Genomic DNA, 257253 nt, shown 5'->3' on the forward strand with positions numbered 1-257253 from the left:
CATTGGGTCTTCGTTGCTGCACGCAGGCTTTCTCTAGTCACGGAGAGCGAGGGCTACTGTTGTTTTGGTGCGTGGGCTTCTCATTGCAGTGGCTTCTCTTGTTGTGGAGCACAGGCTCTAGGTGTGTGGGCTTCAGTAGTTGTGGCATGAGGGCTCAATAGTTGTGGCTCACAGGCTCTAGAGCACAGGCTCTAGAGCACAGGCTCAGTTGTTGTGGCACATGGGCTTAGTTGCTCTGCAGCATGTGGGATTGTCCCAGGCCAGGGATTGAACCCATATCCCCTGCATTGGTAGGCAGATTCTTAAGCACTGTGCCACCTGGGAAGTCCCATCTAGAGTATTTTTAATTTCAGTTATTGTGTTGTTCATTACTGTTTGTTTGCTCTTTAGTTCTTCTAGGTCCTTCTTAAATGTTTCTTGTATTTCCTCTATCCTGTTTCTGAGATTTTGGATCATCTTTACTATCATTACTCTGAATTCTTTTTCAGGCAATTTGCCTATTTCTTCCTTATTTATTTGGTCTTGTGGGTTTTTATCTTGCTCCTTTGCCTGCCAGATATTTCTCTGTCTTCTTGTTTTGTCTAATTTACAGTATTTGAGGTCTCCTTTTCCTAGGCTGCAGGGTCATAGTTCTTCTTGCTTCTGTTCTCTGCCCCTAGTGGTGGGGTTTGTCCTGTGTCTTGTGTAGGCTTCCTGATGGGAGGGATTGGTGCCTACATTCTGGTGGGTGGAGCTGAGTCTTTTCCCTCTGATGAGCAGGGCCATGTCAGGTGGTGGATTTTGGGGTGTCTGTGAGCTTAGTATGACTTTAGGTAGTCTGTTTACTGATGGGTATGTTTGTGTTTCTCTCTCATTTGTTGTTTGGTGTGAGGCTTCCAGTGCTGGGAGCTGCAGGCAGTTGGGAGGAGCCAGGTCTTGGATTCTGATAGAGGCCTCCATGAGAGCTCTCAGCGATTAATCTTCCCTGTTGCTGGAAATTCTCTAGTGGACTCAGTGCTCCCACCCCAGAACCTCAGGCCCAACTTCTGGTGAGGAACCAAGACCCTGCAGGTTGCTCATCCTGGTAATAAAAAGGATTAAAAAAAGACTAAACAAGTCCCAGAATAATGGTAAAAAAGTTAAATCAAACAAATAAAAACAGAAACAAGGAAACACGCACAAACACAAAAGAAACAGAAACAGAACAAAAGGGGGAAAAAAAGCAAGGGAACAACCAGACAAAGGAACCCCACAATGAAATCAGACTATTAAAAAGAAAACCAACAAACACATAAAACCAAACCAAACCAAACCAAACAAAACAAAACCAAAGCAGAGTCTCAACTGAAGAATGAAGCAAAGAAATAAAACCAACCAAAATGATTTTTTTAAAAAAAAGACAAAACCCCAGAGAAATGGTAAAAATAAAGTCAAACAAACAAAAACAGAAACAAGGAAACACACACTGAAAAGAAACAAAAACAAAACAAAATAAAACAAAAAGCAAGAGAACAACCAGATAAACAGAAGAACCCCAAAACAAAATCAAACAATTAGAATCAGAACTAAGAAAAACACAAAACCTAAAAACAAAAAAACCAAAGCAGTGTGACGACTGAAGAATAAAGCAAGGAAACAGAACAAACCAACAAAAAAGATTAAAAATAGATTAAGATAAAATAAAATAAAAAGAGAAAAAACACAGCACAACAGAAAAGCAAACTAGAAATAGAAATATATTTAAAAAATAAAAAAAAATATGTTATAAAACACAAAGATCCCAAAATACTAATTAAAAAAAAACAATTAAAACAACAAACAAACAAACAAAAAGCCAGAACAAACAGCAGAATGAATTAAAACTATAGAAATAATAATAATAATTCTCTTTCCTTGCAGTCTCAGCTGTAAGTGTCCTTGCACACACCGGCCACCTATACCCCTCCAAGAGGCCCTCCTCTGACTCTGGGTTGGACTCTGAACCTGCTGGGGCCCTGTGGGGACAACTTAGACTCTGATCTGGCGTGTGCTTGCCCCCAGAGTCCATGGCTGCCAGAGCATCTCATTTGTGCGAACACTCATTGTCTACTCAGATATTCCATAGATGCAGTGTCTACATAGCTGATTGCAGGGATTTAATCTGCAATTTCACAGCTGATGGAAAGATTTTCAATCCTCTTCCTTAGTCGCCCATCCCTGGGGTTCAGCTTTGGTTTTATCCCCACCTCTGCATTTGGTCCACCCACAGACGTCTGGTCCTGAGGCTACCTTGGAGCTCTTGGGTCTGCCCCAGTAAGGACAGGGCACAGAGGTGGTATGACTGCTTGGATCACAGGAGCCCTGGCGGTAGCACCAAATGCCTAGGGAAGCCGGAGGCCATGGGTGCATGAGATATGGCCCTAGTGGGGGCCAGCCATGGCCGGCCATTTTCTGGCACTTGGCAGCAGGCCCACGAGGGCCAGCCCTTGATGGGGCTTTTTCTATTACTCTGTGACCAGCATGTGACAGCCAGCCCTGGAGAGGACTTCCTTTATTGTTCATTGGCAGGTGCCAGCATGTGGGGAGAGAGAGGCTACAGCAGTGGCCCCACCCCCTGCATGTGACTCAGCAGTAGCACCCTGCTTCCATGGCAGTCTGGTCTTCCCCTGTAGGCATTCCCTGCTGCAGATGTCCTCCCTCCCATCCCCTCAGTCCGTCTCCCCACAGCCAACAGCAGTTCTCGCCTTGGGTCTGCTCTCTGATCCCCCTTGCACACCTGTGAACCCACATCTCAGCCTGGGGCACGCAGGGCCTCGGTACAGACTGTGTGTGTATTTTTCACTCTGTCCTGTCTGCCACAGATCAGCCACTTCACCCTCTTCCAACAGCCCCAAACGCCTCCCTTCTGTCTCAATCAACTTCCCCATCAGAAAAGTCATTTCCCTGTAGGATAGAGGGTTTCCCTGAATTTGGGAATCTCTCCTCTGCTTCAGCTCCCATCCCATTTCCTCTCCTCCTCCTTCTCCCTTCTTTTTTTTTGTTTTTGTCCTACCCAGTTATGCAGGGATCTTTATAGTCCTTTCCAGTGTCCAAGGTCCTCTGCCAGTGTTCAGCCAGTGTTCTGTGAGATTGTTGCATCTGTAGATGTATTCCTGATGCATCCATGGAGAGAGACTCTGCATCCTTCTACTCCACCTGGCTTAACCTAACATCTTAACTCTCCCCCGGCTATAATTTTTAAAATGGTAAGTAACAAGTCTTGGTAAAATGACTTCCCTGGTGATCCAGGGGTTAAGACTCTGTGCTCCCAATGCAGGGGGGGCCTGGGTTTGATCCCTGGTCGGGGAACTAACAGCCCACATGGCACAACTAAGCATGTGTACTGCAACTAGAAAAACCCATGCACCACAGTGAAGACCAAGCATAGCCAAAAATAAATAAGTAAATAATTAACTAATAATTTTTTTTTAAAAAGTGTTGATGAAGATGTGGAGAAATTGGAACCCTCACACATTGCTGATGGACTGTAAACGGAACAGAGTCTATGGAAAACAGTTTAGCAGTTCCTTATAAAGGCAACACAGAGTTACCATATGACCAGCAATTCTACTTCTAGGTAATTTAAAAGATATGTTCACACAAAAACTTGTACCTCAATGCTCATAGCAGCATTATTCCTAATAGCCAAAAAATGGAAACAACCCAAATATCCATCAACTGATTAACGGATAAACGAAATGTGGAATATCTGTACAATGGAATATTAGTCAATACTGAATGAATAATAATGAAGTACTGATACATGTTACAACACGGATGAAACTTGAAAACATTAAGCCAAGGAAAAGAAGCCAGATGCAAAAGGCCACATATTGTATGATTCCATTTTTATGAAATGTCCAGAATAGGCAAATCCACAGAGACAGGAAATAGATGAATGGTTTCTAGGGGCTGAGGCTGGGGAGTAAGGAGGAGCGACTGCTTAATGGGTGGGGGTGCTTTTTGGGTGATAAAATGTTCTGGAATTAGATAGTGATGATGGTTGCACAATATTGTGAATATACTAAAAATCACTGAATTATACACTTTTAAAAGGTGAATTTTATGTTACATCAATTTTCTCAATTTTAAAAACCTACACATTTATTATGATGCTGAAAGAAACAATAGCATGAGTGATAATGGTAATGGAACCAGGAAATAAAGGGCATCACCTCTTTACTGGGCATTGGCAATTAACTAGAAAGAAACTAACCTCTCCTGAATAAATTGCGTTCCAGGACAACCAAGTAGCTTTCATTGATAAGGGAAAGTTCTTCCCTATGGAAATGTTCCAGGTAATAAATGTGGAAGAAATGATGTTAGAAAAAGAATTAGAAAAATAACCTCCTTGCCACCCCTAGTGCAATAATCAATAGATGGAGTACTTGGATGAGAGGTTGATGGGGAACTTCACAACAGAGGGATCAGACTGAACTCACTGATCCCCTGTGCCTCCAGATGGGTTGCAATATGCTGACCAGACCACAGGTTGAAGTAATCTTGCTATAAAGAGTTGAACCTGGTTCTGATTAGGCCTCTAGAGTTCATTTCCGTTTGTAGGTATTCAAGAAATCAAAGTAAAAATTAAGTGACATTCTAAGGAAGAAAGACTTAGGTCTCCCAGAAGCACAGTTTGACCCTAGGATTCACAAGCAAGTGCTCTCAAAAGAAACCTGCAAGGAAGTGAGGGAGGCACAGTAGGACAGGGGAAGAAGCTAAGGAAATGAGTGCTTTTAGCTGAAGTCTAGGCTCTGCCTAGTCCCCTGGAAAGCTCTGGAGCAGTAGCACCACTACAGTATTGTCCCCTCTCAGGTCAGGGAAGCTCGGCTTCAGTACCCCTGTCAGTCATGGGCTGCGGGCCATGCAGAGGGTGAGCTCAGGTTGGCCAAGAGCAACTTTCTAGAAGCAATTCCCCTGAATTGTGATCTGTGAGCCCTTAGCAGTCAGCACTGACGGCAGACAAAGTTGGGCGTGCAAGTAAAGGGAATCTGGGCAGGGCAGCAATACCATCTACTATACAGACAAACAGATCGAGAGCCATTAGACGGGACAACCTGTCTCAGCAACAGGTCCTTGACCCAGAATAAAAAAGAGACTGCTGTCCATCAAAACAGACTTAAGAGATATCACAACCAAATGTTGTCCCTTACATGTCAAACGATAATAAAAATACACCAAAGAAATTCAACTATGAACTGATATTAGTTGATACCAAGGAACCGTTGTTAATTTTGTTAAGTATGCTGATCGCATTATGGCATGAAAACTGTCATAATTTGAAAGATGCATACCCAATTATTTACAGGTGAAATGGCAAAATGTCTGAGATTTGCCTTAAAATACTTCAGCAAAGAAAAAGTGACAAAGTAAATATGGCACAATCTTGGTAATTATTCAATCTGGAGAGTGGGTACATGTGAGTCCATTGTTGTATTTCTTTATTTGTGTGTGTTTACAAGGATAAATGGGTGGAGGAATCAGACCTGGTCAAACACAACTCTCTGACCAACCACCCACTCTTTTCCAGTCCCAGGAAAGTTCCCAGACAATCTGCTCCCTCTGTCTGTAACCTTGGGACTGGAAGAGCTGACACCAGGCAGCAATGAGCACCTGCATAGAGGGGATCCCAACCTGGGCTCCCAACTCTCCCTCTCGAGCTCTTCCCATGCTCCTGCTTGCCCTCCCTCCCCATTGGCCCCCAAGAGCCTCTCACCAAAGGAAATGCAAGACACCTCACCACCTCAGGAGCTTCATCCCTTCCCTGCCCATCTGAGGCTTCCTCCGCATGGTAGGCACCCGACTTGAGTCAGCAGTCAAATCCTTCCTTCGCTGAGGCTGCAGAGCAGAGCTCAGGGCTCAGTACCAACGCACCTTTACTTAATCTCACCTGAGCTTCCCAGACCCACCCAAGGCACTGGGGGAGGCAGCAATGCCCTGCCCAGCTGGGAGGGTGCCTGTCCTCTACCGGCCACAGGCCACAGAGGCCTCCAGTCTCCATCCGAAAGCAGAAAGAAAAAGTAAAATTGGAAGCAGGGCCAGAGGACTTGTCTTGAAAGTTGAGGGCTTTGGAGGGAGGAAGGAGGAGCAAGGAAGTATCCTGTGGGACTGCAGATGGAGAAAGGCTTCCAGCCTGCGGAAGGGGCACAGTGGGCCGCAGCAGAGGAGAACAGAGCCTCTGCTTCCTTATGTTCCTGCCTTCTAGCCTCTTCTCTATTCTTGAAACACAGGAGTGCTGATCAAGAGTCTGGCCCTAACTTTGACAGTGGGATGCAGATGACTAAAACCCTCTCATGGAAGAAGAGCTCCCAGGAGGCTTAGAGAGACAATCACATAAACAGAACTCTGCCCAGGCGTCGGGGCCATATTGGGGGTGACTGGTGTGCTGTGGGCAGCCAGGGGAGGCAAGAGGTAACCCTTCCCAGCAGGGAGTGTACGAGGGAGGCTGATGAGCCCAAACAGGATTTCAGAGGGACAGCGGAACAGAATTGCAGGGAGGGGCAGCAGCATCGGGACACTCCAATGCAAGCCCCGCACCAAGAGACTCAGGACAAGGGAGGATGAGGGACAACAAGGGAGGGGAGCCAGGTTTCAGTTAAGCTCGGGGGAAGGCTGTGAAAGGCTGCCGTCAGGTGGTGGGGGTAGGTGGAGAACACCAAGCAGAGTGGTGACAGAGGCCAGGTGGCCTGGAGAACTGGCTTTAGAGGCTGAGCTGGAAAACACAAGGCCGAGAGCCCTGAGGATTGTGACTTCAGGTGTTACCACCCTCTAGCAGCCTCACAAAGAGCTCTGGCCCCCTCCAGGTCATAGTGCTCCAGAGAGAGAGGCCCAGGCCACAGGCAATTAGGCACAGACCTGCAGGGGCCAAAAACAGCCCCAGGTGGGAGATGGCTGTCCCCGTGACTATGCTAAGGACCCAGTCCTGATGGAGAGCTCCTTCTCCCCCAAAACGGTATTTGCCCAGGACCTGGTCCAGCCTGGCAAGGTCTCCGTTGTGATTGGGAAGGAGATGAGGCAGAGAGAAAAACCCAATGTTGAGCTCAAACAGGAGCGAACACTTTGCCAAGGGTTTTACACCCGTTACTCCTTTATATAAAGTCGTATTTCTGCTTTTCTATAAGACGACTGTTTGCTAGCATGTTATGGAGACGGCTGAATTTTCTCCAAATTCAAAAGCAATGTTTGGCATAGTTTGACTTAAAATATGAGCTATATAATACAGTTGAAATTTGGTTTTAGAGGCATCAGGGCATTTCATTTATTTTTACTATCATAAACTAGAGTGTGTGGGTGGGGATTTTGAACTGAATTCAGAAATTTACATGTATTTAACTTTACCTGCGTTTTACAGTAAGGGAGGGTCTGGTAGCTCCAAATCTTCATTACTCCACATCTTCATTACTTCTTCCCAAGCATTTGGGGGTTTTTTGTTTTGTTTTTTAAATTTTATTTTATTTATTAATTTGGGGGGACTGGATTGGGTCTTCATTGCTGCACGCAGTCTTTCTCCAGTTGTGGTGAGTGGGGGCTACTCTTTGTTGCGGTGCACAGGCTTCTCAGTGCAGTGACCTTTTTTTTTTTTTTCTTTTTTCTGTGGGATCTTCCTGGAGCAGGGATCGAACCCGTGTCCCCAGCGTTGGTAGGTGAATTCTTAACCATTGTGCCACCAGTCCCGTGGTGGCTTCTCTTGTTGTGGAGCATGGGCTCCAGGTGTGCAGGTTTCAGTAGTTGTGGCACGTGGGCTCAGTAGTTGTGGCTTACAGGCTCTACAGCACATGCTCAGTAGTTGTGGCATGTGGGCTTAGTTGCTCCGCAGCATGTGGGATCTTCCTAGACCAGGGATCAAACCTGTGTCCCCTGCATTGACAAGTGGATTCTTAACCACTGTGCCACCAGGGAAATCTCTTCCCAAGCATTTGCTTTTGGTCATTCTTTTATTGGAATTACATATGAGAAAGGATTCTTCATGACTTCCTGTCTTCCTCTTCTCCCAAATCCATCAAAAGCAGCAAAGAAAATGAGAAACAGCAACTTTCTGTCTTTGATTAAATGAGGGAAAACCTCTAACTCCAAACTCTAAAGTAAATGAGAAAAACTGCTGGGGGCAGGGGACACTGTGCCATCCAGGGAGACCTTCAAGGCAGGGCCAGTGCAGGACAGACCCACGCAGGTGGGTGGCCAACATGGTGTGGGGGGTTGGGACAAAACAAGAACATTTGATACAGTAGAGTGGAAGGAGATAAGGTGCTCAGAGAGATAAGACGTTACATGAAGGACCTGGCAAACCGCTCCCTGGCTAACACAGGCAGCAGGGAGGGGCTCCAGGGGAGGCAGCAGCCCTACAGCTGCTGCTCTTGGTCAGCTCAACAGAGGAGAGCTCAGCAGCCTCAGTCACACGCACCTGTCCTATGAGGCATCTCCACGAAATACTGCAAATGCCTTGGCTCCTCCCCAATGCCATCCTTGTGAAAACCACTCATCCAAGAAGAATTCAACCACAAAATGAATAAGCAAAGAATCTATACTGCAGGAAAAAAAGAAAGATAGATAGAGGAAAAATAAATGAGTGAAGAATATCTCTCCAAGAGATTTTGTCACAGAAAACATGATCCTTATGAGCAAAGATGTCCCCACGAACTCACAGAATATACTAAAAGTATCACCTCCATCATGCAGGGTCTCAAAGCTGCATTGTAGGTACTCAGCAAAGTGATGATAGCACAGCAGAAAGAAATGAAAAATCTTTTTTTCTAGCAGAGCTCAGGAAAAAGAGGGAGAGGAGAAATTGACTGTCACTGAACCAAAGGCCACATATGAAGCCATGAGGAGGGATAAGGTATTGTGGATAACAATCAGGGACAGAGAGAAGCGGATAGAGAAAATTAAGAAAGATGAATTGGAAAAGAGCAAATAAGAAAAAAGGGTGAGAGAAAAACGGCAGACACAGAGCAAAAGAGATCCCATGAGATACACAGTTGGAATCTCTGAAGAAGATAAGCAAGGACAAAAAAGAAATATTCAAAAATGATCCAGGGAGCAGAAGGAACCCTTGTCCATCAGCTGATGAGCAGATAAACAAAATGTGGTCTATCCATACAATAGAACATTGTTCAGCCATAAAAAGGAATGAAATTCCAATATATGCTACAACATGGATGAACCTTGAAAACATGATGCAGGTGAAAGAAGCCAGACACAAAAGGTCACATCTTATATGCTCCCAACTATGTGAAATGTGCAGAACAGGCAAATCCATAGAGACAGAAGTAGATTAGTGGCTGTGGGTGGAGAGAATGGGGAGTGACCAGTAATGGGAATGGGGTTTCTTTCTGAGGTGTTGAAAATGTTCTGAAATTAGATAGTAGTGATGATTGTGCAATTTTGTGAATATGCCTTAAAACCATTGAATTGTGTACTTTAAAAGGGTAAATATACTGAAATAGTGTGTGAATTATATCTCAATTCTTTGAAAAATGATTTAGATGAAAACAAAAGAAAAATGAGGGCTTTCCTGGTGGGACAGTGATTAAGAATCTGCCTGCCAATGCAGGGAACACGGGTTCAAGCCCTGGTCCAGGAAGATCCCTCATGACATGGAGCAACTAAGCCCATGTGCCACAACTACTGAGGCCACATGCCACAACTACTGAGGACTGCGTGCCTAGAGCCCATGCTCCAAAACAAGAGAAGCCACGGCAATAAGAAGCCTGCACACCACAATGAAGAGTAGTCCCCACTCTCCACAACTACAGAAAGCCTGCACACAGCAACAAAGACCTAATGCAGCCAATAAATTAAAATAAATAAATAAATAAGTAAGTAAGTAAGTAAGTAAACTTATTTAAAAAGTGATTCAGGTAACTCTTGCAAAATAGAAGAAACTTTGAATCTACAGGTTAAAAAGGGCATCACACTATATCCCAGAATAGAGCCCTCACACATCAGTCAGCACTTGAGACATCACCTGCAATGACACTGAATTTCAAAGATAAAGCAAATCAAAAACCTCGTGGCTTCCAGGCCAAAAAGAAACAAGCACACAAAAATCAAGCCACGTGCAGGGGCTGCTATCAAGCTACCTTCAGAATCTCCAAAAAGCTTTCAATACCAGCAGATACTGCAGCAATGTCTGCAAAGTCATCAAGGGAAAAAAATGTGACCCAAGAATTTCATGCCCAAATGTCACACAAGTATCAAGACAACAGAGAGATGTTTTCAAAGTTTCAGAATTCATGAAGAACCTGCTAGAATCTTGCCACTTGCAGTGTGAAATGTACAGCATCAGACTCACCTTGGAGATGCCAGTCCAACACACAGACTTTCAGACCCCATCCCAGACCTACTGCACCAGAGTCTTAAGATCTCCAGGTGAATCTTAAGAACATAAAAGTTGGAAAAGCACTGTCCTAGAAGACAGTTTTCAGCCAAAATGAACAGAAAAACTAGCAACAAAGTCAGCAGTGAGTACTGAATGTATTCACATGTACAACTGAACCAAAAACGACTGCAGCAATTTTGGTTCCAGAAAATAGACTTAGAAATAATCAAAGAAACTGTCTTCAGTGAAGTCGGTAAAAGAGAGGCAGAAATGGTGGAAGACAGTATAAATATACTGATTTTCTCATCTTTCCCAGCAGAATAGTAACTAGATACTGTCTTAAGCTAGTAAGTAATGAAACTATATTTAAAGGAATAAGACAGGGTGGTAATACCAAAAACATACTAAATGCTGATGGCAGGAGATTAGAGGGCTCCTCACTGGGGAATCTGACCCCCAACAACTGGCCCATGTCATCACCCATTGTGTCATCTCCCAGTTGACAAGGCCCACCATGTTTTCAAAAAAGTCCCCAGTTAGTCTCTTAGTCCCCATTCTTAATCATGAGCAGAGAGCCAGGAATTGCCGGACATCTGAGAAAAATGTCAAACACATTTAAACAAAAGAGACAAAAAGCAACCTGGAGGAAATAGAATGTAGGGAGAATATTTTAAGCATGCGTTAAAACTCTTCAACTTGTATACCCAAAATAGTGAATACTACTGTGTGTAAATTTTTAATTAAGTAAGATTTAAAAAAACTATCATTGAAATCTTTAAAAAATCTTTAAAAAACTAAATATCCTTAAAACAATAATAATGCTATTTTTTAAAAAGAAAGAGGGACAGAAGGAAAGGCGGGAGAGAGGGATGGAGGGAAAAAGGAAGGAAGGAATGAAGATAAGAAGAAGGAAAAAAAGGTCTTGGAAATTCAAAATCTGAAAGCATAAATGGAAAATATGCAACGTAAAATTTGGAAGATAGTTTGAGAAACTCTCCCAATAAGGAGGGCAAAGAAAAGGGATGGAAAAGATGAGAAAAATGAGAGAAACTCTCCAGGAGCTCAACCATCTAAATGAGAAAATGGAGGGGAGAAAATAATCAACAATCACAAAAAATTATAATAATTTTAGAAGTGTTGCCAGAACTGAAGACCTTGACTTGAAGGTTGGAAGAACCCTTCAAAAACCCATAGACCCACACCAAGGAAAGTTATTGTGCAATTCCAGAACATTGGGGACATACAGAAGATTCCAAAAACTTGAACAGAGGGAAAAAACAAGTCACACACAAAAAGATCAGGAATCACAATGGCTTCAGGTTTATCAACAACACTCTGGAGGCAAGAAGACAAGGGAGTAATCATTTCGAAATATTGAAAGAAAATTATTTCCATCCTAGAATTTCATATCCAAGGCAAACCAGCAATCAAGTGGGAATGTTAAATAAGGATACTTTCAGGCACGCAAAGTGTAAAAAATTGACCTCCCAAGTGCCTTTTCTTGAAAGGTTACTAGGATGTTCTCCACCAAAACAAAAGAGATAAACAAGAAAAAGGGAAGAGATGGACCAGAAGAACCAGAAAATCCAACATAGAAGGAAGTGAAGGAGAATCCCTGGGTGCCCACTTTCACTGCACCACCTTTATAACCAGAAGACACACAGCTTGCTGAGCCTCGTCTTGATTCTCATCTGTACTTTGGTGTCTAGGAAAGTTCCTGCTCTGTTCCATGCTCTGTTGCCTGCATCAGCTAAGGACACTCAGCCCATCACATAGAAACAGCCCCCTCCTCCTATCATATTGCTACCAGATGTGCAGCACCTGCAAACTCTGGAGCCCTGTGGGATTTCCCAACTGCAGTGAGGCCCTGCAAGGCTCATTCACAATCTTGCCCACCAACTTCCCTGAGAGGGGCCTCAGAAACTCTTAAGGAAACTGAAGCCACAGGTATGCCTCAGAACCTCTGCTCAGTGTATCCTCAGGAGCTTCACCTAACTGCTCTTTCCTTGAACAGATGGGTTTACTACTTGGGTTTTCAAAGCTATACAGTGCATTCTTTAGGAGTACACACACAAGGAGTAAAACCACAAAGAAAAGTGAAGAAGACATACATAAGTGAGGCTAGTGGTTATCTGGGGGAGGTTAGGGACATTGAGTGGTTTGTAGGGGAGGGATGCACAGAGGATTACTTATGGTTCTGGTAACAGTCTATTTCCCAACCAGAGAGATGAGGTATTCACCTTACTATTTCTTCTTTCGACTGTAAATATACATTTTCTCTTTGTATGTCGTATTTCACAGTAAAGATTTTTTGAATTTTTACTTACATATATGCAGATATTCCTTGCATATTTTTTTGCCTCAAAAAAAAAAAAAGGCACCTGGCAGATGGTAGTTGCAGTTTCCTTGCAAAAGGCTATGCAAGTAAGCAAACAGACACTGCTCTTAACTTTCAAATATAAGTGCCTGCTGCAGTTGATGGGGAGATTGGGGCTCAAAAAGAATAAGAGAGCAAGCCTCAGGTTGTTGAGTTTGCATTCCCTGGTGAAATGGCAGCAAGAAACTGGGCCAGGATCAATTCCACCACAACACCTCCCAATGTAGAGCACTGTACTCTCATTCTACTTGCCAGCTAGACTAACACCCCTCAAACACTCAACCATAAACAATAGAAGAAAGTGCACACTTTTCATTCAAGACCACCCTCATCACCAGGCTCAAACCTCATGGGACTTCTCACTATATTATTCAAGGAACATCAAATACCCTTTCACACTTTGAACTTTTCACTGGTGATTCCCTCTGACTGCAGAGTTATCCCACCCCACCCCCTGCATCAGCGTGACAAAATCCACACACGCTTGAAGGCTCACCTTGAAGTTCTCTCTCTTATAAAACCTTCCCAGACCCTCTAGGCTACCACAGCACCATGCATCCCAAATGTCAGCCCCTATCACACTGCACTCAGTGGCCTTGCCACTCTGTGCTCCCTTTTCTAGACCAGGAGCTCCTCAGCCAAGAATAGTACCTTACCATATCATTCAGCAATTACACTCATTGGTGTTTACTGAAATAAGTTGAAAACTTATGTCCATACAAAAATCTACACATAGATGTTTACAGCAGTTTATTCATAATAGCTCCAAATTTGAACAAGATGTCAAAAAAAAGAACAAGATGTCTTTTAAAAGGCAAATGGGTAAATGAACTGCCATACTGTCATATAATGAAATATTATTCAGTAATAAAAAGAAATGAAATGAAAATAGGGACAGTGCTATTGATAATCCACAAAAGAATTATGAGAATACTAGGAATAGCTGTACACCAACAACTAGATAATCTAGATGGAATAAAGGATGGCTCAACGTATGAAAATCAATCAATGTAGTACACATATTAACAAAATGAAGGGGAAAAACATGTGATCATCTCAATTGTTGCAGAAGAAGCATTTGACAAAATTCAACACCCTCTCACGGCTAAAACACTGAAGAAACTAGGAATAGAAAGAAACTATCTCAATATAATAAAAGTCATATATGAAAAACCCACAACTAACATCCTATTCAATGGTGAGAGAATAAGACAAGGATACCTGATTTTACCACTTTTATTCAACATATAATTGGAAGTTCTAACCAGAGGAATTAAGCAAGAAAAAGAAATAAAAGACATCCCAATTGGGAAAGAGAAAGTAAAATTATCTCCATTCACAAGTGACATTATACTATATGTAGAAAACTCTAAAGATTACACACACACACACCAAAAGGGGGTGGGGAACTCTTAGAACTAATAAATGAAATCAGAAAAATTGCAAGGTACAAAATCAACACTAAAAGATTAGCTGCATTTCTATACACTAACAATGAACAACCTCAAAAGAAAATTAATAAACAATTCCATTTACAATAACATCAAAAAGAATAAAATACCTAGGGGTAAAAGATTTGCACGTGGAAAACTACAAAACATTGCTGAAATAAATGAAAGAAAACATAAATAAATGAAGAGACAACCTATATTCATACATTAGAAAATAGTATTTTTAAGATTTCCACAATACTCAAAGTGAGCTACATTTTTAAGCCAATCTCCATCAAAATCCCAATGACATTTTATGCACAGTAGAAAAATACATCCTGAAGTTCATATGGAAGTTCAGGGGACCCAAAAAAGACAAAACAATCCTGAAAAAGAAGAACAAGTTGGAGGACTCACACTTTCTGGTTTCAGAATTTACTACAAAGTGACAATAACCTAAACAGTATGGTACCAACATAAAGAAAGATGTATACACCAATGCACTAGAATAGAGAGCTCAGAAATAAACTCTTGCATACACGGTTAAATGATTTTCAACTAGGGTGTCAAGACTATTCAGTGCAGGAAAGATAGTCTTTTCAACAAATGGTACTGGGGAAATTGGATATCCATATGAAAAAGAACAAAGTTGGACCATTACCTTACACCATATACAAAAATTAACTCAAAATGGATCAAATCAAAGACCCAAACGTACAACCTAAAACTATAAAACTCCTAAAGGCATACATTGGGGAAAATCTTCATGACTTTGAATTTAGCAATGATTTCTTGGATGTGACAAGACAATAAAAGAAAAAATAGATAAATGAGACTACATGAAAATTAAAACTTCTGCGCATCAAAGGACACAATCCAGAGGGAAAAAGAAATGTAATGGGAGAAAATATTTACAAATCTATATAAAATATATCGACTATATAAACTTCTACAACTTAACAACAAAAACCCAAATAATCCAATTTTTTAATGGGCAAAGTACTTGTACAGACTTTTTTTCATAGATGATATATAAATGGTGAACAAACACACGAAAAGATGCTCAACTCAGTAATAATTAGGAAAATGCAAATAAAAACCACAATGATTCCAGTCTGGCATGTAGGGAGCTTAGAGGTCAACACTCGATTCTAAGAATAAGGAAGAAAAACAAACAAACAAACAAAAAAACAAACTGGGATATCAGCAAGTTTTCTTAGATCTGTCAGAGAAGCAAGGTCACAGGGCAAACCGCTGCCCCTGAAACTGAGAGGTGGAAAAGCAGGTACAGATAATCACAACCTACTGTGGCAGAAACTCGAAAGCAGAAACCTCCTCAGGAGCCAGTTCCAGGGCAGGCAGGTCTGAACTGTAACTTACAAATTGCCAGATGCTCAGGGTGGGTAAGTCTGAAATATAAAAACTCCATGGGGCTTCCCTGGTGGCACAGTGGTTAAGAATTTGCCTGCCAATGCAGAGGACATGAATTTGAGCCCTGGGCTGGGAAGTTGCCACATGCCATGGAGCAACTAAACCCATGCAACACAACTATTGAACCTGTGCTCTAGAGCCTGCAAGCCACAACTATTGAGCCCATGTGCCACAACCACCAAAGCCCTTGCACCTAGAGTCCATGCTCCACACCAAGAGAAGCCACCAAAATGAGAAGCCTGCGCACTGCAACGTAGAGTAGCCCCTGCTCGCCACAACTAGAGAAAGTCCACGCGCAACAATGAAGACCCAACACAGCCAATACATTAATTAATTAAAAACAAATCTCAGAGAAGAAAGAAGGCGGCAAAGTAGAAGGACATGGAATGCATCCCTCTCCACAGATGCATTAGGAATACAGCAAAAGATGCAATAATTCCCACAGAGAACCAGCTGAACACCAGCAAATGACCTCGGATACCAGCAAGGACTGCAAAGAACCTGACATAACTGGTAGGGAGACATTTGCCATGGTTCAAAGAGGGTGAAGCAGCTGAGCTGTGGCAGACGGGAAAGAGTGAGAAACACACAGAGGGTCCGCACCACGACTCAACATGCCCGGATTGAGACCTCGACTCACAGCTGAACAAGGGGCCTGGGAATGGGAGCGTGGGAACCGGAGAGCTGGTTCAGGGTGAGAAACATTGTTGGCAGTGGGGAGATGGACCAAGGGGACAGGAGGGAAGAGGTCCGCAGCGAGGAGTGCCTACCGCAGAGAGCTGAGAGACCTTACTGGCAGCTGGATACTGCTGACCCACAAGCAGCGGGGAGGAGTCGCAGGCGTAGCATCTCTCTTGGCACCTGTGACAGACAGAGGAAGGACCCTGGTGGGCCAAACTAAAGCACTCAGGGATAACTAAGGCCCCCGGGCGAGGCTGGCTTAGAGTGCCTGCAGCCGAGAGCCAAAAGCCCTGCAGAGCGGCCCAACCCTGAGACATTCTGTTTACACCTGAGCCACCGGCGTCCCTCTGCAACAGGCACCACCACACCTGACTGAACCACTGTGTCCCAGACAGTGTGCCACTGCTCACTCACTCCCAGGGGAAGGAGCCACTGTTGTACCCTCTCCCTCCCCACACACCAGCGCTTACAGACGAACAATAAAGGAAGCTCTGCTGGTCACAGAATAATCCAAAAAACCCAAGGCAGGCAGAAGAACACTTACAGCTGAGACCCCAAGGAAACAGAAACATAAGTATTGATTCTATTGAACTGGTCCATTCTGGTGTCAGTTCTAGTTTTGTTTTGTTTTTTAATTACGATCTTAGTCCTAAGAGACCTACAAGTTTTATAACATATTTTTTATTCCATTTTTTATTCTGTTTTTATTTCTAGCCTTTTTATATATTTCAATTTCTAAGTTTTTTGTAGTGCTGACTGCATCTCTCCTATCTTCTTTTCATCTCTATCTTTTATACATTTCTATTTCTTTCTTTTTATTTTCATATTTCCAGTCACACTATGCTCTTCTGTTGCCCTGTCTTCTATCCTTTTTTAGTTTATTTTATCTTAATATACTTATAAGCAATATTATCGGTCTGCTCCGTCTCCTTGCTTTATTCTCCAGATAACACACTGCTTTGGTATTTATTATTAGGTTTTTGTCTTTATCTTAGTTCTAAGTAAAATTGTCTGATTTCATGCTGAGAATCTTCAGTCGATCTGGTGGTACTCTAGCTCTTGGACAACAGTAATGGACAACAAAATAACTGAAATTAAAAATACTCTAGATGGTATAAACAGCAGAATAACTGAGGCAGAAGAACGAATAAGTGAGTTGGAAGATTGAAGAGGGGAAATAACTGCCACAGAGCAGGAAAAAGAAAAAAGAATAAAAAGAATAGAAGACAGTCTCAGAGACCTTGGTGATAATATTAAGCACATCAACATTCAAATCATAGGCATCCCAGAAGAAGAAAAAAAGAAAGGGTCTGAAAATATTTGAAGAGGTTATAGTGGAAAACTTCCCTGACATGGGAAAGGAAATAAGTAATCAAGTCCAAGAAGCACAGAGAATCCCATACAGAATAAACCCAAGGAGAAATACACTGAGGCACATATTAATCAAACTATTGAAAATTAAACACAAAGAAAAAATATTAAAAGCAACAAGAGAAAAGCAACAAATAACATATAAGGGAAAACCCATAAGGATAACAGCTGACCTTTCTGCAGAAACTCTGCAGGCCAGAAAGGAATGGCAGGATATACTGAAAGTCCTGAAAGAGAAAAACCTACAGCCAAGAATACTCTACCCAGCAAGAATCTCATTCAGATTTGATGGAGAAATCAAAAGCTTTACAGACAAGCAAAAGTTAAGAGAATTCAGCATGACCAAATCAGCCTTACAACAATTGCTAAAGGAACTTTTCTAAGTAGTAAACACAAGAGAAGGAAAACATCTACAAAAACAAACCCCAAACAATTAAGAAAATGGTAATAGGAACACACATCAATAATCACCTTAAATGTAAATGGATTAAATGCTCCAACCAAAAGACACAGACTGGCTGAATGGATACAAAAACAAGACCCTTACATATGCTGTCTACAAGAAACCCACTTCAGACCAAGGGATACATATAGACTGAAAGCAAAGGGATGGAAAAAGATATTCCATGCAAATGGAAGTCAAAAGAAAGCTGGAGTAGCAATATTCATATCAGACAAATTAGACTTTAAAGTAAAGACTATTACAAGAGACAAGGAAGGACACTACATAATGATCAAGGGATCAATCCAAGAAGAAGATGTAACAATTGCAATTATCTGTGCACCCAACATAGGAGCACCTCAGTACATAAGGCAAATGCTAACAGCCATAAAAGGGGAAATTGACAGTAACACAATAATAGTAGGAGACTTTAACACCCCACTTACATCAATGGACAGATCATCCAAACCGAAAATAAATAAGGATACACAAGCTTTAAATGACACATTAGACAATCTCAACTTAATTGATATTTATAGAACATTCCATCCAAAAACAACAGAATACACTTTCTTCTCAAGTGCACATGGAACATTTTCCAGGATAGATCACATCTTGAGTCACAAATCAAGCATCAGTAAATTCAAGAAAATTGAAATCATATCAAGCATCTTCTCTGACCACAACACCATCAGACTAGATATCAATTACAGGAAAAAAAACTGCAAAAAATACAAACACATGGAGGCTAAACAGTACACTATTAAACAACCAAGAAATCATTAAAGAAATCAAAGAGGAAATCAAAAAATATCTAGAAACAAATGACAATGAAAACACAACAACCCAAAACCTATGGGACACAGCAAAAGCAGTTCTAAGAGGGAAGTTTATAGCAATACAGTCCTACCTTAAGAAACAAGAAAAATATCGAATAAACAACCTAACTTTACACCTAAAACAATTAGAGAAAGAAGAACAAAGAAACCCCAAAGTGAGCAGAAGGAAAGAAATCATAAAGATCAGTTCAGAAATAAATGAAAAAGAAAGCAAGGAAACAATAGCAAAAATTAACGAAACTAAAAGCTGGCTCTTTGAGAAGATAAACAAAATTGATAAACCATTAGCCAGACTCATCAGGAAAAAAAGGGAGAAGACGCAAATCAACAGAATTAGAAATGAAAAAAGAGAAGTAACAACTGACACCACAGAAATACAAAAGATCATGAGAGACTACTATAAACAACGATATGCCAATAAATTGGATAAGCTACAAGAAATGGATAAATTCTTAGAAAACTACAATCTTCCAAGACTGAACCAGGAAGAAATAGAACATATGAACAGACCAAACACAAGTACAGAAATTGAGGCAGTGATTAAAAATCTCCAAACAAACAAAAGCCCAGGGCCAGATGGAGTCACAGGCGAATTCTATCAAACATTTCGAGAAGAGCTAACACCTATCCTTCTCAAACTCTTCCAAAATATAGCAGAAGGAGGAACACTCCCAAACTCATTCTAAGAGGCCACCATCACCCTGATACCAAAACCAGGCAAAGATGTCACAAAAAAAAGAAAATTATAGACCAATATCACTGATGAATATAGATGCAAAAATCCTCAACAAAATACTAGCTAACAGAATCCAACAGCACATTACACAGATCATACACCATGATCAAGTGGGATTTATCCTGGGGATGCAAGGATTCTTCAATATACGCAAATCAATCAATGTGATACATCATATCAACAAATTGAAGGATAAAAACCATATAATAATATCAATAGATGCAGAAAAAGCTTTTGACAAAATTCAATATCCATTTATGACTAAAAACTCTCCAGAAAATGGGCATAGAAGGAAATTACCTCAATATAATAAAAGCCATATATGAGAAACCAAAAGCCAGCATCATTCTAAATGGTGAAAAACCGAAAGTATTCCCTCTAAGAACAGGAACAAGACATGGGTGTCCACTCTCACCATTATTATTCAACATAGTTTTGGAAGTGTTATCCACAGCAATCAGAGAAGAAAAAGAAATCAAAGGAATCCAAATTGGAAAAGAAGAAGTAAAATTGTCACTCTTTGCAGATGACATGATATTATACATAGAAAACCCGAAAGACTCTACCAGAAAACTGCTAGCACTAATCGATGAATTTAGTAAAGTAGCAGGATACAAAATTAATGTGCAGAAATCGCTTGCATTCCTATACACTAACAACAAAAGAGCAGAAAGAGAAATTAAGGAAACTCTCCCATTTACCATTGCAACAAAAAGAATAAAATACCTAGGAATAAACCTGCCTAAGGAGGCAAAAGACCTGTATGCAGAAAACTCTAAGACACTGATGAAAGAAATCGAAGATGACACAAACAGATGGAGAGACATACCATGTTCTTGGATAGGAAGAATCAATACTTTGAAAATGACTCTACTACCCAAAGCAATTTACAGATTCAATGCAATCCCGATCAAATTACCAATGGCATTTTTCACAGAACTAGAACAAGAAATCTTACGATTTGTATGGAAACACAAAAGACCCCAAATAGTGAAAGCAATCTTGAGAAGGAAAGATGGAGTTGGTGGAATTAGGCTTCCTGACTTCAAACTATACTACAAGGCCATAGTGAGCAAGACAGTATGGTACTGGCACAAAAATAGAAAGGAAGATCAATGGAATAGAATAGAGAACTCAGAGGTAAGTTCAAGTACATATGGGCACCTTATCTTTGACAAAGGAGGCAAGAATATACAATGGAAAAAAGACAGCCTCTTCAATAAGTGGTGCTGGGAAAATTGGACAGATACATGTAAAAGAATGAAATCAGAACACTTCCTAACACCAGACACAAAAATAAACTCAAAATGGATTAAAGACCTACATGTAAAGCCAGACACTATAAAACTCCTAGAGGAAAACATAAGTAGAACACTCTATGACATACATCAAAGCAAGGTCCTTTCTGATCCACCTCCTAGAATAATGGAAATAAAATCAAGAATAAACAAATGGGACCTCATGAAACTTAAAAGCTTTTGCACAGCAAAAGAAACCATAAACAAGACAAGAAGACAACCCTCAGAATGGGAGAAAATACTCGCCAATGAAACAATGGACAAAGGATTAATCTCCAAAATATACAAGCAGTTCATGCAGCTTAATACCAAAAAAGCAAATAACCCAATCCACAAGTGGGCAGAAGGACTAAATAGACATTTCTCCAAAGAAGACATACAGATGGCTAACAAACACATGAAAAGATGCTCAACATCACTAATCACCAGAGAAATGCAAGTCAAAGCCACAATGAGGTATCACCTCACACCGGTCAGAATGGCCATCATCACAAAATCTGGAAACAACAAATGTTGGAGAGGGTGTGGAGAAAAGGGAACTCTCCTGCACTGTTGGTGGGAATGTAAGTTGGTACAGCCACTATGGAAAACAGTTTGGAGGTTCCTTAAAAAACTAAAAATAGAATTACCATATGATCCAGTAATCCCACTCCTGGGCATATACCCAGAGAAAACCATAATCCAAAAAGAAACATGTACCATAATGTTCATTGCAGCACTATTTACAATAGCCAGGACATGGAAGCAACCTAAATGCCCATCAACAGATGAATGAATAAAGAAATTGTGGTACATATATACAATGGAATATTACTCAGCCATAAAAAGGAATGAAATGGAGCTATATGTAATGAGGTGGATAGACTTAGAGTCTGTCATACAGAGTGAAGTAAGCCAGAAAGAGAAAAACAAATATTGTATGCTAACTCATATATATGGATTCTAAAAAAAAAAAAATGGTACTGATGAACAGTGACAGGGCAAGACTAAGGATGCAGATGCAGAGAATGGACTGGAGGACACGAGGTTGGGGAGGCAGGGGGTGAAGGCAAAGTTGGGATGAAGTAGTATAGACATATATATACTACCAACTGTAAAATAGATAGCCAGTGGGAAGTTGTGGTATAACAAAGGGAGATCAACTCAATGATGGGTGATGCCTTAGAAGGCCAAGACAAGGAGGGTGGGGGGGAGTCATGAGAGGGAGGCAATATGGGGTATGTGTATAAATACAGCTGATTGACTTTGGTGTACCTCAAAAACTGGTACAAGAGTGTAAAACAATTATATTCCAATAAAGAGACAAAAAAAAAATAAAATAGATCTCCACGGAGGGCCCTCACTTTTGTAAATTTAATCTACAGGAGCTCAACCAGGTTAAATGTCTATGAATTCCCCTGAATATCAGGGAGAACCTCCTTGGGATCCCATTGTGGGGAAGGCAAAAGTAGCCACTTGGAAATATGTCAAAGCATTCTTTTCTTCTTCATAAGGCCTGCTCTCAAGAAAAACTGTTTTACCAGAACCTGACCTATGGAGGTTTTATCAGTGCATAACACTGGGAGAAGGAAATTACCTAACCCCAGCCACTGGGGGATGGGTGGGGAGTGGGGGGTTACTGAGAGGCATTTGTGGATGTCACAGCCCAGGAGCACAGGCTCATTGAAAGAGTGAGATCTAATCATAGGAGTACAGAATGCTTCTCTGACTCTGACACCTTACCACCACATTCCTAAAACCCTATACACTACAGTTACTTTCACCCAATACATTATGTCTGGCTTTCAACAACAAAAAAATTATGATGCATACTACAAGACAAAAAAAAATGCAGTTTGAAGAGACAAAGCAAGCATCAGAACCAGAGTCAGATATGGCAGGGATGTTGGATTATCACATTGTGGATTTAAAATAACTATGACTGTTATGCTAAGAGCTCTAATGGAAAAAAGCAGATGACATGAGAGAACACATGGGTAAGGTAAGCAGAGAGATGGAAATGCTAAGAAATAATCAAAACAAAATACTAGGGACTTCCCTGGTGCCACAGTGGTTGGGAATCTGCCTGCTAATGCAGGGGACACGGGTTCGATCCCTGGGCTGGAAGGATCCCACATGCCTTGGAGTGGCTGGACCCATGAATCACAACTGCTGAGACTGTGCTCTAGAGCCCACAAGCCACAACTACTGAGCCCACATGCCACAACTACTGAAATCTGCATGCCTGGAGCCCATGCTCTGCAGCAGGAGAAGCCCATGCACCACAGAGAAGAGTGGCCCCTACTCACCACAACTAGAGAAAGCCTGCACACAGAAATGAAGACCCAACGAAGACCCAGCCAATAAACAAACAAACAAACAAACAAATAAATAACAAAACAAAATACTAGAGATCCAAAACACTGTAGCAGAATGAAGAATCCCTTTGATGGGTCATTAGTAAGCTGGACACAGCTGAGGAAACAATCTCTAAGGTTGAGAATATGTCAATAGAAACTTCCAAAACTGGAAAGCAAAGAGAGAAAAGACTGAAAAAAATGATACAGATATAAAGATGTAACAAGAATACCAGAAGGAGAAGAAAGAGAGAGAAAAAAAAAGTAACACTTCAAACATTAATGATGAGAATTTCTCCAACATTTATGTCAGGGTATTTGAGCCCTGCTCCAGGAAGATCCCACATGCTGCGGAGCAACTAAACCCGTGCACCACAACTACTGAGCCTGCGCTCTAGAGCCCATGAGCCACAACAATTGAAGCCCGAGCGCCTACAGCCTATGCTCTGCAGCAAGTGAAGCCACTGTGATGAGAAGCCCATGCACCACAACGAAGGGAAGCTCTCACTCTCTGCAACTAGAGAAAGGCCTGTGCTCTAGAGCCCATGAGCCACAACGACTGAAGCCCGAGTACCTACAGCCTATGCTCTGCAGCAAGTGAAGCCATCGCAATGAGAAGCCCATGCACCGCAACGAAGGGAAGCTCCCGCCCTCTGCAACTAGAGAAAGGCCGAGCACAGCAGTGAAGACCCATCGCAGCCAATAAATTAATTAATTAATTTAAAAAAAAAAGAAACCTCCTTCCAATGCAGGGGGCACAGGTTCAATCCCTGGTTGGGGAACTAAGATCCCACACGCTGTGGGGCAACTAAGCCTGGGCACAGCAACTACTGAGCCCACACACTCTGTAGCCAGCACACCACAACTAGAGAGGAGCCCGCACACCGCAATGAAATATCCTACATGCTGCTACTAAGACCTGATGCAGCCAAATAAATACATAAATTTTTTAAAAGAAATCTTTTGTTAGTATAAGATACTTGCACTACCCATGAAGTGATATAGTATTGTTTTTTGGTTTTGGGGGGTTTTTAGAGTCATCAACATTAAGTATAATACTTTGATTGTGCCTAGGTTTAATATAAGCTAAATAAACTCTTGTTCTATCTGTTACAAATTTGTCAGCAAGGAAAGTAACTCTATGTGAAGAAACTTTTATTTATTTTTATTTATTTTATTTTTGGCTGCTGTGAGTCTTTGTTGCTGTGTGCAGGCTTTCTCTAGTTGTGGAGAGCAGGGACTACTCTTCATTGTGGTGCATGGGCTTCTCATTGCTGTGGCTTCTCTTGTTGCAGAGTACAGGCTCTAGGTGCATGGGCTTCAGTAGTTGTGGCACTCGGGCTCAGTGGTTGTGGCACACCAGCTTAGTTGCTCCGTGGCATGTGGGATCTTCCCAGACCAGGGCTCGAACCCATGACCCCTGCACTGGCAGGCAGATTCTTAACCACTGTGCCACCAGGGAAGCCTCGTGAAGAAACTTTTAAGGAAAGAAAATGCAAATGAGATAAGAGCTTTGGGTGAACTTTTTAGGAATAATTATGTTTTAGGAATGTCTAAAAATAATCTCTCTAGATATTTGACAACTTGAAAATTTAGAGTTGTACTAAATTAAGTTAAATGTTGGTAGTTTATTGGATAACTAGGTCATTTCCAAATAAAATGAGATACTAAAACATTAATTACTGAACACTGGCTTCCTTTTACAGAGAAACAAAAGGTTTAGAACTATTAATAAATGTTTAATGCCACACTGAGATATTTTCTATAAGAAAGCACATTTTTCAAGAAATTATTATTTGGATTTATGTTTGCAAATCTACGGAGTGGATGTAGCATTGTTTGAAAGTGGACTTGGATTAGTTGTAAATGAATATTGCAAACTCCAGAGCAACTACTAAAAAAAGTAAAAAGAGAAGGGTAATTGATGTGTTAAGAAAGGAGAGAAAATAGAATTATATAAAATTCTCAATTAAACTACGAATTGCAGAAAAGGAGTGGAAAACAAAAATAGAAAGCAAGAACAAGGGCAACAAATAGAAAACAGTAAGGAATATGATAGATGTCAATCCATTATATCAACAATCACTTTAAATGTCAGAAGTCTAAATATACCAATTAAAAGACAGAGATTGTCATATTGGATCAAAGACACAATCTGCCAAAACTCACACAAAAAGAAATAGACAAACTGAATCAGCTTATGTCTATTAAATAAGTTGAATCAATAATTAATAATCTTCCAAAACATAAAACACCAGGCATGATGGGCTCATGGATGAGGAAGAAACTATACCAATTCTCTACAATCTCTTTCAGAAAATAAAAACAGAGGGAGTACTTCCTAACTTATTCTATGAGGCCCTCATTACCCTTATACCAAAACCAGAAAAAAAATTAAAGAAAACTACAGACCAATACTTCTCATGAACACAGATGCAAAGCTCCTCAACAAAATATTCAAAAATCCAGTGCAAGAATGCATGAAAAGGTTATACACCACAACCAAGCAGGATTTATTCCAGCTATGCAGCACTGGTTCAGTATTAAAAATTAATCAATTAATCAACGCCATCAACAGGCTAAAAAAGAAAAATTACATGATCATTTCAATAAATGCAGAAAAATAACTTGACAAATGCAACATCTGTTTGTGATTAAAAACTCTCAGCAAACCAGGACTAGAGAGGAACTTTCTCAACTTGATAAAGATGAAGTATAAAAAACCTACAGCTAACATCACACCTAAGTGGTGTGAAACTTGAAGATTTCCTGCTAAGGTCAGAAATGAGGCAAGGATGTCCCCTCTCATCACTGTTTTTTTCTTTCTTTCTTTCTTATTTATTTAGATATTTATTTATTGGCTGCATTGGGTCCTCGTTGCTGCACATGGGCTTTCTGTAGTTGCGGTGAGCGGGGGTTACTCTTGGTTATGGTGCATGGGCTTCTCACTGTGGTGGCTTCTCTTGTTGCAGAGCACAGGCTCTAGGCACATGAGCTTCAGTAGTTGTGGCACATGGGCTCAATTGTTGTGGCTCACAGGCTCTAGAGCACAGGCTCAGTAGCTGTGGTGCACGGGCTTCGTTGCTCCATGACATGTGGGTTCTTCCCAGCCCAGGGATCGAACCCGTGTCCCCTACATTGGCAGGCGGATTCTTAACCACTGAGCCACCAGGGAAGCCCTCACCACTGTTTTCAACATCATACTGAAAGCCTAGCTAATATGATAAGTCGAGAAAAAAGGAAATGAAAATATAGATTGAGAAAGAAGAAATAAAATTTTCTTTGCTCAAACTTTGATTATCTATGTAGAAAATCTGAAAGAATCAACAACAACAACAATAACAACAACAAAACCTCCTGGAACTAATAAGTGATTTTAGCAAGGTTGTGGGATACAAGGTGGATATTCAAAAGTCAACTGTTGGGCTTCCCTGGTGGCACAGTGGTTAAGAATCCACCTGCCAGTACAGGGGACATGGGTATGAGCCCTGGTCCGGGAAGAACCCACATGCCATGGAGCAACGAAGCCCGTGCGCCACAACTACTGAGCCTGTGTTCTAGAGCCCACAAGCCACAACTATTGAGCCCACTCACTGCAACTACTGAAGCCCGCCCGCCTAAAGCCCGTGCTCCATAACAAAAGAAGTCACGGCAATAAGAAGCCAACACACTGCAGTGAAGAGTAGCCCCCACTCTCCGCAACTACAGAAAGCCCATGCACAGCAAGCTTCCAATGCAGCCAATAAATAAAAAAATAAATAAATTTTTTTAAAGTCAATTGTTTTCTTACAATGAAAAAGTGGAATTTGAAATTAAAAATATAATATTGTGGAATCTAAAATATGACACAAGTGAATTATCTATGAAATAGAAATACATTCACAGACATAGAGAACAGACTTGTGGTTGCCAAGGGGGTAGACAGCAGGGGAGAGATGAAGTGGGAGTTTGGGGTTAGCAGCTGCAAACTAGTATTTATAGAATGGATAAACAACAAGGTCCTACTTTATAGCACAGGGAACTATATTCAATATCCTGTGACAAATCATAATGAAAAAGAATATAAAAAAGAATATATTATATGTATAACTGAATCACTTTGCCATATAGCAGAAATTAACACAACATTGTAAATCAACTATACCTCAATAAAAAGAAAAGAAAATATAGTATCATTTACATTAGCAGCCCCCCAAATTAAACAGGTATGAATTTAACAAAATATATACAAAGTTTATATGAGAAAAATCTACAAAACTCTAATGAAAGAAATCAAAGAACTAAATAAATGGAAAGACATTCTGTATTCATGGGTAGGAAGACACTATATTGTCACAATATCAGTTCAGTTCTTCCAAACTTGATCTATAGATTCAACACAATCCCAATAAAAATCCCAGCAAATTGATTTATAGATTTTAATAAACTGACTCTAAAGTTTCTATGAAAGGGTAAAAGACCTCCTGCATCTTGATTTGTCTGTTGAAAAGGTGACCTAGTAAAAATGAAGTAACTGGAAAAAATAGCCAACACAATATTGAAGGAAAAGAATAAAGTTAGAGGATTGACACTACCCAACTTCAAGATTTACTATAGATTCAGAGGAAAAAGATGGCGGCGAAGTAGAGGGACGTGGAATGCATCCCTCTCCACAGAAGCATTGGGAATGCACCGAAGGACACAATAATTCCCACAGAGAACCAGCTGAACACCAGCAGACGGCCTCGGACACCAGAAAGGACCGCAAGAATCCTGACATAACTGTTCTCCGAGCTTTCTGAGATGCTTTGCCCCGGGTTATAATCCTCAGATTTGTCTTGAATAAAATTTTCCAATTCTTTCTCAAAAAAAAAAAAAAGCTTTACTATAAAGCTACAATCATAAGGACAGTGTGGTATTGGTGGAAGAATAGACAAATAGAGTAACAGAACAGAGTCGAGAGCCCAGAAACAGACCCACATAAATGTAGTCAACTGGTCTTTGACAAAGGAGCAAAGACAATACAATGGAGAAAGGAGAGTCTTTTCAACAAATTGTGCTGGAACATCTGGACGTCACAAGCAAAAAAATGAATCTAGACACAGACTTTACACCCTGCACAAAAACTTACTCAAAATGGATCACAGACCTAAATGTAAAACAACAAAGCTATAAAACTCCTAGAGGATAACATAGGAGATAATCTAGATGACCTTGGATATAGCAATGAGACAACACTAAAGTCATGATCCATGAAATAAATAATAGATAATAATTTCATTTTAATTTATATTAAAAAACCTCTGCTCTAGGGACTTCCCTGGTAGTGCGATGGATGAGAATTCGCCTGCCAGTGCAGGGGACACAGGTTCGATCCCTGGTCTGAGAAGATCCCATATGCTGCAGAACAACTAAGCCTGTGTGCTACAACTACTGAGTCTGTGCTTTAGAGCTTGAGAGCCACACTTAGCTCACGCACTGCAACTACTGAAGCCCATGCACCTACAGCCCATGCTCTGCAACAAGAGAAGCCACAGCAATGAGAAGCCCAGGCACTGCAACGAAGAGTAGCCCCCACTCACTGCAACTGGAGAAAGCTGGAGCTCAGCCAAAAACTAACAAACAAACAAACAAACACCTCTGCTCTGCAAAAGACACTGTCAGAATGGGAAGAGAGGCCACAGACAGGGAGAGAATATTTGTAAAAGACATACCGATAAAGGATTGTTATCCAAAATATGCAAAGAAATCTTAAAACTCAACAATAAGAAAACTAACAATCCAACTTTAAAATGGGCCAAAGACCTGAATAGACAATTTGCCAAAGAAAATATATGGATGGTAAACACACATATGAAAAGATGTTCTCATCATGTCATAGGGAAATGCGAATTAAAGCAATGAGATACCACTACACACCTATTAGATTGGCCAAAATCCACAACACTGACAACACCAAATGCTGATGAGGTTGTGGAGCAACGGGAGTTTTCATTCATTACTGGTGAAAATGCAAAGTGTTGCAGTCACTTAGGAAGACTGTGTGTTTCTTACAAAACTAACTAAACATACTCTTAGCATATAATTCAGCAATCATGCTCTTTTTTATTTACAGGAATGAAATGAAAACTTATGTCCACAGAAAAACATGCACATGAATGCTTATAGCAGCTTTATTCATAATTACCAAAACTTGGAAACAATCAAGATGTCCTTCAGTAGGTGAATGGATAACAAAAAACTATGGTATATCCAAACTGTGGAATATTATTCAGTGCTGGAAAAAAAAGGTATCAAGGCATGAAAAGACATGGAGGATCCTTTAAAGTATATTACTAAGGGACTTCCCTGGTGGTCTGGTGGGTAAGATTCCAAGCTCCCAATGCAGGGGGCCCAGGTTCAATCCCTGGTTGGGAAACTAGATCCTGCATGCATGCTGCAACTGAGTCTGCATGCCACAACTAAGAAGTCCACACACCACAACTAAAGATCCCATGGGCCACAACAAAGATCCCGCATGCCACAACTAAGACCCAGCACTGCCAAATAAATAAATAAATATATTTTTTTAAAAAGACGTTGGGCTGAAGACACAACCTGAGTTTTGGCTGGGTTCAAGTTCAACGTGCCAAAGTGACATATTTTGGGGTGGCCTATTCTGCTCTCCAATTACAACTATATGACATTCTAAAAAAGGCAAAACTATGAAAACAGTAAAAAGATTAGTGGTTACAGGAAGGGTAGGAGGGATGAATAGGCTGAGCATAGAGGAGATTCAAGGCAGTGAAATTATTCTCTATGATAATATAATGATGGGTACATGTCATTCTACATTTATCAAAACCCATACAATTTACACCACCATGTACATAGTGGATGTAACTATGGACTTGGGGTGATAATGATGTAAGATTCATCAGGTGTAAGAAATGTACCACTTTGGTGCAGAATGTGGAATGTGGATGAGGCTGTTCCGTGTGGGGACAGAGGGTTTACAGGAACTCTGCGCATTTTCTGCTCAATTTTGCTGTGAACTTAAAACTCCTCTAAAAAATAAAGTTTATTTAAAAGGAAAAAAACCCACAATGAGACATCATCTCACAACCATTGGAATGGCTACTATCAAAACAAAACAAAACAGGGACTTCCATGGTGGTCCAGTGATTAAGAATTCATCTTGCAATGCAGGGGACACCAGTTAGACCCCTGGTTGGGGAACTAAGATCCCACATGCTTCGGGGCAACAAAGCCCACACACCACAACTACTGAGTCCACGCACTCTGGAGCCTGTGCACCACAACTAGAGAGAAGCCCATGCACTGCAACGAAGAGCCCATGCACCGCAACGAAAGGTTCCCACATGCCACAACTAAGACCTGACATAGCCCCACCAAAATTTAATTAATTAATTAAAATAAAACAAGTGTGGAGAAATTAGAACTCCCGTGCATTGTTGGTTGGAATGTACAACGGTACAACACTATGGAAAATGGTATGGCAGTTCCTCAAAAACTAAAAATAGAGTTACCATATTGACCTGGCAATCCTACTGCTGTATATCAAAAAGATTTGAAAGCAGAATCTCAAAGAGATATTTGCATACCCATGTTCAAAATAGCAGCATTATTCACTATAGCCAAGGGGTGGAGGCAACCCAAGTCTTCATCAATGAATGAATGGATAAATAAAATACAATGGGGCTTCCTAGGTGGCACAGTGGTTAAGAATCTGCCTGCCAATGCAGGGGACACAGGTTCGATCCCTGCTCCAGGAAGATCCCACATGCCGCAGAGCAACTAAGCCCCTGTGCCACAACTATTGAGCCTGCGCTCTAGAGCCCGTCAGCCACAACTATTGAGCCCATGTGCTGCAACTACTGAAGCCCATGCACCTAGAGCCCGTGCTCCACAAGAGAAGCCACGGCAATGAGGAGCCTGTGCACCACACTGAAGAGTAGCCCCTGCTCACCACAACTAAAGAAACCCCATGCACAGCAACAAAGACCTAACACAGCCAATAAAATAAATAAATAAATTTTAAAAATTAAAAAAAAAATACAATGGATAAATAATATACACACAATGGAATATTATTCAGCCTTAAAAAAGGAAGGAGGAAGCAACCTAAATGCCCATCAGCAGATGAATGGATAAAGAAGATGTGACACATATATACAATGGACTATTACTCAGCCATAAAAAGGAATGAAATTGAGTTATTTGTAGTGAGGTGGATGGACCTAGAGTCTTTCATACAGAATAAAGGAAGCCAGAAAGAGAAAAATAAACACCATATGCTAACTCACATATATGGAACCTAAAAAAAAAAAAAATCGTGCTGATGAACCCAGTGGCAGGGTAAGAATAAAGATGCAGATGTAAAGAACGGACTTTAGGACATGGGTGGTGGGGGTGATGGGGAAGCTGGAACAAAGTGAGAGAGTAGCATTGATATATATACACTACCAAATGTAAAATAGATAGCCAGTGGGAGGCTGCTGCATAACACAGGGAGATCAACTCGATGATGGGTGATGATTTATAGCGGTGGAATAAGGAGGGTGGGAAAGAGTCACAGGAGGGAGGGGATATGGAGATATATGTATAAATACAGCTGATTCACTTTGGTGTACCTCAAAAACTGGCACAACAGTGTAAAGCAATTATACTCCAACAAACAGTTAAAAGAAACAAACAAACAAAAAAAAAAAAGGAAGGAAATTATATAACATACTACAACATGAGTGAAACCTAAAGACATTGTGCTAAGTGAAATGAGCCAGTCACAAAAAGACAAACACTGTGTGATGCCACTTGTGTGAGATTTCTAGAGAAGTCAAATTCATAGACACAGAAAGAATAGGAACTTCCTAGGTGACACAGTGGTTAGGAATCCGCCTGCCAATGCAGGGGACACAGGTTTGATCCCTGGCCTGGGAAGATCCCACATGCCACGGAGCAACAAAACCCATGCGCTACAACTATTGAGCCTTCACTCTAGAGCCCATGAGCCACAACTGCTGAGCCTATGAGCCGCAACTACTGAAGCCCATTAGCCTAGAGCCTGTGCTCTGCAACAAGAGAAGCCACGGCAATGAGGAGCCCGCACACCACAATGAAGAGTAGCCCCCTCATGCCGCAGCTAGAGAAAGCCTGTGTGCAGCATCGAGTACCCAATGCAGCCAATAAATAAATAAATAAAATTTAAAAAAAAAGTAGAATAGTAGTCACCAGGTGCTGAGGGGGAGGAGGAGAAAATGGGGAGTTATTGTTTAATGGGTACAGAGTTTCAGTTTTGCAAGATGAAAAATTCTAGAGATCAGTTGCACAACAATGTGAATATATTGTACTTCACACTACTAAACAGTACACTTAAAAATCATTAAGATGTGTAATTTCCTGGAGGACCAGTGGGTAGGACTCTACGCTTTCACTGCCGAGAGTGTGGGTTCAATTCCTAGTGGGGGAACTAAGGACCTGCAAGCTGCACAGTGTGGCATAAAATAAAATAAAATAAAATAAAATAAAATAAAATAAAATAAAATAAAATAAAATAAAATAGTATTTTTCAAAAAATCATTAAAATGGTAACTTTTATGTATTTTTTATCATGACTAAAAATTAAATAAAATAAAATTTTAATAATGTAAATTAAAGAAGCTAATTATATTTTAGTGGATCAAAGAGCTAAAACCATAAAACTCTTAGAACAAAACATTGAGGAAAATCTTCACACCTTTGATCTGGCAATGATTTCTTGGATGTGACACCAAAAGCACAGTCAGCAAAGGAAAAAATATATAAATGGAGCTACTTGAAAATTAAAAATTTTTTTTGCATCAATAGACAAAATCAACAGAGTAAAAAGGCAAATCATGGAATGGAAGAAAATATTTTTAAATTATATATATCTGAAAATAGATTAACATCCAGAATATAGAGGGAAATGCTACAACTCAACGACAAAAAAATAAACTTGATTTTTAAATAGACAAAGAACTTGACTATACATTTCTGCAAAGAAGATATACACATGGCCAAGAAGAAGAGAAACTGGAACCATTGTGCTTTGCTGGTGGGAATGCATGCAACTGGTGTGGAAAATGGTATGGCAGTGCTTCAAAAACTTAAACATAGATTACCATATGACCCAGCAATTCTACTGCTGGGTATATACACAAAAGAAATGAAAGCAGGGACTTGAGCAGATATTTGTATACCAGTGTTCATCGCTAGCATTACTCACAATAGCTAAAAGGTGGAAAAAACCCAAATGTCCATGAGTAAATGAATGCATATGTAAAACGTAGCATATACATACAATGGAATACTATTCAGCCTCAAAACAAAAAAAATTCTGGCATTCACTACAACAAGGATGAACCCTGAGGACATGATGCTTGGTGAAATAAGCCAGACACAAAAGGACAAATAGAGTATAAATTCCACTTACATGAGGTACCTAGAAGAGCCAAATGCATAGATACAGAAGATAGGACAGTAATTCCCAGGGGCTGGGGGAAAGGGAGAAGGAGGAGTTCGTGTTTAATGGGTGCAGAGTTTCAGTTTGGGATGAAGAAAAGTTCTGGAGATGGATGGTGGTGGTGACTGCACAACGTGAATGTACTAAGTGCCAAAAAACTGTACACTTGCAAATGGTTACAGTGCTAAATTTTATGTTGTGTCTATTTTGCCACAATAAAAAAAAAGACATCCAGCATTATAATTTCATTTAGTGAAATAAAACTATATACTGTACATATCTTTCATTTTAAACAGGTTATGGAAACAGTGGTAACTTAACTCATAAAATCCATCAGGAAATTTATTTTTTGGTTTTTTGTATGTTTTTTTGTTTGTGTTCTTTTGTTTTTTATAAATTTATTTATTTATTGGCTGCATTGGATCTTTGTTGCTGTGCACAGGCTTTCTCTAGTTGTGGTGAGCGGGGGCTACTCTTCATTGTAGTATGCAGACTTCTCGTTGCTGTGGCTTCTCTTGTTGTGGAGCATGGGCTCTAGGCTTGCAGGCTTCAGTAGTTGCAGCATGTGGGCTCAATAGTTGTGGCTCTTGGGCTCTAGAGCGCAGGCTCAGCAGTTGGGGGCACAGGGGGGCTTAGTTGTTCTGCAGCACGTGGGATCTTCCTAGACCAGGGCTTGAACCCGTGACCCCTGCATTGGCAGGCAGATTCTTAACCACTGCACCACCAGGGAAGTCCCAGGAAATTTAGGAAGTTTAAATCATGAGAAATTTAACCCTGGTCATGTACAAACCAAAATATTGTGCTGACGTTATTTTTATATGGTAAACTACTTTCAAGACTCTCAATCGTGCCAAAAGCTGTTTTATCTTGGAATTAAATCTTCTTATCTTTTAACAAAGGCTATTATGCACATGGACTTTAAAGTGTCCACACACACAAAAAACACAGTTGAATACCTTTGTTTTAGACAATTTCACTATTTATTTGAACTAGGTAGTTCTAGAGTGTGCACATAGCAACCAAATGTTTTGTTTTTTGTTTTAATGGTAATCTTTAAAGTTTATGGAGAGAGAATAAGAGAGAGGAACAGAAAATGTGAGAAGCAGCTGGCCTTAGACCAATATGAAATTGTTATTTTGAAAAGACTGCTTATGTTACCTCTGCAAGGGAAGGGAAGAACATTTAGAAATAGAAAAACGGAAGAAACCACAATACAGCTGGTTTAGAGAGTAACTTGGGCCCTTGACAAATTTCTCAAGACTTACAATTAGAAAGCCCACATTTTACTAATCCCCGAGGTATGGAAATGGAGGTGTGGAATTCTTCCTACATTAAATAAAATGATCTCTCTTTTCAACAAACAAGACAATCTCTTCATGAGAGTTTCTTTTCTTTTGTTCGAAGGTGTCTCTTAAATGAACAATCGTTTCAACGTCAAAACCCCCCCAAAGTGGCCACAGTAATTCCAAATTGTCAGTGGTGAAACTGTAGCAGTCAGAAAGCTAAGTGTACAAGTGAGAAAGCACGCAGCAGGTACGTGTTTGATCTGGAAGAGGCACATTTTTAAAAGAGCCCGTGGAACCGAATGGTCCATAAGCTTGGTTCATGTGTAACTTTATTTCTCTGAAGTTTGGCCACAGGTCAATCAGCACCCGTCAGAGGAAGACACAGCCTCCTAACTCTAGGCAAACCAAGCTAAACAAAATAGTTCTCAGAGACACAAGGACAAGATCAAGGGAGACATCAGCACAAGGTTTAGAAATGATGACCTAAGACAAAGCATGTCCAACCAGAGAATGAACTTATCAGGGTTACGCCTGTCTCTCCCAAGAGAGTATTTTCATCCTCAAGAAGTAACAAATGCTGGTGAGGATGTGGAGAAAAGGAAACGCTTGTGCACTGTTGGTGGAAATGTAAATTGGTGCAGCCACTATAGAAAACATTATGGAGGTTCCTCAGAAAATTAAAAATAGAACTACCATATGATCCAGCAATCCCACTTCTAGGTATTTATCCGAAGAAAACAAGATCACTATTTCAAAAAGATATCTGCACCCCCATGTTTATTGCAACATTATTTACAACAAAGCCAGGACATGGAAACAACCTATGTGTCCCATCAGCAGATAAATGGATAAAGAAAATGTGATAACACACACACACAGAAGAGTATTATTCAGCCATAAAAAAGAGGGAAATCCTGCCAATAGTGACAACATGGGGTGACTTAGGGGACATTATGCTAAGTGAGATGTCAGACAGAGAAGACATTTGCATGTGGATTCTAAAAAAATAAATTCATAAATACAGAAAACAGATTCGTGGTTGCCAGAGGCAGGGGGATAGGAGTGGCAAAATGGGTAAAAGGGGTCAAACGGCACAAACTTCCTGTTACAAGATAAATAAGCTCTGGGGATGTAATGTACAGCAATGATGACTATCGTTAACAATACTGTATTATATATTTGAAAGTTGCTCAAAGAGTAGATCTTAAAAGTTCTCATCACACGAAAAACATTGTGTAACTATATGTGGTGATGGATGTTTATTAAATTTATCCTGGTGTGTGGTGATCATTTCACAATATATACATATTTCAAATCATTATGTTGTACACCTAAAACTAATACAATGTTATACATCAATTACATCTCAATTAAAACAGAATTTCCCTCTTTTAAACAAACATTCAAAATAGTGGGACGGCAGATAGACCATAGAACAAGAGTTAGAAGGCTAGAAACAAATAACCAAAACAAGAGCACTTATTCCTAGAAAAAAATAATATATTTTTATATAAAGAGTGCTGAGGGATTTCAACAAAATATCACATCTCAGTTCAGAGTGGGCTTGTCTCCTGACCATGGACTGGGTGATACTTTAAATAGGCCTAGACTGGGGAGTCTCAGATGCACACACCATTACTGATTCAAGGGTCCTGGTCCAAGGTTTGGAGGGTTTCTGATGAATCTTGGTGGATCTCCATTTCTGTCAACGTCCTCCGCCAAAGACCAGCAAGAGCTCACCTGCAATTGAACAAGGGGGTTTTTTTCTCGTTTCAGCAGAGTTGGACGCACATCGAAGGGGAATACTGAGGCAACTCAGCAAGGGGGTGTTGGAAAGAATTTGATGTGGGATTAGGGCTCATGTAGGCATTTGGGGGGCGGGTACAAGGAAATGGGCTTCCCTCTGGATTGGATGCTGTCAGGAAGCAGGTGTAATTTTACGACCGGGTATCTTAAAAAATCCTATCTGTAAGGCAGGAGGAATGAATGAAGGATAAAGCTGTGATTGGTAAAGTAGCAGCGGTCACTCATACATGCCAGGACCAGAGGATGCTTGGTCGTTTTGGGACATTGGTCATGTATTTGTCTGTGATCAGACCTGATTATTGAGTAGGGTCCTGTTTCTTGATCCATCACAGTCACACCTCATCTGATGTTGATGTCCTGATGTCCATGTTCAACAGAAAACCAAGCCAGAAAACCAAACACTATGAGTGCCAAGCCAGCCCTGGATGTCAGGGGCTGTTTTTCTCCTTCTCATAGTCCGATTTATATGTATGTAAATAATTGCCTAGCTACTACTATGATTAGTTAGTAAATTAACTAATAAATGAATTTGAATAAAACCAAAACCTCTGTTGTATGATTCCACTTACAGCAGTCAAATTCATAGAGACAGAAAGTAGAATGGTGGTTCCCAATGGCTGGGGGGAGAGGGGAGGGGGACGCTACTGTTTAACGAGTGCAGAGCTTCAGTTTTGCAAGATGAGCAGAGTGCTGGAGATGGACACTGGTGATGGTTGCACAACACTATAAACGTATTTAATGCCACTGAACTGTATACTTTATAATGGTTTAAATGGTAAATTGTGTTATGTATATTTTGCCACAATTTTAAATATAAAATAAACTTAAAAATCTACAAAAGGTTTGAGGCAACTACTAAATTGTACCACTGGTGAAATATTTTATTTTCTTGATTCATTTTTTTAGTTAAAAAAATTAACAATTTAAAACAACTATCCATTGTAATGATATGAGTCAAATTTAATAAAATACTTCATATATGAACTAAAATCTAACAAGAGTATTACAACTCACAGTTTGCACTTTTTCCTCACTGTTTTACATGTTAAACAGAATAAATGCGGTCACGTGTAGAATGACAGAAATGAAGTAACTCAAATTCTATTTCTTTGTCTTTAAAATCATTAGGCTATCATTGAGTTTGGTTTGGTTTTGTTTTTCTTGATTTTTTAAGCTCTTTATTGGAGTATAATTGCTTTACACTGTTGTGCCGGTTTTTGCTGTACACCAAAGTGAATCAGCTGTATTTATACATATATCCCATATCCCCTCCCTCCTGCGACACCCTCCCACCCTCTCTATATCATTGGGTTCTTTTGTTTTGTTTTGTTTCATTTTGTTTTTTTATTGGCTGGATTGGGTCTTCATTGCTGTGTGCAGGCTTTCTCTAATTGTGGCGAGCGGGGGCTACTCTTTGTCGCAGTGCGCGCTTCTCAGCATGGTGGCTTCTCTTGTTGCAGAGCATGGTGAGAGGGCTTCAGTAGTTACGGCACACGGGCTCAGTAGTTGTGGCACAGGAGCTTAGTTGCTCCATGGCATGTGGGATCTTCCTGGACCAGGGATCAAACCCATCCGTGTCCCCTACATTGGCAGGAGGATTCTTAACCACTGCGCCACCAGGGAAGTCCAGGCTATCCTTGTTTATTTCAAATCTTCTTTTGAAACCCCAGAACATGCACTATCACAGGGCTGAGGCACACATGGTCCTTGACTGTAGCTGGAACAATTCCAAACTGGTACAATCTTAATCTTGTAATGAATACTTGTTGGCTTGTGTTTAGGGGGAGTGGAGGGTGGCTGTGGTTGTGACCATATAACTGGGAGTTCTCTCAATTAACTTCCACGTAGAACACAATATTTTTCTTTATTGAAGGATAAGTGATAAAAACATGTTGATTTAAAGCACACATGTCTATTATTACAATTCATCAGCGACCACAGCAATTGTTTAGAACTTAGATGAATGTAAGATTTTTTTTTTTTTGCTGGGGGTAGTATTTTATCAGTGATACTGCCAGCTTGTGGTGATAATAATAAAATGCAGGTCAACTTTTAGTTGGTGTTATTGTTTTTAAATTATGTGCAGACACATCATTTATTGCCTGCATCCTGGGCAGAAAGTTCCACCACCCATCCTTGGTCAGCTGCCAGATTCCTTGCAGAGGGAAGAGCAAGTGCAAAGGCCCTGAGGTGGTAGCATGGAAAGCAAAGGGCTTGGGAGCTGAGGTAGAGAGAGCAAGGAGGGGAGGAGGAGCTCAAAAGTAGGAGGGACTCAGGTAAAGCCTTGTAGGTCATGCTGAGGATTTTGACTTTCACTCTGGGTGATATACAGAAGATCTAGCTGAGGACTGACATGTCCTAGATGTATCTGAGGACCTGGTGGAACCAGAGAAATCACCCATGGGAGGTAAAGGTATAACCAGTATAAGGGAGGCCCTGAGAATAGGCAGCAGGTGCCAGACAAGGCAATGAGAAAATGCCTCCTCCATGTTTATTGATCCAAGCTCTGCGAAGGGCTATTTTGTATGTGGAAATCCTCAGCCCTGGAGGACCAGGCTAGAAGCGTAAGACATCTCTACCACAAGGTGACCTCCAAGAAAGGACTTTTGGAAGGAGGTTATCACCCATGTAACTAACTGCAAAGATTTATCTGCAGAGGAGAAAGTAGCCAGGTTAGTTTCCTCCCACGTCCCTTAGTGATGTCCCTCTTCTGGGATAGGAAATGAGGGTAGGCTTTGAATAGAGAAAAGGAAGTCACCTCCCAAAATCAAGGCTACCAGTGTGGTACAGCCCAACATCAGAGAGTCTCTGGAAACTTCTCTGTTCAAGAAGATGGCCAGGGTGAGCCAGATCCTGAACCTTCCATTGCTTTCTCTCTCCTGATGGTGGCAGAAGTAGTACCTGCCAGACCAATGGGGGCAGAGCCCCAGCTTCCCAAGGGCACTCCAGCTGCACCAGAACAGGCTACCCCACTCCTGCTGGACCTCTGGCTACACAGTGGGGCTTGGCAGCAACAGTAGCCAGAGAAAATGGGGTGACTCTGGAGATTCCCCAAGCTTTCTGGGCTCCTATTCAATAAACACCTGCACCCCAGACTGGCCAGGGCAACCGAGTTGCCGACCTATCACAGGAAGGAGGACATCCTTGGGAACGTGAGTAGGGCCCCAAGCCAATTAATAGGGATATTAAAAGACATGCAACTTTTTTTTTTGGTGAGGGGGAATCCAAGCTATTCCTGTCAGCATGATGCCATCCATGTGGTAGACCAACGCGATGTCCTGTAGGTCAAGGTTGCTGTGCACCGACTTGTTGCCTAGAGCCAGAGAACCCCAACCCTTAAGGTTTATTCACTCATGACTGGCCACAGGCCTTCAAGGAGGCCTGCAAGGGGACTCATAATAGAATTATGTCTACATTTGTCTATTTTATTAAGTTTTATTTTAAAAAGAATAGAGGGGAATGGTGCCCTGGGAAACAGCAAAACCGGGCATGGAGATGGCTCTGGGGCACATTTAGGCAAAAAGGACCTTAGGTAACCTCACCAAGATTCCCACGAGGCAGGAAGAGAGCTGGGATCTCCATCAGATGTGAGGGAAAATAGCCAGTTCTCAGCAGCAGCCAGTGAGGACCAGTGACACCTCCATGAATGCTTCTGTGGATGGATGACCTTGAGAAGCAGGTTCACCCGTGTGCGTGTGTGTGCGCGCACACACACACACACACACTCACACACACACTCACAGCTGAGTACTAGATAAGGCTCCAGGGCCTGAAATACAACCCCAGGAAAAGGGTAAACCCTCAATTAGCTGAGATTAGGTTTCTGCCACTCCAGCAGAATGGGAGTTCAAAGCAGAAATTAAGTTGAGTTACAGAAAACTTTCATTATATTTCTCACGCAGGTGAATTTATGAACAGAGTTTCTTCCTCCTTGCTGGAGTAAGTATTTTGGAGGCAGAATCAAGACTTGGAGGCGAGATGGATGATGCAGTGGTAAGGAAGAGGAAGTCTCTTCCCTCTGAAATATCTGTCTCCCAAACACCCCAGGCAAATTCAAGTTCTTCAACTCTGTCTGCAAAGTCTTCCTTCCTTCCTGTGATGGTCTTCTCCCATGGTCCTGTAACATAGGTTCAACTATTCTTGCCCAGTTAATTAATGATTAGGAGCATCTAATAAAGCAACCTATTTGCTAGCAATTTACTATTTACTTCCTAGAAAAAGTATCTCTGAAACTTGCACCATTCAGACATCTGTACAATGATCGCTTAACAATTAGCCCGTAGGGCCTTTAAGAGGTCAAGTCAAATTCTCACACATTTTGCCTCCATGAGTGTCTCACCTGGACCTTCCTGTTTTATTCTTTCCCTGTGCCTGAGCTCCACCACCCTCACAGAAGGTCCAATTCTCATCCTGGGATTCGAGATATTTCACACAGGACCCCATCTCTCATCCTCTCAGCCTTATGTCCTCTCCTCTAAACCCCTCTCCCTCTCTGGGGAGGTGGGGAGGGCTGTCCCAGGCTTTCCTACCCAGGGGTACAAGCCCCTTCTCAAGTGTACAGGGAGGAGAATTGAGGGAGAGGAAAGGAGAATTAGTTACCTCCCTGAAAAGTGCTAAGAAATCCCTTAGGTACGCAAGGCCCAACTCTAGGACTCGAGGAGAGGAAGGTGCTCTGATCTGAGGAACAAATTCTTCCCAGAATCCAGCCCAGCATGAGGGTGGCAAGCTGGATGGAGCTCAGGAACTGCACCAGGGCTGCCTGAAGCACACCCCTGTAGAGATGGGACACTATGCTCAGATGGCAGTCTGGTTTGCATCACCCTTACAGTTTCACCTTCCCTCCTCTCCACTCAAGCAGTTAGTTCTGTAACTGTTGCCTTGCAGTAGAAGTAGATCACAGAGCAGAGAGTAAGAGATCTTGCAAGACATCCTGGATGTTCAAGCTCTTACAGACTTGACGGTTGAGGCCAGTGGCCTTCACACTTTTGCTGTATGCCTCCTAAAAACAGTTTTTAAAACTACACACCCTCTCACACAGGGCCAGCTACATAAACTGAAGTGCCTAGTACAAAACGAGAATGTGGGCCCCTTGCTCAAACATTATTAAGAATTTCAAAGGACTTTCCTGGTGGTCAAGTGGTTAAGATTCCATGCTTCCACTTCAATGGGGGGGTCAATCCCACATGCCACTGCACAACCAAAAATAATAAGAAGAATAAGAATTTCAAGAAGGTGATGGCAGAACGTTAAGCCAAGCTCAGAGCCCTTCTAAGTAAGGGGCCCTGAGTGCCTGTGCAGGTTGTACATCCATGAATCTGGCCCTGCTCTCACACATTTTAAAGTTAGCATGTAAAATACATATATAAATTTAAGCAGTAGCAAAAGGTGATTTTTTTAAAAAATTTATCTTTTGGCCACTTTGGGTCTTCGTTGCTGCACACGGGCTTTCTCTAGTTGTGGCGAGCAGGGGCTACTCTTCGTTGCGGTGGGCAGGCTTCTCATTGCAGTGGCCTCTCTTGTTGCGGAGCAGCAGCTCCAGGCACATGGGTTTCAGCAGTGGTGGCACACAGACTCAGCAGTTGTGGCGCACGGGCTTAGTTGCTCTGGCATGTGGGATCCTCCTGGACCAGGGATCGAACCCGTGTCCCCTGCATTGGCAGGTGAAGCCCCAACCACTGCACTACCAGGGAAGGCCAAAGATGTGATTTTAGTATTTTGCACACTTGCTTTAAAATATTTTCTTCCAGTTCTCAGAGCAGCATAATAAGTTAATTAAATGTTTGAGAATGGTCTGTCATGACTATTCATCAATGTTGAGTGGATAAACAAACTGTGGTACTTCCATACAATGGAATACCATGCAATTCTAAGAAGGAATGAGCTATGGAAACACACTAAAACATGGATAAATTGCAAAATAATTACGTCGAGGGAAAGAAGTCAGGCAAAACGGAGTGCGTACCGTATGAAAATGCAGAAAATTCATACAGACAGAAAGCAGATCCGTGGTTACCTGGGGAGAGGGGAAGGAATGGGAGGGAAAGATGACAGTCAGGTGGAGCCATGTGGCTGAAATCTCCCCAGTTGAATGTGAGTGAAAGTGATGTATAGTTATTACTGGGCATTGCTCATAAAAACAGCCCATGCAACCCGCGCTCTATCTTCTTTCCCATCCTCTCGTTGAATGGAGAGAACCTAGATGAGGGCAGAGCCACAAGACAGAAAGGGAGTGGACCCCTGAATGACTGCATGAAGCAAAGTCCCCTTTGTCCAGCACTGGATTGCGACATGAACAAGAACTAAACTATTATGGTATTAACCCCCTGACATGTTGGGTCAGTTGTTATAACAGTTAGCCAACCCTGACTAATACAGAGTCCAATGTAATCTCCCTGCCAGGAGAAAGCTGGCTGGTTCCCTCAAGGCTTGCAAACTGGGCTCCGCACAGAGAGCAGGCCAGTCATGGGAGGGAGTAGTTCGTAATCCTGGGCCAGTTTTCTCATAAACCCGTCAAGCAAGTCCTGAGATAGCTAGGGAAGGACACTGCCTGAGAGCCACAGAAGGAGCCAAAGCGCCCACCAGGCTCTTAAGAGGTTATTCTGTAGTAAGACCCTTTGGTGAATGTTCATCTGGCACACTGATAACCCTCTGTTCTGAAGCCATTCTGGGCAGTCTATCCACATTTATCTTCCTCAAAACTTGTTGTCACTAAGCCTTCAGTCTGGTTCCTCCCAAGTCCCTAACCAACACACTAAACCATTATCCAGTGGCCAGGAATCAGTACATCTTTACTCCAGCATCTCTGGGCGTGCTTCCTTTTTCTAGGTCCCTCAGGCCTTCGCAGAGGAGGACTAGAAGACCCCAGCAATCCATTTCTGGCCAGAGCCAGCATAATGTGCAAAGCCATTTGTAAACAGGGCTTTAGATTTTCCTTCCTTAGTCAAGCCATCACAAACAGCTCTCCACAAGATCATGAACAAGAGTAGCAGGTGAGGAATGTAAACCACCTGCTCAGGCAACCTACTTGTGCCTTTAGGGCCTGCTGGACCCAGGCCATATACATCACTTCCTCTTCATGATGGAGGACTGCTGGCCACCCCTCATTCTATGACTAGGTAGATCAGATAACATGGTAGCTAAGGTCACGTGGTCACGTGCTATGCCATGGTCAGGCATCCAATTTCAGCATACCCCTGGAGCAAGCCAGGAGACGTTTCTCAGAAGGAAAATAACTGCTGAAGGAGGTCATCACTTTGCTCCAAAATCCAATGTCTGACTATAAGGGCCAAAGGCAGAACTACCCACTCTGCAGCCTGATCCAGTGAGAAAATCTTCTCTCCTTAAAACCTTCTCCCCTTAAAGTCGATAGCTTTCAAGTGACCCCGTAATAGGTAAAAATAATACACCTAAATATGGTATATTTCATACCCAAGTCTAAAGAAGCCCACCAAGCACTGTCCCTCGTTCTCAGGGGTTGGGAGTGTGATGTTTAGCAGCTCGTCCTTTACCTGGTACAGAATACTGAAACACAGCCCAGAACCCTAGACAGTTCACTGAGTAGACAGGCCCCTATGTATTCATGGGATTTATTACCTGCCCTCTGGCACACACATCATGCTTACCAAATCATCTAGGGTATCTGCTACTTCCTGTTCTCAAGGTCCATCAGGATGTTGTCACCAGTGTCACAGATTAGCCTGATATCCACTGGAATGGTGATTTGGTCAAAAATTCGTGTAAACTGGGTGTGTTAGAGTGACATACCCCTGATGCAAGACAGTAAACGCCCACTCCTGCCCCTGCCAGAGAAACACAAACAGTTTCTGAGGTTTGGTCTAAAATAGAAAGCATTAACCAGGGAATTCCCTGGTGGTCCAGTGGTTAAGACTCTGCACTCCCAATGCAAGGGGCCCAGCTTTGATCCCTGGTCAGGGAACTAGATCCTGCATGCTGCAACTAAGATCCCATGCAGCCAAATAAATAAATAAATATTTAAAAAAACAAAACATTGACCAGACCTATAATTGTGGGCCAACAATTGCGCCACTCTCCTCCAAGAATGACGACTCTGAAAAAGTCCCTCAGTTGGGTTCCTTACCAAAACGAGCCTATCATAATGCTTGGTCATTCTTTAAGACCATCTATGTTGTCTGTTGATGTATGAATGGATAAAGAAAATGTGATATAGATAGACATCTGTATATATGTATATAAAGGAATATATAAGTATATACAAAATATATATAGAAATATATACATGGAATATACAAAAAGTATATATATATAAAAAATATAAATGTAAAGGAATATTATTCAGCCTTCAAAAAGAAGGAAATCCTGCCATTTGCAATAACATGGATGAAACTAGAGGACATTTTAAGTGAAACAAGCCAGTCACAAAAAGACAAATGATCTCACTTCCATGTGGAATATTTTTTTTTAAAAAAGCAAAACTCATAATAACAGAGAACAGAATAGTGGTTACCAGAAGCTGAGGTGTGTGTTGGGGAGGTGGGGGGTTAAGTAGAATGGTGGCTGCCAAGGGCTGAAGGGACAGGAGAATGGGGAGTTATTATTTAATGAGTACAGAGTTTCAGTTTTGCAAGAAGAAAAGTGTTCTGCAGATGGATGGTGATGATGGTTGCACAACAATATGAATGTACTTAATATCGATGAACTGTACACTTAGAAACGGTTGACAAAAAGTTATGTTACACGAATTTTACCACAATGAAAATAAATGAATGGGAAAGAATACCATCTATCTTCTGCTCTGGCCAAACCGAAGAGGTAATGTTGACATAGTGGGAATCACCCTGAATCTTTCAAATCTTTGACGGTGGCACTAATCCCTGTAAGGAGATGAAGTATTATTTTTTTCACTCGGCAGTTAGGGAGAGCTCCAGGGCCTTCCATTTAGCCCTTCCTCTCAAAATAGCCCTTGCTCCCTGGGTTGGGCGGATGTCAGAATCTGCCCTTCTTGATGAATCAATAGCAACTCTACACATGCAACTCTACCATACGGTTTCAGCATTCCACTGGCCCTGGCATGAGACAAGCTGAGCTCAAAACTATTTTTAAAAATTTCTACTATGTGCATGTCATATATTCAAAAAAGAAAGAGAGGCAAACTATCCCATTTTTAACAATTAAACACATAATCATTACATTTTTAAAATGTTCCTTTGTGTACCACTCAAAATCCTCTCGCGCACATACCACTTTTTTGGAAACACTGATCTAGTAGGTGCCCCAGTCATCTTATCTTTATCACACTTGTAATAATTGTGTAAAAGTGTCCACTCTCCCCACCGGAATGAGGAGCCGAGTCTCGCTGTCCCAAGCACCATACACTGGACTCCCCGTGGACCACACACTGAAAATAAGGATCTAGACAATCCCTTCGTCCTTTTCAGCTCAGGCTGTCCACGAGCCCATGAGTTCTGGCTGGCTGATACTGAGAAACTATTTCGCCTTTTGAATCCTCGGTTTTCTCCGCTGCAAAATGGAAACTATTGTACCTGCCACGCCGTGTAGGTACGAGGAGTCAGGTCATGGCTGTGCAAGTAGCGTAGCACCATAGAAATGACTAATTCACTCATCCACTTAACAGCCAATTATTAATCGCCCAGGGCCGTGCAGCACGGTTACTAGAGCGCACACCCTCCCCTCGCGCAGGTCTCATCCCTTGGATGCGGGGATGGGGAGGGCGTCTCCTCGACAGGTTCACTCCGCCGCGGAACTCCGGGTGGTGACCTTATTAAAAATGGCGCAGGCAGCCTCGGGGGCTAGTGCGGCGGCGCGGACTCCGCGTGCCCTCTGACCTGCTGGCAGCGGTGGAGCGGGGAGCCGGGCGCCGCCATATTGGCTGTTGTCCTGTGAGGGGAGAGGCTGCGGCGGCGGCGGCGGCGGCGGCGGCGGCGGCGGCGGGGGCTGCGGCGCGAGCTGAGCGAAGGAGCGGCGCGAGCGGCAGCATGACTCGGAGGCGGAGCAGGCCGAACGGCGGCGCGGGCCGGCGCGAGCGAGTGCGGGCCGCGGGGCCGCAGAAGCCCCAGGCGCCGGAACCCCCGCCGCCGCCGCCGACCCTGGAAGCTGGAGCGGGTGCAGGGCCCCCGGAGGCGCTGGCGGAGCCCTACCGCGACGGCCCCAGGCAGGAGGACGATGCCAAGCTGGCTCCCGGGCCCCAGGTAGGAGCGAGCGAGGCGAGTCTGGCTGCTTGGGCTCTTTCACCTCCGCGGAGCGGGGCCGGGACGGGCTTGGGGGTGGACCATCCTCCCCCGGCTGGGGCCGGCACCTTACCCCCCGGGGCCAGGGCGGAGGCTTTCACCCCCAAGGGAGTGGAGTCTGGACCGTTTGGTCCAGAGCCGAGGCACGGCCCGTCCTGCTCTCCTGAGACCAGGTTCCCTTCCCTCTCCCGCCGCCTCCGGGAAACGTTCTGGTCGCACGCCCACACTGGGACCGCGCTCCAGTCCTGAAGCCACAGCTTAGCCCTGTGCCCTTCACCTCCCCCGGGCCCACCTGCTCCCCCACCCACCCACAGGCCACCTCGGGGCGCCGGGGCCCGGAAGGCTGCAGCCTCTTCCCTTTCCCCCCGGGAGCGGCTCCAGCCCTTCCTCTCGCTGCCCCCTCCGTAGCTGTGCCCCCAGCATGTGTCTCCCGGGGCCTCCCTCCTCTCCCTTGCCCAGCAGAGCAGTTGCAGCAGGCAGCGCAGAGGACTGTTTGGTGGGGCTCCTGCACTGAGCTGGAAACCCAGCAAAGCCTGCTCTTTCTCGCCTCTATACCCCCGACCCACAAGGCGGCCCACCCAGACTCTCAGGTCCCTGGGTTTGGCGAATCCTGCTGAGAGTGAGCAGTAGGAGAACTCTCCGAAGCTTCCAGTTTGCCACCTGGAAGAAGGTCACTTTCTTTTGAGCAAAGGAGAGAATAGGAGGTACCCTGCCAGTGTTCACCGCGAAGCTGGGGTGGCACGAGCCACAGTTGCTCTGGGAGGGTTGTGGCACCTGGGGCTGGGTGGCTCCCTCTAAGCTTGCTCTGACAAAAGAGTTTTGAGTTGGTTTTTTGGATGAGCCTGCCAAGGAAGGCAGGCTCCTGCAGGAGTCTTGGAGGGTCGGATGCAGCGCCGGATGAGGATGAGGCGTGGCGGAAGATGCGTTTGGCTCTGCAGACACTGCATCGGGCAGCAGGGGACTCTGGGAGGCTGGTGCAGCCAGAAGGCATGGCTCTTGACAGCCTTCTAGTAGAATCTCTGGAATTGTGCATGTGAGTGGGGATGCTGTTTGGGGTACCATTCCCAGAAAGCCTTCCCTGACCTCCCCAGTTGCGTGAGGTGACCCCTCTGTCCCACAGTCCCCTTTGCTCCCCTCTGGTAGCACTCCCCATCTCATTCTACAATGAGACAGTCTGTTGAAGTGTCTGTACCCTCCCCGCCCCCCCCCCCCCCAAGCTGTGAAGTCCACAGGGGCACAGACCATGGCATCTATTCCTGGTCCTCCACACCTAGCCCTGGGCCTTGCTGACACTGAGTAGGAGTAACTAGGTGAATGAGGGTGAATGGATCCGTTGAGAACCTTTACATATTGTAACCCAGTTTTGATATTGGTCTCCTTTGTGTCTCAGGTCACGATAAGATTTTTAGTTAATGAAGTTGTCACCACTTATTGAGTGTCAGAAGCCCCACCTTCCCCCCTCACCCCCTACTCTGGGCTGAGACTGCTTCCAAAGGATTTGACTCTTTAGATTGGACCCCACCCTTGCGTGGTCTGACTTCCACCCTGAAGTGGCTTCTCGCTTTAGCCTTCTCTTTCCCTTCTCTGGGCCCCCCGGGAGTGCTGTTCTCCAGAGGGGAACAGTAGGGGAAGGAAGAGCCAGGGAGCCGTCGTCTTCTCTCTTTCCCATTCAGGGTCCCCTGCCTCTTAACCAGCCTGTAGTATTCTTGGCCAGAAAGTTTGGTTGATGGCTTAACCATTTAGTGTTGATTTAGGATGCGACTTTACCATGGTAGGTTCTTATCTACTCCACTGCTTGACCTGACCATTCCTTCATTTATTCACGCTAGGCACTTTATATACCTTCCCACCGCCCTTGTGTTCTCAGCATTTAGCACAAATGTGGTGAGTTAACTATTGGTGTAATTATTGGTCTGCTTTTGCTATGTAAACTCTGAGAGTGCAGGAACCAAGTCAGCCACTATTATACCCCTATGCCTGGTGATTAACAGATTTTAATGAATGAACAGAAGGATATAAATACTATTAACCCCATTTTTCAGATGAAGAAACAGAAACTCAGAGAAACTGAACATTTGCCCAGATAACTTCTGCTATAAGTACCCCCCCCCACCACCAAAATAAAGGACACTCTTGTGTACTGTGGGGTATTTAACAAGGCTTTTTTTTTTTTTCACTCTAGTCAGAATAGGTGAGACAAACTGACAGACTCTCTTCTGATTGTGCCCCATTTTTGCTGGGGAAAGGGGTTCAGGGTGCCAGAAGCAGGCCTTTGTGCCTTGTGAAAAGCACCTGCTGAAAGAACTGGGATCAGTTACTGCTCTGCCCACAGGCGCACCTTTGGTGAGGATCTCTGACTCTCACCACCACTTAGAACCCTATCTTAAGTACTTAGAGTGGGTAAGTAAGGTGAAATTCAGTGTCATATGCTGAACTGAAGCCAAAGATGGTGAATGGAATCACTTTCAGTCCATACGCAGGTTTTAATGCCCCAAGTCACGTTGTTTTGTTTCTGTTTTTGTTTTGATTTAAGCCAGTATTTTTAAAAATCAAGGTTTCCCAGAAAACTGGATTTGTGCCATCTCTTAAAACTGGTGCTACTGGGCCCACATTTCCAGGAGGCAGTAATCTGCAGTCTCTGAGAAGTGTCTGCCCTCTTTATCATATCATATCATATCATATCATATCATATCATACCTGATCTGTGCCAGGCCCTGGATTAGCTGGGAATGCAGAAGTGAATCAGCCATGATCCCTCCTCACAAGGGGCTCATTTGGTCTAGAGAACATGTATATAGTAGTTGCAGTAAGGCTAGAAAAACATCGCTTTGTCCCAGTTAAGGCTCATAGGCCACGCTGATTCTATCCAATCTCCTTTGCTCATTTCATAACCTGTACACATTGAAATGCAGGACCTTGAGCTTAATTGAAATCTCAAAAGTCCTTCTAATTGTTCAGGCCCCTAAACTACATTGATACATTCACTAAAAACCCAAATCCTCATTTATTTCACAAAAAGACTGAAACAGTTACAGCTTCTTAGCAAAGGAAAAAAAAAACCTTATAAAGCAGTTGAAGGAGGCGGTGAGACATAGAATTTAATGTTACAGACTTGGGGTGAGCTTCCTGCTCAGCCTCCTAGCTTTGTTACTCTGGGCATGTTTCTTCCCTTTAACCCTCTTCTGCAGCTTCACAGGAGAATGTGGAGCAACCCACATAGCGCCTAGTGCTCCTGACTCCAGAGCTAGAATTGGGCGTGGCGTGTGGCGGGAGCCACTTGGCCATCCAAAGCCTGTGTTCTCACCTGCCAGCTCTGCTGGCTGTCTCTAGTTCTTTTGGACCACTCAACTTGTAGTCCAGGTGCACACTCAGTAAAACCCCAGGAGACTTGCTAAACTGTAAACCGGCATTAGGTGGGGGTTGAGCTCATCCTTCCCTTCCCATTTCTCATCTCTATGGCCTCCCCTGGGACTTTGCCCAGCCTAGTTTAAAGGAACTCTCGAGACCTGGCTCCCCTACTGCTCAGAGTTAAACCTGCTCCCTCATGGGACTGGAGCAGATGATCAGTCAGTATCTTTATTAAAATCATCTCATTACATTTAATCCACTCAGCAAGGATTAATGATCTCTGTGCCAAGGCCTTTATTTGGGGCACACAGATAAATGAGGTAATCCATATACCCTGAGACTTTCCCCTTAAAATCACTGCCCACCTAGCCATTTTCATTGCAGGTGGGAGGAAATGATACTGAGGAGAGATCCCTGTCATCTCTGGTTCTTTGTAAGCCAGTAGAGATTCACTATGTAGAAATGCCAAAAGGCTTTTGAAGATGAAAATTTTAAATTTTTAAATTTTCAGACTTCCCTGGTGGTCCAGTGGTTAAGACTCCACACTTGCAATTCAGAGGGCACAGGTTCGATTCCTGGTCAGGGAACTAAAATTCCACCATGCCGTGCAGTACAGCCAAAAAAAAAATTAAAATTTTAAATTTCTTTAAAATGTCCCAGAGCTGTAAGCTTAATATATGATATCAGATGTACTATTAAGACCCTAACACCTTTACTTACTAAACCTAGAATTTTTGAGAGCATGGGCTGTGTTTTAGTTCATTTCTGAGATATTTATTGTGCATGGTCCTTATGTGTTCAATGAATGTTTTTTAGACTAAAGTGTAATAAAATAAATTTTAGATTTCTAGCACTTTATTCTTATCTGTTTGCACTGCTAGGCCAGGCTGTCAGTCAGTCATTTATTCATTCAGGTCAGCGGCACACATACCATGCCCAGCCTTCCTCTCGCCTGACCTGGTGTTCACTTATTCTACCAACACTCGTGGGCACCCAGTGCGTGCCAGGCCCTGGGCTAGCTGGGGATGCAGAGGCGAGTCAGCCCCAGTCTCTGCTCAGAGGGGCTCTGATCTAAAGAACACATAAATAATAATTGCAGTTCGGCTAGGAGAGCGTCACTGCCTCTGAGTTGAGTCAAATCCTAGATCCTAGTACACACCTTTAGAAGTCTTTCAGCCTTTTGGTTTGTTTTTTCATGTGTAAAATGACAGTGAAGCCAGGCTCACAGTAGGGTTCAACAAGTACTGCGTGTCAAGCACTGAGCACAGGTGGTAGCTGTGATTATTATAAATGCTTTGTTCTGAGGATGCACAGACGTGATAGCCTAGAGAAGTCTTCTCAGAGCTGAGGCTTCAAGGTCAAGTAGAAGGTCCTCCAGAGAAGATGAGAGAAGGTGTCTAAACAAAGCAAACAGCGCTGACAACGACCCAGAGGCCAGAAGTGCCCAACTCAAGGAGAGTGGCAAGAGTTCTGGCTGGAGAGTTTAGCGGGTTTCTTGAAAACCACACCAAGAGGTTTGGGCTTAATCCTATAGACAATGAGGAATCAGTGAAAGATTTTAAGTAAGAAAGTGAATGTGATGTGCTTCAGTAAATTCTCTCTGATCGCGTAGGAGGAAGTAATTCTCAGTGGGAGAGGCAGCTGTGATTGCTTGATTCTACCTCTCCCTCACCCCAGCCTAATGATCAGATCCCCTGTGCTTTGCTGGACCCTGTCCCAGACCTAGGAATCTATCGTAATTAAATTGCCCGGGGTGATTCTGATGTGTGGCTGGGTCTGGGAATTGCTGAACTGAGGGTGTCATGGGGATCTTTGCGGAGGCCTAGGCTATTCTTTAAAGAATGGGGCTTCCTAGGGGAGGAGAGAGCTTTTCCCAAAGCAGGAGAACAGACAGCCTTAGTTTTAAAAAAAACCAAGCTTTTCCCAGTTCTCCAGTTACTGCCGAATTCTCCAACTGCTAATCTTTCTTTGTGTATCAGAACACATGCTGCCATCTCCGCTAAACAACGGGGATGCATTGACTCATGGGACACAGGCCCTGCCCATGGAGAGCTCACAGTGTTGTGGAGAAGACAGATTTTAACAATCAGGATACACGTGATGAGCTCTATTCAAGAGACATGTAAAAAGTATTAGGGCATCCCAGAGCAAAGCATGGTTTATTTTGCCTGTGGACTTAGGAGAATGTAACACCCAAACTGAGCCTGAAAAGGAAAAGGCAGAGGGAACAGTGTGAGTGAAGATGTGACTGATTTATGTATTGGGGAAAGGGAATGGATATTGTGGAAAGGAGTGGTTAATGGTTCTTTGTGGAAGAATATGCAGAGCAGAAAAGCACTGAGGAGAGGTGTGCTTGTGTCCCAGGAAAGGCCGTGTGTTTCCACCCTTCAGCTCTGTGCCCATGTTCCCACCCTCATCCTTCAGACTCTAAGTGGGTGAACATGGTGCAGTCCTATAGGCCACCTCTCCTTTATTCCCTACCCAAGGCTCTTAGCTCTCCAGCTCCCTTTGTGGTTTCCCCCTCCATTCTGAAGTGAATAGATATAGGGAAACTAAGGCAGAAAGAAGGGCCCGGAAATATTGAAGGTTCTTATTAGGAAGTTGTAGGCAGAGAATGTGGGCTGGGGAGGGTGGGGGGGTTAAAGAGACCTTGAAGGTCACCTGTCTAGTCTTCTGTCCTGTGCTTCAAGTAATAACTTTGGATTGGGCAAGTCTCACTTAGTAAGTTTCCCTGTCATTTCTTCCAGGACAGAAGAGGAAAGAAACTAACGGGTATTGAGCACCTACTGTGTGCCAGGCCCAGGCCAGGTACTTTACATAATTTATTTCCTTCTGTCCTCACAACTCTGTAAAGTATGCAGAACTGGGATTTGAACTCACAACAGTCTGTCTCCAAAGTTCATACTCTTCCACCCATGAGAACTCTGTGTTGCCATTACAGAGTAGTCGGTAATAAGGTTTGCCCAAGGTTCCAGGTAAATAAGCAGTGGCTTAGGCCTTCCCGTGGCTGATTGCACCCAGGAAGCAGGTTCGACAGATGAACTAGCCTGAATGGGTAGAGGGCCACTGGGGTCAGAGAGACTCACTGCCCTATACTTGACTTAGCTTGTACAACCAGAGAGAATTCTCCACAAAGCAGCTTTATGTTGTGAAACCACTGTCCTACCTCCTGGAAGGACCTGAGCCAACAGCCTGGGTGGGAGTTTGGGTGAAAGCTCCAGAGCACTGAGGTGGGGTTGTATCGGCTCCCTAAGAATTGACTACACTGATGGCCAGCATTAGCATGGTCTGAGATTCTTAGCACTGATGCTAAGTGGCCTGAAGTGATGCAGCCATGCCTTTTCAGCATGGTACATCGGGAAAGAGGCTGGTTTGGCTGTGTTTTAGTTTCTGTCCTTTGTGTAGAGCAGCTGAGACATGAGCCAGATGTGCTTTAAGCATTGGTTCATTTATTCAGTGAATGCCTGCTATGTGCCAGGCCCAAGCAAAGCCTAGTTCCTGGACACACTTAAGTGGCTAAGGTCCACTCCCTGCCCCCAAAGAGCTCCCATTCTATGTCGGTTTGGGAGTAAGCAGAGGATATATGTCTATGGCACAATGTGATAGATGCTATACTAAAAGAATTCTACTTAGCCTGGTGCAGCAAAAGCTTCATCGACCTTTGACCAAGATTTTAGGAGATGAATAGGAATTTCCTGAGGAGTAAAGCAGAGGTTTGAAGGGACAAGGTGTATCTGAGAAACAGTATGACAGAGCCTATGGTTCTCAGGTGTTAAGCATGGAAGTGGAGTATGGACAGGTCAGCTGGGGCCAAGTTATGAGTGCCAGGGACCGAAGGGTGCCATGGTAGTGAGCTCAACCAGAAAGGAGCCTAGAGATTAAAGAGAGACCAGGTAGGAAAGAGGAGGTAAAGGAAAGAGGTCCTCAAACTGGATAGGTATGCAAGAAGGCACATAATAAGCTTACATTAAGTAGAGAACCCCAATGTCCTAATTGGTTGTTTTTAATTTATGTATTATTTTGTTAATTATAATTGTATGTTATTTTAATATGTGTTCCTGCCTGATTCTCCAAAATTAATATGAGGCATCCTGGGAGTTTGGGAGCACTGACAGCCCTGTGCACGAACCTGCCTTTACACATGTGTTCTTGAGGCAGGAACTCTGTGTTTCCCAGCACCTAGCACAATGGTTGGCACCAGGTAGGGGCTCTGAGAATGTTTGTCGAACAAGGGAATGAATGGGTGAACGGAAGAGTGAGTGGTAATGACTGGGCTGATAAGTTTTTCTAGTCTGGGGATTAGTCATTTTCTCTGCCTTTGGAAGGGAATTTTAACTGTTGTCCTCTGCCTGCCTCTGTGACAAGGAGGTTTTTGGAGTGACTTGAGAGTAGAGTGGTCTACTGGGCCATTTCAGAATAGAATTTGAAAACTGTCGCAGGGCTGCTGGTTAGATACAGCATGTGTCTTGGGGGAATCCTCTACAAACATGCACAAACTCTTGGGAGTAAATGGAATCTGTGAAAGGAATAAGAGCAGGTTTGGTTCTGGAAATTAGATCCAGCTTCAGGAGCAGTCCTTGACAGCCATCTGGTCTAGTGACACATAAATTCCCAAATTGCAGCCAGAAAGGCTAAGGTACAGAATTTACTCATGCCCCCAAAGAGTAACCCAGATATGCCATGAACTGCTGTGTGGCTGTTAGTAGTCACTGTTGCGTGTAGTACACCCACTGGTGACAGGCACTGTTAGAGGCTTTACATCGGCACTTCTCACAGTGTTTGATCTTAGGACCCTTTTACATCTCTAAAAATTTTCAAGGACCCAAAAGAGCTTTTGTTGGTTAAACTTTTGATATTTACTCAATTAAGTATGAAAGCTGAGAAAATTTAAAAATATTTAGTTACTAATTCATTTCAGGATAACAATATTAAACCTACATTAACATAAATAACAATTTTTAAATTAAAAATAACAATTTTCCAAAAAATTAGAAAAATGGTCTTATTTTCACTTTTGCAAATTCATGTCTGCCTTAATAGAAAAAAGAGCCTCATATATGCTTCTGTATTCAATCTGTTGCAATGCATTATTTTGACTGAAGTATTTAAAAAAAAAAATCCAACCTTGCATAGAGACATAGTTGGAAAAGAGAAAAGTATTTTGGTAGCCTTTCCAGATGATTGTTGGTATTCTTTGCAATATGAAATCTGAGACCATATCAATAAAGTTTTTATACTCATTTACATTAAAATCTGTTGGTTCATCTAACACTTTGAGTGGATTTTATACCAGTGCGTGATTCTGTAACTTTATGCTTTGATCATTTGGAAAATTGGTTCACTTCCAAATGTTTTCCTATTTCATTATTAATATCAAAAGAGAACTTTTGTTAATATCACCACCAATTTCATCATAAAGTCTTTAAGTACTGGGAAGCTGTCAAGCTCATGGTTGTGGATACAACTTTTCCAAAATTCTAATTTTTGCCTAAAACTTGAATTTTATCATTGACCACAGAGTTGTTTTCCTTAAATTGACAGGCTCATTTTGTTCATTTTTTGAGAAAACGTCTACCAATACCCAAGTTAGAATAACCATAGTTTGTCAGTCAGTCATTCTTTGAAGTAAAAATGGCATTCCATGAAAAAATTGGCTTCCCCTTTCTTTGATTTTATCTATTTTTGCCCCTGGAAAAACTAGACTGTCCTAGCATAATGCTTCTTAGACGAAGACAGAAGAGTCTTCAGGCTGGTCGACTGAGGGAGCAGGTACTGGTTTTAATGGCTGCACGTGCCAGCCCCCTGGGCTGGGAGTGGCCACAGTCTAGGGGTCCCCTGGCTCCTTGACTGCTCTGGGGACGTGTGTGCTACAACACAGATCCCCTATGTGAGTAACCCCACGCTGTCCAGAGATTTGGGGTTTGCTCAGAGAATGAAGCAGAATTATCTTGGAGCTTTTTTGAGCAGATCCCAAATCTAGAGAATCCCTAGAACCTTTCCTTTCTCTCCTCCATCTTTTACCTAAGGCTAGACCAGAATCTGGAGAGGCTCTGAATTTAAACTGAGGTAAGAAGGAATAATTAGCTTTTGCCTGGGGTTGCTGGGTTTAAGAATCAGTTCCATCAACCTTTGTGATAAAGAAACAGGGTTGGAATTTTCATTCATTTGATAAACATTTATTGATCGTGTTTTTCATGTGGGAATTCTGTGCCAGGTGCTATAAAAAGTACAGCTTCAGAACAGCTAGTCAGAAGCCTGACTTGACTGCAGGGCATAAGAGGTCATGATTGCTAGGAATTTGGGAAATGGTAGGAGATTGAAGCCAAAGGGAACTGTGAACCAAGAGCTTTTCTCTGCCAAAGCAAAAATTTGAAAAATATGATAGTATTAACTGCATATAATATCTCCAGGGCTTGGAATTCTTATCACCCTCTGGCAATTCAAGTAAAGATGAAAATGTCAGAGAGAAAAGTCCCCAGGCTCCACTGGGAATTTTACCCACGGGCAGGCACCAAGGTGTAGAGTTAAGACAGATTTGAGGGTGGCCCCCAGAACTACCTGGGCCTAGAAAGAAAGAACCTAGCATACTCAAGACAGTGGATAAGGTAGTTTCCAGTGTAGACTTACTAAGAGCAGACCAGACCAGCCAAGGGACCTAGGTAACAGACTGAGTGCCTCCTTCATGGATCCCTTGAGCTAAGTGCTTTGCATCGCTAACTGCACTTCATCCTCTGGGCAACCAATGTAGGTGGTATCATCCCTGCTTCAGTTTGTATGTAATTAGCTTTCCACGACCTGTGTTTCTTCCTTTAACTAGGAAGACAGCCTGCCCTGTAAATTCACTTCCATTGATGGCTAATCTCATTTATCATTTTAACTCTAGGGATAGTCTTGTTATTTCCGTGAATGGGGAATCTCATTGTAATCCCCAAGGAATGCAGTCTTCCACTCTTCCATACTTGAGATTGGAACCATTTGGGTGGAGGTCCAGGGTGAGGAGATGGCCTTTTTCTGTGGGAAACAATAATTTCAAGCAATGTCTCACCAAACTGCCTGCCAGCTGTATTGTCCTGGGGACACTTAACAAAGCTGATTTAGCCACTCTGTGCCCAGCTGAGCCTGTGCCCTGTGCTGCACTGTGAGAGACCCAGACAGGAGTTAGACCTGGTACTTGCCTTCTAGGAGCACAGCAGCCTAGCAGAAGTGACAGAAGATGCAGGTAAATAAGTTAAGTGGAAGGCACAGGTGTTGTAACCAAGGCACGATGTGCTGTGGGGATATGGAGAGGAGAGGTGAATGATAAGAGGGAATCTCTAGGAAAGCTTGGGTGAGATTGGATCTAAGCTGGGCTTTATTTAAGCCCTGCCCATCTACTCATTGGTAAATATGGGAAGGAAGGGGGTTTTAGGCAGAAGATCCCCTTTAACAAAAGCGTGACGTAGGAGAGTACAGGGAGTAGATGGGGAACTTAAGGAGTGACTTCATGGAGTGAGGACAGAGATTAAGATGCCTGAAAGTCACCTTCAGTTCATTTCCTGTGAGAGACTCTTGCATTCTCATAAAATACAGTGACTATATTTATATTTTCAACCCTAGTCCTAATTTTAAATATTGTTTCCCATCGCTTGTATCATGTTCATAATTAGTGCCATATGTTGAGCAACATATATGCCTGGCACTGGACTAGGTGCTTTATCACAGCGCTCACAGCCAACTCTACAAGTCAGGACTTAATCCCATTTTATAGAGAGACACAGAATAAGTAGAACTTGCCCAGCATTATACAGCTGGTAAGTGGTGGAGGCCCAGGATTAATGCCAGAGCCAGTGTTGTTTCTACTACATCCCAGCACCTCCCACAAGTACTTTGGCACTAAGAGCAGTCATACTGATCACATATTTAACTTATAAGAATTCTGTTTTCAGTTTTAAAAGAAAACAGAAAAAAATCACTATTACACATTGTTATTTACATTATACATTTGAATTCTTGGTTGTACCTACAAAACCATATATACTGTACTCCGCAGGCTATATAGAAATTTCAAGAATAATTTTACTCATACAAGATTTTCACCTTATGTAATAACTGTAGAACTGAACTCTGAAATGAAATGAAACTCCATTGTAGTAAAATTACATGTCCTGGTGTTTGCCTTAAAGGTACAGTCACTTTTCTTTTTCTCACAGGGAAAGGGACTCGGGCATTGGCCTCATCTCCTTCTGGAGTTCCTATGGCATCTTGTAGCTATGGGAAAGTTTCCTGGGTACACATCTCAGAAAGGCCTCCTTTGCCTTAACGTCTCTGAACACCATCCTTCTCCATCAGCCTTCTACGCTTTCCATGAGATACTCACCACCAATGGGTTCTAGAAGCCTATATTGTTTTGCAGCTGCCATTAAGCAGCTGACTTGCTCACTGAAATGTACCCTTGGCTCAGACTGTTTAGGCAGCATCCCACATGAGTTCCATGTCTAAGATTTCTTTCTCTCTCTCTCTGGTACTCTTTTCCAAGGTCCTTGTACTTCCCCAGATGTTTCAGTGTGCTCCTGATACTACGGTTTGGTTCCTTTCTGTTTGTAGAAACCAGGGACCCAGGTCAGTGTTATTGTAACATTGCAGATTTAAGGATACCCTGATGCCAACTTATTGTGAGAAGGTGATTTTATTTGAAAAAGATGATGCCATTTATTTTATGGGTAGGATGAAAGTGATACTCTTATTATTCCTTTGCTTAGGCCTCTGCAAATACCTGTTACCTAGTGGTGGGTAAGTCTGGAAGGTATATCAGTTAACTACTGCATGTGACAAACCACCTCAAAACTTAATGGCTTAAAACAATACCATTTGTTATTTGTCATGAGTCTCTGGGTTGACTGGGTATTTCTGCTGATTGGGGCCTACTTGACTGATCTCAGTTGTGCTCGCTTGTGTATCTGATCTGCTGGCCAGTCAGCTGGGAAGCCTCAGATTTCCCCATGTCTCTCACATCCCTCCAGCAGCTAGCCTGGTCACGTGTACGTGGCACGGCAGAGGCACGAGAGCGAATAAGCCCAGCCATGCAAGGAAGCAGGTAGAAATGCATACACACCTTTCAAACTCCTGCTGGCAGCATATGTGCTGGCATGCCATTGGCTGAAGAAAGTGACATGACTGTCAGAGTGAGAAGGGGCCACAGTACAAAGTTGCAGGATATAGGAAAGCCATTAATTGGGGTCATTAGACACAATCAGTACCACTCAATGTGATAGAAAACCTATAGACTTATATTTCTAGGTCAAGTTTGTCCTAGAAGGAAAAAAAAATCCAAAAAATAATTACTGTATATTGGGACTATGCACAGGGCTAGGCACTTTCCCTGTCTATGCACCAACCCTCACAACAACTCTGCAAGGTAGGGAGGAAATCAGAGCTTGGGAAGTTCAATAACTTGCTCAAGGTCACCTAGCTAATTTGTGATCAGGGAGGGATTAGAATGTGTGTCAGTCTGACCCCCAAAGCCCAGGGTTTTTTCACCACACCTCACTGCCTCTCAGAAGCACCAGGGTTTGCCTCAGCCTCCAACTCAGTTTTCAGCTGAGTTGATACTCTTCAACTAGCTCCTCCAAAGTGCTGCTGTTATCCTAATGGAATTGTGCAGCTCTTCAGGACACCCACATGTTCCCCCAGACTGCGTTAACAGAAAGCATTTTTTCCTTTCAGGTGGGGATTGGTCTATAGACTTCACAGACAGCCCAAGATTGTGGCCTCTTCCAGGCATGCCACAGAAGGAAGGGCCATCTTCTCATTAACCTTCAAGATGTGGGGACCTCAGGGCATTGGGGCATTTAAGCATGAGCTTTGGAGTCAGCCTCACTAGGGTTCAAATCCTAGTTCAGCCACTCACTGACTCTACAACCTTGGGCAACTTATTTAACTTCTTGAAATCTGTTTCTTCTTTTAAAAAAAAAAAACCCATGAGAGTAATAACACCTAGTTTGCAGAGCTGTTACAAAGACTAAAATTGGATTAAGTGCCAACCCAATGCCTGGCACGTAATAGTGACATCATTAGTATTGTTAATATTATTTCTAAGTAGAGCCTTTCCCCTTCTGGGAAACCCTGTTTCTGTCTGTTGGACAGGTTCCCCCCACCTCCAGCCAGTCTGTGCAGACTTGCTGCCTGCTGTGTCACCGGGAACGCAAAGGCTGGGAAGAAGGCCCTTCCCAAAACGGACTGGTGTTGCAGGGTGAGAAGCTGCCCCCTGACTTCATGCCAAAGCTCGTCAAGAATCTCCTAGGCGAGATGCCTCTATGGGTCTGCCAGAGTTGCCGAAAGAGCATGGAGGAAGATGAAAGGCAGACAGGTCGAGAACATGCAGTGGCGGTAGGTAACCGCTGAGAAGGGGTCCCTGAATGCAGGAGTGCTGCCTGCCCAAAGAAATCCGGCTGTTGAGCTGTTGCTGCCTTGTCCTCTCAAGTGGCTCTCCTCAGGCAGCACCTACATGCAGGTGCCAAGAGGCTGCCAGGCTGCATCACACAGCATTAGCAGCTTGGGTTCACATTTAGGGGAAGAAAAGAGAGGTTTGAGGCAGCCCACCAGCTCCTGAGGACAGGGTACACTGTGAGGGCTAGCTCAGAGGCATTGATAGATCGAGATCCAGACCCTTCCCTTTGACGGCGCTGCCTTCAGCTCTGTGGCAGCTCAAAAGCCAACCAGTATGACATGGAGGGCAAAGGTCAGTTTGAGGGTCTGCAGTGTACCTCCGTTAAGAAGGCATCCAAGATGCCTGGGAGCTAAGTACCATCTCCTGAATCACAGAGATCAAACTCCTTGTTTTTCATTCCCCCCAGCCTCTCTTACCCAGAATCAGTTCAGCTTCAGGACTCCTGACTTAAAAGACTCTTCCTCTCCTTGGCAGCTCTCAGGACTCACCAAAGGCCCACAGTTGACAGGCCATCTCTGCCATTACCAGAATCTCTCTCATCATATCCACATACTTCACTTCAGACCCTCTTGGCAAAGGCCTGGCCCTCGTTTGCCCTTGCACCTGGAGTTGTGGGAATTGTGCTTTGGCCAGGCCATGGGGACCTGGAGGAGGAGGTGCCCCTGGGGAAGCCGAGGCAGCAGAGGGTTAGCTCTGATGTTTACTGTCTTACCATGAGCCTTTTTCTTCCCCCTTCCCCAGATCTCCTTGTCACACACATCCTGCAAGTCACAGTCTTGTGGGGGTGACTCTCATTCCTCTTCGTCCTCCTCTTCATCGTCCTCATCCTCGTCCTCCTCCTGCCATGGGAACTCAGGAGACTGGGATCCCAGCTCGTTCCTGTCAGCACATAAGCTCTCTGGCCTCTGGAACTCCCCACACTCCAGTGGGGCTATGCCAGGCAGCTCGCTCGGGAGTCCTCCTACCATCCCTGGTGAGTCTCCAAGCTCAGAAGAGAGCCAGGCCCCACAAGTAGAGAGACCTGTGTTTTCCTCACCACTGTGCTCGAACAAATCAGAAGATCGGTTATTAAAATATCGAGTTGGCCAAAAAGCTCGTTCGGATTTTTCCATAACATCTTATGGAAAAACCCAAACAAACTTTTTGGCCAACCCAGTAAGTAAAAGTGGAGCTGTTTTGGTAGAAGCCAAGGAGGCAATCTCGCCCTTGACTGTCTTGGTGGGAATCCTTTCCTCAAGACTCTGAACTTGAAAAATACTGCTGGCATTAGCTCTGATAGCTGTTCCCATTGGATCCAAGATGGGACCTGGTTAAGCATTGGCTGAATAGAAAGTGAAGTCTGGAAGGGCCTTTAGGGAATTAGAACTCAGATCACGTGATTGCTGCAGCAGCACAGAGGGCCTGGGGTGGCTCCTTTTCTCCATTTAGGGATGGGTGCTTTTATAAAAGCACTGCGCTTTCATCCACGAGAGATTGGCAGAGGGAGACACTTGATTATTAGCCAGTTTTGCAGCTATGTAAGCCTTTTTTAGACCATGAGATAATGCTTAGCGACCAAGAGAAAAAATCTTGGGTTATTGATATACTATGTAAATATGAATTACTGTCTGCTTCTATATGGAGGACCTGAATTCTTCAAAGGGGTGCAGCCTCCAGAATTGTGAGTTGAGCAATACATAATTCCAGTTATTTTGATGCATAGGCCAGAGAGAGTTTTCACAGCCTTTTCCCACTTGTCCTCTGAAATCTGGGGCCACCCGAAAGTCGGGCGTCCCTGGCTGCCTCTGTCCACGTGGCCCTGAGGCAGAGCCTCAGCCTGCTGCTCCGCTGACTGCTGTAGATCCCGCCCTGGGCCTGAGGAGTGCCTGTTGACAGGCAGGTCCTGAAGAGGCACTGAGAGAGAGAACATGTGTATCCCCTGTTGATGCCAGCACAGGTGTTGCAGCCTTGCATGGGGCTGGCATTCCTGTTGCCTTTTCTCTCAAGCCTGGGCCTCTTCAGCCTATCCAGCTGCTTCCTGCAGAGGAATCTCTCCAGCCCAGAGTACTGCTGGGCTTCTCCAAAAGCTCACGGGTCCACCATGCTGAGACCCTGTGCCCAGGCGTGTTTCCTCTGGTCATAGTAAGGAGGGTGCTGCAGCAGCGAGCCCTTAGGCTTCCTTCCCAGGATCTGGGCTCCCACTCTGACATCTCTCTCCCCCGTCCACCCACAGGTGAGGTTTTCCCCATCTCGGAGCACCACCGGCACTCAGACCTCACTGCTCCACCTAACAGCCCCACCGGCCACCACCCCCAGCCAGCGCCGCTGATCCCATCTCACCCTGGATCCTTTGGCTCACCACCCCACCCACACCTGCTGCCCACCACCCCAGCAGCGCCTTTCCCTGCCCAGGTTTCAGAATGCCCGGTTGCTGTGGCTGCTGCCCCCCACACCCCAGGGCCATGTCAGAGCCCCCACCTTCCCTCCACCAGCATGCCGCTCCTGAAGATGCCTCCACCATTCTCGGGTTGCAGCCACCCCTGTAGTGGGCACTGCAGTGGGCACTGCAGCGGGCCCCTGCTCCCACCACCCAGCTCTCAGCAGCTCCCTAGCACTCACAGGTAAGTGAGTGGCGCAAAGAGCAAACTCCTTGACAACTTAGGAGTTTTGGGAAAATTTGTAAAGGGTGCCTTTGGGGTAAAAATTGAAAAGTAGACTGTTAATGTTTTTTTCGTAGTTTTTCCAATTATGAAAGAAATATGTGTTTATTACTTTTTAAAAACTTGGGAAAATTTAGAAATGTGTAAAAATTTAAAACATATAAAAGAAGAAAAAAATTCCTGGCAACCTAAACTTTAACACTGCAGTGTATTTTCTTTCTTTTTTTTTTTTTTCTTTTTCTTTAAAATTTATTTATTTTTATTGGCTACGTTGGGTCTTTGTTGCTGCACACGGGCTTTCTTTAGTTGTGGCAAGCGGGGGCTACTCTTCATTGTGGTGCGTGGGCTTCTCACTGTGGTGGCTTCTCTTGTTGTGGAGCACGGGCTCTAGAGCACAGGCTCAGTAGTTGTGGCGCACGGGCTTAGTCGCTCTGCAGCATGTGGGATCTTCCCGAACCAGGGATTGAACCCATGTCCCCTGCATTGACAGGCAGATTCTTAACCACTGCACCACCAAGGGAGTCCCTGTATTTTCTTCTTGATGTTTTTTCTTTTTTAATTTGACTGTGCTGGGTCTTAGGTGCGGCATGAGGGATCTTTAGTTGCGGCATTCAAACTCTTAGTTACAGCATGTGGGATCTAGTTCCCTGACCAGGACTCAAACCCAGCCCCCTGCATTGGGAGCATGAAGTCATCCACTGGACCACCAGGGAAGTCCCTTGATGTTTCTATATATAAATAACGAAATGAGGTCCACATTCTATATATTTTTGTGTGGTTACTTTTTAACATTATGCCATGATCATTTCCCCAGTTAAAATTATTCAGGAAACTTTTCAGTGACCACATAATGTCTTATTGCACAGCTCTGGCTAATTTATTTTGTCGTTTCCCTATTCCTGGATACTGAGACATTTCTAATTTTTAATTATTATAGACTAGGCTGTAATAAGCATCCTTGCACCCAAGTCTGTTTGAGTCAGGAGTTCTGTTCTTACGGTAGATTCCTAGAAGTAACTAAGTACTGAGAAAGTTTATATTAATATATATTTGAAAGACACAATTCTTTGAAAAAGATTTATCTTTTTATATTGTAAATCACATCTATGTTTATGATGCATTTATATTTTCCCACTTTAAAATCCCACCACCCCAATACAGCCACTCCTAGCAGTTTCCCCTTGAGTGTCTTTCCCACATGGTAGTGGTGGTGTCTCTACGGTTTTTTGGCATCCAGTTTCACTTAGCGCTGTTTGGTTCCCATCTGACTTCTGAGCCTTGGCTTTAAAGGCTGGAGAATTCTCCATAGCGCACTTTGCTGTTCTCCAGTTGCCGAACATTTAGGTCATGCCAACATTTTAACGTTATAATGTCTCTAATGATGTCTTTGCCTAAAGCTTTTCCCTCTTTTGGACTTTTCTCCTTAGAATAGATCTCTCCGAGTGAAAAAAGTTCTCAGTTTAAAGGATATCAGAGGGGGTTTTTTGGCTTTGTTTTTTGTTTTTGTTTTTTTTAAGCTCTTTATTGGAATATAATTACTTTACACTGTTGTGCCAGTTTTTGAGGTACACCAAAGTGAATCAGCTGTATTTATACATATATCCCCATATCCCCTCCCTCCTGTGACGCCCTTCCACCATCCCTTATCCCAGCCTTCTAAGTCATCACCCATCATCGAGTTGATCTCCGTATGTTATGCAGCAACTTCCCACTAGCTGTTTTACAGTTGGTAGTGCATATATGTCAGTGCTACTCTCTCGCTTTGTCCCAGCTTTCCCTTCGCCCCTGCCCCATCCTGTGTCCTCAAGTCTGTTCTCTACATCTGCATCTTTAATCTTGCCCTGTCACTGGGCTGATCAGTACCATTTTTTTAGATTCCATATGTATGGGTTAGCATATGGTATTTGTTTTTCTCTTTCTGGCTTACTTCACTCTGTATGACAGACTCTGGGTCCATCCACCTCACTACAGATGTCCCAATTTCATTCCTTTTTACAGCTGAGTGATATTCCATTGTATGTATGTGCCACATCTTTATCCAGTCATCTGTTGATGGGCATTTAGGTTGCTTCCATGTCCTGGCTATTGTAAATAGTACTGCAGTGAACATTGTGGTACATATTTCTTTTGGGATTATGGTTTTCTCAAGGTATATGCCCAGGAATGGGATTTTTAGTTTTTTTAAGGAACCTCCAAACTGTTTTCCATAGTGGCTGTACCAACTTACATTCCCACCAACAGTGCAGGAGGGTTCCCTTTTCTCCGCACTCTCTCCAGCATTTATTGTTCTAGATTTTTTGATGCTGACCATTCTGACTGGTGTGAAGTGATACCTCCTTGTGGCTTTGACTTGCACTTCTCTAATGATCAGTGATGTTGAACATCTTTTCATGTGTTTGTCGGCTTTGTTTTATTGAGAAGAGTTCTCAATACATACTGAAAAATTGCTTTCCAAGGGGCACTCCAAATTGACATAACCACCAGTATTAGAACACTAGGTATTTTAATTTTACTAATGTAGTATATGAAAAGTGGTCTGTTGGGGTTAAGCTTCTCTAAGCACCTTCTTTTTTGTGCTGTGTGGCATGTGGGATCTTAGTTCCCCAACCAGGGATGGAACCCATGCCACCTGTAGTGAAAGTGTGGAGTCTTAACCACTGGACCACCAGGGAAGTCCTCTGAGCACCTTGATAATAATTCCTGCCCTGTGGAACCTCCCTGCTGCTCCTTGCTCACCCTTCCTCCTGGCTCCCTTGGCCTTGCCCGAGGGCACTTCCACTGCTGATGGCCAACCCAGGGCTCAGGCTCTTCTGGCTCCAATCCTGGGACCTTGCAGGCCTTTCTCTTCCTTACCGTGGGAAAATAGTCTGTATTACAAGATGCTTCCTAAAATCTAGAGGCAGAGCAGTGCAGTGGGAGAGCATGAGCTTTGTGCACAGACTGAGTCCTAGCTGCTCCTTGGGCAAAGCAGTGCAGCACTCTGAGCCTCGCTCTCCTCCACTGCAGCGTGGGGAAGGCAACACCTATTTTTCAGGATTTGAGGGATTGTTAGAAATAATATGCTGTATGCAGTATCTGGCACAAACAGTAGCTCTTAGAGTCTGTGGCCCACAAGGCACATTTGCTTTCTTAACCTCTAGGCCCCATGGCTAAGGCAGCTCTGTCCAGTGGTGCAGACTCAATCATAAGGACTTTAGTGATAATTCCCTGGTGGTCCAGTGGTTAGGACTCGGTGCTTCCATTGCTGGGGGCCCGGGTTCAGTCCCTGGTCAGGGAACTAAGATCCCACAAGTCACACGGCACAGCCAAAAACAAATGAAAAATCAAGGGAAAAAAGGACCTTAGAGAGTAAAAGGACATTGACCTCCTTTGGCTGTTCCAGGCTGTTGTTCTATCAGCCCATTAATCTGTTGAGACACATACTTACTGAGCACCTACTGTGTACAAGGTGGGTATGCTACACACTGGGACCCAAAAATAGAAATGGCATAGTTCCTGTTCTTGAGGAATGCACACTCTGGTCTGAAAGGCAGATGGGTAAATAGACCATTGCTATAAAGCATGATAGACAGTAGGATGGAGAGAGGTATACCTAGTGTCCTCAGAGTCCAGGAGGCTCACATGGTAGGCATGGGCAGGGGAGGCACGGGGAACATTTCCAAAATAGTGCCATTGAGCCGGGCCCTGAGGGAGAGCTAGGGTGTCTGCCCTGTTCTTGTGAGGAGCTGATTCAGTCTGACTGCCTTGGCCTTTGTGGGATGAGGCAGATGAAGGTGATGGTGCTTCCCAGGCTCCTCACGGCCTGCTCCTGCCTTGCCTTTCCTCACCTTTGGTCCTGTCTTTCTCCCCCATCAGCAGGGACCCTGGGTGCAAGGGGCACAAGTTTACCCACAGTGGCCTGACCTGCCAGCTGCCCCAGCCCTGCGAGGCAGACGAGGGCCTGGGCGAGGAAGAGGACAGCAGCTCAGAGCGTAGCTCCTGCACCTCATCCTCCACACACCAGAGAGACGGGAAGTTCTGTGACTGCTGCTACTGTGAGTTCTTCGGCCACAATGCGGTGAGTGCGCCTGCCCAGGCCAGAGCGGGCTTGTGGTCAGCCAAGGGGAGCCAGCCGAGCTCCCTGCTCTCCCCAGGGCCCCCTCGCTCGTGGGGCTGATAACTGCACTCAGACCTGTGAGTCCTCACACCAGCGTCCACTCGCTCGATCCTCACAGCACGTGGGTGAGGTAGAGACCTTTCAGCATTTTGGTACCTTTGCTCTTCTCATGGTTTCTCTTAAGATTCACTTTTTTTCCTTAGGCGAAAAGAAAGGAAGTGGCAGGGGAAGGCTGTGATTCTAATGAGTATGTGTATCCGTGTGTAATCCCAGAGAAGTGAAGGCTTGTGTGTGATGAAGGCAGAGTGGAAGCAGAGGCTCGGTCCCCAGTGTGAGAGCCAGCTGAGGGACAGGTAGTGAACACAGGTGGCGCCGGGAAGGAGGCTCAGAGCAGAGTACATGCTGTCTCTGGACAGAGGGAGAAAGCAGGTCAGAAGTCTCCTAGGTGAAGAGGACGGGGCTGCTGGCTCGGGGAGAGCAGCTGAGGGCAGAAGAAATGGAAGTGATTTCGCTGCTGGTCACCTTTGAGCAAGGGGTTGTTATCCTCATTTTAGAGATGACAAAATGGAGGCTCACAAAGACTCAGTGAACCTGCCCAAGGTCATACAGCTTCCGAGTGACAAAGCCTGGGCTCAGACCTGTTTTCCTGGCTCCCAAGTCAGTGTGCTCCCAGCACTGCTGCGTACCTCCCACTCCCTCCATCCACCACTGCCTTGGCTCTGGTCCTGGCTGAGGGTGAAGCCATTTGGCCTTTGTGGCCGTGGTAGAAAGAACAGTTGTCTCGCTTCTCACCACGTGTTTGGTGCCAGCGGGTGGGAGTGCCACGGGCTTCCCGGGCCCAGGGTGTAACGTCAGCGCCTCCCCCTCCCCCAGCCACCCGCTGCCCCGACGAGTCGGAATTATACCGAGATCCGAGAGAAGCTCCGCTCGAGGCTGACCAGGCGGAAAGAGGAACTGCCCATGAAGGGGGGCGCCCTGGGCGGGATCCCTGGGGAGCCCGCCGTGGACCACCGAGATGTGGATGAGCTGCTGGAATTCATCAACAGCACGGAGCCCAAAGTCCCCAACAGCGCCAGGGCCGCCAAGCGGGCCCGGCACAAGCTGAAAAAGAAGGTGGGTGTGGGGGGAGCCCAGCTCTACCACTTCTTCTCCCCGAGGAATCCTTTGCCCCAACCCTCAGGACTTCTGGGGCGTGAATGGTGCTGGCTGCCAAAGGCATTGGCAGGACTCTCTGCTCTGGGAAGGTCTGAATGAGTTTGGGAGGCATTGGGGTGAGGGAGCCTGGGGCCAGTGATTGGAGAAAAAAAGTCCTGGCATCAGAAGCCACTTGCTGGATTCCTCAAAGTCCAGGACTTGCTTCAGTCAGTTAGGTATTCATTCAGCAAACACTTCTGCAAATACTGGGAGCTAAAATATGATGCAGTTAAGTTCTCACCCCGGAGCTCAGTCCAGTGGAGAGACTGACACAAAACTGGACCAGCACGTTAGTGTGTGACAAGTGCTGAGATGAGGGAAGGTCCCCATCCTGCCTGGGCATGCTGGAAATGGCTGTACCATGAGGCTGCCATGGCCGCTGAGTCATAGGTAGTGAGCACAGATTCATCAGAAGGGCCCTCCTGTCAGTGTGCAAAGCACATCCACAGCAGTTTTGTGAAGCCAGCGCTCAAACCCGGGAGAGGCAGGACAGATAGTGGAGGAGAGGGAAGGGCCTCTCAGGCCCTGCTGAAGAGCTTTGACTTGATCCTAAGCTGAGGGGGTGGCTGCTGGAGGGCTTTAATCCCAGCATGCACTTGCCAGATCTGCATCCCAGAATGGCTGCGTGGCTGTACGGAAGGAAGCTGGAGGGTGATGCTCCAGGCTGGAGAGCCAAAGCCAGGGAAGCGATGATTGATAGTGGGCCTGCAGCAGGAGACGTGGATTTTCAGAGGAGGCAGGTGATCTGATTGCAGGACAAGGAGATGATGGTCAAGGATATCTCCCAGGTGTTTGCTAGGCTGACTGGCAGGATGACGTGCCTTTTACTGAGCAAGGGTTGGCAGAAGACGGGTCATTCAGTTGAGGCACGGTGCCTCAGAGGTTCTCATGAGACGTCCAGGTGGAGATGGAGGTGTGGGGCTGGGAGTTGCTGGCATGGAGATGTAATTGAAGTCATGGGAATGACCCAGTCCAAGGGCTGAGTGAGCTCCTCCCAGAAGGCTGAGGAGAGAACCAGGGGAGCTGTTCCTGGGCAGCCCTTGGAATCACGCGAGCGCCAGAGCTTGATGGCCCGTCCCCTGCCACCTCATTGCCTCTTGGCCTGCCTGCCCCCGGCTGCAGCTGCACAGCGCCACATAGGAGCTCAGCCGCCGAAGAGAATGGGTTTGACAACCAGCTAGCTCCAGGACCTGGGTGGTCAAACAGCGCTGGTGCTCTGGAAAGCAGCAGTGATTCTCCGTCTTTTTCCAGCCCAAAGGACAAACCAGAACCCCTTCCCTGCAGCCTGAAGTAGTAAACCAAAGGGTCCCACCACTGCCTTCAGAAAATGGCCTGCATCTTCTGTCGCCCAGCCAGCGTTGCCTGGCCAGCAGTGTGCAGTGGGCAGCAGTGGTCTCTTTGGCCTTTCCTGGCCTCCCAAGGCAGTGATTTCCAGTTAGGTCCCAGCCAGCACACTTCGCAGTTCCCAGGCCTGGTGTGCTTTTCATAGATTTCTGTGCCTGGATATCCTTTCTTCTTCATCTCTGCCCTCTCCTTTTCCTTCTGACAACCTCCTCCTAAGCCTAGTTCAGATGTTTCCTCTTTTGCAGTCTTCCTCAGGTAACATCTTCTGCTGTGCTACAGCTGCACCTCGCACATGTCTCTAGTCTGCCTTTTATTATTCTCTACTCACTTGTTCAGAAACTTCCTGCACTGCTACTGTCTGCCCCACCCAGTCTAGAGGCCAAGATACGACACAGAAGTGGGCAGTTCCAGGGTCCTGTAACTAGCGATCATGGTCATTATCTGTTCATACATCAGCCTCCTCCCCAGTTCCCCTCCTCCACCTCCCAGACTTAGCTACAGTCCACCAAAAACACAACTTCCACCAAGAACCATCCACCCACTACCCACCTGGGGAGACAGATAAAGCTGGGTATTTTTCTGCTCCCTCATGCCGTTTCCGGACCATGACTCACTCTCTCTCATATCCTAACTGCTGCTCCTTTGAAACGAACCCCTGGTTCTGTCATCTACAACCTCCCACCACCACTCCTCTTTATCCACTGAAGACTGTCACCTGTCCATCTTCCCTTCCCTTGACCATCATTCATTCACTCTCCGACCAGTCTTCTCAGTTCCTTGCCCTATTGTCCTTCCAGAAAAACCACAGTCCTGGGCTTGACCCCAGCCTGCCTCTCCCCTTCTGCACCTTGAGCAAGGTGCTGGATCAGATCTATGTGTGGCACCCAGGCCAAGTGGGCTCCCATGTGCCTGAGCCCCCACTGTGCTGCTCTCTAGTCTTCTGGCTTCTCATCACTTCCATTCTCCCCTAGCCCCTTTGTCAGACCTGCTTTCTGCTCCAATTGCCAGGCTCTCCCCACCCCCCCAACAGATAACCTCACTCCCTGTTTCAACAAGGATTAAAAGCCAAGTGGACAGGCACTCTCCCAACATCTTACCAACCCACCTGCAGACTTCCTTCTTGTCATGAGGGAAGAGTTAGCCCTTTCCCTACCTAAGGCCTGTGCAGTCCTTCCGCCTCTTCAGTCTAACACCAGCTTCCTGCTGTGTGGCTCCAGCCTCTCTGGGCTGTTTCCCGTCAGCAGTTCACTGTGCCCAGTACTCATTTTTAAAAGCAAACTGTCCTTTGAGCCTACAGCCTGTCTCGCCACCCCAGTCTCTTTCCTTATCACAGAAAAACAACATCTGCATTTACTCCTCCTGTCAGCTCGCTGCAAATTGTCTTCCACCTCCACCCCTCCACAGAGCCACCAATGACGTCTTTGTTGCCAAATCATTCTCTCCTGTTCCATCTTCTTTTCCACTAGGCAGCATCTCACACTTTGTTAGTTCTCCTTTTCAAGCACTGTTTTCTTTGGCTCCTCCAACCTCAGTCAGTGGGGGTGGGGAAAGGGCAGTGGGGAGGCCACCTTCTCCATGTTTCTCACTTCCTCTCTGCCCTCTGTCCTTTCTCCTTTGTGAGTGCCTGTTCCTCTGCCTGGCCCTCCCCCTTGAGGACAGCTCCCTGGGAAAGAGCCATCTAGATAGTGTTGCCTCCCAGGTCCTTATGTCCACCTGTTTCCTCTCTGCGCTTCACAGTGACATCTACCGCTGCTGGGCACCTCCTCACAGACGTCCCAAACTCAACATATCTCAAGCCAAGCTTGTCATCTCTCTCCAGAGAGCCTGCTCTTCTTTCTCCGTGGTCTGTCTAGTTAATGGCACCACCATCCACCCAGCTGCCTGAACCAGAACCCCAGGTGCCATCCTGGAAGGACTACATCATGGTGATGGAGAGCAGCGGGCCTTGGGATTGGAGCTCAGTTTGAAACCCAGCTCTGCCATACTTGCTATATGACCTTGGGCAAATCACTTAACCTCTAAGCCTCAGTTTCTTCCTCCATAAAATGAGAATAACGGTAGAACCTAATTCAGGGCTTTTGTGAGAATGAAACAGAGTGACGCACAGAAAGGTTGGGCAGAGTGAGCGCTTGGTCAGTGTAGCTGCTGCAGCAGCAGTGGTGGTTGTCGATGTTGTTTTCATGACTCATGCCATTCTCTCTCCCACCTGTAACCAAAAGTCCTGGCCATGCTACCTCCCAAGTAGCTCACACCATCCATGTCTCTCCACCCTACTGCCACTGCTTAAAAAGCTTTTGTGGCTGAACATTGCCCTTAGGGTCAAATCCAGGCTCACGCGTGGCCTGCAGGGCTCTTGAGGATCTAGCCCCTGCTTAGCTTGCCAGCTTCATCTCTCAGTCTGCCCCTACGGCCTTCCTGCCCACTACCCCAACCCAGAAGAAATCTGAGCTCCTGCCGTCCCTCTGAATGTTTGCATTCCCCAAATATTTTGCATGTTCCCATTTCCTAGCCTTTCTACTTCCTCTTGTCTAGAATGTGCTTGTCTCACACTTCCCAGGACAATCCTGCTCACTCTTCAGTGCTCAGTGAGATACTGCTTCCTTTGGGAACCACTTCCTGATAGCCCAGTCTGGGTTCCCAGAGCACTCTGTGCTTTTTTCCCTGTAGCTCTTGTCACTCAGAATTAAACAGCCTGTTTGCATGTCCATCTCCCCCAGCAGACTCAAGTCAGTGAGCAGAGACTTTCTCATGCATGGCTGAATTCCCAGAGCCTGCCCAGCCCAGTGCCTCATAGAGTCACAGGTCAGGAAATGATTGTCAAACAATATTGAAAAACATAAGAACTTCTGAAGGTCACACCTGGGTGTGCTCTCCCGACCCTGCCATTTAATTAGCATGTAATCTTGGGCCAGTTCCTTATTCTTTCCAAAGTCAAGTTTCTTCATCTGTAAATTGAGGATAACGACACAGCAAGGGCAATTGTGAGGATTAAAAGAGACAGCATGGGGAGGTACCAGGCTTATGGTACCTGGCAGAAAATGTGTGGTTCCGTGCTTTCTCCTTCTCTCACTACCGAGGTGTACATGATTCCATGTCACTCCCTCTACACCAGTAGTTTTCAGATTTTTGTATAGCAGCGAAACTCTCCTGCAGTTGAAATCTTCCGTGGAACCTCAGTTCCTAAAAGATAAAAGCAAAGCTGTTCTGGTGCAGAAGAGGAACAGAGTGAAGGGCCTTTTAGTTCTTTGGCCACCCCCATGACCTCGGAGCTCGGCCTGTAGCCTTGAATTCCATGGCACACAGCTGCTCCAGGCTGAGTTTCTTCCTCGCCTGAGCACCGCAGTGCAAGGCACAGCCTTATTAGTGCCCAGGGAAAGGGACACACATCCACTCCAGTTTCCTCATATGACCGTGTGACATATGTAGGTTGAAGTTTTTCTTCCAAATTTACAAATGGAGATTTTAAGGTTCAGGGAGAATAAGTGATTTGTCCAAGGTCCCACAGTTGTGGTCCTAGTCAGCAGTGTATTTTTAAAAGCCAGTATTTTAAAAAGATGAGAGAATAAGTACATTTATGCCCACCAGGGTCACCCTCTTTAACTTGACACAGGTGGTGGCAAGCCCTCTTTTCTTGTCTCATTTTTCCTGTTTCTCCCCCTCCATTCCCAAATGAGCTGGAAATAGGTAAAATGGTAAAGTCATCTGGCCCCAGCTCACCACTACCACCTCGTTCCTGTTGGCTTTTGACAGCTGTCTCCCCTCTGCCTCTCAAGGCCTCCTTAACCTGCTGGTGCCCTGAGGTTAGGCAGAGGGGTGGGGTGACTCAGAGCCCACAGGCTTGTTTTCACTCTCCAGATCTGACTCTGTCAGTGCTGAGTGGCAGGGTCTAGCCTCCCTCTGCCTCCTGGTCCTCACCTGGGCAAAGGGGCTGCTTTGACATCTTGCTGGCCCCATGTGGCTGTCCCTTGTATGTCACTGGGCATGCTTTGGGCGTGGCCTTGATTACTTGAGGCCAACTAAGCAGTGAGTGCCTTCCTATGGGAACTTGGCCCTCTCCAGTAGCACCCATATGCGGCATCAGGAGGGCACAGCATTCCCAGCCACCCAGCAGTCTCATCTCCCACGGCAGTCTCACAGCCCCGCGTCTTCTGTAGCAGCCATCTTTCTTACATGCATCCCTACTTTGGTCTTCACTCCAGAATTATTGTCCCCATTTTGCAGTTGAGTCTACTGAGACTCAGCCAGTGAGTGAATTACTTACGTTTATGCCTGGGAGGCAGATCCTATCCCTTTTGAGTCCTAGCCTTCTTAGCCTTTTTAGGCTCTAGGACTGGTAGTGGGGCCCTGGGCAAACAAGATGTAAAAACCCTACCCTCTGTGGGTGTCACTGCCTCCATCTCCAGGACAGGTACTTATCTGATTGCATTTCATCCTCATTGCTGCAGGGTGAGCAGGCCAGGATTGCCAGCCCTGCCTCTAGCCCATTCGTGGTGAAGCTGGGCCGGAGACAGATGTGTCAGGTGTCACATTGTGCCTGGCAGCTGCCAAGCCCCTGCTGAAACTGCCTCTTCTGTTGGCAGGAAAAGGAGAAGGCCCAGTTGGCAGCAGAAGCTCTAAAGCAGGCAAATCGTAGTGTTTCTGGAAGCCGGGAGCTGAGGCCTGCCAGGGAGAGGCTCTTGGAGTGGCCCGATCAGGAGCTGGATCGGGTCAACAGCTTTCTGAGCAGCCGTCTACAGGAGATCAAGAACACTGTCAAGGACTCCATCCGCGCCGGCTTCAGCGTGTGTGAGCTCAGCATGGACAGCAATGGCTTCTCTAAGGAGGGGGCTGCTGAGCCAGAGCCTCAGAGTCTAGCCCCCTTAAACCTCAATGGCTCCTCAGAGCAACGGCCTGACATTAACCTTGACCTGTCCCCTTTGACTTTGGGCTCCCCTCAGAACCATGTGTTACAAGCTCCCGGCGAGCCAGCCCCACCATGGGCAGAAATGAGAAGTCCCCATCCACCATGGACAGAGGTGAGGGGCCCCCCTCCTGGCATCATCCCTGAGAGTGGGCTGGTGAGGAGACTCAACACCGTGCCCAACCTGTCCCGGGTGATCTGGGTCAAGACACCCAAGCCAGGTAACCCTAGCTCTGAGGATCCAGGTGGAAAGGAGGTCCCTGGTTGCAAGCAGGAGATGCCTGAGCCTGTGGCCTCAGGTGGGAAGCCACGGAAGGGCAAGAGACAGGGTAGTCAGGCCAAGAAGAGCGAGGTGAGCCCAGCTCCCCAGTCCCCAGCCTGCCTGGAGACTCCCAGTGCCAAGGGCCAGACCTCCAGCCCCAAGCAGCCAAGCAAGGCCCCAGAGCCTCCCAGACTGGACAGCTGTGCTGAAGCTGGAGAAGGTAGCCGGGGGACCCGACCAGGACCAGGCTGGGCTGGCAGCCCCAAAGCTGACAAGGAAAAAGGCAGCTCCTGGCGAAACTGGCCAGGTGAAGCCAAGGCACGGCCTCTGGACGCAGAGTCTGTGCTGCCCCCGGGCCCAGCGAGGCCACAGAGCTTGCCACAGGGCAAGGGCCGCAGCCGCCGGAGCCGCAACAAACAGGAGAAGTCAGCCTCCTCCTTGGGTGAGTGCACCAGGGACTGAGTGGCTGACCACCCCCCAGCCAGGCCACGGGGTGGAGGGCAGTCCTCACATGTGAGCCAGCATTGCCCCAAGAGCATGACCAGAGGCCTGGCCCTGAGCACTGAGCCCTCCTGGCTGTGTCTTCCTAGACGATGTGTTCCTGCCCAAGGACATGGATGGGGTGGAGATGGATGAGACTGACCGGGAGGTGGAGTACTTCAAGAGGTAGGTGCAAGGCCTGTTCTCCCACTCGTGGTGGACTCCAGCCTCCCCCACCCCGCCTCTCAGAAAGGCCTCACCCTCAGCCATGTGCCCTTGGAGGGAGAGCTTCTCCAGCCCCTCCATACTCTCTCCCACCAGCCTCTCTGCTGGGACACAGGTAGCCAGGATGATTTGGTAGGACAAGGTCATCTGGGAAGGTGCAAGGAACAGGGAGCAGGAGGCATGTCAGGCCCCAAGAACAAGGGCTTTCTCCAGTTTCATTCACCTGTACTTCCTCTGCTCTGCTTGGGCTGAGTTTGGGGAGCAGAGGCAAATCAAACACAGTCTCTCTAGGTGGGGAGAGAGAGCCATAAACATACAATCCAGTGATACATGCTGAGAGAGGAGTGAGGGCACGCGGCCAGGGCCTAGGAACGGCCAGGCTGAAGGGTGGGGTGGCCAGAGCAGCCCTCCCAAAAGAGGCTGAAACCTGAGGGGTGAGTGGGCCAGGTAAAACAAGAAGGGTTTGAGGGCAGAAGAAACACACCATCCTTGCAGGAACAGAAGGCATCCCAGTATAGCTAGAATAGAATACAGGTCAGCAGGGAGGCTTAAGGCAGTGTCACTGTCTTCACACTGTCCCCTGGGCTTTTGGGCATCTCATCCAGGAAGCCCCATACTGCTAGACCCCAGCATCTGGGAGCCAGAGGGGTTGTGCAGAGCTGACCTGGTTTCTTTAGTGACCACGACACACTGGTCTAGAAGAAGGTCCAGTGGGGAAAGGAGGGAACCTCTGATTGTGCTTCTCTGGCATCTCCCAAACCTGACAGGTTCTGTTTGGATTCTGCAAAACAAACGCGTCAGAAAGTTGCTGTGAACTGGACCAACTTCAGCCTCAAGAAAACCACTCCCAGCACAGCTCAGTGAGGTATAGAGATCCCCTCAAGTGTTGCATGCACCTCCTCTTCCCATGCTTTGCCACCTTTTGTGTCCCTGCCAGGCCATTTCATGCTCCGGGGCCCAGGGCGTTGGACTAGGTGCTCAGCCGGCCCTATCTCTTCTCCTGGGAGCTCTCCTGCTCGTGTTCCTTCCAACACTGCCATTTCCTGGGATGTCACTGCCAGGCCTCTACTTCCCTCACCAGCTGCCTCTCAGAGTGCCCAGGCGGCCATGGCCTCAGAGGGCTGCCCCACCCCTGACACTGTCAGCCTCAGGGTTGAATCTCATTTGCCTGGCCTGGCTCCTCCACGCAGGCTACGAGGGTGCTTCCCTGCTGAAGCCATGCAAAAGGGGCCCCACCCCAAGGGAGCAGTGATAGGGCAGCCACACTAGACCAAGGCCTTGGAGATCATTTAGGAATAGAGGAGTAGGTGGACCCTGTTTCCCACACAGGACAGGTTCCATGAGGAAATCGATAGAGCGGCTGCCTCCTGGAAGAAGAGCCTGGCCCCAAGCTGGGCTCTGGCCTCCCCTCCCAGCCACCTGAACGGGTCCTTTTGTCTGAAATATTGACATATCAGATGATGTTCTGGGCTGAAAACAGAAGACTGAGAAGGCAGTGGTGGGCTGGGAACCCAGGGCAGAAGAGATGGCTGGCTGGCAGGCCGTGGTCCTGGGCTTGGGCCTTAATGGCTGTGCAGTGCCGTGGTTCACCCTAAGATGTGTCCCTGGGGTTGCCAGCCACAAAAGGCTGGCAACCTCACAGCTGCCTTTAAGGCAATAGGAAGCTAGGGCGGGTGGGCTGAGCTCAGTGACCCCCCAGGAGGATGTTCTCACCTGTCCTCCTCCTCTTTCCAGTGCCAGGGCCACAGACTTCCCGGAGCCTTGGCTGAGTCCCCAAGTCCCCTTTGAGGTCAGGATCCCCCCACCCCTGACACTTTCTTCAGCTTCCCAGGGGCAGCCTTCAGGGTTGGACTCCCTGTGGCACCTTTGTACCACCCCAGAGTCAGGACTCACCTCAGCGCCTCTGCTCAGTGGGCCTGGGCTCCCTGATCCTTTGCCAGACTGATACATCCATGCCCCCAGGAGCTTCTGCCAGGGCCAGGGTGCCCTCCTGCCTTTCTTCACCGCCTCCACAGGAACCAGGAGCTGTAAGGGTCCCAGGCACCTTCATCTGTTGCCCTTCTGAGAGAAAAACGGATCCCACCTTCTCCCACAGCCCAGTGCCCCCGTCATCTAGGAAGCCTCATCCAGGCATAATCTTCTCCCACTCCCTCTTGGTTGGTCCCTTTCTCAGGACAGGGAGTGCTCCCCACCTGTGCTCCTTTGACCTTCTCCACCCTCCTCAGAGTGTGATGGTGAGCCCCGAGTGCGTGGGACAGCAGTGCTGGCACAGCCTTGGGGGCCAGCCTGGGCCGTGTCCCTGGAGCCTGAGGCAGGAGTCTCAAGTGCATAGGTGGCCTCTTCACTGTCACCGGGAGAGCAGTGCCAGAGGCTGGGCTCTTCCTCCACCCTGGCCTGCAGCGGAGGGTTTGTGGGCTCCTCAGGTGTTGTCCACATGCCTTGAGATTTAGCGTGATATTCCTTGGGGCCGGGGCTCTGTCCCCAAACTGGGTCTCACCCTTCATCCTCTGCTGGAGGTGATTGAGAAAGTGTGTTCAGTGTTTTCAGCCCAGGGGACAGAAATAGTAGGCAGCTGTTCCTGCTTTCATGAGGACCTGTGGAGACTCAGAGCCAGCATGGGGAGGCTAGGGCAGGAGCCGTTGCTCACCATGTGGCCATGCTCTTCTGTTTCCTCAGCCCCTGCCAGATCAAGCTTCTTCAGGGTGTCCTGAGACCCCGACCGCCAGCTGAGGGTCTACAGTTTTTCCTTCACATCCCCACCCACCTGCCCAAGACCCTCCCTGCTCCCTGCCATCCTGGACCAACCAAAAGCTGAATAGATCCCGTGTGTGCTGGGGCCCCTCAGGACCTCCGCAGAGCTGCTTCCTGGTGCTACGCAGCCTCCACACTCAGAGCCTGGGGGCTGGGCTGGGCTGGCCTGTGGGCTTGGGGGCTGATGGTACTGCTGGCCCAACACTGCTCTCTTTGTGTTTGTTTTTTTTGTTTTTTGTTTTACTTGTTTTTTCAATTCTTTACTTTTGATACTGTGAAGATCTTTCCTGCCGAAAGATAAAGCAACATTTGGACACAGCGTCAGTGTGCGGGTGGTTTGCTCGTCTGGGTGGGAGTGGGGGTGGAGGTATGCTCAGAAGCACTGGGGTCTGCCTTAGCCGATAACCTCCCTGAGCATGTGCCAGCTGTCAGCAGGCTGACGTCGCTTCCCCTTAATTCTCGTAGCAACACTAAGGGGGACTGTGATCTCATTTTACAGATGTGGAAATTAAAGCTAAGACAGGAAAGTGACTACTGAGCTCATGTTGGCCCACTAGGATTAGAGCATAGGCCTGTATGACAGCAGCATCTGTGCCTTTTCCTCCTGTTGGGAGGACTCTGGTGTTGAAACCCTGAGCAAGCCCTTCCCCACACTCTCAGTTTCCCTCCCTCCAAGATGGGTGAGTTGGAGGGGTGGGACTTGGAGGGGTCAGGGCATGTGAGAAAGTTTGAGGCCTTTGTGGACTGCGCACCTATAGCCTGGACAAGTGGAATTGTCAGGGAAAGTTGGTGGTAAGTGGAATTTTTATAAATTGGATCTGACTTTACAATGGGAATGGACATGTAGCCTAAGTACTTGAGAGTGAGGAGAATGATGAACTCTTCTCTAAAGAAAAGCAAAGTCCCTCATCCCCCACTCTCCACCATGGATCTGGTTTGTGAATTCGGATTTTAATATAATAGGGTTTGCTAGAAATGCCTCACACACACTTTTGTCCCAAATCCTCACCTTCAATGTCATTTTCTCTACTGAAACCAACTTTTAGCTTGAGCTCATGTGGGGAGCAATAGTGGCAGTGGCCACACAGTCACTAAGAGCCCTTTGTGGAGTGTTGGGAGCAGGATTGGAAACCACTCCCTCCTTCCCCCCCAGGATGAACACCCCCCCCCAACACACACACACACAGACACACACACACACACCTGGCAGTACCAGCTTCCTCTTCCAAAGAGGTGAAACAGCATGGACCACAGGCTCACAATTCCTGCTCCCTTGGCCAATCCCCAAGGAAGTGTGGACACTTTTCTCTGAAACCCTTCTCTGTATATTTGTCACCTGTGCTCCTCTCTCCCTTCAGCTCTTACACTAGGCTTCTGCCCTGCAGTTGAATTGTCACAGCTATCTACAATTCTGCTTCATCATTGCAGAGTTGCAAGTCTGATCAGGTAGCTGCTTTATCTACAGAGAAAGATTTCTGTGAATGGCATTCAGGGTCCTCCAAGCCCAGCCCCTGCCTCTGGCACACTCCACACCTGATGACCTCAGTCTCCACCTAGGCCTGGCACCTCGGGGCTCCTGACTTTGCTCACTTGTTTCCCTCTTCCCAGTTAACACTTTCTTCATGAATGCTACCTTACCCTTCACCTCCCAGCTGAGAAGCCACTTTTACTATAAGAACCAGTGTGCCCTGCTTTAATGCTTATTGCAAAAGTACCGTTTGTGTCTTGAGATTTCTTAACCTCCAGCCCAGTTATCTCTGTTTGTCTCCTCACTTCCTCTGTAAGCTCACCAGCCGGGTTTGTGTCTTGTTCATCTCTTACCTGCTTTGGTGCTGTGCACAGCGCCCAGCACACACTCGTATTTAATACATGAAGAAAGAAAAGAACAGCACTGAGCCGTCACTCCTCTTTAAAGTGCCTGGTGAAGCTGAAATTACCCTGATAGCTTTGGCCCTGCATGCTCTGGGTCTACCTTAAGGCCTTAGCTCCGACTACCCCACCCCACACGGGCCACGTGATCTCTTTGTTCCCTGGGAACTTGCACAGGGCCAGAACTTCACTCCCGCTAGACACTAACAGGAAGCCTCTCCCTCTCCTGCACTCCCAGCTCTGAGAGTCCACACTTCCCTGTAACTTCAGATACAGGCCCAAGCCTTCTCTGGTTTCCGTCACTGAGCTCTATTACAGCATTTACAATAATAATCGTTTACATACATATACAGGCATTCAGTTAAACACCACCGTCGTCATTACTGTTTATCCCTCAGCACTCTGAACGTAGGTGTCTCACAGATGAGAACACCAGTCAGAGCGGCAGCGTGTGTTGAGTCACTTATTCTGCAAGCCCCACCCTGTCCCTCTTGGCCGTGCTGGCTAATGGGGGCGGGATAGAGCGCACGGCGGGGGCCCAGCTGGCCGGGCACCAGAGCTCCCAGGCCACCAGAGGGCGCAGTGTCCGCCAGCGGGGCCTGCCGGGTGACGTCACGCCCTGGGCGAGGCTGGGCACCCAGCCGACCGCCGTGCTCAGGATCAGCGGTCTCCAAGCTCCCACCCGGCTGGGTTTGCGCCTCTAGCGCGCACTGCAAATCCTCTAGCGTCCCACAGTGCTTTGCTGACGCTTTTGCCCTCAGCCCCAGCGACCGCTGCGTAGCCGTCCACAAGGGGGCGGGGGCGCCGCGCCTAGGACAACGGCTCAGGAGAAAGTTTGTCCCTCTGCGCGATCCGTCACTCAGAGGTCGTTGCCAGGCGCCGACGTCCGCTTCTTCACGTCTGATTGGATCTCATCACAGGCGAGAAGGGTTTTTTTTTACCGTGGTGCGCATGCGTGCAGCAAAGGATGGCGGAATCGGAACCCGAGCGGAAGGTGGGAGCGAGACCGGGGTCCGCGCGGGTGGCAAACGATGGTGAATGTGGGGGGCTCCGGGTCTGACTCGTGTGTCTCTGCAGCGAGCTCGCACCGACGAGGCGACTGCCACAGGAAGCCGCTCCGAAGCAGAGGATGAGGACGACGAGGACTACGTGCCGTACGTGCCCTTGCGACAGCGACGGCAACTGCTGGTGAGGGCCCCGGGTCGCGGGAGGAGTGAGGGCAGGTGACGGGGGTTGGCGGTGGCAGGGGGGGTAAGGTGTCAGTGCACGGGAGCGTGGTCCCCAGGCAAACGAGGAGCTGGCGATCTGACCTGAGGGGTGGGGCAGCTCTGCACCTCGGGGCCCAGGACCCTCTCCCAAAAGCCAGGATCCTGGCGCGGGCCTGTGGGCCCGATGCCCCGCTGTGCGCTGGGCTCGGCTCTGAGGGGCGCTGGTGCACCCTCAGCTCCAGAAGCTCCTGCAGCGAAGGCGCAAGGGAGCTGCGGAAGAGGAGCAGCAGGACAGCGGCAGCGAGCCCCGCGGAGATGAGGACGACATCCCCTTGGGCCCTCAGTCCAACGTCAGCCTCCTGGATCAGCACCAGCACCTCAAGGAGAAGGCTGAAGGTAGGCTGGGCAGAAAGAGGGAGGCTCTGTTTGGTGCGCTGCTTTGGTGTCTCTCTCACTCCTGCTTCTTTTGTCAGCCCGCAAGGAGTCGGCTAAAGAGAAGCAGCTGAAGGAAGAAGAAAAGATCCTTGAGAGCGTGGCTGAGGGTCGAGGTATGGCTGTAGTCAGAGCAGAGAGGAGGTGGACTGAGCCTCCTCCCCCAACCGCAGGCATGTTCTATTTCAGGGGCCTGGTCTCTGGGACGCAGGAGCCAGCCCTGAGCCGCATCTGTTTCCTCAGCCTTGATGTCAGTGAAGGAGATGGCTAAGGGAATCACCTACGACGATCCGATCAAAACTAGGTATGTCTTTGCCGTCTGGAGAGTCAGTCACCCGTCCTTGAGATGGTATGCGGCTGAGACTGGCAGGGACATCCCAAAGCCAGCTGTGCCCAGGGGCTCTCTTCACCCTTGCCACTCACCCACAGTTGGACACCACCCCGTTACGTCCTGAGCATGTCTGAAGAGCGGCACGAGCGGGTGCGCAAGAAGTACCACATCTTGGTGGAAGGAGATGGCATCCCCCCACCCATCAAGAGCTTCAAGGAAATGAAATTTCCTGCAGGTGCGTGGGGGCTGGCAGCAGCACCCCATGTTGGTAGTGACACATCTGTGAGGTTGCATCCTAGCCCCCACCAAGTCCAGCTGCGGCAGCATTGGGTCTAGTCAGTGGGATTGCAGGCTCTTTGAGAAGGAGGAACTTGTCTTTATGCTTCTTTTCCAGGTGTTACAACTGTTCATATTTACTAATCTCTGCTACCAGGGAGCTTTGCTGGGCAAGTGATGATGGCCTTAAACAGACCTGGGTGTGAATCTTACCTCCACTTAGCCTGGAGGTCTTGGACAAGTCTGTGTATGTGTGTGTGTGTGTGTGTGTCTTTTTTCTTTCTTTCCCTGGGTCTTAGTTTCATCATTTGTAATCTAAATAGCATAGTGTCAATCTTATAGGGTTTGGGGGCCTGGTAAAGTACCTGTGAGACACAAGGATGATGCCGGGGTTGTTTTCCGTAGCCATCCTGAGAGGCCTGAAGAAGAAGGGCATCCATCACCCCACACCCATTCAGATCCAGGGGATTCCCACCATGTGAGTGTGAACCTGGCAGCCCTGGGGAGGAGTGGTTGCTAGATGAGAAGCAGTGCCTGTATTCTACTGAGGCTGACCCGCAGGCCTCGCTTCTCGCACCAGTCTGTCCGGCCGTGACATGATAGGCATAGCTTTTACGGGCTCAGGCAAGACGCTGGTGTTCACTTTGCCTGTCATCATGTTCTGCCTGGAACAAGAGAAGAGGTTACCTTTCTCTAAGCGGGAAGGGCCTTATGGACTCATCATCTGCCCCTCGGTAAGACAGGTTGGCATGGAGGGCAGGGCGCAGATGGGGCCGCCTTCCGGTGCCAGCCACTGCCCTTATGCCTGCAGCGGGAGCTGGCCCGGCAGACGCACGGCATCCTGGAGTATTACTGCCGCCTGCTGCAGGAGGACAGCTCGCCGCTCCTGCGCTGTGCCCTCTGCATTGGAGGCATGTCCGTCAAAGAGCAGATGGAGACCATCCGACAGTGAGCATAGACACCCCCGTCCCAAGGGCTTCCCCAAAGCCCCTAGACAAGCTAAAGGACCCTTTGCTTTAGCTACTTGACAGATCGTTGCAGAGGTCTCCCATGGGCCCAGCCCTCAGAGAGTCTTCAGTCTAATGGGGAGGTTGGTTGGGGTGGGACAGAGGGATGTGGTGAGGTACTGTGGGAACACAGCAGATGGAACAGGGGCACCTGGGAGGTCAAGGAATCGAGGCATTCCCGGCAGAAGGCACAGAGGTGGGGGCCCCGGGGTGTCCAGGAAAGTCAGGGTTGTTCAGTGTGACCCATCAAGGAGGCTGAGGCTCTGGGGCATGGCCGGGCCTCAGCCCTTTTCGCACGGTGCAGTTCCCGGCAGGCATTGCTAGATGTTCAGGGTTATGGATGGGCCAAACCCAGTCCCTGTTTCATAGGCATTGCTAGTCAGGGAGGATGCAGACGTGGAAAAGGTGAGTTCAGTGTATCAGGAAATTAAGCCCATTGAGGCCTATAAAGGGAGCTTCAGGAGCACAGGCTGAGGCCTATCTGAAGAGTCAAGACAGTCCTTCTGGGGGTAAGAGGAGTGACCTGGGGGAAGGGTGTGTGAGGCAGAGGCGACCACATAGCTGGAGTGGAAGCATGGAACAGAGCGGTGGTTGAGAAGGTTGCAGCGCCCCCCAGGAGGGCTGTGTGCTGTCCATAGAGCAAGGTGGTGGCAGTGATAAGGAGGAACAGGTGAGGAGAGACAGGAAGGAGGCCCGAGGGCAGAACGAGGCTGAGTGCCTGCCTCTAGGTAGGGCTGAGCAGGTGGCCCTGCCTTCAGTGTCTCTCCTTGGTCCCCAGTGGCGTGCATATGATGGTGGCCACCCCTGGGCGTCTCATGGATCTGCTGCAGAAGAAGATGGTCAGCCTGGACATCTGTCGTTACCTGGCCCTGGACGAGGCTGACCGCATGATTGACATGGGCTTTGAGGGTGACATCCGTACCATCTTCTCCTACTTCAAGGTGCCCTTCCCCACATGACCAGGATATTCCTGCCCCCTTCCTTCTGCATAGCACATTCAACTCTGGGGGGGCCTGAGGCCCTGCAGCAGCCCACCCACTGTCCCAGCTGCTCAACCTCCGCAGCCCCCGCCTGCCCTCAGCCCCAGCCCTCTTCTTCCTCAGGGCCAGCGACAGACTCTACTTTTCAGTGCCACCATGCCTAAGAAGATTCAGAACTTTGCCAAGAGCGCCCTGGTAAAACCTGTCACGATCAATGTGGGGCGTGCCGGGGCTGCCAGCCTGGATGTCATCCAGGTGGGTAAGCACTCCTGATGGCCAGTCTCACCTGTGGGGGCTGGAGCCGGCGAGGCTCCCTGGAGCTGATCAGAGCTGGGTGGGGGGCCACCTTGTGGGCACTGGGGGTTTCATTCACAGCCACGGTCCTTAGCAGGAAGCCACCTCATGGTGCCCAGCTTGGCAGGAGGCTTCTGGTCACGTCCTGGCCAGGACTAGGGTGGGGGGCTCGTCCTCTGTGGCAGGGCTGTGGCTGGTGGCAGGGCCGTGGCTGGGGAGCCTGTTCTCAGGACCACCTGACCTGATCCTGGTGGTGGCAGGAAGTGGAATATGTGAAGGAGGAAGCCAAGATGGTGTATCTGCTCGAGTGCCTGCAGAAGACACCACCGCCTGTGAGTGCCACCAGCCAGGCTGAGCCAGGGGCAGCGTGCTGGGGGAGGGTGGTGGGGGCGTCCAGGAGTCAGCTTCTGTGACTGGAGTCCGCCTTCCCGAACAGGTGCTCATCTTTGCGGAGAAGAAGGCAGATGTGGATGCCATCCATGAGTACCTGCTGCTCAAGGGGGTCGAGGCTGTGGCCATCCATGGGGGCAAAGGTCAGGGTGGCACGTGCCTAGGCTTGGACCCCACTGCCATAGCAGCCCCTCATCGCTTCCCCTACCTGGCCAGCCTGCCACTCCTCCCCAGACTCCTGCTGTCATTCTAACAGCTCCTGCCTGACCCTTCCCAGACCAGGAGGAACGGACCAAGGCCATCGAGGCATTCCGGGAGGGCAAGAAGGACGTCCTAGTGGCCACAGATGTAGCCTCTAAGGGCTTGGACTTCCCTGCCATCCAGCACGTAATCAACTATGACATGCCTGAGGAGATCGAGAACTATGGTGGGGTGTTTGGGGGGCTGGGGGTGCAGGCTAGGCCCCCGGCCCTGGGCAGCGGGCCACATGCTCTGTTCCCGCTCTCTGCAGTGCACCGTATCGGCCGCACCGGGCGCTCAGGAAACACAGGCATCGCCACAACCTTCATCAACAAGGCCTGTGGTGAGTTTGCCACCAGGGCCACCTCAGCTGTCCTCCGGGTCCTCCACCCATAACCCCCCGGTCCTGGCTGCAGGGCCCAGGGTTGAAGCTGATGTTTCCTTGCTACCCCCACAGACGAGTCGGTGCTGATGGATCTCAAAGCCCTGCTGCTGGAGGCCAAGCAGAAGGTTCCACCCGTACTGCAAGTACTGCACTGCGGGGACGAGTCCATGCTGGACATCGGAGGTGACGTGGGGTGGGAGACACTAGTCCAGTGCGGGCATGCGGAACAAGTCCATGCTGCCCCTCAGTGGTCTGGTGGTCTGCTGGGGGGCCAAGGTCTGGGGCATGGAGCCTGGCCCCATCACCATGCTGACCCTCCCTCCCCTGGTACCCCATCCCTCCAGGAGAGCGTGGCTGTGCCTTCTGTGGGGGCCTGGGCCATCGGATCACCGACTGCCCCAAACTCGAGGCTATGCAGACAAAGCAGGTTAGCAACATTGGCCGCAAGGACTACCTGGCCCACAGCTCCATGGACTTCTGAGCTGGCTGTCTTCCCTCTTTCTTGCCAAGGGGCCTCCGTCCCTGGGGCTCCAGCCACCTCCCACACACCCCTGTCCCATGGACAAGAAGCCAGCATCCTCGGCCCAGCTGGCCTGGGTTGGGCCAGGCTGGACCTGGCTGCCTGCTCCCTGTGCCCCCCAGAGCTACTATTTTTGTTCCACTTTACCCCAGCTGCCATTAAAACACAAGCTTTCTGGTCTCAGCCTCTGTGTTTCGTTTCATCTGCCCCATGCTTCCTGGGCAGGCCTCACCCTCTGACCTCCAGAGCCCCTCCCAGGTAGGGCCTTGGCATCTCCCGCCACCTCTGCCACACCTTCTGGTGCTCAGTTGTGGAAGGAGCCGCCTACCTTGGCCCACTCTGGGAGTGTAGAGTATCTCCTCTAGTCTACCTGGATTTATGACTCAAGAGAAGGATGACATTGATGGACCAAGGGGAAATGGTTGGGTTTTCTGGTCTTTCTGGTTGGCTGTTATAACCTCCAGTTCTGCCCCAGCCTCCTTCTTCCTGTTACTGTGTAAAGCTCCTGGGGCTTCTCCTAAGGCCATTTGGGAGGAGACTTTCTGCCTCAGGCCCCTTGCCTACACAGGCTACCAGTAGGGAACCCTCTGCTCTGTTTGCCAAAGGGGCAGCAGATGCCACAAGACTGCCACTCAGGCCACAAGCACCCACTGACCCAGCTCTGTGCCCTACTATCTGCTGGGCTCAAGACACAAGTGAGGGACTTCCTAGGTGGCACAGTGGGTAAGAATCCTCCTGCCAATGCAGGGGACACGGGTTCGATCCCTGCCCCAGGAAGATCCCACATTCTGCGGAGCAACTAAGCCCGTGCATCACAACTATTGAGCCTGCGCTTTAGAGCACATGAGCTACAACTATTGAGCCCGTGTGCCACAACTACTGAAGCCCACACACCTAGCGCCCGTGCTCTGCAATGAGAGGCCACCGCAATGAGAAGCCCCCACTTGACACAACTAGAGAAAGCCCGTGTGCAGCAACGAAGACCAAACATAGCCAATGAAATAAAAAAATAAATTAAAAAAAAAAAAAAGACGCAAATGAGCCAGGCAGGTGCACTCTGAGAAGTTCGCAGGTGAATGGGACAGATGGATCAGCGTCACAGGACTGCTGGCAAATGGGCCAGTATTTCAACATCTCGCAAGGGGTAGGCAGAACACTGGTGACAGCTCCTCTGTCCAGGCACTTCATGTGCAAGGCTACACGCTTATCCCAGCAGGACAGCAGTTGCTCAAGCCATGTTTGTCATTTGGTGTGTGGCCTTGGGCAAGTTACTTAATGTTCTGAGCCTTGATTTCCTCATCGTTGAAATGGCAATGAGAAAGCAAAGGACATGGTATCTGAGGCTGCTGGAGCCCAGGGTTGCTTGGGCCACAGTGGGCACAAAGCCAGATGAATGAGGCCCTTGGAAAAGATTCCTGCCTGAGAAGCTACACACCCCACGTGTGATCCCCAAACAATATTCAGCCTGTTTTCACGTTCTTTCCCAGAGGTGGCACTGAACAAATGACATGATGCTGTCCCCAGAATTCAGATTCATGTGCAGTGCTCTGAAACTGGCCCCCAGCAAGAAGCAAAGCTTAAAAAGAGCACATGAGCTCTCCAGGGAACCTGCCGGGGGCGTGCCACCACACTCACGTGGCTGGGCCCCACCATGCCATGAGGGCTGGGGCTTTTGTGCTCTCAGACAGCGCGGGGTGGTCAGGGGGAGGCCTCTCGGAGGAAGATCCAGCGCCCTGAGCAGCACGGTGAGTGGTGCCCTAAAGGGGCCAGGCTGGGGAAGATGGGGGCCAGAATACCCAGGACCTTGAGTGCTGGGCCAAGCAGTCCAAGCTAGGCTGAGGACAGCGGGAGCTAGGAAGCATTTAGGAAGGGGAGAAACGGTTGGTTTGCGGTTGGCAGAGAGGGCCGGGTGGGCCCAGGTGGGGCCGTAGTTCAAAGGGCAGGTGCCAAGGCTGACAACGGATAGGGGCTGTGAAGATGGAGAGGAACAAGTGAATATTAGAACTATTTCCAGAATAAAGACAAGCAGACCAACCAGGACTCCAAGTGGGAAAGCAAGGTGTCTTCCAGTCTCGCTGGAGAAAGCTCCTGGGACGGGGACCAGGCTGTGGGAATGCCAGGCCCCAGGGCACACAGCTGCCCCAGGATGGGGGAGGGGTCGGAGCTCATGACTCGGGATCCAGCCTGTGGTCAGAGGCTCACACCCAGCTGACCCGGGCACGCACAGGCACCTGCCCTCAGGTGGTCCAAGGCCCCTGCCCGGCACTAGTGGGTACCTTGGGCCAGCTGGAACCCCAAGGAAGAAATGTGTGGTGCACCCCCACCCATCCGAGCTCCTTTACTGAAGCTAGGCTTCCCCTCCCCCAGCCCTACAGCTGCCTCTCTGGACAGAGGGAGGGGGAAGTGGCCAGAAGGGGAAGTGTGAGGAGTTCCCCTCCGGCCTGTCACCAGTCTCCCCAGGCCCTCGGAGTGGCGGCCCTGGGGCCCGGCCGTGGCCATGGAGCTCCCGGAGACCCCCATCAAGGACGGCATCCTCTACCAGCAGCACATCAAATTTGGCAAGGTGGGGACCCTGGCTGCCAGGCAGCTGCCTAGGACAGGGGTGGGCCTCTGCCCCAGCCGCGGACAGCCCACCAGAACCTGGGAGAGTGGGAGTGGGAGTCAGGGTGGGGAATCCAACCCAGGTGTCGGGGGAAGTGGAACAGAGCCCTGTTCTCAGCCTGAGCGGGTTGGGCTGAGTGGGCCTTTTCAAGACCCTGCCCCATGTACAGAGGGGAAGCCAAGAGTGGGGAACCAAGAATGCAACCCTTGGGGCAGGGCAGAGCTGACAGGCTGGTTAATCCAATAGCCTTCCATCCCATCTACTGGTGGCACTGTGGCCCCTCAAGAGGGCTGGAGGCTGAGCTGGAGGAGCCCCCAAAAGTGGACCTCCATCCCGCAGAAGAGGACTTAGTTCCTCCCAGCCCTGCCCTGGGGTAGCAGGCCCTGCACACCCACGGCTCAGCTGCAGCTGTTGCCCAGGCAGATAAACCGTCTGTTTCCTTTGCTCGGCACTATTTGCATGTTTCCTTCCTTGCCATCATGAGACTGCAGCCTCCCTCCTGCCCCAGCCCTTGTCCCGTGGCCCAGTCAACCTTTTCTTTGCAGGCGGTGGGGGCACCAACAAAGCAGTAGTGTCAGGCGGTCTGCTCCAGCCACTAGATACTTTACAGACATTACCCAGCAGAAGCCCCACCCCCGTGTTCTCATAACCTTTGAGAGATGAGCATAGTAGTGCTTCAGGGTGGGGGGCGGTCACAGTTAGGAAAGCGTGGGGTGGATTTGAACCTAGGACTGACTGGCTCCAAGCACAGACTCTTTCCACTGCCGGGCTGGCTCTCGCAAAGCATCTTCAGTGGCCTGAAGAGCTGGGAGGCAGAGGTCAGGCTGGGTGGCCAGGGAGTTTGCTGATTGGCTTGTGCTGGGCTGAGCTGAGGGAGAACTGCCTCCTGAGGGTCATCTCCCCCATCTTCATCTCCTGCAGAAGTCCTGGCGGAAGGTATGGGGTCTGCTGTATGCAGGAGGCCCATCAGGCGTGGCACGGCTAGAGAGCTGGGAGGTCCGGGATGGTGGCCTGGGGCCAGCGGGTGACAGGTCTGCGGGGCCTGGCCGGCGGGGAGAACGGCGGGTCATCCGCCTGGCTGACTGCGTGTCCGTGCTGCCGGCCGACGGCGAGAGCTGCCCCCGGGACACTGGTGCCTTCCTGCTTACCACCACGGAGCGAAGCCACCTGCTGGCTGCTCAGCACCGCCAGGCATGGATGGGCCCCATCTGCCAGCTGGCCTTCCCGGTGAGCACAGGGCGGGCGGGTGAGGCATCCAGGGGCCAACCAGGGAGACCAGCTCACCCACACCTTGTTCATCTCCATGCTACTTCACATCCCATCACTCAGCAAGCACCTGCCAAGCACCCAGAAGCCTGGGAAACAGGCCAGTGGCCCACAGAGCAAATCTCAGAAGGCCACGCATGCTATGGAGAAAATGAGAGGCTGGGTGGGACCAGCAGGGGGATGTTAGACAGGATGGTCCAGGAAGGCTTCACAGGAGAGGACAGTGCGCCTGAATCCTCGAGGACAAATAACCCATCAGGCAAAGAGCTGAGGAAACAGTGTCCTAAACGCAGGTCTGCAGAGTCTCCTGGACACAGGAATCAGCATGGGCAAGGGCCCTGAGGCAGGGAAGAGCTCGATGTTCAAGGCGCAGAAAGGCCAGTGTGGTTGGGAGGTAAGGAGTGAGAGGGGGCCAGGAGGAGGCAGCCGTGGAGAGTTTGGTAGGAGCCAGGTGAAACTGCCTTGGGCCACGTGTGGAGTTTGGGGGTTTATTCTGAGTGAGAGGGGAAGCCTTTGGGGAGTTGGACCCAAAAACTGAGAATTTTAAAGCTTCACAGGGTCAGTGATGGACCAAAAGCAAATGAGTGGTGCTTCCTCAAAAATTAAACATAGAGTTAACATATGACCCAGCAATTCCCTCCTAGGCGTACACCCAAGAGAACCGAAACAGGTATTCACACAAAACTCGTGCAAGAATCTTCAGAGCAGCACTGTTCACAATAGCCCAAACAGGCAAACAACCCAAATGTCATCAACTGATGAATGGATAAACCAAACGCAGTCTATCCCCACAACAGAACATTACTTGGCCATAAAAAGGAACGAAGCACTGATACACGCTACAGCATGGATGGACCTCAAAAACACACTAAGTCAGAGAAGCTAGACACTAAAGGCCACATATTGTATGATTCCATTTACATGAAATACCCAGAATAGACAAATTCATAGTGACAAAAAGCAGCTTAGGGGTTGCCGGGGGCTGGGGAGAGAGGGGAATGGGACATGACGGTTAATGGGTACAGGGTTTCCATTTGGAGTGATGAAAAAGTTCTGAATTATACACTTTAAAATGGTTAAAATGGTAAATTTTATGTTGTGTATTTTACCACAATTCTTAGAATTAAAAAAAAAAAAAAGGAAATAAACAGGCGCAAGGAGACCAATGGGAAGCCATTGCCTTTGACCCTGGCCATAGTATCAAGGGCCAAGGTGGTCATGATGGATATGCTCAGGGTCAGAGCCTGAAGGCCATGGAGGGAGACGGAGAAAGAGGCCAGAGATGGGAGGAACAAGTGGCCATTCACTCGTGGGTCCCACCCGTGAAGCTCCTGCCTTACCGCTCCAAGCTGTCAGGGATACACACGGGCCAGCCCAGTCCCTCGCCAACCTCAAGGGCGATGGAGGACATCTTCATGTGTGCCCTCTGTTTTACAGCACTCAGTACCCTGAGGGGGAAGCCAGTGGGGATTGCAGGTGGGGAACTAGGCTCCAAGGGGTGCCCAGGGTCGTGCAGTGTGTCAGGGGCAGAACAGGGACTGGCACTCAGGTCGCTGGGCGTCCTTGCTTGTCATGACCCCCAGGGAAAGGATGTGGGAAGAGGAGTGGGTGGCATACTAACCTCTGACCTTGCCCCATTCCCCAGGGCACAGGGGAGAGCTCCCCAGGATCAGGGGAGGCAGAGGCTCCCAAGAGGGACCTGGTCCCCATGGAGGAGAACTCCATCTACTCCTCCTGGCAGGAAGGTGAGTCCGGAGGCACAGGGCTGGGCTCTTTCGGGGACTCCCGGGGGCTGCGCTTGTGGCCCTCACGGCCCTGTGCCCGCAGTGAGAGAGTTTCCAGTGATGGTCCAGAGGACGGAGGCAGCCCTCCGCTGCCAGCTGAAGGGGTCCTACCTCCTGGTGCTGGGCCAGGATGCCATCCAGCTGAAGGAGCCCGCCAGCCCCCAAGCGCTCTACACCTGGCCCTACCGCTTCCTGCGCAAGTTCGGCTCCGACAAGGTGAGGCGCTGGGCAGCCGCCCCAGCGCTCCCGCAGGGAAGGTTGGCGGGCGGCGGGCGGCGGGAGGCGGGCGGCCGCTCAGCCGCTGACTCCCCGTGCCGCCCGTGCCCAGGGCGTGTTCTCCTTTGAAGCCGGCCGCCGCTGCGACTCGGGCGAGGGCCTCTTCGCCTTCGGCAGCCCCCGCGCCCGAGACCTGTGCGGGGCCGTGGCCGCCGCCATCGCCCGCCAGCGGGAGCGGCTCCCGGAGCCGGCGGGGCCCCGGCCCTGCCCGCTGCCGCGGGCCACCTCCCTGCCCTCGCTGGAGCCCCCGGCGGAGCTGCGGGACGCGCCCCCGGGGCCCGAGGCGCCCGGCGCCCGCAGGGCGCGCGCGACGGAGGCCGGCCCGCAGAGCCTGCCCCCGCTGCTGGGCCCCGGCGCCCCCGACGAGCCGGCGCCCGCGCTCTACGCCTCGGTGTGCAAGCGCTCCAGCCGCGCCCCCGGCGCCGCCGAGCACCTGTACGAGAACCTGTGCGCGCTGGACGCCGGCCCCGCGCCCGGCCCCGGCTGCCCGGAGCAGGAGGGCCCGGGCGGCCGCAGCTCGCCGGCCAGCCCCATCTACCACAACAGCCAGGACCTGGGCTGGCCGGGCGCCGCCCCCGACAGCCTGGAGGCCCAGTACCGGCGGCTGCTGGAGCTGGAGCTGCCTGACATCGGCGACGAGGCGGCGGGCGGCCGCCCCGGCGCCCACTCGGGCTTCAAGGCCAAACTGGTGACGCTGCTGAGCCGGGAGCGGAAGAAGGGCCCGGCTCCCTGCGACAGGCCCTGAGCGCCTAGCGCGGCGGCGGCTGGAGGAGAGGAAGGCACCCCCCCCCCCCCCCCCCCCCCCGGGACGGGAAGGCGGGAGAACAAAGGACATCTACGGACACACCCCCACACTCTCTCTGGTCTGGAGGGACAAGGCAGGCAGCCTGGGGAGGACCCCTCAGGTGCCCTGCCGGCCCCCCAGTGTATAGTGTACAGATTTGCTGGTAATAAAGCCTTTTAGTTCTCCTCTTGGTCCCAATTCGTGGCCCACGGTCCATACCTCCTCCCGACGGCTCCTGGCAGTGGCATGCCCAGGTCCACACAGCCCCTCAGATGCAGGCGTTGCAGCAAACACCAGTGCCCTGTGCTGGGTCCCAGGGACACACGTGACCTAGACCTGACCTCTGCCACCACTAGCTTCAAGTCCACTGAAGAGGGAGGTAAGATGCAGATAGTTACAGCTCCATGTGGTCCTGTGCAGCAGAAATGACTCCCACAGTAGGGCAAAGGGAGAAATAAGGCTTGCTGATGGGAGAGACGCCCTCTGAATTGAGGATGAAGGGCAGGCAGGGCTTCACCAGGCTGGCAGTGAGCCCTGGAGCTTTCCAGGCTGAAGGGGGGCATGGTGGGTGCAGAGAGCAAGGGAAGAGCATGGACCAGAGGGCTCCTAGGGGCTGAGGGAGAGTTGGCCACACATGACAGGCCTCCCCATCCTACAGTGAGCTTGGTCTCATCCCCAGCAGAGGGACACAGTCAGCCACGGAAGCAGCGTGGATGCTGATTTTGAGGGACCAGAAAGCCTGAGCTGGGGAGGAGTGGGAGTGGGCGAGGGGTGGGTGAAAGGGACTTCAGAGATGTGCACACCCAAAGCACTCCCCACTGCGACTCAGACACGCGCAGACACGTCTGGGGAAACCCCCGGCCTCAGTCTCTTCCTCAGCTGTCAAGGATAAAGATCAAATTACATACCAGACACGCATTCATTTGCATTTTATTGCACATCTGCTCTGTGCCAGGCACTGAGGACGGCCACGTTCATGACAGCCACAGTCCTGCTCTCAAGGAGTCCACGTTCCAGAGGGAGATGAGGAGTCTCTTGAAGACTTTCGTGCCTGCCTTACTGTCTTCACCTCACTGCCGCTCCTGTCGCCAGCCCTGGGCCTCCACGCACACGGCATCGTGCCCCCAAAGATCTGGCCTCCTGTCCCCTCAACCTCAACTCCACCTCAGCTGCCCACACCCTTGGCACATCCCGAACCTCATGTTTATGACAGCGACACTCCATTGTCTCTTCACAGACGCAGTCTTATTTCAAGTGTCTGCCTCTGGCCACCTCCATCTCTCCTTCCAGCCCACTTCTAGTGTCACCCACGTGGCTCCTCTCCAGCCGCACTGACACACAGTGACCCTTTTCTTATTATCCGCACTACTCCAGTCCACGATTCCATCCTTGCCCAACATGGATCTGCCTCCCATGCCCCTCTCCTTCCATCCTATTTGTGGGGCACCGTCCCCAGCCTCAGTGAACCCAGTTCTCCGTGCCACCACGTGAGACATTCATGTAACCAGGCTCCTTGCGTTCTCTCTAACTGTGATCTCAGACCTCAAACAGGTAGGCTCTCCATGCTGCCCACAGATCCTGTGCCCCTGAGTGGCTGCTTTGCTCCTCCCGAAGACTTTAATGGCTTCTCCCCTCCATCCCTGACCATTCTTAAACACACACACACACACACTTTTATTTATTTATTTGGCTGCATTGGGTCTTAGTTGTGGCACTCAGGATCTTCAGTGCAGCACATGGGCTCTTCACTGCAGCGCACGGGCTCTTTGTGGCACATGGGCTCCAGAACGCGTGGGCTCAGTAGTTGCAGCGCGCAGGCTTAGTCTGTGTCCGCCCCCCCCACGATGTGGGATCTTAGTTCCACGACCAGGGATCCAACCCACGTCCCCTGCACTGGAAGGCAGATTCTTAACCACTGGACCACCAGGGAAGTCCCCATCCCTGACCATTCTCACCTCACATTTTTTTTAAAGTTCTTTATTGGTATATAATTGCTTTGTACTCTTGTACCAGCTTTTGAGGTACACCAAAGTGAATCAGCTGTATTTATACATATATCCCCATATCCCCTCCCTCCCGTGAATCCCTCCCACCCTCCCTTGTCCTGGCCCTCTAAGGCATCACCCATCATCCAGTTGATCTCCCTTTGTTATACAGCAGCTTCCCACTAGCTCTCTATTTTACAGTTGGTAGTGTATATATGTCTATGGTACTCTCTCACTTTGTCCCAGCTTCCCCTGCCCCCCTGCTGGCTCCCAACCCTGTGTCCTCCAGTCCATTCTCTGCATCTGCATCCTTATTCTTGCCCTGTCACTGGGTTCATCAGTACCTTTTTTTTTTTTTAGATTCCGTATATATGAGTTAGCATACAGTATTTGTTTTCCTCTTTCTGGCTTACTTCACTCTGTATGACAGACTCTAAGTCTATCCACCCCATTTCATTCCTTTTTACGGTTGAGTAATATTCCATTGTATATATATACCACATCTTCTTTATCCATTCATCTGTTGATGGGCATTTAGGTTGCTTCCATGTCCTGGCTATTGTAAATAGTGCTGCAATGAACATTATGGTACATGTTTCTTTTTGGATTATGGTTTTCTCTGGGTATATGCCCAGGAGTGGGATTACTGGATCATATGGTAGTTCTATTTTTAGTTTTTTAGGGAACCCCCACACTGTTTTCCATAGTGGCTGTACCAGCTTACATTCCCACCAACAGTGCCGGAGAGTTCCCTTTTCTCCACACCCTCTCCAACATTTATTGTTTCTAGATTTTTTGATGATGGCCATCCTGACCGGTGTGAGCTTACCTCACATTTTTAATGGTGAAACAGCAACCAACAGACGTGAACACCCTTGACCCCCCACGGCCTCATCTACGAGAGCACCTGCATCTGCACCTGTCTCCCTCCTGCCCTGCAACGGAAGAGTGTCTGCGCCTAGTTCCTCTCACCTCCCCATGGCCTGGCAAACTGAGCTCTGCCCTCTCTCCTTGACCCATTCATTCTACCGCTATCATCATTTCCATCCACACGCAAACACGCTCTGTAATTTCTTTAAAAGAACCCTCCCTTGACCTCTCATTCTCCTTCAGCCACCTCCCCATTTCCCTGTTCCTCTTCACAGTGAAACTCCTCAAAAGACTTGTTGATTACTCTCATTTCCACTTTCTCACCTCCCATTCTCCCTTCAATCAACAGCAGTCTCCTGGTGGTCTCCACCACTCCATTCCACAGCTCTTATTAGGGTCCCCGACCTCTTTTTCCCCCAGAACAAAAGCAACCTGGACTCCCCTTGTGATCTAGACTCCCCTGATTCTCAGCAGCATTCCACAAGCCTCCTTCACTTGGTTTTCCTCCTCCTCACGGGTCTCTCCTTCCCAGACGCTGCTGTCTCCTCCCCTGTCAGAGTTCTGCGCGGGCCTCTGGCATCAGACACAGTGTAGCTCAACCCTAGCTTCCCATGGAATCTCCTGAGAGCCTTTTATTTTTATTTTATTTTTTGGCCGCACCCCACGGCGTGTGGGATCTTAGTTCCCTGACCAGGTATTGAACCCGTGTCCCCTGCATTGGCAGGCAGATTGTTATTCACTGCAACACAAGGGAAGTCCCTGAGAGCCTGTTAAAAATGCCCAGGCCTGGGCCTACACCCAGGGGCTCAAATTTCATCCATCCGGGCAGGCCTTGGGCACCACTATTTTCAATTCCCCAGGTGATTGTAATGTGTACCCAAGGTGGAGAAACACGGTCCTAAGTGAGCCAAGGTGGTCTCCAGGTCTCACAGACTATCTAAATACTGATGACTCCTAAAAGTATATCTTCAGCACAGCTCTCTCCCCTGAGCTCCAGATTTAAGAGTCGAACTGCACCCTAGACTTCTAGCTGTCTAAAAGGCATATATGTTGGGGGGAGGGGGGTTCTGTACTGGAGGTTGGGGGAGGGGGAGTTCTGTGCTATCCCACGGTGTCTGTGGCCACATAGGACAAACCCAGAAAGATGTCAGAGCCACCGAGAAGCAGATTTCGGCCTTTCTCTCTCTCTTTTTTAAGAACTATTTATTTATTTGTTTGTTTGTTTATTTATTTATTGGCTGCATTGGGTCTTCGTTGCTGTGCGTGGGCTTTCTCTAGTTGCGGAGAGCGGGGGCTACTCATTGCAGTGGCTTCTCCTGTTGTGGAGCCCGGGATCTAGGGCATGCGGGCTTCAGTAGTTACAGCACACGGGCTCAGTATTTGTGGCACATGGGCTTAGTTGCTCTGCGGCATGTGGGATCTTCCTGGACCAGAGATTGAACCCGTGTCGCCTGCACTGGTAGGCAGATTCTTAATCACTGCGCCACCAGGGAAGTCCCACAGCTGCATGATTGGTCAGGCTGCTTGCAATAGAGCAAGCAATTGAACGTTCTTTTTTATTTATTTATTTTCCATACATATTCATTTTAAAATTGAAGTATAGTTGATTTACAATGTTTCAAATATACAGCAAAGTGATTCAGTTATATATATATATTCTTTTTCAAATTATTTTCCATTATAAGTTATTACAAAATATTGACTACAGTTTCTGTGCTATACACTAGATTCTTGTTGTTTCCGCATGCTTTTTTTTTTTTCTGGCTGTGTTGGGTCTTCGTTGCTGTGCACAGGCTTTCTCTAGTTGCAGCGAGCAAGGGCTACTCTTCCTTGCAGTGCACAGGCTTCTCAGCGTGGTGGCTTCTCTTGTTGCGGAGCAAGGGCTCTAGGCACATAGGCTTCAGTAGTTGCGGCGTGAGGGCTCGGTAGTTGTGGCTTGTGGGCTCTAGAGCGAAGGGAAGTCTCTGGCATCCTTTTTTATTACAAATTTAAGCCTTTTTGCTTCATGACAATTTTTGTGAGGTTCCAACCAGACTATGGAAGAGAAAGTCTTTGGAACCATCTAGGGACCTGGCCCTGGAGCTGCAGGTGTCCTGACCACCAGGGGGCACTGTGCCCCAGCCCAAGGCCTGTTCCTACCCAGGGGCTGCCTGTGCAGGGAACCCCGGTGGCTTCATGGAGGTCTGAGCCAGGCAGGGCCCAAGGAAGGGGAGCCCTGAGCCCTCTCTGCTGGAAGACTGCCCTGAGCCCCAGCCTGCCACTTCTTCCTTTGCTCATTTGCTGTTTCACTTTCTCAATCCTTCCTTCCACTCTTCATTCATATGCACTGGGTGCGGGCCCTGGGGAGACACTGAACAAGACAGACAAGCCCCCTGCTCTCATAGGACTGACTTTCTAATGTGACCAAAGGGCAATGAAGAAACCAACATTTAATATAACGTCAAATGGTGGTAGTGTTATAGGGAAAAATAAAGCAGGATAAGGGACTAGTGCATGATGCAGGTATCGGGGGGCTGCTGATTTGGACAGGATGGATGATCAAGGAAGAAGGAGGCCACATCTGAGCAGAGACCAGAACACAATGAGAGGGCCTGTTGTTTAGATATCTGAGAGAAAGTGTTTCAAGCAGAAAGAGTCGCAAGTGCCAAGGCCCTAAGGCAGGAATATATTTGCTGTGTTGGAGGACTGGTGAGGAGGCCAGAGTGGCTAGAGTGGAGTGAGTGAGCGAGGAGGAGAGTGACGGGGGTGGATCCAGTGTGTTAGTGTCATGTACGCCTGAAAGACTCTAGCTTTAAGTGTAATGCCAGCCTACCGGCATGGTAAAAGCTGAGGGTCATGCAGTGTGATTTCTGCTTTAAAAATGCCACTTTGGCTGCTACATGGAGAAGGTTCTGGACTGGGTAAGGATAGAAGCAGGGAGCTCTATTAGAAAACTGTTAAGATGTCCAGGCATGAGACAAGTGGCAGGGACAACCACAGAAGCTAGGTGTGGAACAGATTCTGAAAGTGGAATTTGCAGAATCTGAGGTATGACACAGAAGATAAAGGAAGGATAACTTCATAATTTTTACTGGACCAGGCAGATGAATAATTTTGCTTTTTTTTTTTAACTGAAGTGAGGAAGGAGTAGGGAGATGGGGAAATTGCAAGTTTAATTGGGACATGATGATATGAGATATGTAGTAGACATTCAAGGTTTGACAAGACTGTTGGATACTGGAGTCTGGGGTTCTTGGGGGAAGGCCAGAGCTGGACATATAAGTTGGGAGTTCTTGGCATATAGGTGTTATTGATAGCCACAGAACATGATGGGGTCCCAGAGAGTGAATACAGAGAGGAAAGATCTGATGGCCACTTTGGGAAGCAAATGAGGAGCTGCCAAAGCAGGTGGAGAAGGAGCAGTCAGTGGGGCAGGAGGAAGGCACAAAGCCATGGGGAAGAGGGAGTGCACCTGGGCCAGAGCTGCTGCTAGCCAGGGTAAGAGGAAAGCTGAGAAACCACCACTGACTGGATAACCTGGAAGTCATGAGACCTTTTGAAGAGGAAATTAATACAGAGGACTGGTGGGGACAAGAGCCTGGCTGGAGTGGGTTCAAGAGAGAATGGGAGGGGCTTCCCTAGTGGTACAGTGGTTAAGAATCCACGTGCCAATGCAGGGGACGTGGACGGGTTGGATCCCTGGATCGGGAAGATCCCACAGGCCGTGGAGTAAATAAGATAGTGTGCCACAACTACTGAGCCTGTGCTCTAGAGCCTATGAGCCACAACTTTTGAGCCTATGTGCCACAATTACTGAAGCCTGCACACCTAGAGCCTGTGCTCCGCAACAAGAGAATCCATCACAATGAGAACCCTGAGCACCGCAACGAAGAGTAGCCCCGCTCTCTGCAACTAGAGAAAGCCCGCACGCAGCAATGAAGACCCAAAGCAGCCAATAAATAAATTAATTTTAAAAAAGAGAGAGAGAGAATGGGAGGAAAGCAAGGGGAGGCAGGATAATAGACAACTCCAAGGAATTTTACTCTCACAGGGAGTAGAATAAAAGATAGCTGGAGAGGGATGTGGGATCACGAGAGAATTTCTTCAAGGATGAGATCTCATGCACTGGTTTGTGTCGTGAGGATGGCAGAGGGGAGAATAAAATGGGTCATTTCCTAGAAGGAGTTAAGGGCTGGACGCCTGTTTGTGCACCCACACACTTCAGGTCGCTGCTCAGTTTCTCTCACTGCCTGCGCTAGCTGCCGGGGCTGAGCACTGGGGCAAAGTGGGGGCTCTGACACCCTCACTGGAGGCGCCTGCCTGCTCTGGAGCGGGGTACTAGGACACAGCCCATCGCGACGGTCAGCGCTGAGCCAGGGTCGCAGGGCCACAGGCTGCTGACTGCCAGGGGTCAAGGGGTAGGAGTAAAGGCAGGGCCCACAGGTCAGGGTCAGCATCAGGGCCCAGCCAAGGGCCCTTGCACCTCCGTCTGCTGCCATTATTTTCTGTCTTCGGTGGAATGTTCTTCAAACTTAACTTCAAGCTTCCCTGTGTCATCCTCAACTAACCCCACCTCGAGGTGCCCTCCCCCCCACCCCGTCCACCGCTCCATCAAATCCGTCCGATTTTGAAATTCTGGAGCTGCCAATGGCTGTGGTGCCTTACGCCAAACTGCCTATCTTCACGGCGGCCCTGAGAGGAGAGTATTATTGTCCCATTTTTCCAAGTTGGAAACTAAGGTTCAGAGACGACTCAGGTCCAGATCTGTCTGGTTTCCAAGACGGCTTTCTTTTCATTCCTCCAGCGGGAGGCGCAAGGAGCCAAGAGAGCGGCGGGTGGGACTCCCAGACAAGGTGTTCTACAGCCCAGACCCCGCCCAAGCCCCGTCCAGGCCACGCCCCACCAAGGGGAACCCCTCCCCCCAGGAGGGCGGTGTCTTACGGCTCAAAGCGAGATGGGACTTCGTGATTGGGCGGAGCGAAAGAACTGGGAGGGGCTTCCCAGCGCCCGAGAGGCCTCGACTTTAGCGGGGGCGTGGCATCTGGCTCCTCCCCCTTACGCTCGCTCAAAGCGGACGGCGGCGGCGGGGGCGGGGTCAGAACTCGGGCGGCGGATCCCAGCGCGGCTCTTTGGAGCCCGCCGCCGAGCAGCGCCCCGGTGGGGCCGAGCAGGTACATGCGACGGCGCGGGGCGTCTCGGGCAGGACCAGGCGTGGGGCAGAGGCCTCCTGGGGACCACGGGGGGCACTAGGGATCGTAGCTAGCTCTGCGCTTCCTTCGGTGGGCCGGAGCCCCTACCTCCGCCCCCGCCTTCCTGCAGCGAAGCCGGCCGCGGCGGGGCTGATCGGCGCCTGCGCTGCTTCTTGCTCCCGGCACTTGGCCGATGCTTGGGACCCGGGCGGGGGGCCGGGGGAAACTGAGTCATGTCGGGATGGCAGCAGGCCTGTGTGGGAGGCACCACCCCCACTGAGCTCCAGGATGAATCCCCTTCCTGGCTACGCTTTGGAATCCCAGCCCCTACCAATCTCCGCAGGGGCCGCGCCCCCGCCCAGTCCCCCCAGCGCCCAGGGGTCCCGCCCTGGCTCCCAGCAGCTGCGACTGGTCCTGGAATGGCTAGGACCCGCTCCAGCCGCCTTCCTCCCACCCCTCCCCCTCGCGTCCGAGCCCCCGTGTGCTGCCTCCGCTGGCTCTCCGCACAGTGTCAGCTTACACGCCTTATATAGTCCGAGCAGGCTACAGCCGAGGCCTGCCTGCCGGGACCTGGGGGCGGGGGAGAGGAGCGCCGGCCGCGGACTGGCCTTGCCGTCCAGTCCGAGGCTCAAGGCTGACTTGGGAGGAGGCCGTGCCAAATTAGCTCTGGGCTCCACTCCTGGATGAGAGGAATCTCAAGACTGGATGCGGGCTCCCCTCACCCTCCCAGTCCCTTGGGAAGGGGAGTTGCCCATGTCTTTCCAAAGTGAGGTCTGCCAGCTAGCAGCCCAGCCAAAGCTAACAAGGTGCCCGCCTACCCTCCTGCTGGGTGTGCTCAGCATCTGCTCGTGCCTGCCTGGCACTAGTCCGAGGCTGGTGTCCAGAGTTGGGCCTGTCTGTGCACCCACCATGCATCACTCACCTTTTCTCTCCTCTCAGGAACGGCACCATGGATTCCTTCAAGGTGGTGCTGGAGGGGCCAGCCCCTTGGGGCTTCCGGCTGCAGGGGGGCAAGGACTTCAATGTGCCCCTCTCCATCTCCCGGGTGAGCCTAGGTTGAGGGAGGGGCTCCCCCAGGAATCTTTGGGTGCTCAGATCTCCAGTGGGTGATGGGAGGAATCTGAGCAGGAGTGAGCTGAGGCCAGGAGGTGTCCAGGTCCAGAGGTGGGGCACCTGCCACAAGGACTCCCAACTAGGTGGATACTAGGAAAGGAGCCCCCACACTTGCACAGCACTGCACTGTACCTTCATTCCATGAAGCTCCTGGGGCCACCTTTGAGGCTCAGGGGGATGCCAGTTCTGCAGGAGGAGAGCCTGAGGTCTCCAGGAAATGTTTAAGCTGCTTGAGGCAGCAATGCTTGAAGCTGGGCCCCAGGCAGGGCACTCTGACTGCAGGATCTCACTTCGTCCTCATTGCCACCCAGTGAGTGGCAACTGTCATCCCGTTTATCCAGATGAGATAACTCCAGACTCAGAGAGGTAAAGGGTCTCCTTCAGCGATTCCGTGGCAAAGCAAGGATTGGAATTCAGGCACAGGGATGGCCTGCAGGTTTTGTGGGTGGGTGGGGTGCCTCTCCCCAGCCTATGTGAGGACCTTTATCTGAGAGCCACGGGTCCCATTCAGGATGCAGTGGCCTTTGACCCCAAGCAGGGGTTGGGATGGGGCTCTAGGGCTCTGACTTCAGCTCCTGAGAGCCTGTCCTGGTGGGGGCGGAGCTGGGGCTGGCTCCTCCCTGTGGCAGGGGGATTGCCTTATAAGCCCAAGAATGCAGCCCCATGCTGGGATGGCCAACTGGTGGCTGGAGTCTGCAGAGCTGAAAAAAGCTGGCCTAAGCCTAGACCCCTGCACGCCATGAGTGGGCCCCTCAGCTGATCACCCCCAGGCTGTGGCTTCAGCTCTGGGGTCACTTGTGGGACGCAGAGAACAAACTGCCTGTCCTGAGAGGGTGAGGCCAGCCCTTGGGTTGGTGTCTCTGACTGTGGCCTGGGGTCAGGAGGGGGTGGGGACTTCCTGCCCCTATATCCGTTTGTCCAGAGAGGCCCACCCAGGCTCCTGGTGGGCAGGCAGCTGTTGGCAGGAAGCCCAAGGCAAGCACAGCCTGGAGGGGGGCCCCAAGGCAGAGTCTGTCAGAGCTGGGCTTGGTGGCCAGGGCAGGCAGGCAGTCACTGTTCCCAGGGACCCTTCCACAGGGTTCCCTGGAAGCTGCCCTACCAGCAAGGTAGCTAAGGGCAGTGGTCTCCCTACCAAATACACCCACTCCATACACAGTACTCGAGCCTTGCCAGCCCCGGAAACCTATCCTACACTCCGCAACCTGGGAAAGTGCTGGCCGGTGTGGCTGGGGCCTTGGCTGACCTCCGAGCCTCAGTGTCTTCGTTGATGAGGATGGGCAACAGAGTAGCCTAAGGGATGGCCTTTCAGACGTGGCCTGTTGGGGGCACTCTGAGCCCAGGCTCCCTGGTCCGCATCCCCAGCATGTGGGTGGGGCCGCTAGCTGAGCCCAGCCCTGGAGCTGGACCTAGGCCCTGGTGGGTGGGCGTGTGGGGTGGTCTTTGCTGAGCTGGGCCAGCCCCCTCTCTCTCCCCTGACCCCAGCGTGGAGGAGGGGAGGGAGGGGCTAGGGCTGGCTGTAGGCCCGGGCCTGGGAGATGAGGTAACGTCTGGGACTTGGGGGTTGGGCTGCTCAGTGGAGCCCTCAGGCTGACTCACCCCCTACTCCATGCAGTGTCCAGCCCCCTGGCTTTTCCCCTCCTTGGTCTCTTGGGCCTCCTTGCTTCTCTCTCCAGACACACCGCACCCCCAGCTCTCTTCTGCTCTGTCTCCACCTCTCTGACCACTCCCCATCCCTCCTGTGCTTCCTGTCCTCCTCACCCCAGAGAAGGAGGTCTTCCCCATCCCCTCTCCGGAAGCCAACTACTCCTGCTCAGCCTGAGACCCCCCACTTCAGGCTTAGCCCACACCTCCCAGGAGCCAGCCTGTGTGGGTTGGGAGTGGCCAGGCCAGATTTCCCGTCTACTGACTCACCATGATTTTGAGTAAGTCACTTCCTCTCAAGGGCGTCACTTCCCTGTGCCCATTATAAAGGGTTGGATTGCACTAGAGGTAAGATAGGGGATCGAAGCCCCAAACCCAGCTAGGGGGTCAGGGAGTCTTTCCAGCCAGAGGAATGACCTCTGCGTTGGGCCCCAGCTCTCAGCAGAGATGGCCTGGTAGGGTGGAGCGTTAGGGTCAGGGTTCTGGCCCTGCCTCTTGAGTTGCTAGCTGGGCGGCTTGAGGCAAGTTACTTAACCTCTCTGTTTTCCCATGTGTAAAATAGGTATATTCCCAGACTCTACTCCACAGGGTTGTTGAAGGGTTCAGTATGTGGCAGTACTAGGTACTCCATAAACGTAAGGTGCTATTCTTACTATTTAGTAGGTGAAGAAAGGGCCACCCAGCTGTCTTACCCTTCTAACTTCCCAAGCATGAAATACAGCCATCAAACCCAACTCTCCCTTCTTGCCCTAGGGCCATCATTCTCTGTGTCTGGTCCCTCTGCCATCTCTCTGGAACTTCTTACCTCCCCTCTCCCTGCCTCAACTGAGTTTGAGCATCGGCCTACCTGAGGAGCCTCACGGGGCCACAGGCAGCCTGTACCCTTCAAACCTCCTCACAGTGTGGATCTGCCTCCCAGCACTTCCCCACAAGCCTGCTCAATGGCAGGCCCCTTGCCAGATGGCCAGGCAGCCCTGTGGGCTTAGACTTATGAACAGCCGGGCCACTCCTGCCTGTGTTGCTACCACCAGGCTAGAAGGCTGGGAGGGCCCAGGTGGGTTCTTCAAGGTCATCTCTATGGGGACGCTGGGAAATGCCCCACCCCAGGCCTTAAAACTGCTGTTGGGGCCTCCTAACCTCAAGGCCAAATCCTGGTTCCTTCCAGCATTTGAGGCCTTCATAAATAACTGGACTCTTACACCTTAGGGCCGCCCATCCCACTGTCTTTTCGCCAAAACCCACCACTTCCCAGAAGTCCTCCTGATGGTTTCAGCTCATGCTGTCTGTGACCATTCCTTCCGGCCTACTCTTGCTCCTCATCTGCCAGGGGAACCCGGGATTCCCAGCTCAGAGCCCGAAGGGCTGTGGGCAGGTGGTGATGTGGTAATTGAGGGCTTGGGGGTGACATCCATTTTTACAGCCTGCGAGGCCCCAGCTGACACTTTGGATCCCATTCCGGTACCGATCACTGGGAACCTAGAGGCGATGGGGCCTGTTCCTCAGAGGGTCCTGGTAGATCCCTGCAGGTGGCCCCAGGACAGGGTGCTAGGAGTGTGAGAGGCCCGTGAGAGCACCCAGCAGTGCTCAGGGAGGAACTTGCCACATGCACGAGCCAGAGGGCATGTCTGGTGGGTGGGATGGCCTGGGCAGGAAGCCCGCGGGAGCCTCAAAAGGCTGCGGTTGGCGCGGAGACACTCGGGCTTTAGCCTGAAGGTGGCCGCTTGTTGACGTCAGCAGTTTCCGGCCTGTGGGGAGGGTCCCTGGAGGTGAACGAATAACTAGGCAGGGTGATTGGGCCGATGGTGAAGTTCAAGCGAGTCCCATCCCCTCCCAGGTCACTGTAGTATCCAGCAGCTGCCCAGAAACATGTTGACTGAAGAGGCCTCTGGGTTCCGCAAGTGGGGAGCTTAGGAAAGGCAGGGTTGGCTGCGCTTGGCCTGAGTCTGGCCTGCAGAGTCTCGGGCCCCCCTGAGCCTCCATCTCGCCATAGCTCACTCCTGGAGGCAAAGCTGCACAGGCTGGCGTGGCCGTGGGCGACTGGGTGCTGAGTATCGATGGTGAGAATGCCGGGGGCCTCACACACATCGAAGCCCAGAACAAGATCCGCGCCTGCGGGGAGCGCCTCAGTCTGGGTCTCAGCAGGTATGCGGGTGCGGAGCAGGCCTGGCAGGTGGGCTCGCCCTTGGGCCTGGCCCATCAGCACCCCTTTCCCTTCTCTTCTAGGGCGCAGCCGGCTCAGAGCAAACCGCAGAAGGTAGGTGACAGGCTTGGGACGTCTGGGCGGCAGGCAGGGTGGGACTGGACGACTGGGCTGACCTGCCCTCCCTGGTGCAGACCTGGCGCCCCCATCCCTGGCCGGGAGCAGAGGGTGGAGGCCAGAGCTGGGGAGTCTGGGAACTGGGAGTGGGGCCCGGGCGCTGCCGCACGGTCAGGGCACCACGCATGTCTGCCTGTCTGTCCGTCTGCCTGCCTCCCGCCGGCCTGTGCTGCAAGCTGCACTCGTCCGCCCTCGGCTGAGATCATCGCTCCCACATGGGCCCCTTGAAACTTGAGTCTCCCCCTCCCCGTAGCCTCAGGCCAGATGTGTGGGGGTGGGGCTGGAGCACAGCTGTACTCTCCGCGCCACGGGGGCGCCCCACTCTGGCCAGGCCCCCGCCCCCGCCCGCCCTGCCCGCTCTGTCTCCGCCCAGGCCCTGGCCCCCGCCGCGGACCCCCCGCGGTACACCTTTGCACCCAGCGCCTCCCTCAACAAGACGGCCCGGCCCTTCGGGGCGCCCCCGCCCGCTGACAGCGCCCCGCAGCAGAATGGGTACGTCCATCCTGCCCGCCCACCGCCCACACCATCTGTCCACCGCCCCACGTCCGCCCGCTGCCCGCTGCTGCTCCGTCTGCGTTGCGCCCCAGCCCGGCCGGAACCGTGCGGCAGCGACCCCTGGCGGCCGGGGCGGGGACCGCAGGCACAGGGCCCCTCCGAGGGTGTGGCTCCTGCCTGGGCACGGCCCTCCTGGAGGCTCTGAACAAGGCGGTGCCACCCCCCTCCTCCCCGCTGGTGGCCTGGGGTTGGGGTTTGGTGTCGGGCCGACTGAGCCCCAGACACTCAGTGCAGCCATGCCCCCGGCTATTCTGACCCCTTGGCGTCTTTCTTCCTCCCCTTGTCTATCTCTCTGTTCCTTTATCTGTCCATCTGTCTATTTCCTTCACAGGTGCAGACCCCTGACAAGTCAGTGAGCCCCCTCTGCCTGTCCCTCTCTTCCTTCCTTTTGGCACTCTGGGCGGTGGCCCCTCCCCACCCTGGCTGCCCTCCTCTCACCTTGATGGCCCTCCTCCCTTCTCACTTACCTGCCCCACCCCTCACCCAGCAGGGCCCTGGCCTTGCCCTTGCCCACTCTCCCCTCACCATAGCCCACATGTACCAAATCCGGGGAGGGGCTTCCCCCGCTACCCACCCCAGCATGAGGTTCTGAGCCACACCCTCCCTACAGACAGCCGCTCCGACCGCTGGTCCCAGACGCCAGCAAGCAGCGGCTGATGGAGGACACGGAGGACTGGCGGCCGAGGCCTGGGACAGGCCAGTCCCGTTCCTTCCGCATCCTTGCACACCTCACGGGCACCGAGTTCAGTAAGTGCTAGCCCAGGGCAGGGCAGACTCTCCTCCTGGCCCCAACCCAGGCCTGGGCTTAGCTGGAGCCTGCTCCGGCACCCTGTGACCCTCTGCCAGGGCTCAGGGCTGGGGTGGCCTTCTCTCTGCTCTTGGTCAATGCCTGCCTCTGCCCTCTCAGTGCAAGACCCGGATGAGGAGCACCTGAAGAAATCAAGGTAACAGGACGAGCTCCAGCCCCTCTTTCTCACCTCCTGCCTCTCCCATTCCAGCCACCGCCCTGTGTCTGCTCCTGGCCGTCCCTAGCCAGGCTTCTCCGTTCTCCTTCCTTCTTTCAGTCCTCCCTCCCTTCCTCCCTTCCATCTCTCCTTTCTTCCACTTCCTCCTCCTTCTCTTTCTGCCCCTCAGGGAAAAGTATGTCCTGGAGCTGCAGAGCCCACGCTACACCCGCCTCCGGGACTGGCACCACCAGCGCTCTGCCCACGTGCTCAACGTGCAGTCGTAGCCTGGCCCTTGCCAGCCGGCTGCCCTCTCTGCCTCTCTCTTTCTGTTCCTCTGCCCAGGGCACCCTTTCTTGGTGCCTCCAGCTTCTGCCTACCTCACCCATCCCTTTCCTGCCCTTGGACTGAGCCTCCTGCTGGCCTGGCCCCGGCTGCCCTCCTGGCACAGGGTCTGGCTGCATCTGACACTGCTTTCACTCTTTGCCCTATGGTACTGCTGTCTGACAGGTCCGTGCTGACTTGGGCATGAAATAAACATTCTCAGCCCTGCTTTCTCTGCCTCTTCTGTCTTTGTGGGGTTGGTTTGCATTTGGGGTAAGGGGGTGTTAGATGGATCAGTTCCAGTCTGGGCCCTGCCAGTCTGGCTCTCAGTGGGTGGGGGGACCCAGCAAAGGGGGCCCTGCCATCAGAAGGAGCCCCAAGAGCTGCCCCGGAAGCGAGAGCCCTGTTCTACCTCCCAGCCCTGTGCCACAGACCAGCCGGCTGGAACCTGGCTAGGAGAAGCTACCCTACACATCCTTACCCCAGTGAGACCTGGAGTCCAACCCAGCGGCTCTCATGCACCCAGGCTTCTCCCATGGGGCCAGCAGGACCAAGGTTGGGGGGTGGGGCCATGCCAGGAGCCTCAGCCGTGCAGGACCTTGAATGGCAGATCTTACAGCCAGGTGCCCAGGACAGAAGCCCCAGCCCCAGCCTCAGCTACACCCCAGGAACCCTGGCCTGGTGAGAGAGAGTGGGCTTGGGCCTGGGGAAGGGTGGGTAACCTCCAGAGGCATGGGGGTGGGCCCCTCCAGCCTGCCCCAGGCCCTCCCCACTGTCCTGTGGGGTTCCTGGGCACCACCCCCTGGAGCCACTTTCCTGGCCTTGGCAGGCCCTACCACCCCCAGCCCCACCAGCCGCCCGCCCTGGGCTGTGGACCCTGCCTTTGCTGAACGCTACGCCCCAGACAAGACCAGCACGGTGCTGACCCGGCACAGCCAGCCAGCCACGCCCACGCCTATGCAGAACCGCACCTCCATTGTGCAGGCTGCCGCCGGAGGGAGCCCTGGAGGGGGCAGCGGCAGCAACGGCAAGACTCCCGTGTGCCACCAGTGCCACAAGGTCATCCGGTAGGTGGCCCTGTTCCTTTCCTCCCCTGGTCCTTCCTGACCTGAAGCCCAGCCCTTGTGTCCTTCTGACCTCTGCTCCCCCATCTATCTCGCCCCTCATCTCAGCCGCCCTGTGGGAGGATAAGGACTCGGTTCTCAGCGGGAGTAAGGGAGGGACCCGGGCTGGGGCCTCAGATCCTGAACCCTGCATGACTTACCCCCACTCCACCCCTCATCGGCCTCTGTTCAGCATTTGCCCTGGTGAAATGGGGAAGTGCCAACGACACAGCCAAGCTGCAGCCCTAGACGCGCTGCTCTCTGGGCAAGGAAGAGGGCCTCCCCCCTCCCAGCCCCTCTGCCTCTCTGTCCTGCTTGCTTGGTCTCTCTCTGCTAAGCCTCTGAAGTCCCTCCCTCTCTGCACTGCTCCCCAGGGCCCAGCAGAGTCACACAGGCCCCCAGAATCAGTGTGCCACATCCCAGAGCCTTCCTAGGTCTCATCCCAGGCCCTGTGCTGCTCTCAACTCCTGTCAGCTCTTAGGTTCTGTGAAGCACCCCCTCCTTCAGACATCCCCATTTATCTGGGACCTGTAGGGCCTTCCCCAGGCCAGATGGAACAGGAAAGCAGGACAGGGTGGGCACCAGGGTCAGCTCAAGTGCCCACTGGTCTTCATGGCTCATGGGCCCTCCAGGCCTCCTGCCCCCCAGGGCACCGATTCCTCAGGTTCAACTTATTAGGCTCAAGTCAGCACCACTCCCCTCGTGTAACCTTCCTCCCTGTTCCATCACTGCCCCTCTCTCTCATCTCCAGTCATCAAAACAGTGCAGCGTTGTCTCTCTTGCTGTATGACCTTGGGCACATCAACTCCCAAGCCTGTTTCTCCCGTATTTGGAGATGGAGAGAATGAACTTTCCCTTCAAGGCTTCATGATAGGTGCTGGGTAGACCCCACGGGATTCTGGCCAGGAACCCCAACTTCGTTTGCATCCACTCCTGCTCACTGCCCTTGCCTCCTCCCCAGGGGCCGCTACCTGGTGGCGCTGGGCCACGCGTACCACCCTGAGGAGTTTGTGTGCAGCCAGTGTGGGAAAGTCCTGGAAGAGGGTGGCTTCTTCGAGGAGAAGGGTGCCATCTTCTGCCCGCCCTGCTATGATATGCGCTATGCACCCAGCTGTGCCAAATGCAAGAAGAAGATCACGGGCGTGAGTGGGGCTGGCGGGGGTGGGGGGTGGGGCTGGAAGGCAGGTCTGACCCTCAAGCACTGATCAGTGTTGCTGAGCAACTCCTGGGCCTGGGGGCTCTCCCTGCAGGAGCCCGTTGGAACCTTATCAACTTAACAATCGGGCTGCTATATTGACCTCAAGAGCCTCTTAACAAATGACCTAAGTTCTACCCAAAAAGCCGAAGCAAGAGAGTACTGGTGCAAGTAATCAGGAAGGCTGAGGAGTGCTAACTTCAGGCCCAGCTGAAAGCAGATCCCAACGTCATCAGGAGTCTTTCTACCACTTGCCTCTGGTTTCATCTGCGTTGGCTTCGTTCCCAGCGTGCTGTTCCCTAGAAAGAGGCAGAGATGGTGCCACAGTGGCTCCAGGGTTGCCTGTCCCCAGGTTAGCACCACAGAGTGACAGGGAGCATCTCTGTGCCAGCTGGTGCATCAAGGGCCCCAGGGCCGATGCTCGTTGGCCTGGCTCGCTTCACATGCCCATCTCTGAACCAAGCCCTGTGACCCTAATTGGCCAGGCCTGGGTGAGACCCACCCCTGGAGGGGGGTCTGGTGGCCTTGCCTGAACCACAGGACTGGTTCCTTGAAAATAAAACCAGGATGACATTGCCCAAAGAAGGGAGGTAAGTGCTAGTCAGGCCAAAACAAGAGCCAGCTATTGTGTTGGGACTGCATTCACCTTCGGTCATAGAAAACCCCACTACAGAGGTTGAAACAGAAGAGGTAGCATTTACCTCAATCACAAGAATCGCAGGCGTGGAATAGCAGCTCAGAGATGCCTTTAGGCTTTTCCTGTCTTTTAGTTCCAAAATCCTTCCCATGGAGACCCCTGTCCTCAAGTTTATCGTATCACGATTACCAGGTGACTGCTCAAGCCCCAGGCCGGCATTCTTGTTGCAGGCAGGAAGAGGGAAGGGGCAGATGCTTTCTTTTAGTGAGGTTCTTTCTGCCTTTTGACTGGAAGAAAAGCCAGGAACTTGCATCTTCATCTCAGTTAGTGGAATTGTTATCCTACGAGCACCGGGGCCTTGGGGGAAGCTGGCAAATCCAGTCTTTTAGGTTCTGTCTTCTATGAGAGGGGAAGGCAAAAGAAGGCAGTTGTGACAGGCTTTCGAGAGGCTAATGGATAGTGTCTGCTACCCCTAATACATACGGAAACAGAGACTCTGAAAGATGACTCGATGGGCTTAAAGGACACGGGACTGTTGATTTGCAAAGCCAGAAATTTTGGCTTAAAACCTTGTGATTCAAAATCCTGTTCTTCCCACTGAGGCTAAATATGCAGCACAGCCTGGCCTGGTGTCCTGCAGGGCAACCTAGCTGCCCCCAAGCTGGGCTTGGGACTTGGGTCAGCACACATCATGGGCTATGAGTGATGCAGTATCTACCTTCTGCCACTCGTTCTCTCTACTGAGCACGGGCAGTGTGCCCCACGCTAGGGACACCTTGTGAAGAGATAGGCGTGGCCCCGCCGCCAGGAACTCACACAGAGGAAGGGGACTCCGAGGGTGTCAGGGGTTGAGCAGCCTGAGGAAAGGGGAGCATAACAGGCAGGGTGACAGGTTGAGGGGGTTTCAGCTGTACCTGTATGAAAACTGAAGTCCAGAGAGAGGCAAAAACTGCTCAAGGCTGCAGAGCTTGAGGGCCGAGCCAGAGCAGCCCCCAGGCACTGCTGACTTCCAGCTTGGGCTCTTCCCGCCACTCACACTTCTCCCCATCTCTGGATCCGCAGGCAGAGCTTCCAGCTGTGGCCCGAGAGTGGTTGTAGTGATCGTCATGTTGGCGACGGTGACCTTGACTGCAAGTGATAGAAAGCTTAAAATAACAGCAGCTAATTCTCACCTAAGAAAGTCCAGAGGGGGGCCGTCTGGGACTTGTGGGCAGATCCAGGCTCCTGTATCTTGTTTCTCGGACATTCTCCACGTTGGCTTACTTACCACTCATAGTGCAAGATGCCTCTTGGGCCTCAGGCAAAACTTCCAGTTTCCAACCAGCAGGAAGTTGGAAGGGAAAGAAGGGTGGAAGGCTCTTGGGAGCCATCTCTAGAAGATGCTGCCACCCAGCCCTTCTGCTTCCATCCCATTACCCAGGACTCAGTCACATGACCACACCGAGCTGCTAGGGAGGCTGGGAAGTATAGCCTGTTTGGTATAGCTATGTGCCCAGCCCAAAAATGGGGGTTCCATCAGTAGACTGGAAGGGGAGAAAGGATATTATCACTGAATTGGTGTTGTGGGTCTTTTACTGTGTGTGGGCATCTAGCTTCACAATCTTACTATGAAGTCAGTTTGATTATTTTTATCCTACAAACGAGGAAATTTTGCCCTAGATCACAGTCATTTCCCCACCAGCCTAGGCCATACCCTGTTGGACTGTTCTAGCAGAATGGGCTGGATCCCAGGGCCTTTTTTAAGCTGGCATCTAGGTTTGCTTCCAACAGATCAAGGCCCTTCTGTTCGCGGACGGCCCTGCCTGTGTCACAGCACACCCCTGTCCTGCCCTGCCCCAGTTCTGGGCAGGCAGGGTTACCACCCAGGCCTCAGGTGAGGAGGCAAGGCCCGGCTCCTGGGTCCTAGAGTGAGTCCAGAGGAAGGGGGCAAGCCCTGCTCCTGCCCCAGCCCAGGCCAGTGGTCCCACGGTGTGGCCCAGGGGCCCTCAGTTTCCCCTCTTGCAGGGACCCCCTGCTCTCAGAGCTCGGAGTGGAGCGTGGGGAGAGAAGCACAGGGCAGTCAGGTTATTTCAGGAGGTTGCAGGGGAGCTCTGGGGGGTGGGGGGACACAGAGGGGACGTGTCCTGGTCTAGGGACCCTCTGGAGCATCGTGCTCTCAGGCTCACCACTCCCCCAGCCCCCCTCACTGGCGCTCCAGCCACGTGGGCCGCTCCGTCTTGCCAGTTGCCGTGCCCTTCACTGCAGGGTCTTGCACAGGCTGTCCTCTGCTAGGGACACTCTTTGGCACCCTCTCTACCTATCCCTTCTCATCTGGGACTCAAATAGCACTTCCTCAGGGCACTTTCCCTGGTATCCAGCCTCCCCACCAGGCCAGGCTCCCCACTGTTTGCTCACTCCCCTCCAGTCCTCTCTTCTCTGCCCCAGGGGGGAACTACTTGGGCTGGGACCAGGGCTGTTTTGCTCACACATTATGCTGTGCCCCGTATATAGGAAGCAGTCAGTGAACACTTGAAGGAGTGGATGGGAGTGGCCTCTAAGCTGACCTTAAAACATGAGTGGGAACTGGCTTGGAGAAGGACCAAGGGAGAGTGCTCCGGGAGGACGGAATCGCTGCAGTCACAAGGCCACACCTGGTGGGGGGAGTGCCATGCGATGGGAGAGGGGGGCAGGGGCCGTGTGAGAAGTTTGGAGCTGGGGACTGCGGAGGTCACATGTGCCTCAGCGAGCTTCCCCGAGGCAGGGGGAGACAGGGAACTCAGCTGCTGGTCCTGGGTCAGGGCGGTGGGACGGGAGAGGCAGGCAGGTTTAGGATAAGATTTTAGACCTCGGGCACAAGATAGACGTGCAAAACTGGCTCACAGGTTCTTCTGAATACTGGATACGGACCTCCCTGCCCACACGCCCACTGGCCCAGCTCTGGGCTCCCCACCCTCCTGCCAAGACCGTGTCCTGTCGGCCCACAGCCACGTTCCTCACCCCAACCCTTTGTCTCATCCTTGCAAAGAGGCAACACCAGGCAGTGGGAAGAGCCAGCTTTGGAGTCAGACAGACTTGGGCTCAAAACACATCTATTGACTGTATGACCTGGGGCAAGTCACTTTCTCTGGGCCTCACGAAAATGGGGGTGGCAGTAACTTCCTGGCCAGGGTAGTTGTAAGGGGTATGTGAGATGTGACAGATTTTTTTTTTTTTTTTTTTTTTTTTTTTTGGCCACACTGCACAGCTTGTGGGATTTTAGTTCCCCCACCAGGGATTGAACCTAGGCCCTCAGTAGTGAGAGCTTGGCGTTCTAACCACTGGACTGCCAGGGAATTCCCGTGACAGATTTTATAGAGGGCACACAGGCCAGCTCAGAGCTAGGTGCTTCCCACACGTATGTCTTACTTGGTCCACACTGTTTCATTTTTTAATTAATAGCCAACGTTGAAAAATTAGATTTGACTGTAACACCTAGATTTCGACCTGAGCCTTCCAGGCATTCCTGAATGAAGCGGTCAGCACCACCCCTGAAGGCAGAACAGCTGCTCCCCCCCCCCGACACAGCCCCCACCTTGCCGCATGGTGCATGCCACCTAGCCCTGGCAGGCACTGGGTCTGGGACCCTTGGCTTCAGATATGGGACCATCCTTACAACAAATCTGCAAAGCTGGGATTAGGCTCTCAGTTCCAAAGGGAAGGAGCTGTTGGGCAAGCCACCCAGCGGAGGTCTGGCTGGACCCACAGATCTGAACGCCCCCCGGGGCTCCACACTCTGCCTGCTCCAGAGGTGAATGCTGCTGCCAGCAGGCCTCCAGTGGAGCAGGTTACCTCAACTCATGAGCACTAGTGAGGCACACCCATGGGCCAGGCACTGCTGGGATACACCGTCTAACAGAACAGTTGATATTTCGTGCCCTCCTGGACCTTACGCTGGATCAGGAAGAAGGGGTGGGGAGCAGACAGTAAGCGATAGACACAGTAGGTAAATTACCTGGTAGTATGTTAGTATGGAGAAAAGGAAAGCGCAGGGTTCAAGCTGTTGGGAGTGTGGCTTTGGGAAGGCGGGTTGGCCAATGAACTGGTGGTGTCAGAGTGGGTCTCATGGAGAAGGTGACCTTTGAGCAGAAACTTGAAGGCGGTGAGGGCTGAGCCTTGCCGATATCTGGGGCAGAGCAGTCCAGGTAGAGGGGACAGGTGGTATGAAGCCCCAAGATGGTGTGCCTGGTGTGTCAACCATGGATGAGAGGCCATGTGGGGAGAGCAGAGGGACAGACTTGGTGGCCTCTGGGCCCTTCCCGGAGCTTTGCCTTTTGCTCAGAGACATGTGGACTAGGCAGGGATTTGAGCAGAGAAGGATATGACCTGGCACAGGTTGATATCAGTCTGGTAGGGGCAGAGGGAGGAGCCCAGAAGCCAGTTTTATGCAGTCATCCAGGTAAGAGGGGCCCGAGGCTCGCCTCTCACATCAAGGTTACAGTGAGAAGTGGTCAGAATCTGGATGCATCTTGAAGGTGGACCCAGCAGGATTTCCTGGTGGACCCCAAGTGAGGTGCGGGAGAAAGCAGGGAATCTGGTCCGTGCAGATGAAGTTGCCATCAACTGAGATGGAGACGGCTGGGGGAATGCGAGAGGTCTGGGTTGCGGAGATTAGGAGCTGGGCTTTAGACATGGCGTGGTGGACATCTGCAGGGAGACCTCAGGGTTGGAGAGAGGAAGTGGGAGCAGTGGGTATGCAGATATAACACCCGGAAAGAAAGAAGGCCCAGGCCTGCCTTCCTGTGCCCTGGGCTCTGGAGAGGAGGGTGCTGAGCTGCCGGTGGCTGTGGCTTCCTCCCAGGAAATCATGCATGCCCTGAAGATGACCTGGCACGTGCACTGCTTCACCTGTGCGGCCTGCAAGACACCCATTCGGAACAGGGCCTTCTACATGGAGGAAGGGGCTCCCTACTGCGAGCGAGGTGCGCAGTGGAACAGGCGAGGAGGCGCGGCTGGGTGGGGGGCGGGGCGCGGGCAGGGGAGAACCCGGGGCCCCCACCTCTCCGTGTGTCTCCAGACTATGAAAAGATGTTTGGCACAAAATGCCGAGGCTGTGACTTCAAGATCGATGCCGGGGACCGCTTCCTGGAGGCGCTGGGCTTCAGCTGGCACGACACGTGCTTCGTGTGCGCGGTGAGTGCCCCTCCTCCGGCTCAGGCCCCGCCCTCAGAGCCCTGTGCTCTTCACCAGCCTCCCTTCCACCCCTGCCTCGGGGATTCCTAAGAGGTTGGGAAGGGGCCTCTCCTGCCACCCCCAACCCGTTGTAACTGGACCTTGGCTGTTCCCAGATATGTCAGATCAACCTGGAAGGAAAGACTTTCTACTCCAAGAAGGACAAGCCCCTTTGCAAGAGCCATGCCTTCTCCCACGTGTGAGGCCCTCCCGCCCACTGCTGCCCCGCCACACCCTGCCCAGCCGGAGGAGGTGCTGCTTCTGGAGTCCTCGCCCCAGATTTCTGGGTAGGGCTACCAAAAGTTGCCCCAGCCCCGGCTCCTGGCCTGAGCCTGGGGTTCCCTGAGCCCCGCCCCACCCCCTTCACCTCCCCCCCACTTCCTCCACCACCTGTGCACACTGGTGCTGGCCACACCGGCCCCTGTTCACATACAGTGCCACAATAAACCTGTATCCAGCTGTGTCTGGTGTGCGCGTCCCCCTATGTGTCAAGACAGGTGGGATCTGAGGCACGCAGCAGGGTGAAGATTGAGTTTTCCAGGGCCTGCTATCGTGGTGGTCCTGTGATGGGAACGTGGAGGGCTCGCGGTCAGCAGGAGGAAGCAAAGGGGAATCCCATGTGCTGGGCCCCTGACCTGCGGAAGTGGGGGGTGCCTGGTCTGGCCTGGCTTAGAGGTCAGAGAAGAGGCGTTGAGGGGCATCCTCAGGGAAGAGACGTGGAAGACAGTATCCCAGGGGGGCCACTGCCACCCATATGCTGCAGTTAAAGAAGGTGGCGCTGGAGAGGGAAGCCTGCTGGTTCTGAGAAACTGCAGTGCCAGGGCGAGGAGCCGGCACTGCTTCCCGAGGGCACGGTGGCAGTGGGGGGATCAGGGCACAGAAGTGTTCATATCTGTGCTGTAGAAAGAGCCCTGTGAACAGGGTGACCGGAAGGAGGGAGACTGCGAGGAGGGGCAGGGCTCAAGGGAGGAACAACAAGCCACTGGCAGAGATGGATCAGTGACGGGTCCCAGGGAGCCCAGAGTGGAGACCTGGGGGACGAGAGGTGCGGAGAGGAAGGAAGGCAGGCTTGCTACGCATGTGGAGAATATCAGTCACTCCTCACGTCTTACGTGATCCTCCCAGCAACCCTGTGAGGTGCCTGCAGTTATTCTCTTTCTATAGATGAATGCTTAGGGACCAGAAGCCAGCCTAGAAGCCAAGCCCGAAGCTGGGTGCACTCTGCTGGGACTGGCCGGCCCTGAGCGCCGTGCTCCAGGGATGTCCCTTCGGAAGCTCACTTCTGCCTGCTACCTCAAAACCTGAAGGCTCTTGTGGCAGCCCCATCTTTCCCCGGGGCCTCTTGCTTCTCACTGGTGCCCTCCACCAGCCCAGGAGGACTGTCATTTTTCCAGTTCCAAGCTTGGACTGGAGAGGGACTGAGGAGAGGGCCCAAACTAGGCCAAGACAACACAGTGCACCCATGGCCACCTGTCCTCCAGGGCCCCCTTGGCATGAGAAACTTTAGCACATCTGAAGTGGTTGGCGTTCTCAACAGGTGCTTGGGCCTGTCCGCTTTAAAGGAAGAGAAGGGCCTCTGTTGTGTTCTCTCGAGGACCCCTGGAGCACGAGTGCAGGGCTTCCTATGTCACTTACGGAAAAACCCGAAGGAACTTTTCTGGCTAACCCAGTATTTTCATAATGTCTTGCCAGAGCCTAGAGCAGTGCCTAGCACACGGCGGATGCCCAATGAATGTTTGTTGAATGACTGAATGAGGTGCTTATGGGACGTTTAGGAGACAAATTCAGGGAGCAGCTGAAGATTCAAGTCTAGATTCACCTTGGATTCAATTTGGGAGTGAGTTTTGGGCAGTTATCACAAGGACTTGTCTTTGACGCCCAGAGAGGGGCCCAGGCAGGTCACATCAGGAGTAAAGCAGGTAGGATATGGTTTTCTTTCAACCTAGACATCACTAGTATATTAAATGCAGAGTACCTTTCACCTCCACAAAGAAATGTACTCTCTGCCACTTCCCTTGAACCATGAAGCCCTCTCAGTCCATCCTTGGTTTCCATGGATACAAGCGAACAAGAGCACAGGGGCGGATGGTGAGTGCTGCTGGGAGCCGTCTGTGGGGAGCCTTCTGGGGGCAGCCATTGTGGGAACGCTGAGCTGTGGCCAGATCTGCCAGTTTACCAACAGCGTCCAGAGATTCAGATTTTCATTATGTGAAATTTGCTTTTTCAATATTGGCAGCTAAGTTAAATTTTTTAAAATCCTATTAAAAAAATAAACGTGGACCAAATCCAGTGTGAGGACAGCCCAGCATAAAGAAGACATGAGAGATCAGGAGGCAGGAACATCATAGCACAGGCCAGGGAAAGCAAGAGGAGCCATCAGACATGAAGGACCGCAGACTCGGGAGGGAGGGAGCTCGAGGCAGGGAAGCCTGGGCGGGGCAGGAATGTTTCCAGAAGTAACCAAGAGTGTCAACCGGGCAGATAAGCCCGAGGAGTCCCCGTGGCATTTTGCAAGGAGGTGGTGTTTGCCAAATCAGTTTAGCAGAGAGCTGGGCCCGGTGCCAGGATTGGGAGATCAAGGGGGAGAGTGTAAAGAGTGTGTAGATGAGAGAGTGTAGACAGCTGTCTTAAGAGGCGTGGCTGTGGTGGGCCCAAGGACCACTGGCAGCCGTGGTCAGCTGAGCGGCCAAGACGGGTGGAGGAGGCAGCTTGGAGGCTCCTGCCAAGGGAAGGTGGTTGAAGAAGTTGGAGGCTGGATGGAAAAGGAGAGTAGAGCGAAGAGTAGAGAGCTGGGGACTGAATCTCAGGAAAGCACAGCTGGCCTAGGTGGAAGCGAAGACAAGTATGGGGCACCTGCTCTGAACAGCCACCTCTCTATGCTGGAAGCACAGAGCAATCTCTTAGATGTCATTTAATCATCAAAACCTGCTTAAGAGAAGAGATGTCATTAAGGGCATATTTCAGATGAGGGAACTGAGGCTCAGAGAGGGAAAGTGACCTGTTCAGAGCCACCGGGCCAGAATGGCCTGGGTCTGCTGCTCCGTGGATCAAAGGCCGAGGTGCTTCGCACTGCACCTCTCAGCACCGCGCCCCCTCCCCCCCACCCCCCCAATCCCCAGCACAACTGCAGGGATCACTGTGTTCTCAAGCTCGGTGTGAGGCTGTGCCGGTGGAGGCTAAGGGTACTGGGAAATGTCTTTGTACCAGGCACGTGAGGCCATTAGCGTCCTTGGAGAGTGCAGTCCCCCCAGCTGAGGGGGCAGAGCCCTTGGCAGGGGGCTGAGTGGGCAACTGGAGAGGCAGCAGGCCAGGGAGGGGCATTTTCCAGCTCTCAGCGGCTTGAGCCCATTTGAAGTCAGCAGGGAGACAGGCGGTGGAGTACAGGGTACACAGGCAGGAAATGATGATTCTGGTGCTGCCTTCTCAGTTCTGGGCCCCACACGGGCCTTGGAACACTCACAAGGTACACAGGGTCCTGCTATAGGAAGGGAGCGCGGCAGGGGCTAAAGGGCCCGGCTGCACGGTACACGGGCAGCAGCAGCCAGGGCCGGGTCCGAGCCTGAGTTGGCCTGAGTCCAAAGCCAAACCTGCGAGTGGAGGAAGGGCTCCTCCCCAACTGGGACCTAAAGTGGGGCAGGGTGGGGGATGGGGGGCGACCCGAGGGTTCCGGAGGCTATGGTGGGGCAAGAAGAAGTTTGCTGGGAGCCTGAGGAGAACTCGGGAGGCCGGGGCCAGCCCTGGGAGATCGTGCAGAGTGGCCAGTGAGGGTCCCAGGGCCAGCCTAGTTCTCCCGCTCAGGGCGCAGCTTTCACCCATGTCCCTTGCCACTGACAAAAATGACTACTACTTGGAGACTAGGTCAACAAGGAAGGCCTCTCAGCTGCAATTCAAACTAGTTTAAGCAAAAACAGGGATAATTTGTCTCATTTAACTGAAAATGTTAATGGCTTCAGACATGGCAGGATCATGACATCCCGTGGATGTGATGTTATCAGGAGTCTCCGAGCCCGCGGTGCGATGCGCGCTCCGTAGCCCCACCTCCAGCTCTCCCCCCACCTCCATTTCTTAGTTCTGCTTTTCTCCGTGCTGGCTTTATTCTCAGGCAACTCTCCCCATTATCAGCAAAAACACCCCAGCCAGCTCCAGGCCCACATCCTGCCAGCTCAGCAGCCCCACTGGAGACTCTTAATGGTTCCAGCAAAAGTCCCAGGGCTGACACCCATTGGACTAACATGGGTCACGTGTCCATTCCTGAAGCGGTTACTGGTTCTGACCCACTGGCCTGAATCACATGCTCCCCTCTGGAGCCTGCAGTGGAAAATCAACTGGAAGATAGGCAGGGATGCCTGATCATGGATGCCCAGTGCACTGGGCATTTATCCTGCTCTCCACGCCCAGGATCCATGCCCACTGACTCCTTCCCTAGACTCCACAGCTGTAGCCTCAGGAAATACTTCTGACCAAATTCCAGGCCAGGCCAGGCCAGCCCCTGAACGCACACATGGGGGTGCTAGAAGGGGAAACAGGGAGGGTGTGTACTCTGCTGAAGTAATGCAGGACGGACTGGGGTTCCATACAGATTTTGCCACCACCAGCTGTTTGTTACAGGGCAAGTCACTGCTCCTCTCTGAGCCTGGGTTTTCCCATCTATGAAATAGTAATAATAGCCAACACATCAATAACACCTACTATGTGCAGTTGCCTTTTTAAGCACTTTCTACACTTTCTAGGTACTTTTTAAAAATCCTCAACCCCTATGAGGTGGGTGCCCTCATTATCATTCCCATTTTATAGTCAGACAAGAAAGGCCAAGCAGAGTCTGAGGTCAGGTGGTAGCAAGGTCTGTGCAGCTCAGGAGCAGAGCTAAGTGCTGAAAGTGGCTGGCCCCATGCCAGGGGCAAGATCTGGAAAATGCTGGGAGCTTTATAATGATGAGGGGGCAACTTTTGAAGGTGTGCTTGGTAGGAACTTGCAGAGGCAGGGTGAGGGCAGAGAAGGCTCCACCAGCTGGTGCTGAAAAAGTCCTGAAACCCACATGTCAGCCTTGAAGCCTTCCCTGAGAGGTGTGGGGGAGCACAGAGCAGGAAGGTGGGTGTGGGAAGGTGGGGCTGAAAAGAGGAAGGGGAAGGGGTTCTCGCTTCCTAAGCCTTCATCCAGTCACATTTTATCCTTACATGGCATCAAAGAGGAAACTCAGAGAGGGAAAGCGTTTTACTCAAGGTCACACAGCAAGTGACCAGCTTCTGGATCTGAATCCTCCCTCTTTCTTGGTTTTTCCTCTCTGTGGACCCAGAAGCCATTGGACTAGCTTCCCAGTGCTGGGGTGGAGGGGAGGAGCTCAAGATCTAGGGATGGGTGAGACTTGAAGCGGATCAGTGCTGGGAGTGGTACACATGAAAGCCTGGTGGGAGGGCCTCAAAGGAGGCACGCAGTACCTACCCACCAAGGCTGAGCGTGTGGGTTTCAGAGGTGGCAGTTTCAGGGAGGCAGATTTGCAGAGGGAGTGACCACTGGTCACCTTGCTCCCACTGGTTGAGAACACTGGACTACACCAGGGCCACTGAACTTGGCAATTTAAGGGTCACTGGTGACCTTGACCAGAGCAGTGCCAGGGACAATGCAGGAAGGAGACAGACTACAGATATACAAATTATAGGAGGAGGAGGATGTGAAGGGCGGGCTCCAGGGAATGTGAGCAGGGAATCTTCTTGCTCCCCTGAAAACAGAGAAAACTGGGCATGGGGCATCTGGGGACTCTCTGTACTATCTTTGTAATTTTTCTGTGAATTTCAAACTGTTCTAAAATTAAAAGTTTATTTAAAAATAAAGATGGCAAAGAGGTAAGAGTGGGTGTGGCTGGAGTTTGTAGGTGGCTGGGGGAGGCAGGTATCTGAGGAAGGGAGAACAGGCAGGTAGGGCTTCTGTGTTTTGGATGTGAAATTGAGTGAGTAGGAGGGCTTCCTAGGTGGCGCAGTGGTTAAGACTCCACCTGCCAATGCAGGGGACACAGGTTCGATTCCTGCTCCAGGAAGATCCTCCATGCCACGGAGCAACTAATTCTGTGAGCCACAACTATTGAGCCCGTGTGCCGCAACTACTGAAGCCATGGCAATTAGGAGCCCACGCATCACAGCGAAGAGCAGCCCCCACTCTCCGCAACTAGAGAAAGCCCATGTGCAGCAGTAGCAGTGAAGACCCAACACAGCCAACAAATGCATTTATGTATATATAAAAAAAAGAAATTGAGTGAGCAGGAGGCTGGGGAGGGAACTTAGGAACAGGGAGATGAAAGGCATTCCAAGCTGGTAAAGGTCAAAGGAAGCAGGAAGGGACTGAGGCCTGAGATCCCTCTACCTACCCCTCCCAGGCACCCCCTTAGCCCCGCTATGGGGTCTTCCGACCTCCCCAGAATCCTACTGACTCTGCCTGGCACTTGCTCCAAGCAGGGGCTGTGGAGAAACTTCCAGGGCTGGGGTCTATGGGCATAGTGGGTGCAGAGAGTTCCCCAGGTGGGGGGGCGGGGCATGAAATGTTTTGCGTTTTAAGAGTTTCTTCCTACTCCAAAGTGCTGGGACCCACTGCTGGAGATCAGTGTATACACTGCTCTCCTCCTCTTGGCCCAGCTGGTTACCCAACTCAGAACTCAGTGGCTCAGACCCACCACCTCCCAGACTGGACCAGGTAAAGTTTGCTCAGCTGCTGTCACCTCCTCTGGGAAGACAGGGGTGGGAGGCTTTGTAGGTGGTTGTAAAAGCTTCTGCAACTGCAGAGGGTTTCAGAATCCCAGCTCAAGACATGAGCAGAGATGCTCCAGGAAGCCCTGGCAGTGGTGCCTACTTCCCCACAAGGGATTCTTCTGAGGCCCCAGTGTTGTCAGTGTTCAGAGCTTTGGGAAATAAAGCTGCCAGGAGGCTGGCCCTGAAGTGTCCTTGGAGGAGCCCTGCCCTGGGAGTCTGGGGTTAGATTCCTCTGGGAGGCCTGAGGCTTAGGAGAGAAGGCAAAGGATTTGGTAGCCTGGCCTCACCTGAGAGGGCTCAGGGAGCGGCTGGTAAGGGCGGGGTGCTCAGCATAGGGCAGGGCAGGGATGAGGTAGAGGCTGGCAATGTTGGGGTAAGGAGCTGGAGAATGGTCTAGGAGGCAGGGATGGAGGGGTGTGGTTGGGAACAGGGAACAGAATGGGAACGGGGATAGGCTGGAATGAGGAGGGTGCAGCTAGGCACTGGGTCTGACGAATGGGTAGCGGGTGTGTGCCAAGCTTGGGGTTGGGAGTGCGCCTAGAGCTGGGAAGGGAAAGAAATGAGCTGGATTTGGGGATGAAGAAGGCAGTGGACAATGATAGGGATGGACTAGGAATGGGCCTTTCCGAGGTGGGGATGGGCTGCGATGGGCCAGGGGTGGCTGGCACGCGAATTGCGAATTGCGTTGAGGCTGGATTGGGATGAACCAGGGATGGGGGTGCGGCTGGGGTGGAGAAAAATTAAGGACGGAGTGGGGCTGGGCCGGATTGGAATGGATGGTTTTGGGATTGGCACCGGGAGCTGGAAAGGAGAGGGGTGAAGCTGGGCCTGGATGGGGCTTGGTGAGGTGGGGACGGGGCTAGGTTTGTGGCTGGGGACACCATAGGTGAGGCTTTGGGACGTGGCAAGAACGCCCCTGGGTGCGGAGGGGCAGACCCGCCAGGGCGCGGCGCGCAGGGCCTGGGGGCCAGAGGCGTGGGGGCGCCCCGGGGCAGGCCGGGAAGGGGGGGCGGGCCTCCCCCTGGGCCGGGCCGGGGCGGCGCTAGGACCGAGCGCGCGGAGGGAGCGAGCCGGGCGGAGCCAGCGCCCCCCGCCCCCCGCCGGCCGCCTCCCCTCCCCCGGCCGCTGGCTCGCGCGGCTCCGAACGCTGCAGAGGCTCCGAGGCGGCGGCGGCGCGGCGACTCCCTCTTTCCCTCCCTCCTTCTCCGTCCGTCCGTCCGTGCGTCTGTCCGTTCGGCCTCGGTCCGGCCCGCAGCATGGCCGGCGTCAGCTTCAGCGGCCACCGCCTGGAGCTGCTGGCGGCGTACGAGGAGGTGATCCGGGAGGAGAGCGCGGCCGACTGGTGAGCCCCCCGCCCCCGCCCCCAGCCCCTTTGTCCCCGCGCCGCCGCGCCTTTGTCTCCACCCGGCCCGCCGCCCCGCAGCCGGGAAGGAGGGGGAGACCCCGAAATGGTGCAGCGGCCCCGGAGGGCCGGGGAGGGGCTGCCTTTGTGCGCGCCGGGGGAGGGGCCGGGCCGGGCCGGGCGGGGCCCCGGCGGGCCCCGAGCGCCCGGAGGCGGCCCCAGGCGCGCGGTGGGAACCACGGCCGGACGCGGGCTGCAGAGACGCGGGGTCCAGAAGTGTGGCCCGGGGCCTCCGAGCCTGTGGAAGCCCATCCCCCGCCCCCTCCCCTTCGCCTCGGGCCGGGGGGCAGGTGTGCACCGGCCGGCCAAGGGCACCTTCGCCACCTTCGAGCGGGCGAGGACCGGGCAGGGACCGAGCCGGCAGAGCCAGCGCAGCCAGCGCGGCCCAGCCCGGCGGCGGCCACAGCACAAAGGAAAGCTAGGGCGGGGGAGGAGCGGAGCGGGCTGGGGGCCGGGGCGCCCCGCCCACCGGGGGCCTCTGGAAGTTGGGGTGTGATGGAAAGACGTTCGTGGCCACGCGGCCACCGCCAAGTGACTCCTGTAGCCCTGGGGGGTCGAGGAGGAGGCAGGGATAAGTCCTCTCCCCGACGCGAAGGGGATTGCAGGGAGTAGGCAGCTGGGCCGGGACGTGCCAAAGGGACTGAACTGCCTGCCGCGGGGGCCAGGTGGGATGCGTGGGAGGAAGCCCCCAGGTGCACCACTGTGGAGGGAGTTCCCAGAGAAGGATGAGGGGTGAGCCCCTAGCCCAGTGGCCCGGTGGCAAGGGGCTCTCGGCTCCCTGATGAGGGAGGAGCTGGCCTGCACTCTCCCCCCTCCCCAGCTGTTGTCTCCCGCTAAGCTGTGGGAGGGGATGGACCACCTGCTCTGAGGCTGGAGTCCCCAGGGTGGCAGGAAAGCCAAGGGGTTTCACACTGCCCCATTCAGGAATCATCACCCCCCCAAAATACTCTTCTCCTGGGGCAGGTGCCCATTCTGTTCTAGGCCTGTTCTCCCCTTGGCAGGCAGGAAACACAAAGTGAAGGCAGGTCTGGGGACCTCACTTGGACTGGCCTCACCCACATACTGGGAGGACACTGACCTGGGGGCTGGAGGAGGGGACAAGATGGCCAGGCATCCATGCCACAGCACTGCAGCACTGGCGGGGGGCCAGGCCTGGGGGGATGGACGCGGGACACGAGCAGACTCTCCTGTCCTTCGGGTCAGTCACACGAGGGGCCAGCACAGGCTAAGTGGGCAGATAGCCCATCCGTTGTCCCAGCCCTGCCCCAGGGGGACTGAGATCATGGGAGGAGTTCAGGGCAAGTGGCCGGCTTGGCCGGGTGCAGGAGCTCGCCTCAGAATGTGGGCCATGCCGGGAGAGGCGCACAGCCCACCTCAGAACCCTCACCCTCCAGTCTGGGGGTGCTGCCTACCACCGCCCCATTTCCCCCTACCTTCCCCAAAGCAGAGCTCCCGCAACGACTGCTGGCGCACGTCCTGCTCAGCAGAGGCCTGGGCTGCCGCCACCCAGCAGCATCCCTGTGGCCACAGTGAGTTATTCATCACTGGCGTGCCTCCCCCCACCCCCCATCTGGGTTGTGTGTGGGACACACACAGATGTACACACGCACCCTCGCACATACACACATTTGCTCCCTCCCAAGGGCCCAGATAAACATTTGGTAGAAAGGATGTGAGGATGATCCTGCAGAAGGGGTTGTGAGGGCCTCCAGCACCCAGCACAGAGCCGGGGGCACAGCGGGGTCTCAAGACTCAGGGGCAGACCCTGCACGCAGAGGCTGGAGGAGGGCGTCTTGGGGAAGATCGCTGTCTGGGCAAAGGGGGGTCGGCACTGCCCTCCCTTGCTTTGCTTCTGAGCAGGCGATGGGGGTCGGGGAGCTCACTCCTAGGTGGCTCACTCTGAAATGAACCGCCATCCTGATGCTGGCAGCAGGGGACCCAGGAAATCAGATTGTGTCGTGAGAAGAACTAGTGTTATCCTGGACTCACTGTGTGACCACACACGTGTCTGCTCCTCTCTGGTCCTTTTGAAAAGCAGAAAAGGGGATTGGGCTCCACCTTCCCTGGGATACCCAAGGCCCTTCCAGGCCTAATGTCCTGAGATGTAACCTTCCTCAGCTGGCCCCACCCTCTCCCTGGAGCTGCTGCATTCCCGCTCCCACCTCACCCCGGTCCACTTTTTCTGGCCGAGTTGTTTCTCAGAGTTTGTGTCAATATCACAAACACCTCCTGGAGCTGCTCTGTGCTCTGTGTTGAAGGACTGAATTAGATGTACTGCCTTCACGAAGCTCATGGTTCAGGACAGTGTTTGTCTCCCGGCGTTGGAGGTGGTGAGACGTTGTTTCCTGCCCCCCACCCCGATCCTGATTCCTTGTCGTTTCACCTGCTCCCACCCACCCAAGGCTCAGGCCACCTCTGATGTGTTTGGGAAGCACTGGTCCAGGGAGATCTGGGGCAGGCCCAGGCGCCTCTTCCCATCCCTGCTGAAGTGTGGTAAGCGCTTTAGGGAGTGCAGGGCAGGGCTTCCTGGGGAGCTGGCATTGGGTCCCGGAGGGATTTCAGTTAAGGGTGGGCATGGGGTGGAGAAGCGGGTCTGGCCTCCCTGTGAAGGGAATCACATATGCAAAGGTTCCAGGGTGGGAAATATTCAAAACTGTGCTGGGAGTCAGGGAGCCATCCAGTGTGACCCAAGTGTGTGGTGTGGATACGGAGGTCTGGCTGGAAAGACAGGTGGGCGGGGCTCAGGGCTGAAGACCTGCTGAAACCTTTGAACTGAGCTATGGTTTCCAACGGGTAAGGGCCAGGGCTGCGGCAAGGAAGGGTGGCTGGAGGTGGGTAGGCAAGCAGTGAAGAAAGGAAGGGGCAGGACAGGTGTTCCTGGGAGGAGCCAGGGTCCCTCAGAGAGCCTGGGAGAGGCTGACAAGTCACTCCAAGGAGGTGTAATGGCTAGAGCGGTGTTTGGAAGCCAGGGTCTTGGAGTTCTGCCTCAGTTTCTCTTCTGTGGAATGAAGAGGAGAAGACCCTGTTTCTCGGAGGGCCTTTTGTTCCCAGTGGTGGGTTAGGGCAGCCAGACAGGTGGTGGGACAGCTGTGTTGAGAAGCAGCTGCCAGGCTGGGGCCCAGCAACAGTTGAACCATGAGCTGCTGGCCCCACAGCCCACCTGTGTCCCTTTCAGGAGGGAGGGCTCCCGAGAAGCTGGGCAGGGCGGGGCTGAGGGCCCATTTGGCTCTGGCAGTGACTTATGCTGACCTCATGGGGCTGGGCCTGGAACCAGGCCCTCCTTCCTCCCTCCTCCCTCCTCCCTCTCTCCCTTCCTTCCTCCTCCCTCCTCCCTCTCTCCCTTCCTCCCTCCCTCCTTTTCTCCCTTCCTCCCTCCTCCCTCTCCTTCCTCCCTCTTCTCTCCTCCCTCTTTCCTTATCACCCCTTTCCCTTCCTCTTTCTCCCCTCCTTCATTTTCACTCCATCCCTTCACTTCCCTCCCTTCTCTTGTCTCCTCTTTCTGCCTCTCTCCCTGCTTGCTTTCTCTTCTGCATCTCCCTGGTGCTTCTGCCTCCTCTCCTCCTAGCCCCCTGCGTTGGCAGTAAGGAAAAGGGAGCTTGGGGAGGGTCTGAGCCTCCTGTACCTCTGTTTCTTCCTGGTCCCAAGCCTCTCCTCCAAGTGGGTCCTAGGGAGGAGACATCTCTCTCTTCCCTTCTGTGAAATGGATGTTGTGCCTCTGCTACCTGTGCAGAGACAGCTAGGGAGGAGGGAGGAGGAAGGCTGCTAGGTCAGCTCTCTGCCGAAGCTCAGAGGGAAGGAAAGGCCAGCAGTCCCAAGAGGCCAGAACCTCAGCTAGGGCGGAGGAGGCCTAGGGCTGGAAGGCCAGCAGAGTGCAGCTACCCAGAGGCTAGAGCCCAGGCAAGAATGACCATGGTGACCTCATCCCCATTTCAGAGAGACTGAGATTGAGGCCGAGGGCGTGTCCCCGTGGGGTCCTTTGTGTTCAGGAGAATGCAGCTGGGGTGGGCCAGTCGCGTGCCAATTGCTGGGTTGCCATAGCTACCAGGGGAAGCCCAGAGCCGAACAGCACCAGGTTCTCTCGCCTCGCCCCGCCCCGCCCTCGCTGTGGGGGGAGGGGCGGTGGGTACCGAGGCACGCGCCAGGTAGGTTCCTGGCAACGGCCAATGGGGGATGAGGAGCGGTAGCCAGGGAACGGTAACCAAGGAACCGTCGCCTTGGAATCTCCATCTCACACCACTGGCTGGGTTGCAGGCTGCTAGGGCCAGGGCTCCGAGGACGCAACACACTGGCTTACTGAAAGCGAGCAACTGGGCAGCGATTTCTTCCCCATTGCCTGCTCCCCACCTGACCCAGGCCTCCCTCCATCAGATCCCAGACTGTCCCCCACTGGGTTCCAGCCTGAAATGGTGCTTAGCCCTGTTGTCATGGTGACAAGGCTTAAGTGCTGGGCTGGAACCCCCCTCCTGTCCTGCCTCCTCTATGTCCCTCCTACCCCCCAGAGACATCTCCACCCAAAAATTGGCTGCCTGGGCCCTGACAGTTCTCCGAGCCACCCCTCCCTCTCCCCAGGGCTCTTTACACATATGAGGATGGCTCAGATGACCTCAAGCTTGCAGCATCAGGAGGTAAGAATTCCAGCCATTCCTTTGCCTCGCTCCCCGCCCCCTCCTCCCTCCCCCTCCTCCTGGTTGTTTTCTTCCCCACCCCACCCGCCTGGCTCCAGGCCGCCTGGCTTCTCGCTGCCTGTATCCAGCAGACCCACACTTGCATGGCGAGCGCCCTTCCTCGGGTCATCCCTAAAATCCCAAGGGTGGGGAGGGAGGGAGACTTGTTTCCTGTTTGATTATGAGAAGACTGAGCCTCAGAGAGGGAGAGTGACTTGCCCAAAGTCACACAGCTAGGGAAGGGGGCCTGGCAGGGTTGGCCCAGATCACCCCACGGTTTTCAAAACCCAAAAAGGTTTTATTTTATCTCAGTGGGTGCTGGCACCGCGTGAGACTCGATGTGTGAAGAACACTTCCTCAGTTCTTCCCCAAGGTCCTGGGGGATTCAAGGCAAACTCGCACCTGCCTGCTGCCTCTTTCACACCAGCACAGAACTCTGGGACTTCCAGATCTCTGGCGGTGCCTGCAGAGCCCATGAGAGGAGTCTTTGCTTTGGGTTCCAGGCCCTTTGTGGGGGAGGCAGTCAGGCGATGGGGCCTGACACCCTCCTGATTCCCCCAGATGGGGGCTTGCAGGAGCTCTCTGGCCACTTTGAGAACCAGAAGGTGATGTATGGCTTCTGCAGCGTCAAGGACTCCCAGGCTGCTCTGCCGAAATACGTGCTCATCAACTGGGTATGCAGCTGTGGGCTGGGGAAGGGAGCTGAAGGCCCAAGAACAGTTATCCTCCCACTCCACTCACTGACACTGCTGGAGACAGCCCCGCTAGTCCCAGGAAGAGAGCCCTGGGCCTCAGCCTGCCGTCAACTCTTGTCCTCTCCCGACCTCCCCTTTGCTGGGTACTTTGCAGGTTGGCGAAGATGTGCCTGATGCCCGCAAGTGTGCTTGTGCCAGCCACGTGGCTAAGGTGGCCGAGTTCTTCCAGGTGCGAGTGGGGGTCGGGGCTCGTGGGGGCAGTGACGGGAGGGAGCCCTGCTGCCCGAACACGCCTTCTTCCTGCTGCAGGGCGTCGACGTGATCGTGAACGCCAGCAGCGTGGAGGACATAGACGCGGGCGCCATCGGGCAGCGGCTCTCCAATGGGCTGGCGCGGCTTTCCAGCCCCGTGCTGCACCGACTGCGGCTGCGTGAGGATGAGACCGCCGAGCCGGTGGTCAGTGTGCGCCCCGGGCAGGCCGGCCCCGCCCAGGGCTCCGCCGTGCGCTTCCTCGGCCCTCGCCCTCTGTGTGTGGGGGCTCCTGAGCACGTGGCCTGTGGGCCGCGCTCACGCCAGGCCACTTGACTCTGCAGGGTACCAGCTATCAGAAGACAGATGCAGCTGTGGAGATGAAACGGATCAACCGCGAGCAGTTCTGGGAGCAGGCCAAGGTGTGGGCCCCGACCCCGGCCGCAGGCTGAGCTGCTCTCCCCTGTCCCGACCCCACGGGCTAGCTTCTCCCCTCTGGCTTCTCTCCCTCCGTCCCTCCCTTCGGCAGCACGGCCCGTCCTACAAGCTCCCCCCGCGGGAAGAGCCAGCCCCTGAGTCCTCAGAACCCTGGGTGGGGGCTGGGCTGGAGGGTTGGGGCCGGCCCCAGGCTCAGGGCCTGCACTGCCTTGGCACGGCGGGGGGACTGCAGAAGGAGGAGGAGCTGCGGAAGGAGGAGGAGCGGAAGAAGGCCCTGGACGAGAGGCTCCGGTTTGAGCAGGAGCGGATGGAGCAGGAGCGGCAGGAGCAGGAGGAGCGGGAGCGGCGCTACCGGGAGCGGGAGCAGCAGATCGAGGAGCACAGGTGGGCCCCGCCCCGGGCCCCGGGCCCCGGGCCCCACGTGAGCCCATCCTGAGGGGTTGCCCGCACCTTTCATTCCAGGAGGAGACAGCAGACTTTAGAAGCTGAGGAGGCCAAGAGGCGGTTGAAGGAGCAGTCTATCTTCGTAAGTTCTTAGCCGGGGCTCCCGTCTCCTGGTCAGGGAAATGAGGATGGCCCCTGTGTGCCTGGGCCTCTGGGGGGGAGTCCGCATCTTGGGCACAGCGCTGGGCATCTGGGGTACCGCTGCGTGGGCATGGGGTGCCGTGCAGTGTCAGACCTGGTGCCTGACCGCGTGGGGCTCTGTTCCCTGGCTATGGAAAGAGACCTCCTTGGAGAAGCTTATACGCTAGACTGAAAGAGACAATCTACCTTGACCCAGACCCTCAATGACCAGGTTCCTCCTGCCCCCTCCTGGCGGGACCGAAGGGGCTCGAGGTGGATTAGACATGCTTCCTGCACTTAGGGGGCTCGAGGCCCGGTCTCCACAGCAAGAGTACTGCAGAGCCACTGGGTGAAGCTAGGGTGGTGCCCTGAGCGTCTGTATACAAATGTGTGTCGTGTGTCTTTCAGAGCAGGTGCTTGTTGCAGGGGTGCTGGCTGAACCTGCAAACATGGCGATGGCCCATAGGGTCGCCATGGATTGACTCTTTCAAAGTCACAGTGGAGTCAGATCTTCGTGCTTTGAAATGAATTTTATATTTGAGAAAAAGCTGAGATCCTTCAGAGCTGGGCATGGTCCAGTTTAGGACAGGAGGTGGGCAGGAGTCCTCTGGACTGGGATTGTGATGGGTAGCCATTGGGCCATGGGGACTCAAACAGACTCCAAGGTCACACCCACAGGAGGCTGGGAGGGAGGTGGCAGGACAGCCCTGCAGGCTCTGGCATTCATGGCTGTCATAGGTCATTCCACTCAGGTTAGCCCCTGGGGGTGGAGAGGCCATGTGGTTAGGAAGCTCCAACCTCACTCATTCAACAAACCCTTTCCACCTGCCACGTGCCTTGATGGATTAGTTTATTTTTAATTGCAGCAAAGTGTACGTAACATCCAATGTACCATCTTTACCATTTTTAAGTGTGCAGTTCCGTGGCATTAAGCGTATTTATATTGTACAACCATCATCGCTGTTTATTTCCGGAATTTCCTTCATCTTCCCATACTGAACCTCTCTACCCATTAAACCCTAACTCCCCCTCGTCCCCTCCCCCAGCCCCTGGCAACTATTTTCTGCTCTCTGTGTCTATAAATATGACAACTCTTAAGTATATGAGTGAAATCATGCAATTATTTCACCTTTTGCGACTGGCTTATTTCACTTAGTGTAACATTTTCAAGGTTTATCCATGTCAGAATGTCTTTTCTTTTAAAGCTATTGGTATTCCATTGTATATGTATACCAGATTTTGTTTATCCATTCAGGGCAAGGTCTTTTTGGAAAATGTTATTTTTATGGAAAATTTCATATACGCACACAAAAGTAGAAAGAAGAGTATAGTGAATCCATTGAACTGATCACTCATCTTCACCAGTTACCAGTGTTTCAGGCAAAGGCTTACAGTGTTACACCATTATTTTACAGTCTCATCTGCCCCTTCAAGTGTGGCTCATGTGACAAGGACAGTAGGTGTTTTAGCAGGTCACTGTGGTGACCCTGCAACTTCAGGTCCTCTGAGGACATTCCCACATGAGAAACTGGAATTTCGCACTATAAAATGCTTTATATTGTAGGCTTAAGGAGCTATTCTGCTTTCTCTCCTGATAAGAATTGCATTCCTTATGTGAGTTCCCTTTTTGCCTGGGATGCAGGGGAGCTTCCATTTATCTGAAGATGCTCAGACTTAGCAATGCTGTTGACCTTTATGGTTAGTTTTTTGATGTTTCTCTCGTACCCCAAGCTCCAATTTGTTTCAGTGCTTTTCACAGTGTTATGTAGTGAAGGTTTTTGTGGTAAAGCTGCCTGTGGTCCTGTTTTTGAACAAGGCAGAGGAGCCTAGCAACGTTCTATTAGGCAGGGGCAGTGTAAGAGCAAAGGCTGGGGGGGTTGTACATTTTGGGGGAAGGCAAGGAGCCTGACTGGAGCCCTTCGGGACATTTGGGAGGCGAGAGCACGGTCGGGGAGGAGTTTATAGACTTCATCTGGAAAGTACAAAGTGGCGGTTGGGGTGACCACCTTCGTGAGGCTTTTGGTGTGGTGAGTTCAACTGAGGAAACAGGTACCAACTGAACCTTGGGCTGGCCACTTACATGCATACGTGAGCTCTCATCCTGTATCATCCACAGAGGTGGGGAGTTAGTCCAGAAACAGGAAATTATGGCCCGCTGTAATCTGTGGTGTGTGCCTGGGACACCTCATGGGGACCCAGGGAAGGAAATGACCTGAATGGGCCAGGGACCTCTTCCCCAGGAGGCAGTGCCCGAGCTGAGGCCGGAAGCTGGAAGAGCTGGACCCAGGGTGGGGATCGGGCACTTGTAGAGAGAGATTCACCTCCCATGCCAAGGCACAGAGGTGGGAAATTGTATGTGTGTTCCAGAACTGCAGCTGCATCGTGCTGAGGACTTTATATCTACATCTCACAGGGTGTGGGCGAGTCGGGGTTGGGGGGAGTGTTGGGAGAGGTGACGGACTAGATCAGGCAGGGAGAGGGGAATGTGGGCCAAGCAAGGGGCCCCACCTACCTTTACTTCTGGGGTTGCAATCTCAAAACAGTGAGTGAGGTGGGCGTGTGAAGGGCAGTAGGGAGTGGTGCGGACTGGCGAACTGGGCAACGCACGCCCGATGGGCTGCTGCAGTGCAGCTCTAGTCGATGGCTGCTTTGGGACATGCTGGCCTGCGTTGCCAGGGCTTCTGGCATTTCAAGAGAAACTGGAGACCCTGATTTCAGTCAGAAACCTGATTTTTAAGTGATGGTGACTGGTTAACGTTTTGGAAAGGTCCTTTCATGGTCTATAGAGAAGAAACAGGAAAGAGCAAGGAGGCAGGGGACTAAGGAAGAAGCCTCAGTCGCGATACCACGATCCAGGCAGCAGTGATGGGGGTGTGGTTGGCCAGGCGCTGGGGGTCGGAGGTTTGAGCAAAGTTAGCTACAAAGCAGGGAGTGCTCCTGGATGGCCCTGGGTACCCAGGGGCCTGTCTGGGCTGGAAATGAGGTGGCTGAGGACCTTGCAGGTAGAGAGAAGGCACTGTGTGACTGGGTCGTGAAAGGGGTTCCAGGTAGTAGAGGAAACACGGGGGCTGTCAGAAAGCCAAGAGCTCCTGTGGGGGTGGGGTGCTCAGAACACCATCCCTCTGGTTTCCAGGGTGACCAGCGGGATGAGGAGGAAGAGACCCAGATGAAGAAGTCGGAATCGGAGGTAGAGGTGAGAGCTGAGGGCCCAGGCATCTGAGTTTGGGCCGCTGCCTCGTCGGGCTCCTCCTGGCCTGACCCTTTCCGTGTGCCCGCAGGAGGCAGCAGCCATTATTGCCCAGCGACCTGATAACCCACGGGAGTTCTTTAAGCAGCAGGAAAGAGTCGCGTCGGCCTCGGCGGGCAGCTGCGATGTGCCCTCGCCCTTCAACCACCGACCAGGTAGTCCCAGCTCCCACCCCCACCCAACCCCCACTCCTCAGGTTTTGGCTTTGAGCCTCTTTGGGACCTTTCTTGGAAGGGAACCCTTGCCCAAGGACCCCTTGGAAAAGGCAAGGCTGATCATCAAGTGTGCTTCCACCCACCGCCTCCAGGTGGCAGGGCTGAGAAGGGCTCAGGCAGGGTCAGTGTTGGGCCTGGGCTGAGCAGTGGGCTGTGCCAGAGGCCATCTGGGCAGCTCCGACAGGGGCTGAGGCATTCCTCTGGCTGCAAGGAGGAGCGCTGCTGGGGTTCAGCAGGTCTTATCTGGAGACCTGTGGGTGCTGTGGGTGCATGGGGCGTGGCTTTTGCCCCGGTCCTGGGTTTGAGCATCCTGGAGCCTGTACCCAGGGCTCCCTGCTTGGATTCTCCCTGTGCGGCTTCCACCTGTCCTTGAAGCGTCCTTCGCTCCCTGTCTGTTGGTCCGTTTGCCCTTCTGTGTGCCTGGCTGTGTGCTGGGGCTCCAGGGGTGGGGCGGGTTGCTCCCAGGCGTGGGCTGCCCCAGGGCTGGCTGCATGGTGGTGTGTCAGGCTCTTTGCTATGTGTGGCTGGTGCTGGTGGGAGTCGTCTGATGGCTTGAGGCTCTGGCCCAGCTTGGCTGACTGTGCTCCCTGACTGAAGGCGGCTTGGATATCCAGGGCCAGCCTGGGGGTGGATTAGGCCTCGGGGTTGGGGTGGGGGAGACTGACCCTCTCTTGTCCTCTGTCTCTCTCTCTCTGTCTGTCTCTCTTGGCAGGTCGTCCGTACTGCCCTTTCATAAAGGCATCGGACAGTGGGCCTTCCTCCTCCTCCTCTTCCTCCTCCTCCCCTCCACGGACTCCCTTTCCCTATATCACCTGTCACCGCACCCCAAACCTCTCTTCCTCCCTCCCATGTAGGTAGCAGCCCCAGGCCTCCGCGGGAGGGGGTAAGGAGGGCCCCGCTTCCCAGCAGCCCCCCTGCCCTCACTTCCCCAGCCTGACCGCTGATCTCTGGTGTTTGTCCCCAGAGCAGGTACCGCCTGCCTCTTTCCCCTGGCCCTGAAGGGGCACTGGCCCTCAGGGGCCTGGCTTACAGGGTCTGGAGCTGTGGTCTGGCCCCTGGGGGGCCTGGGGAGCTGCTCCCAGCCCCCACCCAGACTCCAGAGAGGAGGGGCTGGCCAGGCCTCAAAGTGGACAGTCCTGCTTGCACCTGGCCTCCTGGCCCTTGCTGAGCAGCCTAGGGGTTTTTGCTCCACAGGCAGCCACCTGGACAGCCACCGGAGGATGGTGCCTGCCCCTATCCCTGCCCGGAGCCCATCTGACTCCAGCACGGCCTCCACCCCTGTCACTGAGCAGATCGAGCGGGCCCTGGATGAGGTCACATCCTCACAGCCTCCACCGCTGCCACCACCACCCCCAGCAGCGCAAGGTGTGTGAGGGGCCCTAGCCCCTGGGCTGGAAACTCCAGATGGCCATGGTAACAGCCCCCCAGGGATCTGGGCCAGACTGTACTGCCCTGGCAGTGGCTGGGGCAGGGAGGAGCCCTGGTCAGACCTGCCCTCCCTGAACCTCAGTGTCTCCCGGGAGTGGGGATTGGGCCTGCCTCCCAGGCCTGCTGGGTGGTTTAAAGACACTAGGTAAAGAGGCAGTGGGGCCAGTGGGTGCTGGAAGGCACTCTGCATGGAAGTCTTAGTGGAGGCCTTCTTTCCTGGACTCCTCAGTGGGTGGGCAGGGCCTATACCCTTTGCTGGGAGCTGATCACATGTCTCTTCCATCTGTGCTTTGACAGAGACCCAGGAGCCCAGTCCCGGCCTGGATAGTGAGGAGACCAGCAAGGAAGCCAGAGAAGCAGCCCCTCAGGTCTGGGCCGGCCCTCTGGAGGAGTCCCCTCAGGCACCGGCGCCTCCCCAGGGCCAAGGCAGCCCCACAGAGGACTTGATGTTCGTGGCATCTACAGAGCAGGCCATCCTGGCTGCCTCTCTAGAGCCTGCCGTGGCTGGAGCCTCCACAGCTGACACCCCAGCAGCTGATACCACTGAAACCGACACTGCCACTGCTGACACCAGTGTTGCCAAGACCGTCCCCCCCGCCTCTGCCAGCCTCATTGACCTATGGCCTGGCAATGGGGAAGAGGCCTCCGCACCCCAGGCTGAGCCTAGGGCGCCCACACCACCCTCAGGTGCCGACGTCACTCTGGCAGAGGTGCCCCTGCTGGATGAAGTGGCTCTGGAGCCGCTGCCGCCAGCAGGCGAAGGCAGTGCCAACCTTCTCAGTTTTGATGAGCTGCCTGAGCCGCCAGCCACCTTCTGTGACCCAGGGGAGGAGGTGGAAGGGGAGATCCTGGCTGGCCCCCAGGCTCCAACTCTGCCCTCAGCTCTAGAGGAGCTGGATCAGGAGCCGGAGCCGGAGCTGGAGCCAGAGCCCCACCTGCTGACCAATGGCGAGACCACCCAGAAGGAGGGGACCCAGGTGGGGCTGGGGCTGCCTGATGGGAGGGGAAGTGGTCAGGGCTGGAGCAGGGGGCTGACCCTGCGTTCCTCAGGCGTGCAGCAGTACCCTGCCGCCTTTCTCTGTGACCCACATTACTTGGGGGGGAAGCTCTATTTCTTTCCCCCTCCTTGGGCCAGCTCTGCTTGTATTCCCAAGGCAGGCATCTGTGTTTCCCTGGCAACCACTGACGGAATCCCTGGTTGCTGGGGAAACGTTCTTAGGCCTGGTAGGTCAGCCCTAGTCCTGCTGGGTGGGGCCTAGTGACATGGAGCTTTTCTCCTGCAGGCCAGTGAGGGGTATTTCAGCCAATCACAGGAGGAGGAGTTTGCCCAATCGGAAGAGCTGTGTGCAAAGGCTCCGCCCCCTGTGTTCTACAACAAGCCTCCAGGTAGTACTGTGGTGGGTGAGGGAAACGAATTTGGGTGGGAGTGCTGCATTCCAGTGTGGACAGGCAGCCCTCCCCCGCCACCCCCATGAGCTGGCACAGCTGCCCAGGGTTGGGAGGGACACAGGCATGGATCTGCTGGGCCATCTCCTTAACTCCCTTCCCTTCCCCACACCGTAGAAATCGACATCACCTGCTGGGATGCAGACCCAGTACCTGAAGAGGAAGAGGGCTTCGAGGGTGGCGATTAGCAGTGGTGCCTGCCCTCAGGCTGCCCTCGCCAAGGCCGCCCGCCGGCACCGGTCTCCGGCCAGACGGCCCGCAGTGCCTGCACCTGCAGCAGCTCCGCCTGGCGCTCACTCTGGATTCCGGCCCTGGCCGGGGACGTGGCCGCTTCCCTACCCACAGGGCCCTACTTTTACAGCTTTTCTCTCTTTTTTTTAAAAGTTGATAGGAGACTTGTACAGTTGACTGGTTTTTCCTTCTGTTGGTAGTTGAGACGCTGTTGCAAATTCCAGCCCCTTCCCACCCGGTCCAGGTTGTAGCTCTTAGTCCTCACTGCTCACTCAGCTGGCGGGGGTGGAGGCCTCATCCTGCTTGGGGCCATGCGTGGGGGGAAGTTCTAGTGGGAAAATGTTCCCCCCGCCTCTTTTCCTAGTTTCCTGTTTCTTGGAAAAATATCACTTTGTATTCTCTGTCCAGGGCTTCAGATATTTTGCACGAATTTTAAAACATGGCAATAAATGGCTCGTGGGCTCTGGCTCCCTGGGACCCCCTCCTCCCCGCCCTTCTCTCGACCCCTCCCCACCTGGCCCGAAGGAAGTAGCAGGCCCAGCTGGGGCCTCTCGACTTCCTGGCCCTTTCCTGCCCCCTCCTGCTGGGCAGGTCCCAGGATGGAGGCCCTAGGCGTGATTCAGGTCAGGGCTATGGGTGGCCCCTCTCCACCTCCTCCTTCTTTGCTTGGGTTCCTTTTTCACGTTCAGTAACTGTTTTTTGGAAAGCACAAACTTCTGTAACAGGTCGTGCTCATGTCTGTTAATAAAGAAATCCAGATCCCTTTGGGCCTGCTGCTCCGGGCCTCCAGGGGCTGATCTGGGGTGGGCCGCCTGCCCTGACCCCATTCCCAACTCCTCCTACCTCCAAGGCTGCAGGGAGCGCCCTCACCAAGACCTCAGGGGCAAGGAAGGTGGGGTATGAGGCTTCCAGAGGAACCAGCCAGTGGTTTGAAGCAGACTGACCGCAAGTCTAGCTCTACACCCTCAGGCCAGTTTAAAGCTGAAAGGCGCAAGTAGGTTCGGTCTCCAGACGGCCGGGCACACCTGGCCACCAGAACCTTGGGCGTAAGTAGCGGGTGCCCCCTCCGCTTGTACCAAACCAGATCACACACCTTTATTATCCTCAAAATGTAACAAACGGGGTAAGAAATCCCTCCCGCCCGCCCCGCCCCCCCACCCCCGCAGTCCAAGGGAAGCATTTAAAAAGCCCCGCTATCAGGCCTGGAGTCCGCGGGTGGGGCCCGGGACGCCGGGCGCCCTCTATACGGCTGTAGTCCTCCCGAACAAGGGGATGGAGACCGGCAGGCGCCAGGCTCCGTGCTCCAGTGGCTCTCGGCTGCTGAGCTCCGAGTCGGTCCAGCTGGGGAAGACCCGGCGGCCACGGTCCGCCTGCAGGCAGAGCGCAGGGCAGGGCGGCACGGGCCGCGGGGCACTGGGCAGGTGCAGCGCCGACGTGTAGCCCCGGTCCAGGAAGAGCGGCTTGTAGCTGGGCGGCGGCTGCTCCTGCTTCTCCGCGCTGTCGCGGCGGCTCAGAAAGGGCGTGACGATCTTGCGATAGAGGCCGCGCGTGTCCGTGAGCACTTCGCTGTAGGGCGGCGGCGGCTCGGCCATCAGCACCGCCTCTTCGTAGCACGGCGGCTTGGACATGTCCGATTCCGCTGCGGAGTGGGAAGCGGTCCGGGAGCGTGAGGCCCGCCGTCCTCAGCCTCCGCCCCCGCCCGCTCCCTCCTCCCAGGTCCTCGGGGAGGCGGTCCCGGGGCAGCCCCGCGGGCCAGCGGCGAGCCCGCCCCGGCCGCGGCCGCGTCCCCCTAGCGGGCCGCCTCCCGGCGGACGTCGGCACTCACCTTGGCGCGGGTAGCTCCAGGGCCGCGGCGGCACGGCCAGGTGAGGCGGCGGCGGGTGCGGCGGCGCGGGCCCGTGGTGCGGCAGCGGGTGCGCGTGCGCGGGCCCGTGGTGCGGCAGCGGGTGCGCGTGCGGGTGCGCGTGCGCCGGCGCCTCCAGGCGGCCGCGGTGGGGCGGGGGCGGCGGCGCCAGGCCCGGGGGGCTCCCGGCCAGGCTGCCCTCCAGCTCCAGGGGCTCCAGCTCGAGGGCGCGCAGGTTCTGCTCGCGCAGCCGCTCCTCCTGGCGCCGCTTGAGGCGGCGGCGCAGGAAGCTGCAGAAGCAGCAGAGGAGGACGATGAGGCCCCAGATGAGCCAGAACCCCGCGAAGCACGTGAGGAACGTGTAGGTGCCCTGGGACATGACCATGGCGGCGGCGCGGGCTCGGCTGCTTCACTGGACGACGGGCTCCTCCGCGCGGCCCCGGGCCCGCGCCCAGCTCCCGGACGCCGCCAGCGCCCGTCGGGGACCCGCGGCCGGGAGCGGCCCGCAGCGGGGCTCAAGCCGTGCGTGCGCCGGCGGGGGGCAGCAGCCGCGGCGCCCGCTCCTTCCCATGGCGCCGGCAGGCGCGCTCGCAGGCCTCACCCGGGGCCGCGCGGGACCTGCGGGACAGACACGGGGGCGCGGTGAGGGCGCGCGGCGGCGCGGGGCGACTTCCCTGCCCGCGCCCGTGCCCCGCGCGGTCTCGGGGAAGCCTCCTCTGCGGAACCCCCGCGCTCCGCGGGGGCCCGGTGACGTCACCCGGATGACGTCACGCCTGAGGCTTCCCCGGCAGGGCTTTCCCGTATCCGAGACCCGGCCGCCGCCGCCGCCGCCTCCCGGCCGAGGGGGACGCGCGAGGGCCAGGCCGACCGGCAGGGGGCGCGCGAAGGCCAGGTTCGGCCTCAGAGCGAACCGGATTCGTCATCCGCATCCCCAGAGGGCAGGATACCCCAGCTCCGAAAGGGCTTCAGAGGCCCACAGGCAGACTCCCGGGGCGCTGAATTCAGGGGAGCCATGGCGCGGCTGCTTTGCGGCGGGGAAGAGGCGATCCACCTCCTAGCAGCCCGCCGGTCCAAGTTTCAGCCCTGTGCATACACACCTAGCGGCCCCCGGCGCCCTAGGCCTTGTACCCGTCCCCAGTCCTGGATGTCCAAAGTGTGGAACATTCCGGTCCGCACCGCGGCCTCCTGGTTGTCTCAGCTCTTGGGAGGGGGGGTGGGGTGGGGGGGGCGGTGATCGGGCGTGTAGTTCCCGCGGCTGCTGCGTGCTACCAGCCTGTCTTTGTCTGAGCCCAACGCGCCGCCGAGCGTGGGCCGTTCCCTTCTCCTTTCCTCTAGGCGCCTCCGCTCGCTGAATCCCAGCTCCGTCTCAGCTTCCCGAGCCTCCTACCCATGCGCAGCCCCACCTGGCCCTGCCCTTCTAGCTCCAGGCCGCCATGTCCCTCCCCCCAATTCCTTTCCCTCTAGGCAGAGGGTAGGAAAACCAGCTCAAGTAATCGGTACCACCTGGCCCCACATCACTCCAGATGGGCACCTCTGGTTCCACCTCCTCCTCTCCACAGTCAGGGTTGAGAGGGGAGCCTTGCATCCTAAGAGGTATATAGGAGGGAGCCCTGACTTAGGAGGGACAGTGGCAGGCGACTGGGCAACACCCCTCAGAACAGGAATGAGCCCTCTTGACTGCTTTATACTCAGGTGCTTTCACATACAATCCTTTGGGGTAACAAATTACTCCTGTTTTACAGATTTTACACAGTTAGCTGTGTGGATGGCAGTTAACAATTCCATAATTTGAACCCAAGCCTGGCCACAAAACCCTAGCCTGGGGTGGGAGAGTGCCGCTGCTTGAGCTCCTCTGTGGGTCTCTCCAGGAGCCCATGGACCCCCCACCCTCAGCATGCCCAGCCAAGGCACGCATGCACTCAGCTCTGGGGGCCACAGTGGGCCTGAGCCCCAAGCCCTACGCCCACATGAAGCTGACTTAGACTGGTGTGAGAGCAAGCTTGGGGGAAGCCAGGCCACACGGGCCACCCCACACTTCTCCCCAGATGGCTCCTGTCTGACTCCGTGGCTGCTTTGTGCCATGTGCCATTGGTGCCCGTGCCAGTCCCTTTCTCCTGGGCCTGTGTTCCAGAACAATGGCAGGAACAATAGCTCCACCCGCCCCCTCGACAACCCCACCAAGAGGCTGCCATGGCGACGCAGCCGAGATAAAAACACGATGCTGCCAGTCACCGGGAGTTAATTAAATCTGTTGTTCTCCTTTTCCTGAGCCCACAGGAATTTTCAGGAATGCTCTGAGGAAGCTGGCACTAACTAGGGGGCTCCTTGGCCTGCAGGGCAGGAACAGCTCTGGATCAGAAAAGCACTTCTGGGGCTGGAGGTGATGGAGTTTAGCTGAATTAGAAATAAAAATACCTGCTAAGGATTGTCTACTGTGTGAAGCCTCCTTCTAGGCCCTTCCATGCAGAATAATCTTATGTAATCTTCAACACCACCTTCTCCCTGGGGGTCATGCCTATTTGATGGATGAGACAGGCTTAGAGAAGGAAATGACTTGCCCTGGGTTACACAGCTAATAAGGGTTAGGGTAAGGGTTAGGGTTAGGGTTAGGGTTAGTTTAGCCTGAGTCTGAATCTGAAGTCTGTGTTGAAACACTTTCCTCTATGTGATGAGTGAGATGTAAATAAGTGTGCGTGAGCATTCAGTACAGGAGATTTGGCAGTCGTGGGGACACTGGCCAGGCTGGCCAGCCTGTAGCCAAAAGGCGCCTTCCTGCTCCTTCCCACCAAAACTGTGTGCTTCTGGCAACCAGCACTGTGCTCAAGAGTGGGGAAAGGCTACAGGGTGAAGGAGGAATGGAACGGCCACTCCTAGGGTTAACAAGGAACAAAGAACAGGAACCGTGCCCTGAGGAGTCCGGCTCAGCCTACTGGGCATGAGGGGGACTGGGACAGGCCACACCCAAGACCCACTGGGTGCCACTGTCGCCTCTCAGCCTGTCTCATCTATCAAATGGGCATGACCCCCAGTGAGAAGGTGTTGTCGAAGATCACATGAGGTTCTGCATTGGAAGGGGCCTAGCACAAGGCCTGACATACAGGCCTTAGTGGGTACTTTTACTTCTAATTTAGTTAAACTCCAGCCAAGAGGCAGCACCTAGTGCTGAATTTTACAGACTTGGCCACTGTGGGTCTGAAAGAGGAAGTCTGCCTGAGGTCTCACAGCTGAGCTGGTCCTCTGACCCACACTGGCTCTGATACCCAGGTGTTTTTGGGAGGGAGAGCAAAATGGCTTCTGAGCTGCTGCTTCACCCTGGTGCTCCAGCAGGCCCAGAGCGCAGGAATCCTGCCTGAGCCGCCCTCCTGCCCTGGGTCTGGCCCATAGGAGTTGCTCAGTAACATCTCGTCTAAGCCACAGTAGGTGCCCAATATATCAGCGTCAAGGAATTCATTCAGACTTTTCCAAGTACTCCTCCTGACCAAGCCAAGCTTCTCAACACCTTTCCAAAGCGCTCTTCCTTGACTCCTTCAGGAGCAGCAGGGGATGGGAGCGAGAGCTGGCGGGGCCATGCTGTCTCAGTTTCCTCCTCAGCGACCGTGGAGAAGACTGAGCTGCTCCATGCAAAGGGCTTGCAGGTGCCCAACCAACACGGGCACTGCTGCCGCAGTTTCAGAGCTGGGGGTGCGGAGGTGTGCGCCGCAGGGTGGGTGCCACACAGAGTTCTCTCAGTCACCCTATCAACTAGGTGAGCATTCTGCCCATTTGACAGATGAGAACACTTGGCTCAGAGAGATTCAGTGACCCCCAGGGTCACACAGATCTCTTACTGTAGGGCCTGGTGCGCTGCTGTGGCACCTCCCACACTGCTCCCCTGCATGAAGCACCCCAGCACCCTGACGTTAGAGCCCAAAGGTCTGCTGCTGGGTCTTTTCTCTCAGCAAAGGGCCCCCTGTTGACACCATCTGCCAAATCCTGTTTTTAACCCTCAGTGTAGTGCGTCCTCCTCTGTCCCCCCGCCGCTGCTGGCTTGGCCAGGCCACTGTCATCGCTCACCTGGGCCCCCATCACCATGCTCGCCACCACTCTCTCAGCTTCCACGCTGTGCTGCTGCCTGGCCTGCCACTCTCCACACTCTGTCCCCCCCGGCCCTCTCCTGAACCCAGCTGCAGCGCGGCCTTGCTGCTCTCGCCCCAGTGCTTGCTCCTCTGCCTCTTGGCTTCACCTGTCTCCTCCCTGAACATGCCAGCCTCCAGCTACCTCATCTCCCAGGGCTGGATGAGAAGTCCAACGATATCAATCACAGTGTTCTGTAGTGGCCTGTGTCCAGCACGAGGGCTGCATCTGCCTTGATCATCTGGCCTACAGTAGCTCAGAAACCACTTGCTGAAGGAGTAACTGGAGGTGTCCAGTTACCTGTTTGGTCTTTGAGCTCTCTGACAAGGCACACCTCAAGCTCGAGGGCTGCATCCAATTCATTCCTGGGAAATGTTGGCCATTCACCAAAATGTCACTGAGAAAGAAGCTCTCAGCCCTCACAGGGAGGTTTAGAAGCAAGCTGAGGGCACGTACATCTATGTGAGTAAAAGGAAATGTCTATGTGAAGAAGTGTACCAGGGGCTCTGGAGTAGAAAGAGGGAATCCCAGGGCAACAGGGGCTCTGGCTCACAAGGGGAAGCCCCTGGACACGAGGCCAGACCTGCTGGTCAAGTAAAGGAACAGGAACGCAGGCCAGGGGACAGAGGCGAGAAGGAGAAGAGTGTGGAATGCGGGTGGGGTAGGAAAGGTGACCACTCACCCGTCCTGCATGTGCCAAGCCCCCTGCCAGCTGTTTAGATTTATCACCTCAGCCAGGGGGCAGCTGCTGCCACCCCCACTCCACAGGCAAGGAGCTGGGGCCAGTTCCGGCCCATTTAGCCTGTGGGCTTATGAAATCCAGGCGACGGTAAAGCCCACTGTCCTGGCAGGAAGGCCATTTTAGGGAGGCACTGGTGACATTTTTACACTCCTCCCACACTAAGACAAATGAACTGAAACCAGAGAGACGACGGGAACTGTCTGAGCTGCCACAGTCAGGCAGGCGTGGAGCTGGCCAGAACCTCATCTCCAGCGAGGCCACGGTACTGGCTTTGCCACGTTCACCTGCAGGCAGCATCTCTGTGATCCAGCCTCGGCAGGGCTAGGAACCCAGGGCTTGGGCAACTGCAAACAGGATAACAGAGATTGGGGCCCTAGTGGGTCGGTGTTTACTGTACTCAGATCTGTCCCTCCAAGGGAGTTGGCCACACCTCAGGTTGGGGTGGGGGGAAAGCGGAGGTGATGGTACCCTCTTTTGAGGGGCAGCCTGGTGAACACACAGAGCACTGAGCAGGGAGTCCTGGGTTCAAATCCTGCTTCTGCCCTGCCCAGGCTGTGTAACCCCATTCTGGCTATTCCCATGCCTGAACTGAAGTTTCTTCACCTGTAAGATAGAGATGGTGAGACCTGCTTGGCAGTGCCAAGGGAGGAGCAGGACTGATGGGAGATGTGAAAGTACCTCAAGACAAGCATACACAACTGCACCTGACAAACCAAATCCCAGCACCTTGCAGCCTCAAGAGGTTCAGACGTGCAAACTGGCCCATGGCACTACATCTACACAAGCCTGGTGATGGTCTAGCAAAAACCGCCATCACTTTCCCACGGACTAGAGGTCTCAGCCTTGTGACTCTCAGGCCTGGACACAGTTCATGGACATGTTTTTTTGGCCCATAATCATTTTTTTAAAAATATGATTAGTTGCCAACACTGAAAAACCAGAAGATTTTAGATAAGTGTCTGGATTTCTGGCTCACCTTGAAAATTGGACAACCTGGTCATAGCAAGTCCACATTCTCACATGGTGACAGCTGATTAGTGCCCTAGTCCACCTGGGCCTTGGGGCCATTTGGGTTTCCAACCCCTGAGCTAGACTGAGCACCCATAGAGGCCAGCAGTGAATGGGTCCATCATTGCTAAAGGCCTTCTGCTACTGCCAGGGCTGCAAGCCGACCAGGCCACAGAGCCCACAAACCAAAGAAGAGGGCCTCAGAGGTTTCCCAGGGGACTGAGGTAGCCCTCACTGCTCAGCTTCCCTGACAGAAAGAAAATGGAGGGAGGGAGGGAAGGAGGCAGCCCAGCAATAGCATGGCCTTGTAGAGCACCTGGGGGAGCAAGAATCTGGCTGATTTGGGTGGAAGAAGGAAAGGTGTACCAAGGCCTAAAAGACACAGGGAGTTTCCTCACTGGAGGGATGCAGAGGAAGGTTAAGAAAGCTCCTATAGAAGGCTCTACAGTTCTTTTCTGTCTGGGTCACAAGAGATGGTATGTAGCAATACCACAGCAGAGAGGGGCATGCCAGCAGAGAAACCTACACTGGAAACCCAGCTCCGCCACTTACTAGTTGTGCGACCTTGGGCAAGTCACTTTACCTCCCTGAGCCTTGGAGTCATCATCTCTAAAATGGGGATAATAAACTTACCTTGCACAATGTTGTAAGGACTAGGAATTCATGGATGCAGAGTGCTCAACACAGGTCTCACACAGAGCAGGAACAGAATGAAAGGAGCCTGTGAGTAATTTCAAAGGCACTCCTGCCTGTGGGAGACTCAGGCCTGACTTAGGACACCACCCATATAAGGACATCTATGCCAAGGCCTCAAATGCCCAGGTAATGGTCACCCCTGGTACCCAGGACACCTCTTCGGATGGGAAAGGAAACACAAGGGTGGTTGTGGTCACTGGGATGTTGGGTCTAAGGCCTGCGGTCGGGGCTGGCATATGCTGAGTCAGGCCCGGGAGAGCTGGCAGGAGGGCCATGTCTCTCCCCCAGCACACTGCCCACTGAGGGAAGGTTGGGAGGGGAGCCAGAGGTCATTTCCTCTGACTCAGCAGCCATTCTCCTCTCAGAGGAGTTCCCCTGGAGGACAGGGCATCTCCATGTGGCGCTGGCCTGCCTGCCAGCCAACCTGCATGCCACCCAGCACAGTCTGCGCTTTGTGCTCAGACAAGAAAGGGACACTTGTGATCCAGACAATGGGCCGGGTGCTCCCATCTGGCCTGGGCTTCAGCTTCCCTGGGTCAGCAGTGTCCTTGCCTCCGCTCCTGCCTGCGCTGCCCCCGCCCCTCCCCCGAGAATGGTGGCTTGAGAAGAGGAGCAGAGACCCACTGCGGGCCCAAGCCACGGTCTGGCACATGCGCTGGCCCTGAGGAGGAGGGATGCGGGCTTCTTTCCTCTCCCCTGGTAGGGACCATCGCCTCTGGGGCACCCAACTCGGGTCAGGCCACTTTGCTTGCGGGGGAGGGAAGGGAGTGGGTTGGGGTGGCGGGGCGCAGACCCCGGACCCATGCCTCCTCCTCCTGTGGCAGGCACAGGGGCTGAGCCGCCCCCACGTTTGCTGCCATCCCAGGAGCCCTGTTGCGACGACTGCAGCCTCGTGGGAGCCAGCTCGTGCCCACGGGGCCGCTCGCCCCCCACCCCCACCCTCGACGGCTGTGGAGGCAGGCACGCACCCAGAGGGGCAAGTTCCCCCCACCACGAGAGGGAGAGACCCCCTCTCCCTGCGCCCCCGGGCTGCGGCCCCTCGTGGGGTGGGGGAGGGGGGAGGGGGCGTCGCCGCCCCGCAGCCGCGTTGCTGGGGAGCGCAACCCCGTTGCTGTGGCAACGGTTTCCAAGCGAACCGGCGACGGCTCGCGCCCCGCTCCCGCTCCTTGGCTCACTGGCGCCCTCCCTCTCCCTCCCTCCCTTCCTTCCACCGTTGTGGGCTGGGGGAGGGGCTGGCCGGGGCGGGGGTCCGGGGCGGCGACCCGGGGCCAGGGCGCGGAGCCGCCCGCGGGGAGGAGATCAGCCCCGGGACCATCTTCAGCCCGCGCTCCGGGCCCGACCGGACCGCCGCCGCGGTACTCACGGGCCCAGGCATCCTCCTCGAGCTCGTCCTCTTGGCTCTGGGCGAGCGGCGCGGGACCCGCCGACAAAGCCCCCGACCCGGGGGGAGGCGGCGGCGGCCCCAGGGAGCTGACTGTGGCAGCGAAGGCGGCTCCGAGCGCTGGGCTGGAGCCGCGGGGCGCGCGCACGGGCGCGTACACGGCGCGTACCGAGCCCGGCGTGCGCGCGCGCGCGGCAGCCGGCAGAGGGCCCCCACCCCTTGTCACTCGCCGCCGAGGAGACTGTCCTGGGAGCGAAAGGCGGAGGACCCGGCACCCACCTGCCGCACCGAGACTCCGCAGGCAGGGCGCCGGGCTCACCCTGCACAGGGAAGGCCCATGCCACGCCGCCCAGCTCCCGGCAACAGGCCGTCTGGACCCGGCACACGCCGGCAGACCCGGTGCACGCCGTCGTCGGCCGAGCACACAGGATGCTGAGCCAGGCAGCTGAGATCAAGAACCCGGACACACATACACACCCTCAACTCGGAGAGCGCGCGCGCGCGCACACGCGACCAGGCCCTGGCCACATACTGACAGGCACCGTACACACGCAGTGGGCTCGGGTTGGAGCAGGCAGGTACCCCAGTGTGGCTCCAACTCACAAATAGATGGCCCACTCCCAACTCAGGCCCTTCCCACTGTCCCCAACACACACCATCGCATGTCTAGTCAGAAGCAGCACAAGGAGAACCGGGTGCTGGGTCCCCAGCCCTGGTCCCCGTGCTCATTCCTAGGGTACAGAGGTGAGCTCTCAGGAGGGCCCCACTGCCTAGGCTGAGTCTGAACCTGACTGTCCACCAGCCTCTTAATTGGGTTCTTTGTTTCCAGTCCAAATTCTGCACCAAACTTAGGGTGGTCTTCTAAAAACATCCTCTACCATCATGTTGGTTGGGACATATCAGGTTGCAAGTGATAGAACTTCAAAACAAACAGGCTTGAGCCCCAAAGCATTTGGCTCCCGTAACTGGGAAGACCAGGGGTAGATTTTAGCTGTGGTCACAATTGGTTCCAGCAATGGAATGAGGCATGTATCTGTTCTCTCCCCTCAGCTTTCTTCTGTTTGCATCATTTTTAGGCAAATTTGCCCCCAAGTGGTGGTGAGGATGACCCCACAGCTCTAGGCATAAGCCACCCACCCCCAGAGGAGCTGAGAACCCCATTCTTCCCCAATAGTTCTAGTAACCCCCCAGGCTCTTTTTGGATTCATTTTGGCCGCGTCCATAGGTAAACCAATCAAGGTATGGGGGAAGGGATAGGTGTTCAGCCACCCAGTATCCATTCCCTTTTCTCTGAGCACCTGATTTCGTTGGGGAACTCACTGCACCCCATTAGCTTCCCCCGATGCACAGTGGGTAGGTTCCCAGCCTGGTCATTCAGATTCCTTGGATTTGGAGCGCAGTGGTGCAGAGACATAAACAAGGCTGTAGCATCTCGCTTCTGGGGGTTATGCCCTGATGAGCTGCCTCAGTTCTGGTTCTTCTGGGCTCTTAGCGCCTCATACCCTTTTAACACTTTCTAAGTTAGCTACAGACAGTTCTGTCACTTGCAACCAAAGATCCCTAACAGCCCCATCTGGGTCACATGATCTAGGTATATGTGTACGCAAGGGGTGCAAACCCGGTCCCACATAAACCAAAAGGACTGAGGGGAGTTTACCGAGAGGAAACATGGGGTGCTTTTGTATATGCTAAGCAGACGCCCTGACACAGCCGCCTGACACAACCCTTCAGGACTGCCCCACCTTCCAGATGAGACCCCACATCCTGTCAGCTTTCAAAGCCCAGGGTGGCAGAGTCTCACTGAGCTCGGCTCCAGCCACTACCCCATGTTCAACGATCCTAAACTACTAGAAGCTCTAGATGATCCTTCTGGCTCCTCCCCTGGGAACATCTGATTCTGCATCCTGGAGGGTAGCAACTTGACACCTTTGTGGCAAGGGGCCTCCCCTGACTTAGTGTTGGCCCCCAGTCCAGCCCCGCCAGTTCTAGAATCATCTCTGCTACAGTGCTGATCACACTGGGTCCCAGAGTTCCCACGTCTGCTTGCCTACCAGACAGAACTCCAAGCTGGCAGGGGCCTCATCTCCATCTGGGTCCCCAGCTCCCACCGCAGAGCTGGATGAGGAGGTGAACTTGGGGAAGGCTTGTTAAGAAGTGAATTCTGGGAGTTTCTTCTGCCAAGGACCCACTGCGGTAAGAACTTTAAGGTAGGTTGAACCCTAGCCAAGAAGTTCCCAAGGTGCCTACCTAGCCTAAGGGAAGTGTGGTGGGAGGTCTGGACCCACCCGTCCACCTGGCACTCATTCATCCTCGCACACCTGCCCAGAGCTGGGCTGTGGCCTCTGCACACTAATACCTATCTCTCCCCCACCAACCCCCACAACAGAGCCTCGAGCATTTCAGGCCCCAACCTCTCACCTCCAGCTTCATTTTCAGCTGGCTTCTTCTCCACCCTGCAATGGCCACTCACCAGCTGGAAGACCTAGGCAAGGCCCTTTCCCTGTCCCATTTCCCTCAAGTCAATAGCAGCTGTGGCACACACAAGAGCTGGTTTGCCACCAGAGGCCCCTTTTAATTTGGCACTTGGAACCTTCTGACTTGTCTTTGACATAGCTGTCAGCCTGGCTCCCAGCACCCACACAACTCCAGCAGGCAAGAGGCCTGCCAGTGACCCAGGGGCTCAAGGGGGTGACTGGCTATTTAAGTAGATTCTCATAGATGCCCTGTGAGGCAATGGGTGTCATACCCACCTTCCCAGACAAGGGAAGGGCCTACGCAAAGGCAGCTTGACAAGTGGTCAGACTGGGACTTGAACCCAGAGCTGTCCAACTGCAAAGCTCATGTGGCCTCTCTGGCACTGAGTACCCAGCCCAGAGGCAAGGAACAAACCCTTATGGCGGTTACAGGGCATCCCTGAGGGGCTGGGGCCGCTGGGATGCTACGGACTGGGAACAGATTTGTGAAGTCTGGGACAGACTTGTGGTCAACGGGCTGTCACCCCCAAGTCTGCACAGGTGAAATACTCCCCCACTTCCTCTCTGTCCCCCAAGTGAATGTCTCCCTCAAGGCCTGGCTCAACTGCTACCTTCAGAGAATCCTCCCTGATGCTTGCATGGCTGGTCTCCACCCACCTCTGCCACAGCCTAACTTCCAGCATCACCAGTGTTTTTCTCTGCCCAGCCACAGTTCCTGCTTCAAAGGCACAGTGGAGGAATGGCTCTAACACACACGTACTGGCCCTGGGCAAATCACAGGTGCCCAGGTAAGACAGAGCTGGATCTGGGGAGGTGTTCCTAACAGCAGCTCCCACCTTACTCCCCAGGACGCTCCAAACCGACAACCGGCAGCCAGGCTACCTCGGCCTCAGAGGGGATACTGCCAGCTGAGCCTGCCTCTCCAGCACAGGCAGAGCCAGACCCGCACCCTCGCGGGGACCCAAAACTTCTTCCCTCAGACCTCATCCCATTGAGGAAACTGCTGGGCCCAAATGCCACCAAATCTTGGCTGCCTGGAGGCTACCCCAAGATCAGCCCTGGGGGCCCTTGGGCCTTGCTGGAAGGGCAGCCCGCACCAGCTCCACTTCCAATCCCTTCCTACTTCTAGCAGGGCCAGGGAAGCAGGAGGACCCCTGGACCACCAGGGGTAAGAAAGAGGCAGGCAGGGGCAGCGGGCCAGGTTTGTGCTCAGACTGTATTCACACAGAGACATGTGGCAGCTTACATTGGACAAAACGAGTAATAAAAACTGGCTTTAAATATGGAAAAACTGGGGCCCTGTAATCCCACGCTACCCTAACACTGGGACCAGGATGGCCATCACAGTCTGGGAGGGGCCAGGGCTGGGGCCTGGGGCGCAGGCACACAGCCTCGGCCTGCCTGCTTCTCTCTCTCTCTCTCACACACACACACACACACACACACGCACGCATGCACAGACACGCACGCACGCACACCCCACGGGCACACACAGGGAGGGGTGGAGTATTGTTGGGCACATGTGTCTGTTATGAGGGGAGCCTGGAATGTTCGAGGGTTGGCCAGGGACACCTCCACCCCTGCCCTTCCCATGGCCTGGGCTGGGGTGTTTCTGCAAGAGGTGTCTTTGGGAAAGGGCCCAGCACAAGGGACGAGGTGACCTGGGAGCTGGAAGGCAGAGGCGAACCCATCTGGGACAGCCTGGGCAGTGGACTGAGGGGTCCCAGGGTCAGCCCAATCTCTGGTCACACTTTGGCACAGGCCTAGGGGACACAGAGGCCCCAGATCCAGCTCTGACAAGTGCTGAGAAGGGACAGCATTGGGCCCCAGAGGTGGCGGCCAGAGCCCAGCGCAGCAGGGGCAGGCACGAGTCTCGCTCGGAGGTCGGCGCCGGCAAGCACAGTGCTGGGGGCCTGGGGGCCCGGCCCGGCCCCACCTCACCCATCTGAGCGGGGCCTGAGGCGCCTGGAGTGTGGAAGCAGCCTCTCTGCCGGCTCCGGGGTGGGTTTTAAAAACACTCTGGTTACTATATACATTCGTACAAAGACATAAATACAGAAAGCCCCGAGCTCCACAGACAAGAGCTGAAGGGACGCACCTTTGTCCCAGGGACAGCCCAGGCCTTGCCAGACTCAGCCAGACCGGGGGCTGAGGGGCAGAGGGCACTGGGGACAGCTCCGGCTGTGTTCCCCAGGCCACGCCTCGAGTGGACAATGGGGAAGACCACTGTGCAAAACTGTAAACAGCGCTCGGAGTAGCTGCTACCGCCAACCGCCCGGGGGGGCCTCGGGTTGGGGGCTAGAGGCGGGTGGGGAGCTCGAGGCGGGCGGGAAGCTCTTCCTCGCTGTCGCTGCAGTTCCCACAGCAGTCCTGGAGGGCAGGGAAGACACGGGGGGAGAGAGGCAGAGCGGGTGCTGTTAGCCACCAGGGCAGTCACCTGGGCCGGCCCTGCCAGGGCGGACCAGGAGCTCTGTGCTCTGAGCAGGGGCTCCCCACAAGGGGCCCGGAGCAGCAGCTCAGGCCAGACACGTGTGGACATCAGTGCGGAGGCTGCTGGCGACAGGCTGAAGTCAGGGGGCCCAGGAGGATCCCGGGCTTTGCCGGGGCCCTCTCCCCTGGGGCTGGTGGAGGCAGGGCACAGGGAGACAGACGGCTAAGCAAGGCCAGCAGCTTGCAGGGGCCAGGCACGGAAGCAGTGGGGAGGGGGAGGTAGGGAGCGGGCATCAGACGTCTTTCGCCCACATCTCGCCTCTGCCATGGAAGGGCTGCCTGTGGCTCCCCAAGGCCGGGCAGCAAGGCCAGCCCGTGGGGAGCCCACACTGCTCACCTCTGGAAAGAGAAAAGAGGCCGTGAGCCCAGCCGGGGGTGGGGGACAGGCGGGAATGAGGCCAGAGACCCTGGGCACCGCTGACACGGCTGAAGGAGGCCTACTCGCCGCGCATGCAGGCACCGGCTCTGCCTCCCACCCACCGTCCCCTGGAGCCGGGCTGGGGGCCCAGGTGGGACACTGCTGGGGGTTACCTGGCGACTGAAGAGCCTCTGCAGCAGTCCCTTCTTGGGAGGTGCAGGTGGCTGGCCCTTCCAGTCCAGGTCTGGGGGGACCGAGCCATCCATCCCGAAGACATTCAGCTCCTGGAAGCACTCGGTCTCCACCATCTGCCGCAGAACAGGCAGCTGTGAGAGCTGCCCTCAAGGCCACCCCTCTGGAGCCCACCCTCCCCCGCCGGGCAGGCCCCTACCTCGTTCTGCCAGGGGATGGGCACACTGCCTGTGGCAAATTTCTGGTAGAAGTCCTGGTCAGTGGCCTCCAGCTCCACACCCTTAACTGTGGAGAACTGTTCAATGTCCAGAACATCCTTGCAGTAAATGGCCTGGGGCTGGGGGGCCAGAGGCAGCAGTCAGACAGGAACACCACACCCACGCACAACCCACAGGAGGGCAGCTCAGCCCTGAGCTGGGGCTGGGCGTGCCCTGACCCTTGCAGCTTCCTGGTTTGACGTCTAAAACCAGGTGCCCCCAATGCTCACAGCAGCACTGTTTACAACAGCCAAGACATGGAAGCAACTTAAATGTCCACCCGCAGATGAATGGAGAAAGAAGATGTGGCAGGTATATAAATAATACACAAGGGAATATCACTCAGCCGTAAAAAAGAATGAAATAATGCCATGTGCAGGAACATGGAGGAACCCAGAGATTATCATACCAAGCGTGTCATACAAAGACAAATGTATTGTAATATGACATCACTTATACGTGGAATCTAAAAAAATGATACAAATGAACTTATTTACAAAACAGAAACAGACTCAAAGACATAGAAAACAAACTTATGGTTACCAAAGGGGAAGGAGGGAGGATAAATAAGGAGTTTGGGATTAGCAGATACAAACGACTACATATAAAATAGATACACATCATGGCCCCACTGTATAACACAGGGAACTATATTCAATCCCTTGAAATAAACTATAATGGAGAAGAATCTGAAAAAGAACATGTATACACACATACATACATATATACATACGTACATATACATCTGAATCGCTTCGCTGTGCACCAGACACTAACACACAACCTTGTAAATCAACTATACTTCAAAAACAAAACACCAGTGCCCCGTGCTCTTCCCAAGCATGGCAGTCCCTGCTCTCTGAGGCCCAGGTTTCCCCTCTTAAGTGGGGGTCATTACCTCTCACTGTTCCCTGACCGATGAGGCTGCAGAGCTGACCCGCTGTGGCGACCAGCCCCCACAGCGCCATAGGGTTTCAGCAACAGGCAGCCCCTCCGCCTGTACACGGCTGTCTGGGTGCAACTGGAGAGGGGAGCGCAGACTAAATCTCAGCCGGCCCCTTCAGCGGGGCACCCCATGCAGGGCCTGGAGCCGACAGGTCCTTTGCCCTGGGATGTCCAATGGCATACTCCATCCCCACCTCCTTCACAGCCAACCAGAGGATTACAACAGTCCTCCCACCTCCCTGCACCCCCAGCCCTCTCTGCCAGGAGCCCACCTCACTCCAGAAGGCCACTTCTTTTTTCATCTTTACATTGTTTTCTAAATTCTACTGTTAAGGATGTCAAAACATCATCATGTAAAATCATACAGCTGCTTTTTGGAAAACAGTCTGGCAGTTCCCCAAAAGGTTAAACCTAGTAAGCCAGCATTCAACTCCCAGGTGTATGTCCCAGAGAAATGAAAACATATGTCCCCACAGACACTCGTATGTGAATGTTCGAAACAGCATTATTCATCACAGCCCAAAGCGGAAACAACCTCAAGGTCCATCAACTGGTGAACAAACAAAACATGGCAGATTCATACAGTGGAATATTATTCAGTCCTGAAAAAGGAATGCAGGACCAACAGAGGCTACAACACTGGTGAACCTTGAAAACATTATGCAAAGTGCAAAAGCCAGTCACAAAGGACCACATATTGTATAATTCCATTAATATGAAATGTCCAGAATGGCAAATATAGAGAGACAAAGTAGATCAGTGGCTGCCAAGGGCTGGGGGGAAGCGAGAATGGGGAATGACTGCTAATTAGTATGGGGTATTTGGGGGGGGAGGGGTGATGAAAATTGATTGTGGTGATGTTTGCACAACTCTGACTATGCTGAAAGCCATTTAATTATGTGCTTTAAAGGAGTGAGTTGTGGACTTCCCTGGTGGCGCAGTGGTTAAGAATCCACCTGCCAACGCAGGGGACAAGGGTTCGAGCCCTGGTCCGGGAAGATCCCACATGCTGCAGAGCAACTAAGCCCGTGTGCCACAACTACTGAGCCTACACTCTAGAGCCCATGCTCTAGAGCCCTTGAGCCACAACTACTAAGCCCCTGTGCCACAACTACTGAAGCCCGCGTGCCCAGAGCCTGTGCTCTGCAACAAGAGAAGCCACTGCAATGAGAAGCCCGCACAACACAACAAAGAGTAGCCCCCACTCGCTGCAACTAGGGAAAGCCTGTGTGCAGCAGTGAAAACCCAATGCAGCCAGTAAAAAATAAAGTAAAAAAAAAAAAAAAAAAAAAGGAGTGAGTTGTATGGTATGTGAACTCAATAAAGCTGTTAAAAACAATATCATCATCAAGCACATATTTCATCTGCTGCTTCTAAGAAAAGTGAAACTCCAGGGCAGTGATTCTGAAGGTTAACTGAGATGATGTGCAGGGAAGCAGGAGTAAACCTGAGCAGCAGGGCCAGCCCTGAGGCAGGCTGCCAGAAGTCAGGCTCTCAGTTCAACCGCCCACAGCAAGGCTAAAACCTCGGGGTGCTGGTGAGACCCACCGACAAGGTGCTGTCCTGCAGAGGCAGCAGCCCCCTAACTGGCCTCCCACCCCCTACTCTGTGCTCCCCCCCCATTCCTGCTCCACAGCCCCTCTCTTCCTGCACATCCTCACTGCGCTGCTGTTTTGCCGCTCCGGGCTGGTCCCTGCACCAGGATCTTAATGCCTGGCTGCTCCTTCTCCCAGAATGCTCCTGCCCCAAATCCTGGCACAGCTCTCTCCACATAATTTAGACTTCTACTTAACCATCAGCTTCTCAGAGACCATCCTGTCTAAAAATACTCCCACCCCACCACCACTCCTTTTTCACCTACTGGTGTATTTTCCTGTGTCTTCCCACTAGAACACAAAGGCAGGACTGGGTCCTGTGTTGACCCTATTAATTCTCAGATCTGGCACACACAGGCACTCAGATATGTGTTGAATTGTAAATAATCACGTGCGTGGTTGACAGCCACCAACCTGGCCTGCCCATCACCTACCTTCCTCCCCCATGTTCCTGGTGAACTGTCAATCACAGGACCTAGTCCTCTTACACACGAGAGGGGGGCAAGTACATGACCTCATCTTGGCCATTCAGAACCTTCCCCATGACTTTATACAGAGAAACCTGAACTCAGTGGGAGAACAGTCAACAGGATGAAGCAGAGCCAAGAGATGGAATCCTGGCAACACAGTATGAAACGCTGACATTGGCCCTATTCTGGGACTTTCTGGCCAAATGAACCAATAAGCTCCATGTTGGGCATACGTTTGAGTCGGGCTTCTGCCACTTAGAATCTGATGACTTGAGGACGTTTCTGCCCAGAGGATGCCTGACCCACCCTGGGGACAGCTGCCTGAGAGAGAAGCCTGCACAACGACCAGCAGTGAGGAGGGAGAGGAAGACAGAACTCCTACAACACTGTTGGAGCGCCAGGTCCAGTATGCCCAAAGCAAGGCCTCTCCCAGGGCTTTTCATTTTTATGAGCCCGGTAAATTCTGTTTTGTCGGTTAACCCACTTGAGTTTTCTAACATTTGCCATGAGGGTGTCCCGACCAATCCTCCAAGAGCCCCCAACCCTGCCCGCCCACCTCCCCCCACCCCCGGGCTTGGCCCTGCCCTCGGCAGGAGTGGGCGGCACTCACATCAGGCTTGAAGGGTGGTTCTAGCATGCCGGCTCCCAGCCGCTTGAAGTTCAGCTTCTTGAAGAGGGGGTGCTCTTTCACCTCGCGGGCGCCGCCCCCACCACACCCCAGACGCTCGGCAGGGTCCTTGCAGAGGAGCTGCGGCAGGGCAGGGTGGTCAGGGTGGTCCCAGGAGAGGCGCCCCCGGCCCCAGGCCTGCCCGGTTGGGCCTCCCGTGGGCCGCAGTACCTGGGAGCAGAGCAAGCGGGCCTGCGGGGAAAAGTGCTCGGAGTACTCCTCAGGCACCTCCTTCACCAGCCTCTCCACCTCCTCCCGCTTGATCTTCTTTTTCCTCTGCTGGAAGGGCGACTGGCCTGCGATCATCTCATACAGGAGGCAGCCTAGCGCCCACCAGTCCGGGCTAAACGTGTACCGTTCGTTCTTCACCACCTCTGGGGCTGGGAGGGACAGCACAGGAGTTAAGACCAGGGGGGAGGTGGAATCGAGCCCTGGGGGCCCCAGGAATGCCCAGCTTGCACGTCAAGGTGGGGGACCGGCTCAAACACCCACCGGCACCAGCCAGGCAGGCACCACCAGCAGCCTGGTGGGGACTACGGTGAGCAGGCAAGCACACATCCCACCAAAGGGAGCTGCTACGGCTCTGCACGGGGCCAGGTCTCCTGACTTTTCAAGAGGAGTCAGAAATCCATATTTTTAACATGAAGTTGTCTGGGTTACCAAACATTGGCAACCAAATTGTTTGAAAAACAATTTGATTTCAACACACATGGAGGCCAAATTAGGCCCTGTGTGGCTACAAGTTTACAAACTCTAGATTTAATATCAAAGAGAGGAAAAAAGACAGGAACTCATTTGCTGGATACCTACTGCCTGCAGGGCAGGCCGGTAGGGATTTTTGCCTCTACTGCCTCTTCTCATCTTCAAGGCAACCCTGGGAGCAAGTATGACGATCGCTTTACAGTCAGGGAAAGCGAGGCTGGGAGAAGCAGAATGCCTGGCCCGAGGACACAGGACAAGGAAGAGGTGGAGCCCATAGCTGGAGCTCTGTCTGTTGTGTCATGTGGTCCCCAGGGGAACTGGGTGCCACATCTTGGCCTCCACCACAGATGGGCACGCCCACTCCTAGCACGGGCAGGTCTTGGGAGTGGAGGACCAGGGCCATGGGAACTGGTGTGAGTCCCTTGTCTTTGGCTGGCAGCCCCTGCAGGCCCAGCCAGCAGGAGGAGCTCAGTGAATACGCAGTGAGTGAATGCTGCGCACTGGCAGCATGTGGGGCCCAGGCTGAGCCTTGGTCTGCTCATCTCTAAAAGAAGAACGTCCGCTCTTTCTATTCGCCGAGGTACAGGAGACTTCCCAACAGAAGTGGCGGGACTGGGCCCAAGACCGCGAGAGGACCCAGGAGGCTGGTGGCCGCAGGAGGGGAGACTCACCCATGTAGCCCACGGTGCCCACACGGCCTTTGATCGTCTGGCCCTCAGGTACATGCACAGCCAGCCCCAGGTCAGAGATGCGGATGTGCCCTGAATGAGGGTGGAAAAGCAGGGAGAAACGTTACGCGGGTGGCCCAGACCCCCACCCCCCACCCCCACCCCCACCCTCCTTGTGGCCCCTCACCCACCATGGTCATCTAGTAGGATGTTCTCTGGCTTTAGGTCCCTGCGGGGAGAGAAGGGCAGGGTCCGTTGCTGCTCCATTTGCCAGGCACCCAGACGCAGCCGCCCCCTCCTAGCTTCCTCGCTCCCTGGGATGGATGTGCATCAAGGTGCGGGAGCCTTTCGCTGCCAGAGGACAGACAGCCCTGCCCTCTCCTGGCAGCAGCCCCAACCCGAGGGAGCAGGTAAAGGATTTCTGCAGCCAGGACTCCCAGGACTCGTCAGGCAAATGGAGGCAGTTCCCACCCAGAGGGAAGCGAGACTTCCCAGACATCACGGCAGCTCTGTTCACCCCTAGCGTCAAGGGGCTTCCACGCTCCCTCCACTTTGGTGGTTGATTCTACTTTTTCCATCTGTCAAAGGAGGCTACACATCCAGCTCCTCATGGAGCTGCTGTGAGGCTCAAGTGAAATCATCCCCAGTAACAGGAAGAAGCAGAGCTCTCCACTGCCCGGTGCTGTGTACTTTACAACATTATCTCATTCGTTCCCTACAGTAACCTGCAAGGCAGGAATTATGGTCTTTGGTTCTCAGGTAAGAAAACGGTGTTGTGAGATTGGCCAAGATCACACAGAGAGGAGCGACAAGGCTGGGATTTGCACGTGGGTCAACCAGACCCCAGAGCCTGGCTTCTGAGCCTCTCGAGTCTGCCTAGCGTGGGTGAGTGTGGAGGCCCGAGCCAGGGCCCAGACAGACTGTCCCCAGCACACCAACATCCCTCTGCAGCCTCCACCCAAGCCCAGCTCGGCCCCTGGCCAGGAGGGCTGTGCCCTGCACCTGTACACAATGCGTTCCCGGTGCAGGTCCTCTAGGCCGCAGCAGATCTCGGCCGCGTAGAAGACGGCCCGAGCCTCGGGGAAGCCAGCCTGGCCCATGTGGTAGATGTGGAACTTGAGGTCACCTCCATTCATCAGCGTCAGCACCAGGCACAGCGCGTCCTTGGTCTCATAGGCGTAGGCCAAGCTCACCTGTGACCAAGGGGACCCGAGCCCTGAAGCAGGGGCCGTGGGCCACCTGATGGCGGGGCTGGTGCCCGCCGCCCAGAAAGTCCTTCTTCATGCCACTCCCTGGGGCCCAGCCTGCTCCCCAGGCCAGGTGTCCATACCCCAAACCCATCCTTCCCAGGCGTCTCTGAGGACAAGGGAGGTAGTGGTGCCTGGAGGGGGCCCATCAGGGAGGGAAGAGATCTTAGTCCAGTGAGTGGGGAGAGCAGGCGTGGCCGGGGGAAGGGAGGGGTCTCCTGTCTGTACTTACTACAAACCTACTGTTCACTTTCTCCAGGATCTGCTTCTCGTTGAGTGCCATGGCCTCGCCTTTCCGCTTCTTGATGCGCTTCTTCTCCAGCTTCTTGCAGGCGTACATCTTGCCTGTTGCCCGCACCTGGCAGGCGCAGACCTGTAGCCAGGGCAGATGGGGCGAATGGGGACCAGCTGTGCCCTTCCTGGGGGTACGGGGGCTCAGAGGTGGCAAGGGGCTCGTCAGGGTCCACCCTACCCCACCTCTACACTCTGCTGGACTCTGGCCTGGCCACTCACCTCCCCAAAGCCGCCTTTGCCCAGGACTCGGTACTGCCTGAAGGTGTTTTTGGTCACTGGCTGCCTGTGGATACGGGGTTGGGGAGCAAACACTAGCTGATCAGGGGCCTGAGGCCAGCGAGAGCCCCTGCAACCTGGCCCACCCCGGCGCAGCCTTCAGGGAGCTTACCTTTCCAGCCACTTCCACTGCAGGAAACGGTTGAAGTAGATGCTGTCGAGGTAGTCGGCAAAAGGGGCCACGCTCAGGTACTCATGGGTCAGCCTATCGAGGAGACCCAGCCCACTGGTCAGCCCCTGACACCCCAGGTTCTTGGCTTGATGGGCCAGGCCCCCCGTAAGGTGTCTGCTTAGCCTGAAAGGCAGCACCCTTGGCCAACCCTCCCGCTAACACACCGAGGTGGGAGACATGCACCCCGCGCTGAAGCCCAGATGCTACAGAAAGGGGAGGCAACCTGCCCAAGGTTGCAGAGCAGGCACAAGGCCGGGGTGAAGTGCTGAGCCCCCTCACCACCTGCGGAACTGTTCACAGGCTTCTGGGTCCACAGGAGCCACCTCCTCAGGACACAATTCTCAGCCTGTGGGCAGGGAGAGGCTTACCGGGTGAGCTCCTGGAAGAGGTCTTTGCAGGGTCCCTGCTCCAGCTGCTGGGCACAGTTAGACACCAGTTGCCGGGGGACCTCAGGGATGAGGTCGGGACCCTAGGGGAAGGCCACAGACAGATCAGGGCAGGAGGCTCCCTTGGCCAGCTGCCCACTCCCAGGGCAGAGATGGCAGAGATCTCAGGCCTGTGCTGGGGTGGCTGAAGTTGGTTTCTGCGGCTCCCTTGAGGCAGGGTGAAGCAGAGCTGCTGGCAGGCTGTGGGGCCCAGAGCCCTGGCCCACCCTCACAGTCTCCATGCCCACAGTGCTGCCTGGCAAGCCTGGCGCAGCACCAGGGCACTCTCTGCCCAGGCTGTGGTCACTCCTCTCCCCCTCACTGAGCTCTGCCCGCTGCCGTCATCCCTGCATCAGTGCTCACTCACCATGTGGCTCAGAAAATTCTGCATTAGCCGCTGCCCACACGCCTTCCGCTTCTCATCAGGGGTCACTTCATACTCCGCCTGCAGGGTGGGAGGCAGAGCAGCTTGGGGCTTGGGTGGAACGACAGGTGTGGGGAGATGGGGCACATGTGGCCAGGACCTCTGCCCACCCTCGGGGCTGGGCTGCACTCACCACCCCGTCCAGGAAGGCAATGCAGCGGGTCAGCTCAGGCCTCGTGGCGCAGAACTCTCGGAACAGCAGGCGCCCGATGGGCTGCCGCTCGCACAGGCTGTGGTAGTCACGCTCTGCAGGCAGAGGTGGGAGCTGCTGGATGCCTGGACCCGGAGCCTGCCGGCCAGACGATCCTGTCCAAACGCCAGGCCCGGGGCCCCACCAACAGCTTCCAGCCCTGCAGTATGCCGGCCATCGTTTCCTTTAGAACCCTCCCCACAGGATGGAGGTGGCCCTACTGTTACTGCCATCATAGATTGGGACTCCGAGGCCCAGAGAGGCGAAGCGATTAGCCCAAGGTCACACAGCCAGGAGTGTGGCTCCAGAGCCAAGGAGCGCTCACTTCCGGCCGCTGTCTCTTGGTTCACACCAATGGCGTATGTCACAGTAGGGGTTGGGTGTGGTCTGTGAGGTTCCGGCCCGGCCCGGGCCTGGCCCGCACCTGCTGCCTGCCTGGCGAAAGTGTGGGAGGAAGCTGTGGCTTCCGGTGAGCTCAAGGCTAGGCCTCCTTCCCAGCGGTGGAAGCAGCCACGGTGTACTCCTAGCCCACGTGCAGGCCTGCGCCCTTCTAGTCAAGGCTGGGCTGCGCACCTGGGCGGGGCTGAGCGCAGGCCCGGGGCTCTCGGCGGGCAGTCGGCGTGCGGGCCGACTCCAGCCCCCGCTGCACCCTCTGCTCTGTCCTGCGAGCCCTGCTCACCCAAGGCCTGGCCCTCCCTCCCGCTGCTTCCCTCGGACGGCCCCGCACCTGCCCCCATCCTCCGCCCCGCACCTACCCCAACCGCCCCCTGCTGTCCTGTGTGCTCTCTGCCCTCCACCCAGCCCAAGCCCAGGAACTGAAACTGGGCTGGGTGGTGCAGCCTCAATTTCTCTGCTCCCCGAAACCCCCAGCCCTGCCCCTCCACCCCGAGGCAAGGTCTCAGGGGAGGCTCCCCTGGCACCAGCGGGACCCTCCCGCCTCTGCACCCGACCCCTCCCCGTCTCTGCCCAGGCCTCACCAAGGCTGCGCCGCAGCTCCTCGCACTGGCTGATGTGGGGGAACTGCAGCATCTGTCGCCATTTCTTGCTCTTGCCTTTGCGATTCCCGGCACCACCTGCGGAGCCAAACAGGCGCTCGGTCTCGGTCCCGCCACGGCCGTGCCTCCCCTCCACCCTCAGAGGTGTCCAGAGGCCTTCGGGGCCCAGCTGAGGCCCCGTCCACGCTGGGAGGCACCTCGGGCCTTCCTTCCGTGTGTTGCAACATGCCCTCACTGGCTTCCAGGACACACACGGGCCCCTAGGTCTTCCTGCTAAGGGGCTCCCGGGCTGGAAGAGCCAAGGGGGGCATGAGGCCAGGCCACTAGGGGAGGGTGGGGTTTCCAGGGAGCTTCAGCAAGCCTCAGCCGCTTCCTACCAGGTAGGAGTTCCCAGGTGAAAAGAGAGAAGGACACGATAGTGGTGGGAACTGTGTAAGTTAAGGCCCAGAAGGGAGACCTTCTGGGACATGGGGGACATGCCTGAGAGAGGCCAGAGGCGCAGGGCAGCCTGGGTCACCAGGGAGGCTCCGGGCTCCTATTATGGGGCCCTGCATCAGAGCTACCAGAGACGTAAACAAAGTGGTGGCAGGAGGGGGGCCACTCAGGATCCCTACCCCTGCGTTCCTGGTCCTGATGCCTGCCTCATTTTACCTAGCTGACCCCTCATCTGCAGCTGCTGAGACCAGGGTAGCAGCTCAAATGCCTACAGAGCCAGACAGGGATGGTAAATGAGGGCCAGATGGGAGACAAGAGGGAGTGGTGGGGAGTGTGGGAACTGGAGCTGGCTCGCCCCTTCCAACGGGGCTGTGGCAGCACAACTGCAGCTGATGGCCTGACTGTCGCTGCTGCTCTCCTGACTTTTCAAAATAAGCTGGGAATCTGGACTGTTACGCAAAATATTAGTTCCTATATTTTGAAAAACCCACTGCAGCCAAATAAATAAAACATGTTACAGAGCTAGCCAGATGTGGCCTGTGGGCCACGAGGATGAAAATGGTGGAAGGGGCCTGAGTCTTGGAATCTTACAGACCTGGGTTTGAATCTCCACTTTACACTTCAGGCCTCATCACTTGCTCTCTTGGAACCTCAATTTCTCCATGTGTACTTCTGGTCCAGGGCCATCTCCAGAGGTACTGTGAGGGTGACTAGGAGAGTCTGTGTCCAGGACCCAGTAGAGCTGTGGCAAGAGGTGGGTCCCAGCTCCAACAACTCAGTGGCAACCTCAGGCCACCACTATCCCTTGCCTGGCCTCAGTTTCCCCTATGGTTTACCTAGCCTTCTTTCCATCCGGCCTGGCTGAAAGCAGGTGGTGCAGGAGGCGTCGCCTTCTAGGGAGAGGGCAAGGCTGGGTCCTCCAATGGGCTCCCTGACCTAAGCTGTCTGTTAGAGGAAGTGTTGCAGGGTACCCATTGGGAAACCCGCTAGCAGCCCTCCTGCGGCCTACACTGAGCATATCCCACAGTCATTGCTCCACTGTGAGTGAGCAACAGACCCCCGCCCCCAACCCAGGGCAAGGCCTCCCCAGAAGGGGAACTCCTCCCCCACCCCCGCAAGTCCCTCACCCAACCCTCCATCCGCCTGCTACCCCCACCAGTTACTTCCTCCTCTCCCTCCTCCCAGCCACATCAAGGCAGCAGCAGAGTCACATGCAAATATCCTGTCCTGGAACTGCCACCCGTCAGTGGGGCTCCTCCCCACCCCAGCCTGGTCCCCTCCCTGTGCCTCCGGAGTCCTAGGAAAGGAAGGACTAAGTGAGGGCTCACACCCCGCAGTGCTGTCCCACTTCATCCTCACAGCAACTCTGCCAGACCTGGCCCAATTTTATGAGAAAACTGAGGCCATGAGATGAGGAGTCAATTTGTCCAAGATTACAAAGCCTGGAGGTCCCCAGAGGTAGGATTCAAACCCAGCCCCCTAGGATCACAACCTAAGCTCTTTTCCTGCCCCAAGCAGGCTCGGCATCTATCAGGTATCAAGCAAATACCTGCAATCCCAAATCACTCAGGGCCTCAGATCCCTTGGGAAGCTGGCAAAGGCCCGGGGCTCAAGCTGTCCGCCAGCACACGAAGCGATTCTGATGCACTCAGTCTACAGGCCAGGGTTCAGAACTCAGTGACAACTGAGATTTCCTTTAGTTTTCATGTCCCACCCTCAACCATTCCACAAAAAGAGATACTGAAGTTCAGAGAGAAGAGACTTGTCTAGAGCCACCCAGGTGGGAGGGACAGAGCCAGGTTGGAGTAAGGATTCTCCAGTGAAGGCACTGGTCCCAGTGTGGCCATAACCCCCTATGCCTCCCCCATGGCCTGAGGAAGCCTGTCAGAAGGTGCCCCCACTCTGGCCAGGCAAGGCAGTGTTCTCAGCAAGCCTGAGGCCTGAACTGGCTACAGCCCTATGGAGGGAGGCCTGGCCAGGCTCTCCCCACCCCTCCTCCCTGGCTGGCTGGATGACGAGGCAGAACAGAATCGGCAGATGCCCCCAGAGGCTGAGAGGAAGGCCGAGCCCCAGGACTCAATAAGGGACAGGAGATAAAGAAAGCTCTGGGCACTGAGGATCCAGACTGCCATGCCCATTTCCAGGCAGCATCTCCCCTGGGTCAACATGCACTGGGCAGGCAGGGGGCACTAGATGCTGTGCCAACTAGGAGTTCCTCTGGGTTTCCTACAGACTGCACTGGGGACACCCTGTGTCCTAGGCCTGAGTCAACTGGTCTCACTGTGTGTCCTGGGGGCTAGTCCCTGATCTGAGCCTCCGTTTCACACCTGTAAAATAGGTCAGAAAACTGAAGCAGATGGCTCTTTCAGCCTGAAAGCCCAGCAGAGAGTCCTGACCTCCCTTGTCCTAGAGTTCCAAAAAGAAGTGTCTTCTCTGCTGGCCCCCAGCACCCTGGACAGGACAGGGCACAGAGTAGGCGTTCCGTGATGATGTTACTGAGGTGAACAATGGCAGGTGAGGCGCAGACTGACCACCAGGCAGTGAGGACCAGGTCTGGTCCTCATGCATCCCCAGGACCCTCACAGAGCAGGTGCCGAGGAAGGTCTGAGGAGCTCAGCAACACTATGTTCTCCAGACCAGCTCCCTCTGCCAGGCCTTGCACTCAACAGTCCTACCAGCCTCGCACGCCTCCCTTCTTTCAAAGCTCAGCTCCCAATTATTTCTGTGCCCACCTGCCCCACTAGTCCTGAGAGCAAAAACTGTGACCCATTCACCTCTGTCCCCAGTGTCCTGAGGCACCGAGCAAGTGGCAGTCATGCTGGTAGCATATACGACCAGCAGTTTCCCCACCTCGGGCAGGCTGCGCCACCGCAAGGCCTCAGTTAATTCATCTTCCAAACCTTTTACCTTGCAGCAACTTTGTGCCGGTCCAGGCTGGGCGCCGGAGTCTGGGCCCGGGCACGTGCGGGAGGCTGCCCCTGCCCCTTCCCCTTCCCGGGGCGTCTTCTTACCTCTCACCTGGAAGAGGCCTCAGAGAGGCTCTCCAGGGGTTGAGATCCCACTCTTCCCTCTTCCTTCCTCTCTCCTTCGCTCACCCCCTCACCACCACCCCCCACTCCCCCCACCGCGAGGGCGGCGGCCTGACCCCCACCCCTTGCTGGGCTCCGGCTCCTGGGGGACAGGTGCGGAGGAAGAGGACCACAGGCCGGAAGGGCTCGTGTCTGCGCGAGGTGCAGGGCGCGGAGCGAGCTGCCCTAGGGGATCTGGCGGCGGAGGCGCCCCGTCGAGCTCGGAGGCCGCGCGCCCGCGCTCTCCGCACCCGACAGCCTCACCTTCCCGGGCTTTGAGTAGCACCGTGTTCGCTACGATGTTCTCGAGCTCCATGGGCTGCGGCGCCGCCGGGCCCGCCGGGCCGCGCCGCCGGCCGGGATTGCGCGAGGGAGCCGGGGCTGGATGGCGATCGGCGCGGCTCGGCTCGGCTCGCAGTGACCGCACCGCGGCCTCCCGGGCCTCCCCGGCCGCCGCCGCCCGCCGCGCACTCTCCGCCCCTTCCCGGGGGCCACCCCGGCGCCGGCACACCCCGCCCCGGCCCGCCCTCTGTTTACTTTATTCGACCAATAACCGGGCGAGCACTCCCCGCGCCGTCTTCCCATTAGACAGCCTTTTCAGCATCCCCCGCCCCCAGAGCCAGAGATTCGTTCAAAGGAACAGGGGGCGGGACTTAAAACGTCACCTCTTCCCGGTTGGTCTACGGTGGGGTTCAGCCCCTGCTTTCGAATTTCTGGGCCTCAGTAGGGCACAGAACTGCCAATTAGGGCCGAGCCCTCCGCTGGGACAACGGAGGTGGGGCCTCTGGGTCACGCCCTGGAAGTCGGGTATTTGATTGGATGAAGGAAACGGCAGTCATTCTCAGCATTGCACTCTGATTGGGTCATTAGATGTGGGTGTGGCCCGGGTCGCTTTGGCTCGCCTTGGCTTGTCCGGGGTTTGTAGGCTCTGCGTTTGGTATCCCGGGAGTCCTGCAGGCCGGTTTCAAGCAAGTGCGGGCTGTGTATCCGGCCGTATTCCTTCGGGTCGGCCCATCCTGGAGGGTGCACATCGGAAACAGGGAGAGGCCCAGAGGAGGCTGCCGGCCTCCTTAGCTGCTCCGCGGCCTCTAGCCCGGCCACCGCGGGCGCCCCCGCCCCGCCCCCACAGCCGGATGTTGTGATTTCTCGCCTCCCACACGGCCTCGCCCGCCCTCGGCCTCTGCTGCCTTATAAGGCGGCGCTACCACCCCAAGACGCAGAGCTGAGCTCACACCCATTATACAGGTGGGGAGCTGAGGTCCGGTGGCTGGCTCCAGGCCTCAGACTAGGGAGAAAACAAGGCCGAAATTTTACAGCTAATCAACACCTTCTAGCTCAACATCCTACTCCCTCCACCCTCACTTCATACACCAGGAAAAGGAGACTTGCCCAAACTTGCGAGTAAGGCAGAGCCAGATTCAACTAGGCTTCTCTGATTCCTATCCATTCATTCATCCGAAAACACAGCGCCCGCACTTTGTGGCAGGCACTGAGCCAGGTGCTGGCGAATACAGTGGTGCCGGCAAGATAGTCAATCTCTGTGCCTACCTGCCAGGAGGGGGATAAATGTGGTAATCCTAACAGGAAACAAATAAATGGGAAGATGTGAGAGAGTGATAAATGCTATTGAGACATTAAGACAAAATAGTGAGGGGAAATGGTCTCAGCGTGTCACATTTGAGCAGATCCAACCACACAAAGGTCTAGGGGAACAGAGTTTCAAGCAGAGGCAATGGCAAGTGCAAAGCTTTGAGCCTAGAGTAAGTCTGGTATGTTCAAGGAACAGGAAGAAGGCCTGTGTAGCTTTAGGGCCCAAAGGTCTGAGATGAGGTGAAGGAGCAGGGATTCTAGGTAGATCCTGAAAGACTTGGTAAACCATGGAGAGGAGTTGTTTTTCTTAAATGAAATGTGGAGGCTTTGAAAGGATGGGTTATACTTTTATTATATTTTTATGTATGTTTTGGCCACATGGCATGTGGGATCTTAGTTCCCCCACCAGGGATCGAACCCACACCCCCTGCATTGGGAGCATGGAGTCAACCATTGGACATCCAGGGAAGTCCGTGACTTATGCGTTTAAAAGATCACTCTAGCTAGTAGACTTTCAGGGGGCCAAGAGTGGAAGCAGAGTGAGCAGTTGGGAGGCTACAGAGTTCCAGGAGAGAGAGAATGGTGGCTTGGAAGGAGAAGGTGGCAGTGGAGATGGAGAGAAGTGCATGGATCTAGGATACTTTGGGGAATAAAGATATAAGTACCTTGAAGGAAGGAAACCCAGTGGCCAGTAGGACAGAGGGCAGGTACCTCACCCAGTGAAGGCTGTCATGTCCATGCAAGACCTGAGTGTTCAGTGAGAATGTGGGGGTTTCAGAGGTAACTGGAGTGGAAGGGAAAGAGCCTCTGTAGAGAGCCAGTGCATGTTCAGAGTTCTATAGAGGAAGGTGGTCAGGACTCATGCATTTGGAGCTGAGGGCAGAGCACCGAACTAGAGTTTCAGGTGCACATTGGGGTGTGCACAGGGAGACAAGAAAAGAGGCTCAGGCCTTTAAGAGGCCTGGATTGGGACGGTCCTTGGAAGCTAGGTAAGGAGTTTGGACTTCATTTTGAGGGTAGTGGGGAGCTGTCCAGGGCATGTTGAACCAGGGAGTAGTTTGATCATATTTGCTTCCTCTGTGCCACACTGTGCTAGGGGTGGGGTGAAGGATTGGGAGAGAGGGGCTTAGGCTGACTTGTAAACACCTATTGTTTTGATGCCCAGCATCTGAACACCCCTCCCCTTTGGGAGGAAACCTATAAAATGCAGAGGCAGGCCCCGCTTCCATTAGGGAAATCAGAGAGGAGGCAGAATTTCCTCTCCAAGGTCTCTGGTACCTGGAACATATTTCCAGTGTTTGCAAGCAGGTCTTTGAAATCCAAAGCAAGTGATTAATATAGGGTTCATTATGGTGGCAGTGGAAGAAGAGGGGGAGGTGGTTGAGCCAGGCCCTTCCTCAGGGTAGAGGAATTCAGCAAGCATCCAAGAGCATCCAATCAGTTCCTTGTCTGCCTAAGTTACCCAGAATTGGCTTCATTGTTTAAAGCCAAGCATCCTGAGTAAGACCAGTAGGAGGTCCCTTTAAGAGGACCCATTAGAGAGAGGAATGATGTGCTGGGGTGGTGGCCGGGGGTGCAGACAAGCGGTCAGGCTGAGAGCTATCATGGAGCTGGAATGAATAAGACTTGTCGACTGATATGGGGTGAGGAGGGGGTGGTATCACACACAACTCTAGGGTTCTGACTCTTCAACCCATTCTCTACCTATGACCAAAGCGATCCTTTTTAAAAGGCAGATTTGCCACCATTCATCTCACTTCTAGGGTTTATCTTACAAAAATAGTTGCACTCAAGCAAAATAAGAAACGAATGTTCAAGGTTGTTCATTGCCGCATTGTCCAAAACACCAAATGTACTAATCGTCCTTAATAGGGACTAGTTAAGTAAAATTTGGTCCTTTCCTATACAGGAATACTATGTAGCTTTAAAAAAAGAAAATGTAGGGTTGCTCTTCATGTACTGATATAAACAATCTCCAAGATATATTGCTAAATGAAAAAAGCAGGACTTCCCTGGTGGTCCAGTGGCTAAGACTCCATGCTCCCAATGCAGGGGACCGAGGTTCGATCCCTAGTCAGGGAACTAGATCCCACATGCTGCAACCAAGAGGTCGCATGCCACAACTAAAGATCCTGCATGCTGCAACTAAGACCTGGCCCAGCCAAATAAACAAACAAATAAAATAAATATTTTAAAAATCTTTAAAATGAAAAAAAGCAAAGAGCAGACCAGTGGGTAAGGTTTGCTAACAGTTGTATAAAAAAGGTCAGGATAGGCTAGGTTACACTGCAGTAACAAACAATCCCCAAATTTCAGTGACTTAAAGCAACAAAAGTGTATTTCTCAGGTACACCCCATGTCCAGTGCAGGTTGTTGGCAGGTAGGGAGGCTCCACTTGGAGTAGTCACTCAGGGACCCAGGACACTAGGGTCTCAATGTCAATCTGTGCTTCTGCAGTAGCAGGCAGTAAAAGGAAATGTGGTGAATCATATAATGGCCCTTCAAGCTTGCATCTGAAAGTGACACAAGTTACTTCTGCTCACATTTCATTGGTCAAGGCATCCACATGGCCACAATTAAGTTGAGAAGGGTGTGGAGGTCCAACATTACTATGGGAGATTGTATTTTCCAAAAATGAGTGTAGCAATACACTCCCATCCCACAGACATTTCTGCAGTGTGACCTTGCCAGCAAGTGGTGGGCTCTCATTTCCCTGTCCTTGCCTCTGGTCTCGCCTTAGTGACTCTCGTCATCAGTAGAATATAGTGGAAGTGACACACACGAGATCTGAGGCCAGGTCACAAAAGGCCGTGGAGCCTGGGTTTCTTGCAATGCTTGTTCTCCAGAAGCTTCTTTCGGGATGTTCCCTCAGGCTCATTGGCTGTGCTGTGATATGCCCACACTGAATAGATTGGTCACATGTAGGGAGATGCTCTGCTATGGTCGACAGTTCCAGCTGAGCCCAGGCTTCCGGTTGTCCCACCCAGAGAACCAGACAGCTGAGCAAAGAAGCCCCTGGGTGATTCCAGCTCCCGGGCATCCCCATCAGCCCCAGCTGAGGCCCCTGGCATTGTGGTGCAGAACTCCATCCCTGCTGTGTCCTGCCTGATTTCCCAGTTGGCAAAATCTATCAGCCTAATAAGTTGTTGTTTTATACCACTAACTTGGGAAGGGTTTGCTACACGGAAATAGATTCAGAAATAACTACCGTACACCTGGAAGGAGAATAGAATTAGAAATATTTAGTGAGCAACACTAACTCCCATAGATGAATCTGCTTCCTACGCATGGAGCACCCTGTTAAAGGCCACATAAGGCATGGGAACATCAGCTGCCTGTAGGAAGGGGAAGTTAAGTGGCTGGGGACAGGGCTGGGGGGAGGTTATTTTACACCCTTTTGGACTTTAATCTTGTATCATGTGACTCTATTGCTTATTTTAAAAGCAATCAACCTTGTCCTGTCACTCTCCCGCTCAGAACCCCCCAGTAGCTTCTTGGGGTGGGCAGCCTCTAAGATGACCCCAACGATTCCCCCTCCTGACGTTCACCCCCTGATGTGATCTCCTCTCCTCGAGCATGGTTTGGACCTAATGACTCACTTCTAATGAAAAAGAGTGTAGCAGGGAATTCCCTGGCAGTCCAGTGGTTAGGACTTGGCGCTTTCACTGCTAAGGGCCCGGGTTCAATCCCTGGTGAGGAAACTAAGCTCCCGCAAGCAGTGCAGCATGGGGGGAAAAAACAAAAAGAATGCAGCAAAAGTGGTGAAATGTCACTTCCAAGATCAGGTTACTAAAAGGCTGTGGCTTCTGTTTTAGGTGCCCTCTCACCCCTTTGCTGGCTCTGCCTCAAGGAAGCTGCCCTATAGAGAAGGCTTCATGGCCAGAACTGAGGTCTCTGGCTAACAGTCAAGAAGGACCTGAGGCCAACAGCCCTGTGAATGAACTTGGAAGTGGACCCTCCCTCAGTCGCACTATCCTTGAAACGCTATAAAGTGAGGTATGCCTGTAAATGTGTGCAGTTTAAGCTGGTAAATTTGGGAGTAATTTGTCTTCCCTGATTAGCTGTAGTGGATAACTAATACACTTCCCATTACATTTAAAAACAAAACCCAAACTCTTCCCCTTGGCCTACCAGGACCCAGCTTGATCTGGGCCCGTGTAACTCTCCAACAGTATTCCACACACCTCTCCCTCTTGTCACATGGAGCTGCACTGTCCAATACAGTACCACTGGCCAGCACATGTGGCTACTTAAATTTAAAGTTAAATAAAATGAAAATTCATTTCCTTCGTCATACTAGCCACTTTTCCAGTGCTCAGTAGCCACATGTGACTAAATGGCTTCTCTATTGGAGAACACAGGTAGAGAATATTTCCATCATCACAGAAGCTCTGGTCTGGAGGAAGGAGTGGCTTCCGTGTGTACAAAGGTTCAGCCTGAATGGTGGTGACAGCCTGAATGGCTGGGAGAAAAATGGTGCCACCGAGTGAGGAGGAATGAAGGATAGTGGGCTGGGTACCTTCCGACCCGCTAAACGTGTCTTTGAATAGGCAGTTCTGCCACCTCTTGAAATCTCTGCCCCCAAGTCTCTGCTACAGAGGAGTGGGGTCTGTGGGTGTCCGCGGATCCGGGCACTTGTGAACAGTAACTTGATGGTTTCTCCCTTCTCATCCCGTAGACTGACACCCCAGCTATGGAAAAGCAGAAACCAGTGTGAGGAGATAGTGCCTTTCTGCTCTGATCCAAAGCAGTTAATGGAAGGGACCCAGATACTCAAGGGTAACTGGGCATGCGTGTGGAAATTGCTGCGGGTGGGGTGTCCACATGGGAAAGTTTCTTTGTAAACTCCTATAGACTGAGCCCCAACCATAAGCCAGGCTCTGCCCTTTCACATGCATTCCCATTCAAGCATCTCAACAAGTCTGCCAGATGCTGTGAGTGCCATCCCCTCCCTAAAAAGGTGTGGCAATCAAGATTCAGAAAAGCTGAGCCCCTGACCCATGGTCATGCCGGGGGGTGGTAGCCAAGACGGGATTTGAAGCTTTCCTGATTCAAGTTCATTGCTGTTTTTTCCAGTCCCTGCTTCTAAGGTCATCGTCTTCCTATTCTTTAAGCTACTGACTTACAGAGCTGATCACTAGCGGTTTTGTTTTGTTTTGTTTTGTTTTGTTTTGTTTTAGGAACTTTCTGGTAACAACGCGTGAGTTCTTGCTTGCATCAGGACTTTTGGTTGCTTAAACTAAAACTGGCTTGAGTAAAAAACTGGAATTTATTGGTTTAAGTAACCGAAAAGGATAGGTGGTGATTCTGATTTCTAGTGTCACAGCATCCCAGGTCTCAAATGGGGTCACTCAAAATTTGTCTTTCCCATATTCTGCCTCGACAATTTAAAGTATTGTCTTTACTCTCAGGCAGTTTCTAAGATGTTAAAGATGGCTGCCAACAACTTCAAGCTCACTTCCTACCAACATGGCAACTTTATAGAAAGAGAAAGTTTCTATCTTGATTCCAGCAAAAATCCTGGGGTTGTCTCTCATTGGTTTGATTTGGGTCAGGTGTTCATTTTGAACCAATCAGTGAGGACAAAAAGAGGCAGTGGTTTTGTTTTTGTTTTTGTTTTTTCATTGCAAAAAAGTCTTTTTTAATTTTAAGACAAAAATTTAGTTAACAAAAAATTTAATAAGTTGCATTTAGCAAAGTACACCCGAAAGGAGATCACAGTACAAAGAAAGTTTAAAGTCAAGGGCTCACCAGTTCCTACAGTATTAGTAATGTGTCTCAACTTCCAAAACTAGCTTTTAAAAAGCTTAAACTTAACCTAAAAGAGTTTAAATGAAAATAAACTAGAATGAACAAACATGAGAAATGTTCCTCTTTGAATTAGGGATCTAGCACCCTGAGTTTTCCAAAAGAGTCAGTGTTCTAATTGGCCAGGTCTGGATCTCATGCCCACTCCACCCTCAGCTGAGGGATAGGGTAAGCTTTCTTCTACCCACTTGATGGAAGGGGGAATGGGCCCCTCCCCAAAGGAACACTGAGGGCTCTTACTAGATAAAGGGAAAATGAATACTGAAGAGGGGAAATGACAGACGTCCACCAGAGAGTCTCAAATTCTGTTCCACCACTGTAGATACCTTTATTTTTCTGGAAGTCAAAGAAAGAGGCAGTAGGAATGGAGAGAAGTGGAGGGATTTGAGAAATATGTGGGCAGTGTAATGAACAGAAGTTGGAGGCTGGTTAGACTTGAGGGACAAGGGAGAGTGAAACTTCTTGGCTGCAAGCAACAGAGCGTGACTCTAACTACTTAAACAAAAGGGAGTTTGCTTTATGGGAATGCCCTCAGTGGTTCATAGCATCAACTAGAAGGAATAGGCTTGGAAATAAGAAGGAATTAAGGGCCACTAGAGGACCAGGAAGCAGGAATTACAGCAGACACTGTGGTTGTCTACCTAATATCCAATACCACTCCCCTTCCTTTTTTGCAAAGTCCCAATTCTGTTCCTGTGGCCACTTCACCTCACATGCCTCTGACTTGGCACCAGAGTTGTTGGCCTAAGACAGTTATACAGACCCCCTTACCCTTGCCAGAGATTGGTTTAGGAGTGTCAAGTAACCCAGTTGTGGCCACTGAACCATGAGGGGAGGTCTGCTTGGGATTTTTTTGGAGGAAGGTTTCCTCATTTCTAAGAAGGATCTACTGAGGGAAGGTTTCTCTTCACTTGAATTTAGATGTGATTCTTGGCGCCATGGCAGCCACCTTGTGATCATGAGGGAGTCAGCCTGAAGGTATGCACACTAAGGACCATAGTAAACAAAAAGAAGAAAGAATATGGGTTCTTGATAACATTGTTAAACCACTCAAAGCATGGTTCCTGGAGACCCTCCATTATAGATCTCTTATGATATGAAATGATGAATTTGAATTTCCTTGCTACTTAAGCTTGGTTTTTGGAAGGCATCTTGACTTATGCCATGTAGCAGGAACAATCTGGTCAGGGCACAGTTGGTGCAGTGACAGACCTCCAACCCTAATTCTTTTCTCCATCCTTGTGTGGCCTGTTCAGGATTGAGAGTCCTGGGAGAGAGTGCCCATTGGCCACATTTAGGTCCCTCTGACTATGTTAATGTAGGGAGAGGGTGATCTGGTCCATTAGGCTTCAATAGTGGAAGGTGATCACTAGAAATTACCCTTCTTCCACACAATGGGGGAAGGGTGACCCCAAATAGAAACTGGGAGACTAGAGGAAGAGGAAGGGGGGATAGATGTTGAACATCCAAATACCCCTGAATGTCCATCTCTGGTCCCAACAGACTGGATGCCTCATCTCTCATTCCCTACAAAGCACCTTGTGCTCACTACATTCTTCATTTGACATGCTGCATCCAGGCTTCTGTGAAGTTGTAGCGCTCACTCTGCCTGGAAGCCCTTCTCTCCCTTTCCTACCTGCAAATACCTATTCATTGTGAAAACCTGTTTAAAAAGCCCCTTTCATTTGGAGGGAGAGCTGGCTTCTAATCAGGAGGAAAGAGCCAATGTAGGACCAGCTGTATTCAGGAACTGAAATCAAGAACTGATGAAGGGGAACTTCCTGGTGGCGCAGTGGTTAAGTCCGCCTGCCAATGTAGGGGTCACATGTTCAAGCCCTGGTCTGGGAAGATCCCATATGCCGTGGAGCAGCTAAGCCCATGTGCCACAACTACTGAGCCCGCATGCCACAACTACTGAAGCCCGCTCACCTAGAGCTCGTGCTCTGCAACAGGAGAAGCCACCACAATGAGAAGCCCACACACCACAACAAAGAGTAGTCCCTGCTCGCTGCAACTAGAGAAAGCCTGCAGGCAGCAACAAAAACCCAATGTAGCCAAAAATAAATAAATAAATAAATATATAAATAAATAAATAAAAAAGAACTGATGAAGGTGCTTTCACGTTAATGAGTTTGTCTATACAGCTCATGGATTCGCTTTCATCATTGTCCTTTTTTTTAAAAAAAATATTTGTTTATTTATTTGGCTGCTCCAGGTCTTAGTTGTAGCATGCAGCATCTTCATTGCTACACATGAGATCTTCATGTGGCATGTGAGATCTTTTTTTTTTTTTAAGTTGCAGTATGTGGTATCTAGTTCCCTGACCAGGAATAGAACCCAGGTCCCCCTGCATTGGGAGTGTGGAGTCTTAGCCACTGGACCACCAGGGAAGTCCCTCATCATAGTCTTAACAGCTGTCACATCAACTTTTGAAAACAATTGTTGAAGTGGTGCCTCTATTCCTGCCCTCCTGTTGCTGTGTTTCTGTTCCAGGAAGTCTTCTATGGCCTACCTCTCTTCCGGTAGAATTAGGGAATTGCTGCATTCTGTCTTCATTTTGTTCCCCACAAATTACTTTGTATTAGTCAGGACTTCTTTGACTGAAAGCGATGGAAGCCCATTCAAATTGGTTTTAATTGTTGCATGTAACTGAGAATTCTTCAGGTTATCTCTAGTTTAAAGATCCATGTTCCCAAATAAAATAATCAGTAATCAACCTGTCTGTATTAGTTATCAGATGCTGGGTAATAAATCATCCTAAAATTTATGGATTAGGGCTTCCCTAGTGGTGCAGTGGTTAAGAATCCACCTGCCAATGCAGGGGACACAGATTCGATCCCTGCTCCAGGAAGATCCCACATGCTGCAGAACAGAGCAACTAAGCCTGTGTGCCACAACTATTGAGCCCACATGCCAGAACTACGGAAGCCCACATGCCTAAAGCCTGTGCTCCGCAACAAGAGAAGCCACTGCAATGAGGAGCCGGTGCACCGCAAAGAAGAGTAGCCCCTGCTCGCTGCAACTAGAGAAAGCCCATGTGCAGCAACAAAGACCCAACACAGCCAATAAATAAATAAATAAATAAACAAATTTATAAAAAAATAATAAAATATGACTTAAAGCAACAAAAATCAAGTAGGATTTTCACAACCTCAGAGGTTCAAGAATTAAGGAGCAGCTTAGCTGGATGGTCTGGCCTGAGGTCTCTAATGAGGTTGCAGGCCAGATGTTGGTCAGGGCTACAGTATCCATATGGAAGTGGTTCATGCACATGGCTGTCCAACTGGTGCTGGCTGTTGGTGGGAGGCTTTACTGTCTTCTCTCATGGGCCTCTCTGCAGGGCTGCTTGAGTGTCCTCATAGTATGGCAGCTGGCCTCCACTGGAGTGAGTGATCCATGAGACCAAGGCAGAAACTGCAGTACCTTTTATGACCTGGGCTTGGAAGTCAAACCCAATCATTTCTGCCATATTCTATTGGACACACAGAACAGCGCTGACTCAGTGTGGAAGAGACTATTCAAGGGCATGAATCCCAGGAGGTGAGGATCAATGGAGACCATCTAGGAGGCTGCCTCCTACAGCATCCCTCCATCCTTCTTTCCCTGTTTGCTCTGCTATTCCTATGTGTATGCTCCAGTCTCAGGCAGGTCTTCCTCAAGCAGTGACAGAGATAGCCATCAACATCTCCAGGCTCACATTCTTAGGACCCCAGTGGGAAGAAAGGACCTTTATCCTAAAGTTCTGGAGAAAGTCCCAAGGCTGACTCTGATTGGCCAAATTTGTGTATAGCTTATCCCTGAACCAATCGCTGTGGTCTAGAGCTACCATGCTCTGATTGGCCAGACCTAGGCCACACCCCCAGCCCTAGAACTGAGGGTAGAGTGGGCAGCACTAGAGACTCATGGAAGGGATGAAGGAGGAGTGGAAAACTCAGGGTGTCCTTACTGAACCAAGGTGGATGGTTGTTGGGCAGGAAAAATAATACATGCCCAACCCATCTCCTTCCTTTGTGCTCCAGTTGCAAATTTTAGCACCCTTTGGTTTAGTATTTTTAGTATTTTTTCCTTGGGATCATTTACTTTCTTTGTAGGTAGAACTCTAAGATGGCCCCCAAGATCCCTATTGTAAACATACCTTCTCCCAGTCATTTAATCAAACACTAATCTAGATGCTTCTGTAGAAGAATGGTGCAAATGTAAGTAAGGTCCCAAATCAGTTGACCTTAAGATAGTGAGATTCTCTTTGTTGGGCCTGATCTAATCAGATGAGCCCTTAAAAGGGACAGGGTTCTTCCTGGCAAAGGAAATTCAAAGGGTGAGAGAGACTCAACGTGGGGGAGATTCTCTGTTGTTGGCTTGGAAGATCGAAGGGGCTCTATGGAAAGAAATGCAGTTGACTTCAAGCAGCTGAAGGCAGCCCCTGGCTTGCAGCTTGCAAGGAAACAGGGATTTCAGTCCTATGAACACAAGGAACTGAATTCTGCCAATGACCTGAGTGACCTTGGAAGGGACTCTTTCCCCAGAGCCTCCAGAGAATTCAGCCTTGATCTCAGTTTTGTGAGACCCTGAGCAGAAAACTGAGTCACGCAGTGCTGGACTTTTGACCCACAGATTTGTGAACTAATTAATGGGTGTTTTAAGTTGCAAAGCTTGTGGTTAATTTTAGGCAGCAATAGAAAATGAATGTACTTCTCCATGGACTCTAAGATTCCTAAACTAAGGAGCTCCTCTTGGATCTCCTTAACCTCCTCATCCCCAATAGGACTCAGAACAAAGATGGTCCCTCTTCCTGCTTCCAGTTCCACTATCTGGGAAAGAGAGGGGGAGACTCACTCCTTATTGTTCTATTCCCACCCACCAGCTCCCAACTTTCCCATCCTTGGGGGCCCAGCAAGGAAACTCTCTGCCTGACTTTCCATAAATAGCTTAGGAGGGCAGCTTGACCAATCTCTTCTTCCCAGACCTCAGGGACCTTTGACCAGTTCTATTGATCTGGACTCCTGGGCAAGTGGTTGGACTGATAGACAGACGCCATGAGGGCTCCACTGCTCCTGGGGGCCCTGCTGGTGAGCCTGGAGTCAGCGGTTTCGGTGAGGGCTGTGGGAACCAGGAGGGTCGTACTGGGATGGCCCCGGGGGGTCCCTATCACGGCCTTGGCCTCTGCCCATGACCTTTTAGTCCAGATGATTACAAGGCCTGTTTGAAAAGACTAGGCAAGCCCATAAGGTCCAAGTAGAGTAGAGAGAGGCAGACAGTGCTGGTGGCCATGAGGACATGGCCTGCATTTCTGGGGGAGAGGGACCTTGAGGAGACCATGGGAGGAGGAAGGAAGGGTCCAGGCCTTCTGAGGAAATCTCTGCATTTCTGGGCTGTGCGAGGAAGCTGGGGACTCGCAGGGCATTGGAGCAGGCAATGACTTTCTGGGGAAATTGCCTGCTCTCCTCTCTCTCCCATAGACTCCACCTTTAAAAGCCCCCAAGCAGCATAAGCTCATAGAGAGCGAGCACACAGTGGGTAAGTAGCCTGGGTCTGCTTCCTGAGAGACCCTTGAACAGGGATGAGTGTGGCAGGGAGTGTGCAGATTGTTTTTTATTTATTTGTTTATTTGTTTATTTGCTTGTGGGCTTTTCTCTAGTTGTGGAGAGTGGGGGCTACGCTTTGTTGCAGTGAGCGGGCTACTCAGTGCGGTGGCTTCTCTTGTTGCAGAGCACGGGCTCTAGGCGTGCGCGGGCTTCAGTCGTTGTGGCTCACGGGCTCTAGAACGCAGGCCCAGTAGTTGTGGCGCACGAGGATTGGTTGCTCTGCGGCACGTGAGAGCTTCCTGGACCGGGGATTGAACTTGTGTCCCCTGCATTGGCAGGTGGACTTTTAACCACCGTGCTACCAGGGACACCCCAGCAGGCAGATTCTTAACTGCCGCAGTGCACAGACTGTTAGTCTCTGGCCCTTGGAGGGAGGGGAGGGATCCTGGGCACTCTTCACGCCCAGAGTTGTCTGGCTGGCATTCAGACCTTAGTGCCTACTATGTGCCAGGTCTTGTGTGCACGGGTGCCGGGGAACCAGAGTGGTAGTGAATGGTGTGCTCCTTGAGGGCAGGGCTGGGGCTGTATCTGAGTGCCTGGTCCAGCACCTGCCCATCTTCCTTGGTTTCGCCGGCCTCCCACTTCCTTTCCTCTCATTGATACATCTCGCAGGCACCCATCCTGCCACACAGAGGCCAGGGCCCTTGACAGACAAGGCAGGGCTCTGGAGCCCAAATGCCTCTGAGTCTCACTCATCACTTATGACTCTGGACCAGTGACTTGGCTTCTCCAAGCTTAAATTTCCCCACTTCTAAAACCAGGCTGGTAATGGTAAAACTCTTAGGGTTGTAGAGGAGAAATGAATCATTCATCCCGGTGAGGCACTCAGCCCACAATTTGGTGCAATGTAAATGCTGAAAATATATTTGTGGTGGGAACTCTGGGAGCTTTAGGAACCCAGGGGCTTTGGCTCAGCCAGAGAGAAAAGTAGCTGGGCCCAGTTGTAATCTACAGGTGCCTGCTTACTCTGCAACTCCTCTTGCATATTTCCTGCCTACCTCTGTTGCTTTGTAGCCCTTGTAACTCTAATACGGCCCAGAGGCCATGAAAGAAGAGTATCCAATCACATCACATTCTACCTTCCTTGTTACCTTGTTTGGGGGACAAAAAGCCTAATGTATAGAAAGTTAACAAAAAAGTATAAAAGAAATTGCCCCGCTTTGTTCAGGGCTCAGCCTTTGGATCTGAATCTGCTGGGCCTGTGCCGGCACAAATAAACGCTGCTTCCTGCACATAGCCTCGGTGTCTTGCTTCACTCTGTAAAATCCTGCAACACATTGGCTTTTATTATCAAGCTCCCTTTTAGATGGGGGGTATCTGCCATCTCCCTGCCCCCCCCCCCCACCGTAGCCCCCCATTGCCTTTATTCTTCCAGGCACTACATATTTGCCTAGAGTTGTGAACTAGATTGAGCCTGCCCTGGTAAGCCTGGCCTGGTGTGATCAGACCCAGCCCCCTAGCACGCCACTGGGGCCCAGTAAAGCCAACCCTGACTACCTCGCCTCCTCTGCTCAGCACTCCACACCCAGCCAACCTGCTCTCCTCCTTCTAGTCTGACCCAACCAAGCTGCCCTGTCCTTTCCTAACCACCTACTTAAGGTCCTCCTCTTCCATGTCCATTCCATTTGCACCTTAAAGGTCCCTCTCAGACCCCTCTCTCTTCCTTTACTGTCCTGTCCCTGATTTGGCCCTCAGCACAAGTGCCACTGAGCCCCTAACCACAAAATAGCAGCTAATGTATAATGGGTATGTACTACGTGCCAGACTTTGTGTAAGTGTTTTATAGACACAATCTCATTTAAGTTTCACAACACTCCTCTGAAGTAGACAGAGTCAATTCTCATTATTCATGGCAGTCGTGTTCTATAAAGTCACCTGAGTGACTTTGTAGAAAGTTCTATAGTTCTATAATGAACACTGAATTAGAAAAACAGAACCATTGCTCCTAGAGGAAATATAGGGTTAGGTTCCTGTGAGCTCTGGTCACAACATTTTTGTCAATATATAATCTTGTTTTATGCGTGATTCTGTTTAAAGACACCTTACTTAATGTATATTATTGATTCATTGATATTGAACTCACGGCCAGCAGCACTATAGCTCACGCCTGGACAAAGCTTATCTAACCTGCAAATGTTCTCCATAATGTACATCACAGCGCTTTTGCACTTGGGAACACTGGACAGCACTTCAGCACTCTATTTGGGGGCTATTTTTAACAGCAAGATCATGTACCAAAAGCACAATATTTGAAAAGCGAGGCACTAAACAGAGCATAAAAAGGACACTTGTTTACACTAGGAGCTGAAAGAAGCAAAACATCACCTTGTTTGACCTCAGCTGGGAATGTGCACTATGGGTGACTCAAATTTTTCACCACTCTATGCATGTCCAAAAATGACAGTGAAAGCTCCTTGAGTATTGGTTTGGGGTTACAGATACATTTTAGCAAGAAGTGCAGATAACCAAATACAGAATCTGAATAATGAGGCTCAACTGTACTATTTTTTAAAAACTATAATAGCAATATTTTTATTGTAAAAACTTTCCAAATTACAGAAATAGAAAAGAAGGAAAAGTCACCCATAATCCAGTCTTCCAAAAACCACTCTTACAAATTTTGGAATTTCCTTCTAGATTTATTTTGTATGCATATATAAATATATTTGTACAAAAATAGGACCATACTGACATGCTGTTTTTGACCTACTTTTCTTCATTTAAAATTATGAACACCTTTCTGTACTAATAGACTAATAAATATTTTTTATTGTAGTAAAATACACATAACACAAAATGTACTATCTCAACGATTTTTAAGTGTACATTTTTCAGTGGTATTAAGTACACTCATATTGTGCAATCAGCACCACCACCTATCTCCAGAATTCTTTTCATCTTGCCAAACTGAAAGTCTTCATCTATACTATGCATTACTTTTTGCCATTTTTACAGATGAGAAAACTAAGGCTCAGAATGGTCAAGTAACTTCAACATTCAACAAGTGTTTCTTAAGTGCCTACTTTGTGGCAAGCCCTCTTCTAGTACTGGGGGCTTGCAGACTGGTCCAAAGTCACACAGTTAGTAGTTGGTGGAGTCAGGAGTCCACTCTAGCTGTCTGACTCCGGAACCCAACTCTTAAGCAGGATGTGGTCTTGAGGACACAATGATCTTTTCAAAGGTCTATCCCTTTTCCAGCTAGACTCTGAGGGGTGGTACCTGGGCAATGGCACATGGGGAAAGTCATTAAGGAGTGTGTTATCCCTGCAGTTCTCACTGTCACTGGGGAGCCCTGCCACTTCCCCTTCCTGTACCACCGGCAGCTGTATCACAAATGCATCCACAGAGGCCGGCCCGGCCCCCGACCCTGGTAAGACTACCCAGGAAGGGTTGGAGCAGGGGTCTGGGGGAGGTGAACTGTGTCCATCCTTCTGTCCAAGGAACCCTGCTTGGAGAGAAGGGGCTGTGATAGCAAAGGGCAGCCCAGCCCCTTGTGCAGAGCTAGGAAGCTTCATCTTTCTTTTCTTCTTTTTTTATTTTATTGAAGTAGATTTACAATATCGTGTTTGTTTCAGGTGTACAGCAAAATGATTCAGTTATATATATATATTATATTCAGATTATTAATATATATATGATATATATTCAGATTATTTTCCATCATAGGTTATGACAAGATATTGAATACAGTTCCCTGTGATACACAGTAAATCCTTGTTGCATATCTATCTTATGTATGGTAGTTTGTATCAGTTAATCTCATATTCCTAATTTATCCCTCTCCCTTTTCCTTTCCCCTCTGGTAACTGTAAGTTTGTTTTCTATGTCTGTGAGTCTCTGTTTTGCATATAGATTTATTTGTATTATTGTTTAGATTCCACATATAAATGATATCACATAATATTTGTCTTTCTCCATCTGACTGACTCAGTATGATATTCTCTAGGTCCATCCATGTTGCTGCAAATGGCAATATTTCATTTCTTTTTTATGGCTGAGTAATATTCCATTGTGTGTGTACCACATCTTCATAAACTAAACATCCGTTGATGGGCACTTGGGTCACTTCCATGTCTTAAGCTTCATCTCTTTCTACAGGTGTGCTACCACCCCCAACTTCGAGAAGGATCAGCGATGGGCATACTGCCTGGAGCCAAAGAAAGTGAAAGGTGCCACACAACCTTTGGGGTGGCCCAGGGCCCTCTCCCTGCCCCTAGCTGCTCTCCCGGGCATCAGATCCAAAACACATGGGACTGTGGGCCCACCTATCTCCTTCCCTCCCAGAGGGAGAAGTTCTAAGAGGGGGTAGCCCCATTTTTCAGGTGGGTAAACTAAAGCTTGGAAACTTGGAGGGCCAAGGTCAAAAGACAAGCAGGTTTGGGTAGGGATTTGGCCCCATCTGCCTGAGTCCGGCTCCCCGCGCTTTCTCCCCCTGTGTCCATCCCTCAGATCACTGCAGCAAACACAACCCCTGCCAGAAGGGAGGGACCTGTGTGAACATGCCAGATGGCCCACACTGCATCTGTCCAGATCCCTTCACTGGGAATCACTGCCAGCGAGGTAAGGAGATGCTGAGGCCAGGGGAGGGGCAGTCACAGGCCTACTGAAGAGGTCCTGTGGGTTCCCAGAGACTTGGCATGGTCCCAGACGCTCCTGAGACGACCCTACCCCTTTGTCCCCAGAAAAGTGCTTTGAGCCCCAGCTTCTCCAGTTCTTCCAGCAGAATGAAATATGGCACAGGTTTGGGCTGGCAGGTGTGGCCAAGTGCCAATGCAAAGGTTCGAATACCCAGTGCAAGCCACTGGCCAGCCAGGGTGAGTAGATTGGTGGGGAGCTGGCCAGGGAGGAGGCTGGAAGATGGGGAAGAAAGGCTGGGAGGAGGCCAGGCGGTTTGCCAGTGTAAGAGGGGGCTCTCTGGGGGGATCTCTGGGCCTAGGGCTGGCTCAGCATGCTCCTTCTCCCAGCCTGCCCTACCAACCCGTGTCTCAACGGGGGCAGCTGCCTGCAGGCGGAGGACCACCGCCTGTGCCGTTGCCCCACCGGCTACGCGGGACGCTTGTGCGACTTGGGTGAGTTAGGGTCTCGGGGAAGCAGAAGCCCCGCCCCCACGTGGGAAGGGCTTGCAGAGAAGGAGGGAGAGTCGAGAAGTGGGCGAGAAGGCAGCGGGAGGCCATATCATCCCCTAGCTGCAGGGAGCCTTCTCTCTCCCCAGACCTCAAGGCGAACTGCTACGACGACCGCGACCGCGGGCTCAGCTACCGCGGCGTGGCCCGCACCACGCTCTCGGGTGCACCCTGTGAGCCGTGGACCTCCGAGGCCACCTACTGGAATATGACCGCAGAGCAAGCGCTGAACTGGGGCCTGGGCAACCACGCCTTCTGCCGGTGCGCGGGTGGGGCAGGGCTGGGCGTCCCCGTCTGCCCAGGGCCCTCTAGGGCCTCTCAACCACCCCCATCCCTTGGTTACAGCAACCCGGACAACGACACCCGCCCGTGGTGCTTTGTTTGGAGAGGCGACCGACTGAGCTGGAATTACTGCCGCCTGGCACGGTGCCAGGCGGGGCCCCCAAACCCTCCTCCGACCCGGATCCCCTCTGGCGACCAGCACTTGCCCTCGCCCTCGCTTTCCTCTTTGCAGTCCACGACCGAGGCCCCGCTTCAATCCCTGACCCCAGGTAGCTGGGAATGGTTAAGAATTCGAGCAGAGAGGGCACGGGACGAGCTACATTACAACTGATCGTGGGTCTCCCGGCCCTCAGCCTGGGCTTCTCCCACAGGCTGGTGCTCGCCGCCCGAACAGCAGATTCCCCTGCCCGGCGTGGGCCCGGCGGGATGCGGACAGCGGCTGCGCAAACGGCTGTCCCCGCTGAGCCGTGTCGTCGGAGGACTGGTGGCGCTCCCCGGGGCCCACCCCTACATCGCCGCGCTCTACTGGGGCCGAAATTTCTGCGCCGGCAGCCTCATCGCCCCTTGTTGGGTGCTGACCGCGGCTCACTGCCTGCAGAACCGGCGAGTGCCCGGGACCCCTAGCTCCTGTCTCCTCCGTGCCCAGCTTCCGCGAGACACCGGAACGCGTGCCCTACCTCTCCGCGTCCCCGCCCACCTTCCCCCTTCTCCCTTTCAGAGCCCCCCCAGGAGGAATCTGAAACCCAAGAAGGGGCTCGGAAGGAGGGGGGTCCCGCAGGATGCCTGCGGCCCGCTCAGAGCGCGCTTCCTTTTCCTGACCCTGCCCCCAGACCCGCGCCGGAGGAGCTGACAGTGGTGCTCGGCCAGGACCGCCATAACCAGAGCTGTGAGCAGTGCCAGACGCTGGCCGTGCGCGCCTACCGCCTGCACGAGGCCTTCTCGCCCATCACCTACCAGCACGACCTGGGTGCGTGGGGCGCCCCCGCGGGAGTCGGGGGAAAAGGCGGGCAGGGCCCGAAGTCTCACGCTCCTCCACCCTGGGTTAGCTCTGGTGCGCCTGCAAGAGAGCGCGGAAGGCTGCTGCGCGCACCTGTCGCCTTTCGTTCAGCCCGTGTGCCTGCCGAGTAGCACCGCCCACCCGGCCGAATCCGAAGCCGAGCTCTGCGAAGTGGCCGGCTGGGGTTACCAGTTCGAGGGTAGGCAGAGCGGCTTGTGGCGGGAGGGAGCCCTCTGGCCACCGGGGTAGGCAAGAGAAGCCTGCAGGTTTGGTACCGCCAGGGACAGGTGGGGCCGACCTGGTGGATTGTGAGGACCTGCAGGACCCCTGTCTCTGCAGTCTGCTTCTCCAAGGGCTTGGAATTCACTGTTGCGGGCGGGGGGGGGGGTGTCCCTGGGGGTGTCCCCAAATCTCCTGAGGCGTACCAGGAGAATCGCACTTTCTCTTGATTCCCTCTGGGCACTGGGCTGCAAGGGCTACTAGGACGCTGGCCCGCGCTGGAGCAGCAGGTGGGCTGGATGGGGAGCAAGGTTTTGAGACATTGGATGGGAAGTGAGGGTGGAGTTCCAAAGCAGTCCTGCTTCCTCCTGGTTCATTCACATCACCGCTCCTCTCTGGCCTCGTCTATGAACGTTGTCAAAGGCAACTCACTCCCTCTCGAGCTTGCTGCAAGGGAGGCAGGAGATTAGCGGGTTTGGAAGAGCCTGGCACAGTCAGGTCCGTGGCCTGGGCGGCGAGGAGTCGGGAGGGGTGTGAGGAAGGCGCTCTTGGTTCGCAGGGGCGGGGGAATATTCCAGCTTCCTGCAGGAGGCTCAGGTGCCGCTCCTCAGTCCCGAGCGCTGCTCCGCCCCCGCCGTGCACGGAGCAGCCTTCACCCGCGGCATGCTCTGCGCTGGCTTCCTTGAGGGCGGCACTGACGCGTGCCAGGTGAGCCCTTGGGTCCGCTTGGCGCCCTCCCCCAACCCGGTCAAGTGCAGAGCCCAAGCCAAGGGCACTGAGCCATGTGTCCCCGACCTAGGGTGACTCTGGGGGCCCTCTGGTGTGTGAGGATGAGACCGCAGGGCGCCCCCTCATCCTGCGAGGCATCGTCAGCTGGGGCTCCGGTTGCGGCGACCGCTACAAGCCGGGTGTGTACACCGACGTGGCCAACTACCTAGCCTGGATCCAGGAGCACACCTCTTTCTGACCGCCTGGGACTCATCTTTCCCTCCTGGGCAATTCTGGGATGGAAGCGTGGCTGAGGCGTGATCATGGATAGCAAGGACTGTGTTCCATCCCCCCCAACCCCCCCAACCCCACCCCACCCCACCCCCGCTGCCAGCCTGGCGCCAGGCATGGCATAGGAACTCAATAAAGTGCTTTTGAAGATGCTTGAAGGGCACAGCTCTTCGGGGGGCCTGTTGGGAAATGCCAAGATAGTATACCTGTGCTCAACTTCTCCACACCCCTTCAGAGAACAGAATCTATTGAGATCAGATGCAAGATTTAGATTCATGTCCAGCTGACATTTACTAAGCCACACTGTGTACCAAACCTGTGCAAGGTGACTCTGCAAGTATGAAACTAATATTTTCAGTTTATAGAACAGGAGTTCTCAGCCTCGACTGTATATCAGAATCACCTTGGGGAGCTTTTTGAACCTATGCCCAAGACCCACCTCAGGTCAATTAAATCAGTATTTCTAGGGAGGAGGGGGGGTGGGTAGTCCTTTGTTTTAAAAACTCCTCAGGTGATTCTGCAGTGGAGATTGAGAACCATGCTTAGAAATACCTAACATCCAAAGAGTGGTGTGGACCCTTAAGGCTGAGGGCGTGGGAGACCCTCAGCTCTGCCCCAGCCCTCGCTAGGGCAGCGGGTCTCAGTGTGGTTCCTGGACCAGCGGCAGCACTGCCAGGGAACTTGTTAGAAATGCGTGTTCTCTGGCGCGAGTGGCAGCCCCCATCCTGCACAACGGGAGACTGCGTGGGGCCCGCAATCTGCTTACCAGCTTTCTAGAGATTCTGATGCCCCTCACGTTTGAAAACCGCGTTCTGGGGATTGAAAGGTTATCAGGCCGAGAGGTCCGGCTGTCCAGACAGGGCACCTTTCTTTCTGTTCTTAAAACTCACGTGCGCTGTGCTTGATGGGCCGTTTAAGTGTCTTTCTGTTTGTTCGTTTGGAGGGTTACTTTGACTCGTGCCATCCCCTCCTTCGGGCTAGTTTAGAACTTCATCAGGCGTCAGATGCGAACGCCGCCCCCCCCCCCCCCCCCACTGTCCAGCGTAGGCAGCCGCTCTGTGACGCTGCGGCCACCTCAACATCACAACCCCGCCGCCGCGCCCCCCATACGTCATAGTGCCCCGGACGTTCTTCCAAAGTGCAAAGTGCGAGGCGAGGCGCGCAGTCTGCGCCGGAATGGGCGACTGGAAAGGCTACATCAGTGCGGTGCTGCGGGACCAGCGCATCGACGACGTGGCCATCGTGGGGCACTCAGACAATCGCTGCGTGTGGGCATCGCGGCCCGGGGGCCTGCTGGCGGCCATCTCACCGCAGGAGGTGGGCGTGCTCACGGGGCCGGACCGGCGCACCTTCCTGCAGGCGGGCCTGAGCGTGGCGGGCCGCCGCTGCTGCGTCATCCGAGACCACCTGCTGGCCGAGGGCGACGGCGTGCTGGACGCGCGCACCAAGGGGCTGGACGGGCGCGCCGTCTGCGTGGGCCACACGCCGCGGACGCTCCTGGTGCTCATGGGCCGGCGGGGCGCGCACGGGGGCTTCCTCAACAGGACGATGCACCAGCTGATCCAAGGTCTGCGCGCGCAGGGCACCTAGCAAGCGGGACCGCCAGCCAGCGCCAAAATAAAGTCTGACCTGGGTGACACCCTTCGGTTGTGAGGGGGGTGGGGGAGCTGCAGAGGAGGAAAGCACTTTACTGGAAGATTCTTGCAGAAGGGGTATATGGTGAGTTTGGAGTTATCAGTCTAGAGGCCTCCCAACCTTCTCAGCCCTACACTCGGCCCTCGCATGGGTGCCCTGCCTCTGGCCTAACTCCCTAGCCAGAGCCCGAGGGCCTTGGCGCCTTCCCAGGGTCCTAGGGACTCCCAACCTGAGGAGGGTTTGGCCTTCTCAAACCCTTCAACTCAGGCCTGAAAATCCTTTCCCACAAAACATTGCACAAGTCTGTGTGGGATAGACTGTGAAGAGAGTCCCCTCCCCACCCTCCCACACCACTCCCCGAGCTGGGGCCAGTGTACCTCTCACCCCTTCCACGTGGCAAGAGGAAGCCCTAGCGAGCGCTGTGAGTGGGTGACACGGTGGGGCCGGTAGCTTGGAGGGCAGCTCTGGGGCTTGCAGGCCCTTGCGTGTCCCTGCACACCCTTCAAAGGGGATGGAGGCGGGGGTGGGGAGGCACATGCTGCAGACCGTCTCAACTAGGTCTGGGGCCCCACAGCGTTGCTGCCGCCTCGGGGTCCAAAGGCCCCAGAGATGCCCCTGGACTAGAGGGAGGAACTTTGGCATCCCCCACCCCTTCACCCTCCCGCTGTAGGCCTCAGCTCAGGGGGCCCTGTGGAGGAGGAGGAGTTGAAAAACTTGGGTGAGTTTAAAGGAGGCCTGGTTTATTGCCCAAAAGTAGAGGATAAAGGTGGGAGGGAGAGTGGCTGGTCCCTGCCCCCTGTGCCCTGGGGCCCAAGTTGCCTATGTCCACCTTCCCTCTCCTTCCCCCAGTGGCCCTGAGAAACCCCCACCTGCCCCTTGTTTTCTGGGGAACCGATTTTATCCCAGAGAGAGGGAGGGAAGGTGGCAGTGAGGTGGGTGAGCAGAGGCAAATAGAGACCAGCGGAGGTCAGCCTGGTGGGGTTGGCGGATGGAGATGCAAAGAGCCCTCCTTCACTGGCTTTAAGGTGGGCCTCGTGGGGGCTCCAGGGAGTTTGAATTGTGGATTGGACTCATTAGGCAGGGCCAGGAGGATTGCTGGGGAGAGCTTGTAGGCTGGCTTCTTCAGGGCACAACAGGCTCTCTTTGGGAGGGGAGATAGTGCCGCTGGACCCCAAACCATGGTCTCTCCTCCCCGCTAGATGGAGAGCAAGCAGACTTCCCAGTGCACAGGGAGAGTTTCATTTCTTTCTTTGGTTTTTAAATCAGGCAGTGTTGTGGAAGGGGGTTGTAAGGGTGCTGCAGAAAACCTGGATGAGGATGAGAATGGTATCACGGGGGAAGGAAGGTGGCAGGGAGGGGGTGAGAATGCAGCCGGTGACTGAAGCTGCCACATCTGTGCACAAGCAAACAGCTGTCGGTCATGTACTCAGACGCACCCTCACCCCCACCCAGCCCAGTCAGAATTGTGTGTACACAAGGACACAAGTGCAGGTCTCCAAACACATGTGCAAAGGACTCAAAATCAAAACTACCCTGCAGGTGGCGCACCCCTCCCCCACCCCCGGGTGCATCGGTGGGCATGTGCAGGCTGACACGCAGGCTCACCCCAACATGCCCACATGTGCACATACACCGACGCTCAGGTACACAAGCCCAGACCTCCCAGGACCTGCGCAAGGACGGGCGCGTGCCCAGAGCGCACAGACCCGCCCCTCTGCCCTTCCACCCTGGGCACCAGGCACGGGCATTTCCCGGCTCCAGGCAGCAGTCTAGGCTGGTGCCTAGAGACGGGTGGTGTTGTGGTGGCTGGGCATCGCGAGGTGGGGTGAGGGTGTGGCAGGGGGCAGCTCCTCCAAGAAGACCCTGGCGGGCAGTGGGGGTGAGCGGGGCTCAGGCCTGGCACAGCACAAGGTAGCGCGGGTGATGAGGTGGTCCAGGGGCTGCAGGGAGTGCATCCAGCGGGGCAGGAAGTCCCACGTCTGCAGCCACTTGGGCAGGCGCCCGGGGCTGCGACTCTGCAGTGTGCTGACAAGTACCATGAAGGCCAGCAGGGCCCCAAAGGGTGCGCCCACACCTACCATGGCCTGCCAGCCTGCCATGGAGATGCCAAACACCAGCGACGGCAGCAGCAGGAAGCACAGGAGGAGGTAGAGCACTGCGAACCAGCGGTACTTGGCGGTGCGTTTGCCCAGCGCCTTGGCCATGCGGATGGGCAGGCGTGTGCAGGGCACTGGGTACCACAGCAGGATGCCTGAGATGTTGAAGAAGAAGTGGCAGAGAGCAATCTGCAGGGGAGAGGACAAAGGGGCGGAGGTATTATCTGTCCTGACCCAGGCTCCTGAGTCAGGGTAGATCCAGGGCCCCACTGGGTCCGGGCAGCAGGACAGTCAGCACTTAGGGCTGGCGTGCCCCCAGTAAGACATTGAAACACTTCCAGACCAGTAGGTTCATAACTGCTGCCCTGAACTCTCCACATTTCCCTCCCCCCCCGCCCCCGACCCCTTTCTCAGCAATTCCCCAGCAGATCCTGCCCAGATCCAGTAGCAGAAAGATTCATACCAGTTTCTGGTTCAGAAGCTCTGGCCTCCTGAGTGGGCAACACTCTAGCTTATCAGATACCCCTTTGCTCCTAGAACAGCAGCCCCTTTGCTGTCTGCCCCCTCCCCCTTGATCTTCTAGACTGAACCAGGCCCCCTCTTACAGCACCCCTTCCTCAGAGTGCAAATCTTGCTCTCTTGTTCATTAATTGGCGTGGGTCTCAGTCATGTCTCTCTGCTGTTAGACGCTAAGGTCTTGAGGGCGGCACCAGGTATACTTTGCCCGCATGGTTTCCATACAGTCTGCAGGAGCACGTGGCACCTAGCAGGCAGTCAAAAACTATTTGGTACTCAACCTATGTTGGGTCAGGCTCTGGGCGCCAGTCCTAGCCCTGTCCTGCCTCTGGCAGGGCTACTCTCCAAGCGCACCTGGAAAGCACTAGACAGCTTCTCGCGGGGACTGGCCAGGGCAGCCAGGATGGCCGTGGTTGTGGTGCCGATGTTGGAGCCCAGGGTGAGCGGGTAGGCGCGCTCAATGCTGATCACACCCAGGCCTGGGGGCAGAGGAGAGGACAGGTCCCCCAGCTCCCTCCCCCAACCCTTTCCCTGCCAGCCCCGCACCACCCAAGCCTGCCTGGGCAACCCTGCCTCGGCGTGGCGACTCACCGATGAGTGGGGTGATAGCGGAGGTGAACACAGAACTGCTCTGGACGACGAAGGTCATGCCGGCGCCCACCAGCATGGCGAAGTAGCCTGTGGCCCAGGTGAAGGGGGTGGGAAAGTCTGCGAGGACACCGTCCCAGTAGGGTCAGTGGGAGGGCATTGGGAGGGGGTGGGGGCTTTCCTTGGGGAGGAGGTATCAGATGTCAGCTTCCAAGTGGGACCTTGTAAGTCCCCTGCTCAACGGCCGTGGCTTCCCCTGGTTCTCTCTGATCTTGGATTCAAGGCCTTTCACAGCTGCTTCCATCATGCTTTTGCTCCCTTGTTCCCCTGCCTGGAACATCCTCTCACTCCTAAATATTCACCCTCGGGACTCAGCGTGGAGATCCCTGACCCTGGCCCCCCAGGCAGACTTTGCTTCTCCCTCCACTGAGTTCCCATAGGTCCACGGATGCCCCTTATCCCAGCATCTGTCATGCTGCCAGGCAGTGTCCCAAAAGCTCAAAACAAGGCTTAAATGAAAGTCAGATGGTGTCACTGCCCTGCCCAAACCCCCAAGTGCCCCCATTACCCTGGAGCACAGCCTGGGACCTTCCCTGTCCCTGCTACCTCGCTGACCTCTCCCTGCCTCTCTCCACCTCACTCACTGAACTTCCACCACACTGCTGGCCAGCTTTTTGTGCCACAATCCTGCCTGCTGGGTCCTGCCTCGGAGCCTTTGCATGTACTGTTCCCTCCATCTGAAAAGCTCTTCAGCCACACCTGACTGCTGCACATTTAGGTCCCTGCTCACATGTCACCTCTGCACAGAAGCCACTGACCACCCATCAAAAGCAGCCTCTCCCATATTCTGTTTGCTGTCTTTGCTTTCTCCTTGGCAGTTACTTACTCCTTGGCAGAGTGCCTATCTGAATTTATCCTCCGTGCTTATTGTTTTTTTATTGCTTGTCTCCCACTCTGGGCTCTGAGCCCCCTGAGGGTGGGAGCCATCTCTGTGAGGGGCTCACCTCTGTGTCCCTGGCACCACACCATGCGTGGCACACGGTCGGGGCTTAATATCTGTTAACTGAATCAAACAATGGCCTCTGAGAATCTCTTTGGAGCCACCTGCTAGGATGGAACCACAGCTGGAAGCGGCCACAGATCCCCAGCTGTCAGTGCCTCAGGGGCCTCAAAAATCACCTGGTCTTCTTTGTTCACATGGGGAAACTGAGGCTCAGACATGGTAAGGCTTTACCCAGATCACACAGCAAGGCAGTGGCAGGACTTAGCAAGATCCTTAAGGGCCCATCCGGGGGCCTGCCCACCCACTGCTCGAGGCTTACCGGTGTTGATAACCTTCTGAATGACCTTGGCCACCTGGCCCTTGAGCAGAGAGTTGAGCATCTTGACAAGGAGGATGAGGCAGGTGCACAGGACTACCAGGGAGCCAGCCAGCAGGATGAGCCCCACGGCCAGGTCAGGCAGCCCTGTGTCCACGAAAATGTGGTTGCCTGCGGGAGGGGGGTGGTGGTGGTGCTGGTATCAAGCTGCTGGGAGCTGACCCCCTCAATCCGGCTCCTAGCCCCCGACTTTTGCCACCCTCTTTGGCTCAGAGCCAAAGGCCCCGCCTCATGTTTCTTCAACCTCTAGAGCAGGGCCAGACCCAAGCCCAGGAACTGGGCTGGCTGATAGCTGTCCTTATGGGGCCAGGAGCAGCAGTGGCCGGGTGGGAGATGGCCCTGCCTCTGCCAGGCTCTGCCCTGCCATGCCGGACATCTCCCACGCTGCAGGCACTCACATGTCTCCCTGGTGGCATTTGCGAGCATCCGGCTGGCGTTGGCCTCTGCCCTGGGCCTGGGGGTGGGAACCTAGATTAAGACAAGAGTGACTTAGAGAATTGAGGACAATGCAGCCTGGGGCTGGGGCTAAGATGGGGGTCAGGGAGAGATGGGGGGTGGAGGGGACACGTGTCCTTGGATGCTTTGCTTGCCCTCTCTGAGTCTGTTTCCGCCCATGATGAAATGGGGGGGAAAATATCTGCTACAGGAGAACCTGGCTGTAGTCAGCCCTTGAAATATTCTGTCCCATCAACCCACTCAGCTGGCTCTCGTGGGCCCCACAGGGGCCTCCTGATCTGATGGCCTCTTGTCCACGTTTTCTTCCACCTCTCCTTGGCGTTGCATGCTGCTGACCACGGCCCACTTCTCCTGGAAACTCTCCACTCACCATCTTTTATTATCAGTCCCTGCCTTGGTGCCCTCTCTTTCCTGGCCTCTTTGCCCTGTCCTCTCCCCCCAGGCACCTGGCTCAGGTTCTGTTTCCCTCTTGCCCAATTCCTTATGTGGAAGGTGTGGGGCAGAGAGCCCAGGCCGCACATCTCTTTTCTCCCCCACCTACTGTCAGTGAAGGGGGGGTGTTCCTGGGGAGGCCCTTAACTCAGAGGGCCCAGGGCCAGGCAGGTAGCCCAAGTGAGGGGCTCAGGCTGTGCGTGGAGGGGGTGGGGAGCATCCTGGGCCTAAAGGAGCAGCAGCCACTCAGCTCCAGGCCACTGTCACCGTCCAGGGACGCAGCCCAGCTCAGCCGAAGGGCCTGATTCTACAAGAGAAACTACAACTCTGAAGGTTTAGATAAAATCTCCTAATCTGTAAATGTTGGCAACCACTTAAAGGCACACTTTACTATTCTGTGAAGGCCAGGCTGGCCTGGGGACCATTCATTTGTAGCCTTCTTGGGTTAGGGAGTTTTGTTTTTCTTTTTTCTTGGCACAGCTTGTGGGATCTTAGTTCTGCAACCGGGACTCAAACCCAGCAGTTTTCATTCAGGGCAGAGTCCTAACCACTGGACTGCCAGGGAATTCCCTAAGGAGTTCTTTTTAAAAACGCAACCTGGGGCTCCTTATCTTTCCCCCAGGGTCCCATGAGTGAAAGAAGGTGGGCCCAGCTTGGCTAGGGAGAGGCCATGTCTGAAGGAGGACTTGAGCCCCAGAAAGGGGCACTCATTCCTTGCACCCCAGGCAAAATGCAAGAGCCACAGCTTCTGCCTGTCCCCACATTCTGCCTCCTCTGGGAGCGGATGTGGACTCTGGTCCCATTCCCCCTGGGGGGTCTGCAGCCCACACCCCCTGACCGCCCTAGGGGGCTGAGGGTAGGCGCTCAGGTGGGGTACAGGCACTTGGATTTACAGCTCCTTTACGTTTTATTGTAAACTGTGTCATTTGTAAACTATGTTAGAGATAAGAATTATTTATGGCACCTGACTTTAAATCGGGGTTTATTTTAGCGGCATGTACTCCTTTGAGAGGGGCGCACCTGTGTACCCCGTTGGCCACACCAGGGCCCTGGGGCACCCTCAAGCCTGGGCCAGAATTGCAGGCCAAGAAAGCAGGAGAAAAAGAGTCTCGGATGGGCTTGATTGGAAGAGCTGGCTGGGAAGTGGTGGTACCTGGGAGAGAGCTGGGTGTTTGCTACCTGGCGGATCTGAGTTCAAATCCTGATTTTTATCTCCATTACCTTGTGCAAGTCATGTCACCTCACTGAGCCTGTTTCTCTAAAGCAGGATAAAAGAAGAGCTGTTACAAAGGTTACAGGAGGAAATATGTGTGACGCATTTACCCCAGGGCTTAGATCATGACAAGCCTTCAAGAAACTGTGCCTCCAAATAAGAATTAGACCCCTCCCTCCCTGGGCCTAGCTGGTATCCCACGGTGTGTGGGGATGGCTGACTTCCTGCGTCAGGATCAGTGGCTCCTGCAGAGGTGCCTGTAGATCCTGGGCAGGAACTGGGTGGACCATCCTGCCCTGCGCTGGGCCTCAGGGTCTCTTGGGGGAGGGGCTCGCTGGGACCTGGGGAGGCTGGAGGAGAAAGAGAGGAGCTCCACGGGGGTCCCACTCAGGGCTGAGCGTCGGGGCAGGACAAGGCTAGCGGCTAGGACTTCTGAGTTTTGGAAACTTGACCTTCCTGCTTGGGGTTGTGTGGCCCTGGCTGAGCTCTCAGGGCCAGTAGAGGCAGCAAGAGGGGCGGAGAGGGGGTCAAGTGTGTTGCCAGGCTGGGCGGGCAGAGGCGGAGGGGAAGGCGCAGGCCCTGGGGCATCCCTGCCCAGCAGAGGGAGAAGGTGGGGACTGCAGCCCAGATAAAGACCCAGCAGGCCCAGGGTCTGGGCACACCCCCAGGATATGCCCATCCCTGCTGGGCCAGGGCTAGGTGGGGGTGGAGGAGTGGAGGGGTATGTGGAGGGGGTGCCTCAGCCCTGGGCTCAAACCCCAGCCGAGCACTCCCTGCTGTGTGACACTGGACCAAACATGCAAGCTCTCTGATCCTCCGTTTCTGCGCGCTTCTCCCCAGGAGGCTAGTTGTGAGAAATCTGGGGAGAGAGAGTTTGGGACTCATGTGCTTGCAGAGACAGCCCAAATTAAGGGGACACCTCTGGGAACTGAAGGAGATGATTAAGCTCACAGAGGAATGTGGGCTCTAGGAATCCTTCCCCTGGGGAAAACCGCGCAGGCCGTGGGCCTGTGAAGTAGTCTCCCCTCCAGGAGAAGGGGGTCTTGTCGGCTCTTTGTTTTTCTGGAGGCAGAGCGGGTGCTGTGCTAGCAACGCCATCTGGTGGCGAAGAGGAGAATTCATTTTTACAGCCACACCTACCACCCCTGGAGGGTCTCCAAGCGGCTGTGGTCACCTGGTGGCATTCACACCTGATAGGCAGAGTGGGAAGTGGACACATATGGTGTGATATACACCTGGAAGAGACAGCGAGATGGAGAGTCGGGAGTGTGGGCTCCAGATTCCACCAGGATTTTTGTCCTACCTCAATCGCATAGACTTGGACAAGCCTCTCTGAGGCTGTTTAAAATGGGGTTGTGACAATCCCTGCCTCCCAGATTACAAATCCTCAAAAGAAGCTTGTTTAAACCAGGTATGTAGGGTTGACAATCCACAGTGTGACCACACAGGAAGGTAATTCCCAGGACAGTGTCAGGACCCGGGAGCATCAGGAATTGTTGGAATACTAACACTGCCTCTGGTTTTGCTTTCACCATCTGGAAAACCCCAGACTGCCAATCACATAGGTGCCCTGGAGGCTGGCTTAGGCAAGGTTGGGCCTGGCTTGGTGAGAGCTGGAGGCAATGAGAACAGGTGGTGTCCTAAGGAAAAACGTGAGTCTTCAGTGCACATGGCTGAGTGAGCCACTTTCCCGAGGGGACAGTCCCAGAGAGAGGGCCAGAACAGGGAGCTTACATCCCACCCCCAGCTACTCTCCAAGCCAAGGAAATCCAATCTGGACCTTGCTCTCAAGGAAAGATTTCCCGGGAGAGCTGGGATGAGAAACCAGTGCTCAGGTGAGTGGTAGCAGGAGCAGTGGAGGAACCAGCGAGGACAGCCCCAGCCCAGTGAACTTGAGCGGGTTGCTTCCAGTCGCCGGGCCTCAGGTTCCAGGTGGACTTATGTCCACCCCACCAGCATCACTGAAGACTCTGCCGGGTGAGGGCTACTTCGCTGGTGCATCCTTCAAGGGGAGACCGGCTGAATGCAACTGCAGGCGGGCAGCAGAGATTTCAGAGGAAGCGAAGATTGCCATGGCTGGGGAGCTCGCTTCCACAGCTTGCTTTTTGTGAAGTTCAAAGTGTGTGTGAGTTTGGTCTCTTTCAGGTTTTACTGTGAAGCGGAGGGGATTTTGGCGATTCAGAGAGCTCGGAGAGGGCCCAGAGAACCCGTGAGAAGGGGAGATGTGTTAGAGGGGTCACAAAGCCAGCTTGAAAGCTGTCTGCATGGGCTTTTTGATGTTGAACTGCCTTGAACACTCAGAAGGACTGAGCTAGCTGGAGGTGTGTGTCGCTCAGATGCAAAGGAAACTCGCAGGGCCGGTTGAAAGAACGTTCTCTGTTTACACTGGGATAAAGTCCAGGAACATCAAGGAGCAAGTGAAGAGGCTGTGCTGGGCTTCTGGTTTCCTTGTCTTTTGTTCTAAATGGTGTTCTCCTTTATGTCATAAGCAAGGGGGAGCCTATACCGTGGCTTACGGTTTTGATGAAGCATTTTCCTTTTTATGGCTGAGCGAGAAAGTGCACTGATTCCTAGCTTCCTGTTAGCCTGGTGTAATGGCTGGTCCACGAGTATCCACCTGATCCAAACGGAGCCTCTTTCCAGGCATTAGAAGCCGGGAAGTAGCAGGGAGAGTGCAGCAGGACACGGGCACACAGGCTTGTGGAAGTCTCCCGGGAAGGAGCCCGATATCAGCACAAGTGGCTATTGTGTCTCCTGTGAGGTCTCCATGGCCCGCTTGTCCTGCTCCTGAGCCAGTTTCCTATTGGCCCTATTTTCCCAGGCATCCGTATAGCACTCTCCCCCCACCGACCTCCGCACATCGCCTGGGCCCCCTGAACACGGCAGAATTGAGTCAGTAACCCCCTGGAACCCGGGAGAAGGGAGAGCCCTAGACTGCAAGATCTGTGCTTGGGGCCCTGAAGGGGTAGGACAAGCTCTGGAGAGTTTCTTAGCCCCTTGGAGCCTATTTCTCTACCTGTGAAACCCAGGGTTGAGCCAGATCAGTGGTTCTTCAGCCTGAGCTTGGAACAGCCCTAGAGGGCTTGTTGAAATGTAGGCTACTGGGCTCCACCTGATTTTTTCTCATTTAGTGGGTCTAGGAAAGGGCCACATACTTTGCGTGTCTAATGGGTTCCCGGGTGGTACGTGTGCCGCTGCTCCACATTTTGAGAATGGATCTCTGGGCTAGATGGATGACATGCTAATGCTAATTGATTGGCAATGGCTGACTGAAGCCGGTGTGAGGCTGGGAGGATGTAGCAACATCTGCTGTAGGCACAGTATCACTGCAAAAGTGCCCCACGTTTATCCTCCCAGGCTAAATGATCCCCAAGGTCTATATGGAGCTCTTAAACAGATGATGACACTCACAGTCAGCTGTGGGAAAATATTCAGAAGCCTTTCTGAAACTTTGAAACTGTTACTAAAAGTAATTAAAGTATGTGGGCCCAGCAACTGGATGCAGGATGTCCTGCTTGAGCAGCAGAGGAACTAAGGGTGCTGGGTGTGGAGGCCATGGGGGCATAGGCTACCGTGGAAACAATATTGACCCTCTTTGGGGGCACAGCCCCTTCCTCACTTGCACACCTCATATCACCCTGTTTGGCCCTGGAGGATGGCTGGTTAGCCAGAGACAGGTAAGATTCCTCAGGGGAGGAACAACCTAAGACAGGCACAGTTGCAGAGGGGCCAACAGGGGTGGGGCACAGACCCTTACTTCTTCTGAGAGAGGTCTCCTGCCCCCAGGGCTGCTTTGCTCCCCACGCCCAGCTCAGATCGGGACCCAGGGGGCAAACAGACCTGGCTAATAGCAGCTGCCCTCCTTCTGCTGTTCTTGCAAAACATCACTGCCCCCAATTATATGAGGCCTTCGTTTGATTATTTCAAAGTAAAACCTTGACTGTGGGACGAAACTGGGAGTGTGAGAACCTTATGCTATCTTGCTTCTGGAATGCTGAGAGCTCAATAAAAACAACGTGGGGTGAAGCAGCGGGGCTTTTGATCCTAGAGGTCTTGAGTCCCCTGGCCCCATCTTTCTCTTAAATCTGTGTCTGTGTTTCTTTAAGCTTGTGGCACCCGTCACTCGCCCTGAGTCCCCGAGCTGGTCTCAGCAGTCAGCTGTCTAAAGAGGGAGTCTTCTCACAGAAGCAGACCCGGGACTCACCTCTGTGGGGTCTGGACGGCACCAGATCCGGATGAGGCTGTGATTTCTCAGGGACTCATCCCCCGTGGCGATGCTGGTAATCACGGACTTGTCCAGCTGTGGGCGAGACGTGGGGGGTGGTGAGAGTGGGGTCCTACAGTCTCCCAGCCCCCACCCCACACCAGCCCTGCCTCCACCTGGATGATAAGCTTAGTGAAGGGCTCCGTGATGATCTTGAGCAGGTCCGGGGCATCGCGGCCGCCGCGTATGTTGAAGGAGGCCACCACAAGTCGAGTGACGTGGTGCAGGTACCCAGTGGCCACCTCCAGGGGCAGCAGGACCAGAACTGACAGCCAGTTAAAGCAGTCATGCACCGTGGCCCCCGCGAAGGCCCTGGGCAGGGAGGCCACATTGCAGGGCAGGCTGGAGCCAGGATGCACTCAGGGGACTCCTGGCGTGTGGGACCACCCTCCCCTGACAAGGACAGGCCCCTCACCGCTCCACCCCCTCACCGCCGGAAGTCAGTCCTGTCCCCCGCCTGCATCAGGGCCACGATGGTGTTGGTGACGGAGGTGCCGATGTTGGAGCCCATGATGATGGGGATGGCAGAGCGCACCTCCAGCACTGGTAGAAGAGGGCGCCTCTTATCTAACTGGATGAGGGCCACCCAGCTCCTGCCCCCACAGCCCCTCCTGTCAGGCCCGTTGCCCAGATCCCAGCCCCCAGCAGGCATTCCTGCAGCACTGTTGACTCGGCGCTGACTTCGCGTCACAGGTTCCTGGGGTCACATGCTGCATGTTTACACGTGTGCACGTATGTACCGCACCTGCGCACGTGTGGACGAGCGTGTGGGTGCATGTCCATGAGGGCACGGGGCCTGTATGCAAATGTGTGTCTGTGCTTGTGTGTGCACATGTGTACCTGAGTGTGATGTCACTTTCACGTGTCAGCTTAGCTAGTACCCAGTGATTCAATCCAACACTAATCTAGATGTGGCTGCGAAGGTATTTTGCAGATGTGATTTGCCTCAACCATCCATTGACCTTAAGAAAAGCAGATTAACCTCAATAATCTGGGTGGGCCTCATCCAGTGAGATTAAAGGCCTTAAGAGCAAACTGGAGGCTTCCCTGGGGAAGAAGAAATCCCAGCTTCTGCCCAAGGGTTCCAGCCTGCCCTTCCGATGGCCTGCCCATCCTTCCTCACAATCATGTAAGCCAGCTCCTTCCAGTAAATCACAGATCTTTACATATCTCTGCAGGTTCTGCTTCTCTGACTCCCTGGCTCCGTCCCCCTGATGGATGGAATGAGTGACCGTGTGGTGACATGGAGGTGCGCCTCACTGGGGCTGTACTCCCGGTTCGCCACCCTCCCGGTTCCTGGGGCGGCCCTCCTGGCTGAGACTCCAGGCCATGCCCTGGAGGACAGAGTGGGAGCCGCTGCAGCTGCCCACTGCCCCCTGTCCTCGGCCCCTGTCCCCACCCCTGCTTTCCCCACCCCAGCCCCGAGTCCAGCAGCCCAGCCCCCCCACCGTCTCCCTGGCCCTGGTGCGCCAACTCACAGCCAGAGGAGACCATGCTGACCACGATGGACGTGGAGGTGCTGGAGCTCTGCACCAGCACGGTCACCAGGATCCCCACCACCAGCCCGGCCACCGGGTTGGACAGGATGGCGTTGTCCTTGAAGATGTCCCCAGCCACCTTCCCTGGGGAGGAGGAGCCAGCATCGTCCGAGACCCTTCAGAACCCTTCCCTGGTCCCCTCCCCTCCACCCTACCTCCAGCCAGCTGGAAGGCTGAGCTGAGCACGTCCAGGGAGCAGACGAAGAGGTAGAGGAAGGCGAGCATCAATGGCACCTTGAGAAGCGTCAGGCCGGCCTGGCGCAGCTTCTGGGCCAACCCAGGCTCTGGGGACAGGCCAGCCGTGAGCGCAGTGGCTGGAGGGTCTGCCGGCCACCGCTGCCCCCCCGTGCCCCCGACCCAGGCCCACCTGGCTTCTGCTCATCCTCCTGGGCCAGCTTGGTAGGCAGGGGGTCGTGGCGCTCCAGAACCTCCCCGTAGGGGCAGCTGTGCTCAGTGAGGGCCACGGGGCCCAGGCTGGGGAAGGCATAGGCTGGGGTCCCTGGGATCCTGTGCAGGACTGGGGAGCGAGGCTGGTCAGGAGTTCCCTGAGGCCCCACGTCCCAGGGAGGGTGGGGGGGTGGGTGGAGGAGCGGAGGCCTCCCCACCGGGACGAGACATGGGCAGCCGAGGGCGGGCAGGTCCAGGGGTGCGAGCAGCACTCACCCTGTGGGCTGGGCACGTAGGCAAAGGTCGCCCCACGCATCACGGGCCCCCCTCGGACTGGGAGTGGGGAGACAGCCCGGCCCCCCAGCCTCTCTCCGTAGGACGTCATCCTGGACACGCGCTGTGGGCCCTGCACGTCAGGGGCACGGCAACACTGAGCGACCACTCTCATGTCCTGGAAACTCACACACTCACACAGCCATCCCTGCACATCCGCCCCCGTACACTCACACGCACAAACACCCACGGTGTGCGATCCCAGACACACACCCAGCCGAGCACACCCTCCACCCCCCACCACACACGCCCCAAGACGCACACTCAAGTGCTCAGCGTGGCTTTGAGGACTCATTCATTCCTTCATTCGTTCAGCAAGTATTTACTGAGCAGCTACTCTATCTAAGGCCCTGAGCTCGATGCTGGGGTACAGCTGGCGAAATGCAGATGCAGCTCCCGCCCCCAGGAAGCTCAACGTCTAGTGGAGAGAGAGATGTCAGTGAAATAATCCCTCAGATACATGGAACATGGCACTGGGAACAGTGTTCTCCTGACAGATGCTGGTGCCTCCAGAGGGTCCCAGAGGCACCGGGGGTCACCTGTGCACGTGAACGTCTTTCCCCATCTGCCCTCACTGCCCCACCAAGCAATAAACAGACACTGACAGGCCTTTGTGCCATGGATGAGGCTCCGACCAAGGCTGGTTGAGTTAAGGAGGGCCCCACCCTGTCTCCAAGGCTGGGAAGCCCTCGACTCGCTCTAGCATCCCTGAACAGCTGCAGGAGTTCTCGGCTGTTGGCGTGGGAGCGCCCCAGTCTGCCTCAGCACCCCCACCCTCCACCCCCAACATTATTCCAAGGGTCCTGGCTGTTGGGGTTGGGGGGGCACACAGAGCTGAATTCCAAGCCCTGGAAGAGCGTGCGTCCGTTTGACTCTGGGGCAGTGAGCCCGGCTGGGCTGGGGCTGAGCGGACATAGGGGACAGGAAACGGGGGCACCGTCAGGACGGAGGTGAGGAGCCTGTCCCGCACTAAGAGCTGGGGATGGGGTTGGGAGGTGGGCACACGGGACTCACCTTGGCGTTCTGTGTTTCAGCTCCTGTTCAGCTGCTCAGGGAAGCCCTAGGGGCCTGAGGAGATGCTGGGACCCTCCTCTTTATACCCTTGGATTGAGGGCAAAGTCCCTAGGACTCTAGCTGTCCTGCCTCCCTCTGTTCCCCGATTAACCTCGCCCGGAGATTCCTCCCAGTTAATTGCTAATCGCCGGCTCTGCAGGGGGAGTCTGTGGACAGGCTCTCCCCTCCCCCACACAGATACTCAGCCAGAGCTGTGACCCAGACCCAGCAGGGAGGGCACAGACACATCCCGCGCCCCCCGGCAGAGACCCTGATGCCACTCAGGCACCTTGTTCCCAGGGTCCCCAGAGATTCCATGGCTCTGGCCTCTTTCCCTTATTCTTGGCCTGACAGTACTCCCCAGGGAGTAACGCAGACACCCTTCAGCCTTGCCTTGCGTCTGGGTGTCTGTGGGTCTGTCTGTGTGTCTTGAGGAACATTTGGAGGGGAGGGAGTGTGTGATGGAGGAAACAACAGAAGGCAAACCCAGAGAGGCTATGTAGTGCTGGATGGTGGAGGGTCCACGCCCACAGATTCAGGATGTGAGCCTGAGGGAACGTGAAGCCCCTGGCCAGATGGGGCAGGGCCTGGTCTGCATTTTAGAATGGTCCTGGGTGTGTGTGTGAGGGGGGTGGGGCGTGTCAAAAGGAGTGAGTCTGGAAGCAGAGAGACCCGTTAAGAGGGTGATAAGATGGTCCCGGTGAGAGAGGATGAGGTCTACGTGGGAAGAAGAGGGATGGAGAGGAGAAGATGCATCTCAGGGGTACTTGGGCAGAACAATTGGTATCAGGAGGGTGGGAGGGAGAGGAGGTTCTGTCACAGTTGGGTTTCTGGATCAAGAAGCTGATGATGCCGAGGTCTGTGGTAGAGTCCCAGAAACCCAGACAGGGGTCTTAGGGAGTCTTTGAGATGCTTGTTCCCCTTTTACGGGACCTTGGAGCCTGCGTTGGGGCTCATATTCACAGAGAGATGAGAAGCGAGCTTCCCTTCTAAGGCATTAAGATTTTATCAGATCCAGGAGTGGTGAGCTCCATTCACAATCTAGCTTGGGCAACTGTCTGGGTGACGTAACATCCACCCATCCGTCCACCCATCCATCTAGCCAGCCAGCCAGCATGTGTCTACCCATTCATTTTTAGAACAGTAGTTGAGTTCCTATTCCATGCTGAGCCAAAATTGGCAAGGCCAGCTTCTCTCCTGATCCAAGAAATGGTCCAATCCCTGAGTTGGCCTGGGATTGTAAGTCCTCACCTCCCTGAGGCCTAGTCCCTTCACTTCTAAAATGGCAATGAGCGTGAATTTTTCAGTGAGTTGCTGGATTCAGTGAGACAAATGACCCATCTCAGTGCCTAGAACAAAGTCCCTCCACATGTTTGTTCTCTCCCTGCTCTCAGGCCCTTTTCACTGTCTCCAGGATGGCTGAGGTGTCCCCCCCAAAGAAATGGTCCCATCGCCTCTAGATTCACAGTCCTGTTTCAGGTCCACAATTCGTGGCTCGCCAGCTACTCTCTGATTGCTCAGGGTCCCCTGAACTAGTCTTACTCGACATCTCACATGTTTTAGGGTGATACAGACCCAGCCTTTTTCATCAAGGAGGATGGACATTTCTGCACACTTCCCCCTTTAATATTAGTGCCTAATTTGCAGTGCATCGTGGAGTTATCCACTGCATAGAGTTCACAATAGACTATCTGTTAAAGTGGCTAAGAGCAGAGAGCAGGTCAGCCTGCGTTTGGATCCCAGCACCACCACATGGTGGCTGTGGTAGTTTAGGCCACAGAACCCACAGGTGAGAGAGGGGTTGGGGGCGGAGGTGCGGCTGGGATTGGTTTTGAGTAGAGTGACCAAAAGTCCTGGTTTGCCTGGCCAAGTCTGGGTTTATGACAGTTGGCCCAGAGTCCCCTTTCACTCTGCAAAGTGCCCATATAGTCTTATGGCTTGTTCTGGAAGATTCTGGGGAACTGAGGCAGGGAATCAGCCACCCGGTGCTTGCTAGAAAGGTCTCCATTCATAACAAGAAGGAAAATAAAAACAATCCTGCTTCTCAGCACCAGCACTGTGATGTTTAAAACACTGCCTTTTTGATGCCTTAGAGGACTGGGATGGGGAGGGTGGGGGGGAGTCGAGGGAGGGAGGGGATACGGGGATATGTGTATAAATACAGTTAATTGAACTTGGTGTACCTCAAAAAAAATAATAAATACATTTAAAAAATGGAAAAAAAAAACAAAAAACACTGCCTTTTGTCCTTTCCCCTGTGCCTATTCAAAACTACATTGGATTTTATTGTGTCTGGAAGACTGCATCTTGCTTTTTTTCATCTAATGTTATAACATAAGCCTTTTCCTGTGTCTTTACACTCAGCGCAGGATTTTTTTAAAGGTAACTTTTATTTTATTTTTTTTTAATTTATGTATGTACGTATGTATTTTTGTCTGCGTTGGGGCTTCATTGCTACACACTGGCTTTCTCTAGTTGTGGTGAGCAGGGGCTACTCTTCGTTGTGGTGCATGGGCTTCTCATTGCGATGGCTTCTCTTGTTATGGAGCATGAGCTCTAGGCACGCAGGCTTCAGTAGTTGCAGCACGCGGGCTCCGTAGTTGTGGCTCGCGGGCTCTAGAGTGAAGGTGCAGTAGTTGTGCGCATGGGCTTCATTGCTCTGTGGCATGTGGGATCTTCCTGACCGAGGGGTCGAACCTGTGTGCCCTGCGTTGGCAGGCGGATTCTTAACCACTGCACCACCAGGAACGTCCCAGCGTGGATGTTTTTAATGGTTGCATCACATTCTGTCATGAACCCTAATTTACATGGTGAACCCCTGGGTGTCCAAGAACCTCTCCTATCTGGAGGGTAAGATCGGGGTTCATGCACGGGGGGAGGGGGGTTGATGATCCAGGGAAATGCAGTTATTACTGAGTTCTTGTGTTGGATTCATCCTTGAGCTCATAGGCCCTGATTAGATCGGAGGTTGTCTGGGTATGATCACCCCCACCCAGAGTGGCTCCAGGGACCCCCACCCACAGGCGTGGTCCTCTCCCCTGCCTGCTGCAGTCAGACCCTGGGCAGGAACAGTGGTATCCAAGGCGCTCCTTACGAGCTGGGAGTACGTCTCCTTTTTAATAAGGTTTGGATCTTTGACAGTTTTGAAGCCTACCTTCCCTGCCCCCATGGAGCTCAGGGTTTAGCAGGGGAGGCAGTTATTAAACAAATGTATCACAGGAGATACAATCATAAAATGCTGTGGACATCCACTACTTACAGAAATATTTTGTGGGGAGGGGGGCTGCCACAGCCCTAGCAAAAGCACGGAAACATGGGAGCTGACCAGAGCTGCCTTTGGGACTCTTGAGAGCAGTGGAGCTGTTGCCACACTCCAACCCCCAAGCATCTCAGCCCCTCTGCTCATCTCAGCCCACCCTACCTCCTCTCTGTCTGTGACAGACTCTGTGTGTCCCCTGAATGGTGAGTCCTGCCTCATCTGCTCACCTATACTCTGGCCATGGCCTCCCCCAGACCTCTGGGACCGGAGCCTGGGTGGTTGGCAGTGTCTCACACTGAGAAAAGGCATCCAGGAGGAGGAGCAGTTTTGGAGGGAAGATGCCAAGATCCGTCTGTACTGAACTGTACCACTGCGTCTGAGGTGTCTCTGGCGCGAGCAGTTGGAGCTGTGGGTCTGAAGCACACGATGTGCTCCTTCTCCCAAATGGGGCCTCCTGTATGTTCCGACCTCCGTCAGCAGCATGTGGTCCAGACACGGAGCCAGACACGGAGCAGGCATCTTTGACACGTGCTTCTCTTCTACCTCCTGATCTCGCATCCATCCCCCAATTCTCCCAACTTTCCTTTTCCGGGAGCTCGCTACTCCTTTTGCCACCTCCCTGGTCCTGGCCACCATTTCTCAGCTGAGCTAGCACAGCAGCCTTTCTGTCTCATTACTCCCGTCAATCCAGTCTCCAAAAAAAGCAGCCAGCCAGCCAGCCCTTCAAAATGCAGACCTCGCCATGTCACCCATCTTCCCCTGCTAGCCCGAAAACCATCATCCTGTCACAGCCTTGGGGCCTGGCGTGACTTGGCTTCCTGCCTGCGTGGCCTCAGGTAAAGGTGCCCCCAGGGAGAGCGTGCACAGTGAGCAGAGACCCAGAGGAGCACCCGCATTTGAGGGAGGGCACAGGAAGAGTTTCGGCAGGGATAGAGAGGAAGGTTAGAAAAGCAGATGCTGTAGAAGCCAGGGTTGCTGCCTGTGTTTTGAAACTGACACCTTGGTGAGCAAGATCACATGCTGCTGAGATGTCAGGAAATGTGAGAACAGAGCTGATTGAGTGACCTGGGAGAGCTGAGGAGGGGCAGTGCTGGGCAAGGGGAAGGAGCAGGAGGTGGGAGGAGAGACAGCATGGCTAATGTGAACGGGACGGGCTGACAGACGCTGAATTTTGTTTCATGGCCGACAAGGATTTCTCTAGGAGCCGCTGATCCAGGTAGGGAAGGGTCCCAAGGCAAGTGTGTGCTCCAGAAAGGGAGCGAGCTGTGGAAGCCGCCGCAACCAGGTCTAGTTATTCTCCATTTCTGCAATTCTGTTAGGATCCATTTTCTTCTTAAATACACACCGTTTGCTGCACATGAGTCTTCTGCAGGACCTAACGTTTAACGACACTCAAAGGAGGAAAAACTAACATTCCAGACCATCTGCTCATGACCTGGATTTTTTGAGGGTATCTGGTGAATGACAACAGGGTTTCCCATCAGCACAGTTTGAGAACTGTGTGCCTCTTCTCATCAACATGTTTATTTATTCAACCAACATGTAAGCCCCAGGAGGCAGCGCAGTGCTGTACGTTGGGGATATGGGCATCAACATCCCCGCCCAGCATGCAGCCAGCATGACGGCACACCGACACAGCGTGAGTGTGCATTGCACGCACGGACGCATACTCCCTGTATCTGTGGTCAAGGCAGCTGTTCTCACCATCAGGCTGAGTGACACAGTAGGGGTCACCCGTCACCTCCCTCTGGGAACAGAGCAGTCCCGCCCCTGGCCCTCTTGACTGTCCTCTCTTAGAGAGCCTAGATTTCAATCTGAGCTGCCCGGCATAGAGCAGGCAGGGCCCTGAGATGTTGGCCCATCTGAGCTCCACTTTCCACAGGGGCAGCCCAAGGCTACATTAGATCCTCTGGGTTCGGGGCAGGGGCGGCTGACTCGAGGATGTCTTGTCCTTGTCTAGGGGATAAGTGCCCCATGTAATGATTAATCCTAGTGGCCCAGGCACCAGTCACTCATTGACTGACGAGGCCAAAGTCTGTGGCCAAAAGAGCTGAGGCTGCTTTGGGCTTTTCTCAGAAATCACCTCTTCCCTGCAGCTCCCTTCCTTATGTGGTCCTAGCCCTATATGTCCTTCCTGCTAGCCTCAGGGACTGGGCCTGAACGGGAGGCTGTGGATTCCCAGGTGGTGATCCCAGGCTCTGGCTTCTGGGTTCCAGACCTGAAGCTTGGAGGTTGGCTTCAGATTTCAGGTCCTGGCCTCCTGCTCTGGGCCTGGAGCTTGTCTCCAGTTTCTGGGATCCCTGCTCTGGTTCTGGCCTCCAAGTGGGCTCCAGGATCTGAGTTCCAGTCTCGGGCTCCAGTTTTAGGCATCAGATGTCAAGCTCGGGGCTCTGGTTATTGGTGCTGGGCTCCCAGTTCTGAACCCTAATCTCCAATTTCAGATTCCAGACATCAGGTTGGGCTTCTAGCTCTTGGTTCCAGGTTCTGAGTCTGGGCTTCAGGCCCCAGATCCAGGCTTTGTGCTCCAGATTCCAGGTTCCAGTTCCACACTCCAAGCTTCAGGTTTTGGGTGTGGGTTCTGGGCTTCTTCAGTGCCTTGGCAACGAGCAGGAAGATGGTGGCCTCCTCGGCTTGTAGGGTCACCCCGGTCCACGGATTTTAGCTGGCCGCTTCACCCTGGCAGCTGGCACCCTGGGCTGGCCTGAAGGTGGGACGCTGGTTCAGTGGTGCTTCCCCTTGGCTTTCTGCCCCCGCTCTACCCAGAAGCCAGCTCTCTGGACACAGGAGCTGAGATGGTCACAGAGCACCCCTCACTCAGTCCCTGCAGGAGTCACAGGACACTTACACGTGTTCATGTTCCTAACTCTTCTTGGACGGTCCACCATGGACCATGAATTCCGCCCCCCGCCCCCCCAGCGGTTGTGCGGTGTTATGGGCCTGTGCTCAGCTCTGGCTGTGTTTGACCCAATGGAACCAACCAGGTGTGTTCCTCCCCATCTGGGCCTTCCTTTCCCTGTGGAAGCTGAATTCCAGCCTCTAATCCCCCAGAAGTTGAGTCGCCTGACCACCAGACCAGGCTCCCTGCTGGGTGCACCCTGTGCTCACCCTTGGGGGTGGGGTGGCTGTCCCAGGAGAACAGGGAGTCAGCACTAGCAGCCTGGCCATCTAGCCTAGCAGCAGGTGCCTCCACCTGCCCCCACACTGGCCCAGAGCTGAGGTCACCATGTGCGCTGTTCTCATCCTAGGCCCATCCTGTACCTCAAGGCTGTTAAGGCGGGTGGGGAAACAAGAGACAGATTCTCTCTTAGAGGTTTGGAGACACATGGGCTTGAGCCCCACAGGTGTTCTCGAGGAATTCATGCCTGCTCTCTCAGCCTGTGAACTCTGTAGGATGGTGGTGTTGGAGACTGCAGAGTGGCCAGCAGATGTGTGTCCTCTCACTTCCTTCACACTGGGCACTGGGTGAACAGGCTGACTCCCCTCTGGGCTCCCCACCTGGTAGGATGACTGGACGCAGCTCTGCTACCTTTCCTGACCACCCAGGAGTCCAGCTCTGTGCAGTGGCTTTGAAACATGGCCCCAGAGGTTGACCAGCTGGTGCCCCTGGACCCCATCCCTGCAGATGGGGCCTGGCCAGGTTGAGACAATGAGGGCTCACGGCTGCTTCAGGGGGCGTGATGGGGAAGGGTTCACAAGGGGATTGTGGCAGAGGGACAGACCCAGCCAGTCAAAATGGGCTGAGGGGGCAGTGGGCTGAAGCCCCTAAAGGAAGAGTTGGGTACCACTTCTGCAGAAAGGGGTGGCAGGCCAGCAGTGACAAAGAAATGACCTTAGGGAGTTCTTTGTGATATCATAATTATTTTTAATTGCATACTTAAAAAAAAATTAAAGCAAAGGTGAAAATCTCCTTTGACCAGTACCCCTTCCTGGTCTCCTTCCCACCTCCCTGTCAGTTTGGTATGTAGCCTCCTAGACCATTCTCTTTCCTTTCTGTACACTTATAAGTGCCTGTGTGTTTGTGGTTTATAGAAAGGTATCATGCCATGCTCATTGCTCTGCTTTCTGTTGTACCACACAATATCATGTCTTGGAGAACTCTCCACGGTGGGACAGGCTGTGCCCAGATCTTTACCTGCTGTGTGGTACTGCAGAGCGTGTGTTACCCCACCCCCTACCCACTTTTGCCAGTTTTCAGGCAACAGACAACCTCACAGGGATGGGCCTCCTCGTGCCCAGAAGGGAGTGATTCTCTAGCGGCACTGCTGGAGTCACACACCGTGTGTTTCTAATTTTTAGCAGATGTTCCCAAACTGCACCCCCGGAGTAGCCATATCAATGTGCCTTCCTCTAAGAGGGCCCTGGCTCCCCAGGGAGGGTTTCCACAGCATCCAGGTCTTCCTTGGTGTGTGTCCCTAAGCCAGACAGCCCGAGTCCTGGTGACACTCCAGTGACAATCCCCTGCATGATCCTGGACTAGTTACTTGCCTTCTTTAAAAAAAAAATTAATTTATTTATTTATTGGCTGCATTGGGTCTTCGTTGCTGCACACGGGCTTTCTCTAGTTGCGGCGAGTGGGGGCTACTCTTCATTGTGGTGTGCAGGCTCCTCATTGCGGTGGCTTCTCTTGTTCTGGAGCACGGGCTCTAGGCACGTGGGCTTCAGTAGTTGCAGCACATAGGCTCAGTAGTTGTGGCTCATGGGTTTAGTTGTGCTACGGCATGTGGGATCTTCCTGGAGCAGGAATCGAACCCATGTCCCCTGCATTGGTAGGCGGATCCTTAACCATTGTGCCACCTAGGAAGTCCCTTGCCTTCTTGCAGCCTTGATTTCATCCCCACCAGGCTGTTTCGTTGTGAGGACAAATGAGATAAAGGATGGAGCATGCGTAACTTGGGGACCTGGGTAGATGCAAATTCCTCCCCCTGCAGGGGCTACCCTCTAGGGAGGCTCTTCTACTGGCCCACAGTCCCCTTTCTAATGGGATAACCCTATTGGTTCCTAAGAGAAATATGCATCATCACTGCAAGTGGGGATGGGAGTCTGAAGGAGGGTGGGCTTGGCTTGCAGGATATTCCAACTTTGGGAATATACTACACCTCTTATCTGGTATCCCCGCCTCTCTATCCTGGGGCACATGGAAGACTGTCACAAGGGAGAAGCTCTAGAGCCTGGGAAGTGTGATCGAGTTTCTGCAGCTGATCCGGGAAGGGACGTGAGCTTGCCTACCCTCAACTTGGGCCACAGACTGTGACCCTGGTGTTATGCAGTCCCCTGCCCAGCACCCACACTGCCCTGCTGCCCTGAATCCTACCCTGGGACTATATCTGTGGGCTGTGGCATCATTCACCAGCTCACTAGGCTAAGCAGATACAGCCGCGACTAAGACGGACAAGGTCCCTGCCATCAGGGCACATATATCATTCTGTCAGCAAAAAAGTATAAATAAGAATACAAGGTCATTACAGAGTGGGCTGAGTGCTGTGAGAAAAGAAAACTGGATAAAACGGTAGAGAACAAAGTTGGGAAGCACTTCATATAGGCTGTCTTAGTCTGTTGAGGCTGCTATAACAGAAACACCAGCGTCTGGGGGTTTGCAAACAACAAAAATTTATTTCTCACAGTTCCAGAGGCCAGCAGTCCTAGGTCAGTGTGCAAACAGGGTGGGGTGCTGGTGGGGCCCCTCTTCCACGTTGTAGATGGCCAACTTCTGTGTCCTCATGTGGTGGAAGGGCTGGGGGAGCTCTCTGGGCTCCCTTTGCAAGGGTGCTAGTCTCACTCATGAGGACTCCATCCTCATTACTTAATCACCTCCCAAAGGCCCACCTCCACACACCATCACCTTGCACATTGGGATTTCAACATACGAATTAAGGGGGACACGAACATTTAGACCATAGCACAAGGTGACCAGGAAGGCTCCCCTGAGGTGTGTAAGCTGCGACCTTCCATGAAGCGGGACTTCTGTGGTTGTAAGTCTTAGAAACCTCACTCAGAGTCACAAGCACACACACACTTGAAAGAATGCACTGGCTTAACTAATGACAAAGTCTAGGAGTGGCTGCGTAAATTTAGGAGTTTAGATCATTTTTGTCAGGAATCTCCGTCCGTCTCAGTTCCGCTTTCTTGTGTTGGCTTGATCTGCATGCATGTTCTCTCCCTGCATGTCCTTTCTGCAAATCCCCAAAGGATGGTAGAAAGTGACCAGGACTGGGATTCTGACTGGGGTCAGAAGATCACCCCTGAACCACTCTGAGTAGCCAAGCCTGGTTCACGAGATGACCCCGTCAGCCAGAGTGTTGAACCAAGCCAGTCACACAAAATGGGCTGAGGGAGCAGAGGCTGAAGGCCCCCTGAGGAAGGCTTGCACTCGACTTCTGGAGAAAGGCCAGCCAACCCCACTGATCTCTCCCAGGAATTTCAAGGGTGAGGGGCCAGTTACAAGATATGGGGTAGGTGTGGGGAGCCCTGACAGAGAGGACAGCAAGTGCAAAGAGCTGGAGTGGGGAAGAGAGCTCGACCTGCTGGAGGGGGTCAGGAGGGCCCCTCACCCCGCCGGGTGCCTTCTCAAGGCTCCTGCAACCCCTTGTTTCCTCTGTCACAGCAGCACCAGACTGAGTCTAGCTTCTCTGCCCACAGGCTAGGGCTCTCCTGGGGTTCTCCCTGCTCCTCCTCCCTGCGTGGGCTCTGGGCTTCTCTGGCTGCCTGGGGACCAAGAAGACCACCCAGCCAAAGCAGGCAGGGGGCAGAACCTGCCCCCGCCACAACCAGTGTGTCCTCAAGGCCTTCGATGACTCCAAAGGAGCCCAGTGCCATGTCTACAGAGACACATTCAGTCCCCAGTAGAAACAGGACAGGGACCAGACACTGTGCTCAGATTCAGAGGCCAAGGAACAGCACAATGACACCAGCAGAGGCACAGCTCCCCAGAAGTCTCCCCTCCCTCCTCTTCCTCCCTCCCTCCCCCGCTTCCTCCTTCGCTCCCTCCTTCTCTCTGGCTGTCTCCTCTCACTCTCACACTCACGCCCCACACTCTGTGCGGTCAGGAAGAGAGGTTCTGACAACAGGAAGTCAGGGGGTACATCCTGAGGTCCCCAAGAGCTTCCTGGCATTGACCTTGGTGACAGAGGCAATGCAGTTTGGGGGTGGGGGCGGTGCACAAGGTAGACTGGCACACAAGGAACACACCTCATGGCAGAATAATAATAATTATTATAATAACAATATCATACATCCAGGACAAACCCAGCTGCCCCATGCCAACTGCAAAATCCAAAAGTCCAGTAGAGTCTCTGTGGGTAGAGGGAGGGGCTGCCTGCCTGCACCCCCAGGCCTTACCTACACCAGCTCCCCGAGGAGGAGCCGGCCCCTCCTCCTACTCCCTGCTGAGGCCTGGCACACGGTGGGGAGGCTGGCACTGCCAACGCCGCCCCCTCCATGTTGGGCACACCTGCACTGGGGGCTAGGCCCACTTTCCCCGGTGGCTTGGCAGCAAAGGATGGATGAGCAAGCCTGAAAGGGACCAAGCTGCGGCAGCTGTGGGGTGTCTCTCCTCTGAGTCCCCTCTCCATCCCCTCCTAGCTCCTCCTGCGGGCCTGCCCGTGGCAGGAAGGGGCCAGGGACACTCAGGGAACACACAGGGCATGCAGAGCGGGCCCGTGGCATGCTTGGCCCGCCAGGTGCCATGCAGCCGGCCTGGACTGTTGGGCAGCCGTCAGAGGGCTGAGTGTGCAGCGGAGTCTGAGCGGCTCCCCTTGGGCTGGGCTGCTGATTCAGTCTGTGGTGGGGCCTCCTGGGAGTCGGATCCTTGGGCAGGCAGCTGCAGAAATTCTGGAAGCACCAGGTCCTCTTTGCGCAGAAGGCCCCTCTGGTCATGGGCGCCACTGCTCTGCACCCGGTTCAGCAGCTCCACCAGGCCTGGGGAGGGCCACAGAGACAGGGGGCCCATGGCTGCAGACCCACCTCTGCGAGCCCACCATCGTCCTGGGGCCCTTACTACGGCCACAGCCTCCCTGACCCCAGCACCAACGCCCCCCTCCCGCCCCCTATCCCAGCCTTTCTGGTGCTTCAACCCCAGTGGACCTTGTTCCAGCCCCAGTGACGTCCAGGCCCCTGCCTCAGCTCAAGGCTCTCTGAGGCCACCCACCCTCAATGGTCTCCAACCCTTCTGGTCCCTAACCGCCATCATCCCCAATGTACCTTCAATGTCACAGGTCTGCCGCTTCCCAGTGACATTACTGGGCGCCTGGGCCAGCGAGTTCAGGGACAGTGGAGGGGGGTGGGCGGCCTTGTCCTGGATTCTAGGCGGGCCGCCCTGCGAGATGGTGGGGTTAGAGCCACAACCAGGAGGGGAGGCTGGCCGGCCCAAGAGGGCGCCCGGCCCCTCGCTCACCTGGCCGCGGCAGGGGGAGGTGTCGCCAGCTTCCGATAGCTTCACACCTGCGGCAGAGAGTGCCACCGTTCCTGTCGGCCTCCTGCCTGGACCCCCTTGCTCCCGGGCCAGAGCTGTTCTGGGGGACCAAGCCCCAGAGAGAGTCCCTTACCTGGGGGCGTGTCCAAAACCAATCTCTGGGCCGCCACCGAACTCACTAGCTTCCCCAGATCCAGCGGCTGCTTGTCGCCTGGCTGAGGGGACAGGTCAGCAGCCCGCGGGACTGGCAGCCCGGCCCCGCCCCCGCCCCGCCCCGCCCCCGCCCCGCGGCTCACCCGGCGCAGCGCCACCTGCTGCGGGCTCAGGCCGTGCTTGGCCAGGATGGGCTGCAGCGCCTCCTGCAGCCGCTTGGTGGGCTTGGCGGAGATCCGCACCACGCGCTCCAGCGCCGCCAGCTCGAGCCTGCGCGGGAGCCTAGCGCTGCGGAAGGGCGCGCGGCCCGCCGCGCCTCCCCGCCAACCCACCCGGGACCGGCCGGAGAGGGGGTGGAGCCTGACTGGGGAGGGGGGACGGCTTGGGGGTGGGGCCTTAGCCTAGGGGGCGGGTCAGCACCTGAGGCCGGACTCCGAGCGAGAACCGCAGCCAAAACGGGGACCCAAGCGAGGGCTGGGACCCCGGACCCTAGGCTGGTGCGACAGACACTTACTCGAAAGTGATTCTGTTCTCCAGCCGCACTTCCTGGTCCGCCAGCACGGTGCAGTCCTGATCCAGGACCAGGGGCTTCTGCAGATGCCGGGCAGGCTCTCAGAATTCCTTCTCCTTCCCCCCTCCCCCATCCCCGGGGTCCGAGAAGACCATCATCACTTCCTCCCATGGCCGCCATCGAGGCTCCCTAAGGGCCAGAGGGAAGGGCCGATGGTCGGGGGAGCCACAGAGATGCGCACAGAGTGAGCCAGGAGGCTGGATCAGAGCCTAGTATGGCCAAGGCCTGGGAGGAAGGTCGCAAGAATGCTAGACAGACTTGGAAAAGGAGCAGGGTTATGGGACACATGGAGGTGGGGTGGGCACGAAATGGTAACGGGGCTGCTTGGTTAAGGGGCAGGCTTAAGTCCTGGATCATGGGGCCACCTCTTCCTGAGCCAGGTCAGGATCTGCCTCCCGGACAGCTGCCCCTTGTCCCTCACGCATGTGAAACCCAACTGGACCAGCTGGACGCATTTCCTCTCTCACCACCCACCTCTGGTCAGCCACCTTGTTTTTTTTACACTTGTCCACTGCTCTCCATTCCCACCTACTAAGGACACTTCTTGTCTCCTCACTGCAAAAAGGGCTCTTCCCTCCAAGACAGCGGTGAGGCCAGAAGGATGTGAAGTATCTGGCACAGTGTCTGGCACATAGTAGGTACATAAAAGTAGCTGTAGTGATTACCACCCTCAGAGGTCCCGCTGCCTGCACTAGCCCAGGGCTGGGAGACAGCCTCTCCCAGGCAATAGGCCTGTGCTGTGCTGCAGGGACAGGTGGAGTGTGGGTGGTGAAGTTATATTTAGCAGACATGAAAACCCATCTGGGTTGCGGAGGCTGCCCGGGTGGCCCAAGAGAGTGGGCAGAGCTTCTCCTACTGTGGCCCTCACACTCCTGTGCTCCAGGCCCCTGAACGTACCCTGCACTTCTTACCAACCTGTGCCTGGAATGTCCTTCCCCCCACAGCTCTGCTAGGCAAACTCATCCCCATCAACTGCCACTTCTTCCATGAAGCCTCCTGGGACCAACCAGAAATGCCTACCTTGCCTCAGAAATTCTCTGAAGGTTCAAATCCTCCTCCCTGATCATATCCTGCCTGGCTCACCTCTAGACTTTGGATCTGAAGGACAGAACTCAGCCTGGGTCCCTCTGCCCACCCACCTGTCAGGGCCTTAGGACGGCTTACTGGGTGAATGAAATCCTGACGCGTCTCCCTGGGATACAGCATCCTTCTTTTAAATTCCCCCTTAGTGGATGGTTTAGTTTAGGTGAATTTCCCCCTAGCTTCCTCTTTAAAGCCATGCTAGTTTGTACCTAAAGAAAAGTTTTTCTTAGGTCGGGTGCAGTTGGGTCCCCTGGTGGCTGAGGAAGTGAGGGATCCCAAAATGGCCATTTCAGGGACGGGCAGTCTGAACTCTGGGAGCGACAGGGGAAAACCCCAGCTCCAGCAGTGGTTTCCCCAACTCCACCTCCCAGAGACTATCATAGTGAGGATGACGGATGAAGCTGGAAACCAGGATGGGAATGCGGTGGGGACGGGATTTTCATGGGATGAGAGTGGCTATCTGAGTTTGAGTGAGCCGCTGGTGCTGGGTTGATTTGGAGTTGGGCATGGGGCAGGGGGATTGTGGTGGGGGCTGGGGTTAGGAAGGGGGTGGAGATAGGGGATAGGGTTGGAATTGGAAATGAAATTGGTGTTGGGGTCATAGCTGAGCAGAGACAGGAATGGGGGTGGGTTCAGGATCAGGAAGGGAGTTGGAGTTGGGGGACAGGCCAGGTTCGCACCTGCTCATTGCCCACCAGGTAGACCTTGATGTCAGGTAGAGAGAGGCCTCGTTTCTCACAGATGCCTGCCAGCATGTCACGGATGGTGAGGCCAGGTCTGGCCAGAGCCAAGGAGGCTGTGCCATCAGGCAGGTACACGCAGCAGTACTTCCCTGGTCGGCTTTCGCTCTCACCTTCTGAGCTCCCAAGGCTCTTCCGGTGGCTCTGATTCAGAGCAGGTGCGAAGGGAGGCAATGTGTACACATGCAACAACACACAGGTACACAGACAGGTAAGCTCACTGGTGCGCACATGAGGCAGGCAGGATACATCCTCCTACAGGAATACATGTATGCCCACCCAAGCACACGGGCGCCCACAGCAGGCCCACCCGCTGACTGCTGCACACGTGATGTATACACCTGGGCACCCACACGTGCGCACACCTCGGTTGAAGAGGATGCACACGCATAACATGTATGGGGCCAGTGTGGTGAGGACAGGAGGAAAGTAAGAAGGCTGAGCAGCTGGCCATGTGGACGAAGTGGGGGATGAAGTGGGGCTGGTGATGGGAACGATGGTGGCCCCAGCCCACACCTCATCTCCCCCAGCAGTCGGCTCACCTCAGATTTGCTGCTGACAAAGGCAAGGAAGCCGAGGTCCAGACTGGCGGAAGAGTTGAGGGACCCCTGGGACTCTCGGCGCAAGGCTGAGTTTGCCGAACCGCCTGCTAGTTCTAGGGGAGAGGGAGAATGGGCAGGACTGCCCCCCCACCCCTCTCCTGAGGCCTCTCGCCAGCCAGGCGGACCCTGTTGGAGCCCTTCTGCAGGGGTCTAACGTGGTTTGGGTTCCTGGAAGCTTCGCTACTGAGGGGGGCTTCCCAAACCTCTGGGGTCTAGCGTGCAAACCGAACCATCAGGGGAATGTGGGGGTCACACGGACCTGCGTTTCGATTTTCATAGACAGAGACTGCGGGACCAGTAGGAGGAAGGGGGTGTTCTCCAGGATTGCCCAGACTCCAGCCCCCGCTCATCGCTGCGGCCCGCTCCTGCCCTCACCCTTGCGGAAGGACTTGCGGAGCGGGCGGCCCCCAGGGCCCTCGGCAGGCGGCAGCTGCCCCACCTCCTCCACGCCCAGCGGCAGTGACTTCCCGGGCTTGAGCTTCGGCTTCTGCAAGATACAGGGCGGGCACTGGCGCTGGGCCGGGCGCCGGCCCGCAGGCAGGCCATGGCACACCCCCGCAGATCTGCACCCGGCCGCCTGCGCTCGTAGGCCCTCGTCCGCACCTTTCTCGTGGCGTCAGGGCTGCCGGGGCTCGAGGAGCCGGGTTCCCGCAGGGGGCGACCCTCGGCCTCCGCCAGGAGGCACTCGCGGTACAGCGGGGATTTGACAAAGCGCGCGTAGCTGTCGAACTTCATCAAGTTGAAGATCTGCGGAAACGGCGCCGGGGCGGTGAGCCGAGGAGGGTGCTCTGCGAGCCGCCAGCGCCCCAGGCCCGGCCCTGGGGCCAGGTGGCGTCCCCAGCCTAGGAAGCGAGCCCCCGCCCCTCCTTGCCCCAGCCTAGGAAGCGAGGCCCCGCCCTTCCTTGCCCCAGGCCCCGCCCCTAGCCCCCTCCTTGCCCCAGGCCCCGCCCCTAGCCCCCTCCTTGCCCCAGGCCCCGCCCCTAGCCCCCTCCTTGCCCCAGGCCCCGCCTCCAGCCCCCTCCTTGCCCCAGGCCCCGCCCCCAGCCCCTCCCTCACTGTGGCCTCTGGTCCTCCCTCTGACCCGCGCCCTGGCCCAGTGCTTAGCTGGGCCCCAGCATTCGGGTTTGCTCTCTTCCGCACCCACTCCATCCCCGCCATCTCTGCCGCTCAGGCCCCGCCCCTGGATCTGGCCCCGCCTCTGCCCCACGCCACACCCCCGGGACCGCGCACCTGAAGCTGCTGTGCCCGGAACATGTCCGGGCGGGGCTCCGCCAGCACCTCCTCGCCGAGCCAGGCCTGCCTGTCGATGTTCACAGGGCTCAGCGCCTGGCTGGACAGGAACTCCTGGTAGATGTTGCGGGCCTCCTGGGCTAACTGGGGCAGGACGGACAGGAGAAGGTCAGGGACATGGCTCAGGCCCTGTCCTCATCTCGCTGCCTCAGCTCCCCCTTCTCCCCACCTGCTGGGTGTTGCTGGCCGGGATCTGCTGGAAGCGCTCGCAGGCCTTCCAGAAAGTCACGTTCTCAGCACTGAACTCCTTCTTCAGGAACTCCTGGCGGTGGGGAGAAGGGGGCACAGAAACAGAGGTGAGAACCAGAGACCCAGTCAGGGGATGTGGTCAAAGAGATTGGTACAGAGAGAGGGCCAAGAGGCCAAGCCAGACAGATAGGGTCGGACAGACAGATGGGATCAGATCTGGAGGCACAGAGAGAAAATAAGAGGCAGAGAGAAGGAAACTTGCCAGCTGGGAGAAGAGCAAGGAGTGCCAAAGAAAGGCTGGATGAAGCAGCTGACCCAGGGGTCCCACTCCAGCCAGCCTGAAACTCCATCCATGCCCTAACCCATGCCCCCCACCCTGCCCCCCATGGTGGCCACTGCCACCCACCCTCCCTGTCCCACCCCAGGGCTTACAGTGAAGTAAGCCAGGCCCAGCGGGTCCTGCAGCAGCCGCTCGAAGGACAGGCCCCAGCTGGCCACAGGCTGCTCCTCGGTGGAGAAGGGGCTGCTGGGGCCACTGGGGAGGCTGTGGATGCTGAGGGAGCTGCCTCGGTCCTCGCCCTGGCCCTGTGGCCCCGCCGTGCTGCTCAGCTCTGCAGGGGGATGGACAAGTGCACGTGAGCCTTGCGGCCCTCCCCGGCCCCTGGCCCAATCCCATCTCAGGTACTTTCCCTGGAAAGACAGCAAATGGCAGGGGTATCCGCACCCTCTTTCCACATACACCCTCCTCATCCCCCATCCCCACCCCCAGCCAGGCTTCCTCCATACACTCTGTCACTTACCTCCATCTGAGACAGCCAGAACCTGCAAGAAACCCGAGGTAGAAAGTCAGAGTACAGCCCGGGGTGGATTCTCAAGGGATAGTTCTAGGCCAGCCCGCAGGACTGGACCTGTGTTCTCCTCTGCCTGGAGGGCCACGCCGGGCATTCTCAGCCAGGTCACTGCTTGCTCAGCGTTTTGCTCAGGCTGCCCCTGGCTCCCCTTCCATCATGTACCACCCACGGTGTGTGCTGGGACTTATGCCAGGTACCCTCCAGTCACCCCTGCTGACCCCAGCACCCACTGCGTGAGCCTGGGTTGCGAGCACGGTGGGTAGGAGCACTGACTTTTATGAATTGTGGGGCTTTGGGCAAGTTACTTGTTTGTCTCCGTCTGTAAGTGAGGGATGGTGACAGTGATGGTAATTTACTTCCTGGCCCTGCTGTGAGGACCAACACTTTAATATATTTCCAGCATCTAGAACAGTGGCCAGCATGTGGCAAGTGTTATATCAATGTTTGCTGCTGTCTTTGAGGAAGGAGAGGTGTCTCTGTAACTGATGATCTCCTTATTGCAACTGCTTCTTCTTGGAAACACCCACCATGTGCAGGGCACAGGATGCTATTTTATAATAGAAAGCAGTAGTTCTCAAACTTCAGTATGCATTAGCATGATGCGGGGTGGGGGGGGCACCTCCAGAGATTCAGGTTCAGGAGAGCCTAAGACATTTCTAAGAAGATCCCTGGCAACGCTGATGCTGCTGGTTATGGACCGCACTGTGAGTAGCTGTAGAGGCCAATCCTATCCTCTGTGCTCCACCCCACCCCCACGTACAACTCTGACTTCTCTGGGAATCCCAACCATTAGTGAAACAGAAAAACCCTCCTTTCAAAATGACTCTTGCAGTGGTTTCCCTTGGTCTTCCTACCTTCCTAACAGATGCTCCAGCTTCCTCATCATCTGTATGTGCAAGGTGGCCTCTGCCCCTCTCTGACTCTGTTCTGGGCCCTTTCTCCCTCCCACATCTCCCCGGCTTCAAACACCCATAGCCAGCTTCCTGCTGACATCTCCACCCAAATGCCCCATAAGCCCTTCCAACTCAGCCAGTCCCAAATGGAAGCCACCTCTGCCACTACCGAAGCAGGGCACGGAACCAGCATCTGGTTTTCTTCCCATCCCCTGGGCTCCCAACACCAGGGCCTGACTGATCCCCAGTTCCTTCTTCCCTCTCACCTCCTACATTTTCACTAGGTCCCATCATGGGAGCTTCCACCACCTGTCCCTTCGTTCCATCCCCACTGGAAACAAGTCTGCACACATCTCCCCAGGAAGACTCCCTGCCCTCCTGGCTGGAATCTGCCTCTCTGTTCCCCAGTCCCACCTGGGAGCACCTGGGTCACACATCTGTGGGCCAGAGCTGGCCTGCAAATAGATAGGACGTTAATAATATCAGAATGTTTTGGTTTTTTAAACTTTAACGGGGTTTCCCACATTTAAAAGTCAGGAGTTTTACACGAAACCCCAGCTTTCTGCCCCAGCTACCTTGAGCTTCTTCCCAGCATGGCAACCTTGGCTGGCCCTGAGCAGCGACCGCTTTCTCTAGAAGATGTTCACACTCTCCTCAGAGGTCTCTGGGGCCAGTTTGAGGCATCTATGCTACTTACAGAGGCAGGCCCCAGACTGCCTGCGTTCAAATTTGTACTGTGTGACCTTGGACAGAGTATTTTACCTCTCTGTGCCTTACTCTCTCCCTCTATACAAATGGGGCAAATAATGGTCCTGACTTCAAGGCTTGCTGTGATTAAATAAGCTAAATATACATAGAAAGAGAACTCAGAACACTATCTGGCATGTGGTAAATATTCGAGGAACATCACTGTTATTTTTGTTGCATTAGTATTGGTGTCTGAACCTGCTTCAGCTTTCAATTTTGCCAAGCCCTGCCGTAGCGGGCAGAGCACAGGTATCAGGTCCGTCAGACCCGGATTCAAATCCTAGCCCTGTCCTTTTCTAGTTTTACAGCCTTGGGCCCCTCACTGAGCCTGTCTCCAAGCTGCAGTGCGGGGATAAGACGTTGCTGAGGAGGAGGGAAACTGCCCCACGTGCCCTCCCCTGGTCGCCCCAGCCCTCACCCTGCTGCCTTTGCACTCGCCCACCTGACAGCTTCATCGGAGTTCTCTCCTGGGGCTGCAGGACAAAGTCTCAACTCCCGGGGTGTGCAAAGGGGAAGCTGAAGCCCAAGGTCCCTTCCAGCTGCTCTTTCCCTTTCCCGGCAGCTGCTCTCATGCCCACATCTGTCTGCCCTGCATTCCTCTCCAGGCTGCTCCGCAGCTATTCCCAGCCTCGGTTACTGCCCTCTGCCCAGGTCTCCAGGAGCCATCCTGACTTTCCCCTCCCCACCACGGTGGCGACCTGGCCCTCCCTCCTCCCACACCCAGCACCCGCCGGCCTCTCTCTGGCCCACCCGACAACCCAGGACTCAGCCTCTCCCTTGCTCAGGGCTCTCCACCGCACTCTCCCCTGTTGGCGGGGCAGACACAGGGTGCTCGTGGGCCACCCAGGACCCCAGAGAGGGCAGAGGGGCTGCACCGGCTCACACTCCTATTTTGTTTTGTTCTTTACATCACGTTGAGTGGATTGTGTCTTTAGGTGGGGCTGGCTCCCAGGTCCTCTTCTGGCCCCACTGCTTGCTCTGGGAGGCAGAGCAGTTGCTGGGTTACAGCTGAAGCTCTACCTGGGCCTGACTCATGAACCCCTTCAGCCTCCCCCATTGCCCTCCCCCTCACCTCCACCCCACACTTCATCAAACTTCTATTTTCCCCACACCCCTTCACATTCCTGCTTCCTGCTTTGCTGCTTCCTCTGCCCGGTATCTGCTCCTGCTCCCCCCACCCTACCGCTCTCCAATCTCTGCCTGTCGACCTCAGTCATCCCTAAACACCAGCTGCCCCGAATCCCCCTGCCCACGACACTGCTGCCCACCTATGGCTGGGCCTCTCCCCTACCACCGTCTTTGCCCAGCTGCTCCCAAGCAGCCACGAGGGCCCAAGTTGCCCCCCTCTCCCCTCGCAGGAGGTGCTGGCACCCCCTTCACTAGGGATGCTCTGACTCCGAACGCCCCATACAGTTCTTCCTGGGCCCCTCTTGCCTCACTAGATGTTGACCCACGTAGCTGAGGCTGAGACAGGACGGAGACCCAGAGGTGGCAGGGAGTGGGAATGGGGTCCAATTCCAGATCGACCATTCTGGGGCAAGTAACTTCCCTTCTCTGGGCCTCAGTTTCCCTCTGGGTAGCACAGGGCTCAGCATTCCCAACCTCCTGAGTCTGCCAGGAAGGGTGAGCCAGTGAGGCCCCGTTTGTGACCGTGGCAGGCGTGCAGCAGGGAGGGTAGCATGCCGCTGCGGCTGGCCGGGGCTTTGATCTGCCCAGGCTGTCAGGTCTGGGGAAGTGGTGCTGAGCAGGGCTGGCCTTGCCCCACCCCAGCTGGCCCAAGGAGAAGTGGTGAGTGAATGGGAGAAAAGGGGAAGAAAGGATGAGGAAGGGTGTGGTGGCCAGCGGCAACCCTGGCCCATGGTCAGGCCACACTTTTTTCCTCGGAGATGGATCCTGGGGAACTGCTGGTATCTGAGAATGCTAAGGGAAGGGTGGCTTGACATTTCCTGAGCTCTCTAACAGCAGTGGCACACCTCCATGTTCTCCCTCCATCTTATATCCTCATCCTGTGTGGCCGGTATTATTATTCCCATTTCACAGATATGGAAACACTGGCCCAAAGAAATCACACGTCTGGGAAGTGCCTGAGCAGGAATTAGGGCCCAAGTGTGCCTGACTCTGGAACCTAAGGCCTTCCCTCCACTGAGATGCCTCCCTGGGGGGACAGGAGACCTACTGGGGAGCTAGGAGGCCCAGGGTCTCAGCCCTCGGGGCATCGATGGGCAAGGTCAATTGGGATAAAGGACCCGGGGGCTCCTGGATGAATTCTGCCCTCTGGAGGAGTCAGACTTCTAAGGGAGGGCTGATTCACTGAGCATCTTCTGGGCTGGGCCCCCATCTCATCATCTCATTTCATCCTACCTTGGGGTAACTGAGGCCCCAAGATCCTCTCTGGGTAGACCCACAGAGAACCCTGGCTGCCTGGCTCTTCAGCCTGAGTCAGCTTTGTGGAGCCGACCCCCAGCCCTGAGCTGGACTCCAGGAATGTAGGCCGAGGTACAGTGGGCTCTGCTTTGTAGGTCTTGCCGGGCAGGGAGACTAACTGGGTACCCGGAGAGTGACGGGACGCAAAAACTGCTCCTCTCCAGGCTTTAGACCTGCCAGCCCTTGGGCCTTGTCCCTGTACACACATCCTGTTTCCCTGCATGCAGGCCTTTCCCCATACCTTTCCCTCCTCCAGCTGGCATACCCTTTCAGAACATCTTCCACACCAACAACGCGTGAAGCGAGTGGAGAAGTTCGTTCTCCCTTCCAGGCCCACCTCAAGCTTTCTCTTTTCCTGACCTGCCGCTCTTATCCAGACCTGAATTTTATTCCGGTGTTTGTGCTTGTGCCTTTTGTGCCTAGCCAGACCAGGAGCTGTGTGAGGGCAAAGGCTAGGGCGATGGGCCTGGGTCTTGATGCCCGGGACAGGGCCAGCACTGAGCAGACCCTAAGGAGGGGTTGTTGAATGAATGCTTGCGTGAACAAATGAAGTGGCAGTTGGGACTGTGTGAAGGCATCTCTGGGAGGGGGGCTGGGAGCCATCTCTAAGTGACAGGTTTCATTGCAACCGCCTGACGAACTGAGTGGCAGAAAGACGAGGCTGACAAATGAAGCTGTCTCAGCAGGGAGTGACGGTGGGGGTGGCAGCAGGGGGAGGTGGGGGAGGACAGAGCCAGGCAGTTCTGGGAGGTGGAGAAGCCCTGGCATCAAGTCAGATCGGCCTGGTTCAAGTATGGGTCCCTCTACTTGCCAGCTGCCCTCAGCACGTCCTGTACTCCTCCGAGCCTCCCTCAGGAGGTAACTCACGGAAGGAGGCTGACAGCGGGCCCGCAGCTGGGCACATCGGATGCCTGTCTGTCCCTCCCCATCTCAGCTGCGTGTGACCTCAGAAGGCTGCCCGTTGGCCAGCAAGTGGCCAATCTGTGACCCTTGGGATTCCAAGAGGTGACACAGAAAGTTCAGAATGGGCCTGGAAGGGGCAAAGATATACCTGTGTGTGAAAGTCGCTGAGGGGAACCAGAGTGTCCATGGGCTTGCAGGGCTGGGGGTAGAGCTTGGGTGCCCTCCCTGCTCTGAATGACTCTTGAGTAGAGACGCTGTGGGTTGACATGGGATGGGCAGAGGCTGGGTCTGTCTCTGGGCCCCGTCAGCTGCCCTGCAGTCCTGGGCACTGCTAAGAAGCATCAACCCAGCTCCCTCTGGGGTGGGTGTGGGAGTGGGCGTGTTCCTTCTTGGCCTGGATGCCCCAGGAGGGGTGAGCCAAGCGTCAAGCCTCCAGGGAGTGTGAGTCTCATGGAGGCCTGAACGTTCAATGTTAGGTTGATGGTAGAGTTAGTGAGGTGCGCCAGCTTGGAGAAGTTTGCCTCTCTCTGCCCTATAAAGAGAAGCTGAAGGAAAAGGTGTTGAGACAGGTCTTGGGAATTAGGAAGAGGGGTGGGGAATGGCTCAGCTTCTTGGTGAGGCAGAGATCCTTGAAGAGGGGCTTAGAATGAAGAGGGGGCATTGGGCTGACCCTTATGGAGTCCCTACGGTGGGTCAGGGGCCTCATTCATTATCCCACTTAATCATCTCAACAAGCCTTTGAAATCCGTTTCAAACTTCTCATTTTATAGATGAAGAAACTGAGGGTCAGAGAGGACCCTCTAGTAAGGGACAACAGAGCTGAGATTAGAACCCAGGTCTCTCTGGACCCATTGGCTTTATCCCACAGTGCCAGGCTGGGGCTGGGTAGGAGACTAGGACACTGGACTTTCTGGAGTTTTTAGGAGGGGCTGGGGCTCTGTCAAGTGGGCTGACGTCCTAGGGAGAAGAGAGAAGCCCAGCACAGCTCGTCCTAACTGCTGAATGGATAAAGAAGCTGGTCTCTCCAAGGCCTCTCTAACCTGGACACCAAGCAGCCAGGGAGAGGACTTAGGGGGTGGGGCAGCAGCAGCAGCCAGGGGCATCCTAGTGCTCAGCTCCACCCACCCTTCCTAGCAGCCCAGGAATAGAACAGACGGAAGCTGTACCGACCTGGCCTCACCCTGCTGACCCATCCCAGGCTGCCCAAGGACTGCTAGTTCTGGCAGGAAGCCCCCGGAGCAGGTCTAGGTGGAGGGCAGTGACCCAGTAAGGGCTGTCCCTTACCTGACTTTGGGTACCAGCACACTGGGTGAGGGAGGGGGCTGAGGCTAAGTGAGGCATGGGGGCTTGGGTCCCCATGGGGGTATACAGGGGGCAAAGGGCATGCCGTGTCTCCCTGCTACCCTAGGATGCAGGCAGCCCCAGATGGTGCCAAAGTAGCAGGTAAGAGAGCAGTGGGAAGTGGGCCAGAAGCCTATGCCTGCTCTCCTCTGGTCTCATCCCCAGAGTGGCCCCAGGTCCCCATCAGAACCACCGGGAAGGTCCTGGGGTGAAGGCGCCGGGTTCCACCACCTGCTGCTGTCTGTCCCCAACTTCTCCTGCCCACTGGCAGCATGCAGGCTCTAGCCCAGCCCTGCCGGGTGTGCCTGTTGGACTCCACCCTGGGTGTGCCCACCCCCTCCCTGTGGGCCTGGCCCGGAGCCCGCACTCACCATGCGTCCGTTGGGGACGCCCAGGTGCTTGGGCTTCCCTGGCATGCCGCTGCTGTTCACGGGGCCCCGCCGCGAGGGGCGCCCACCATGGGGACTGCGAGCAGCTCTCTGGCCAGAGCTTGCACGGTGACGGGCAGGCAGCAGAGAGAGCCCAGCTCCGCTCCTGCGGGCCCTCACATCCTGAAACACCGGCTCACTACCTCTTTTCTCTGCCACAGGAAGTGTCTCTATAGAAACCGAACCACAGAAAGAAGCAAGGTCTGAGAGAGCGAATGCTTCTTCCTACACACACACACACACACACACACACACACACGCACGCACGCGTGCACACACACATGCCGCCAACGCACCCTTGGCAGTGCTCCACGCAGGCACCAACACACAGCAGAGGCCCCTGTGTGCCCAGCAAGGAGCCCAGCCTGGTCTGGCCCAGCCTGGGGCGTTCCAAGGGCACACCCGGACACACAGAAGTACACATTCACACACCTAGGCACCTTCCTGCACCCTGCAGGGGCTGCCGTGGGCACAGGGACCTGTGTACTGTGATCTGAGTGTCTACTTGTGTACTTCACTCAGCAGGTACCTATCCCACACCTGCTGTGTGCTGGCTGTGGGCACACGCAGCACACCTCCCCCTGGCAGTAGTAACTGTTACTACCCCTGTCCTGAGACATCTCCAGGCTGTCCTCCCCAGGCCTGTTTCTGAGTGTGCAAACAGATACATTGCACGCATGGTCAGGCACACACAGACCCCTCAGGTGTACAGGTCAGAAACACACAGGTTCTCCCTCATCAGGAACACCTGGGACATGTGCACGTGACAGGCTCACCTGCCTGTCACATATGAACATAGGCACATGTGAGCTCAGACACCCCAGTGACATTTGCAACCAGGTACGCACATGCTCACACACCCGGGCACGGAACAGATCAGGTGCATCTGTGCCCAAAGACACGTGTGCATCTATAGTCACTCACATAAAAGTTCCAGCTTGGTGCAGTACTGTAGACTCAGGAGGGGCACCATGCTTCCTCAGCCTGGCCCAGTCCCAGATGAACTCAAGCTCTTTAGAGTCCTCAGTTGGCCTCTTTCTTACATGTGCATGTATCCACTACGGGACTTGTATTTTACCTAAGTATGGACTTACTTAGAGCCCTCCAGTCATCCACCCCTCTTTCTACAAAGATAAGGTGACACCACATCTTCCATATTCTACCCTCTATTCCACGGCTCCCTTCTAGGGCCATGACCTGAAACCTTTGGAGGCAGAAACTGAGTGACTCTTCACCACAAATTCATGTCCTCTTCCTCCTGGGCACATGGCTAAACTTTAATTTCCCAGGCTCCCTTACAGTCAGGTGTGGCCATGTGCTAACTAGTTCCCCCCAACTGGGAGTGATGTGTGCCAAGGCTTTTAAGTCCTGCGTGTCCTCCACATTCTCTCCTTCCCCTTTAGCTGACTGGATACACAAGGTGATGAAGCCCTAGTGGCTTATGGAGCCACACAAAGGAAGCAGTCTAGGTCTCCACATTAGTGTAAGAAGGCAAGCCACCCATCAACCAGGAACACCAGCTTTGGACTGTTAAGGGAGAGAGAAGTCAACTTCTTCAAGCTGTTATACACATTAGGGTCTATTTGTTATAGCAGCTAGCATTATTCTAGTTAATATACCTCTTCACTCAGTCCTAAGTCACTTCTTTCCAGACACCTTGTTCCAGGCCACCCAGACAGAGGGATTCAGTAAATCAGACTTGTTGTGTGTATTGGGAATTGCATTTGGGCCTGGAGCATTGCCAATGGTGGTCTTAATAAGGTGTACGACAGTGTCAATATACCTGTGACGGGGAGCAGGGTGTGGTAGGGTGTGTGATATGAGTGGAGACCACCTGCCTGTCTGCTGTGCCATGGATCTGGGCCTAGCCTAAGAGGGGACTTTAAAGTTTAGACAGTCTCCCCTCAACATGACCTCATTTGATCCTCACAACGTCTGTGAATGGTGCTAATTGAATAATTTTACCGGTCAGGATACAGACTCGGAGAGAAGTGAGTTGCCCAAGGTTACACATCAAGTTAGAGATCAGTTAAGCTGTAAATGCGTGTGTTTGGGATGCTAGGAGCTGGACCTGGGCCACCACTGGTCCAGGCACCAACAAGTCATCTTCCTCCCTGCAAAGACCCAACCACAGGTTCCGCCTGGGACCCCCTCCTAAGCACCTTCCTTCCTGCTGCTGCAGAGATGTGTCTTCCCACCACTCCACTGTGGATGCCAGTTTCAGCTCTGACCACATCTTCACCCCAGGGACCCCAGTTAGCCCTGGGGCTTCCCATCTCTTAGCCCTTATTTAGTTTTGTCCACCCCACAATAGTGGTGGGGTACCTCGACATCACAGAACACTATTCTCAACTTTTCTTTCCCTGGCTTCCCACAGGTGATTAGTTACTGATGTCTGGTTTCCCTGCGGACTTCTGATCCCCCTTCTCTGTGGAGACCTCCCTCGCTCAAGCTCCACTCTCTCTTATCTGTCATAACACCTCTTACTCTTTCCTCACCGCAATCTCCCTCCAGTCTCCTTTCACTGTAGCCAGAGAAACCTAGGTTGGTTACTCCTATGCTTAAAATCATCCCATTGCCTTCTGGGAAAAGGCCATGCTCCTTAGCTGGAATTGAAGGACCCTTGAGTTCTGGCCTCAGACAAACTCTCCCCTACCACTCCTCGGCCATGCCAAACTTCTTGCATTCCCTATGCTTTCAGGGACCCCTCCTGGCCCTTGCATTTCCTGTTCCCTTTGCTGCGGATGCCTCTCCCCTTTGTGGTAAACTCCGACTCATTTATTCATCATGACCGTATTCCAGGTTCTAGGCCAAGTATTCCTTCTTTCACCAATTACTTATTAATCACCTTCTTTGTGCCATGCACCTTTCTAGATTCTGGGGATTCAGTAGTGACTATAGCTGATAAAAATCCGAGCCTTCACGGAGATCTAGCGGAACGTACATGTCCTTGTTTGCATAGATATAGATTAATCTCTGAAATACACACACATATATATATATATCTTGCTAATTTAAAAAAGGTGTCTTAGCACTTAATCCTGAAGAAATTCATTCATTCCAAAGGACAACTTCTTAAAGGAGCAAGCAACCAACTATCCCACCCTGTGGTCTGTAACAGGGGTTATTAATTCAAGTGTCTAGAGCGGCCAGGCAGGTGCTGTAAATTAGTGGTCAGAGTGAAGACTAGCTTAGAAAAGTAAGGCATTTTTAGCGGGGCAGCCCCAAGAGCCTAGTGTGGTTGGGTCTTCCTATTTTTCCCGAGAAGCTGGAAATTTGGATTTTTTCACGTGAATTTGTCTCCTGATTTAAAATATTGGTAATTAAGTCATTTATTGAAATAGTATCAGCAAGAGCTCTGTTTGGCTGTGGGCTACCAGTTTTTCACTTTTGGTCCACAGCCAGCTTCCCCAGACTTTTCATGGACGCTTCCTGCTGCACCAGGCAGGCACTACAATCGTTTGGATACGAATGGACCCCAGCCATCACTGGGACGGGATTCGGGTCGGCTCCTCCTGCTGTACCCTAACTGGGCCTGAGGAGCTGGGTATAGTGGACGCCATCAAATAAGGGAATTCTGTTTCCAAAGGCGTGGAGCCAGAGACGGCTAAAAAGTTTAGCTCGGGATCAGCCCGAGTTCTAGGCCGCGCGGGAGTTAGAATTCTGGTCTCCGCCCTCAATTTAGAACTCTTTTCTCTTCACATTAAGGCAGGTTAGGAACGCGACCAGTGGCCAGAGGCCAAGAGCTTTCCAGGCTTCGTCTACCCAGTCCACGCTAGCGGCCCGTAAAAACTACAAGTTCCAGCATGCCCCGCTTCACAGACGACCCTCGCGCTGCCCTCCGGCACAAATCATCCCTCCGCTCCCCGTTTGCCCACATGCCGAACGTGCCGTTCCATGATTGGTTGTTACTCTTGTTGCTCGTAAGAACCCACTCCTGAGGCTGATTGACAGGTGCCTCGCAGCCTCCAAGGCACTCGACCAGGATGGGGGGCTGCTCAGCAAATAAAGCCTTAGTCCCCCTCGGCAGCGAGGCTTTGCTTTTGCTGGGAGTTCCCATGCGACGCTACTGTTGGAGGGCTTCCGGCCGGAGGCTATTAGATGGAACACCCGGAAGGCGGAAGTTCTAGGACGGAAGTGGCCGAGAGGAACGGAGAATGGCGGCGGCGGCCAGCTGGATTTGGCGTTGGGGCTGGGGCCGGCGGTGCCTAGGGAGGCCTGGGCTTCCCGGCCCCGGCCCTGGCCCCACTACACTTCTACTTTTTCTCCTGTTGCTGCGGCCTGTGGCTGCGGACATAACTGACGGCAACAGCGAACACCTCAAGCGGGAGCATTCGCTCATCAAGCCCTACCACGGTGAGGCCTGGGGCGGGAATGAGCTGAGGCTGAGGGCGAGGCTGGACGGGTTGGGGAAGGGGTGCCCTTCTGGTCAGAGCAGCTCTGTGGCTTCCCTGCCTCTGGCAAAGCCAGCCCTGGCTTGGCCTCTTACGCACTTGTCTGTGCCCGTGTCTGCCCACAGGGGTCGGTTCCAGCTCCACGCTCCTGTGGGACTTCCAAGGCAGCACAATGCTCACGAGCCAGTACGTGCGTCTAACCCCTGACGAACGCAGCAAAGAGGGCTCTATCTGGAACCACCTGGTGAGTGGCTCCTAAGAGGCTAGGCAGACCATTCAGGAAGCCACTACAGTCTTCAGCTTCCCAGACCTAAGCTTGGTTTGATGGCCGCCCCTCCCTCCCTCCCTCCCCCGCCCCCTTCCCCGCCTTGGTCACACCTGCCAGTAGTAACAGGTAATGGCTGTTGAAGTTACCACGTCAGGAGCGTGCTTGACATTTTGTACACCTTTCTCACTTCATTCCTTCAAAAGCCATGTGAAGTAACTGATGTTATCTCCCTTTCACTAACGAAGAAGCTAAGACTCAGAGTTGAAAGTGCCTCCCCCAAAGTCACATAGCCAGTAAGGAGTGGGGCTGTCATCTGCCTGAACTGAACCCTCTCATTAGTGGGGTAAATGGAACGAGTGGCGTTTTTATTGGGTATTTTGTGTGTTAGGCACTGACTTTAACGTGCCTTGTTGCACTTAATTCTCAGACTGATATAGAGGGCTTTGGTGACTGTATGCAGAGCTAATAGACAGTGAAGGGCGTAAACAACATGTAAACTCTGATCTGTTTCATATCCAAGACCAGCAGTTCACTTGCTACACCTGACCCCAGCCTGGACAGTGGAGGAACCCCTTAGAAATACTTGCAGCCCCAGTCCCCTTCCTCATGCTTGATTGAGGGTCTCGTCATCAGTGGATTCATAGGCAGTTTTAGTTTCTGTGACCTTTGTTGCAGAGGTCAGGGAGCCTCAGGTGTCACTGGCGTGTCATACATAAGCACTGGCCAAGATCAGCTGCTGTACAGACTCCATGCCAAGGAAGGTTAGGAAAGGGGTGAAAGGGGAATAACTGGGGGCAGAACCTACTCCTCCCCCAGCCTGCCTGATCCCAACCCTTCCCATGGCGTAAGCTGTTAGCCAGTGTCCTAGTTTTCTCTGTCACCCTGCTCTTTGGTCTCTTCTGGATGACCTTCCAGTTTAGTTGTGACAGCCCACACTGTCCTTGTGTTGCCTCATCTGACTGTTACCTCAGCTCCTGCTCTCCTTCCTGCTAAGGGCATCTGGGGATACTTTATTCAGCCTTTTCTCTCATCCTCAGAGCCTGGAGTCCCCAGGGAAGGGATAAATAAGCATTATGTCTGCACAGTCTGGCCCCTAGCGCTGGGCGTCTCCAGTCATTCGCTCTGTTAATTTTGTTCCAGCCTGTCTGGCTGCCATCTTGCCTCAGGACCTTTGCACTTGTTCCCTCCATCTGGGACACTGTCTCCTGGTCCCTCATGCTTGCTTTGTTCTTCTCACCTCATTAACTACTTTATTTCCCCCAGAGCCACATTCTGTCACATTATTCTGTTGTATAAATTTTTTTAAAATTTTATTTTGTATTAGAGTTTAGTTGATTTACAATGTTGTGTTAGTTTCAGGTGTACAATAAAGTGATTCATTTATACATATATCCATTGTTTTTTCAGATTCTTTTCACATATAATTATTACAGAATATTGGGTAGAGTTCCCTGTGCTATACAATAGGTCTTTGTCGATTATTTTATATGTAGTAGTGTGTATTTGTTAATCCCAGATTCTTAATTTATTCCTCCCCCATGTGTCCCATTTGGTAACCATAAGTTTGTTTTCGAAGTCTGTGAGTCTGTTTCTGTTTTGTAAATAAGTTCATTTGTATTTTTTTTTATTTTTTTTTAGACTTCATGTAGAAGTGATGTCATGATATTTGTCTTTGTCTGTCTTAGTATGATCATCTCTAGGTCCATCCATGTTGCTGCAAATGGCGTTATACCATTCCTTTTTATGGCCGAGTAATATTCCATTGTATACATGTACCACATTTTCTTTATCCATTCCTGTCAGTGGACATCTAGGTTGCTTCCATGTCTTGGCTATTTTAAATAGTGCTGCAGTGAACACTGGAGTGTGTGTATCTTTTCAAAGTAGAGGTTTGTCTGGGTATATGCCCCAGAGTGGGATTGCTGAATCATATGGTAGTTTCAGGAACCTCCATACTGTTCTCCATAGTGTCTGCACCAACTTACATTCCCACCAATAGCATAGGAGGGTTCCCCTTTCTCCACATCCTCTCCAGTATTTATTTTTGTAGACTTTTTTTTTAATTTATTTATTTTATTTATTTATTGGCTGTGTTGGGTCTTCATTGCTGCACATGGGCTTTCTCTAGTTGCTGCGAGTGGGGGCTCCTCTTCATTGCACAGGCTCCTCATTGTGGTGGCTTCTCCTGTTGTGGAGCACAGGCCCTAGGCGTGTGGGCTTCAATAGTTGCAGCACATGGGCTCAGCAGTTGTGGCTCATGGGCTCTAGAGCACAGGCTCAATAGTTGTGGCACACGGGCTTAGTTGCTCCGCGGCATGTGGAATTTTCCCAGGGCAGGGCTCGAACCCATGTCCCCTGCCTTGGCAGGCGGATTCTTTACCACTGCGCCACCTAGGAAGTCCTATTTTTGTAGACTTTTTGATGATGGCCATTCTGACTAGTGAGAGGCAATACCTTTTTTTTTTTTTTTTTTAATCCTTAAGTAGCTTTTTATTATATCATCCAAAGGAGCATAGGATTAGAGCCAGAGCAGTGGCATAAAGTGCTAAAGAAGATCAGGAGAGAGTTGACTTGTTAACTTCAGGCTGGGGTGAACATGGCTTCACGAAAGAGGTAGCACTTGAACAGAAGTAGATTCCTTCTTTCTCGAGAAGCTGGAACCCCTTTTTCTTTCTCCTACAAAACATCCATTCGGAATACTATTCTTTGCCAAAAGATAACATTTTGAAGTCATCTGAGGCCATCAAGGAGTTACAGGGTAAGAATCATGATAGGTTTCCAATTTTCTTCAACATGCAGTGTTATTTGCTGCTTCATGGAAGCTAGAGTGGTGGTGGCTGTGGTCTTGGGTTCCATGCCTGGGTCAGTGGAGGCAGCTTCCTGGCAGGTCTGTGGTTGCCTCTCCTCCACCAGTGAGGGCTGCTCAGGAGCTGGCATTCCTCTTACCAGATTAGGCAGCAGCCGTCGTCATTCTGGGGATCAGTAACATCGGCTCCAGCGGTCGCCTCTGCGGCACCTGAAAAAGTTTTTAAAGTGCCTCGGCCGAGCAGCTGCCTGCTCCTCCTTCCCCCGCCTGCTCCTCCTTCCCCCGCCTGCCCCTCCTTCCCCCGCCTGTCCCCTACCCTGAAGTGGCTCTCCCCACCCCCCCCAACCCAGCAGCAGCAGTAGCCACCAACTTGCTCCTCTACCCCTTGCCCATGGTGCTGCCCCAGAACCCCCTCCACTGCCCAGAGGCCACTGCCACCCGCCCACCTGCCTGCCCACCTGCCCGCCTGCCCACCTGCCCATCCAGCCCTTCATTGTAGTTTTGATTTGCATTTCTCTAATAATCAGCAATGTTGAGCATCTTTTCACATGCTTTTTGGCCATCTGTGTATCTTCCTTGGAGAAACGTCTATTTAGATCTGCCCATGTTTTGAGTGTGTTGTTTTTTTGATAGTGAGCTGCATGAGCTCTTTGTATATTTCAGAGATTAATCCCTTGTCGGTTGCTTCGTTTGCAAATGTTTTCTTCCATTCTGAGGGTTGTCTTTTCGTTTTGTTTATGGTTTCCTTTGCTGTACAAAACCTCTGAGTTTAATTAGGTCCCGTTTGTTTTCGGTTAACGTTTTTTTTTTTTGGCTATACTGTTTGGCATGCAGGATCTTAGTTCCCCAACCAGGGATTGAACCTGGGCCCCCTGCAGTGGAAGCATGGTGTCCAAACCACTGGACTGCGAGGGAGGTCCCCGTGTTTTTGGATAACTTTTTTTTTTTTTGTGGGATCTTCCTGGAGCAGGGATTGAACTCGTGTCCCCTGCATTGGCAGGCAGGTTCTTAACCACTGCGCCACCTAGGAAGCCCCCTGGGTAACTTTTAAAAATGATAATGTAGCCTTATATTTTTCAAGGACGTGAGTTCAGCATAGCATTAAAAAAAATTTTTGTTTTTAAGTGAGGTACAAATAGTGCCGAAACTGGTAGAAATTGATTCAGTCACAAGTAACTTAATTATGGTTGGAGGTAGTTGGTGGTTGGCAGTGGCACACGGCTGAGAGAATTCTGCAGTTGCCTTCATCAGGTTTTTCACTCAGGAATATAATTGTCCTGTCTTCCTTCCCCCACCTCCTGTTCAGTGGAATATAAATATTGCAGTTTGAGATCCTCTCTCTCTTTTTTTTTTTTTTTTTACTGTTATTATTATTTTTTTTTCTGTAGCTAATGAATTTTTTTTTTTAATTTTTTTGGGGGTACACCAGGTTCAATCATCTGTTTTTATACACATATCCCCATATTCCCTCCCTTCCTTGACTCCCCCACCTCGAGTCCCCCCCACCCTCCCCACCCCAGTCCTCTAAGGCATCTTCCATCCTCAAGTTGAGCAGTTTGAGATCCTCTCTTTTAAACACTATGAATAAGCCCAAGTTGTACATCATTTTTAAAAATTGAACTTGTATTTTCATTTCCCACACAGAAGTTTATCTTAATGCAGCATATTTAATGCTTGAAAATCTTATTGATTAGCCTATCATGTTCCTCTGCAACTAAAATAAGTGTAATAATTTAAGCTTTTTAACTTTGTTGGGAACTTGAAATTATCTTTTAATATTTTCTTGGGCATATTGTAATTACCAGTGGTTTACAGTTGATCAAAAGACATGCCTGACACATTACACAGTTTTGAATAATTTTTTACGCAAAGTAAACATTTAATGAAATGCATCTCATTGAGCTGTTCTCTCCCCACCCCCATTTGGATGGATGTCATTGTCAGAATGAGAAGCTTCAGCATGATTTCTGCTTTTTGTTCTTATCTGTGTGAATGCTGAAAACTTGTGTTTGCTTAAATAGTAGATGGAGATGCAGGGAGTTTTGTTATAGCAAGGTCACTCAATATTTTGAGCAACTTCAGTTTATAAACCCCAAATCAGGCAGTGATCTTTCATCAAAAATTTTAATGATGTATCAGCTGACTGCTATTTTTATTGTTGTTTTTAATTAATTAATTCATTTATTGGCTATGTTGGGTCTTTGTTGCTGCCCTTGGGCTTTCTCTAGTTGTGGGGAGCGGGGACTACTCTTCATTGTGGTGCATGGGCTTCTCATTGCAGTGGTTCCTCTTGTTGTGGAGCACGGGCTCTAGGCACATGGGCTTCAGTAGTTGTGGCACGTGGGCTCAGTAGTTGTGGCACACGGGCTTAGTTGCTCCGAGCCATGTGGGATCTTCCTGGAGCAGGGCTGGAACCCATGTCCCCTGCATTGCTAGGTGGATTCTTAACCACTGCTCCACCAAAGAAGTCCCCAGCTGGCTGTTAGGTCAGCTTTGCCTTGACATGGATAGACCTAAAAAGACTGTCATACAGAGTGAAGTAAATCAGAAAGAGAAAAACAAGTATTGTATAGTATCACTTATATGTGGAATCTAGGAAAATGGTACAGATGAACATACTTGCAAAGCAGAAATAGAATTACAGATGTAGAGAACTTACGGTTACCAAGGGGGGAAGGAGGGTGGGATGAATTGGGAGACTGGGATTGACATATATGCACTGCTATGTATAATATAAAATAAGTAACTAATGAGAACCTGCTGTATAGCACAGGGAACTCTAGTGAATGATCTGCAGTGATCTAAATGGGAAGGAAATCTAAAAAAGAGTGAATATATGTATATGTATAACTGATTCACTTTGCTATATAGCAGAAACTAACACAACATGGTAAAGCACCTATACTCCAATTAAAAAAAAAAAAAAGATTAGCTCTGCCTTTCACTTTGTTGCAAGCTAAGACACAGAAAGCACCTAATTGTAAAATGGTCTGTGACTGCCAGATGATTGATTCTGATTTAGTTGGCCTGGGGGAGGGCCAGGGCATTAAGATTTCTGAGCTCCCCGTGTAGCGCAGCTGTACAGCCAGGATGGAGGACCGTGGCCTTGTCATGTTCTGCTCTCAAAAGCAGCTTCTACATCAGTTCCAGTCCGCACCTCATCTGCTTAAAATCCTTCTCTATATATTGTCTGTATCATAGTATTCTGATGATCTGCAGTCTTACCTGCAGTACGTGGAGACTTTCTAAGGCCTGGATAGTCTTGGGAGTATCAGTTTCTAGGTCCTCAACTTCCATATGTACTGTTTCTTTTCTTTTTTTAAAAAATTTTATTTATTTTTGGCTGTGTTGGGTCTCCGTCGTTGCACATGGGCTTTCTCTAGTTGCAGCAAGCTGGGGCTACTCTTTGCTGCAGTGCATGGGCTTCTCAGTGCCATGGCTTCTCTTGTTGTGGAGCATGGGCTCTAGGCACACGGGCTTCAGTAGTTGTGGCACGTGGGCCCAGTAGTTGTGGCACACAGGCTTAGTTGCTCTGCCGCATGTGGGATCTTGCCAGACCAGGGCTTGAACCTGTGTCCCTTGCACTGGCAGGCAGATTCTTAACCACTGTGCCACCAGGGAAGTCCTGTACTCTTTCTTGAAACTGATCTTCCTGCAAACATGCGGGGACAGGAGGCAAGGTTTCCTTTCCCACCTTCCAGTGCACAGTTGCCCTTCTCAGAGGTACACCTCCCACCAGCTTGGGGTCTTATCTCAGTGCATTGTTCTCAGGCATAGAAGACTCCTGGGCACCAAAGAGGCCATTTGAAATCTTGGTTTCTGAGCAGAGTTTTGTGTATGTGAGATATGTTTTTAATTTTTTCTAGTATAAGAGGGCTTTTCTAGTTATCTTTATTTTTTTAAGTTATTGTTATTGATATCTAGTTTAATTTCATCCTAGTCAGGGAACAGATTCTATGATTTCAGTCCTTGGAGGCGTGTTGAGACTTGAAAATGGTTCTTCAGATGATCAGGATTTTGGGAAAACACTCCGTGTGTGCTTGCAGAGGGTGTGGATTCCCTGCTGGTTGAGGGAAGTGTGCCATTTAGTGCCGAGACCAGCTCGGCGACTCGAGGTGAGTGACGGGTGCCGCAAGCTTGAAGAAGACACAGACAGACTGAAGAGAAAAGTCGGGGGGTGGGTGGGGGCTCAAGACCTCTCGGATCAAGAGCCCTGCTGACTCATCCCAGGTTGCTTTTATTGAGTTCTTCAGCTAACATTCTCAGGTTACACCCATAAACAATCAAAGGCCTCACATGACTGAGGCAATTATCTTTGTTTGCTTCCTGGGTCCGAGTTGAGCAGGTGTGGATTTGAGCTGGGCCTGGAGAGCAAAACAGCCCTGGGGGCAGGAGACCTTGCTCAGATATTGGGGGTCTGTGCCCCAGCCCTGTTGGCCCCTCTGCGACTGTGCCTGTCTTAGGTTGTTCCTCCCTTGAGGAATCTTACCCGTCTCTGGCTAACCAGTCATCCTCTAGGGCCAAACAGGGTGATACAAGGAAGGCTCTATGCACCACCCCTGTTGGCCCCTCTGCGGCTGTGCCTGTCTTAGGTTATTCCTCCTCTGAGGAATCTTACCCGTCTTTGGCTAACCAGCCATCCTTCAGGGCCAAAACAGGGTGATATTAGTCTCCACGCCCCGCACCCTCAGCTCCTCCACTGCTCAAGCAGGACATTCTGAATCCCATCGCTCGGCCCACATACTTTAACATTTTCAAGGTTTCAGAAAGGTTCCCGAATGTCTTCCCACAATTTAGGTCCTTAGGTCAATTTTGCCGATTGGATTCCAATGTCTATAGCGTTCTGACATGTTCTCTCTTTTTGTTGGTTGTTGGGAGAGCTGCATTAAAGTGCCTGTGCGCAAACTTGTCTTTATCTTTGTAGTCTGTCAGTTTCTTGCTTTATATATTTTGAGACCAAAATTTCCCTGGAAAATGGAGTCCTTTGTCATTAAGAGTCCCCTTCTCAACCTTGTTATTGGTGTAGCTGCGCCAGCTTGCTCTTGCTTAGTGTTTGCATGCGATATCTTTTTCTGTCCTTTTCTTTTTCCCACTTCTTTATGTTTCTGAGTTGTCTCTTGTAAACAGCCTATAATTAGGCTTTGGGGCAGTTATTCATTTATTTTTATTGTGGTAAAATACAGTAACATAAAATTTACCGTGTAACCTTTTATTGTTTTTTTAATTTTAAATACTTTTTTTTGAAACCATTCTCTTCAATACGATACTCAGTGGCATTGAGACAATTTTTTTAAATGTAATGGTCACCACAAAGGAGGCAAGAATATACAACGGGAAAGAGACAGGCTGTTCAGCAAGTGGTGCTGGGAAAGCTGGACAGCTGTATGTAAATCAGTGAAGTTAGAACACTCCTTCACACCATACACAAAAATAAACTCAAAATGGCTTAAAGACTTAATTATAAGATGTGACACCATGAAACTCCTAGAAGAGAACACAGGCAGAACATTCTCTGACATAAATCGTACCAGTGTTTCCTTAGGTCAGTCTCCCAAAGCAATAGAAATAAAAGCAAAAATAAATAAATGGGACCTAAACAAACTTATAAGGTTTTGCACAGCAAGGGAAACCATAAACAAAATGAAAAGAAACCTCTGGACTGGGAGAAAGTATTTGCAAATGATGTGACCGACAAGGGCTTACTTTCCAAAATATACAAACAGCTCATACAATTCAATAACAACAACAACAAAAAAAAACCCGATCAAAAAATGGGCAGAAGACCTAAATAGGCCTTTCGCCAAAGAAGACATACAGATTGGCCAGGAGGTACATGAAAAGCTGCTCATCATCTCTAATTATAAGAGAAATGCAAATCAAAACTACACCAGTCAGATTGGCCATCATTAAAAAGTCTACAAATAATAAATGCTGGAGAGGATGTGGAGAAAAGGGAACCCTCCTACACTGTTGGTGGGAATGTAAATTGGTGCAGCCAGTATGGAGATTCCTCAAAAAACTAAAAATAGAGTTGCCATATGATCCAGCAATCCCACTCTGGATATATATCCAGACAAAACTCTAATTTGAAAAGATACATGCACCCCAGTGTTCATTGCAGTGCTGTTTACAGTAGCGAAGACATGGAGACAACCTAAATGTCCATCGACAGATGAATGGATAAAGATGTGCTATGTATATACAGTGGAATATTACTCAGCTATAAAAAAGAATGAAATCATGCCATTTGCAGCAACATGGATGGACCTAGAGATTATCATACTAAATGAAGTAAGTCAGATGGAGAAAGACAGATATCATATGATATCACTTGTATTTGGAATCTAAAATATGACACATATGAACATATCTATGATACAGAAACAGACTCACAGACATAGAGAACAGACTTGTGGTTGCCAAGAGGAAGGGGGGTGGGGAAGGGAAGGATTGGGAGTTTGGGATTAGCAGATGCACACTTATATAGAGATGGGTAAACAACAAGATCTTCCTGTATGGCACAGGGAACTACATTCACTCTCCTGTGATAAACCATAATGGAAAAGAATATGATAAAGAATGTATGTGTGTGTGTGTGTATAACTGAGTCACTTTGCTGTACAGCAGAAATTAACATCGTAAGTCAGTCTTCAATAAAAGTTTAAAAATGTAATGGCTGCCAACAAAAAATTAGTTTTGATTCCTGTAAATATGTATCTGCATGAAAAAGAATAAAATTTCTCAAATTTTTTTTTATTGTGGTAAAATATACATGACATAGAATTTACCTTCTTAACCACTTGTAAGTATACAGTTTAGTGGCATTACGTACATTCACCTTATCGTGCGGCCATCACCACCTTCCACCTCCAGAACTTTTTCATCGTCCCAAGCTGAAACTGTACTCATTAAACACTAACTCCCCGTTCCCCGCCTCCCCACAGCCCCTGGTAACCACTATTCTTTCTTTTTCTGAATTTGACTCTTCTAGGCACCTCACATAAATGGAGTCATAGAATATTTGCCCATATCTGGCTTAGTTACTGTAATATCTGCAGGTTTCATCCATGCTGTAGCATATATTAGTACTTCATTCCTCTTTATGGCTAAATAATATTCCTCTGTGTGTGCGTGTGCACACACGAGTGTGTACACACACCACGTTGTGTTTACCCATTCATCTGTTGGTGGACACCGGGTGGTTTCCACCTTTTGGCTGTTGTGAACAGTGCTGCTGTGTACATGAGTGGACATAGGTGGCTGTTGGAGCACCTCTTTTCACTTTTTTTGGTAAATACCTAGGAAGTGGAGTTGCTGGGTCATACGGTAACTCTTTGTTTAACTTTTTGAGGACCCCAAACTGTTTTCCACAGCAACCACACCATTTTACATTCCCACCAGCATTGCACCAAGGTTCCAATTTCTCCACGTCTTTGCACTACTTATTTTCCATTTTTTTGGTAATAGCCATCCGAATGGGTGTGAAGTGGTATCTTGTGGTTTTGATTTGCATTTCTCTAATTAATGATGTTGAGCATCTTTTCATGTGCTTACTAGCCATTTGTATATCTTTTTCTACGAAAAAATGGCTATCCAAGTCCTTTGCCCATTTTTGAATTCGGTTGTTTTTTGTTGTTGAGTTTTAGGAGTTCTCTTTATATTCTGGACATTATCAGTATATGATTTGGAAATACCTTTTCTCATTCTGTGGGTTTTTTCATTCTTTTGATGTTCTTTGATGTGTAAAAGGTTTTAATTTTGATGAAATCCAATATTTTTTTTTTAGTCTGTACTCTGTTATCATATCCAGGAAATTATTGCTAAATCCGGTGTTGTGAAGATTTTCCCTGTTTTTTCCTGAGTTTTATAGTTTTAGCTCTCGTTTGTCTTTCATCTGTTATTTATTTTTAAAATTAAACTTTTTATTTTGAGATAATTGTAGATTCACATGCAGTTGTAGGAAAAAATACAGAGATTAAGAGGTACAGACTTCCAGTTATAAAATGAATAAGTCATGGGAATGTAATGTACAGCATAGGGAATGTGGTCTGTAATATTGCAGTAACTTGCTCTGGTGACAGATAGTTACTAAACTTATTGTGGTGATTAAATCGTATGTAAATATCAAATCCCTATGTGGTACACCTGAAGCTAATATAATATTGTATGTCAACTATATGTCATTAAAAGAGAAAAGAAAAGAATACAGGGAGATCCTGTGTACCCTTACCAGCATTTAGTCTGTCTACATTTAGTAAAATTACTGATACATTTGACTTTAATCTACCGTCTTACTATTGACTTTCTGTTTGTACTGACTGTTCTCTGTTCATTTTTCTCTCTGGTCTTGGCTTCTTTTGGGTTGGTTAATTTTTATTCCACTTTTATTCTTCTATTAGCTTGAAAGTTTTGTGCTTACTTCCCAATATTTTAATGGTTACTCCGGAGTTTAAAACATGTTTGACCAAAGTCTAATGATAGCACGTACTTTTAACTTCTTCCAGGACAATGAAAGGCTTTTAGAACACTTTAACTCCTTTTACCCTGTTATTAATCTTTCTGTTTTATATCACACAAAACATTATTATTTTATGTAGTCAAATATTTATTTAGATTTTTAGTCTTGTATTTGCTTTCGTCATTGCTCTTCATTCCTACCTCAATCTCTGACTTTACATCTGGATCTGGATCACTTTTCTTCTCCCTGAAGAATGAAAGATAGTTTTAATGTTTTTGTCTGAAAATGTTTTAATTTCACCTTCATTTGGGGGGGGGCGGGGTTACATATGTTAACCTATTTATTATAGGCTAGCAGCGTTTCGAACGGTGGTGCTTCTGCTGTCCTTCCATCTCTGCAGTCTTCTAATGGCTGGCCTTCCTGTGATGGCAGAAGTGGTGTTGGTTATGCAGGAACCACAGTGTCAGATCCCCACCACTTGTCTCTTCACCTTGGTTTTGTCACAGAAGGAGCAAGTGTACTTGGTGTGCTGGCTAACTTCAGATCTCTTCACCATTTTCCTGAGGGGGGCACCATAACAGGTCCTGTATTTACTGACAGTCTGGACCTTCTTAGTGTGTTTAGCCGTGTTGTTGAAAACTAGGTCTAAGCCCAAAAAGCACCTTCATTCTTGAAGGATACATTTGCTGAATATAGAATCCTGTGTTGATTGTTACTTCCTTTCAGCTGCAAACCTATCAGTCTATTGTCTTCCTGCTCCTAGTGTTTCTGTTGAGAATTCCTGGATCAGGCTCATTATAGAAGGTGACCTGTCTTTCGCTTCTGGTTGCTTTTGAGAGTAGCTGGGCTGCTGTTGTTTTCTCCCTCCCTCTCTCCCTCCCTTCCTTCCTCCTTCCCTTTCTCTGTTTTTGTTTATATCTTTTCTCTTCATGTGCCTGGTATTTTTGGTTGTGTACCAGATATTGTGTTTGTAAGATTTTTTGTTGAAATGAGGCCTGGGTGAGTCTGTTTAGTCTAATTTCAGGGACTGTGAGGACTCATAGCTGAGCTACGGTCCCTAGGAGGCGTTTCTCATTCATTCTTACTTTTCAGGTGCAGTTTTTGTTGTCTCAGGCCAAAGCAAGACTGGTTCACCAAGCCTTCCACCCACTAAGCAGGTCTTGGACTCACATTCTGTGCCCGTATGTCCTTGAGACCTGGTTCTTCTTACCTCACAGTTGCTCCTCCAGAATCTGCAGAGTCTCCCAGAGCCAGTGAACTGTCAGGAACTGGGAGGGCTGACTTCACACTGTCAGGTTGTCGTGCAGGTGCCTGCTAAGCCCATGTTCTCAGGGGCCGGGTGTCCTCACCTGGGCTCCTGGTGCCCAGGCCCAGAACAGTGACTCCGGTAAGTCAGTGATGCACAAGCCAGATCACCCACGGTGAGACATAGAGTTTTATTCTTTATTTGAGTTTTTTCTGATTACAGAAGTAATATGTTCAATATAGAAGATTCAGACATAGAAAGTAAACATTCCCCTCCCAGAGTTAGCGTTCATTAATGTTGGTTCGTATTTCTTTCATTTCCTTCTTTCTCTACATATACACTGATTTCTTTCTCTTTCAAAAGTAAGCACATAGAGCTATACTGTTTTGCAGCTCATCTTTCCTCTCTCAGTGTCTTGATGTCTTGATCTTGGACTGTAAGTGCTTGTGGATCACCCTCATTCTGTTAAAAAGCTGCAACAGCCACATTGCCCCAAAGGAGACGGGAGCACCCGCAGTCCCCTGGATTGTTTGAGCTGTGTTTCTCTCCATCCTCATCTCATTGCTGTTAGCACTCTCTTTAACAGTTGCCAGTCTGATAAGTCAGCAATATCTTGTTTTAGTTTGCCTTTCTGATTGGCCTTTGTTTAATTATTTGCTCACACACCCATCTGCAGACTTTCCCTAAGTAGATTTTCGTCAGAATGAGTGTCAACACCATAGTTTTCATGAGTAACTTCCTGGTAGGTAAGGCCAGGCTGGTTTCCTTGCTGTGGGCCGGGCCCAGCTTTGCACCTGGTGTTCCTGGCTGCTGGGAAGCAGCTGCCTTCCCTCACATCACAGTAGCCCGGAGGCCCCAGAACTGACCCTTCCAGCCCCAGCCCAGATGCTGTCACCACCCCAAGGCTGGGCTGAGACTGCAAGAGGCTGGAGGTATAGTGACTGAGAGCTTGGGGTTTGGAGTCAGCCAGACCTGGGTTTGAGTCCCTCACTTTGGAGGGTTGGTTAGGAGCGAAGACGAGGGGGATGGGAGGCCAGAAAGGAGTTGGTGCAGTTTGTGTTACAGGCCATGGCAGGTATAGACAACAGCACAAGTTTCCAAGTCAGACAGACCTGGGTGTGAATTAGGACCATTCACTTACCTGCTATGGACAAGTTATTTTGTCTCTAAATGTGTTTTCTTTTTTTATAAAATATGTGACTCAAATGGGGTTAGTAATCCTTCCACAGGATCCCGGGGGGCAGGAGCAGTGGGGATGGAGAAGAAACAGGGCTAACAGGTTTGGCTGGTGTTGAGGAAAGTAAATCAAAGTGTGAGAACCGGCCCAGGAGGAGACTGGGCCTCAGCAGCCTTGGCACACTCTGTGGCCCCCCCTTCCCACCTGGGAGGCCCAGCAGCCCCTCCCTCCCTGCTGAGAACACTGGGGGGTGGGGGGTCTGTCGGTGGCGGGGACACTCCTGACGCTGCTGCCTGGCTCTGTTCTGAGTGTCGTCTCTGCTGGATCACCTCCGTCTGGCAGGCAGGCCTGGGGAGCTCTGAGCAGCCCTCTCTGCTCTCCTAGCCTTGCTTCCTCAAGGACTGGGAGATGCACGTCCACTTCAAAGTCCACGGCGCAGGGAAGAAGAATCTCCATGGAGACGGCATCGCCTTGTGGTACACCCGGGACCGCCTGGTGCCAGGTAGGGTGGCGCTTGCCCAAGTGGGGCCTGTGCGTCTGTGGCCAGGGACCCTCCCCTCTGCGCCTGCCTGTTAGGGCGCTGCTTCTCCTCTTTGAGGAAACCTGGGACCTGGGGGCAGCTGGAGGGAGCGTTCTGTTAGAAGATGCTGCTGTGGCTCAGCCTGTGCCCACTGCGGCCTGGTGTTCAACACCCCCCGAGGGGGTGTGTTTCTATTCCATCATTTTAAAAAGGAAAAAACAAGGAAGACTGTGTGACAGAGACCATCTGTGGCCCACAAAGCCTAAAATATTTGCTCTCAGGCCTTGGACAGAAAGTTGGTGACCCCTGGGTTATGCGATAGTCCTTACTGCAATGGCTGCCTGGTTTTCACAGGCTGGGTGTTCCCTTGTCACCTGACACCTGAGAGCATATAGGCAGGTGCTGGTCCTTCACAGTTCAGGGTTCAAACTTGAGTCCTCTCTGCCACCCCCCGAGACCATCCTCCAGTCCCCCATCCCACCCTCACTTAGAGATCCCTTCTCTTTCCTGGGAGAATGACCACAGATTAACCTCTTTTGGCCCCACCCATGCTGGCATTACTTTGTCCTTCACGTACCCATGGGGCAGCTCCAATTTCTCCCATTATAGGAGCATCTCCTTCTAATTCCAGGGCCTGTGTTTGGAAGCAAAGACAACTTCCATGGCTTAGCCATCTTCCTGGACACGTATCCCAACGATGAGACCACGGAGGTAGGCCCCTGCTCTCCCCAGAGCAGGACGGGACTTCTCCGTGGTTCCTGCATGAGAGGAGCCTGCAGGGATCAGGGTGGTGGGTGCCCTGCAACCGCCCATGGGTCAGGTTGGCCTCGGAGTAACCAGTGTCTCATCTCAGCGCGTGTTCCCGTACATCTCCGTGATGGTGAACAATGGCTCCCTGTCCTACGACCACAGCAAGGACGGCCGCTGGACTGAGCTGGCGGGCTGCACGGCTGACTTCCGCAACCGCGATCACGACACCTTCCTGGCCGTGCGCTACTCCCGGGGTCGCCTGACGGTGAGCAGGCAGGAGGGGTGGCTCTGCGGGGACTGGGAAGGCGGGCAGGCCGGCCCCGGGCTGCCGTTGACCTGCTGGCCGGCCGCAGGTGATGACGGACCTGGAGGACAAGAACGAGTGGAAGAACTGCATTGACATCACGGGCGTGCGCCTGCCCACCGGCTACTACTTCGGCGCCTCGGCCGGCACCGGCGACTTGTCCGGTGAGTGTGTGGGCTGCGTGAGGCGTCAGGTCTCAGTCTGACCTTCCCTGGTCTGTTGGGAGCTTGTGACACAGCCGGTCCCTTTCCTCCCTGACCTTCCTTCACTTGGTTCCATGCCCGCCTGGTTTTCTTCCTCCTGTTCCCATATCCATGAGCAGTCCCTCAGCCGCCGTCTCGCTCTGTCATCTAGGAGCTGGGGGGCTTTGAATCTGGACGCATGGACCCCCAGATTTCCATCTCCAGACCTGTGTTACCAGTAGCCTACTCAGCATCTCTGCCTGGTCCCAGCAGACCTCTCAGCCTTCACACACCCATAGCCAGAGACAGAAACAAACCTCTGTCCTTGTAGTTGCTCAGGTCAAAACACCATGGTGTCGTTCTGGCCTCTGCTTTTTCTCTCACACGCCACCTCCCATCCGTTGGCGGGTCCTGCTGGCTTCCTCTTCACCCTGCTGCAGACCACTTTTCTCCCTTCCTTTACTGCCCGCAGGTCTGGGCCACTGTCCTCCCTCACTCGGGCAACCACAGGAGCCTCCCGGGGGGCCCCTCTTCCCACGCCAGCCCCAACAGCTTCTCTCAGCACAGCAGCGGAGCTGCTCCTCCCACCTCACGCAGAGTCAGGGCCCGCGTCCCTCCCGGCGGTGGCCTGCTGGGCCCCGTGTGCCGCCTTGCCATCCCGCTCCCTGGCGACACTGCCTCCGCTGCTCTCCAGACCCCTCCTGCCCTCCTGCCTTGGGTCTTCGTGCTTGCGTCTCTGCCTTGGCTCCTCCAGGTCTTGCTCAGATGTCACTTCCTCAGCGGGGCCGTCCCTCATCTAAAATCGCGCACACATGCATCCCAGTCCCCTGCACGCTTCCCGTCACCTTTCCTAGCTTTATGTTTCTTCATAGCACTTAACCGTTCTGGAATCTACCATATAATTTATTTCATTGTCTGTGTCCCCCTCACTGAATTGTAAGCTCCACAGAGTCAGGGCTCTGTCTTGTTTGGCCCACAGTGAGAGCTGTAAGCTTTGGGATGCTGCCTTCCTGCAGAGGCCTCTTGGGGCCACCAGACCTGAGTGGCACTTGATGGTGGACCTGGTCCCTTCTCAGGGCCCTCGGGAGGCACCAGGCCCGGGGCCGGCGCTGCCAACCAGAGCTGGGAAGGAATGTGGAGGACCAGTCAGAGGCTTGTTTATTGTCAGGTAGATGTTTCTGGGGCCTGTGAGCCAACCATCGTCCAGGAGCCTCCCCCTCACCATGCAAGTGTCTGGGTCCACTTGGTCCCCAGAGTGTCTGTTTTTGGGGGGTTTTGTTTTAAAATTCTTAATGTGGAAACTCCAATTATATACCCATAAGAGGGGAGATGGTCTAATAAGCCCCTGGTTGCTGTTAACCAGCTTCAGTAATTGCCAGCTCATGGCCCATTCCATCTGTGGATTCCCTACGGTCCTTCTCCAGGTTACCTGGCATTCCATCTGACAGTGTTTCGGTGGGTGTCATGAGACGGTTGTGGGAACAGAGCCCCAGGTCTGTGACAGGTAGATGTTCTCTGCGGCTGTGCGGAGAGGCCCGGGAGGGCGGTGGAGGGGCTGTGCACGCAGTAGTGTCTGACTGTTAGTTGGCGGGTTCTGCATGCCAGCCTCCCATCGGGCGTCACACGGGTAAAGGCACGTGGTGTGTTCTTAGGTAGGTGGCGGTCCCCTTCCCCTTTTATACAGCTGAGACCGTTGGGCATTTGGGAGTTGAAGGGATCTTGTCAAATTCCTGCACACAGGGAGCGGCAGAGCTCAGACGGGACCTGCTGGCTGACTGCAGAGTCCGTATTTGTCCCTGGGCTTGTAGGAGCTCCACATACTGGGTGTCAGGGTGTCAGGTATGGCTGGGCTCTGTGCAGCCTGGCTGCAGCATCCTTGCTCTTTAGGCTCTCCCTCTTCCGGGCCTTTTCTCAGGTTCCAGTCAGCTGGCTGAGCTGTTCGCTGGGGTCAGCTGACCAGGACCCTCGTCTTGGTTCTGCGCTTCAGCCTCCGCGTCTCAAAGGTGGGGTGGTCAGTTACTGTCCGTGTCATTTAGAGGTTCTCTCCTGCCCATACTGGCTGGACCCAGGCCTTTCTCAGGTGCAGCCTCTGACCGTGTGTCAGGCCGGGCTGTCAGCCGGCTGCCAAGTCGTTCGTCTGCATCCTGTGCTTGGGTCTCTGACAGAAACGTCTGGCAGCTGCCTGCCCTTGGGAGGATCAGGCTTCTCAGCCAGCTGTAGAACAACGTGTGGTTCCTTACCTGGTTCTGTTTTCAAGGACATACTGTCTGCAGGCAGTGTCTCTCTCGTCTGTGCTGTCTCATTTACACACCTTGATAACCACGCAGGACGGAGATGACCACCCCCATTTACAAACAGGAAACAGCCTCACAGAGGGCAGCAGCGCCAGGAGTAGACCCAGTGACTTTGATTGTAGTACGCGTCCTGTTTCCTGTCTGCTCTGCCTCCTCCCAGGTTTCTTATTACTGAGTTCTGGAGGTATTCCAGCCTCTGGAATACTGCCTGCTGGGGGCTGCTGGTTCTCTCCGGGGCACCTGGCTGCTTTATGTGGTGGGGGGCAGGGGACTGCAGCAGCTCCAGGCCGCTTAGAAGCTGACTCTCATCCTGCAGACAATCATGACATCATCTCCATGAAGCTGTTCCAGCTGATGGTGGAGCACACACCTGAGGAGGAGAACATCGACTGGACCAAGATCGAGCCCAGCGTCAACTTGCTCAAGTCACCCAAAGGTGTGCACTCGCAGCTCCTCCCGGCCGGGGCCCGGGCCGGCCTGGGCAAGCACCCGGGGTCCATCTGCCCTTCCCTGGTCCACCCAGGCCCCTGGATCAGCACATAGTACTCACGAGCAGGGGTGCGAGCCCCTGGCGTCTGCATCCTCCTGCACTCAGTGCTGGGATAAAGGCCAGGGAAGCTAAAGGGGCTGTTTGTGGCGTGGGTGGTGTGGGGGGCTCGCTGATACCTCAGTTTGTGGCCTCAGTGAACAGCCTGGACGTAGGTCCTGTGAGTGCTGGGAGAGCTGATCCTCAGGCTTCCTCAGCTAGGAGGAGGTAAAAGGCAGGATGCGAACTTGAGTTTTGGCAAAACCCCAAGCCTGAGCTCTTCCCAGCGTGCTAATCAGCCACATCTCCGTCCTCACGGAGTGAGGGTTCTCGTGAGGGACGTGAGGCCCCTGTGTGTGTGGAGAAATCATCTCAGGAGCCAGAGTCGTGCATGTGGGCCCAGCGGGTGATGGAGCACCAGTGGAATCCAACATTTTATGTGACAGCTCACTTTTTAAAGATTTAAGTTGCTTTTAAATGTTTTGGGGGCAAACAAATCCTGCTGTAGACCACTGTTTTTCAGCCTTTGGTTGAAGGCTTTCTGCCGCCAGGGGCTTTCGGACACATCTGCTCCAGCACTCCTGGCAACACCATGTGGCTGGCCAGGAAGGGGCCACCTCGTTTTCAGACTGGTGGACCCACTGGGGTAGAGGGTCAGAGCAGAAGGAGGGGGTTGGGGGTCAGAGCCCTGGGAGACCCCCTAGGAGCCACCCAACGCATCCAGATGTGGATGAGGGCAGCCTGTGGCCAGGGCTGTGTTTCTTCAGGTGGGGACCTAGGACCACTGCACTGGGCCGGGGGTGGGCTTGGGAAAGAAGGTCCTGGGCCTGTCAGGGAGACCCCAGGAGTCCCGTGTCCACCAGCTTCATGTAGCAGCAGGCACCTCAGCCTGGATCCCTGGGAGCCCCTGCCCCTCACCGGTGCGGGGTGAGCAGGCACGGCTGCCGCCTCTGCGGTGGGTGTGGGGGCCACGTCGGGCTGTCGCCCCGCTGCCCCGTCTCCTGGGAGCCCGCGCGGCCTCTCACCCTCCCCTCTCTCTTCCCTCAGACAACGTGGACGACCCGACGGGCAACTTCCGCAGCGGGCCCCTGACGGGCTGGCGGGTGTTCCTGCTGCTGCTGTGCGCGCTGCTGGGCATCATCGTGTGCGCCGTGGTGGGGGCCGTGGTGTTCCAGAAGCGGCAGGAGCGGAACAAGCGTTTCTACTGAGCGTGAGCGGCCGGCGCTAGGCTTGGGGAAGGGCCTTGGCGCTAATGTGAACTTTTTTTTTACTAGGGTTGTAAAAGAAAAATAAGATGACCTTATTTCTTAACCATTTCAAAGAAATAATTAAAGTATTTTCATACATTTTGCTTCTTGCCCAGTGGGGACAGGCTGCAGGGCTGCGGGGGAATAAGGGTTTGACATCCCCACCGCTGGGGGCAGAGGCCCTGCCCTGTGCCAGCCTCTCGGGAGCAGGGGGTCTGTGCCTGTGCTGGGCCAAGACCCCGGCAGGTGGCTGTGGAACACTGGAGGCCCCCAGACCACACTGGGGTGGGCGCCTGAGGATGCGAGCAGTGATCTTGTTCTGTGCTGTGTAGTGTGTGTGGCAGGAGAGGGGGCCAGCTGGGGAGTCTGGGCCTTCCTGTTCACCCTCTGAGCTTATTCCCGAGGCAGACCCTTGGGTGAGGCTGGAGGAGCAGTCTGGGGCCCAGAGTGTGATGGTTTGCTAAATAAAGTGAAATAATCAACCTCAGCTGTGTGGCTGTCCTAAGAGGCTTGCTTTTCTTTTCTTCAAATGACTTCCAGCCGGCCATGCTTTACAGCTCCTAGCCTCATCCCCTCGGGCCTGGGGCACAACCCCAGCAGGCAGGTACTGTGGTCCCCATTTCCCAGGTAGGGAATCACAGCTCTCACAGGTCAAGCAAAACTCACCCTGTGTGACACAGCTGGTGGGGTCATGGGGGCGGGGACTGTGCCATCTCCACGTGCCCTGGGCCTCTGTGTGGAAGGATCCAGTGGGGAGAGGGTGTGGTTCCCATGCGGAGGGTGTGATCTCCCAAGGGAACTCGGAGCTCCGAGTGGTCTGGAAGGGATCGTGGGTGCAGGAGGGCAGGCTGGGGTCAGCAGTGGTGTTCCCTTTGGCGCCATGAAGGGTCAAAGGCACTTCAGGGAGAGGAAAGCCCACAGCGGAAAGTGCTGTGTGTGTGACAGCCTCTGAGGCGCTCCCCGCAGCGCGGCTGGCTCCTATGTCCAGTCCTCCCCTGACCCCCTCCCGCCATGGGTCAGGGCCTCCATCCAGTCCAGTGTCTTCCCACTCACAGTTAAACAACATTTCAGCCATCACTGACTTCTTTATCATGTTCCTTCTCCCTAAAAACGAGTCACGGGATAGCCAATAAATTGAGTTTCTTTTTTTTTTGGCCGTGCTGCCTGCAGCAGGTAGGCATGCAGGATCTAGTTCCCCGACCAGGGATCAAACTCGTGCTCCCTGCTGTGGAAGTGCGGAGTCTTAGCCACTGGACCACCAGGCAAGTCCCCAAGAGAGTTTCTTCACAATCTCCTTTTTTCTTCTTTCCTGCAAGGACTCGGTTTGGACGTCTTTCCGGTACAGAGTAACCTTTGTTCTGCACGCATAGGTGTGCCTGTGTCGGTCCTCACTGGATGGCCCTCCTCCGAAGGCTCCAGGCATACCGCTCAGTGTGTTTGCTGGTAACGACCACTGTCAGCCACCAGACAGCGTAAAACGTGGCCGCAAACTGGCCAGTCACAGATGTGCACCAGCCTGCACGGCCTCCGTGAACGCTCTGGTCGCGGACTTGGCGATAGCACCGAGGCTGTTGATCAGCTCATCCTTGGTGTCCACGATAGTGAGGGCTCCATCTTACTTGTCTGGAATGGGATTGAGTGCGGCTCTTTCCTGGAGTCTGGTTGGCTGGGACCCATCAAGCTTTCATATCATGATTTCGTGCAGAGCACTGACGAATGTGGAATAAGCTCCCTCAGGAAGAGCTCTCTCTTCGAGTAGAAAGTGTTGATGCTCAGGGACACCGGCTGGGCAACTTCTGCCTGAAAGGCAGACGTCTCAGCCTGCTCCTCCATCAGCTGGTCTTGGGTCTGGGTTCCCTCAAGCGCCTTGGCTGAGGAGGCACACAGGCTCTGCGCGGACGCAGCTCCAGGACACAGGAGCAGCGGGGAGTCCCTCTTAGAGCACGGCACATCCCGCTTCCTGTTGCCGCCAGGCTTTTTGTGATTGACACTATCAGTTTGGTTTTCATTGTAAAATACATAGTGTAGAAGTAGATGAGGCGAAGGGGGAGAACTTTTCTCCTCAGTCTTTCATGCTCACTCCCAGACCTCTTTGTTGATCTGCTCTTAACTGTCTCCTGTGCCTCTGATATGTCCTGCGCACACACGGGTTAGGTGTTGAGAGACTGTTCACAAGCTTCACCTAGAGGTCTGAGCTGCGTTTCCCTCGCACAGATCTGGGAGCTTGTTCATGAAGCTGTGAGAGTAAACATGATCCTCCTTACTGAAGTATTTAATTGAGCACTTTCCTCAAAACAGTTTGTTTACCCGAAAAGTCGCTAACAGTGAGCGCTTACTAAGTGCCAGATGTGGTTCTGGGCGGTTGATGTGGGTTAACTCACTTCTGTCTGCTGTTCACCCATGCGGCTGCCCAGGGGCTGCTAGGGAGCGTGGCTCCACCTCACTGGGCATCTCCATCCTGGAGGGGAGTGCCGGTCCACACTGACACCCACGGCCGAGGCCTGGAGTCTGGAACCTTCCGTGGCCGCAGCAGCCACATCCTCAGCGCCACACTCTTGGCCTCCCCTGAATTCCTGAAATAGGCACGTCTGTTCCTATATGGTTCTTACCCTTGACTGCATGTCACAGTCACCTGGAAGACGAAAGCGAGCCTGTCTTGTTCTCCAGCTCTGGTTTAAGAAGTCGGTGGGGCCCGGGCAAAGGCAGTCACACTCCCTTCCCTGCCCGGCTGGTTCTCGTGAGTGTCCAGGCTCGAGAACCAGCTGGTGTTGGGTTACTAATTGGAAGGCAGAGCTTAAAATGATGGTGCTGGTCTGTGCTAGGCTGTCAGGGTCTTGTCTGCATCCCTTTCAAAGTTCACACCCAGAGGTTCTTCCTCTGAAGGTTAGATGGTTAGATGTGTGTTCTTAATCTGTCATGTCACACACATGGAATCATGATGCTGGAATCTACGTTTCTGCCAAGTGCGTTTAAAAATTATTTGATCATCAGAAAGTTGTATATAAAGGTACATCCCTGGACCTGCTGCGCAACGGGAGAAAAAAACATCACCAACAAGCTTGCATACCTCTTTGTCCCCTGCCCTAATCCTGTGCCCTTCCCTCCAGAGGTGACTGCCGCTGGTTCTTTTTATGTTTCTGAAAAATTTTACCATGGAAGTGTGTATCCTAGGTACACAGTATTATTTTGCATTTTAAAATATAAGTGGCACACAGGTGTATTCCTCAACGTTTGTTTATTTTTGGCCGCACCACACTGCTTGTAGGATCTTAATTCCCAAACCAGGGATTGAACCCAGGCCTTCGGCAGTGAAAGCCTGAAGTCTTAACTACTGGACCGCCAGGGAATTCCCAAAGAGGGAATGTAGGTGGGCTGGACTGCTGCAATTAACCTACCTTATTTATTTTTTGGCTGCACTGCATGGCTTGTGGGATCTTAGTTCCCTGACCAGGGATTGAACCCTTGCCTTCAGCAGTGAAAGCGCAGAATGCTAACCACTGGACCACAAGGAATTCCCTTCCTCAACGTTTCAAATTCAGCATTGTTTGTGAGCCTTTGGACATGTAGCTCAAGATGTGGCCTGAGCAGACTCCAGTCCTCCATTCTGCACTTCTGGACCTTTAGGCAGTTTCCAGGTTTTGCCCTTAGAGCACTGCTCTAAACAGTTGTGAGCAGTCTTCACGCACAAGTGTGCAGGAGCTACTGCTGTAACCCACACGCGTTTCAGTTTTACTACAGGTCATGGTGCTCTCCAAAGGGGGTTGCATCCTTTCTGTGCCCATCTCGGCTGACAGCCCCCTGCCACTTCTTAGCACTTGATGTCGTCAGAGTGCTTAGTTTTTGATAGTCTGATGGGAGCAAAAGTTTAAATTTCTGTTTCTCTACTAGTCAGTGGAGGATCTTTGTGTCCTCTAAGAGGCATCAAGAGCGTAGGGTGCCCAATGGTTGGTGCTCAGACCTCTGAGAAGGTGGGACCTGGCAAATACTTGGACTGCAAAGGAGGCCCAGCCCTGGTGGGGCGGGAGTGCAGTACAGCTGGTGCCTCCGCTGACACTGATGGGCAGGGCGAGGTCTGTGCTGCCGAAGAGGCTGCAGCCAGCTGGCTACTGCTGCCGGCCTCGGAAGAAAGGGAATCAGTCCCTTCTGCCTTCTGCTTCCAATCTCCATCTAGTACTTTCCAACAGCAGAACCCAGCAGGAGGCTGGCGGGCTAAGGAGCCTGGGAAAGGTAGTTTACAGCGTTCCAGACCCAGCATCACACAACAGTAGAGACATGTGGGCGTGTGGCTTAGAGATGACGACTGCCCCGCAGTCAGCAGGCTGCCGGGCACGAGGCTGCCTGGAGGATGGCACACCAGGGTCCCTGGACCCCCGCCCCTGCCGCAGAGGGCACTCACAGGGAGGAAAACCAACCTCCGCGCATGTGTTTCCTTTTCTCATGGTTGAACCTAATTCTAACGCATGCAAATGTAATCAGAGGCAGAATCTAATACGTAGAAGGAGGAAAGACATTAAATGGCTAAGCTGGTAAATTTAGGAAAAATTTCACGGGTCACTGAGAACATGGGAGGGAGAGGATCTCATGGAGAGGGAACGTTAGGAGGGAACGGGGCAGACCGTGCACTGCCTTGCCTGCAGCCTCACGGGGCAGGTGATTCATAATCAGCTGGGCGGCTTGGGGCAGACCCTCCCAGTCTCAGCTGATGCCCTCAGGCACCGCTGCTTGGCTGAGAATTCCAGAAACCTGGATGTCTGAACCAGGGTCCTCGCGGGATCCCGTGGTACTAATCTTGCCCTTACCGCCATCCCGGGAGGGGCGGAACAGGAAACCAACAGAAATTATTTGGGATTTCGGTTTTAAATTGCTATTTTAAAAATATGCACTGGGGACTTCCCTGGTGGCACAGTGGTTAAGAATCCACCTGCCAGTGGGTTCGAGCCCTGGCCGGGGAAAATGCCACATGCCGCAGAGCAACTAAGCCCATGCGCCACAACTACTGAGCCCACGTGCTGCAACTACTGAAGCCCACGCGCCTAGAGCCTGTGCTCGGTGACAAGAGAAGCCACGGCAATGAGAAACCCACACACCGCAAAGAAGAGTAGTCCCCGCTTGCCACAACTAGAGAAAAAGCCTGCACGCAGCAATGAAGACCCAATGCAGCCAATAAATATATAAATTAATAAAAAATATGCACTGACTTGCCTTCCTGGTCTCTTTGCTCTCAAATTCTTGTGTCCCAGGTCCTCCTTTTGTGTTTTTGGGTTTTGTTTTGTGGGACGTGCCCTTTAGAAACTCTCTTAGAGACGGTTCAGGGGAGGTTATAATTCTGAACTCTCCTCTGTATGAAAATAGGTTTATTTTGATCTTATACTTGTGTTTAGTGTTGACAAGTAGAAGTCTGATGTCATCTTCTGATTCTCGTTCCTCTTGAGTACGTTCTTTCTGGAAGTTTTTAGGAGTAGTTATCTTTGGTGATTTGAAACATCGGCAGGATGTGTCCAGATTTGAATCTTTTTTCTTTTTTTCCTCTTTGGCACTGGGGATCCTCTTTCAGAAATTTTCTTCTGTTATTGTTTATTATGGACTCTTCTGATGACCTACTGTGTTGGTTTTCCGACACTGCCCCAAGTACCTTGATGTTTCTCCCCTCAAGAGGTAGGACCCGTGTTCTCTTTCCCCCTCTTGAGTCTGGCGGTCTCGTGATTGCTTCTGTTAGTGGAGTGTGGCAGAGGTGACACACTGTGACTTCTGAGGCCGGGCCATAACCGGCCCTCACCTGGTTACCTGGGATACTGGCCCTGGGAGTCCTGAGCCACCTTGGAAGCAGGCCTACCCCCTGAAGCCCCAGGCCGCACAGGCCTCCAGGTGACAGTCCGCAGCTGGTCCCATTCCTCAGCCATCAGGGCCCAGACATGTGAGGGAAGAAGCTATCTGGGCTCCCTCGTCAGCTGTTCAGGTCATCTCAGCAGAAGCCCCAGACATCATGGAGTGGATGTGGAGCAATTCCTGTGCTCTTTCCATATCCCTGATGCACAGAATCCGTGAGCATTAAAAGGAAATGCTGGGAGTCCCCTGGTAGTCCAGTGGTTAGGACTGCGCGCTTCTGCTGCTGGGGGCGCAGGTTCAATCCCTGGTCAACCACGCAGGTGCTGCAAAATAAAAAAGAAAAGAAAAAAAAAAGGAAAGTGCAAATGCCCATCAATAGGTGAATGAATAAACAAACTGTTTAACGAAAAATAAAAGGGATTGCTTTTTTACACCACCAAGCTTCAGGTGGACTTTTATGCAGTAGTGGATAATTGGACCATACACTTTCATCCCACCTCACCATCTCCTGGTTCTCTCCTTCTGAACTCCGTCTGGGGGGAACGGGCACTGACGTGGCCTTGGCCTTCATCATCCTGTGGTCTTGTGCTCTCTGTCATCTGATTGTTGGAAAACAGACATTTCTCACAGCAGATGTGAACCTTTTGCCAATAAATGCCTTATGTTGACTCTGCAGTCCATATTGGTGATGTTTGGACGAATGATGTACTGACCCTTGGGGACACGGCACCACCACTTCTGGCCTCCTCACTGTTCTAGTGGGGAAGGGCACTCCTTGCACATACAGGCCAAAGGGGTGCATTGTCAGGATACGTGGCTGCTGACCTACACCACCTGCTTTAACCCACCACAAGCGTGCTGGGCAACTGGGAACCAGACAGGTTCTTCAGAGCACTGGGTGCCGAAGCCCAGGTCTTTGAGGACCATGAGTGTTCCCTTTTCCCATCTTGGGAAGGTTGGGTGCAAACATCCACGTGATCCGCGTACAGTAGACTATGGCTCTCAGACGGGGGGTCCAGGAGGCACCAGGCCTGCTGACACAAACTGCCGGGGGGCG

General features: G+C 52.5%; 11 protein-coding genes across 46 annotated transcripts; 7 read left to right on the forward strand and 4 right to left on the reverse strand.

The window, feature by feature from the left end:
* Positions 1 to 46640: 46640 nt before the first annotated feature.
* LOC130849149 (probable ATP-dependent RNA helicase DDX41) lies at positions 46641 to 86816 on the forward strand. 22 transcript variants are annotated; one of them, XM_057727920.1, is made up of 18 exons: positions 76718 to 76815; positions 81491 to 81564; positions 81648 to 81758; positions 82015 to 82174; positions 82252 to 82326; positions 82454 to 82514; positions 82640 to 82776; positions 83223 to 83295; positions 83398 to 83551; positions 83629 to 83765; positions 84603 to 84765; positions 84928 to 85059; positions 85359 to 85430; positions 85535 to 85631; positions 85766 to 85915; positions 86000 to 86071; positions 86186 to 86296; positions 86458 to 86816. In XM_057727920.1, the coding sequence occupies exons 2-18, from the start codon at positions 81538 to 81540 to the stop codon at positions 86592 to 86594; spliced, it is 1869 nt and encodes a 622-aa protein (XP_057583903.1). In that variant the 5' UTR covers positions 76718 to 76815; positions 81491 to 81537; the 3' UTR covers positions 86595 to 86816. The 22 variants fall into 22 exon arrangements, 19 of the variants coding, with proteins under 19 accessions (XP_057583939.1, XP_057583946.1, XP_057583802.1 ...); XM_057727972.1 differs by lacking the exons at positions 76718 to 76815; positions 81491 to 81564 and adding an exon at positions 81351 to 81490; XR_009052700.1 differs by lacking the exons at positions 82015 to 82174; positions 82252 to 82326; positions 82454 to 82514; ... (10 more) ...; positions 86186 to 86296; positions 86458 to 86816 and adding exons at positions 46645 to 46997; positions 60507 to 60749; positions 61552 to 61783; ... (3 more) ...; positions 74664 to 75098; positions 75836 to 75911 and having other exon boundaries at positions 81648 to 81711.
* A 2299-nt stretch (positions 86817 to 89115) lies between these two features.
* DOK3 (docking protein 3) lies at positions 89116 to 93306 on the forward strand. 2 transcript variants are annotated; one of them, XM_057696594.1, is made up of 5 exons: positions 89116 to 89196; positions 90157 to 90462; positions 92147 to 92246; positions 92329 to 92501; positions 92614 to 93306. In XM_057696594.1, exons 1-5 carry the CDS (start codon positions 89131 to 89133, stop codon positions 93304 to 93306), a joined length of 1338 nt encoding a protein of 445 aa, XP_057552577.1. In that variant the 5' UTR covers positions 89116 to 89130. The 2 variants fall into 2 exon arrangements, with proteins under 2 accessions (XP_057552577.1, XP_057552568.1); XM_057696585.1 differs by having other exon boundaries at positions 89131 to 89196; positions 90160 to 90462.
* Positions 93307 to 101282: 7976 nt separating this feature from the next.
* On the forward strand, positions 101283 to 116847 carry PDLIM7 (PDZ and LIM domain 7). 3 transcript variants are annotated; one of them, XM_057727983.1, is made up of 13 exons: positions 101287 to 101350; positions 102308 to 102413; positions 106113 to 106264; positions 106346 to 106376; positions 106813 to 106931; positions 107605 to 107741; positions 107902 to 107938; positions 108882 to 108943; positions 109092 to 109329; positions 110327 to 110507; positions 116014 to 116134; positions 116230 to 116345; positions 116501 to 116847. In XM_057727983.1, the coding sequence occupies exons 2-13, from the start codon at positions 102318 to 102320 to the stop codon at positions 116585 to 116587; spliced, it is 1377 nt and encodes a 458-aa protein (XP_057583966.1). In that variant the 5' UTR covers positions 101287 to 101350; positions 102308 to 102317; the 3' UTR covers positions 116588 to 116847. The 3 variants fall into 3 exon arrangements, with proteins under 3 accessions (XP_057583974.1, XP_057583966.1, XP_057583970.1); XM_057727987.1 differs by lacking the exon at positions 106813 to 106931 and adding an exon at positions 107326 to 107342; XM_057727991.1 differs by lacking the exons at positions 108882 to 108943; positions 109092 to 109329; positions 110327 to 110507; ... (1 more) ...; positions 116230 to 116345; positions 116501 to 116847 and adding an exon at positions 108129 to 108491 and having other exon boundaries at positions 101283 to 101350.
* Positions 116848 to 123647: 6800 nt separating this feature from the next.
* DBN1 (drebrin 1) lies at positions 123648 to 138467 on the forward strand. Of its 4 annotated transcripts, XM_057728030.1 has the most exons (15): positions 123972 to 124463; positions 129093 to 129148; positions 129749 to 129861; positions 130037 to 130111; positions 130192 to 130338; positions 130476 to 130553; positions 130802 to 130953; positions 131032 to 131095; positions 134267 to 134326; positions 134412 to 134535; positions 135308 to 135445; positions 135790 to 135960; positions 136321 to 137000; positions 137307 to 137409; positions 137587 to 138467. In XM_057728030.1, exons 1-15 carry the CDS (start codon positions 124378 to 124380, stop codon positions 137655 to 137657), a joined length of 2118 nt encoding a protein of 705 aa, XP_057584013.1. In that variant the 5' UTR covers positions 123972 to 124377; the 3' UTR covers positions 137658 to 138467. The 4 variants fall into 4 exon arrangements, with proteins under 4 accessions (XP_057583996.1, XP_057583987.1, XP_057584013.1 ...); XM_057728004.1 differs by lacking the exon at positions 135308 to 135445 and having other exon boundaries at positions 123649 to 124463; XM_057728013.1 differs by lacking the exons at positions 130037 to 130111; positions 135308 to 135445 and having other exon boundaries at positions 123648 to 124463.
* Positions 138468 to 138773: 306 nt separating this feature from the next.
* On the reverse strand, positions 138774 to 139928 carry PRR7 (proline rich 7, synaptic). The gene is made up of 2 exons (XM_057728109.1): positions 139526 to 139928; positions 138774 to 139339 (listed from the first exon to the last, which is right to left on the reverse strand). Exons 1-2 carry the CDS (start codon positions 139926 to 139928, stop codon positions 138942 to 138944), a joined length of 801 nt encoding a protein of 266 aa, XP_057584092.1. The 3' UTR covers positions 138774 to 138941.
* Positions 139929 to 140022: 94 nt separating this feature from the next.
* Positions 140023 to 166291, reverse strand: GRK6 (G protein-coupled receptor kinase 6). 7 transcript variants are annotated; one of them, XM_057728097.1, is made up of 17 exons: positions 166092 to 166291; positions 162307 to 162402; positions 161273 to 161385; positions 161083 to 161160; positions 160659 to 160759; positions 160231 to 160323; positions 160062 to 160125; positions 159781 to 159921; positions 159304 to 159494; positions 158493 to 158530; positions 158305 to 158394; positions 157103 to 157311; positions 156875 to 157012; positions 153197 to 153334; positions 152979 to 153113; positions 152863 to 152864; positions 151154 to 152327 (listed from the first exon to the last, which is right to left on the reverse strand). In XM_057728097.1, exons 1-17 carry the CDS (start codon positions 166141 to 166143, stop codon positions 152219 to 152221), a joined length of 1788 nt encoding a protein of 595 aa, XP_057584080.1. In that variant the 5' UTR covers positions 166144 to 166291; the 3' UTR covers positions 151154 to 152218. The 7 variants fall into 7 exon arrangements, with proteins under 7 accessions (XP_057584035.1, XP_057584080.1, XP_057584055.1 ...); XM_057728072.1 differs by lacking the exon at positions 152863 to 152864 and adding an exon at positions 163355 to 163501; XM_057728052.1 differs by lacking the exons at positions 151154 to 152327; positions 152863 to 152864 and adding an exon at positions 140023 to 140161.
* Positions 166292 to 178236: 11945 nt separating this feature from the next.
* On the forward strand, positions 178237 to 186507 carry F12 (coagulation factor XII). Of its 2 annotated transcripts, none has more exons than XM_057746997.1 (14): positions 178237 to 178315; positions 178682 to 178739; positions 182078 to 182177; positions 182906 to 182976; positions 183257 to 183367; positions 183490 to 183621; positions 183772 to 183876; positions 184020 to 184191; positions 184276 to 184481; positions 184566 to 184815; positions 185043 to 185179; positions 185259 to 185408; positions 185988 to 186136; positions 186228 to 186507. In XM_057746997.1, exons 1-14 carry the CDS (start codon positions 178259 to 178261, stop codon positions 186393 to 186395), a joined length of 1866 nt encoding a protein of 621 aa, XP_057602980.1. In that variant the 5' UTR covers positions 178237 to 178258; the 3' UTR covers positions 186396 to 186507. The 2 variants fall into 2 exon arrangements, with proteins under 2 accessions (XP_057602980.1, XP_057602991.1); XM_057747008.1 differs by having other exon boundaries at positions 184584 to 184815.
* Positions 186508 to 187572: 1065 nt separating this feature from the next.
* On the forward strand, positions 187573 to 188061 carry PFN3 (profilin 3). Its single transcript, XM_057707234.1, has one exon. The coding sequence runs from the start codon at positions 187604 to 187606 to the stop codon at positions 188015 to 188017; it is 414 nt and encodes a 137-aa protein (XP_057563217.1). The 5' UTR covers positions 187573 to 187603; the 3' UTR covers positions 188018 to 188061.
* A 1261-nt stretch (positions 188062 to 189322) lies between these two features.
* Positions 189323 to 202355, reverse strand: SLC34A1 (solute carrier family 34 member 1). The gene is made up of 13 exons (XM_057728120.1): positions 202279 to 202355; positions 201208 to 201337; positions 200912 to 201061; positions 200700 to 200828; positions 200485 to 200628; positions 199438 to 199549; positions 199123 to 199318; positions 198947 to 199042; positions 193040 to 193109; positions 192585 to 192752; positions 191266 to 191382; positions 191029 to 191153; positions 189323 to 190347 (listed from the first exon to the last, which is right to left on the reverse strand). Exons 2-13 carry the CDS (start codon positions 201314 to 201316, stop codon positions 189844 to 189846), a joined length of 1920 nt encoding a protein of 639 aa, XP_057584103.1. The 5' UTR covers positions 201317 to 201337; positions 202279 to 202355; the 3' UTR covers positions 189323 to 189843.
* Positions 202356 to 212567: 10212 nt separating this feature from the next.
* RGS14 (regulator of G protein signaling 14) lies at positions 212568 to 226273 on the reverse strand. 2 transcript variants are annotated; one of them, XM_057728138.1, is made up of 15 exons: positions 226142 to 226273; positions 219412 to 219433; positions 219044 to 219222; positions 218592 to 218684; positions 218363 to 218506; positions 217736 to 217879; positions 217508 to 217619; positions 217073 to 217185; positions 216471 to 216674; positions 214651 to 214727; positions 214280 to 214406; positions 214117 to 214198; positions 213966 to 214012; positions 213773 to 213887; positions 212568 to 213490 (listed from the first exon to the last, which is right to left on the reverse strand). In XM_057728138.1, exons 1-15 carry the CDS (start codon positions 226184 to 226186, stop codon positions 213288 to 213290), a joined length of 1707 nt encoding a protein of 568 aa, XP_057584121.1. In that variant the 5' UTR covers positions 226187 to 226273; the 3' UTR covers positions 212568 to 213287. The 2 variants fall into 2 exon arrangements, with proteins under 2 accessions (XP_057584121.1, XP_057584113.1); XM_057728130.1 differs by having other exon boundaries at positions 213773 to 214012.
* A 4036-nt stretch (positions 226274 to 230309) lies between these two features.
* Positions 230310 to 250857, forward strand: LMAN2 (lectin, mannose binding 2). The gene is made up of 8 exons (XM_057728147.1): positions 230310 to 230554; positions 230718 to 230836; positions 244932 to 245049; positions 245699 to 245778; positions 245921 to 246082; positions 246171 to 246285; positions 248914 to 249033; positions 250171 to 250857. The coding sequence occupies exons 1-8, from the start codon at positions 230356 to 230358 to the stop codon at positions 250329 to 250331; spliced, it is 1074 nt and encodes a 357-aa protein (XP_057584130.1). The 5' UTR covers positions 230310 to 230355; the 3' UTR covers positions 250332 to 250857.
* The last annotated feature ends 6396 nt before the right edge of the window (positions 250858 to 257253 follow it).

This window comes from Hippopotamus amphibius, chromosome 1, assembly GCF_030028045.1.
Source record: "Hippopotamus amphibius kiboko isolate mHipAmp2 chromosome 1, mHipAmp2.hap2, whole genome shotgun sequence".
Taxonomy (NCBI): Eukaryota; Metazoa; Chordata; class Mammalia; order Artiodactyla; family Hippopotamidae; genus Hippopotamus; species Hippopotamus amphibius.

Bases quoted from the DNA above. Each gene is read 5' to 3' on its own strand.
- LOC130849149 (XM_057727808.1), top strand. From the start codon at position 46,785: ATGACTCGGAGGCGGAGCAGGCCGAACGGCGGCGCGGGCCGGCGCGAG. The intron at 63,411-67,304 runs GTAAGTGAGTGG...CTCCCCCATCAG, and splicing joins CAGCTCCCTAGCACTCACAG to CAGGGACCCTGGGTGCAAGG. The intron at 68,659-74,663 runs GTGGGTGTGGGG...TTCTGTTGGCAG, and splicing joins GGCACAAGCTGAAAAAGAAG to GAAAAGGAGAAGGCCCAGTT.
- DOK3 (XM_057696594.1), top strand. From the start codon at position 89,131: ATGGAGCTCCCGGAGACCCCCATCAAGGACGGCATCCTCTACCAGCAG. The intron at 89,197-90,156 runs GTGGGGACCCTG...CATCTCCTGCAG, and splicing joins AGCACATCAAATTTGGCAAG to AAGTCCTGGCGGAAGGTATG. The intron at 92,502-92,613 runs GTGAGGCGCTGG...GCCCGTGCCCAG, and splicing joins GCAAGTTCGGCTCCGACAAG to GGCGTGTTCTCCTTTGAAGC.
- PDLIM7 (XM_057727983.1), top strand. From the start codon at position 102,318: ATGGATTCCTTCAAGGTGGTGCTGGAGGGGCCAGCCCCTTGGGGCTTC. The intron at 108,944-109,091 runs GTGAGAGAGAGT...TGGCCTTGGCAG, and splicing joins ACCCCAGGAACCCTGGCCTG to GCCCTACCACCCCCAGCCCC. The intron at 116,346-116,500 runs GTGAGTGCCCCT...GGCTGTTCCCAG, and splicing joins ACACGTGCTTCGTGTGCGCG to ATATGTCAGATCAACCTGGA.
- DBN1 (XM_057728030.1), top strand. From the start codon at position 124,378: ATGGCCGGCGTCAGCTTCAGCGGCCACCGCCTGGAGCTGCTGGCGGCG. The intron at 130,339-130,475 runs GTCAGTGTGCGC...TTGACTCTGCAG, and splicing joins ATGAGACCGCCGAGCCGGTG to GGTACCAGCTATCAGAAGAC. The intron at 134,327-134,411 runs GTGAGAGCTGAG...GTGTGCCCGCAG, and splicing joins AGTCGGAATCGGAGGTAGAG to GAGGCAGCAGCCATTATTGC.
- PRR7 (XM_057728109.1), bottom strand. From the start codon at position 139,928: ATGGTCATGTCCCAGGGCACCTACACGTTCCTCACGTGCTTCGCGGGG. The intron at 139,340-139,525 runs GTGAGTGCCGAC...CCCACTCCGCAG, and splicing joins CTGGAGCTACCCGCGCCAAG to CGGAATCGGACATGTCCAAG.
- GRK6 (XM_057728097.1), bottom strand. From the start codon at position 166,143: ATGGAGCTCGAGAACATCGTAGCGAACACGGTGCTACTCAAAGCCCGG. The intron at 161,161-161,272 runs GTGAGTGCAGCC...CCCACCCTGCAG, and splicing joins TTGCCTTCCTGGACGGGGTG to GCGGAGTATGAAGTGACCCC. The intron at 158,531-159,303 runs GTGCAGGGCACA...CTCTCCCCGCAG, and splicing joins CGGGAACGCATTGTGTACAG to GGACCTAAAGCCAGAGAACA.
- F12 (XM_057746997.1), top strand. From the start codon at position 178,259: ATGAGGGCTCCACTGCTCCTGGGGGCCCTGCTGGTGAGCCTGGAGTCA. The intron at 183,877-184,019 runs GTGAGTTAGGGT...CTCTCTCCCCAG, and splicing joins GGGACGCTTGTGCGACTTGG to ACCTCAAGGCGAACTGCTAC. The intron at 184,192-184,275 runs GTGCGCGGGTGG...CCTTGGTTACAG, and splicing joins GGCAACCACGCCTTCTGCCG to CAACCCGGACAACGACACCC.
- PFN3 (XM_057707234.1), top strand. From the start codon at position 187,604: ATGGGCGACTGGAAAGGCTACATCAGTGCGGTGCTGCGGGACCAGCGC.
- SLC34A1 (XM_057728120.1), bottom strand. From the start codon at position 201,316: ATGACGTCCTACGGAGAGAGGCTGGGGGGCCGGGCTGTCTCCCCACTC. The intron at 199,043-199,122 runs GTGGAGGCAGGG...TCTCGCCCACAG, and splicing joins TCACTAAGCTTATCATCCAG to CTGGACAAGTCCGTGATTAC. The intron at 193,110-198,946 runs GTGAGTCCCGGG...GTCTTAATCTAG, and splicing joins GCCGTCCAGACCCCACAGAG to GTTCCCACCCCCAGGCCCAG.
- RGS14 (XM_057728130.1), bottom strand. From the start codon at position 226,186: ATGCCAGGGAAGCCCAAGCACCTGGGCGTCCCCAACGGACGCATG. The intron at 219,434-226,141 runs GTGAGTGCGGGC...GGTTTCTTGCAG, and splicing joins GCGTCCCCAACGGACGCATG to GTTCTGGCTGTCTCAGATGG. The intron at 214,728-216,470 runs GTGCGAACCTGG...CGGCATCTGCAG, and splicing joins ACCTGGTGGGCAATGAGCAG to AAGCCCCTGGTCCTGGATCA.
- LMAN2 (XM_057728147.1), top strand. From the start codon at position 230,356: ATGGCGGCGGCGGCCAGCTGGATTTGGCGTTGGGGCTGGGGCCGGCGG. The intron at 246,286-248,913 runs GTGAGTGTGTGG...CTCATCCTGCAG, and splicing joins CGGCACCGGCGACTTGTCCG to ACAATCATGACATCATCTCC. The intron at 249,034-250,170 runs GTGTGCACTCGC...CTCTTCCCTCAG, and splicing joins CTTGCTCAAGTCACCCAAAG to ACAACGTGGACGACCCGACG.